This window comes from Hesperophylax consimilis, chromosome 5 (genome assembly GCF_061612785.1).
Source record: "Hesperophylax consimilis isolate HC1 chromosome 5, BYU_Hcon_1.0, whole genome shotgun sequence".
Taxonomy (NCBI): domain Eukaryota; kingdom Metazoa; phylum Arthropoda; class Insecta; order Trichoptera; family Limnephilidae; genus Hesperophylax; species Hesperophylax consimilis.
Window position 1 is genome coordinate 34,771,392 of NC_142840.1, and position 288,358 is coordinate 35,059,749.

General features: G+C 34.5%; 3 protein-coding genes across 3 annotated transcripts; 1 reads left to right on the forward strand and 2 right to left on the reverse strand.

The window, feature by feature from the left end:
- Nucleotides 1–14,258: 14,258 nt before the first annotated feature.
- rdgC (retinal degeneration C) lies at nucleotides 14,259–218,510 on the reverse strand. The gene is made up of 13 exons (XM_089631830.1): nucleotides 218,385–218,510; nucleotides 190,286–190,379; nucleotides 184,722–184,873; nucleotides 168,222–168,389; nucleotides 158,476–158,642; nucleotides 115,245–115,281; nucleotides 112,298–112,447; nucleotides 88,623–88,703; nucleotides 87,296–87,481; nucleotides 66,045–66,300; nucleotides 24,414–24,571; nucleotides 15,792–15,894; nucleotides 14,259–15,004 (listed from the first exon to the last, which is right to left on the reverse strand). Exons 1-13 carry the CDS (start codon nucleotides 218,508–218,510, stop codon nucleotides 14,796–14,798), a joined length of 1,887 nt encoding a protein of 628 aa, XP_089487956.1. The 3' UTR covers nucleotides 14,259–14,795.
- Nucleotides 218,511–245,532: 27,022 nt separating this feature from the next.
- Nucleotides 245,533–249,027, forward strand: LOC149423830 (uncharacterized). The gene has a single exon (XM_089631901.1). It carries the CDS (start codon nucleotides 245,533–245,535, stop codon nucleotides 249,025–249,027), a length of 3,495 nt encoding a protein of 1,164 aa, XP_089488027.1.
- Nucleotides 249,028–254,633: 5,606 nt separating this feature from the next.
- LOC149423831 (uncharacterized) lies at nucleotides 254,634–256,598 on the reverse strand. The gene is made up of 2 exons (XM_089631902.1): nucleotides 256,294–256,598; nucleotides 254,634–254,668 (listed from the first exon to the last, which is right to left on the reverse strand). Exons 1-2 carry the CDS (start codon nucleotides 256,535–256,537, stop codon nucleotides 254,634–254,636), a joined length of 279 nt encoding a protein of 92 aa, XP_089488028.1. The 5' UTR covers nucleotides 256,538–256,598.
- Nucleotides 256,599–288,358: the final 31,760 nt, after the last annotated feature.

Sequence of the window (288,358 nt, forward strand, 5' to 3'; positions counted from 1 at the left end):
ACTATTGACAGATTATCGCTGTATAAAGTTTTTGGACTGACAAAACGTTTTATATTATACCTGTCTTTGTATAGTTGCTGTGTTGGTATATACACAATGTATGTACGTCTCGTAATTGAATACTTTCACTATTTTGAGATCGTCAGAGATGTTTACTTAATCTTCATGATTTTATTGAACATCATACGTTTTCTGACGTATCCAGGGGTCTTTATCAATCCGACATTAATAATGTGAAAGTCTTCATAAATATTTGATAATATACTAGCGCAGATCCGTGAAGTATCACGGGGTGGTCTGATTTCTTGAAAAACCAGTTCCAATTTTTCAAATTACACAATAAATTATAGGTAGGTTCTTAATTGCTTGTCTGAATTGTTCACAAAATCAGTTGTAATTTTGAAAATGACACTTAAATTCAAAGCAAATTTGAATTAATTGTACCAGAGTTGTTCAGGATGTAGAAGCGAAATTAGTATTGCTGTTTCATTTGGCTAAAATCGTTTGAAATCAAGGCGGAAATGCCTCGAAATACCTTTTGCAGTGTTTAGTGAACAGATCCTAATAGCCAGGTACTTCAAGCATCCTCTTTTATCATGCATCTTCTTCTCCTCTCATTCCCTATTCTAAAAATGGAAATAATATAGTTCCACTGGCTCCAGTGAAGAAATCAAATAAAAAAGTCTATTTATTGCTGCATTATTTTGCCTTTTAAAAGATTTTTTTTAACTTTTCATGTATGCTTTCTTCTCTCTCCCTTGCTTCTCTGTCTTTTCCAATTCAGTTCCTTCTACCACCTTACCATTTTAGCATACAACAAATGTATTTTAGCATACAACAAATGTATTTTAGCATACAAAGAATGTATTTTAGCATGCAATAAATGTATTTAAGCATACAAAAAATGTATTTTAGCATACAACGAATGTATTTTAGCATACAATAAATGTATTTTAGCATATAAAAAATGTATTTTAGCATACAATAAATGTATTTTAGCATACAATACATGTATTTTAGCATACAATAAATGTATTTTAGCAAATAATAGATTTATTAAAACTCTTATAAAACGGTTAAACTCTTACACCTATTTTTATATCATTGAGTGAAAGCACAGTCAAACAAAGTTTGTTGTGGTGTATACAACATAGGTATGTTAAATTATTGATAATCCGGTTTAAATGGGTCTGCAGGGCGCTCCCTATAATATCCCGTAATAATATCAACACATGTTCATGCACCTGCGTTTGTCTTAATAATATATAGTGGCGAAATGCGAAAATGTCAGGATTTTTATGTGTTCCGACGTCTTGAGAGTACGGGACAGTATTTTACTAAAAGTTTATCGGGAAACCTATCAGTTCATTCGTTAACGGCCTGCAATCCGGGTTTTCACCGGATTACGAATAATTTTAAGAGATTCTAAATAAATTGTTAATATTCTTTTTCAATATTTTTTCAGATTGTAAGCATTAATTCGTTCTATTCGACCATGGGTAATTTTTAACTTCACAAATTGTTTCAATATATTTTCATCGATAAATATCTAATAAAATAAATAGGTGATAAAATTCTATAAATATTATATTTATAGGGCATCAAACGATCAACTTTAATTCGATCAATTAATTAATTCAACCATTCAGAATTTCGTACGAAACCCTGTGCTTCCCAGAGGCAGCCATGTCTCCTGAAGAGCGGCTTTGAACATCAAATCTCCAGGATCACGATACTGACACGCGAATGGCGGGCGGGGTAATTTAATATCATTTCCAGAAATACGGAGCTTCTGGATTACAGAATTATGTTTTTATATCATGTCTATTAGGAATTTCGTGGAAAGCTTCTTAATAAAAAAAAAACTTGTTCAAGCTCCTGATAATAAACTATACTGATACCACACTATACCTAATAATATTTTTGGATTATTTCATAAATTTAGAAGACGGGTACAGCGATTTTTTATGAAATCTATTCTCTACTTACTGTCAAATTATTTATACTGACATGTACCCGGTATTGCTGGGGGGTTATCCTTAGGAGATGGACATATACCATTTCTAACTTTTCTGTAGGCCTTTTTAAGATATACAATTCCGTAGTACTTTATTTTGATGTATCTCATAAGGTTTAGCCAGTGTTAGTAATGAAGCCGAAAATATTTTTTTACGACTTGATTACAAAACATCTAATTTTCTCTACATTCTGTAAATTTAAAATGCATGTGTTATATGTATAAATCTTCAGGAAAAAAATCTTTAAATGATAGTGAAAACCCTATCAAAATTTCGTTTCGTACTTTAGAAGAACTAAGCGCACAAACAGAGAGACGCGTACAGCGTTTTATACCATTTCGAGATTTGTGTAATAATAATTGAAATATTCAGATAATTTGTTCCGCATCCGTTATCGTAAAATTCTCATCAAGGACACACATCTTATTACTAACTATTGAAGAAATCTGTTTCATAAATAAATTATATGTATTATTTATATTATATATTGTTATGATATCAATTCAAATTCGAATTATTTGTATTTATTTTATAGAAAATACAATTTACGTTAAATTCTGAGGGAAAATCACAGACATAGGAATTAATAGACGAGAAGATAATGGCGAGGGGTAAAATCAACTGTTGAAGAACGAAGGGGGTTAAGCTGACTGTGATTCGTCAATAAATCAATCTGACAGTAAATAGGCATCTCGCATTATAATATCACCATTTAGTTCTTAAAAGTAAAATCTGCTTTTGAATGAATAGACATTTTTACATGGGAGCGCAAATTACTCGCCACGTTATGAACTAATTTGCGAAGTCCAAATTCGGCAAAGTAAATTTCTTCTGTTTGCAGAGTCGTAGTTAGTTTCAGAGTATTTAGTTAAGACACTTTTACAAATGTTTCATAATTTACTTACCCCAGTAAACAACGATGAGCACACTTGAGAATCGCTACATTGTGATGTGATAGTATATGTTTCTAAAACTGATCCATATAATACGGTTCACACCGTATTATATGGATCAGATATTCACATAAGCTTAAAATAAAGTAAAATAATGCTTACTTATGGAATGTAATACGACAATTGGGTTTATTCTCTTTTTCACATCTATTTTTACAAGTTTTCATATCACAAGTCAACATTTTGCCGTGTTATTTCGTAAAATGAACCGATGATGCCTCGATCATAGTTCGCACAAGAATGATGACGTCACGTTTTCAAATTTCACTTGAGGCCATACGCGAGCACAGCCGCACAGTGGTTCCAAATACCCCAAAACTTGGAAACAATTCACAGGACGGATTTACAGGAAATAAAAGGTGATATTATTTTTTGGTATGGGTAAAAAAAATAAAAATATTCAGTTTTAGTAAGTTTTACTGTGATTTCTGCATTTTATTAAAAAAAATATAAAATTTAAAATGTAAAAATTAAATTAAAAATACAAAAGTCCACATCCTTGGAAAATACAGGCCGAGTAATGTTTAATTTTTCTTTTTTAACATTCTGATGCAGACGATGAACAATCATCATCATCATCATCGTTGTTAAAAATACTTGAAGAATGAATATTCGGAGGAATTATTAAATTAGTAAACTTCCTTAGGAAAACGATTTAACTGTTTTTTTGGGAGTTTCCTGTAACTAGTTATGACAGGGTCAGATGTTACTAACATTAAATTAAAAATATCCTCATTACATTTCTCTCGAGAACATTTTCGAGAATAGTTTTCGCGATATTTTTTAAAATCTTTGTTCCGAGCTTCCTGAGCCTCTTCTGATAATTGGCCAATCGGCAGCAATGCATTCGATATTACGTCTGGCCCGTGGATTAATAACTTATGCACAGTAGGGGGCATATAATACCACGGATACAATTTAACGAAATACTTAGCAGTATCAAGAGAAAACTTCCTTAAATTGTCAATATTAATATCGTAACCACTTGATATTGTTACTAAAATGACATGCATTCTTTCTATAATTTTTTTATCTACGCCTGTGATCTCTGATGCCAAATCTGCGTTGCGAAAAAATCGCCTGGCTGTATTGCCGTCATTGGAATTTCCAAAACCAGGCTTAGGCTGATCGACTATTAACCCCATTCGATTTTTGAATTCCTTTTGTATATTAGCTTTATGTTTCGCCACAATTTCCTTGTCTTGATTTCGGGCTTGCCATTTTTTTATTGGAAGTTTATAACCCACATGCAAAAGACATTCGAACAGTCTAATCCAACAGTGTAACACTGACAAACCAAACTCTAAGGTTGAAGGTTTATGTGGTCTTGTTAACATTTTATCTATAGAACTAAACTCTTTAGAACTGGCACCACAAATGTAGCAACGTTGTGTAGAAGCTGTATCTGTCAAGGCGTTACAAATTTTCCCATCAACCATTGTTAAGATGAGTTCATGCGACACCATTATAATTTTTCCATCAAGTGCCACGGGTGAACTCGTAAGATTTTTTATTTGCGCACTTATTTTGTTCTTTTCAGCAATCGCAAGTTGTGTCGACTCTTTGGCAAAGTTTATTTTAATTGGGCGGCAATATCTGGTGGACGATGGGCGAGGATTCTGCCACACAACGTTTGTATTGTCAGAGTTCCCGCATACTAAACGTATGGGTACGATTGAAGATATAAAAACGCTTGAATCATCCGCATCCGCTTGCGTCCCAATGAACATCTGTTTGTAAGAACTATGCCCTGAACTGCCATCAAAGCCCCACTTTGAAATCAACCGCAAATTGTTTGATTGTTTACTTTTTAAACCACAAATGATTTCTTTTTGCACATTGATCACACGTTCAGAAGTGTGATTCAAAAGAGCTTGAACAGTTACTTCTGCAGATGTAGCAGTGATTGTTATGTCTTCTTTTTTTGGATAGCACGCTTTTTTTGCTTCAAGTACTATATTGTATGGTGGAAACCTTTCAGGATCTTTGGATCTTATGACACTGTACTGGTGCTTTGTAAGCTTGGCTTCCACCATGGTTGAGAGGGATTCCTCCCCAGACATCCGTCTAGAGTGAGTATCTTCGAATACCTCGTACGCTTGTCTGTACTTAGATGCACGCCTAGGTGAACGAATGATGTCTTCTAATAATTTTGATGCAACCGGTTGTCCAGAAGCTCTCAAATTCATTTTTGTTGCAAACGCCAAATGAGAAAGAGGTGAATTTTTCCGAAGATCTTTAGTTTTTAAGCGTTTGGATCGGTCAGAACTCTGTTCAAATTGTATTTCCGGGCGACTGCTTCTATGTTGTTTCCCATATAATGTAAAACTGATAGGCGTCTCAAGCCATTTTTTTATTTTGCATCACAAATTTAGCCTTAATTCGACGAGCAATTACCCATCTTGTTTTAAAGCGAAATTTGAAGCCCGCGATCTTTTTACCGAGTTTATCCAACCCTTCTTTAGGGCAATTGGTGAGGTTTATAAGTTTTTTTTTCAAATATAAAAATCGTCTGTCCATCTGTTGTCACTTTGAATTCATCAGTATGTCAAATAACTCCCTTTGTCTCAGGAACAAATCCCTTGAAACCGAACCTGTGACAAAAATAATATTTATGAAGCACAAAAATTTAATAGTAAGTAAATTATGGAAAAATTACTGGACCGAAAAGGGGCATAAAAGTAGCAAGATTTTTTTTCTTAATATGATTTTAAAATAGTTTAGCTACAAAAGTGTATCAGCACTTTTACGAAATTCTAGGAAATATGTAACTATAACCTTAACTGTTTAAGAATTTATCGTATTATTTTTCAAATTTCACCAGACATTTTTAAAAAATATATCGCAAATTTGTCACATTAGAAAATGAAAAAAAAAACATTCCGTATTTAGTACATACCTGAAGGTATTGGATCCATGTTGAAAAAAATATGCCAGCAAGCGTTATACAAATTTATCACTCCCTATATATTGTATTATAAATGTTGCACTTTCACACAAACGTCTTGCCTGCTCGGGAAGCCGATCTTTACTAACGTGGTACGCTGGTACGCAGCGACGAAACATTTTGCCGAGTTCGGTGGTGGGGGGAAAGATGCGCTAAGATGTGTCGTCAAGATATAGCAACAAAATTTAGTGGTCCCTGTAATTTGAAATTTTGAATTGTTTCCAATGCTCCCATACTGGTAAAACCATAGTGAGCCGGCTCCAATGGAACCGGTATGGGGAGTGGGGATAATACGCTTTTAATCACTTAGGGCAGGTTTACTAATATTGATATGTCTATGGGGAAAATATATATTTTTTAAACTAATTAAATTATTAGCATTTTAAGAAGAAATTTATTTGAAATATGATAATGTGAGGGATCTGCCTCATTGCTTTTTTTGAGATTATGAACCACAATATTTTTGGAATATTTTTTTTTGTATTCTTGGAACATCGCATATTTAAATTTCTATTTAATTGTTTTCTTCTGTTCCGCTAAAGAATAACAAGAGTTTTAACAAAAACGTTAACATTCAAATGAACGTTAACAAATGAACGTTAACGAATATTGAACATTCTATCTCTTCGGATCTCCACTTCAATACACCAAAATTATTTTTAAATGTTTAATTAAAAATAATTCTCTCTTGAAAAAGACATTTCGAAATGTTTATAAAATCGTTATTAATACGTTATCATATGAAATGGTATTAAAAAAATAAATCAAAATAATTAATTTCTAATATTAATACGCTATTAATTCGCCCCAGCGACCGATATAATATAAGTACGTTTTATTAAAAAAACTAAATAGTACAATAAAATACGGGGGTAAAGGTGTTTAATAGTAAGTACTATTATGATTAGTTTTAATAACTGTCCACACAAAAATAAGTCCAACTGCACAACTATAAATCCAAAAAATATATCCCCATAACTACCAATTATTTCCATTCAGAAAATAACTCAAAAACCGTATTTTCGTCAAAAATCTAATTTCATAGAATTTGTTACCTTTTCATTATTATGGCTAGGTTAGTTTTCTATCAAATTCAACAAATTATATACTTATGATAACGAAACGACCGGCTGTATTATTTTTAGTCGAAAACATCGACCTCGGTCTGCTAAGAAGGATTTCTCTTTTGTTTCTTTGTATTTGACTTCTAGACCTAAAATTAAATGATTAATTTAATAACAACTGTGTGTTATAAACATTTCGCGTGCCATTTTAGATCTCGATTTAAAATATCATATTAAAGGTATGGGCGTGTGGAGCCAAGTCAGCCAACCACATCTAGGAAGTTACCGAAAAAACTGATATTTAATGGCTACCTAACATTAACTATGCTGAAAGGTAGATACTTGGTCAATACTTTTTTATACCGTGTTCAACATCAAATGAATGGTATAATATTACGAATAAATAAACATTTCAGAGTTATGACGCAATACCACAACCTTTTACATTAAAAGTATAACTGATTTAATTTGTTTGTTATTTTACATTACTATGTACGTTGAGTAAACTAGGATTGATTGCCGTTAAATAGACACTAGCCACCCTCACATTGATTGTCCTTTTCAAACTAAGGAACCAAATACATATTTCATATTCCTCTTAACAGATCCCTGCAGTCAATTGATAATCTGCCATATCTACGCAGTAACAACAGCCACGTTGTTAAAAAAATGAGATCAGATTTTATGAAGCGCGTCGAAGTTTTTTAAATTTTACAGATGCTTCTTATATTATCTTAATTTTTCAACTATGGTTACACATAATAAAATTAAATAAATAAATTAACGATTGTATTAAATATCTGAACGATTTATATCGAATTAATTAAGTGGGTAATCACTGTCATTATTTTGGGAAACACTATAACCAAGTTTTTGTTATATTAAAACAGGAATTTAGTTCTGTTTTTGTATAGTCTATGGAAAGATTTTGTAAGTAACTAATTCTACATTATGCATATTTATTGCTTTGTAATAAGGTGGGTACAACGAAACCAACACCAATTCAAAGAAAGAATTGCCATAAGCAAGCAATCATAAGCACCTATTTTACAAATTTTACCCCTACATTATTTATAATTTTCGTGCTTAGTTTGTGTTAAATAAGATTTCATGCATTTAAAGTGAATTAATTTTAATAAAATTTCATTATTACGTTCTGCTGGTTTGTGTAGTGATTAAGTGCATGAAAGCTGTTTCGGCGTTCGAAAATGTTGACTGTTTGAAAATGGCTTCATAATATAATAATTATTGTTCTAGACAAGATACTTCCAATGTTCATGCAAAAAATCTAGTTCCCGACATTTTAACATTTTTTTTGTTTAAACTTATCTTTTTACACATTATAATGTTAATATTAGTATTCAAACAATTTCAATAATAATTAGAGAAAGAAAATATGTATTATCTTTTATAAAGGCAAAATTACGAGTTCGAGTCCTGGTCGCAACCTTATGAAATTGTAAATAAAATTTAAAAAAAAACCTTTTTTAACAAAATAATCAAAGAATAAAAGTGTATAGCTTGTAGGTACGTCCTTTTCTTTACAGCTAACCCAATTAACAGTAAAGTACATGAAAATATTTGTGTACATTGTATTATTTATAGGTAGTATAAATATACCTAGCTAGTTAGTTAGGTACCTATTAACCTAGAGGTTATAGAAGAAGAGATGCATGATTTATGTATTTTTTGTGGTGACATTTAATTGGTTTAAAATGAATGTTTTTAGTGACTACATGTAATTTATTTATATTTCATAAATGATATTTTCTTGTTCTATTATTATTAAATTTCTTGCTGCGAAACATTTTGATAGAGCCATCTATGAAAATTCCATAAGACTATGTAGGAAGCTTTTACGACCTTTCAGAACTAAAAAAAAATACGACTTAATTTTAACTCAGGTATAATTCAATAGATGTCAGTATTTCATAAACTAAACAAGGTGCTGGAAATTAAATTAAAAATTGAGTAAATTGGTTGGTATTCTGCCACCTACATTCAGAAGTCTTAAGTATTTCCAAAGTAAAATACTTATGTATATTGCCACCTATTATAATAAATTTATATTGCGCCGAAAATTTTAGTGGGTTCAGATAATATACTGTATTTGGATGGTTGAGGAATTATCTTGGAATTAAACCATAAAAATACTGTGCTACTCTGTCAACAGATGTCAGTAATATAAGTAGTATCTGTACAATATTCAAGGTGTAAGAGATATTTTATGTTATCTGCAATCGTAATAGTATGTATTTTTTTTTTAATAATGGTGTTGCCGAAAACTACAAAATCATCTTTTTATTCGTAAACCCTTTGATTCTTTTCGTTTTACTAATTATTTTTCCATAATCGCACTAAAGGTTATTTCACCATCCTCTTGATAGCCTATCCATAGGATAGCTATATTTTTAAATAAACAAATAATTACTTGCAATGGGTATACAACTCGGCTAACTTCCTGTACATAGCCCCTATTATTAGGTTCTAATACTGAATAATAAACTTGGACTTATCTCTTCTGTAAATAGTCTTTGAACTTTTAGATAGTTTGTTTGTGCGCTTTGTTCTTCTAATCTACGCAACGGATTTTGATAGGGTTTTCACTACCATTTAGAGAATTTATTCCGAAAGGTTATAAAATACTTCAGTATTTTATTTATAGAAAGTATGGAAAAGTCAAGCAACGCCAAGTACACATCAGCTAGTAAATTAATAAATCTTAGAATTGTAATCATGGATAAGATATGGAGCGAATGGTGAAATATCCCCTAAGCAGTGGCGGCTCGTGACTTTTGGGTGTACTGGTGTGCTAATATTATAAAAAATGGCATTTCTTATGTTGCTATAGCTGAAAATGATTTTTTTTTTTCAAAAAACGGTTTTTTGTATGAAGATTTTCAGGAAATTTCAGTATAGCCGTGCGCCGCACGGAATTCCTGAAAATCTTCATACAAAAAATGAATTTAAAAAAAAAAAAAAAAAAATCGTTTTCAGCTACAACAACATCAATTAAGCCATTTTTTGTAATATTAGCACTCTAGTAACCCAAAAGTCACGAGCCGCCACTGCCCCTAAGTATCATTTTTTCAGAAAAAAATGCCGCACTTTCAGTAAAAAAACTAGCATCCAAATTTTTTGCAGTTGAAAATTCTCCTGGCTACCTGTTATCCCCTTTTCCACGTAAAAATGAGGAATTTTTATAATCAAGCAAACAGCAAATATAAAATGATATCTCAAAAGTAATAAATAGACGGTAAATATTTTGGATATTTTTATTGATTGCATCAATTATTTTGGAATATAACAAAAATATATTTAAAATGAAGCACCTTACAATGTATGATAAATATCGCGATACATTAACTATAATATACTTGAATAATCATTCTACCAAGCAATTGACAGGGTTCGTTTTGAACGAAATTATGTTTACTAACTTTATAAAATTGCGATAAAGAATATACATTTTTCTAGGTTATGAGTTAAGACGAATTGATAAATTTTCATAAATATTTTATTTTATGGCATTTATTTATATCTGTTAAAACGTGACTGACAGATTAAAATATCCATTTAGAGATTATGCATAAGAAATCGATAAAAAAAGATTGGAGGTAAGCAGGTAACCACAATTTACTTTTCGTTAGTTTGCTCCCTTGTTTGATCCCTTTAGGTATGCGATACATTACGCCATACGCATCATGGCTTGGCCCATTTCAGCACATCGCTCGCCATACACTATCAATGGGAGTGTGAAATAGGCCAAGACACGCGCATATAGAGCGCTTATAGCACCGTCTGTCACAGGCATTATGAATTTTAGGTCAAGGTAACCATTGTTTACACTTTTCTGTAGGTTGTTAAAATAAATTAAAATAACTTTGGTTCCAGCATTAAGTTGCCCTTGTGTGGATGATATTCATTCATGGCCTGCAAATGATGATAAACGACGAAATATAATATATCTATTCAAAAGAATATTACAAGTGCTTAATCAATTATATTCATGGATCGGGTACATAGATTTATTTAGGTATTACATCAATAGGTTTATATAATCTTCTTTCCTCATAGGATCTAACATTTATAATATGATTATAAGAATAATAGTCGAAATTCGTATGGTAAGGCTTTTAAATCGATTTTTCCTATATATAAATTCAATTATAATTATATATATTCCACGAGGTACCTGGGGGTGAAATGTAATGACTTCGGGAGATGATTTACACGTTTACATGTACAAAAGATAAATAATGTGCTGTTGTAGATTTAAGATTAAGAAAGGGACGCTTTGATGGTTTGGACATGTAGAGCGAATGAACGAAGCAAGGAGTGTAAGAAGAAAATATGAAGCAAATGTGAATGGTATTAGAAGTCCGGGACTCCCGAGGAAGACATGCCACGATCGAGTGAATCACATATTTGAGTATTTGTGAAACGATGTATGTATGTGAATGAGGTAAGGAGTGTGTGCCACGAACGAGTTGTTTGGCGGTTGATCCTATCTGCCTACCCCTGCGGTGTGATTTTAGATAAGATAAATAACTTTTTTCGAAATTCGAACGTTTGAAGGTAGTTTTCACGTAAAAAAAGTTGCATAGTTCTTACATAAAAATAAATATTTCTCTGTGTATAAATATTTTTGCATGAGTAAAAACAATGGAACTTCGAAAGAAGTAATTTATCTTTTTTTAATTCTACTATCATGTAGCAATCACCTACAGAAGTGTGAGCACTTTACCCCCGGACATCCTGTATAAAAATGTTGAAATATCCGATTTAACCAAATTATAAACCAGTGGCGTGGCAATAAATTCCCTGACCCCGGAAAGCATTTTCGCTAGCATTTATTACCTAGTACAAAATTATTTAAAAAAATAATGTTACATAATTTTATGAAGTAATAATAAGTGGCGTGTTGCTAGCGAAAACTTAAGGTTTATCGCATTATTATCTTCTCACGGAATTATGACATACGGTTAATAAGGTTGCAACTTTTACACAAATTTAGTTTGTGTTTACCTTCCTGAAAATCGTATGTATGTAAGTAAAGTTCCTTTGTAATTAATGAAAGTAGATAAATATAGCAAATATTTCATAATCGAAATAGTTCATTGTACCTTTCAAACTAATATAAATAGTTATTGTTCGTTTGAATTTGTCTTTAAGCAATTGATTCCGGATGCTCGCTGCGCCACTGGTTTGAACTAGTTTTACGCTCACAGTACTTAAAATAGTACTAATTAGCAATTACAAACATCAGCAACTATTAGAAGTATTTGGTTTTGAACAAAAAAAAAGTTTTTCCAATATTTTTTTTTTATTCACCCTCGGATCAAATGTTATGATCATTGCTTATTCCTCCACATTTGAAAAGTAAAAATTTATATCATAATAAAGTTTAAAAAATCTACATATCCGTTATAAATCTTTGTTTTGAATCTCTTCTTCTTCTTCCTAGCACTATCCCAACTCATTGCCTAGGTAGGCTGTTGGGGTCGGCTCTTCTCGTTCTCAGGTTATAGCTTCTTCGGTTCTGAGTGTCGCTTTCATCTAGGCCGTTTCTTTGTAGGATTTTGGAGCATTGGGTAATCCAGGAGTTCTTTGGTCTACCTCTGGATGACTGTCTTTGAAGCTCTATAGACATTGCCTGCTTCACTGTGTGGTCTGGTGGTCTCCGTCTTATGTGCCCATACCATCTTAACTGTTTTGAATCTAATAATAATATATACATATATTTAAAATAAATAATTGCAGTTTCACAAAATATCTTGCTGTGGCAAGGTTTAGTCCAGATATAACTGTTTTTTATGATATTTTATTTTATAGATATGGTAAAGTCAGGTAAATATGGGTAATATACAATAATATACACAGATATTGAGAACTCGAATAGGTTCATAAAATAAAATGAATCTGAAATTGGGAAAAAAAAAAAAAAAACAGATCCGTCGTACACCAGTAGTTCGCTTAATGTAGAAAACTCCGACATGACAGCTCGCACCGCTCATGCGATACAGTGGAATAAAATTGTACCATTACACTCGGCTACCATTTTGACAGGATTGACCGGACACGGAACACACAAGCAAATTTATAGACAGATGAAATGCAAATTGGTCAAGTCAAAACACGACTTAGCTACGCTCAGTCAATGATATTGTATTCAACACAAAATTCTAAACAAATTGTGAGTAAATGTTTGTTTTGTAAATTAGCAGGTTGTCAAAAACACCCAATGGAAAAATTAAACCCTTAATTACATTGAAAAATCCTTTCATTTTATAATATAATATATTGGTATTTAAGGTACTACCTGAGCATGAAATTATTTGCGAGCATACTTAATTAGTAATTAATATCTTGATTTTCTATATCCTTAATTTTGATAAATTGATTAAAGAAACTAATTTCTTAGGTATAAGAGATATCAAGTGATATAATAAAGACAATGTGTGTATTAATTAGGGAGAGAAAAATTACTAAATTATCTTTTTTGGTTTGGCCTTACATCATTTTATAAAACTTACTCGTTAAAATTGAAAATCTTTGTGGTAAAAAGTTTTCAAGAAGCAGTTCATCAAGGAAAAATATTACATAAAATGTCTAATTTTAGATTTTAATATTTAGTACAATCATACTAATTGTAAGCCTAATAATTGAGTAGGCATGTTTTTCAGCAAATCAAGAGGACATTTAATATTCATTACATTTTCAAATAATTATTCTATTGAGTCAAATATACCTTCACACATATCAGTGTTTATTTCTAACATTGATCACCTAAAACGAAGATAATATTTTGGAACAAACATTTGGCGATATTTTCAATATGCTTTAAATTGGTAAGGACAATGTTGAACATGTATATTCTACAATAAATTGTTCCCCATTTTTATAAATTGTTTTACTTAAATAGTTTTAGAATTAAGGCTTAGATAAGGGTAATCATTTTGGGAATCGCATTTTGATTATATATATTTTTTCATAATTAAGAATTTAGCTAGACATGCATGAAATTTTTTGATAGGTTACATAGGTACAAGAAATTACAAATCTATAATTTTTTATGTTAGTATTCCTAAGCTGACAGAAAAATGGATGCATCATTAGGTATAATTAGATAAATTATACAATTTTATAAAAAAAGAATAATCTATAAAAAAAATGGTTATTTAGGTCTGGTTTTTTTTAGTTTTCTTAATTCTGATCAATTTTTGTAAAACGAAAACATATGGACCAGCATTTTTAGTATTGTGTAAAGGAGGGATCTATTTTAGTTGATTTACTTAGCATTAATGATAAAACTTTTCTAATTAATGTAGTGTAGGTTATTCTAATGGAGCGAATTATTTAAAATGTATCTAGAGGGTTGTAAATAGGTTATCTGCATAAATATTATGTATTCATGACGAAAATGCTATTAGATGCTTTATCAATGCTGACCAGATCAAAGCGAGTCCTTATCATCTCGTCAAGGCGATAATTATATTGCTTTAAATTAATTATGATTCACGTTGATTTCGATTATGTTTATCATATCATCATCTTTGGTGCCATTTCTCATCCCTGCAACGGGGGACAGAACTGTAGCAACAATTGCCTCCTTGCCATTATTGACTCCAGCAGTTTCTTTGCCATTCTTCAGTTCTGTGACACCTGACTTTGCTTTGTCTCCTGGACCGATTACTTTATCTTCCTCGGAGCTGATCGTGACAGTTTTTTTGGTATCGTCGAGAGCGATCCATTCCACGGTAGGTTCGTCTGTGTTGTCGACCGCCGCGACCTCGCGACGGCTTGCGTGGTGTCACATGTCCTCAGAAATCGGCATGCATCTTTGTTTGTCGGTGTCTACCAGTCTGAAGGTCTCTAAGAACTCATTGAGGTCCACGAGACCATCCTTGTTGATGTCCATTAGACGGCAGATGTCGACCAGCTGTTCCTGCGTAATGGGATTTGGCATGTGCTTGCGGAGGAGGTTGCAAGCATCGGAGAATTCTTCCAGTGTTATGTAGCCTGAAATAAAAGTTAATTTACTTTTTAATCTTTGGGAAATCAACAGCCGAATTTCGTTTTTATTCTGTTCGCAATTCAAAATCATCTTTGATATAATGCATTGTTTATTACAAAGTCTGTTCAAGCAATAATTTTGTTTGAACATACTATCTGTGTCTAGTTTGAATAGGACAGAAGAGTGTGTGGAACGCGCAGGTACATTGAACTGAATCTTATTTTCGAACTCTGTACATTGAATATTATTGTAAACTAATTTCTACATCGATAAGGCAATGAGATGCCTTCGTAGGTAAACTCAAAGTCAATTTTACAGTATAATGCATAAACATCATAATATATCTTTCAATGACCTGCAGCAAAGATATTTATAATTTTGATGTAAAGCAAACATCAGAGAAGCCACCCATATGCTAAATAAACTGGGTCAAAACATACGCAGTTAAATGATTCATATCTATCGGTAAAGTATGTCGACACATTCATTTTAATTGAAGGTAATGAAATAGACCAGGGTGTGTTGAATTGTTGAATTTATTATACTGTTGACTGCAAGTCATCCAGTATTCTAAACTGCTGACGTACTTTACATGTTCAAAGTACGGAACTTTCAGAGGAGTGATGTTACTACACGTAGTGTTACTAGGTGGGGTTAGTGGTTTCGGTCACCTTTGAGTCAGCACCTACCTGTTAACATCAATCAACCAACCTATGCACAAAATGCAGTCAAGCCATCTTAAAAAGGTGTGTTTAAAATGACAAATAAGAGCATGTAATCATGTTCATTTACCTGAATTATCCTTGTCGATGATTCTGAAAATAGCCTCCAAACTGGTTTTGTTTCGGTAAAGAGTTTCCACCACTGAAGATGTGCCAGCCTTTTGAGCATCCTTCTGAAAACGTAAAAAAAATGTTATATTTCAAATATTCAAATATAATCCTTTGTTACTTACAGGTACACGGTATTCGGGAACTCGTGGTACAAGAGGGAAACTGTTGAATCTACATCACATAGTAACAGATTTTTTTTTTTTTTGATCTGAGCATTTCAATTTTTTAAATGCACTTTTATTTAAAGTCAATAAATAGTAGATAATCACGAAGTGATCGACTTTGTTCAAGTTTGAAAAACCTCTAATATTGGACTTGATTTTTTCGAAAACGAAAGCCCAAATCAAAAATTTACATCTATAAAATCAACTTCAAATTTGATGTTTATTCACTACTTTCTCGCTTGCATTACTAGTTTCCAGACACCGTATATACCTACATAATATTTAATGACTGTGCATGAATTTTAAATGTGGCATCTCCATATCTTATTTGGAAATAAGGTTTTAGCATACTTCGAGTTCTGCGAATTCGTACTGGAAAAGACATCATCTTTCTAAAATTTATTTCTAATTTAGAAATATGTTAACGTGATAAATGTCAGAACCTTTCACGGTGAAAAAATGTGAAAGCTTTTAGACAGCAACTGAATTGAAATTTACGGTTATGACCGCCAAAGTAATACCTACGTGTTGCGTGGAGAACAAATAGGCGAAATGATTTGAATGATTTCATTATAATATTTTATCAACAAAGAAGATAATATTAAAAATAACTCTAAATGAAACATAAAAAATACAAACACTAAGAAAAATAAAAGATAAAGGTCGCAACTTAAACCCAGATCCTCCAGTTTCCAAAAATGATAACTATTGCTGATCTATTAAAATCCGGTTACAAATGGGATTGCAGATCGTTTATGAACACGTGTTCCAACATCTAAAGATATTGTACTCATATCTAAAAAGTTTATTAGGGAACCTACATTTGTTAAGGGCATGCAGTACCGTTTTTAACCGGATTACGAATAATTTGAAGAGATTATTAATGTATTAGCAATATTTTATATCGGTACGTTTTCTCCGTGCGACAACTCGGTAACCGATAACCTAATTATTTTTGGTCACCAAATTCATTTTATTTCAATTTAAGAATCTTCTATCTTTGTAAAAAATAGAGTCTCTGGTGGGCAGCGTAGATTTGATTTTAAAAAATTGACAGTTTTATTCCGAAATGTCTACATGAGATTTCTTAAACCCGTCCCACCCCCTCTACCACCCCTCTTCCAATAATTGGTCCCCTAAAGTTGTTACCCCGGACAGTTAATCCCTCTGCCATTATTGTCAACAAAAATATTTACACGGTGGGTTACTCAGACTCCCGCCATAAAAAATATAACAACCTTTGTTTTACCCTCTTTATCCTCTCTGTATACTTACTTCACCAATAAGGATGTGCACAGGAAATTTAATCCTTTGGGTATCAATTATTATTACAATAGGGATCAACTGACAGAGGAAACAATTATCCGGGGATCAACTCTCGGGGGATGTAACTTTTCGGGGAATAACTGTCGTGGGCCAACTGTCGGGGGCCAACTGTCGGGGGCCAACTGTCGGGGGATCAAGTATCGTGGAATCCATTTTTACATTTCAATTAAATTATTTACTTTAATTTATTAAAGGTAAATGAAAATATTATTAATGGAGTTAGGTAAACAGACAAACGTAACGCATAATTAAAATTTATTTTAATTGGCTAAACACTTCTAACTACTAATTGGATGGTAATGTTCCCGAGAGCGTGCTACGGGACCATTACACCAACTCAAGTAACTGTATAATGTTCACAAGTCCCTCGGGTCTACATAGTTATTTCAATAACATAAAAAGATGAATAATCCACAGACCAGCTGATCTATGTGCCATATTCTGAACAACTCCCTAAGTAGAACTCCCTGCACCCTTTAGGAAATAATCATTTCAAATTAGAGTCACGTTCGGTGACCTTGCGCAAGTTTTACATTTTTGTATTATTATAACTCCATAGATTTTTTATTCCACATTTGTTTATTTATATAATTGATCATTTAGATATCTCAAACAAACACAAAAACTTCATACGGTTCACAAGTATTCGCACGCTGTAGTGTAAGTGTACGCACTCTGTTTTCAATCTGCTCTAAATGTAAAATGACCTATCCAGATGCTTTCAGAGGCATGCAGGCTATCTTGGACTGACTAGCAATATGCCAATACTCTGACTACATAATAATATAGCGGGATCTATCTTTGAGGATGGAAAAATCTCGGATAGGGCAATGCAATTGTAACAATAGGGAAGGATGCTCCTTGTTTTGCCAAAGAATCCGCAATATCCAAATGGAATTAAAATCAGAGCTTTGTATTATATTAGTATTATTTTCTTAATGTTAATAGTTTTGTTTCCATTTATAATTTTTTTGTAGATGTTCTAGGTTTGAAGTGAAAAAGCTTTTTGATTACTTTGTTTTGTGTCACCTGTAGATCATTTATATTTGTTTCAAATGCGTTTCCCCAGATTTCAATCAAGAAGTTTAAATTTGAACGTACTTTTGATAAATTCATTGACCTATCTGTGGCCCAGGAGTGGAAACGTCTCGTATATCGGTGATCAGTTTTCTTTAAAATCGGTATTAGAAATTATTAGAAATAGTTATTCGAAATAGTCATAAGCATTAATATTTGAAAAATGTGATTTTCGTAATCAGATTGAAGATTTTATTGAAATGTGAAAAAAGTAAAGTAACTCGTTCTTATCCGCGTTCAACTTTAAATGTCGAGGAACGGACGAAGTGTTTCCGAGATAAAACGTTAAACATAATAACCGGCTACTTTCCCCTGAGAAATACAAAAGCGAATTCTTGTTTTGGAGTGCAAAAAAAGTTTATCTTGTTTACGTAAATGGCTGGCCAAGACGCGGGGAGGGTCCCGAAACACTGATTACTCTTAGGAATAAACAGAGCTCAGATGAGATGGTTCTCTCCCTTAAATTTCTTACATTTGTTAAATGAAAAAACTGTACTTAATACGTAAGGTATACTCGAATATTAGATCCAAAAGCAGCGTACAAGTAAAGATTCTAACGCTGTTTCAAAATATGTCTATAGTTAATACATATATTATTTATTATTACACCCATAATATTTATTACCTAACTTATAATTTCTCCAAAGCTGACTATTCTAACATGAATCAATATCTTGCAAATGAAGACTGGTCATTTCTTCACCATAATAATACTATTAACTATAATCTTGAATTATTTTACAAAATTATTAATAAGGCCATTGAAAGCTATGTACCACTTTCACACTTCAAGGAAGCGAAGTTTCCAAAATGGTTCAGTGGCGAGCTAATTAACCTAGTTATCTGTAAAAAAATTGCACACAAAAACTTTAAAGAATCGAACTCTCTATCGACTACAAGATATTTCACAACTATAGAACTCAATGTAAAAAACTATCAAGAAATTCATATTTCAATTATATAAATGGAATCGAAAACTCTATACCTTCTAATATACAAAACTTTTTCACTCACGTTAACTCTCTTAGAAAAAACAAACAAGGTTTACCCCTTTCAATGCACTTCAAAGAAAAGAGTAGTACTGACATGAATGTAAAAGTTAACTATTTTGCTGATTATTTTAAAAGCGTCTATGACGAAGATATCCCAGTCAATTATATACCACCTTCGTCGCTTAACGAGAGCATACATATCCCTGCCATACACATCAAAATAAACGACGTTATAAGTAAAATCAAATCCTTAGACAAAAACAAAAAGGCTGGACCTGATAATGTACATCCCAATATCCTGATAAATTGCATTACTTCACTGGCTGAGCCGATTTTTCTATTGTTTAATCAATCCCTTGACACAGGGTGCTTCCCTGATATTTGGAAACGTTGTTATCTAACTCCTATATTTAAAAAGGGTAATAAAAGTGATGTTACTAACTATAGACCAATATGTAAGCTATCTGTAATTCCGAAACTTTTTGAAAAACTATTACTTGATAAAATTTCACCATGTATTAACCATCTCATTGTTCCGAATCAACACGGATTTTTGTCAGGTAGATCAACTCTGACAAATCTCTCGTTATATGAAAACTATATATCAAACGCATTAGCTAACAGAACTCAAGTCGATTCCATATATACGGACTTTATCAAGGCCTTTGACAAAGTATGCCATAAAATTCTCCTGATCAAACTACGTAAGCTCGGTATTGACGGAAAACTTTTAGAATGGTTTGCTAGCTATCTAACTAATAGAGTTTTACTTGTAAAAATCAATTTGTTCATTTCCAATCAATTTATAGCTACCAGTGGTGTACCACAGGGGTCTCATTTAGGCCCAATATTATTTTTACTGTTCATAAATGATATTGTAAATATATTAGATGAAGATATTAATACGTTACTTTTCGCAGATGATTTAAAAATATTTAAAATAATCAAAAGCGCTGAAGATTGTATCTGTCTACAAAATAATTTGAACAGGTTAATTAATTGGTGTTCTCTTAACAAACTTCATCTGAACATAAATAAATGTTATTCAATTAAATTTTACAGAATAAATCAACCAATTATTCATTCATATAAACTCAATAACTCAATCCTTACCTCTGTTGAAGAAATTAATGACCTGGGGATAACTTTCGACTCTAAATTAAACTTTATATCGCATATAAATAATAAAGGAATGAAAATGCTAGGCTTCATTCTTCGAAATTCCAAAGGTTTCAAGAATATTTCAACATTAAAATTTTTGTATACATCCCTGGTTCGTAGTCAAGTCGAATATAACTCCTCGATCTGGTCCCCCCACTACAAATTACATTCAGATTCAATCGAAAAAATTCAACATAAATTCCTAAGACACATTAATTTTAAACTCGGTATTCCCATTGAAAATATAAATTATAATTACTTGATGAAAAATCTAAATTTATTAAAACTCTCAGATCGAAGAATTATATCCGACTTAATATTTATGTTCAAAATTGTAAATGGTAGTATAGACAGTCCTGATTTAATTAACCTCATTGAATTTCATATACCTACGAGAGCTACTCGTTCTAAAATTTTGTTTAAATGCAACAATATCAGGACTGAGTATTCCAAACACTCGCTTGTACCTAGGTTGCATGAAGTTAGTAATAGATACGCAGATGTGGCAGATCTATTTAACTGCACGCAAGGTAGGTACAAGAGGGCTATGCTATCAAATCTTTTCAATCAATATTAATTAAATCTAATTCTACCTTATTTGCACTATAGAAACTTATGTACTTGTATCTCTTGTTTACTTACTCTCTAATGTCATTTCACATTCAAATGCCACATATATTTGTAATTCTTTTTTTAAAATATTTCTACGATTTTAACTGTGACATGTTATCATTGTTTATGGTATATTTATACCGTTGATATTAAATAAATAAATAAATATATAAATAAATAGCATTAACGCTATTTTCACGAATTAAAGTGTGGCGTCGAGAAAAATCTAGATTAACTTATTAATAATAAACCGCTCGACCTACTTAGTACCTACTCCCGAATTATGTACCTGCAGTCGAAATCGCATCGTAAACAGAGCAACCTACGTACTTCAAGCACCTACTTGTCTATCGACGACAATTAGGTGCTTGAAGTACAAAGACATAACATCGCAAGTCCGTCTTTCACATTAAGAGAACTCGCCAGAAGGTTCGAGTCTACGGCCTATGCATAATTGCCGCGCTATCGAAGGTTCCTGAAACATACAGTCTGTGCGAGTGCCTAGGATTTAGTTGGCATCAATCTACCTACTGCTGCCGTCAGCCGTGTAGTATAAATATGCCCGACGCAGCGAGTCAGTCAGTCAGTCATCAATCTGCCGCCAGTGGATAAATCTCACGAGTGACGATCGGTGCGCCCCCGCGCCCCTCGCAAAGGAAAATATTCCCGGCTTCGCCCGTACCACCATGGACTCCATCGGGACATCATCATAGCGCCTTGTCCAGATCGCCGTTCCTGGCAAGCGCTACTCGGATTAAAACGCCCTGGTTCCAGTATCTCTGACCAGCGCTTCTTCCACGCCATCATGACCATCACGAGGACACGCAGCATCCTCACTGGTCTACGCCGCTCCCGTTCTACCGCCTACAAGGTCCGCCGCACCTTCGGCCTCCGTCAGCACTGGAGTATTGATTCCCCAGATCGCCAGCGCCTGACAGTCATCGAGTCCCGGTCACCAGCGCCCGGTGTCGACTCACTGACCCGCGCTTGACCAGCACATCACAGCAGCAACCGGAATATTCTACATCTGTCCTACGTCATCTCCTCGTCACGGCAACTGACTCACCAATAAACACAGTGAACTTCACGACACGCCTTTTATTTCGTGCCTCACTACTGATCCCCAAAAAAGCAACAAATGGATCATAAATGGCTTGCACTAACATTCAAATCTGTACATGACAATAAATTTCTTGAAGGTAACAGCTATTTTCTAAGACAGCTTTTAGAGCCAGTGAGGTATAAAGTCACTGTAGACATAATTCAGCTACTCTTAGCTGTAAAAATTGTTCACAGAGAATTTGCTGAGGCAGCTCTGATGACTGTGTGGACCCCTGTGAGTAGTGTTGACGCAGAAAGATTTTTTAGTCGCTATAATCTTGTATTGACAGATCGTAGAACGAAAATGACACACTCTACTGTAGAAAAATGTGCCATCTTGAGTTTCAATCAATAATACAATAAACGTGTTTCAAGTGATTTTGCTAATTTAATAGCTTTTCTATAAACTTTATAAGTTTTTCTATTTATTTAGCTATAAACGCTATGAAAACGCAAAATTAAAGCTATTTTTTTCAATAATTAATGCTACATTTCTTAAAAATTAAAGCTATTAGTAATTGTCTCTAGTAATTGACAATGGGTTTTATCTTTAGGTTGCTGTTAATAACCTTTTTTTCTTACTACAGGTACACACAATTTGTTTAAAAACATAATTCCAATAATTGATAAAAAGTGATCAATTTATCTGGAAAAAATTAATTCGCCTGATCAATATTGCCAGAGATTTGATTTTCGTAATACAGTAAAAGTCTAGCATAAATATTGCACAGGAAAATACTTTTCTAAATAGCTTTACACGCGTCCAAAAGAAAAAAAACTTCTACGTAGCATAAAACAACGTACATCGATCAACAGCAGACGTTGTAATCTGCAGCGGAAGCAAAACTTGAACATGCTGTTAAGCTTAGAAAGGAAGTAAACAAGATACCACCTAATTCTTTGCTTTTTGCAAGGCTTGGGAAAAATGTGATCTTATACTATGGCGTCCAATACTTAAGGCGGATCTTCGTCAGAACAAAACATCGAAACCTTTTCAAAGCGTAAATTTATAAGAGGATTACATCCCCTACGAAAAAAATCGTTACATCAAAGGAGTGTTATACTAAGTAGAGAAATATCTTTACGAGAAGATTTTAGTTTCATTTATTTTCAATAATCATTTTTTTATCCCAGATAAATGATATAACATCACTACTCAAAAAAACGTTTCCAAACTAAAGGTAAGTGCGAGAAAGATTGCTTTTTTTATTTAATACACATATACAGAAATATTATGACAATCTCATGAATGCATGAAAAATCCCAATCAGTTGTGGCTTGCCATCAATCATTTTAATTAAACGAAAGAAGGGTTCTTTCAAAACCAGTCAACTAAACTAAAATACGGGTAAAGTGTAATAGATTGAGCTACAAAAGCATAAATGGCTTTAGTAGTAGTACAGTAATAATAATATGAAAATTAATAAACATAAAAATAGATAAAAAGTTTGTACAAATAAATGAGATTCCGGTAGATGACATATATTATGTCACTAGGGTGTCTCTGTAATCAATACGAGAAAACAGCTCTGCTGATCGACAGATTAAAGAACACCCTATACAGAATATTAAAGTCTTAGCGTTTCTCATCGTTTCCAAACTTATATAATCCCAATAACCCAAGGTATTACATCACAAATTGTGGGGTTTTATTCCAAAACTGACTATTTTCAAAATCGCAAGTGTTCTGGAATCACAAATTTCTGTTACGGAAATATTAAATAATAAAAAAAACTATATAAAAAAGCGTACAATTAACAAGGTATTCACATGTATAAAGTGTTGAAAAAAAATTTGACCGGTTCATTTAATATATCTACAAGGATTTAATAAGAAAATTCTGTTTTCCCATTTTTAATTTTTCTTAAAACTGACTATTTTTTATGTCGGATGCTGCGTGGAGAAGAGTGAACGCTTGATCTTTTCAAGACCCGTGTTAATTCTATTCCACACAGCATCCTCAAATATAACATAGGCCCTGAGCAAAATTATTTTTCTGAGGGTCTCCTGTGTGGAGTTAATGTTAAAAATAGGTTTCGCGATAACTCAACACAGTGACAATTCAATACACCTTTGAAAATAAAATGATAATTCAAAATGTATGTATTAAATTGAATATATGTGTCTAATTGTTAGTTATTTGCTTACCATGAGATCAGCGTTAGCCCCGTCGAAGGTGTCCATGAAGCGCACTCTGCCCGTATCGGCGTCCAGCCTCACCAGTTTATCTCTCAGCATCCTCCAGGGCAGGCCCAGCAGCGTTGCCGCCTCCATACTCAAGCACCATTCCGTCACCGTTATGTAGCCTGTAACATACAGCATTGGTCAGGTTTCATGTAAGTTAGTCTATCTGTCTATTAGGGGAGAGGTTACAATAGATTTATCATGGGGGCGCCTTTAAATCGGAAAAACATTCATGTATTATACTTAGATTAGACATAAAGCGAAAAAATAGGTTTCAGTTTTGTAAGTCTAATTAGTTCGGTTCGGGTTCCAACGCTCTAACGCCGAACTACCGGAAACTCCACGGATAAAAATGAACCTGTTAAAAAAGTGGTAGTAGGGTAGACCGAGGCTATTCGGATCGGGTGAGTTATTCGGATCAAGCTAAGCAATATGGATATATCTCGGCTATTGTAACCAAATGACAATGAAAAAATTTGGACATAGCGTCCCCATCTATCGTATTTAATAATAATATAATTACCGATATTACATATTGCGTGGGTTGACTGCTAAAAATCGATATGTGTGAAGATCGTACAAGTTACGTCTCAAATAAATGCCTGATGTAATATTGTTCTCTGCGTTCTTAGTGTTTTTTCTGAAAAGGTAAGCTATTCAGTCATGTTCATATGTTATATATTTATCAATCAAATGCACAGTAAACAGAATTAAAGCGCAATAAATTTCATTTTGTATGTTTTTGTACTTTACTTTGAGTAAATATCATATTGATAAATGTGAGGTTAAACGGACCGACGGTGGGGGGGCTCTTTGGATCATATTTTAATGCTTTTAAAATTCGATGCGTTAATTGTTTTATATTTTTATTTGAAACAGATGGTGCGCAACTATGTTAAAAAGACGACTAATCAATCATGGTCGAAAATGGCAATGGATGAAACCGTTAGGAAAGTAAAATCCGGTGAAATGGGATTACGCAGTACTGCTGTGAGCTACGGAATCCCATACACGACAATTTTAGTTGGCACATCCTCTTGAAAAGGATGTGCCAACTAAGAAGAACTCCCGCGTTGCAAAGGTGCCAATTTTTCATATTACATCTCCAGTAAACATTTCCAATTTGCGTAAAGATACTGAAGAAAAAATAAAAGCCTCGAACGCAAAGGGAATAAAAAGTTCTCTCGCCAAAAACCGCCCAAAATTACAGTTCAAAGGTACCCCGGGAATTAAAGTTTAAAAATCTTCCGTAACAGCTTTTTCATCGGCTGGGACTTCAAGAAAGTGGTTTTGCATTTATCGCAATGAAGCTTTTGTACATCCTCCAAAGGAAGATTGGATTCAATGTTCTTCTTGCGAAGAATGGTGCCACGAAAAATGTTAGGTCAAGAAAGTTTTTATTTGTGCGGTGGGTAAGCCAATATGAGTGTAATAAGTGTCATGATACTTTCATAAAAGTTATGGGTTCTAAAACCTATTTTTGGTTTTTGTTTTATTTCATACTTAACTATTTTTTCGGGTTTGATCCGAGTAGCCCCACCACTGATCCGAATCACCACATATATATGTGGTGATTCGGATCAGTGGAGAGGTCTACAGTAATAGTCATATGTTTTTTTAAAGTTACTTTATGTTACGATTATTAAAATTAAAACATATAAAAATGTCAAATGCTTAATATTAAATAAAATTTTTTTTCGAAAATGCATTAGTTTTAATTTTTTTCAAGAAAACATAAAAACTGATCCGAATAGCCTCGGTCTACCCTATGTAAATTTCCTGATAAAATATTAGTCATTCAGAATACATCGAGAACGCGTGTTCTTTACCTTATAAATATCATGACTGAATGCGACAGTATCACTTTGTCAATATCAATATCAGTATTTGTATGAACACGTGTTCCACCTTCCTCAGAAAATACTCGCTTTTAACTGATACTTTGTTAGGAACTCATTCTCAAGTCACTCGTTGAAGGTTCCGCAGTTCCGTTTTGAACAGGAAAACGAATAATTTTACCAGATTTTTAATAATTTAACAGTATTTTATATTAGTAACTTTTCTCCGTGACCGCACAAATTATTGCGTTCTTATAGTGGAATATAAATCAATGATAGTTTAGTTACCAATTGTTGTGGGGTTTGAGGTTAGGTTAGGTTAGGTTGAATATAAATTAATGATAGTTTAGTTCCCAATTGTTGTGGGGTTTGGGGTTAGGTTAGGTTAGGTTGAATATAAATTAACGATGGTTTAATTCCCAATTGTTGTGGGGTTTGAGGTTAGCGTGTGAACGAATGTTATAAATGGAATTTGCATTGTTAAGTTTGTGAATATCTTATGTTAACAGGACATTTTGAGGTGGTTAATTGTCAGTGTAAAAAAACAATGGTGGCACAATTTTTATTTATACTGACGGTTTATGACGTTTCAATGTAGAAACTACAAAGTTTTGAGATTTCTGTTGTTTTGCTGAATAAATAGGAGAAAATTTCCGCAAGCTTTTATCGTGTTTATACGCTTCATTTTTTTTTTTATCTATTAATTTGTTATATACAATTATGGCTTCTGGATTGCATGAACATTATCTTGGTTTGCGTGTAGGGGGTAAAGGTTCGGTTTCAGGGTTTTTGTAGTCTGATAATCAGGAACTGCGCGTTCCGAAGTTGGAAGCTTGGAAGAATTATACCGATCAGTATTCTACCCTCCACGTTTGCCCCATGATTAATGATCTCGGAGGGAAATACTCGTATATTCAAAAATTATGTCCAAACAGCGCATGCGAAGCATTGGGTGATAAGCTGTGTATCCGGAAGTTATGAAAAATATTATTTGACGGTGAAAAGATTTGAGCCTTATTTTTGTATTATATTAGTTTTGTTTGAAATTGTTTGTTTTAACGGTTTCATACAATATAACAAAGCTACATAGGTACTTTAATTTACTTGACTACGTGTAACCTGTTCTGAGGTATAACATTAACATTTTATTTATTTTCCCTACTTGCTACGCTAGCTTGGGCTGTGTTGTAGGAAGTATTCTCCGACTTCATTTTGATTATGATAAAAATTGAACATGCATATTATTTGAAGAGGACTGTTTGACGTCAAGAAAATAATGAGCCGGTAAAGGCAGACAGCATCGGGAAAAACAACATGCTTTCAAGAGTGCTCAAATAACACCATTGAAACCGCGCATTCGCCGCCGTTATGCTACGTATACACTTGCGAGCCAAACCACGAATAATGGAAAAGGAACGAAGCAACTACAAGCGTCGTTAGGATACTAGGTAGAATTAGATGCCCGTCTCCTCGTTTTTCCTGTAAGATTGCAGAGCAATTTCGAAATCAAAACATGCGTGCTGTCTCCTTATAAGTCGGATCGCGAGTGACCGCGACCGTCATCGGCGCTATCGTAAATACATACGTTTAGATTGGACATCGTGCAGCATAAATATCTATGGTGACCGGATAACTCATCAAAATGATAATTCATCACATATTTAAAAATTTATATAAAGTCATGAAAAGTGATGAAACAAAAACATTATTAACTGGGTTAAGTAGGTTATGTTAGGTTATGTTAGGTTAGGTTAGGTTTAATTTTTTTTTCATCGTTTCTAATGACTTTATATCACTTTTTAAAAGTGTGTTGAATTGTCACTGTGTTGAGTTATCATGTAACCAATATCTATATATCTATGTATGGCGGAACACAGCTTTTTGTGAATTACATCAATCGATGTATCGGTCGGGCTCTCGGAGCAGCCTGACGCGTTTTGGTCGGTCTCGTCTTTCTTCGACAATTACAAGTGAAATTTCATATATTCCGCCCTTAAAAGTGTCAATAAATGTTCCTTACTGTATTTAAGTTGCTTAAGTGTACTAAAAACTAATTTTACTGTGACCAGTGTGGACGTATAACGACTTTAAGAAAAGATGACAATAATATTGTTAATCCTAAGATGTGTGAATTCCTGTGCCTATAATACGAGATCAGTGCTTTGAACATTCACCAGATGTGATCATCCCTTCGGCCCCTGCCCCTTGCCCCTCGTCCACCCGCACCAATACTGCAAACCCCGCTGTCCGACGCATACAGTGCTTATTCAGTGCCGTTATAGAATGTGGGCCATATGACATTGCTTAGGCCACAGAATCATCGTTTCTCGGAATCTACCCTGAACCCGCACAAGAAAAGAGTCATTTGGCGACTCATGCAACCCCTGCCGCAACCTCCGCTCCCCACCGCTCGTGCCCTTCCGCGCGTGGAATAATGACATCGGAAATGAAGGATGAAATCGGAATGAACCCGCGCTCTTTGGTTTGCTGTCTACATGGAGTGTTTTAAAACAATTATATAGTGATAAAATAACTATTTTTAGTGGTAGTTTATTTGTTAAGTTAAATGTTATATTAAGCGTATAAATATGTATTATTTGTTTTATGTGTGTAACGATATGATAAGTTGTATAATTAAGATGTTTAAGTAGTACTTGGAAGGGAATGGCCGACAAAGATGTCGATGAGGTTCGCTATCCATCACATCGCCAACCCTTCGATGGCGCAAAGAGGAGGACGGAACGTGATCAATGTCGAATTGGTACATGGAACATTAGAGGAGGAATGGAAAGAAAGATGAACGAACTGTGTGATACTATGGTGAGCAAATGTTTGGACGTACTTTGTATAACAGAGAGTATGAAAAAAGGTAGCGGTACAATGCAGCATAATGATAGGCTCGTCATTTGGTCTGGGAGACCAGATACGGAGAGGGCTTGTCAAGGTGTTGCAGCGCTACTGTCTCCCAGAATGATTGAATGTATGTTGCAGTATGAATGTGTAAGTCCGAGAATAATGTGGATCAGATTTAAAATCGGTTTGACAAGGGTGTTTCTTGTTATTTGCTACGCCCCTGTTAATTCTGAAAGCGATGAAGTGAAAGATGATTTTTGGACTGGTGTGAATGTTGTAATGAGACTAAAAAATATGAACGAAAGGATTATAATGGCAGGCGATTTGAATGGGTGGGTGGGAATTAGACGTGACGGATTTGATTCGGTCTTAGGTATGTTTGGGGATAAAAGAACGAATGACAACGGGAACAGAATGCTTGAAGTATGTTTAGAGTGGAACCTGTTTGTGTCGAATACTTTCTTCGATCATAAAGGTATCCACCAATATACGTGGGAAAGAGGAAATGAGAGGTCAATTATTGATTTTGTAGTAATTGACTCTAGGTTGAGAGCTGTTACCGAGGACACAAGAGTTTTCAGAGGGGCTGAGGTCGAAACTGACCACTTTCTTGTAGTGTCGAGAGTAAACCTCTTTCGCGGTTGGCGCTCTAAAGTGAAAACGGTACCAGCTCCGACAAGAGTCAAAATAGAAAAACTGCAAAACGATAATGTGAGAAGTAAGTATGTGAATTGTGCAGAGATAAGATTGAATGCGAAGGAAATGGATGGTCTAAGCATAGACGAAACATGGAACCACATAAAAGTGTGTCTTTGTGAATCTGCTAGGGAGGTTTGTGGAATAAGTACGCAAGGTAGGAAGAAAGGTGATGCATGGTGGGATGATGAGATTAAAGCACTGGTCTCAGAAAAGAAGAAAGCATGGTTGTGTCTGATTGCGGCTGGCAGTGCTTCCAGCGAAGAGAAGTATCGAGCGAAAGAAGTATATAAGGAATGTAAGAAAAAAGTAAGAGTTGGAGTGAAAGAACGAAAGAAACGCCTGGAAGAGGAAGAAGGAATGAAAATGACAAACCATTTCCAAGAAAACATTAAGTTGTTTTGGAAAGAAGTCAAAAGGTCCCGGAGTGGCCCAGAAAACGGAAGCATGAAAGTGATAAAATCAAAAGATGGAAAAATGTTGACGAATGAGGAAAAAATAAAAGAGAGATGGATGAATTATTTCGAGGAAGTCTTCGAAAGCGAAGTGAATGACAGTGATTCCAGTGGCGAATCAGATATGAATGACGATGGAGTGAATGTTACCGAAATTAGCATGGATGAGATAGAAAGCTCGATTAAATGTATGAAGAATGGTAAGGCTGTTGGGTTTGACAATATTGCTGCTGAATATTTTAAAGGAGGTAGCCGTGTAATTCTCACATGGTTGTGCAATCTTTTTAACCAATGTTTAAAGGAAGGTTACACGCCTTTAGATTGGAGAAGGGCTGTGATCATGCCATTATACAAAGGTAAAGGGTCACGTATGGAATGTGGGAATCATAGGACTATTAGCCTGCTTAGTTCAGTTGGCAAGCTGTATGGTAGAATTTTGATTGAAAGAGTAAGAAAGGAAACAAAGGATAAAATATGGGATGTGCAAGGTGCTTTCATGAGTGGAAGGGGGTGCATGGACCAGATATTCTCATTGCGTATGCTCACTGAGAAGTTTCTGGCAAAAAACCAGAAACTTTTCTGTGCCTTTGTAGATTTACAAAAAGCATACGACCGAGTCGACAGGAAAAAGCTATGGAAGGTGTTGTCCAAGTATGGAGTGAATACGAATCTGATTCAGGCAATTGCGTCTCTGTATGAGGGAAGCGTTGCATGTGTTAGGGTAAACGGTGGTTTTACGGGGTGGTTTGATATCACAAAAGGTGTTAAACAAGGCTGCGTAATGTCACCGTGGTTATTCAATCTATACATGGATAATTGTATGCAAGAATTGAAAGAGGTGGGATTGGGCGCGAATTTGAATAATTTGAAAGTATGTTGCCTGTTGTATGCTGATGATGCGGTGCTGATTGCTAATAGTATAGATGATCTACAGTCTCTCGTGTCTAGGATGAACGAAGTATGCATGAAGAATGAGTTAATGATGAATGTAAGTAAGTCTAAAGTAATGGTGTTTGAAAGAGAGAGTACGAAAACAGTGTGCAATATAATTGTGAATGGGGAATACTTGGAGCAGGTGGATGAGTTTGTGTATTTAGGAAGTATGTTTACGAGAGATGGGAAGGCTGACAGAGATATCGAAAGAAGGGTAAATGCAGGTAATTCCGTTAATGGAGGACTAAACGCCGTAGGCGCTAACAAAAAATTGTCCAAAGAAGCGAAGTTAGCAGTCCACAACGGAGTGCTGGTACCTACCTTGATGTATGGAAGTGAGGCATGGAACTGGCAAAGAAAGGATGAAAGTAGATTAAATGCTGTTGAAATGAGATCCCTGAGGCGTATGTGTGGTAAAACCATGTTTGATCGTGTGAGGAATGTGGAGATCCGCAAAGAGTGCAAGGCTGATGTAAGCGTAATGAGTAAGATTAAGAAAGGGACGCTTAGATGGTTTGGGCATGTAGAGCGAATGAGCGAAGATAGGAGTGTAAGGAGGATATATGATGCAAATGTGAATGGTAGCAGAAGTCGGGGACGCCCGAGGAAGACATGGCACGATCAAGTGAATCAGATACTCGAGTCGGGCCATGTCAAGAGTCAGAATAATAGAAGAGTATGTATGAGACGATGTATGAATGTGAATGAGGCAAGGAGTGTGTGCCAAGACCGAGTTGTTTGGCGGTCCGTCCTCTCTGCCTACCCCTGCGGGGAAACGGCGTGATGGTTAGTTAGTTAGTTAGTTACATCAAAATCTAGATACACTAAAGTATTCTCATTTTTTGAGTAACGCTAAAGACCAGAAACATAAATTGACTCTTTCCGGTATACATGAACTATAATTTAATGACATTTCCTCATTGTATATCGGGAAAATAACTCTAAATTTGGAAATTAGAATCAAAGAACATATAAGGAGACATAAGTCTCTAATAACGGGGGTTTGTACGACGCTCACATTTTAATTATTTCTGATGAATGTATAACTAAAATTTCAATTGTTTCTAGAAGTACATTTTTAAGTTATTTACATTTAAGATTAATAAAAACGAGACCCTACAATTAAAATATTTTATGTAAAACATTTTCATAATTTTTAAAAACGTTTTTCAACTATAAAATTAGAGGTGAGCACCAGATTTTATTTTCCTGTACAATAAATTAGTAACTTTCCGAGGGCTCCCTTTAAAAAGATTTGAAATTTTAGTAATAGGTTTATCAGAGATAATTAAAATAGTCCGCACAGAAAGATTGATTTTCCAAGGCAAAGCCAACCGTAGATCCGTCCAATACACCAGTGCCGCGCGTCGCATATTTTTGTGCACGGCTGCTTCACTTACGTCGTTAAGATTCTGGCTTTATTTAAGGGTATTGTCTCGTCTTAAGGTGTCATTATTAATAATATTTTTCTCCATTTCGCTTACCATATCTTTGCGAAAAATCATAGTTTTGAAAACTATAGAGGGATAAATTTTCTTCCCTTAAAAAAATTAGTCAATTATCAATAAAAATATATTATCTTACAGCCCCATCTAAGACAATATGTTCCCTTTTACTTCACTAATCCCTAGTCACGCCTCCACCCCCACTTCGACACTTATTAATATACTATGTTCGCAACTTGTTTTGTAATGTTATATTTTGCTCAAAGGAAGGAACGGTTGTATATAAATAAAATATTGTGATTCAAAAAAAGTAATATTGTTTCATTTATTTATAATGGATAACCACAAAGTTATAGATACATTTAAGTATATATTTTTAATTTTTTTTAGGTGGTTATTTATTTTATTTTCCTTGAGAGTTTTAGTAAAAAACAACTGTGATAGGAACAGCTAGCACTGCAGCGAAGGCATTTTCGAAAATTTTATTTAAAGTTGCATTGCAGTATGTACCTACGTATTTCAAAAAAAATCTTTTCTAGTAACCTTAGATATTTTCCTTACCATCTATATTAAATTGATATATAAATTATTTGTAGTATTGCTTGTACTAGAATTATAAAAATAACATTTAACAATTTAACAGCCGTGTATTTTTTGTTGTTCGCCAGCTTCACTGGTGACGTTTTTTTCTTAGAAGATACTGATCACGGGTACCACTCGTGATAGAGTTTCGTACTGTTAATATTAAAATCAGGAGCTCGTTTCGTCATCCACGTTATCGGAACATGTAGAATAATGTTTGGGCTACACTCAAATAGGCAATTGACACACATACGGTATGCGTGTGCGAAGGGAGGATTTTTCGCCAGCGCCGCCTCGTCAGTGTGTCACGGGCTAGCTATCGAGGGCGCGCACTTTCTTTTCGATTAATGATATTAATTAATGATTAATTAAATCTTAAACCAGATTGAACTCATTGGAAGTGAAGAATTTAGACAGGAATAATTCACGCCGGAAAAACTAATGCAAATCATCGCAGACATACGAAATTAGTATGTTTAATGACGTAATCTATGAAAAATCCCGTCCGAAGGACCTGGGCCTTGATTCTCGACGAAGTCATTCCACTCGAATGAGTGTTTCGACCCACTCGTTGTTCGAGTGGAATGATTTTTGACGTTAATGTTTTTTATGTACGTACGTACCTTTGACGACACTCAAGAATAAGAATGTCTACCAATGTACGTACTTTCGAAGGTGATTGCGAGCAACCTGGATTGGAGAATCGATATCCTGATACGTAGATTAACGTGTTTCTTCATCGATAAGTTTTCGTGTAGTAATTGTATTCTAGTAATAACTAATCATACTCTAAAAAACCCGTTACTTTGGAATTCACGTCACTGATGCGTACTTAGTTCTTGTCACTGGTTTTAAATCGTCTAAAAGGTATAAGTTAATTAAATACTCTCCTTTCAATTAGTGAAGCACCGTTTGAGCGTATTTTAGAACGCCTTTTTGTGGTCACAATTTGAAAACACAAAGTCAAACACAAACCCGAACTCCCTTACAATGTTAATATCATATCCGCCTCTGGTTGTCGATCTAGATATAACTATATATTACAGGCATTGGGATCTATTGGTATTCTGTGTACGAAATATATTAACAAAAAGCTGAGCCAATCGCTGGGGACAGATGTGTTCTATGTGCTTGGCCCTACCACTCTACCAGGCCTAGGGGGTCGAAATAAGATAATGTTTGTCTTATATCGTAATTATTGGAATTTTTTTAGATTTGCATATAGATAGAATTCATCCCATATTTATTCTTTTTTTTCGTACGAAAGGTTGTAATATTATTAGTACATTCCGTGGATGAAAATAAGATAAAAATGTCTGAGGAAAATAACAAAGTTAGAACATTTTTTGGAACAATTTATTTATATTGTTTTTCCTTGATCAAAACATTTTTTGGGAAAGTGTGTGTATTTTTGAATCGTCGCGTGTATTTCGTTTGTAATAATCCATGCAATTTTTTTTTTGAAAATGTTACTTCCTATCACAAAACTATATATTTACATTTTTTTTTTTTTTTTTTTTTTTTTTTTTTTTTTTTTTTTTTTTTTTTAATATTAAGGTTCATATATGGTCATGTATACCTTATCAGAAAAGAGGAGCTCTTGTGCCTGATAAGGGAGCCACGATTCTTACTTAGATTCATAATTCATAATGAGATATAATAATAATAATATAATAATATATATTATAATAATAATTATTATATTTTTATTTTTGTTTAATATAAGTTTTTTTGGAAAAAAAGTTTGATTTTATTTATTTGTTCTTGTTGGTTCGTAATACAGCGCAATTCGGAAGGGAGATTATTGTAGTTTTTTATGGCTTGGTAAATATAATGGTTTTGCATTTGAGTTGTTTTAAAGATTGGCGTAATAAATTGATTTCCATTTCTCATGAGTTTATAAAATTCTTGATATTCTGTGTTATTTTTTTCTTTACACATTTTTATAATGGAAGTTTGCTTAAATATATCATCAATATTTGGTACTGGAAACAATTTAAAAAGCAATTTTGTTGGGAAAGTAGAGTTTTTTTTAAGTATTACTTTTATAATAATTTTTTGCGAGATTTTTACTGAGTTTAGGTTGTTTTTATAAGATCCTCCCCAACCTATGATTCCGTAAATAATCAGGGAGTGGACAAGAGCATAATATACATTTTTTAGTATTTTCACATTTAAAATATTTCTTAACCTAACAAATATATATATACATTTCCTTATTCTCTTTACTAACTCCCTAATATGGCTTTTCCATTTCAGATTTTCATCGATGATCACACCAAGATATTTGATTTCAGAAGAAGAGTTGATTACAGTACACATAGGATTAAGTAGTTGACAGTTGATATTGTCACAATTTTCATCATGGATTATGATATTTACTTCGTGTTTAGGTATTTTTTGTAGTGAAAATAATACATATGTTGTTTTTTTAGCATTAAGTGTGAGTAGGTTATTATCAAACCATGATTTTAAGATATTAATACATTCATTTGCAAGTTTGTTAACTAGTTCCCATGTTTGACCTTTTATTAATAAAACAGTATCATCAGCATAAGAGATTAATTCACCTTTGATTTTCTGTTGGAAAGTGTCATTTACATACATTAAAAATAGTAATGGTCCGAGGACCGTGCCTTGAGGAATGCCAAATGTACTTGTTAGTGGTGTACTAAAAGTTTGGTTTAATTTTACAATTTGAGGTCTCTCTGTTAAGTAGCTTTCTATCCATTTAAGGGCTAAGTGGACAATGCCATTTTGTTTTAATTTTAATATAAGTTTTTCATGGAAAATGCTGTCAAATGCTTTCTTTAAGTCAATAAAAATTCCTATACATTTATTTGATTTGTCCAGGGTACTCTGAATACTAGATGAAATTTTTGCAATGGCATCTTGGGTACTTTTTCCCTCTGTGAAACCGAATTGATTTTCATTTATAATTTTGTTTTTATTTAAGAATGCAGTTAGTCTTTTTTTAGCAATTTTTTCAAAAATTTTCGATATATTAGATAAGAGTGAAATGGGTCTATAATTAGAAATGTCCTCCGGGCTACCGGACTTAAATATTGGAGAGATTATGGTTTTCTTATACGTGCTCGGGAAAACTCCTGTCTTAAAGCTATTGTTTATAATATGAGAGATTGGTGTAGAAACATAATTTTTAATGATTTTTAGTGTTTTTACGGTGAGACCGTCAAATCCCGGAGCAGAACCACCTCGCATTTTTGATATAATTTGTACAATTTCAGACGGATTGGTTGGTTCGAAGAGTTCAAGTTTAGTTTCTATATTCGGAATATTTTCAATATACATATTATTTATTTTTTTCACGGTAATTTTTTCTGCTAGACTCTTTCCTATATTTGCAAAGAAATCATTAAAAGCGTTTGCTCCTTTTTTAGGTTCTTCAATACAGTTAATTATGTTATTGTTTTGTATTACACTCTTAATAGTATTACTTTTGGTTTTTTGTTTATTTTCCATGATTTCATTGATTATATTCCAAACTTTCTTACTGTCATTTTCAGAATCATCAAGTTTGTTTTTATAATAAATTTCTTTCGTGTTTTTTATGAGCGTGGTTAATTTATTTTTGTATTCTCTAAAATGAACATTTAATTTAATGTCTAGTGGTTTTTTTTTTGTTTCTTTATAAAGCCATTCTTTGTGTTTTATGGACACAACAAGCCCATGTGTTATCCACGGTTTGATTTTACGAAATTTTGCTGTATTTCCTTTTGGAATAATTTGTTTTGAATCATTTATAAAGTTTGTTAATCTATTTTCAAATATTTTACAGCACTCGTTGACGTTTTCACTTCGGAGAATATCTAACCATAATTCCGATGACAATTTATTTTTCAAAGATTCGATATTAACAATAGATATTTCTTTCTTATTATTAGCAGTTTGTCCGCAATGTTGGTTTATCGCCTGAGGTATTATTGAATTGTAATGTAGCAAAGTCATGTAATGGTCGGTAATTGAGGTTTTTATAATTCCCGAGTTTAAATTATTTATATCCTTGATATTTGTGAAAATGTGATCAATGCATGATGGACGTTGCCCATTGACGTTTCTGGTGTAAGAGTTAATACACGACACATAATTCAATTCCGCCATCATATTTAAGTAATTATCTTTATCGTTCGATGTATAATCGTGCGATATATTTAAATTAATGTCACCTAAAACTATTGTATTCGCGTTTCTGTAGTTTAATAACACATGTCTTAATTCTTCTATAAACAAACCTACAGTAGACGAGTGCGTTCTGTATAGAGAGATAATATCAATTTTTTTGTTATAACACTTCATTTGTACGTGTAAGCAGTTTGTTCCATTCACATTAATTTCTTCCTCGCACAATATGTCACAATTATTTTTAGGAACATAACGATTCCACTGTTTTTGTTAATTCGGTTTGTAGTAGATACACAGGTATATCCCGGTATATAGTACGCCACTTCGCCACTTGAATGTGTTTCCGTTAACACAATGCAAGCGGGCTTCCTGAGATCATTATTTACTGTTGTCAAAAATTCATCCATGTTTCGTTCCAAACTTCTTATATTCATGTGTAGAATTAAAGGACTGAGATTGAGATCGTTTTGGTGGGTACGATATTCTTGATAGCTGCTATATGTTTTTTCGTCAATATTATTTTTTTCGTCTAGTGCGTTATATAAAATTCTGTCATTTTTCTTCGAAGTCTATTCTGTCTCTTGCTACTTTCAGCATTTTATTTTTGTACGGACATAAGTTACTGAAAGCTGTGTGGTCTGTTTTATTTTTCTCGCCATATTTCTTATTTTGCGATGTGCAATTTGCACAAACCGGTGTTTTTTCTCTTTCAGGGCATTTAGCAAAAGTATGATCACCCGTGCAATGCGGGCACACCGATGGATTCATTCGATTTAGGCATCTGGCGGCTGTGTGCATGAATTTGCAGCAGTGGTAGCACTGGGTTAAAGGATCACAATCCACTATGTTAACCCTTTGGTACTGGATATTTATCTTTTCTAAGGATAGCAAATTTTTTCGTGTTGTACCGCTGGTTTCCACGATATAGTTCGAGAATTTGTTTTGTTCTTCATCTTCTTGATCCCGAGTACCACGTTGGTATTTCTTAGAATGTTTGTATTTTATTTCAGTAATCAAATTTATTTTATTTTCTTCGTTTTTCGTTACAATGTCTTGAATTCCTTCGTTTTGTGTGAGTATCCCATTTACTATTTCCTCTTCCGTCAAGTTCGATTTGAGTCCTTTCAAAATTAATTTGGGTTTTTTCTTTTTTATTTCATTTATTTCTAAGTTATAATTGAGTTTTTTAATTTCCTCCGTAAGAGTGTTGGTATATTCTTTTTTTGGGCAGGATATGATTACTTGCTCTTTATTTGTTTTTCTTAATCCATTTATTCCAATTTTAAGTTGGTCTAGTTTGATGTCTTTCTGTATCTTATCACATATTTCTGCAGCTTTTGTTGTTTTTTTAGTTGATGATATTATTATTGAGAACCTCTCTTCTTTTGAAATTTCTTTTTTATTTGCTGTTAGAACTTGCGCGTAAGATGGTATTTTATTGTTTTTTTCTACGACTTTTTCAATTTTATAATTTTATTTTACTTTTTTCAATAATATGATTGTTTCAAAATATACTACATTTTAAGTGTTGTCAACCCAAAAAACATTTATTTATTGCTAGCTAATAAATCAGCACCCTTAATTAATATTTATGGGGAACATAAGCATCAGTCTCGAAAATATCGTATTTACTAGAGTTTGAGTGGTTCACGTTCCCTGGAAAAATGGAAAGAACGTTTGGAAATGGACATAAGAAAATTATATTTTCATCTTAATCAGTGAATCTATTATGACCTTAAAGTTACACACCCTTTTTTATGTAGATGCCTACAAATTCATAGTTACCGAAGTAGAAACTTTAGTTAAGTTAGTTAACAACTATCAAATCCCAGCGTTCTACGGTCGGGTGCATGCAACACATTAAAGCGCATTAGTCTGTTACTGTCACGCTCCCAATTTGCTTGCATTTCACTTTGAACATTAGGGTCAACTCGGAAAGATTTCAACCATGGGCGTAACTAGCAAACATTTTCTGAGGTTAATGAGACACAGGAAAGGTAAGCAGGGGATTTTAGGATGGTGACAATAGACCATGCAACGTGAACTGCTCACTGCACATGAGTACTTAATATAATAATATATCTTTGCTACGAATGGACCTTCACAAAAATATATGGAAACTTGTGGACCATGCCTTTTTACGAAATTTAAAAGACATTAGACAGTGAAAATCAACCCCCTAGCGACTGATTTATTTTAAATTTGCTATAAAAATTCCAACTTCGTACTTCGTGTTGTACCACGAGTTTCCGGACACCGTATAAGTAATGTTCTGATCATCTGGCAGAGACAAATAATCTTTAATATAAAAGATATTTCCAAATAAATATGAATAACTGAAAAAACTTTGCAATACAAGGGAGAAAGGATAAATTGGTGTAAGGTCTTTGATATGTTTCTATTGGAAAGAATATATCTGTAAGGACGTTCGTTCATTTGCCAGATGGAAGCAAAATCATTTTTTTAAACGATCTTTTTCGGAATTCGGATGAGAAATTCGGATCGAAAAATATGTTTCGGATGAAATGAAAATAATGATTGAACAGTTGGGGAGAATAAACCATTTGAATATAATGTATGTAAATTGTAGAACTGCTTTAGAGATGATTGAAAATTTGATCTAGTTAGACGTTTTACAGAAGATCTTGGACCAAAATTCAATGTTGATGAATAGAAAACACCTAATTTGAAATACCACGAAAATTTAAAATTGTAAATGAAATTTTTGTCACAATTGTGCCATCTAGGGTCAAATTTTAGCCTCAGTGTATGGCGCAATTGTGTTCTAAGGTAAGTTTTCAGTTTCTAAATAACATATCAACCTATCATAGTACACTGCGTCTTTTATTGAATGTGTGTATTTTCAATAAAACGTTAATAAAATTGGAAGAGCCATAACATGTTTGTTAAAATATTTATTTTGACAAAGAATGAAATGGCATCGTGTTTTAATTTTTTTGCTACAGACGTATTATCCTAGCAAAATTATTTATTAGACGTTTTCCCTACTGTAGTTTTTAAATTGGAACAACACTTAGTTGTAATTAAATTAGTGAGTAATTAAAATTCTCCAATGGGTAAAGGCTCTAGACTCTCGACCAGGGGTGCTCAAACTTGAACTGCTGGCGATCTACCTCAATATTATTATATTCCGATCGATCGACTCTGAGAGGCTGCAAGTATGTGTGATGGAGGATTGTCGTCTATGTAGGTAGAGTGTATCGTGGCGCAGGTGTATATATAGGGAAGTTGCACAATTGCATGGCCACGAATCCACATAGAATTTGGAGGAACGACAGAAATTAGTTCGCAATATGCATTTTTTTATTCAAGGTAGGTGGAGGTCTGCACTAAAAAGTCAATAAAAAAACTTATATTTATTAAAAATTGCAAGTTTATTGGTTCTTACAAAAAACAAACGAGTTCTAGTTTCTAAACTTAACTAAATAATGACTTTGGATGTTGAAGCGTGGCACTGCATGTCCTCAGCATACTTTTCATACGATGGTACGTAATTACCGAGTGCTAATCGCAAGCACGATGACATTTGTTCGTCAGTTAGTCGATTGCGATATTTTGACATAATTATCTTCATTTCAGAAAATGCAGACTCGCACAAGTAAGTTGACCCAAACATTGTCGTCAACTGAAGGGCGATTTGCCTTAGATTCAGAAATTTATCTTCAGATATAAAATACCAGAATTTTGTGTCAGATGCTGTGGCTATGAGATGTATATCTGATATTATCTGCAATGTTCCAGAACACTCCGTTCAGTAACTCAGTCCGCTACAAGCTACAAATAAATAATAAAAAAGAAGGCATGAAAAATGGGAAATTTTTCTCGAGATCGACCGTTTGAGCACCCCTGCTCTAGACGGTCGGTAGCGGTATAGACTCGCGGTATTTATTAAAAAAATAATTCTTAAAAACCAAATCTTTTTTAAATGAATACATTTCTCTTTATTATTAGATTTATATAATTTTTTTTATTTGGTTGACTGAAGATTGATCCTTCTTCCCAGGGACTATTGTTAATCGCACTTACAAATGCACCAAATTTCTATTTTGTAGGACCGGAGGTAGGAATTTATTTCATACTTGTTCACGTGTGTATGCGTGATTGCCATTTAAAGTTGATAGAATGCAATGTCGTAGACAACGAGTCTATTTGCTGAATTTCAGCTTGATAAAATTTCGGTAAGTGTGTTAATTTCCATTTTCAAGATTCCACTTCATTCATTCAATAGATACAAAAGTGAATCTCAAGTGGATGTATTTAAAAATTCTTTTTTATGAACATGTTGTATACTACAGTATATTTTGGTCATATGAGAAAATATAAAACTTAAGCACCAATAAGTCACATGAAAGTTCACAGGTTCGCATAAATCTTAGCAATCTTTAATCAATTTAAGTTTTGTAAAAGATGGTCTTATTAAATCTCTTATTATCTTATTAAATACACAAACATACAATATTTATCAAAGCATTTCTTTACCAAGCAATCCCATTACCGAGATATAATCTTTATATTAATCCTTGTCATATGTAGCGTTGGGGACAAAATAACCAACTTACGAAGGGAGTGATTACTGGTTAGAAAAAAATCCTTCTTGGAGAAGAGGCTCCACATGCTGTCTTTAGTACAGTGTCGAGTTTATGACAATGTGGTGTTTGGGGTATAGTTGCTGAAGACTGATGCCGTGTGTCTCACAAAGCTAGTCCTGTGGGACTGAGCTAGAATTACACCGAAGTTATCTTTCGCACGACACCCTCGCGGGACATGCGGTATGGTGGCCAAATAAACCAATTAAATTTGGAAAGTGTTAGTCGTAAATGTAATAGATTAACATAGTATTTTGAAGCTAGCAAAACAACAAAAGAATAGTGGATTACTTGTAACAACTGTGAAGTTGATTAAAGTAATGACATTGTGAATTTGCCTTTCTACTTCCCCTCGAAACTTCTTTTTCCCTCACATCATACCCCCATTGGGGGTGCCATAATCGCATTGACTCTGAACAATTGAGAGCAGTTGGGACTTCTGTGCGGTATCAAATAAAATAAAACATTATTCGATGAAGAATTTTCAGAATGTTTGCTGCTTTGTGACGGGATATGGCAAACGAAATAGGTACTTTTTGTCAAAGGAAAAAAAAATTCAAACTAACCATCAAGCCATTGAACTGCAGGAGTGGGCAGAAGGAAAGACGTAGAGAGAATGGAATGCTAATTTATTACATAAGGCTTGAAAAGTCAAAGCGTTTTTTTCAAGTTAAGTTTTCACTTATAAGTATTGAAATACACGGAGAACATGAGTATTGCTAATTAATATAAATCTATTTTGAAATTATTAGTTATCCGGTTAAAAACCGGATTGCAGGTCGTTTCCTTTTAACTAGCTAACTATTAGTAAAATTCTAACATATCGGAACACTTGTCCATGCATCTGCATTTGCTTTGTTAATATAAAATGAGGAAATGCTGAAATATTATGATTTTTGTTTACACGTGTTCCGACATCGTGATAATACAGTTTTTCATCTCTAGTTTTCACTATTGAAGTACTCGTAATAATAATGTTTTGTTTCGTAATGCTTTCACACAAACGAAGTATTGGATTCCGTTAGTCTAAACTATACTTTAGGGCGCACAGTTTATACCCGAGCTGTGCAAGCGCGTTCCCTACAGAGCATCGGACCATCACATTTTACTAAAAGTTTTTTAGGAAACCCATCAATTCATTAGTTAAGGGCCTGCAATCCCGTGTTAACCAGAATACGAATAATTTAAGAGATTCTTAATAACATTAATATTTTATGTCATTATTTTATTTCTAGGTTAAGGAAACCGTTTAAACAACTTGATGTTCAAATATGACGTTTTTCCACAGAACGAAAGATTATGAACGAACGATTATCTGCTTACGTTTCCTGAATTGTGATTAGTTTGAAACGGGTTAAGAATTAACGAGATATTTGGATTATGCCTTAGGAAAGTTTAAGAGATGATTTCTTAAAATAAGTATATTGTGGATAAAATTTAGATTTTCAATGAAACAAGAAACCAGAATTGTTAACAAGAAAAACCAACTTAAAAAACAAAAGAGTTGGAGAAAGCTAATGAGAAAAATCAAGTGAGATATTATTAAGACTTCACCTTTTCCGGAGAAGTCCATTCCTTTGACAGTAGATTGTCTATCCAAATCCCTGTCAATAGCAGCTACCAATCAATCAAATACGGAAAATACTCCGCAAAAAAAACAAAGGAAAATAAAACTATCAAGAAAGCAGTGATTTTCCGGTAGAAAAAGTTTTTGCTTCGTTTCTTCAGATCTTAAGAACCTAATTGCTTTACTGTTTCATTCTGAGACCTCAGAGTATAGGTTTTAAGATCACAACCAGTTATCAAATAGAACAGTGTATGACTTCACCAGGGTCTTTCACGCATTCAGTGATTGTACATTAAAAGAGAGATGAATATGTTCAGACTTATTTTTTCTTTATAAAACTGTGAATGACATGTTGGACTCCCCTGAACTTCTTTGGTTGACTGACTATAGTGTATGTAAGGTATGTAAGAAGGTGCCTTAACATTGTAACAATAAAGGGATTAATACAGAATTAAATTACATTGTAAATCGATTGCATATTTATGAAAATTAGTAATATATCGACATCACGGGAATTGAAAGTCTATCAACCTATAAAAATAATGTTATCACAAATTATTTGCCATTCTTCACAAACTTTGATATTTAGTAACTGCAATAGTTTCTGATTATTGTGTGCACCCTATATTATGTCCTTAATTTTTACCACTTTTATATTATGCACAGATCATACATGACAGTACAGTTCATGATAGCTTTTTGTTTGACAGGCCCTAAAGGGCACACAAACTCCAACGGCTCGGAGGGCTTTGAAGCAGAGAATGGACGGTTATCTCGAGAGTATTTCCTCCTGGGGTAAAAATAATCTCGTTGAATTTAATGTTTTAAAGACCCAATCCTGTCTGATTACGTCTAAAAGGGATCCAAATGATAATCTAGTCTCCTTCAACGGAAGCAATCTTCCGAACAGGCCTTCCATTGATATGCTTGGTGTAACTATAAGTGACCAGCTCAGGTACGGGGGCTCCATCGAAGCCAGAGTAAAGTTGGCCTCTCAGAAGCTGGGCGTACTGTACAGGGCCCGCAGATACTTTAATAGTACACAACTGCTGACCCTGTACAAATCGCAAGTGCGCCCTACTGTCGAATTTGGCAGCCATCTCTCTAGGTCCTGAGCCCCAAAATACCTGAAAAAAACCCTTGACTCTGTGCAGAAACGGGCGGTCCGTTTGATAGATTCCCCAATCTTAACAAACGGACTGCAATCTTTAGAGCACAGGCGTCAGGTAGGTATGCTGTTTTTGTTCTATCGGTATTACAATGGAAGATGCTCTGAGGAACTAGCGTCATTGATCCCTTCGGCACCGGTGCGTAGTCGGGATACACGCCAAACGCGCGCCCAACATTTGTACACGGTTGACATTTGTCACATGAGAACAGGTCGCTTCTACGATTCGTTCTTAGGTTCAAGTGCTCGGCTGTGGAACGAACTGCCGGCCTCTATGTTTCCTCCCTCCTACAACTTGGGAATCTTCAAGACCCATGTTCACTCCTTCCTCTCCACAAAAAGAGCCTCCACACAGCTTCCCCAAAGATGATATAGGCCCTGAGGGAAATTATTTTCTTCAGGGCCTCCTGTGTAGAGTTCATATATATATATTTAAAAAAAAAAAAAAGTAAAATGTAATATATTTAATAGCTCAAAAGGACCGGGAATACATATAATGATTTATTTACATACTACGTACATATAATAATAATAATAATAATATTTTATTCCAGGATGTGGGGAGGTTAGTGCAATCCCACACGTCCCATATAAATATACATATAGATTTATTAAGGTCATATAGATAAATTAAGGTCTCCCGGTGTTGTTTGTTTTCCATACAAGCCTACAGTTTAATTCCGAGAATTTCGCACAAGTGACCTTCAAAAGAAGAGCAAGGTCACTGCTTGTATGAAGTTTGGAAAAATCTCACCATCAAAAATTTCCACACCCCTTAAAGCAGAATTTTGATAATTGGTGATATTTCACAAGCTTGAAATTCAAAACAAAAGAAAATTACTCTTCACATCCGTTTAAAATAACTTTACGTAAAGCCCAGGGAACTCCGGGACTAAAGTTATAAAAAAATAAATTTCTTTTTAAATTTAACCAAGATGCACAGAGAAAACTTACGGATATGAAATATTGTGAATTTAATTAAAATCTGGTCAAATTATTCGTTTTCCTGATTGACAAACTTTCATAAAAAACTATCAGTTTAGCATGAATATGTTACAAGGAAGTCGGAACATGTGTTTTTCAATATATTTATATTTTCGCATCTCGTCCATTACATTTATTCGGACAAGCATACCTGGATGAACACGTGAACAGTATCTTGATAAAAATAGCTGTACTCTTTTTTCTCCGCGTGGTATAGACTATTGCGCATATTGCATAGAATATTGTTGAATGTGGAGAAATACCTATTTGTATTCCCGGTGTTCATTTGGAATTTGAAAGACAATAATGAAAAACAAAGACATGCATTAAACTCCGTTTTGAGCGTTCTCAAATCTCTACGCTCATTTAAACACGGTTTTAGTGGTTTTGTCTTCATAGGGAAACGAAACGAGTTTGAGAAATTCACGGAATGACAACCAGGAGACAAGCAGCTTGCAGGGTTAAAACTAAGCCTTGAATTGCATGATGTGGTAAAATAAACTACTAGGGTTGGGAAACTTACGGCGCGTGCTGTCCTCGGTTTTACCGTAACATACACGCATAAAATATTTACCTTCTAACACGTGTGTTCCTGGAATTTTCTTGGGAGACACTACACTCGGTTAAATATTTATATTTAGACTACATTTTCGTAAAGAATATACAAAGGGCAAAAAAAGGTGTTTTCCATTTTTAAATGAAAAAGCCCCGAGCCCTCACTTAGTTCAGTACAGTGTATATCGTATTCTGAAAAGGGAGTACATCCTTCCAATGGTAGTCTAAAAAGTAAATATACGAAAACAATTGTTTGGGGAATAAAGAGTACACTTCAATTCTACACTGATAATACAGTGATGTTGCTTGTTTGGTAATCTGGTTGCGATTGAACAAGCAAGTCCTTAAGACGAGACAATTCCCTAAAACAAAGCCAAAATCTTAACGACGTAAGTAAAGCAGCCGTGCACAAAAATATGCGACGCGCGGCTCTGGTGTATTGGAGATACTTGTGGTTGAATTTGACCTTTAAAATTTCTAAAATGTTTACAACGTAAGTGACAAGTCAGACAGTCGTGTAAAAACAATATTTTGAGCGCGGCCCGACGTAATGGACGGACCTACGGCTGACTTTGCCCTAGAAAATCGATCTTTCCACGCAGTCTATTTTAATTATTCATGATAAACTTATTGCTAAAATCTTAAATGTTTCTAAAGGTATCCCTCGGGAAGTTACTAATTAATCGCCTAGAAAAATTAAATTTGGCGCTCACCCCTATTTTGTATTACAAAATTTTTTAAACCGGTTTACATAAAATATTTTAATGGTTAGGTCCTATTTTTATTGATGTTAAATATAAATTACTCACATCCGTAGGGATCCCTCTAGAAACATTTGGATTTTTTTTTAATACGCTCCTCATAAATAATTAAAATGTGAGCGTGTTTTTTTTAAACCAAAAAATATAAGTCTGAACTTAAGTCTTTGTTTATCACTACATCAAAAGGACTGATGTAATGAAATATTTTCGGTAATGTATCGATTCATAACTCACCCAGAATCACTATTTTGAACATGTTTTATCTAAAATTACCCCAAATGGATTATTTTCTACCTCCCTATTTATATCGATCTACCAAGCAATGATCAACTAACATTTAATTTATTTTTAGGGCTCTTGGGTTTTGCCACAAAAAAAACTATAAAAATTCCAGGTTATTCAAAATATCTTTAGTTTGCCGTGGGACACATACTTAAAAAGACATAATATACACAAACTCTCAAGTACTTATATTTAGTACTATTCCCACCTTAGAAACACTATCTTGCACGTAATTCAACACTCGGCACACAGTAACACCACACTCATCACAATCACGACGTACACCAACACAATACAAAAAAACCAAACAAAAACTTCGTAATTTACCCATAATCCCACAGTGATATTCGTATTTCATTGGAATACACAGCATACTAAGTGTTAAATACTTTAAAAAAAGAAAATTTGGCTCCCTCTGCCAGATTGCTAATAAATTAAGATTAGAAACCAGTTAGACTTTAACTCAACCATTTGGAATTCATTTTATTATATAAGACGCTGTCCTGCCACAGACCGCCTTTTGTGCAGGGAACTTAAAATTTGTGGCTGAATGTATTTTTGGATGAACAATTTTCGTCAACAGCGCCACCTATCGGGTTCGAAACTATCATATATTTTAAGCTGGAACCAATCATACACATTCACAACATTTCATTGAAATCGGTTGGGCGGTTTCGGAGATTAGCGTGTAGGAACATGTAGTGACACGTGATTTTTATATACTAAGTAAATGAAGCAAGGAGTGTATGCAAAAAATGAATGTCTAACCTCTAAGGGTGCGGATAAACAGGACAACTTTTGGCACGTAACGCCCCTAGCGGTTGTTTTGTTCCTTTCCTGTAATTCGTAGTTCGGCTCGAATAGATGATTGCGGTCACATAGTTATAAAATACTATTTTTAATATTAGACGCCACTATTTTATTTTATTTTTTATTTTTATTTATTTATTAACGGACATCGTCCAAATTACAAAATAATAACACGAAAACAATAAAATGAAAAATACAGGATTAGACAAAGGTACATGAAAGCAAAGACATAAGGCAGATATAATATAAGAAAATAAAGTGACAAGTCGAATCAAGTCAAGACTACGCCGTGGGTCAGGACCACGGGACACTTATAATATTCCGTCACTTGTTTAGCGACCGGCAAAAATCATTCAGACATATTCTAAAGAAGTTAAGGTTTTGACTTGAGTTGATTAGTCTACACATTCTGGACAATGGTGAATAATATCCAAAATTTGTCGAATGATGGTTGAGGAAGAGCAGTTCATTATTTCTGAGTCTGTGCGAGGGGATATTGAAGGGAATGAGTTGCAGTAGAGTAGGTGAATCAATAATACCATTTATAATTTTGAAGAAGCAAATGAGGTCATTTCTTTCCCGACGGACTTCCAAAGGAGAGAGGTTTAGAGTTAGTTCAATTTCATCATATGAGTATTTGCCTTTTTCTAATCCTAGCCTCCTAGCAATCCCTTTTAAGAACCGATGTTGAACAGATTCAATGCGTCGAATGTAGACAGCATAAAAAGGAGACCAGATTACACAAGCATATTCAAGATGGGGGCGAACCAAAGAGCAGTAAAGAGTTCTAAGGGTATTTACGTTTTTGAAGTCCGTTCTATGTCCTATGTTCTACAAAATACAGTAAAATCTTACAATTTAACTTAAAAAATATAGGCACGTATTGTGTCAATCTTCAAGATAAATTTAATTTAGGGATTATTTCTTTCAGCAGGTATATAATATTATGATTAACTATTTTGGGAAAGTGGACCAAATATTATTTGCACGAAATATTCTAGCAGAACTTAAACGTTCTAATATCATTTTGGCATTGAATAATTACCAGCATTTAGCCCCGTTAAACTAATTAATTCTGACATTGAAAATGTCAAAACACCACTCAATTATGCCCACGAGCCAAGCTCAGTAGGTACCAAACTCGTAAAAATACATCTAAACTATGTTAAATTTGCCAAGAACGTTGGTCTAGGGAAAGTAATACAAAAATGCCAACTTTAATTTTATATTGGCCATTAATATGTTTTTATTTACGAAATTATCGTAATAGCAATTTTGTTCAGTAAACCTGCCTTTTTATTAACTGACAGTTCTAATGAAAGTAATACTAATATTGTTGTTCTACATCTACATGCTATATTTAATAAAAATAATACATTGATTGCCTAGTACTTATATAGTACCTGTCTAATACTTAGTAGTCATGTTTTTAGCGTATATCTGAATCTAGTTGATAATTTACATTTTTTTTTAAATATATATTGGAAACTAAAGGAAACCAATCATCTGTTCTGAATGCAATTACTAATGTTATCCAAATTGGTAATAAATTACATCTTTGAGATTCTTTCAAGGATAAAGAAACCATCTTGTCACTTCGAATGCAATCAACAATGTTCACAAAATTTGTTTTGACTGCATCGCCATTCCATTGTAAGAATATTATGTACTAAATACACAATTTGGCTGTCCGGAAACGTGAATCCTTCACAGTTGGACAGACAAAGGTTCATTTTGATTTGATTGTTTGTAATTTATATATATAAATAAAAGAACTTGTTGAATATTTTATTATACGTTAGTACTCCAGGGTTCGCTGTCCGTATTTATTGTTATATTTTGGTATAATTATTTGTGAATCTAGTATTGTGTTCCTGTTCCACTTACCTCTTCTATTCAGAGCAGATATAATATGCTGAATCAATATTTTATGCCATATTAAGATTTGAACCAGCAACAGAGTTAAGTTCCGATACATCTATAAAATGTTTCGTCACTGCGAAAAAACATTTTTTCAAACTAGTAATTTAACTATGGAATTTGGTACAGAGTTTTTTTTTTGAGTGACACCTCACAAGAGCGTCCCCGTCTGTACAGTGTAAGGGCAGGGGAGCTGTGTGAGGGTTGTGAGGCGGGTTAAGGTAGGGGTTGTAAAAGAGCTTTATTAATTGGGGTCGTAAAGACAGCCGGATTATATGAAGGAGGAAAAACAAATGCCGGTTTTAGCTCGTTCCTCATACGAGACGTCTTTCACAAAAATGAGTCGAATAAGCGATCGGATCTCCTGAAGCCAATATCAACTGTGAACGGGTATTCCGTTTGTGTACATCGAGTTTCACGCACGCGCACCAGTGCACTAGGAATCAATGCTGCTAGCGTCTTAGAGCAAGCTCCATTAAAATACCCGTAGAACAGGCTCAGAATGCCCACATTGCGTCTGTGCATTTGAGATGGCAATCGTCCTATTAACAATAGATTATCAATCAGACGGACCGCCCTCATTTGCACAAAATCAGTTAGGTTTAACAAGTATTTTGAGGCTCCAGCCTAGAGGTGGTTCACAAATTCAATTGCTGGGCGTACTTGGGATTTTTATGGTATTAGCAGCTCATTACTATTAAAGAATCTGCGAGCCCTATACAATATTGCACATAATTTAAATTGGTTTTGAAAAAAAGTGATTCTACGAGTGACAAGTAATTCTTTTCTTTTAATATTCTCGTGAAGAAAATGTTTCAGTTTTCAAAGTTTACCAACGGCCAGTCTGTCACAATTGCATGTCCTATTAATAGTTGTAATTTTGTCACTACCGATGTAATCATCTACCAGTTCAATACTAAATCGTAAATGCTTAGCTTTGCAAAACATTTTGAGGAATACAATGTGTGTAAAGGTATTAGATATTGTTTCAGGCTCTTTTAGCCGAGTACTTCTTTGCGATTCTCATTACATCTGATTATCTTCATGAATGGAGTATTTTTATAACCCAAAGTGATTTCTGAAAACAAAATTACCAAGTTTATTAATCTAAATGCTTTTAAATATTATAATTGTTGACGAATAGAAAAAAAACGTTGTATACTAGTGATTTGCATATATTTAGATGAGTATAATAAAAAAACATATATCTTCATAATTATATATATTATGTAATGGAGAGGCATTCGTTGCAAATAAGAATTTTTTCAAATCATCTATTAAAAGAAAGATATGTAGCTCAAACCGTGTGGTTTTATCCCAGATTGACCAAGTAATAAAAAAAATACATTTCAGATAATTGCCCCTGGACATTGCTAGATGTTTTTTTGGAAGAGATTTTCTGGGATTTTCTTTTTATTTCACTTCGAAACAAAACAAGGGAAATGATAATTTTATACATTCATCAAAGAGATTGAAAAAAGCCAGCGAAAAATATTTACGCGAATAATTTCCTTTGCAAGTCACCGTCAGATTTCGTTAGAAAAATTACTCTCAAAGAGTGATGAAATTTTTCTCTCAAAATATAATGAAGTTTTTACTTTTGATTTACTTGTAGAATTAAGGTTAGCCACGAACTTTCCAACCTTTCTCTTTCCATCTCCTTTACTTTCTGATCCCGTCATCCTCACAACACACCTCAATTAGGATTTCCATAATCCCATTGGCCCATTATAAACTTCTTTGTTTCGCATTTTAAAAAGCACGAATGCTATTCGTTATTAATTTTTTTTTTAATACTTTTTTTTACTTCCCAATTTCACCGGGCTATTGTACCTTTAATCGTAACACCTCCACCAGAGATCATTCCAAAAGGTTCACTACGTTTGGTGCATTAACAGGGGTATCCTGGTTCATAGCGAGGGGTTTGTCTAGGTCATGGTGGCAGATGCGTCCGCTCAGAAACTTTGTGGCGGGGCGGATCGGCAAACCTTTTGACATCTCTATCAGGACTCTCTCCACCAATCGCCTTGCCGAGGGTTTGATTAATTCGTCCGTCACTTCTGGATACACTGAGCCCAGATTCCTACCCCTCACACCTGTTTCCTTCCCAGAACTTCCTCTCCTTCATTTACTTAGTAAGAACCTCCACAAAGCATCCCCGAAGATGTTAATGAGCACCTGAGAGATTTTTTTTCAATTAAAATTTCTTTCAAAAAAATGCACTAGAAATCATATAGTAAAAAAGCGAAGACTACCGCGGGCACTGCGATATTATTTTTGTTATTTTACCATTTCTGTGAAACTAAAGCTTTAAAAAGTACATTTTCTTGATTGCGTATTTACACCGTTCTTTTCTTAAATGTATTTGTGTCTTGGCGAGTTGTAGGTTTTACTCTAGATAATAATGTATAAACGATGATGATCGCTACAGTGTAAAATGTTTAAATGAATTTCAAAGATGGAATCCCTAATCGGTTCTAGCTATGCATGTATATAATTACTAATTACACGTAAGAATGAAGATAGGGGTGCCGCCCTCGCCCGTCCCAGGTGGGCGGCGTGGCGTGATGGCGCGGACGCTCCCGGCTCCCGAAGGCGCGGGGCGCGGGGCGGTGAGCGGGGTGCTGATAATCCTGGGTCGGGGGCCGCAGCGGCGCGGTGGGCGGAATAATAAATTAAGGGTTGCAAACTGGCGCTTTGTGAAAAAATCTGTTATCTGCTGCGAATATTATAAAGGTTACTGAACGTATTTTTTAATAGAATTTCTTTCTCTTTTCCATACGTTCTCTATTGTGGTTTCCTGATATTAAGTTCTTAAGGTCTAACTATTATAACATGTAAATTTTTAATCTTTTCTCGAAGTGTTTATGTGGTAAATTGGAAATGTTTAATTAAACTACTAACATCAAGTAAATGAGCTTACGTCATTTGCGATTTTAATTTTCATTATAACAATAATTTAAAAGAAAACACTAATGACGTTGTATAGTACACTTCAAATATCGAGCATGTCAGTTCATATATCATAATTTTATTTTTTTAAATTTAGGATTCGTTGACGAGTGTTGCAAAGTCTATACTCGGGTGGGATCGGGTATATACGATACTTATGGAAAACTTCTAGAGTCCAGCGGGATCAAAGGTATTTACTGAGGGAGGTCAGGTCTCTTCAATGATGATGTTGAAAAAGAATTTGGTTAGTACATATCCGTGGCTCTTGGATAAAAAGATATACCACGAATTTTTGTTCAAATGGAGTTAAATATAAGGATCGAATGCAATTTTTTTAATATCTCTATATGAGTAAAAGGGAATATCGGTATTACTTTTTACAAGTGGAATGCAGGTACACAAAAAGGCGCTTAGTTTAGTATAAGAAAAATATCATTTAATGTTTGGGTAAAACGAAATAGTTAAAAATATATACTTTTACCCAAATTAATAACTTTTTTTTTTTTTTTTTTTTTTTTTATATTTACTCCACACAGGAGGCCCTGAAGAAAATAATTTCCCTCAGGGCCTATGTCATCTTTGGGGATGCTGTGTGGAGGGTCTTTTTGTGGAGAGGAAGGAGTGAACATGGGTCTTGAAGAGTCCCATGTTGTAGGAGGGAGGAAACACAGAGGCCGGCAGTTCGTTCCACAGCCGAGCTGTTGAACTTAAGAACGAATCGTAGAAGCGACCCGTTCTCATGTGACAAGTGTCAACTGTGTACAAATGTTGGGCGCGCGTTTGGCGTGTATCCCGACTACGCACCGGTGCCGAAGGGATCAATGACGCTAGTTCCTCAGAGCATCTTCCATTGTAATACCGATAGAACAAGGACAGCATACCTACCTGACGCCTGTGCTCTAAAGATTGCAGTCCGTTTGTTAAGATTGGGGAATCTATCAAACGGACCGCCCGTTTCTGCACAGAGTCAAGGGTTTTTTTCAGGTATTTAGGGGCTCCAGACCAGAGATGGCTGCCAAATTCGACCGTAGGGCGCACTTGCGATTTGTACAGGGTGAGCAGTTGTGTACTATTAAAGTATCTGCGGGCCCTGTACAGTACGCCCAGCTTCTGAGAGGCCAACTTTACTCTGGCTTCGATGGAGCCCCCGTACCTGAGCTGGTCACTTATAGTTACACCAAGCATATCAATGGAAGGCCTGTTCGGAAGATTGCTTCCGTTGAAGGAGACTAGATTATCATTTGGATCCCTTTTAGACGTAATCAGACAGGATTGGGTCTTTGAAACATTAAATTCGACGAGATTATTTTTACCCCAGGAGGAAATACTCTCGAGATAACCGTCCATTCTCTGCTTCAAAGCCCTCCGAGCCGTTGGAGTTTGTGTGCCCTTTGGGGGCTTATCAAACAAAAAGCTATCATGAACTGTACTGTCATCCGCGTAACAATGAATCGGTGCACATGTCAAAAGGTCATTGATGTGCAACAAAAACAAAGTCGGAGACAGAACCGATCCCTGTGGGACGCCAGCATTTATGGAGTGCGAGGAAGAGGTGAAACCGTCAGCAACTGCCTGAATCGACCTATCCCTTAAAAAGTTAGCAATCCACGTACACAGGGATGCGGGAAGTCCGTAAGAATGCAATTTGTTGACAAGTCCTCGGTGCCAGACCCGGTCAAAGGCCTTGGATATGTCTAGTGCGACCGTTTGGGTCTCACCGTGACGTTCCAGGCACCGCCCCCAAACATGCGTCACATACGCGAGAAGATCACCGCACGAGCGGTTCCGCCGGAATCCGTATTGACGGTCGTTGATAATTTTGTTCTTCTCGAGGTATGTGAGCAGTTTGTCGTTGATCACACGTTCCATCACTTTGGACAGAACTGATGTGATCGCTATGGGGCGGTAGTTGGCCGGGTTGGAGCGGTCACCTTTCTTGGGAATAGGGTGAATTACCGCTTTTTTCCAACCAGAGGGCACAGTGCCACACTTCAGGGACATTTTGAAGAGCTTTGTCAAAACCGGAACTATTTCCGCAGCACACCTCTGCAATACCAGGGCAGGTATTCCATCAGGTCCACTAGCTTTGTTAACATAACATAACATAACTAAAAAGAACAGTAAAAAAAAATAATTTGTCAGATTAATCTCTGATCACATTCACGTTTGACTTATGTAATCATATCAAAATATGATTATAAGCCGTTTATTGAAGTTTTTTGCCGTATTTGTGTTAAAGAATATAAGTGAGTAACTTAAGAGAGATTTTTGTTGTTGTTTAAATTGGTATAACATCGAACCCACTTGCAATATGTATCATTAGAAAGGTGATTACATTTTCAAGATGCTTTCTAAGCACATCAGTCAATAACGCAAAAGAGTTTGTCTCATAAAAATATCAATCCTTGTTTTTTTCGTTTCTTGAATAATTCACTTTTATTAACATATTTTACAGTTATATACCCCTGTACCCGAGAGCATATTAATTTACGACGAAGTGCACTCAATACCGAGAGTAGAAAAGGCATATTAGAAGTGAAAAATGCAAACATACTTTTATCGGTAAATGTAACATCATCATTCAACAAAATGAAGCTAATATAGTCGTCTCCATCGCCAAGTGATTCCTCAAAGGGTTATCATGAAAAGAAAGATCCAGGGCGGGTACTATCAATCGATATTGTTCGTCAACATCAATAAATTTCCATCGATACTCCGCAAGCCCTATATTCCTACCTCCCTACTACCTGCAGCCCACTTACACCGATCGCCGCAACATGACCGAAAATCCGGGAGGACCCGGCCTTTTAGGGCTCTGTGGTTTTATAAACACAGCTTTACTGCTGGTAAATATAAACACAGTTTTACCACTGGGGAATATCTTGCAAAATTATAATTTTTATCTACACAATATATATTTAATCTGTTCCCGTATGAAGGAATTGTTCCCGAATGTATTTGATCAATTTTTGAAGCAATACAAAAATGCTATAGAGTTATGTTAGGTTAAGTCAGGTTAGGTCGGAATTGGAATGTTTTGGTTAAATTTTCGAAGCAATGCCAAAATGTTATAGAGTTGCGTTAGGTAAGCTTAGATTAGGTTAAGTTAAGTTAGGTTTTGTATCGTTAATTATATTAGTTTGGTATGACCCAAAAAATCATTATAACTGTGACATTTCACGGACATTCATATTTCATACTTTGATCGGAATTGAAAGCCACATGGAAATTTCTTCAAAATATTGAACTCTTTTTATTTATAGCCGTTTACACCTCTCAACAAAATAAGGTGATGCTTTTGTAGCTTTATCAACTTTTAACTGTATTTTTCTATATGTAGGAGGGGGTCATTTTTGTTGCTTGTGTCAGTTGGCCTTTTATATAAATGCATGTTTTTTTGATATTGCGAGTCATTCTTAACCAAATTTAATAAAACAGCAGGGTCTATGATAAGCTGGGGGGATCTATTTAAACCGGGTAGTAAATATATTAAAATGTGCAAAGTGAATGTATTGTAAAATTTTATAAAATAAACCAGTGTCTTCAAAAAACAAATCTTCTTACTGAAGGAACCCTACAAATTTAACATTGGTCCTTCGAGCCGGATAAAGTGATCAAATCGGAATCATAACAAACGAACTAGCGAAGAAAAATCAACAAAAACCAAATAAGAAGGAATTTAACTAAACGAAGAGAATCCATCACTTCGGAATTCAGATGAGTATTCAGTGCTTCCTTTACCTTTCCATTTTATCCTGTGATTGCAATCAGTGTTTTTTTGGTATTTTTTATAGAAAGGGAATTTAATCATTACGTACAAATTTAACAGGTATCCCATAAAAAATCTTTCATATCTATCTGCGGGTATTTGTTTAAGGTATTCCAATAACGAGTGTAACGTGTTCCATGGTTGTTTGCTCCTCACTATCAGTTTTGTAGATTCATGCACAACAAATGAAACGTTGTACAATTTTCTCACTTGCAATGAAATTCCGACCACACAATGTATTTTTCAACCGGTTAAACAAAAGGAAAATTTATCCATTTGATCCGATAGCGTCAAAACTTTCCGCATTCCATTCTACAATCACACGCGAAAATTCTACGAAAGAAATATTGATTCCAGAAAAATTTCCGAGACAGAAGTCATAATATTACAATTTTCTTTTGTACTTTCAATCTCCGGTTTACAAGAATCCGTCTCTCGTATTCTGACCTTCAATTTCTTCCCTTTCATACTTTTTTCTGCGTATTTAATCTCCATCAACTCGCTTTATTTTCAGACGAGTCAAGCGACTGGGAAAAGCGGGAAGGGAATGATTTTTTTGGAAAGTGGATCGGGAGCGCAGAAATGGAAGGGCTAAAAGGTATAATCTCATCAGATCTGTACGGATGGTTAGCCAACATAACGCCATGGATCCGAACCATTTATTATTCACAGGAACGTTTATCAAGGACGAATGATTTAAAAGCTTACATATATGTGAGTTTACTTTGAAAAATAGACGGTGTTTAATCACACAAAGCAGCTAAACTGTATTTTTTCCCTTTGTGTACTAATTGTACACGTAGGATAAAATGCAAATTCATTTAATTTAATTAATATGTTGCTGTGGCTCAGTCTGTCTGTGCAGACAGAGAAACAATAGCGCATGTTGTTTTTACGTCCAACAGATGGCGCTGTTTTTCAATACCATATATTTAACTGTCTTCAGGTAACAAAAAAACATTCATTTACCTGTCGCAGGTGACATCTATGTAATATAGGTATATAAATATACACGCATATTTGAATGCAATGTTGTGTAAAATTATGTGTGGAGATTTGAGATTTTGAACAAACGAACATTTACATTTTTATTTATACAGAAGATTGAAGTTGTGTAATGGCGATGAATAAAGGCAGTAGGTTTTGAATATATTTCAAACTCACAGAGATCAGTATATTCTTATTGATGGGAAATCAATGTAAAAGCTTCAAACAGAGTTGAATATTTCTATAAAATGTTAAATTCTAATTTAATCGTGAAATCTCTTTCATTGAAGGCTTAATCATGCGCGGCTGGAAGTTGTAAGGATTATGATTGTTAGTGGAGAAAACCACCACTTCCCCGGGAAAACATTCGCTGCTCGCTAGCTTTACACTACGCCGCATACTGAGTGAGATTTTGGAATTAAAAATATATTTCCACCAGTAACATTTAAAGTGACATAAAAATTAAATCAGTCGAAAAATGAAAAACACGGTTGTTTTGAATACACGAATTAAAGCGTTAATTTCTACGCGCTCAATTTTCTGTACTATTTTCGTTAAACACTTTTCATTTGTGAGCAGAGAATCAATCTTTTAACACCTGCGTATCCTACAATTAAGGATACAATTAAAAAATAATTTCTTTGATCTAACTAACTATTCGGGTGAAACTACATATGGCAGATTGTATAATATTTTAAAAAATATATTAAAAAAATATCTGATAATGATCACTTCACAAAAACCTAATTTTGCAAAAAAGAAGGGAGTTATTACGAAAATGTAATCGGCCCGCGCGCGGCTAAAATTTAGTATGCCAGTTAAATTATTTCGAAACTATCGCAAAGTTTGCAACGTTATTTTCATTGCGAACTGTGCGGTATGGAATGACCCATTTAATTGTGATGTGCAAAACGAGGGTTCAAATTTGGGAAAAGCCGCATTGTGTCACTACAGAACAATAGTAATAATAGGACGATGATCGATTCAATGTTAATTTTTAACATAGTAGAAAGTTTTTTCCGTCGGCCTAATACAAAACCGTCATATAACCGGAGCGTGAAATAAAACCCTGATCAAAACCTCCGAAAAAGTAAATGGAATATCGTTGAAGAATTTTAAATTAACCAGATTCGAATAATGTATTTTGAGCCCGGGGGTTTGAAATTTGAGGCAGCAAGGAGGGTCTTTGTGGGCTTCCAATGAGCCGAGTATTTAGAATCGGGAAGTTTGAATAACTTTTATTTCTTAATTTTTTTTTCGTTAATTTTTTCATAGTCATCTGCCGCTTTTAAATATTTCTTTTATTTGTAAAAATTAAACAATAACTTACAAGATTTTACCAGAATAACACGATTTCTCATGTGATTTCATAAAGAAAACTGACCAACACTTCTTAATTATTTACAAATAATAACTGTGGAATAAAATATCAGGTATCTTAAATTTCGTATCGCCACAGATTGCCTATACAATTCAACAAATTTCAATGTACAATAATTATTGTGTTTTCACGCCTTTGAATGCTGTAACTGAAATATATTTGGATACATTTTTATTAAAACTAATATATTTTATTTGTCAACTCATATAAAGCAATAATATGAATAAAAATATGTTTTTATCTGTGATAAATATTTGGCAAAATTAAGCAACCAACTTTTACCATACCCATTGCAATAAGCAGATACTATATTATCTTTATCGATGGATTAGCTTAAATAATTGGAATGATTGGGACTTGTGGACATCTTAAAAGCAAAGCGAAGGAAGTATCTAAATACTATAATAAACAAAAGCTCGGCGTTGAAGTGGATTGCATTATTCTAAAATAGGATTTTGAAAGCTTCTGATTGAAGCACTTTCGGTGGCTAACGATCCAATCATAAAGCTCAATTTGATTAGCTGTTCTGGGATATTAAATAGAGGGACAGGTTGATAAGCCGACCCGCGCTGGTTATTTTGTGGGGGGAAGTGGAGAACACTTTGACTAAAAGCCCATCAACAAGATTTAATCTTCTGATGATCAATTTGATTACGTGGTAATTACAACGATATTGAAAAACGCTTTGCTTATATTGTTTTCGCAAAAAACCTTGGAAAACGTAAGAACTAACGAAGTGCTGGTGAAAAGGCGTTTTTTTTTTAAAGAAAAATTTGTTTGGTATAAGTATGACGAGTTGATAAATCTAATTAAATTTTTTCTTGACAAAATTTTAAAATTATTAGCAGCCTAACGCTGCTAAAACAAACGCTATGGATGCGCATGCATCTTCAAATGAAATATTTCTGACACGTCAGATGCTTAGTAAGCAGCTGATCTTTTAGATTACCATAAAATATTTTGATAATGATTTAAGAGTCCAATTCAAAGCCTTATTATTTTTCAGATTCGAAACACTTTTCGGCATCTTGTAAGAATTATCATAAATCGTTTATTGAAATAATCAATTAAAATGTCATATTTAAATTATTTGCGATCCAAGATCTGAAACTACATATTTATTATGCTAACATCAGTAAGTATAATGCTTAGATTGGAAGATATAATTATAATCTTCAATAGGTCCCTTTTAGCAGGTTTTCTGATCTTCTTAGATTCAATGGTTTCCTAAATTAATATGTAGGTACATATTGTACATACATGCGTTTACTTATTTTGATTAAATAAATAATACTATCAGTTAAACCACTAAACCACGTTATCAATAAATAAGTACAATGCCCAAAGTAAACATATAATACGTTCTATTTGGCTGTGTAATACTTTATCAGCAGGCAAAAAAAGAAATGTGGTATTCCAATAACGTGAGCAAATATTTACATTGAACGTATGGCTGTTATTTATATGGTACTAGTTTGACGCTATTGTATCTGAAGCTTCCAATTAAAACTTGTAAATAAGGGGAGATAGAACCTTGTACATACAATATATGTAAGTACCACTCTATCAACATTATAGATATGTCATAATCCAGTCGTGTATCTTAAACATTAGAAATCGGTGTAGGTACACAGATAAATATATATATATATATATATATATATATATATATATATATATATATATTTTTTTTTTTTTTAAATATTTTAAATGAAAGACAAACATTCCCAGGTTATGAATAACATGACAATATTTGAAAATCTTCTATATTAATTTTGACGTTTAGCTAACATGCTTTATATAGACGTTAAACAGAAATATAATGTCAATACGTTATTTATCTGCAACAGTTGTATGGAATTTATGTTAGTATTGATTGTTTGTAGGTCTCTTAGATGTAATTGCGTTATGTGACGAAATTATATTATCTGAGGTATTTACAAATATTTCAACAAAATGATAATAGTAACCAACAACAATTTTAAACATCGTACATTCCTCGTGGATTTAACATTCCTCGCTACGAAACTAACAACAGCGTTTTCTTCATAATCTTACTGATAATTTAAACAATATCCTTATTTAATTTATTACCTTAAATGTTATTAGGTTAACAGTTATACAATGAGTGAAGACGGTTGGCTTAAAACTTTGAAGTTTAAACGTCATGTTGTATCTTCATAACTAAGACCCAAATAATAATTCCTTGATAATGAGCGTAACCTTCGGATTGTAGCTTATATTTATCTTGACGCAGCATTCAAATGATTAAAACTTATTTCTAGAGGAAAAGCATCAAAAAACTATAGTAGTGAAAATCTATAAAAGTCATTGGACAATTTTTTTCAAGCACGACTATTTTAACATCAATTGTGCCTACTAATATTCGGCTCACGTTTCACGACTCTCCCGGCTGCACACCGGTATCGAAGGAATCAATAACCGATCATTTTCCATTGAAATATTGATAGAACAAGGAAAGCGTTCTATCTGATTGCAATCCGCTCGTTAAGATAAGAGAAAGAAAATGCTTATCTTCTGATGAAAAAAAAAAACTTCCTTCGTAATAACATTCACATTTTATGGCCTACGTGGTCGAGGGGTAAGGATCTCGACTAGCAAACCAGAGGTTGTGGGCTCAAACCCCGGCGTACGCAAGTAAAAAATAATGTAATTATTTCACAATTTACTCATATATATATTTTTTTAAATGTATATTTTAGTATATTTGCGGCACGCAGATCAGAAGATACTCTCAGTATCGCCCTGGTATAAGAGCACAATTCAAAATTTAATTCCTTGAAATGGCTTTAGCTGTGTTATGTGCCCAAATTTGAATAGCCAGGTACTTCCCCACTATCCACTTCCCCATCTTCTTCTCCTCTCAGAATTGAATTTTTTCATCCTCACATTATACACCAATTGGGGATGCCATAGCTTCACTGGTTCCAGATAGTTGGAAGCAGTTGGGACTCTTAGCTCTTGTGCGGTTTCAAATAAAAATCAATAACGAAATTTAAATATAGTAGTAATTTAGAAAATTTTAGAATTAAAACATCATAGCTTGATTCTTCAACAGTGACCAGCTGCTGACCCTGTACAAGTCTCCTCAAGTCCGCCCAACTATTGAATTTGGGAGCCACCTTTGGGCTGGTGCCCCAAAATACTTAATAAACCTGCTTGAATCTGTGCAAAGGAGAGCGATCCGTCTGATTGACAATCCGTTGTTAACAGACCGATTGCCTTCTCTGATGCATAGACGCAATGTTGGCATGCTGTGTCTGTTCTACAGGTATTTCAATGGAGCATGCTCCGAGGAGCTGGCAGTATTGATTCCTGATGCACCGGTGCACGTGCGCGAAACTCGTCGGACACGAACTGAACACCCGTTCACGGTTGACGTTGGCTTCATGAGAACGGGCCGTTTTTACGACTCGTTTTTGTGTAAGTCGGCTCGTATGTGGAACGAGCTACCGGCATCTGTTTTTCCTCCCTCCTATAATCCGAGCCTCTTCAAGGCCCGCATTAACAAATCCCTTCCTACAGCCCCTACCTTATTCCGCCTCACAACGCCGCCCAACCGGGTGGTGACTTAGTTCCCCTGTCTGTACACTGCACAGGCAGGGACACACTTTTGAGGTGTCACATAAAAAAAAAAAATTTAAAAAAAGCTGATAACCTACGGAATTTGAGAGATTGCCTCTGATGATCAAAGGTTTTATAAGCTAGTGTATTATACAAGGTGTCCCAAAAATAGTGCTAAGCGGAAGTCCAGAAGTAGAGCACTCCTAGGGGTACCCAAATCACCACATGTATGTTCCGCGATTTTTTAGTAGTTTATGAGTTATCTAGTATATAATATTCCAAAAACCTCGTTTAAAGGGGTGAGCTAAATATAACTAAATAATAATTGTCATTGATTGTTTATTATTGAATCACGAATCACAATAAGTTTTCAAAATGTAAACTTTCGTGCTCAATACACACCCACAACATCTTCTATGTTTTGTTTCAGTCGCATGATAGCCACTCTGTTGGTTTTTATTGTTTCTTCTGCCTGTCTCAATTTCGTTCCTTACTCAGCTAAGTTCCTAATTTCTTTGGCGTGAACGAATTGCTTGTAATAACCCCAGACGAAAAAATCGATGGGACTTATAATGCTTTCAAACACATTTTAATTATGACGCTGTCGAGATGGCTCAATGAGATTAACAGGGTAAACAGATGATGAAGTTGCAAGTTTTTAAAAAAAGAATAGGCAGATTTTTTTCAGTGACTTTTTTTTAAGCCTACCTAGAAAATTTTAAAAGTTTAAAATTTTAATTAACTTTGAGATTCAACATTTTTTACAGCGCAATGGTATAAGATCTTTCCACAATTATGTTTTGTCTACAAGGCGTGCTATTCGCCTAATTACAAAAAAATCAATCGTGTATTTCAATAATTCATGTGACTGTGACCAATAACATCTTGTTAGTCAAGATTTCACAAAAAACGAAAAAAAAAATCATAAATCGATAAACTACAAAAAAATCGCGAAACATACATAGGGGGTGATTTGGGTTTCCCTAGGGGTGTTCTACCTCTGGATTTTCGCTTAACACTATTTGTTGGGACACCCTGTATTAGCTTAAAAATAAACCGCATTATATTAGTTGATTGAACAAACTATTTGACATTTCATGCGTGTATTGACTATCGCAATTAACTCAGCTATTACCAGCTAAGTACAATCGTGGTAGACCTGCGGCTCCCGGTGCCTAGTTGTGTAAAAATATAAGATTACTTTTCATGAAAAAAAAAACAGAAATTATGTTTATTCCAAATTAAAACATGAAAATGCGTCAAATACAAAAAATACTTTTGAATTTGTTACTTTTTTAGTACATAGTTAAAAGACCAACTATCAATTTTAAAACAAACCAAATAACACGTTAGTCTCATTACCTAAAATAACCTAAAGTTTGACCGAACTGCGTCACGCTCAAATTAATAAAATGATTTCCAAAAATATGCGTGGTGGGGACCCTACTCCTTCGCGATTAGCTCTCAGGGTTAAATTGACTGTAAAATACTGGATTAATTCTCTCTCTACTCTTTTCTTCTCTTCTTGGCATCGGAAAATCTACTTAGGTAGAAGCCTTTAATAATTTCAACATTAATTTTCTCTTTCACAAAGGGTTTGACCAAATATCCAATTATAAGGTTATTGTAGCGAGCAGGATAATGTGGTAACACGACGATAACTTGATCTTGACGAGAAAAATTCCGGGAAGACGAGCTGAGTGAAAATATTGTATTCTTTGAAAGCGTTTATAACCATGTTCCCATATGTACTACATACCTCAACGGTATTATGAAACAGAAGATCGGACAGTAATGTAAAACCGACGCAAGCGTAATAAACAAGTATAAAGAGGAACGTTTAAATGTGTTTGGTCGTGCAGATAAATGAAATATTGAATTAGGTTATTTTTTATGGTATGTGGATAATGTGTCGAAAACTTTAGGTAGGTACGTCAATTCAAAAATGTCCGAATGGAGTCTAGGTATACAATATAATAGTGTATGTCTGAGATGATGTATGAAGTGGATGAAACAAAAGTTGTACGCAATACAGAGTCGGATGACAAATAATTCTATGTAGGTAACCATTTGATCCGGACTGCGAAATCTTCAGTCCGGCCGGGCGAAATTCTAACATTCAAATTCTAAAAATGCAAAAGCACCGCGTGTATGCAAGCAATGTGATTCTTTTGGTATCCAGCCTAGATTAAGGTGGTTGAAGGATATAGAAACAACCATCAAATATTGTTTTTGAGTTGATAAAAATGCTGTCAAAATGAACAACAAATCTTTCACTTATCCCGGAGCTGTCAAGCCTGTACTACGAGACATTTCTAAATTAAATATATAACTAAGTACAGCAGGCCTAAGAACCTATTATAGGTTCCCTATCAATAGGATGTATTGTGAAATAAATTATAGCCGTAAACTAAAACATAATATAATTATAATGCTCCTTGGCGACAAAAAGGTTCCAAACCTTAACATTCATTTCTACCCTTGGACGAAATGGCGTGATGGTTAAAAAATTGGTGTTGGTGCCATGTAGGTTGACTGGAATGATATCTTTATTTAATTATTATTTTTTTAGACAAAACGTTTTATATAATTAAAAACATAATGCATACTTCAATTATTATAAATAGTTTTCATTATGAGTGATTTTTGACATATTTCCCAATTATTACAAAAACCTTTTGAGTATTAATATAATTTCATATTAATATAACCTTAAATATGGGAAAACGGCGAAATCTAGGCGAATTTATTGACTTTAAGCCGCAGTAAGCATTTTTATATACTTTGTAGTAATATATTTAAGGAATTGTATTATTTAAATAAAATGGTAAATGTAAATGACACAATCGCTCCAGCGGTTAAGCTTGGATGTCGCTCTATTAATACCTAATTAGACAAATGGCCTGTTCTAAGGCATTAATATTTTGTTGGGTATCAAAATATCGTGTTAAGTTTTCACTTTTGTTTTTGTAATCATTATTTTATTTTTAATTTACTGTCCAATGGTTTCTGAAATTGAACTTAGTTGAGAACTTAGAAATAGGAGAAATAAACAATTTAAAAAGAAAAAAAATTCAAAAGTAGAGAGATGTAAATAAAGTTGTGTTTATTCGCTGTTTTTCTGACTCATTTCTTTTCAGATCAATAAGCCATTTGGTATTTTTTCACCGAAGGATTATAATCTTATTACGTATTTTTAAATACTCATATTTATATTTTTAAGGTTTTTTTCTTGAAACAAAAATTGATTTCTTTGTAGTTGTTTCCTTTTTGGGATTATTTGTCAGGTTTTTGTTAACTTTACTACGGTGGCTTCACTTACCATCCCCATCCCTGTCATAGCTCCTGAAGTGCGTCTCCAGGTCCAGTCGGGACTCCAGGATGTGCGCACTCAGCTCCCGGATGGCTGAGGTCTCCACCAGCCCAATGCGCTGCCTGAAGGTCAACCTCTTGGTCTTGGAGATAGCTGAAGTGTACTGCACGAAGTGGGTGTCCAGCTGTGGACCCACCAGCTTTAGGTAAGCGCCCTTGTTGGACCCAATCTCATAGTAGTTGGAGGCGGAAAAAATGGTGATGACCTGAAGAAAAAAATAAAATATATATATATTTTTATGTTTTCAAAAACAGTTAAGATAATTTCTTCTTCCTCAACAGTGTATTCTCTACAGCAGGGGTGCTCAAACTTGAACTGCTGGCGATCTACCTCAATATTATTAGATTCCGATCGATCGACTCTGAGAGGCGCAAGTATGTGTGATGCAGAATTGTCATCTATGTAGGTAGGGTGTATCGTGGCGCAGGTATAAGTGTATATATAGGGACGTTGCATAATTGCATGGCCACGAATCTACATAGAATTTGGAGGAACGATAGAAATTAGTTGGCAATATGCATTTTTTTTAGTCAAGGTAGGTGGAGGTCTGCACTAAAAAGTCAATAAAAAACTTATATTTATTCAAAATTGCAAGTTTATTAATTCTTACAAAAAACAAACGAGTTCTAGTTTCTAAACTTAACTGAATAATGACTTTGGATGTTGAAGCGTGGCACTGCATGTCCTCAGCATACTTTTCATACGATGGCACGTAATTACCGAATGCTAATCGCAAGCACGATGACATATGTTCGTCAGTTAGTCGATTGCGCTATTTTGAATTCTACAAATTACAAATAAATAATTTTAAAAAAGATATGAAAAATGGGAAATTTTTCTCGAGATCGACTCAAAAAGCACTCGCGATCGACCGATCGATCGCGATCGACCGTTTGAGCACCCCTGCTCTACAGTATGGTTGGTTATTATCAGAGAAGCCTTCAACCTGCAGGCTACAGCCTATAACTACTCATAAACGAGTCACAAAGCTATAAACCATAAAACCACAAAGTACGACATCTTCCATCAATCATCCGCTGGAATATTAATAATAGGGTCACCTTTTAATTTCGTTCCTCTTAATATCATGCCCAAGATATTGAATTTCAATCAATATGCTTTTATATACGTAATTTTGAATGTAGATACCAAACTTTATTAAAAATGGATTAATTTAAACTTAAAAAAACATATCTGAGTACTCCACTACCCAACACAAATACTCCACTACCTACATCACACATCGTTACTTACATCTTTTGGACGGAGAAATATTTATTTTAATTCTATGAAACAATATACCAATTCGAACAAAAATGAATATATTTAAAACTAAATTAAAAACATGGCTGAGAGAATAGAGTGATAATCAATTTGCAAACATTATGAGGACAATGTAAAGACAACTACTTGAGACCTAAGTCAAAATTTTAAAAACAAAAACAAAAAAACTACAGGCCGCCTCAAAACTGGAAACCCTAGTGAGGAGAACTGTGAAAATTATAACATTATTCTTATATTATGCTTTGTACTCAAATCATCGAATGAATTTGCCATTAAAACCATTAAAAATAAAATAAAAAATTTGACGACACGCAGCAAGTATACTTTATCAAAATAAGCATAAGCACACACAAGACTCGGAGTCTTCAGTACTACGTAGTACGTTAGTGTTAACACTAATGGATTGAAGGCTTGTAGCTCATATCCGTAAAAATAAACGTGAGACATAAATTACAATGTTTTTGCTTACACATCTTTCCAGTTCATTATTGAAATGAAACGATTTCTTTGAGTGCTTTTATTTTGTGTTTTCTATGTAACTGAATTCTTTGTAATGATTTTAAAGAAATCATTTATTATAATTGTGGAAGCTTCTACGATACTTGTAAAATGAGTTTCCCGAAAATAGTCAACAGTTAAAAAGCTAATGTTATTCGTCCGTATTTTCATGGTAAGGGCAAGAGTCCGTAGAAATGTCAATTTTTAAACATGATACAAATTGGAATGAAATTAGCCTGGAATGGACTACCACAGCTGTTTGTTTTCCGACTTCGGACCCTTCAAGATGTGCCTAGGAGATTGGTGAAGTCATCAAATCGGAGATGGATGGCTTCATACAATCGACTACTAAAGAAACTGATGTGGGTTCAAAGCCGTGGTTCAGTCGAAAATGCTCCGAAGCAGTTCGACGAAAAAACGCGGCTTAGCGAGCCTAAAACAAATCTCGAACGCCCGAAAGCAGATCAGCATTCAACAAATCGGCAAAGGAATGCAAGAGAATCATTAATAGGTCGAAATTCGAACACGACCTGCAGATCAGCAAAAAGCTGGCTGCCTGCCCGCATGGCAGCAGGGCATTCTGGTCGCTTGCGGGCTCAATAGGTCGGAATTTTTGCAAACCCAGTTTGCCACCTCTTACCAGACTTGACGGCTCACTAGCACACACCGCCACCGAAAAGACTAACCTATTAGGGAAAATGTTTGCGGAAAACTCGACCCTCGATGACGGAGGTGCTGTTCCGCCGTCGGTTCCTCACTGCGGCTTCTAAATGAAAAAGCTGAGGATCCGGCATCGGGATGTACTCCACCTTATATGGGGGCTCGATGTTAACAAAGCTAGTGGACCTAATGGAATACCTGCCCTGGTATTGCAGAGGTGTGCTGCGGAAATAGTTCCAGTTTTGACAAAATTTTCTTCAAAATGTCCCTGAAGTGTGGCAATGTGCCCTCTGGTTGGAAAAAAGCGGTCATTCACCCTAATCCCAAGAAAAGTGACCGCTCCGACCCGGCCAACTACCGCCCCATAGCGATCACATCAGTTTTGTCCAAAGTGATGGAACGTGTGATCAACGACAAACTGCTCACATACCTCGAGAAGAACAAAATTCTCAACGACCGTCAATACGGATTCCGGCGGAACCGCTCGTGGGGTGATCTTCTCTCGTATGTGACGCATGTTTGGGGGCGGTGCCTGGAACGTCACAGTGAGACCCAAACGGTCGCACTAGACATATCCAAGGCCTTTGACCGGGTCTGGCACCGAGGACTTGTCAACAGATTGCCTTCTTACGGACTTCCCGCATCCCTGTGTACGTGGATTGCTGAATTTTTAAGGGATAGGTCAATTCAGGCGGTTGCTGACGGTTTCACCTCTTCCTCGCACTCCATAAATGCTGGCGTCCCACAGGGATCGGTTCTGTCTCCGACTTTGTTTTCGTTGCACATCAATGACCTTTTGACATGTGCGCCGATTCATTGCTACGCGGATGACAGTACAGTTCATGATAGCTTTTTGTTTGACAAGCCCCCAAAGGGTACACAAACTCCAACGGCTCGGAGGGCTTTGAAGCAGAGAATGGACAGTTATATCGAGAGTATTTCCTCCTGGGGTAAAAATAATCTCGTCGAATTTAATGTTTCAAAGACCCAATCCTGTCTAATCAGACCCTTTTAGACGTAATCACGTCTAAAAGGGATCCAAATGATAATCTAGTCTCCATCAACGGAAGCAATCTTCCGAACAGGCCTTCCATTGATATGCTTGGTGTAGTTACACCAAGTAAGAAAGTGTATATTTATAAGTGACCAGCTCAGGTACGGGGGCTCCATCGAAGCCAGAGTAAAGTTGGCCTCTCAGAAGCTGGGCGTACTGTACAGGGCCCGCAGATACTTTAATAGTACACAACTGCTGACCCTGTACAAATCGCAAGTGCGCCCTACTGTCGAATTTGGCAGCCATCTCTGGTCCGGAGCCCCTAAATACCTGGAAAAAACCCTTGACTCTGTGCAGAAACGGGCGGTCCGTTTGATAGATTCCCCAATCTTAACAAGCGGACTGCAATCTTTAGAGCACAGGCGTCAGGTAGGTATGCTCTCCTTGTTCTATCGGTATTACAATGGAAGATGCTCTGAGGAACTAGCGTCATTGATCCCTTCGGCACCGGTGCGTAGTCGGGATACACGCCAAAAGTGCGCCCAACATTTGTACACGGTTGACATTTGTCGCATGAGAACGGGTCGCTTCTAAGATTCGTTCTTAAGTTCAACAGCTCGGCTGTGGAACGAACTGCCGGCCTCTGTGTTTCCTCCCTCCTAAAACATGGGACTCTTCAAGACCCATGTTCACTCCTTCCTCTCAACAAAAGACCCTCCACACAGCATCCCCAAAGATGACATATGCCCTGAGGGAAATTATTTTCTTCAGGGCCTCCTGTGTGGAGTTAATATTAAAAAAAAACCACATGATGAATGATTACAGACTCGATAAAGTCAGTAACTGTTCACTTGTGTGTCATTGTAAATAACTAAATATGTAAAAATGTTTTTTGTAATCCTTTAAGGTCATTAAATATTAGTCTTAAATTCTGAAATCTTTTAAATATCAGAAATATCAACTCAATCTTGCAACATATCTTTTAATAAATGAATATCAATAGTGACGGAGGGTAAAATAGCGAAATTTCAAATCAATGTCTAGTGATTTACTATAGTGTCTTTTCCGTGAAAAGTCGTAAATTTTTCAATAAAAGTGTGTTTATCTGAAGTGACCAGATAGAAAAAAAATGTTTTCTGTATTTTTTTTTAAATAATCAAAATGTTTTTCTGAATCGGTTTGTAAATAATAAAATAAAATAAAGACTAGGAATTCGTAATAAATTGTACAGCACCATTGGGGTGATTTTTCACAAAAACGGCGTATGCGCACGGCGTACAAGATAAAAGTTATCCAATAGGGTGTATCGATTTTTAACTTTTTTTTTGTTTTCAAATTCCAAGTTGAAATAAAGTTGCTACTAGGTACCACAACTAACCACAATTTTTTTTGGATTTTTAAAAAAATGTGTAGGTCTCCCGCACAAGGCCTAAAGTTTTAATTTTTTTCAAAAAATATCAATTTTTTTTTAAATTTAAAAAAATAAATTCATAACTTTTGTGTTTATTCCAAGTTAAAAAACAGTAATATTAGGGCATAAAAATAAGTAAGAAACGGTTTTTTTTTATAAAATATGGTATTTTGGTCTCCCGCACAAGCCCTAAAGTTTGTTAATTTTGATGAAATTTTGTAATTTTGTGTACATATATGAACCATGTTTTTTTAAAGTTTAAGCCACCGGAATTAATTGTACTTTTCTTACAGAAGGCATAAAATGAGACAATATATATAAACATAATTCTTATATACATACACTAAAAATATATAGCACATATATACTATATATATATAATATGTTTTATATCTGAAAAAAGATAGTTGGACGGTGTAAATTGTATGAGAAAGGTGTTGAAAGAAACTGATGTTATTTGCTATTACTGTTGTTTATTACAAAAGTATAAAAGGTTATAACATGTCATAAAATGTAGTATAAAAACTAAGTACAAAATGTTGCTGATTACTTTCCATACGACATAAGTGGCAGTTTTCTTGTTCTACTGCAAATTTACTGACTTGTTTAAGTATTCGTCCTTTCATCTTGGCTTCAAAACCTTAAATCAAAGTTATGTATAGTATTTACATAGGCCTAGTGAAAATTTTATAAATGTTATTACAGTTCCCAAATGAAATTTCAATTTAATATGGAAGACAATTCTATTGCAGAAGAGTTGGCCAAACGAAACCCCGGCAACATCTCGCACGCCAGGTGGCTTACTCTGGCAAATCGAGTCCTTCGTTTGTATGTAGCCACCGATGATCCGACCCCTCAGCTAAGAAAGCTTGCAGAGTTCATGATGAAGGTCTACATACCATCATGGTTCTCAATTAAGTGCAATCCCCAAATCCCGCAACCTTCCATTCATTTTTTTAAAATGATTCTTTTCAGCAATTACTTGGTAGATGAGCTAAGAAAAGTCGTCCATGCAACGTTACAGATAAATGCTTTCATGGCTCACCCAGAGCATGTTTTGATAGCTATGCTGTTCGATGAACGAAAACATATCAGAGCCTTGGCTTATAAGAGAATCCAGAAAGCTCGCTCAACCGTAAGGAAAGGGGTAAGGGTATTTAAACCCCCTCAGATCAATTTTGATGCCGAAGACTATATAGATATGATTGATTGGAAATCCACTTCAGTAACCGAACCCCCTCTTGTTACTGATATGAGCCTTGAAAAGTTGGAGTCAATTGCGGAAACTGGCAGAAGTGGAAGGGTTGAATTTAGAATTCCTTCTCACACTCAAGCGGTGGAACGAATTGTCAAGGAAGTCACAGAAGCTTTGAAGCGAGTATGTGGGCTAATCGAAAGAGATAGTTTTATCCGTGCCAGACTGGAAGACCGTAAAGAGTTACCTACGTTCGAGACCAAGAGCCAGTACAAAACCTCTGCAAAGGATTTGAATTTAAGTAAGTTTTTTTCGACTATTTTGTAGTTATAATGTTTCTAAATAACGTCTTTATCATACTGTCTTCCATATTAAATTGAAATTTTATTTGGGAACTGTAATAACATTTATAAAATTTTCACTAGGCCTATGTAAATACTATACATAATTTTGATTTAAGGTTTTGAAGCCAAGATGAAAGGACGAATACTTAAACAAGTCAGTAAATTTGCAGTAGAACAAGAAAACTGCCACTTATGTCGTATGGAAAGTAATCAGCAACATTTTGTACTTAGTTTTTATACTACATTTTATGACATGTTATAACCTTTTATACTTTTGTAATAAACAACAGTAATAGCAAATAACATCAGTTTCTTTCAACACCTTTCTCATACAATTTACACCGTCCAACTATCTTTTTTCAGGTATAAAACATATTATATATATATAGTATATATGTGCTATATATTTTTGGTGTATGTATATAAGAATTATGTATATATATATTGTCTCATTTTATGCCTTCTGTAAGAAAAGTACAATTAATTCCGGTGGCTTAAACTTTAAAAAAACATGGTTCATATATGTACACAAAATTACAAAATTTCATCAAAATTAACAAACTTTAGGGCTTGTGCGGGAGACCAAAATACCATATTTTATAAAAAAAAACCGTTTCTTACTTATTTTTATGCCCTAATATTACTGTTTTTTAACTTGGAATAAACACAAAAGTTATGAATTTATTTTTTTAAATTTAAAAAAAAATTGATATTTTTTGAAAAAAATTAAAACTTTAGGCCTTGTGCGGGAGACCTACACATTTTTTTAAAAATCCAAAAAAAATTGTGGTAAGTTGTGGTACCTAGTAGCAACTTTATTTCAACTTGGAATTTGAAAACAAAAAAAAAGTTAAAAATCGATACACCCTATTATCCAATTTATTATTATTAAATTATCGTTATATTTGGATGTTGTTCTTTCTACAGGATGATACAGAAAAAATATTTTAATGTGAGCAAAAAACTAATAGAAAATTGGCAGCTGGTAACAAAATTGTTAGTGGATTTTGATTTGAAGCGTTTGAAACATTTCAGCTAGTGTGAAGTAGTTTTATACACAGCGTGAAAACGAACTTTATAATTAGCACATAGTATTAGAATAATTTAATGTTTTGAAAGTCAAATTTGTCGTGTATCCTGGCATCGCAGTTAAAATAAATCATTTAAGTTAGACAACTGTATATTAGAAAGATTATATTACTTGCACAAAAACAACGTCAGCACTTCCCTTCCATCGACCACTTCCACGACACCCGACTTTCAAGAAATAATCCAATAGTCCCAATAAAAACCACGACGTCCCTTGGGCAACGGCAATTCTCGTACTTAGGACCTAAATTATTTAATATCATTCCTAATGCTTGGAAAACGAAAAGTACAAATGTTTTGCGCAAATTGGTCAACGACTGGCTCCTTGATTTAGGGAGGGTAAAAAGTGAAGATATGTTAATCAATAGATAATCTCATTATAAAAAATATATATGAACATTATTGTCAAAACACTGATACATAATTTTTTAAAGTCCATACAATACAAAAACACATATTTATCACTTCTGAACACAATTGTCAATTCTGTATTAATCTGTACTTTATTTATCAATGCTATCGATTATTTTCTAATCATCCAACTATATTATAAACTTATAAACTACCCTTCCCATTTTTTCTACCTTACAACTCCTGTGGTGATCTGTCTTTTTATTACTACTATCTGGCTGTTATTAACTTTACCGGTTTTGTTTCATATTAAGTGCTAAATTATAATATGAACTAAACTTGTCAATTTGACTGGCCTAAAACAGGATCCATTCCTAGTTGGCTAGTCAAAGTTTCCGCATGTTTTATTGTATGATTTTTATGTGAAATAAATTTATTATTACTATTATATTATTATTAAAAGTTATAAAATTTTTACCCTTTTTTTATTCAGATATTAAAATATCAATGGTGAAGAGATGTACAGCAGTTTAATGTTTCGTCTTGGGCCGTAGTTTGACCTAATTTAGGCTAATCCCAAGGCATTTTTTACCCAAAATCGATATTCTCGCGTGCCACAAATGTACTTACAGACTTCGGTTTACACTTTGGAGTATTTATGTCCTAACCAGCTTTTCCGGATTTTTGTGATTACTACACTACAAACTATATTTTGCAGTCCTACCGGTAGAGTATTATAAAGGTCACAGCCTTATTTCTCACTATAAACACCTACCGCACAAGGTTCTTAGAAAGTAAACTTTGAAAGAATTTACGCTTTGGCTTTCCACGAAAAAAATGTTAAGAAGTTTTTATTTTCAATTCAATGATTTTTTATGAATCGTAAGTTTTAAAGGACGCTGGACGGTTAGATATGAATGTGATTAAGTTTTTTTAAATCAAAATTCACTGAAGTAGAGTGACATTAATTTTGTAAAATATCGTCTCAAGATGGATGGATGGATGTAGAGATGGATACATACTCTCGCCATTCAGAATTGAAACGTTGTTTCAAATGTTTAGTGACCAGATCTGGATAGCCAGGAAGGTCTTCTTTATATTTTTCCGTTTCTTTAATTTTATGAAAAAATTCTCATTTTAGTCAAGTTTGATTTTAAGGTCACGATTTACCTGAAAATATATAGTAAAAACATGTATAATACCGCACAAGAGTCCCAATTGCTCCCAAGTGTCTGATGCCAGTAATACTACAGCATCCTCAAATGGGGTATATCGTGAGGCTGAATTTAGTGGGGAGGAGAAAGAGATAGGGAAGAGGAAGGAATGCCTTTTCAAGCAATGTTTATATACTGAATGGTGGTCTTTCGCCAGAGCGATACTAATATTATCCCCCACTCTAAAACGCGCCGCAAATACGCGTAATGTATTATTTTAAATAATTTATGTACCATTTTGTCAAAATTTTGACTAAAATTCGTATAAAAGTTACATACTCGTTTATCGCAAATCAACTCAAATTGGCATGTTTCTTCCGTGAATTTCTGTAAATTGTGTGCGGGTGGTACTGCCACTCGGAAACCATTTATTAGAAAACCAGCCCCTCTACCATAGGTCACCCCAATTAGTTATAATTCATCGAATGAGGTGTATTCAGGATGCGCCGGTCAACCAGCTTCCTTTCCTTAAAAAGACTCTCCACACAGCATCCCAAAAGATGTGTAAAAAAATATATATCCTAATGACATTTCATATTTTTCACTTGCAGGACTACTGTACTCCCTCTTAAGTTCCCCATTAAAAAAATGTTTTTTTAACAAATTTGTTACTTATTTGTTTGTTTTTTCGAAGCCAAAGGCCCTTTAGCCAATAAAGTTAAAAAAACCATTGTCGTTTCTTTGCTTTCAACCCTGAAGTTTATAACAATCTATCATTCATGTCAAAGGCAAAAAGTCCTAAAAAGTTAACGCGTTAGTTTTCAATGTGGCCAAGATCTAATGTTAGCCGAGCTTTAGGAGAAGCTTGGTTGGTTTCGTATCATCCCGTCTTTATAAATATGGAACTGTTTCTTTTAAAGCTGGTTCAGTAATATATCAAAAAGGTTTTGTCTTCTTTTTGAGGTTAGTTTATTTTAAAATCAGTAAAATATCAAAGATGTTATCCTACATACCTGGTAACAAAGTTTTCTATCATAACGTTCCCAGTAAAAATGTCCCTAGTTAAAAAGTTCCCTGTCAAAATGTTCCTTTCCAAAATGTTCCAAATAAGAAACGGGTAAACTTTTATTATATTGGTAATGTCAGTCAGCAGACTAAACTGAAACGTCACGATGAACCAAACTTATCCTAACCTAACCTACAAATATAATTTACAATTACAAAAGTTAATTATGTTAATATTTCGCGAGTTCATACATTATTTAAAAAAAATAACCCCACATTTTGTAACCTTGTCAATTTATGTGTGGATACTGTGTTATATATTTGAGTTCTTTCCATTAACCGGGGAAATTTTGGAAGAGAAAATTTCAACTGAGGACATTCTTACTGGGAATATTTTGACAGGGAATATTATTATCGGCCACGCCTCTGTAAGTTACGCTAATTTGGTTTACTTTATTGTGACAACTTCTTCGGCATTCAAGATCAATTTTATATGGTGATCATTTTTTTACTATTAAATTTAATTCTTTAATTGTTTTTTATACCCTTATGTGGTAAACATGGTATATAAATATATAAACACATACAGACATTTTCATATTTTATCATATATGTATATAAATATATGATAAAATGAATACTTTAGTATATTACATAATGTGTGCATTATTAATCATCATGTAAATAGGTACAGGGGGGTGAAGGATGGATATGGGTAAGCGATGGAGGGGGTTGTCATCGAGACTTGAATTTTCGAGGCATGAGATGTTTGGTATCGGAAGCAAGTTTGCAGTAAAATGGTTTGGCTAGGTCTACTTAACATTTTTTAAGTTGATGGATTTTCGTGCCTGAACTAATAATGCTGTTTCGGACGAACCTAGGACTTTTGGTGAATCTTCTGAGCAAGACATTTTGAAAGATTTCTTGTCTCTTAGGCCTGGAGCCCAAATTGGTGTAGCGAAGGTCATGATGGTTCGTAATTTCTAATTGTAAATGAGAATTTTGTCCTGTAGTGATGTTTGACTGTTTTAATGTAAATGCGGGTAAAAGGCTGCTTTTAAATTGTATGTTTGACGTGTGTGTGCCAGGTGAGTTTTTTGTTGTGTGTGACTCCAAGATGCTTAACTCTGTTTTTCCAAGATGTGGCTTATGTTATACCAGTCTCAGAGTCTGTGTATGTTGTGTTGTAAGCGGGGTGTGATCATCCTGGCGGAACTGTATTGAACCATAATGGTGGTGTCGTCGGTGTAGAAGGCTTTATAAGAATGTTGGTTGTCCATGAGCGGAATATCATTTGCGTGGATATTGAAGAGAGTGGGGGACGCCTGCTGTCATGAATCTGGGCTTTGGAATTACGCATCGGATAAAAAAGACCACGGAAAACTTATACGAATCTAGTTTACCCCTTTTGCGCCGCGTAAGAACTATTTTTTTTGGAACCAATAAATTTTAATTCAGTTGTTTCCACCTTTAATTGGTTTGGAGAAACACGCATTCACACAGATGTTAATGTTTTATAAAATATTATTATTAATATTTAGATGTATTATAAAACTTAGTTATTCTCAGTTATAGAAAAATCTTGTACTTCTTATTTTTTTAAAACCAAAATTAGGATTATTTTAATGTGAATACCGCTAAGAGTCCCAACTGCTTCCAACCATGTGAAGCCAGTAAGACTATGCCTAAGAGGTAAGTTGTGAGGTTGAATGTAGTGGGGAGAGGAAGGAAATGCGAAAGAAGAATATGGGGGAGTACATGGCAATTCAGATTTGGTTAGCATACACTACTACAGCCATTTCAAGCAACTTTTCAATTTTGGATGGTGGTCTTACAACGGGGCGATACTGAGAGTATTTTCCACTCTGGGACGTTCCGCAAATATAGTGTCAATGTTTTATATTAACTTTTACCTGAATTAGGTATTACACAACCAAACCTCTACACTGCACACGTATTCAAATGGTAAAAGTAATACATTAAAATGTAACTTAACGTTGTCATAATATAACAAGAAAGAAACAAAAAAGTGCTGAAGAATAATGTAGGTATACACAATACACATATGTCACTGTAACTCGCACACACTAATCAACAGTTTACCATATTTTTACATTTGCTTATCTAGTAATAAATATTTACTTTGATGCAATATAATAAACATAATTATTATTTTTTTTTATTCTTTACTCCTTACTACGTTTTATATTACTATATTTTTTTATTCTTTTTAAATTCCTATATTTTTCAATCTATTGATATAAAACTCACACGTATAAAATATAAACAGTTAATTTTTTTCTTGTTGATTTCGTCAATTCAATTTATACATTCAAATATTTATAATAATAATAATAATAATAATAATAATGTTTATTTCAGCTGGACAGAGCGGTGTGTGCAATGCTCTGCCCGCCATAAAAGTTTACATTTAAGTTGATACATAAAAATAAAATGAATAAAGATATAAATAAAAATAATAAATAAAAAATCAATACATTGATGTGCACATTAGGACTTTATGGTGGCTTGAGTGAAATTCTCCATCTCCGGTGTAGAGGCGCTCCCTACCACTGGGCAACGGCCTGGACAAGAGTGTTGTCCGATCTCTGGTAGCGCTGACTCGTCCCGGCTATTCTGTGGCGCATCAAAGCAGCGAACCCATGCACCCTTCCTTCGGTGAACATCTGTGAAGCGCTGCATCGCCAGGGGAGGCCAAATAGGGCTCTGTATGCGTGGTTGTACTGTACTCGGAGTGTGTTCATGACGCCTTGTGTGTATGTCGTCCATAGCTCGCTAGTGTAGAAGCTCATACAATATGTTTGGAAAAGTTGCTTCTTCACCGGAGGACTGCATTTGTTGAATCTCCTGGCAAGCATGTTAGCTCTCACACTCAGTACTCTTCTTTGACGTTCTATGTCTTTTTTATCATTTAGGTCATCGGTGATGACATGCCCCAAATATTTGATTTCGCTGCAAATTGTCAGGTTGGCCCCGCCGAGACGTATGGGTGGAATGACAGTGGGACCAGTATTTGCTTTAAATATCAGCAGGGATGACTTTTTAGCATTGTACATCAGCCCATGACTGTCAACGTAAGCTTCGCATATTGCCAGAAGTTTTCTCATCGCTCTTATCGATGGAGCTAGTATGACCATGTCGTCTGCATAGCTAATATTGTTCATACATACCCCGGCAATATGGCATCCGATTCTTGTCGTATTTAGTGTTTTACTAAGTTCATCCATATACACGTTGAAAAGCACTGGGGACATTGAGCCTCCTTGTCTAACGCCGCACTTTAATTTGGCTGCTTCTGATAGGCTTTCATTCCATCTGACAAAGTTTTCCTGTTGGTTGTACCATGTTCTCAATATATTAACAATTTGTGGTGGAACTTGTCGTTCGGTCAGTTTTTTCCACAACGCATTATGACAAACCCTGTCAAAGGCTTTGCTTAAGTCTAGGAAGCATGCGTACACCGTTGTTTTTCTGGCTTTATAGTATTCGATTGTTTGTTTCATGCTATATATGGCCGTATCAGTAGAGCATCCAGCTTTGAAGCCCATTTGAGAGTCCTCTGTATTGAGCTTGTCTTCCGTTAAATTTAAGATGACCTTTTCGAAGATTCTTGCAATTATTGTGGCAAGAGATATGGGTCTGTAATTAACAGATGATGTCAAGTTCAACTGGCGGCTTTTTGGGATCGGTATTATTATTGTTTTGGACAGCTCTTTCGGAATGTGTCCGAGGCCGATCATGGCAGTGAAGAGAGAGGCAAGCAGTATTGTTAAATACTCCCCCGCATGCTTTACATGTTCTATCACTAGTCCATCGTGACCTGCAGATTTACCTCCTGCCATGTTGCGTATTGCTCGCTGGATCATCTCAGGTAATATGACGATGGACGGCTGTTGTTCTGGTTGATGCGTTTTTGTCTCAATCTCTTTAACCATTATTTGCGGTTGATCTGGTGCGGAGCAGAATGTATTTCTGAAAACTTCAGCAATATCTTTATTTACAGATTTTCCATCAATCTGGCTCGGTGCGGTGTATTTCGCTTTCAATACGGCATTGGTTTTATTCCAGAAAGATGAAAAATTCTTGCATTCAAAGCTGTTCGCTATTTTGTCCATTTTGTTCTGCTCAAAGCTTCTTTGACAATTCTTATATTTTTTCTTAAAAAGCAATCTGGTTTCTTTTCTAGCTTCCATGATGGGACCTTCAGTAGGTCGTCCATTCTGCAGCCAATTTATGTGTGCATTTCTAGACGCTTCATAATATAAGGCAACCTGCTCATTCCAACCCGCTGTAGCCTTCCATTTTCTCCCATTTTTTGGCCTTCTCCCTGTGTTAAACGCAGATATAGCTGAGTTACTCAATGCTTGTACAATTTTTTTGTATAGGTCATCGATTTGGGCTACATTCATCGTGGTGCTGTCATAAGTTTCTGTGTTGGTTCCATAAATTATCTGAAGTTGACCTATTGCAAATTGGGCATACCTGGAGTAGGACTGCACTTCTACATGACTTTTGGGCCGCCATCGACACGGATCCTCTACTTTTGTGTGACTTGCGGTATATGTGGGTAACCCATTAGTTCTTAGAGTGGTGTGCATTGGTCTATGATCAGACCAGTCGGACTTGTAGTCAATATACATATTTTATATTGTATTGAGTACTGCCTGAGTCACTAGACAGTGGTCGAGCCACTTCGTGGTATTATGTGCATCGCTTACGTATGTGTAGGAGTCGAGCGGGAGTATGTCAACATCCGCAATTTGTAGGTTATATTCGGAGCAGAATGATTTAAGCTCACGTCCAAATGGCGAATTCATGTCGGCATTAAAGTCTCCCAGAATAATACAATTAGGGTTGTCTCTTTCCTCAATTATCGTGTGCATTTTCGATAGACAGGATAAATATTCCGGTAAATTATCAGTGTTGTCCACTGGCATGTATACACTCATGACAAGTAATGTTCCAGTGTTGAGTGTGATATCAATCGCTAATAGTTAATTGTATACTTCATATACTCTCTTATACTGTATACTCGTTATTTTCTTTTAAAATATATGTTTTTTTACTTATTTATATTCTTCTAAATTTTATACTGATTTATTATTTTAATTATCTGTACATAATATATTCAACTACCACAATACGAGCATGTTCCTAGCTCGATAGTCTAAACTTACCTAAAACTTGTAATAACCACATTTCATTAATAAAGAAAAAAAATATATGTACAATAATAATAATATAAAATGGACGTAAAAAACCTGGACGTCTGTCTCGACACAGGAGTTGAGACAGTCTTCGAGCAATCCATTAGAAAATCCCAAAAAACAACAAATATCTAATATATAACAATCATTCTTTGGCAACGTATGTGAGAGTATCTAAAATACTAACGATCATGTTAATTTCGGTTAATTTTAATTTGCGGGGTAGGTTAAACGGACGAACTTTAAAATAATTTTCATATAATCTACCCTAACCCAGAGTGATTTCTATAAAGATAAATAAATTATTAAAAAATCACGAGATATCTGGTAATTAGTACAATCTTTACCCAGATTGGTAAAAACTCTTAGGACGGGTTGTTTCACAGAATTTGAACAATTCATCGAATTTTAACGTCAATTTTCAAGTTCCATGAAAATCCGATTCAACTTAAATAGAACTTCCACAGAAATTGAAAATTAATTTTGAAATTTGATGAATTTTTCAAATTCTGTGAAACAACCCATCCTACGTATCGTCCTGGTTACAGACGATCGGTCAGAATCTAAACTTATGTTTGTACCGCAATTGGAGAAGCCATAATTGCCAAGCCACTGACTATGGACAGTTGAGACAGTTTACTCTCGTATTATAGCTCAAGTCGATAATTAATTATGTATTCTTGATGGTGGTCAGAAAAATCGGTATTGTTCTCTTTAATGACCGTGATGCCGAACTTGTTAATTTATATCAATGCTCACGTACTTGTTTAATGTCAAGGGCTTCAATAAATGAGATAAATTATTCATAATGTGCGGATGTCGATGCTACTCGGTTCGGAGTGGAATAATTCAACCAGCCATCTTCTTGTCGTCTCCGCTTTAGTTGACAGCCTTGCAAACTTGATAAGGGTTTTAAATTTCAAAGGCAGTTTTCCGATTTCCCAGAAGAGTGATGTGAAAAGAAAGTTCAAGGTTCAGTTAATTGCCTTTGTGTCGGTGGCTAGGAGCTACGGATTAAAAATATTATACTCACATAAATACAGCAAAAGACTACAACTTAATAACCATAACGCCGTTTCTCCGTAGAGGCGGGCAGATGGGATGAACCGCCAAACAACCCGATTCTAGCATGCTTTTCTTGCTTCCTTTACTTTCATATATGATCTTATACATATCCTTCTGCTTTAATTGTTCTTAACAATATTATTCAATTTTTAAAGCAAAATCACATCAATTGCTATTTTAATTTGAATTTGCCTTTTTATTTGTGTATCTACTGTCTTTAAGACCCATGAGTTTTTTGAAACCATTTTATATTAGATGTGATTTGAGATTTTCACGACCAAAAGTATAATAGCGATTTATTTTTCTGGTATTGGCCTTGATTTTGGACACAATTATGCTGTTCGAAACGTTGGCTATAAAAGGAGGAAGCGCAACCCGGCATAACGCCTAAAAATAAAACACTATAATCTTTTGATATTACGTTTAAAAAACAAAATGCAACCGAAAAAGAACCTCTTCATGAACGGTATGAATAAATTTTTTGTCTTTGCACTGTGTAAACAGAGGCACTCTTGTGAGGTGTAACATAAATAAAATAAAAACAAAAATGCAAATAAATTTATTGTTTCATAATATTACTGGGAATTTTCAAAAACTATGAATACCGTTAAAAATGTGTTGAAGATTATGTTTATTTTTATGATTCTTATCATTGTAGTAAAAGTGTGTAATTTTATTATTTTCATTCGTAATTAATGATTTTATAAAGATCTAAAAGCGCACATTCCAAAACAGTTCGAACTAGCTAAAACGTTATTTTGACTTTGGAAAAGCCAATATCTGGTAAGACGGCTGTTAAGTCACCCCACGTGACGTCAACGCCGACGAATTCCCTAATAAAATCGAACATGTTGTTTTGGCAGTACATCAAAAATGGAACATTTTAAATGGACATAGAAATTTTAATTCCTTAACATAAAATCAAATTAAAACACTTTCTTTAATTTTAGAGTAAAAAAGTGAAAAAACCCTTTTTGTGTCCTTTCAAAGCGGTGTTTTTTATAGTTTTTTACACCCGTTGATGGGAATATATTTTCAATCAGTAATATTTTTAATACAGCTATATTTTTAACACAGCAATTTTTTAATAGAGTTATATTTATTTTCCATACTGAATTTAGTAGTGATAAGTACTATCGGAATCGTTCATTCTAGAGATAACCATTTAAATTACTAAAATTGCTGAAAATTAAGTGTAAAGTAACGATGTTTCAATTGTCAAGAACATCCTAATTTATCCTCGTCCACTTTTTACCCCCCACCCGCCTTAAGCCGCCTCACAACAATTCCCAATAGCATTTGCAATCGTTCCACTGGTGTATAATTTCACACAACAAAAAGCATTGTCAGGTTTCTTTAATTCTACTTTACGACTACATAATAAACAGAACGATTCAGCACTTCCGGAAATCCAAGAAAATTCTCGTCCAGGCTGTAGCTCAGTAGCCTAGCGCATATCTGTATCGATGCATAGATTTAATCTTAAACTACATTAACACAAGTGCAATTTATTTATTACCATTTTACTCATTTTTTTATTGTTATTTCTATCATTTTATATTAATCTTACATTGTATTATATTTTTGTTGATGGCAAACCGAGCATTACACAAAACCTGTTCCACGGAGTTACACAAAAAATTGAAATGTAAATAAAAAATATTTTCCCAAAAAATTGAGATCAATGAGAGTTTCTGAGCATTCTTAACTAAATGTACTTTTATAAAATTACGTTGAAAATTCTTAAAAATTTTATACTTAAACATAAACTTTTATATTTTCATGGGTACCGACAAATAGAACGCACCCTTCTTTGCAAATTCTCATCCACAAGCATATAACATGTCTTGTTATTTAATAATATTCAGTTCTTCTGACCACCTTTTCTTCTGTCAGGAAAGAAACCATAAACTACACTTGCTTGTCGTATGTACATAAATGTTTTTCATCTTGTCAAAGGGTTGATTAACGACCCAGGGTTGCACGGGCGGCTTACGTAATATCCCTCACAGAGCGGGCAAAGGATCTCAGTTTCAAAATGAAAATTGCAAATACCACGTGAGACAGGGACACGTGTCACGTGACAGGTTGTACTCTCCACTGTTTTAGTGAAAAAAAATATATGAACACCATTCTACTCTACTTAATAAAAATGTGCAGAATGCAAGTTTCCAGGAGACAATTTTCTCCATAAAACATGACAATATTTTTTACTTATTTTTATTGCATTGTCCAGAATCTTTTGGAATCATAAACTTGGGGAGAATTTTCACAAAGAGAAATATCCGAAAACTTTATTAAAGTGAATAATTACTCGGGGTTAATATTTTATGATTATATGTAAATGCACATTCAATTAACTGTAAAAACTGAATCGTAGTAAGAAAACTCATTAATTTGTGAAAAGATTTAAAAAGAATTGAAAATTGTAATTTTTCACAAAAATAGAAATGTTTGCGTGCTTGAAAAAATTTTTTTCGCTAGACGAAATATCAATAAATTTTAGTTCTATAAAAAAATATTAAAAAAAAATAAAAATGTGTTAACTGTATCTTTCCGAAGTAACCCATTCTAAAAAAATATACATACCGTTGATACATTCATGAAAAAAAACATTATTTTTTTTTGTTTCGTGTGAGAATTCCCTAGAAATCAGTTCCAATTTTGAAAATGGCAAACAATAAAAAAAACATTAGATGTAGGTATATTATTGCTTGCCTGGATTTTGAAAATTAAGTTTAAATTCAATGTAATAGTTCTAGGGTTCATTGTGCCCGAGTTACAAACGAAGACAATAAAAAAATAGTATTTTTTATTTTTGTTATTATGTTTCCTAGAACTAAATTTATATTTTAATTTGTTGAAAATAATATTTAATAATGTTATTTATAATTAAGGACGTTGCAAGGGAATAATTAATATTATATATTCATGTTCTTCTTCCGCAAAGTAATGTTTTACGCAAAACGTTGAAGGAATGTATTTTTTACCTCAAAACTTAGACAGACCATGTAGTTATGCGCAGTAAAATACGACGCAATACGTAATTGCGTCGCAACTCCGTCATGATTATTAAAATTTGAAGACCGATATACCATGTTATGTATTATTATAATTACAAACATGGAAAATTCGCTAAGTAAATAAATGCTTGTAAACAATTTGATTTCCTTTACTTACTTTTCAGTTCAATTAAATTGGGGTATTTTCCCAAACTATGAATAACGCTAAAAATATGTGGAAGATTTAAAGTTTATTTTTTTTTATAATGATTATCGTACTAAAATTTAACATATATTCATTAATAATTATTGATTTTTAAAAACGATCTGATATTGAAAATTCCGAAACGGTTCCAACTAGCTACAACGTCATTATAACATAGAAAACGCCACTGGCTGGTAGGACCGCTGTAGCCAACGACGCATAGCGTGACGTCAACGCCGCCGAATTCCGCAAAGAAAACGAACATGTCGTTTTGGCGGTAAATCGAATATGGCACATTTTAAACAATTTTAGAAAATTAATTCGTCAACTCAAAAATTTTAAAAAATAACTTAACAATCGTACCTTTTTATGAGAATAAAAAACAAATGAAAATATCTGATTGTGTCTCCAAGAGTGAACGTTTTTAAGGCCGTCCTTTAATAATGCAATTTATTATAAGTTATTTATGTCCCAAAGTAGATTCTCAAGAGAGCACATTATAAAATTGTGTTAGTTAGTGCAGTAAAGGAACAATAATGCGGCGCTGACTATAAGTAAAATAGTTTTTGTTATTTCACTTATTCCTAGGAGAGTTTAATAATTAGATTATTGTTTATAGTTTTCAGCATCCAGTTTTGTAAAACGCTTCCTAGGCGCTTAATTATGTTCATTAAGGCGATAAACTACGTCGTGTAATATTTTAAATTAAGCCGCTATCAATAACCACCCTTACGTAGATGGCGATAAGTTTTAAATTCCCGCTTAACACTACCCGCCTGTTTTGATTTATGAAAGAAAAAAACATGGCCAAAAAGTGCCTTTTATTTTATTTTGTGGATGTTCAGGCAAAAATATTTATTTTTTTTCGATCATTTTATAAATACCTTAATTTTCCACACTATACAATTAAATTATAACCGAAAATGGCTTCGCAAGCAGGAGATTTTGAACTTTAAAAAAGTTTTCATAGGCCTTAACATTATTTTTTCTGGGCTTATAAAAAGACTTATCTGAAAAATCCAATCTCTCTTCGTTACACACTTGTGCTAAGGACCCCATTTCGAAAGACTAATTATATATCTAAATATAATTGATTATATCGAAATAAAATTAAATAAAAGTTAAACGAACTTAAAATAAAAAAAAATAAAGAAGGTATTTAAAAAAATGGCAATATGCATGTGATTATTGGTATGGATACTGTGTATATTTTTTATTCTATTTAGACATTTCTTATTTGTAGAGAGCCTTTTGTTCTTTAATCCGTATCTTGATTTTGTGTCCTTCATTTTTCGTATTGTACCTAAAATTGTTGAGTGATCTTATTGCCAGGTGTTTGTGGTGTCTTAATTTGATATACCAATACATAATATATGTAAATTTTGGTCTAATTTTTTGTGATTGCTATTCATGAGTAAATATGTGCTCTCATTCAGTTATCTTTGTTTTCTTTTAAATAATGTCCGTAAAATAATCAATAAATACGGAGGTCGACAAATCATTCCACATTCCGGAGCTGTTGAATACAATCTTCGGTCTTTTGGAAGTTTTTTTTTAATGGACGTAGATTATAATCTATTGCCTCTTGCGTTATACATACACAAACCGAATTCAAATTCTGTGCTACTACAGAGTAAAATTTTTAGCGGTCGGAATTTTGTTCAACCATCAGAAGCAGGATTTGAAAAAAATAATAGTAATAAATTGTTACTTACCTTATTGTTGTGAAGGATCTCGTAGCCCCCAGGTTTGCACTCGTGCGATCTCACAAGATACAGGAGGCGGTGTTTCTTCAGGAACTTCTTGGTGACGTCAGGACCGAAGTAAGTCCCCGCGCCTCGAAGGGCGTTTGGGATGCAACCCTCCCCTGGCTGAGGGTCGCTCCAAAGGATGTCGAATACCTAGGAACGATTGTCATTAAGAAGTTTTACTATGTCTCAGTTTAAAAATATAAAAATAATGTATAAAATATTCATTATAACAGTCTTTATTAAAATTAGTATAAATCAGTTACACATTTTAGCCATGACAAGAAATTTTTTGTTACCTTTTATAAAACCGTTTTTATTGCTGGTTAAAAACAAAATAATGGATCAATTAATTTTTTGAATAGTGTTTTAAATTGTTATGCCTCTTGTTTATTAAGGTTCCATAAAGGTTCCGTAAAGTCCATCAAAAATAAACAATCAAAGTCCACATTAAAAATCCATTTAAAATATCTTAGTAAAGCATTTTCTTATTCAAACATTAAGTATTTCAAGATCCGAAGTGTTGGCGAAAGAGATTAAAAACCTTATTCCAGAACAACTACAGTAATAAAGTTCAAGAGCAACAAAATAATACTACATTTCCTGAGTTTGCAATGAAACTCGAGTAATCTGCTGAAATCGATCTTTTAAGACTTTTATTCTATATAAAAGCCCCATTCCGTAGGGACTCTATTAAAGTCATTAGTGAGGTTCAGACATTCTTTTTCCACCCACCAAGATCGCATGATTTTTATTATTGATCTGTCCTTTAACACTACTTGTCTAGCTAAACAGGAATACTAATAATTGTAACTTTTCGATTTTAGATTTTCGCTTTAGTGGCCAACAACTTTTAAGTTGTAGTGGCCTAAAATTTCGTGAAATTTTTATATTTTTAGTTACATTATTTTAGTCAAATAAGAATAAATTTCCTTTTTTCTCTATACAAGGATTCGAGTTGTTATTACACCCTTAACAAGCGACATAGATACAATTGTGTCTTCATGCATTTTGTAAGGAAATGATGCAAGATAAAAAAATAAACGTGTATTTTTAAAAAAAGGATACAATATATTATGTTACCACTTTAAAAGGATATTTTTTTATCTTAAATTATTACAAGTGAATCAGTATGTTGTTGTCTACCAACACTAAAATTTTTCATACAGCATAAACGAGGCACAATTGTGCTTATGCCTCTGACAAGTATTGTAAAATAGATGATGCCGTTGGACGAATATTAAGAGAGTTCGGGAAGAGGAAAGAAAAAAAGTTTAAAGTGTAAAGGACTCACCTGTTTCCATTCCACTTTGTCAATCACTTCTGCTCCAGGGGCATTGCTCTCAGTCACAGGGGGACGGAGGAGGGACACGTACTGCAAACAAAGATAATGCGATTTTTACCATATTCTGGGGTAACCAATACAATAGATTCATTATAACCTAATTAATTGATTCATAATAATCTGATTAATAATTGATTCATAATATATCAAATGTGTTGGGACGGTATAATTCGTGGTATGGCGGTTAAGTTTAAATATTGCCCCCTCCCCCTTACTAATAAACGCGAATAAATTTAAACTGATAAAAAAATATTAAGGGCATAGCGTAATAGTTTTTTTTATAATTGTGCAAAATGTAAAACACGTTTATCAGTAACGGGGTGTATATTATGATGTAGGTAAATCTTCAGAAAACACCTGTTTTTTATTGGCTTTTACCATTCGATAAATGATCTTCTTTTTTTAAACTGTTTTTTAAACAACCTTGCATTTTTACAAACATAAGCATGATAGAAATTTTTGAAATAAATAAGAGTATTACTACAAGTACGATATGGTGCTTAGCGAAATTGGATCTTATTAATAAAGTTATACTAATTGTTGATTACTTTAATTTGTGTATATTTTTATTAATAAACTGTAAATTGATGTAATTTAAAATTTTTATAATTTTTATTTTTTTATAAATTAAAGTTAATAAATAAATTAATATTTTTTTTTATTAATTATAATATTGTCTGTTGTTCTTGTATTTTTCTGTATTTATTTTGCTTATATAATGCACTTGCATAATGTTGATTGACTAGATGATCATTTGTGGAAAAGTATGTGGAAGGGTTTAGTTTTTCCTATGGGGAAGATTTAACTCGGACACAAAATCGGAAAAGAAAAGTTCATAAGTCATACATTATTATTTTCATTATGATAACCTGCCAATTATTGTGTAAATGCTTCTCTCATAATCACGAGCTGTTACGCAAACTATGGCGAGTAAAAGTATATTGAACTTACCCACATATACATAACCAGGATTATTATTATATTATACGTATCTAGGTTTTAATAAAAAAAGCAAATAAAATGCTGATATGTTAGATTTTTTTAAATAGTTAGTAATGAGGTTGTTGCAATAATATATATGGTGTATGTTATCAAAACCAGCTTATCATTTTAAACATGTTTTTTAAATTCAATTATAATTATTTTTTAGACTAATATTTTATAATTTTTATTTTATTTATGGTACTTCTGAGCCTGTATAAATATTATATCAATGTGGTATTTGTAAATAAATAAAAATATTTAACATAAATCCCGAATGCGGCCCTTACCGTATTACCATGACAACAGATCGTTGAGCGCGAGACTTTCAAAAATATGCTTCATTCTCTAGTATGGAATATGGGTTCTATTGCCTTTCCATTGCTTCATACTTCAGTGGTGTTTAGGTTAAGAAAATAAGTTTTACAGTTATTTCCAACTCCCATAATCTAATACTTCGATTTGCCTGAAAAGTTCTATTAGAAGTAAATATGCTTTAAACTGACTTGCATTTATTGATTCCAAAACAATCAACTATTTTAACAATTACAAATACTAAGTTAACGTTAGTTGGTCCACGACTCGTCACTGAGTGTCGCTCCGCACTGCTCTTACCCCACCACCGGTGAGAAAATTAACGCTCCACACAATATTTTAATTGTTCAAATCAGGCAATGGATATATTATAATACAAGTACAGTATTTGGTCGCATAGAAATATTGCCTCAAAGGAGGACCCAATTCATGTTTAGATGATAGGTAGGTACACTGTGTGTCCAAAAATACAATAAAATGAAAATGCAAAATGCATTTATTATATAATGGCATATATTATTTTAAAGTAGTTTTCCTCGAGACAGCCGAATGGACAAACATATATCGTATCCATGCAAGTCTTCGAACGCAAGCGGTTATTATATTTCCGGTTGAAAATCATATGTCGCGCAGACGACACCAAAGCACAACGATGACGTACATTACAGTATGACAGTAAAAAAACAATAGTATATAAAACAACAATAATTTTACTAATTATCCTGTTTATTGGCAAAGTTTAAAGAGTCTCTTGTGTTATTATATTTTTAGGTAGAAGTAGCAAGAACAATAAAAAATCGGTCCAATATTTTCCTCCTGTCCTAGTCGGAACGGAAACCACTTCTATAAGCATCTTCTGAAGGCGGCCTTGACTTGTGTCACTTCACAAATGGATGCATATATTTCTACTATCTTGGAATCAGGATCAGAAAGTGACAAAATTTAATTTGACGCTATCAACAATTACTCAAATTTTTATAACAAGTTCAAATTGGGGGAATAATTTTCAGTGAATAAATCCACTTGAAACGCGGGCCTTAAGCAATGATCGTAATCTCAGCTATTCCCCAAATGTCAACGCGCACGTCTCTCCTTAATCTCAATTTCATCCCATTTAACACGAATCTGTTTTCGTTTCACTTGATTTATGATAATTCCATTTCCACACATATATTTGACGCACTACTAAACTTGACAACACTACTAAACCTACGATGTATTTTTACTGGATCGTATAATTCATTTCAACCGTTCTTTAATAATATTTACACATAGAGTTGCGAACCTTTTGTGATCAAAATTACATAAATGGCAGAGTTCATACCGGTAACTTATCGTATTCTATATAGTACCAAGATTTAAAATAATATGATCGCTAGAAGCATCCCTATACGAGCTTCCGTCTGAAGTTGTTTTCATTTTATAAATTAGATTTGAAAAATCTTGCTCTACTTAAAAGAAATACAATTTTTATACTAAGTACCTACAGATGATTCTCCAAGCCGGATTGTCGCTTGATGCACACGTTTCCCACAGCTGAGTTAAGTGGATTTAATCCATTAGTTAAGTCCATTCTTATAATTAATGGTCATTTTCGCGTCCTTTCACTCCTCAGGAAAGAATCTCCTCGTATTTCTTGTTGCGACTCAATACTTATTTTAATTTTTTTTTTAAATTTTATATTAACAAACAGTACGTGATTTGCAGAGATGAAACAATATACAGGAATAAGACACTTCATGTTGTGTACCTATGATATGTCTCCTTGTAATGTCTGCTAAGTGGTATGTTTATTCCTTAATTACCAGGTGACTTGTAGGTGTGTGTGATATGTGTAATGTATGTGTGAGTGTTTGTGTGTGTGTGTGTCTGTATGTATGCGCATTGAATACTTTAAATTATTGACATGATGCCACGTTTGAATTTGGGCAGTGAATCCGAAAAAATGTTAGAGTTTATTCAAATATTATTTAGAGTATGAAGAGCTCGGTTAATTATCGAATTAGTTGATGCATTTGCCTTATAATTTAGCGTGTGGAGTAGCACTGTATGTCGTGTACGTCTCAAAGGTATGTTAAAGTTAATAAGGGACAAAAGTTCAGTACAGTCAATCTCATTGTTTAAAATTCTGTGTATAAATATTGAGTCAGCTACTGCTCGTCTTCGCTGCAAAGTTTCAAATGCACACTCAAAATTATTGTTGAATCTATATATCTTAGTCTAAATCTTAATCGAGTATCTTATATCTTAGGGATGATATATTTCATCTTACAGTTTGAAATCCACTGTCAACTGCACAAGTATTATGATATTTTTTATTGATATAATAAGATTTATAATGTAAAGAACCCGTTAGACAAACTGCTAAAAAGCAGTTTATCGGGACTTTTTTTGTCTTATATTTGTAAAGTGTGTAAAATAAAAAAATAAATATAAATTGGAATTTATGCAGGGACCCATTAAAAAAATAATTATATTTTTTATTTTCTAACATTATATAACAATGTGGGCCTCACTGGGTATTTTGCCCGTGCTGAGGCCCTAACTTATAATTAAATAAAATTCTATAAAAAAGATAATATGAAGTAAAATAAAATAAAACTGAGATGATACAAAATAAAATACAATAATAATATTCAAAATGAAACAAACACTTAGTTTTAAACCACTTTATTGTTAGGTATATTCGTCGACCGGTTTCGATTGGACTCAATCTTCTTCAGGACAATAAAATATAATACTAAATTATAATACAGAGCAAGGTTAAAATTTAGTATTATATTTTATTGTCCTAAACCTTGCTCTGTATTATAATTTAGTATTATATTTTATTGTCCTGAAGAAGATTGAGTCCAATCGAAACCAGTCGACGAATATACCTCAAAATAAAGTGGTTTAAAACTAAGTGTTTGTTTCATTTTGTATAATGTCAAGCCACAAAGTGTTTGCTTTCTTCGATAATATAATAATATTCGGTTGTACATGTACATGATAAAGTGTGTATATATTGTAATGGTATTGTGTGTTACGTACATATGTTTTATTGATTTACGTCATAAAATGTGCAATTTTTGTTCTTTAATCTATCTTTTAATTTTATACCTAAAATGTTTTTTGTTTCTCCCATTTTTTTAATCGAGTTAAAGAGTTTTTAATGCTTTTATTGCCTGGTATTTGTGGTGTCTTTGTCCAAAGCTTGTGTTTATAAGATTTTAACATGTAGCAAACACTTTGTGAATATACATTGTTATAATAATTAAAAAAAAAAAAAAATGTTTTTAATACCACTTTATTGTTATATTTTTAATAAATTAAACAAACCGGTTTCAGTTCATCCTGAACCTAAATATGGGTTATATAAAAATATATTTTTACAAAACATATGTTTTTATATAACCCTATTGTTACAAAAGATATGTTTAACATAACACTGATGAATGTTCAGGGTGAACCGAATCCGGTTGGTTTTATATACTAAAAGTATATAGAACAAAGTAGCATAAAAAAACGTGTTTTTATCGTCGGAGATCTTATTTTTTTGTAGGCTTGTCTAGTTGGTCTATAAATTATAGTTTGTTTTTTGGTTCGAAGATGTAATTTGATATTGTTTATGTATAATTAGCATATGATGCACTGCTGAAAACCAGCTGCATTTCCGGAGAGATCCGGAATGCATAGCTGAGCAGTGACCTTTTTGTCAATAGAATTTATGTTAAAAAAAATATGTAAAATTGATCTATTGGCAAATAAATGTTTTTTTTAAATATTATTATATATTTAGTAAGTCGAACATTGCATGGAGTACCTACCTACGTGAAAAGCTTGCAAATTTCTTCGATTTATACACATTAATACACAATAGAAGTTGATATGTTAAGTCGGTTAACCGGAAATCTTTCCCGTAAGGCACAATAAATAATGGTTTTGACACCTGACTAACCTTTCCACAAGGAAATAAATTGCTCTACCCTTGGCTCTCTTTTAGAGACGTTTTGAGCGCGGGGGTTGGCATTCGGACATTGACACCAACCGTCCACTTATATTAATGGTTGTTTTTTTAGTTTTTACCCTTTGAGTAAAATAAAACAACTTTTTGATCTCAAATAACTTTCGGAAACTACGTTGCCATTAGGGTGAAGATGAAGTGTTTGACAATATACAGTCTTTCCACAACTGTCATAGTGTCTACAAAGTTACGAAAAGATGTTAGATCTTGGAAAGTTACTGTCACGCAATACTGACTTCTGACGGCCTTCGTGGTCGAGGGGTAAGTCTTTCGACTAGCAATCCGGAGGTCACGGCTTCAAATCCCGTACTGCGCCGGTAAATTTTATAAAACAATAGTAATAATAGAATAGTGAAAGATATTTTCAGTATTGCCCTGGAATAAGACCACCAATTGAAACGTTGCTTGAAATGGAATACACCGTTTGGTTTCAATATTGTTACTAAGTAACGGAAAATCCTCACAAATCAAAGGAAAATGTAAAAAGATACTTTAACCACCGGACCTTATTTGGCCACAGTTTGGCCGATTTGGAAACGCCCGCGATTACGCTGGCCAAAATATGGGCAATTTGAAGAGATATTTAAAAAAAATTATTAGAATTATTTCTTAAGGTCTAGCTCGTTGAAATCTTCGATTAATCATAAAACTAACTTAGGATTTTCACACGCTAACAAAAGATGAACTTTTGACTTATTTGTTATTGACATTCCATGAACCGAAATTATTGAAATATATTTTTTCTTACAAATCATTGATCATGTGTTTACCCATTAAAACAATTCATTTTAGAATTTAAATTTATAGCAGTGCTCATAAACCAGGCCATACATATAAGTCATAATATTTAATTATTATTTTTCGGAATAACTTATTGAGTAAAACCTCAAATTATAATATTTAAATATTGAAGACAATATTAGTGATTCTTAAACGCAAATCTGAAACAGAAAAATCAGAAAAGGAAACGGTCACATCTGGGACTCGAACCCAGGACCCTTGTCTTTCCGGGACAATGCTCTACCAACTGCGCTAATGGGACATACATAAAGATAGTTGCCAATAAAAATGTGCGGTGAAAAAATGAAGACAACGTTGGTAGTTCTTATTCGAAGTATGATACAGTTAAAAGTGACCGATGAGGATAGGGTCCCATTAGCGCAGTTGGTAGAGCATTGTCCCGGAAAGACAAGGGTCCTGGGTTCGAGTCCCAGATGTGACCGTTTCCTTTTCTGATTTTTCTGTTTCAGATTTGCGTTTAAGAATCACTAATATTGTCTTCAATATTTAAACATAATATTTAATATTGCTCCAAGAAGGTACCACAAACGGCAGTTTTGAATTAAATAATAAGCCTAATTCACGCTTCATAAATTGAACTATTATTTAATATTTTTTTTAATGAATCGTAAAAATATGCAAAAAACAATTAAATAAAGGTCCATTCAATAGCCCTTTTTTATTAATTATTTTTACACGGGAGATATTTTCAACTTGTATGGATACTTCGGCCAAATAATTATTGCTTATAATAATTTGTTATTCTTTGAGCAATGCATAAAAAATCTCGTTTTATAAAAATTAGTTCATCATTAAAAAATAATAATATTTGACTTATAAAGTAAGACAAGATAAAATATTTCACCAAAAAATGTAGATTATGATATGTCTTGATGCCATATAGTGGGAAATTCAGCACTAATAAAGCCGTACCTACAAAAATAATGTTGGTTATTGTTATGTTGGTTGGTGAAATACTAGTACCTATTGAATTATTTGGCAGATTAGGAATAAGCCGAAGTAGCTAAGTGGTTCAGAGCACCTGACCGGCAATCATAAGGCTTGGGTTCAATTCCCGTCAGTGGCATTTATTTTTTGTCATGAGATATTTTAGATTAGAATACTTTAAGTTCAATAAAACCTAGAAATCTAAATATCTATCTTATAAAATTGCATTACTTAATACTATTTTTTTTATTGCGGTGTGAATTTAATGCAAAATTCTCCGGAACAAAGTCTATTTTGTCTCTACATCGAGGATACCATTAACATACTATGTTCAAACGCCATTCGAATACATTATTCAATCTGATTCCGCTAATTAATTCAATGACAGTAATCGGCAGACGTGACATTATCCCAAACAAAACCAGCAAATGTTGAAAGCCCGCTATTTAGCGAAATCCCCTAAAATCATCACCATTCGCTATTCGTGATTTTCCAATATTATCCACATGGATTCGTGCCATTACTCTGTGGGGATGGAAGGTAAGGTCAGAATGACGCATTGTTGGAACAAAGGGGAATGTCGTTTCGCCCACTCTATAACCCGGGACAGATTCAGGCATATCGCACGTCTGAAGAACGCTTACGTGACGAACGGTATTCTATCTATTTTGTCTACGTGCTTTTACTAGAATGTATTAATCTTTTATTTAAACATTTTGAAATTTGTATTCTATTATCACACTTATCAGTTTCAATATTGTTACTAACTAGTGCAGACCCCTGAATAATCAAAGGAAAATGTAAAAAAGACATGCTAATGTACGTACTCAAATCACAACCGAAACTATATTGTTTGATTACCCCTTTTTGGCCATCAATTATTTAATTAATATTTTGTCAGCAAGTAATTTAAAACAATACTAATAAAATTATATTCATTTTGTAATGCTAAATTATATTCAGAGTTCCAGGGGATTCGTATTGCAACGGTTTGGGCGGAGACAATATTAAGAGTCTTATTGTCCAAAATATATTTATAAAGTAACTAGCTGTACCCCAGAGAAACTATATTGCGTGTTGCGTATAATAATAATAATAATATTTGGCTAATTTATATAGCGCCGTTTTCGTGAGAAATCACCTCAAGGGCGCTGTACAAATATATTTCTTAAATAGTTAATACTAGAACTACTGACTTATCTCTAAGACTTATATCTAGTGACTTACGACTAAGGCCTATAACTACTATCGTAACGACATATATACGAGTATTTACATATTTAGCAACTTACAACTAAAATTAATATTAACAATCTAATCTTACTAACGCCAGAAGAAGAAGGAAGTTCCATTATATTAGGGTGTTTTATTGTTAGCTGGATATATATGTTAAATGAATGAAATTAATGAATAAAATCAATCGTCAATCTTAAACGCATTTAGATGATTCATCTGCCAACAATTAAACCGATTGACTTGTTATGTTCCCGCTGATATTGTCCATTGTCCATTGGTAGGCAAGTTAATAGAAAAATTTAATAAACGGAACCGCTAGGTAATGTAACAATTACAGTATAAAAAAAAGAAAAAAAAAGAAATATTTGGATAGAATGACGGATTTATGGAAATGAGTGTCTGAAAAAGTGAGTTTTTAGTTTGGATCTAAATTCTGTTGGGCTGGTTATACATCTCAATTCCATAGGAAGTTTATTCCAAGCCTTAGGGCCGGATACTCCGAATGCACGATCACCAAACTTAGTGTTCGGATTTCGCTTAGGCTCTTTCAACCTTCCAATTGCAGATGATGTCGCTGATCTAAGACTTGACTGCCTTAGACCAGTATTTTCCGGAATGCATAGCTCAGTAATATACGGTGGCGCCATTTCGTTGATGGCTTTAAACACCATCCAGCATAGCTTGTACTGGATCCTTTCAGGACACTTCAGCCAGTGAAGATTTCGGAGGTGCTCCGAAATGTGCGAAAACTTGGGTACCCCGGTGATAAGCCTTGCTGCGGCGTTGAACACTGATTGCAGTTTATCAGTTTCGCATTTAGGAAGATTTGCATAAATGCCGTTGCAATAGTCAAGACGTGATACTATATATACGTCCAATAGATGGCGCTGTTTTTTTAAAACGAATGTTTTTAACGGTCACAAGTGACATCTATATACTATAGGTAGCGTGTTTATATATATATATATATATATATATATATATATGTTAGAATGCAACGTTGCGTTGTGTCAAAATTTTGAAGCGATCGGTGAAGAACTTTCAGAGATTTAAGAATTTGAACAAACGAACATTTAAATTTTTATTTATATAGATAGATTGAAAATGTTTTTTTACCAAGCACTCGAAATACTCAAAACCATTGGAACTAAATTACGTATTCGTGACATCTTGTATATTCTCTTTAATGGTATTTTCTTCAACAACAAAACATTACAACTCAAAGTGATGTACGCTATCCTCTAAAATCAATGAAGCAGGGAAGTGATTTACGATCGCAGCCTTCATCCTGTAGAAAACCGCACACCATCTCCGTCATGTACTACCTACGTTGCTCTTATCCTTTGATACTTTCCCACCCCAATATCCACCGCACAACACATGCCGAGAGGGGGTTCAAACCTGGCGACGTCATCCCACACCTCCACAGAAGGTACCAACGCAAGTTGGGTTACATTAGAAATTCCAAATTACTAACATCCCAACCATGCAAAATGGTAACTTTCTGTTTTTTTTTATTTTGGATTGGGTCAGTCAAGAACCAGCCAAAAACACGTCTCTGTTTGTCTGAAGTCTGGATTTCATCACATAAAATCGCCATCGAACATTATTTGACCTTAGCAATAAACGCTTTTCTTACATAACCAAAATTAAGGACCAGCACCGCCCATAGTTAATGCACGCTGAATACTTGAGGATTTTCTGTACCCGCGTACAACAAGGGTAAATACAAGGGTAGGCTCAATTCGTTTTCTAATTACGTTTCGTTCTGCTATAGCTAAAAGGGTGCACACGATCTTTGAACACTGTTTTTTAACCTATTTAACTGAATTAATTTAAATCCATACATATAAAAATGAATTTATCTTCTTTGCACCCTATACTATTAGACTGATTTCGATGCCCGAGAAAGACTCTATCATTACGCATTATCTCTTCACGGAAATGAGACACGAAGTCGATTAAAAAACTATATAATGTAGTTTTTTAAAGGGTATCTTAATAATGTGGTATACAGTAGAAGCAGAAAAATCCGATGACGCCCGATGAAGACTTATCTCGGCACTGGAATGAAATACGGAGTTCAATTAAAGTCGATATAATAAAGTTTCTTAACAGTAACTATATGGTATAAAGTAGTACATGATAGAAAAAATCGGGGACGCCCGATAAAGCTTGTAATGATTCCATCCTTCTACATTTATACCTATATTGAAATAATGATTATTTCTCCTGCCTGATCTGCAAAATGTTGTAACATCCTGGTCATTGTCCTTCGATTTTCCTAAGCTGTTGGTGGCGCCCTTAAAGGACTACCTTAAGAAGAAACCCTAGCTAAGTCTTTCGACCCCCGCATGGAACATACGGCAGAAGATCTTAAGATTTAATTCGCAATAATGCCCCTTTTTCAGCGTTGTGTATTTTTTGGTTTTGAAATTCATATGAGATATGAACGGGCTATTAATGCATATATTTGTGGTAATCCTGGTTCGTTTAAATTAGAGTGAATGATCCCCCTACCATTTAAATTTTTAAAACTTTCTTACAAGACCGCGTGTTTAGCCTACTCCTGTCACCTGCAGTACGCCTAACTCTTATACAGTGGTAATCGCTTGTAAACCTTTCCTTTTAAGCTCTTTCCTACCTATAATAAATCCGAGGACATGAAATAGTTTCGTTATTGCATAAATTAGTATAGTATGGTGTTGACATGCATAGTGCGACGGTTTTCGTCATCTCAGCTCCGGGGTCTCCTTCATTCTGTTTTACATATATTAATTTTGTTATACGACACTTACTCTTTTATAGGGAAGGGACGAGAGGGGGGGGGGGAAAGGAAGGGTAAACTATGTGATTGAAATGTTTTTTTTTTGCAAATTACGTTGGCTCCTCCGCTGACCAAATACGAGAACGGTGAATGGTGATCAGAAATCAAACGCTGACTCCGACGTGGCTAGACTATACCCCATAGCTGGCGACCCACTTCATAAAGGTACCCTGACCTATCTGATCCATTCACGTCCAAGAGAAAGCGAATTAAGTCATCACGCCACTTCCGAAATCGCTCCAACGCCCTTTCCTCCGGACGAACTACTTTACTGAGTCTAGATGGGGGAGGTAATTGCATCCCATATCATGATACTATCGCGGAAAGTGTGTCGTGTAGGTTTTGCCTGATGAAGCTCAATCTCCCACGTGCCGTCAGACCTACAGTTCACCTCAAAGAAGCTGCTGTAATTCCGCCAAGGGAGCGTTCCAGTTGGCTTACATTAGCCTCTCGGTCGACACCATTGAATAATGTGATAGCGCTGCGGACTTATTCCCACGAAATATTACGCCGCCGCCCTCCACGTGGATTTTCACAGACGTCCAAAGTGCCTTCATCCTAAACGCCCCAACTGCAGGCCATGTTCTCGTTCATTACCAGTTGGCTTCATAATTTTCATTCCACTTTCACGCCCTTGACTCTACACGGCCCCGTTAGAGGGAGTAGTTCTCCAGCGCTCCGTTGGCCTGATTCGTCCACGTTGGCAACCCCTCTCACGTAATAGCGTGAGAAAAAAAATCCTTCTGTCTAGTCCGTGTTTGTGAGAAACGGATTTGCAGCGACACTATCAGACATTACCCAACTATGAAGTTTAGTCGAGGGGTAAATTTGGGAATGGGGTAAGGCTTGAGGGTAATTATATTGATATTGTCGGGGAATCCTGAAAATTGACATGTTGGTTTTATGTACATATTAAAGTGGATTAGTAGTAACTGTCAGTCGGCAAATATCAGCATCTCGCGTTCCAAGTCCATCTGGGAATTTGGTTGAATTGAATTGGAAATAAAAACACTTACCCAGCCCCTGCTCGCTAAATAAGAACATCCAGGTTGGGTTTTACACAACCGTTGCCATTTTTAGGGGGGGTGTTCGCGAATATCACTAGATTTTCCCTGAGCTTATACATAATAATTTTTACCTCTACCTGATACATCCTCAACCTTATCTTCCTAATTTTGCTTGTGTTACCCTCTCTACCGGCCGTAATGAATGTGCTTCGATATCCCCTCCCTAACCTAGTAGTTATTGAAAAATTTCGTTGTAACACGGCTTCGATCGGGACCATCGCGCGAATAGCAAGATACTTAGGTATATAGATTTCCAATTATAAATTTAACTTTTAGTCCGAGGCTTCATCAAAGTGAAGCGAGAGATTTTAACTCTGGCGTTCTATTTTATTCGAGAAGAAATTTAGCGTTTATTAATTTTAATTACAACTCATTTATAATCCGTGACTTTATTTAAAACATAAAATCGCGTTCAACTTTATTCGAGAAGGAATTTTTAGCGTTTATTAATTTTAATTAAAACTCATTTATAATCCGTGACTTTATTTAAAACATAAAATCGCGTTCAACTTTATTCGAGAAGGAATTTTAACGTTTATTAATTTTAATTACAACTTGTTTATAATCCGTGACTTTATTTAAAACATCAAATCGCGTTCAACTTTATTCGAGAAGGAATTTTTTAGCGTTTATTAATTTTAATTACAACTCGTTTATAATCCGTGACTTTATTTAAAACATCAAATCGCGTTCAACTTTATTCGAGAAGGAATTTTAACGTTTATTAGTTTTAGTTACGATTCATTTAGACCAATTAAACTTTTCAACCTGAATTTATTATTACGTCAAGGACACTGAGTCTAATTTCTTCAAACACTGAATTGAACTGTATGTTTTTGACCAGAAAATCTCTGAAGTCCAGAATTATTTACCAAAGTGATAATTCCACGTAACGCGGCGCGTATACTTCCTTACGTAAGGTCCTCGGCGACTTGTGACGAACTCCCCGATTTGTGCCCGCGCATGATGTTTTATAACAGTAATTAACTACGCTTGTCATTGCGATCCAACCTTTATTGAAGCGTTACGGTCTTATCTTCCTTGCCCAATATCCCCTGTGTGACTTAAAACTTATCAGACCTACCCTTCTGCGTTTCTCAGAAAAAATGGGCATTTGCTGTCTCACAACACAGGCCCGTACTGGTGAAATTCTGAAGTTTGCCCCATCCTGCAGGTGCCTTATAATCCGTCAAAATTGACCTGTTTTTCTAATTCAAATTTTTCGCGTTCCTATTTGGTCCGTGATGTGTGTTCTGATGACCTTTCCTTAAGTGCGCCAAGACGTCCTCTTACGCGTAACTAGTCAAAATTTTCCTCTTAACTTTCCGTTTTCGTGGATATATCCTACAGCCTACCTTCAATCTTCTTTCTTCCGTGTGAAAATAGAACCCGCAATTCGCCTTTTGTCGAATTAAATGGTGTACACGTCTGTCCCTCCCTTTACCTTCCGAATCAATCACTTCTGACAAACATTCCCATTCCTCCGTATGATAAATCCCTTTCGTAAGGTCGTCTCTTACATTGCACCTTCCTTTTCCGTAGTTTAGTATAACAATCACACTCTTCACTGATTATTCCAACCTCCTAAGGTCTTTTCGGTACTTGTTCTAGTTGAAATGTCCCAGTACACATCATGTCGCTTACCCCTTGCCTTCTGTCCGAGATCGCATCGGTTTGATAACCTGTTTATTTCTTTGGCCAGTTTCATTTTAAGAACTATTACTGAATTTTCACGATTCCTCTCTGCAATTATGGGTGTTGGCCCTAATGATTCTGTCACACGCCTATCTTCTCTCTTCGTCCCTCAACTCGTTTCACATCAATCAGAGGTCTCAAGTTCCCTTCACAACAAACCCGTATGTACTCGGTCATAATTCCTCTGCCAAACGTTTATACATTAATTTTAATGTATTTTCGTCTTCCATAAGCCACGTATAAAATTAAGTACTTTCGATAACGGTTATTACCGACTAAATGACGCAGAACCATGTTCGAAATTTTCCCAAAATCAACACTCTCAAGTGTCTGAAATTGGCAACCCTCTTACTTCTTTTAACCTCGAGTAACAGACCTGTTGCCACCAAATCTCGCTTCGTCCGAGTGAAGTTATGCGTTCAAAAAAAGGTTTTGAACCCCTAGAATGTCAAGTGATTTAACCTTGATCCTAGCCCCGTTCGTTCACCTATTCATTTTGTGGGAATATTTCCAAGGTCGATGCTATATAAATCAAAGCCTAAACACGCCTCCTATCTGTAATTTCCTTTGTCCTGTCAGAAAGTCACGCCTACCCCTTTCGTCGCAACCCTAAAGGAAACTCCCCCACCTTTGTATGCAGTTCCCTGTAATTCATATGCGAATGTGCCGATAGATGGCGCTACTATGATGGTTTATATCATTTACCTCGGGAGAGACCTTGATTCATCACAAGCTTAATGCATTATTTTTGAACTGGAATTAGATAAGTGGTCGAATTAAGGTCGACATAATGTAGTGTTTTAATACCAACAATTTGCATTTCATCTCTTCTAAGTCTGAATTAGACTCCATGTTTTCCGAGGCGTTTAACAAACCAAATGTGACTTTTAGAAGAGCATTTTGGGAGTTTTCACTTGCACCGGGAGTTGAGTGCTTTATGTTATGTTTATTATACGATTTTAAGTGCTCATAATATCTCTTAACAAATATTAAACGTTGAAGCAAAAAACACAAACAGCAGCAGTTTTTATTTAAATCGCAGCCTTATTTTTTGTGGAAAAATTTGTAATAATTTGGAATCAAATCACTATAAATTTAATTGGGAGCCGGCTCGGGAACCATTCATTAGATAACCAAAATCTGTGACATAGGTCACCTCAAGTGATACGTTGTGTTTGCTGATTAGCAGAAGTGTCCGGGTTTACGGGGTAATGTTTGTCCAAGTTAGATCTTGGCGGTGGATGCATCTGCCCACCAAGAGCGTGTTGGGCCGGATCGGAAGAGGCCTGTTGAGGGAGACCTTTTAACATCTCCAGCCGGACTCCTTAGACCCATCGCCATAGACCGTTGGGATAGCCAAGAGGGATAGAATCATACTTCCGTCACTTCTGGTTAAACTGACCCCAGATACCTATCCACCTCATTATACCTTTTCCTTCAGAGAACTTCCTCTCTTTTCTTTCCTTTAAAAAACCACTCTACACGTAGCCCCAAAGATGTATTAGGCCCTAAGAGAAATTTTTTCCTCAGGGGCTCCTGTTCGGAGAAAAAACAAACAAAACGCAACGTGAATTGTTTAGGCGGTACATAGCATTGCATGTTCGTATTGTCGTCCAAATGACTCATTTGCGTCATAACGTGCTCAATATCAAGACATTTTCAACCCTCTCCATGCTACATTTGAAATTGGGTTGATTAATTTAAATTTCTCCAGGATTCGTTAGGACCTCCAACAATTAAGTAAGACGTAGTAGCGTGGTATCGTGTATGAGTATGTATTTAAGTGAGTAGGTGTCTTATTTGTATTTGACCTGCAAGGAAATACAAAAATAGCAACCTGAAGTACATACCACAAGTAGGGAGGATGTATACCTTCGTTACCTCAAGTTTTCATGTTGTCTCGTTTTGTACTACTTTATGACTTACATGATGTCTTACGTGTCCTCATCCACATCTTATTAGGGTTTGGGGTAGAGTTATGAGAGAGAAAATAGCTGATGGTCTTCGCTAAACAAAGTTTACTAAGGACTGAGTCACAGAGTCATAAGGGTTCATACGGTGATGAACTATTTGTTTGTACTTTTTCATATTTTAATAAAAATAAAAATGATGTTTCTACCCACTTATATATTTCAATAGAAGATTATTTGATATAAATAATAGAGAATGGTAAAAAAAACAACTGTAATATCATATGTGCAGTGTTTTTGTGACCTCTGCGTAAAAAAAATCGTATCTTACAAAGCTAAAAATTTCTAATGAAACGTTTAATCTGAATTGATCTACGAGGTAAGCACATTTCTGTATCTTGTGTTTATCTGTTACATAATAAGATAAAGCTTAGCAAGCAAAGTTTTTGCACAGCTCCTTTGGGGTGATATTTCACAAAAAGCGCTATACAATTTATCCAATAATAATAAATATCATTATTAAATCATTAACATTAAAATTACATAATGCTGCAATTGGTTAAAATAGTTTATTTAGATTTTTAGTACCTGCTGATCTGTTATCATTATTTTTTAAATATAAATTCGTAAACCGGACAACCTAACACCGTGACAAATCGATAAACTTTTACATTCATATTAGATTTATTGAAACTAGATAAACGTCAACGTTTTGTAATAAAGAAATAAAAATATATCTTCGGGCGTTTACATTGCTAACGCTGGCTAAAAAAATATTTACAACGAAAATTTATATCTTAAGAAGGCATCACAACCTCAAAACTTGACTATCTATCCTCGCCAAACCAACCCAAGTCACCGAACAGAGCGGGGTACACGTCTGCTAATTCGTCATAAATAATTACATTGACAAAATTGTGCGCCTCTCCATAAGATATTTTACCCACTACCCCATTTCGCAGGACATTACAAGAATCCGTTGTTCTTTTTTGCGACATTATATGAGGAAAGAAATTATAAAAAACACCCAAAAAAGTGGTAAATCAGACACTTGAAATAATTTGAGACTACTTCTCCGGAGGTTAACACTATCAATGTTGTTTTAGGAAAAGCAAGCAAGCCATAGAATGTAGATATCAAGTTTTAGCCAATTTAAGAGATTTGACCTTTTGCAGATTTTTATTAACAAACAAAACTTCATTAAATTATAATTTAAACGTAGATACAATGTAATAAGACTTTTTAATTTTGACTGGGATACCCATCTACTTTCCCCAAAAGAATTAATCTATATCTTGCACGGTATTTACTGAATTTAATTCTATCCATAGCATTTTTTTCGTCGGAAAGTATTGAAATATAACACAGCACAAAGCTTATTTGTCAAAAATATTATCAATAAATATTTCCTGTGCTTTATACAATCCCGTAAGATGAAAAACACGTTCAGTTTTAAAGACAAGGGTTCAGAAGATATAAAGATAAGCAAAAAAATACTCGTTTTTTCATTTAGCGTACGAGGGCGTAGTATGAAGTACAATATAATATGTTCGTATTGTTTTCAAACAAAGTAAAATGGTATTTTCTTCCCTTGAAGAAAAAGTTTTTAAACAATCAGTTGTGGGCTGCGTACGTCTTTTATTGAGTACACTATATGAATATAAATTCAATAGCACCCTTTTAATAGTTAAACTAAACTTCTTGGTTTTATCTTTACTTCTTTTTTATCTCGCGACGCAGACTCCGACTTATTAAAAATAGTGCAACGATACATACCTGTTTATGGAACAGAAAAATGTGGAAGAATTTAATATACACAGGACTCGGTGGGTGGTATGATATCCAATTTATCACATTTATAAATTGAATTCAGCGCTCGCTATGAGCGGAGCTGAGGCACTGAAATGTCGTCGTTACAAAGTTGAATTATGTTGATCCTTGAGTAAGCTTGTCCCCAAAATTTGGAATATCAGTGTAAGTACAGCGAGAAATTAATACAACTACCCCGTTCGATGAATATTGCGGGGACACTCGAGAAATTCGCTCGTTGCTGGAATTGCCTTATGTAGCATCTATGTAACTTGTATGTTGCCTGTATGTATCCATCATCGCATCTTTCCCTCAATTTATTCCATTAAGCTGATTTATATTGCTTCCGTAACTCGGATGTTCTTAATGTAATGTTATGAGTCTATTTGAAATGTGACAGGGCAGCCGGTCTTATAAAAGTGTCGCTTAAAATCATTGCATCATCAGAAGAATCGCTTTGATATAATTCTAACCTTCTGGCCGATAGTGGCAAACTATCATAATGAATAATTTGTCATAAAAACTCTATAAAAATTATATATGATGGTTCCAATACAAATCAGAACAATTTTGAAAAATGATAAAAAAACCTTGCATAGATTAATTAGTTACCCAGTTTATTATTTTTTATCACTTTTTAAACGTGTTCTGATTTGTCGGGTTACATTACTGTAGTCACCTTGGTAATGACGGATTCGAACGGTAAGTTACAATTTTATAAAGCACAGTTAGAATTTAGGTATATGGTCTAAAAAAAAAATATTTTTTTTTATTAATTGCGGTCATATATTATGAAATCAAACAATATTTATAAAATAATATTCTGTTTCATAAATAAAAACTTCTGAATCCCAATAAAATGTTTTTTTGTTTAAGGCTTTTTTGAAAGAATGAAAGTTTTTGGGAGATTGATAAGAATGCTTATTTGCGGCATGCTGAAAAGCGTGTGACGTCACGGGACATGCGCGACGGTACTGCAGTACTACCATTTAAATTATAAATTAATATCGTACTGCGTTTGACTTCTTGGGACACTATTGCAAAAATTTTACCAATTTATTCTTTGAAAGACTTTATATCGTTTTTGGAGATATCGAAAATTTTATTTTAAAATACAAATACTTAAAATACAGGGGCGTCTGGGGGTAAAGCGCACAAACTTCGGTGAAGATTCTACACGAAAGTACAAGTAAAACAGATATGTCATTTTTTTCGAAATTTCAATGTTTTAAGCTTGTTTTCATGTATAATAGTTTGTACGGAGAAAATAATATTCTTTTTGGAAAAAATAGTTTTGTATGGAAAAAAAACAACAGAATTTTGAAACAAATTATTTATTTTTTTAGTTCTACGATCATGAAGAATCGCATTGCTTGGGCACTTTACCCCCGAACACCCTTTGTAATACATTATCATCAAAATCTTGTTATTGAAAATTCTATATAATGGCCTGGACTCACCTAAGCGTACAAATTTAATAGAAATTTATACCCCGTCAAGATATGCGATAAACTGATTTCTATTTTCCCACACGTAGAACCAACATTAAAAAATCCCCCGATTCCCGTAACCAATACAATTCCCAATAACCTTCAGAAAAATCGAACAGAAGTAACGCAATCGATCATAAATTAATACGCGAGTATTGAATGCATCGGGAGTATCTTCTATTTTTATCCTATATTCCTATACCTCTCCCCTTAACCTTTAAATTAGTTTTAAGTGACAATTTGTTAGTAACTTAACAGATTATTTGAAAAAATCCTAAGGCATTTGATCTTTTTTTCCACCACTAATTATGGGAAAAACTTATAAAGTGAGATGTCCCAGCAGCAGTTCAACGATTCACGGTTTGACATATCTCAGGACAATGCCGTAATAATATTAAATTTAAGCCGTTCTGCAAGCACCTCCGATTAAATGCGTGAGACAACACAAATATGCAAAGAGTACGCAAACTCAAATAACTTGCTATACAATTCCAAATACTCAGTCATCGTCGTTTTTAAACATAACAAGGAGCCACTAAATGTTCCACCAATCCGTCTAGAAGGAAATTAACTGCCTGTGACCTTACAAGTTAAATATCTGGAACATATTCTTACAAAAGACATGAAGGATATAGAAGATATGGAACGACAAAGGAGAGCAATCAGTATATGGGCCGGAATGTTCTCAAAGCGGTTCTACCACTGCACTGTAGCGAAGATGTTAGAAAGTTGTTCTTTAAGACCTACTGCACTGTCCTATACACGTCAGAGCTGTGAACACAATATCCAATTGCGCAATGGGACAAGCTGAGGGTGTGCTACAACAACGCATACATGCAACTTAATAAGTAGTCTATGTTTTTTATGTAATTTCGAAGCCTCATATGCCCTGCATAATGTATCACTCGTGCGATTGTGGAATATGTCAAACGGCACTCCTACTCTGGTAAAATGATCTCATCATCATCTATATCCGTTTATTACCAGAACTGTGGTGGTATTAGGACCAAAACCCAGGAGCTACTAATTAATGTATTATCGAATAACTACGACGTTATAGTTCTAGTTGAAACATGGCTTGTAGCAAGTATAAATACGGCTGAACTCATAGATTCGCGTTACACGGTGTTCCGACGTGATAGGGACCGTACACTCACTGGTAAAATGGACGGAGGCGGTGTGTTGGTAGCAGTGCGCAAGGAGCTTGCATCTTCCCGGCTCGATGACTGGGAAAATGGTCAAATCGAACAAATCTTCATTTCTATTCCGGTAAGGTCTTTCAATCTCATCATATGTGCAGTATACATACCTCCTGCCTCACAACCTACGGTCTATGATACGTTCTCCGAAAACCTGGAATCTGTATATTCATCACAACCAAATAATACTTTTTGTGTACTAGGAGATATGAATCTACCAACTCTGACTTGGTCATTTTCCGAAGACAGCAGTCAAGGTCTCGCCTCCTCAAATTCGGCTGCATCGAAAACTTTGCTTCAAGCAATGTCATTGATGGACTTACTCCAATATAACTGTATACCAAACCATAATGAAAAATACTTAGACCTCGTATTCTACAGTCGCGAAACAAATGTTAAACGTAGCAACAACCCTCTCTTCTCAGAGGATAGACACCACCCAGCCCTTGAATTTGATATATCCTTCGTAATTCAACCAAAAATCAAAAACAAAATACAGCGTAGGCGCAATTTCAGGAAAGCTAATTATGCTCAGATTAATGAGGACATTAATTGTATTGATTGGTTATCTGAAATCGCAAATTTACCAGCCGAAAAAGCAGTAGATCGATTCTATTTAAAAATAAACAGTGTAATTGATAAGCTTATTCCAGTATTGGCACGACGAAATGACAAATTCCCCATATGGTTTACTCCAGAACTTATTAGGTTATCAAGGAAAAAAGATAAAGTCTGGCTCAAATGGAAGACATATAAAGGTCTTTCTGACTATCGTGAATTTTCCTTCTTACGTGCTACATACAAAAAATTGACTTATGAAACCCGAAGGTTATTTTTTGACAACATCGAAAGTTCATTGCAAAATAATATCAAAAGCTTTTGGTCATACATATCCTCATTAAAATCGTCTGATGGATACCCTGCTGCAATGTCCTTCGAAGGGCGCAAATCTAACGATGCCCAGGAAATTTGTGATATGTTCTCTGAATTCTTTAAATCAACATTTGAACCTTCCTCTATCAATGACCCAATTATTAACATTGACCAACTAGAGGAAGTTCAGGACTCTGGACTTGCGCACATTCACACAGTTAAACTAACGGAAAAAGAAGTGCAATCGAGTTTAAAATCGATAGACATAAACAAGGGTGCGGGTCACGATGGAATACCGGCGTTTTTCCTTAGATCTGCTGCGTCGTCACTGTGTGTGCCGCTTACCATAATATTTAATAAATGCCTGAGTGATGGGGTTTTCCCTGATAGGTGGAAGTTGGCCTATATTATACCGGTCCACAAGGGTGACTCGCGTCAAAGAGTGGAAAACTATAGGCCAATATCCATTCTCTCGGCGATCCCTAAACTATTGGAAAGACTTGTCCACGACAATATATATCCCCAGCTTGCTGCCAAAATTACTGAACAACAACACGGGTTTGTAAAAGGCAAATCTACCACGAGTAATTTACTTATTTACTCAAATTTCTTATTTACTAGCATGGATCGAGGCCACCAGGTAGATGCAATATATTGCGATTTCAAAAAAGCTTTCGACAAGGTTGACCACCTTATTCTTATTAAAAAAATTATGTACAACGGAATTAGAGGAAATTTATTACGTTGGTTTATCTCATATTTAACAAAAAGACAACAAGCCGTATCATTACGAGGACAGACTTCTACATGGGAACCAGTTACTTCTGGCGTGCCACAGGGGTCAATCCTGGGTCCGCTGTTGTTTATTCTTTTTATTAACACTGTTACTAAATGTTTCATGCATTGTTTATATCTTTTGTACGCTGACGACATAAAAATATTTGCCATTGTCCGAAATTTAAACGATTGTCTTCTCATACAAAGCGACTTAGTAAGGTTCGAAACGTTTTGCAATGAAAACAAAATTTACCTAAGTTACAATAAATGTAAACAAATAAGTTTTACTAAAAATCACAACGCTATCAAACACAATTATTGTATTGGTAATTATTTACTCGAGCGCGTTTACTGTATAAGAGATCTAGGCGTACTTTTTGATTCCAAACTCCACTTCGATGCGCACATAGATAATATTGTGAATAAAGCTTACAGCATGCTAGGATTTGTCACCAGAAACAGCCGTGAATTTCGAAAACCTGAAACATATCTTCTTCTTTACCACACTCTGGTCCGTTCTCAACTTGAATACTGCACCTCCATATGGAATCCACTTTACGATATCTATAAAGAAAATATTGAAAATATTCAAAAGAAATTTCTGCGATGCCTCAATTACAGAATGAGCGCACCCAAACGTGGGTACATAAATATGCTCTCGAGTTATAACGTCTCCACTCTATCTAACCGGCGAACATACCTTGATCTCATGACTCTGTATAAAATCTGTAACAACGTTATTGACTGTCCCGACTTACTGAAATTGATAAACTTCAAAGTACCACCCAGAGTAACAAGGCTTAACGACTTATTCCACATTAGCAGGACGCGTACAAATGCTGGTGTCAGGGATCCAATCAGAAGAATGTGCGAATCACTTAATCAGAATCAAAACCTCAGGGACTCTGACTTATTTTTTGATACACGCACTACTTTTAGTAGAAAAATAAAGACTGTTTTCCTACAAAGTTCAAAGTAAACAACTTAGACATACTTCGTTTAAATATATTTATATATTTTTTACTTTCTGTTTAACATTGTTTATCTATTTATATATATATATATTTTTTTGTTTTACCCTCTAAATTTTTTCAAAAATAATTTGTAAATTCTTAAAAGGATATTGCGCATTTCTTTCATATCTCTATTTGTAAAATAATATTCTTATGTATATATTTTTCCCCTATTTATAAGTGAAAATATTTGTAAAAGTTTTCTGCTGTTTAAGTTAATTCGTGAGAAATAGTTTGGATGCAGGTGAATTCTCTAGTTGATGTTTCGTATATATTTTTGTCAATTGATATCTGTATCTGTTTTTTCTCCTTAATAAAAAAAAAAAAAAAAAAAAAACTTATGCAACTACTTAATGCAGTGCCAGCACGATGTTCTCAGAAGGGAGGGTGCACTCATTTATCGCCTTAATTCGCCACCAACTAGCCAGCTTCTGGGGCAGGATACGAAAATCAACAAACTTCATCGTCATGGCTGCTTCCGAGTGGCTCAGCTCTCCACTTAATGATCAATCGCTCATTAAGTGGATGACGCGGTGACGATTATTTCATTTAACTTTAGTTAATCTTATTAACTTAATGCTTTTTTATGTTAGGTACCTACAAAAATTATAAAAATCAGGAGACGACTTCATTTCACGTGTTAATTTTCTTAGTATGGATTTATAGCTAGTGTTGGATGGTGTGTGTGAAGAACTTACCTTCCCCCGGTCAAGGCTGCGGATGAGGTCCAGGTCTGTGGAGTCAGAGATGCCACCGTGCACCACGAGTACCTTATTGTTGACCACGGTGCCCAGCGGAAGCCAGCGGTACACACCCTCGATCAGCTTCAGCAGTCGCTCCGCATTGTGCTGTGGATTGAAAACCGTATTATGATTTTCTTTGTATATAGGTGATAAAATACATCACAATGGAACTGATATTAAATATTGCTAATTTATTAAAAATCTGGTAAATTTATTCGTATTGATGTTAAAAACGGGACTGCAGGTCTTTAACGAATGAATTGACAGATTTCCTAACAAACTATAAGGAAAACTTGAATGTGTAGTAAGGATGTTGGAAAACGGGTTTATAATTTTTTTTTTCGCATTTCGTCATTATATAATAACGGGATAAGCGCAGCTGCATGAAGACGTGTTCCGATATATTGTATAATAATAAATAGTTTCTTAGGAAATGGAATGTTACATGCTAAAACATGATTAATAAATCAGCCCAACTCATTTTTCTCCGTGTACTAGAAATTTATTTTAATTCTATAATTTTTGAATTATGTATTTCGTTTGATATTTCTAATTGTTTAACTCACAAGTGTCAGAAGTGTTTGTATAGTGCAAAGATAGGTGAACTATATCGCTACCCGGTTGGGCAGCATTGTGAGGTGGGTTAAGGTAGGGGTTGTAGTAAGGTATTTATTATTGCAGGACTTGAAGAGATCCGGCTTATGTGATGGAATAAAAACAGATGCCAGTAGCTCGTTCCACATGCAAGCCGACTTACACAAAAATGAGTCGACAAAACGACCCGTTCTCTTGATGCAAACGTCAAATATGTTTGGCCCGTGTTTATTAAATTTCGCGTAGGTGCGTGCACCAGTGCACAGGGGATCAATGCTGATAGCTCCTTCGAGCAGTCTACGTCAAAGTACCCGTATAACAGACTCAGGCTACTTGAAGCTCCAAAATAGTATGTATGTTGTTCTTGGTATGAATTGCTGAACATATTAAAGAATTTAACAATAATGGATGTTGAAATTTCACCCAAATATGGATTTTGAACTTTTCATCCAAAACTACACATAATCTATGAAACCATTTCGAATTTTTTTCACATAAAAAGGGATTCTGGACATAAATTGAGCTTTGTAAAAGCCGCGTTTTGTCGAAAATTGCCTTATTTCTGGATGAGTTGGTAAGGTATGTTTTTTAAATCAATACAAACGTGGGAAATTCTCGATTTTCACTTTATACAGCAATAAATTAAAGGTTACACCGACATCGAATTATTCAACCATAGCATTGATACGTGACTAATTGTAGAAATTACTGAAAAATATCAGTAAAAGTTTAAAAAAAAGCTTCTTCAAACGAAATATTTATCTACTTAATCCGTGTTTGCCTTTCCCACGACTTGCGCCGACCTCAATAATTACAATTTTGTTATTTCATGTTTAAATAAGGTATCTTTTCGGGTGAAATACGGTGAAAACAACTTTAGAGAAGCCTATCGATTTCAAGGAGCCAGACCTCAATCACAATTCCGCCTAGGACGGGTATCAGATCCTACGTGGCTAGCCTTCTGATTGGCCTGCCAGGTTATTCAAATATAATCCTGACCAAATTAAATTAATGTACCAGCTGTCATGTAAACGCATAACCTGTCAAGGGAGATAGTTAGTTGAGCCTGACCCAACCTAACCTGTCTACGCCGGGACTGGTCTCGTATATTATATCGTTTATGCCACATCTCCACTAAAACCCTTTCAACTACAAATTGGATCCAGGCCTGAATTTTGATTGAAATATTATTTAGGTATGTAGTTTGTTTGTCTGAGTGAAGTATAATTTATGTAGATTCAGAGCAAATCGCTTGTGTAAGGAAACTTAAGCAAAATTCGGATTAAAAATGGTTTTTAGTTATTTAGTGTCGTAAATCTTTGAAATATTTGTAAGTTAATACTGTTCCAAGAAGGTTTTTTTTTGTAAATGATTTCGTTGAGATCTTATTTTGCAAGATTACCATAACGAACATTTTTTTACATTAACCCAAACACGGGAGGCCCTGAGGAATATAATCTTTTGGGATGCTGGGTGGATGGTTTTTTTGAAGGAAAGGAAGTTCTGGGAAGGTAAAATGTATGAGGGTTGGGTAGGAATCTAGGGATCAGTGTGTCCAGGAGTGATGGCCGTATGCATTTATCCCTCCTACTGCGGCGGGCGATGCGTCGAAAAACCATTTGGAGAGGTCAAAGGATCTCCCCAAACCAGCATCTTCCTATCTGGAACGTTGAAACCGGGAACCTCTGCTAAAACACCAAACGGTGATTGAGGTGACCAATAGCAGTGGTGTTGGTAATCCAATAAATGGTTCCCGGGGAGGCGGCACTTAAAACCGCCCCCTAATTGTTTATACGATAATTATAGCGCAAAAATTGGTGTTTTCGAAAAATCAGAAAATCTTATTGAAAAACTATATTTTAGGAGTATCAGTAATTTGGTAGTTAAAAAGTAATCCTAGAACCCTTTCTGTATATAGCAACGATGTACACGGCCAGGAAAACTTCATGCTATGAATATTTAAAATGTTATTCGAAAAGCGTAAGAGTTAAGTTTTGTAGTGGTTTATGGTTTTTTCCTTTTATAATAAATATTACATTAACACACTGAAAGTTTAATATATCTGCACAAGTGGAATAAAACGTCTGGTTCGTATTTATGCAGTTAATCTATTCATCATTGAGCACTGATTAGTCCAAACTGTTCTAACGAATGAGCCTTTTTAAAAGGGTATTCGAATATTCTCGATAAAAAAACGTGGGTGTTTTTATAAATTCTAAGATTTTTTATATAATTTCATAGTCTGGAGATATTTTAGATAAGATAAACGTCGTGTGCGGTTATTGAATAATAAAAACCAAAATTTTACCTTGTATTTCTGGTGAACTTCTCTGATAAACCCGTATCTGCAAAAGAGAAAAAAATCGTAATTAATTTTTGCAAGCCGAAACTTCACAAAACAGCGATGCGCATTATTTGGTGATATCACAAACATACAAGAATTTATTTTTTTAAACAGTGTTAATATGTTTTTTACACAAACCTAAGGTAGTTAAAAAAAATCAAATTATTGCTATTATCAAATAATAACCCATTGGGGCAGTTGTGACACAAATCAATGGGATTATGACAAAAACCAACATTGTTCGTGAGTGGGGATTCACTTGGATTGGGATATTAGACTGGAAATGGAACATTTTTGCAAGAATTAAAAATCTTACAGATGTAAGATTTTTAATTCTGTAAATAATTTTTTTCTGAATGAACCACATTTTTAAACCCTTTTCCTTTTCCATAATACTTAAAGTGTTGACTAGAATTTTGCAATAACATGCTTTTTAACGCTTGTTGCATTATGTTTGCTTTTAAAAAATATTGAAAATAATGCGTACACGTTTTTGTCATGAGAACACTCTTCCTACATTAGTTTGGAATGGTCAATTTCAAATGGAAACTCGTAAACGTTGACATTTTAGCTGATAGCCGTTCTGTTAAGCACTCAACAAAAATTGTCAATACACTTTTCTGACTAAAAAAAATACACCAATATTTCTGAAAGTAGGTAGCTATCACGGACCAATGAAATTAATGCGTTTGAAGTGTAGGTAAAAACAAAGGCGAGCGCTGTTTCAATCTGATCTGTTTGTGGCATATCTCTTAGCTCTATAGTTTCATAATCTAATGCATTTTATAAAATGACAGCTTATATAAAAAATGATTTTAACATTCAACCCAACACATAACCGGGTGTATCCCATCTCCCAGAAGGTAATAAACTCACCAGAATGGATATTCTAATTTTCTAACCCAGCCATCTCGAAGAGGGGTGTACAAAATCCCCATGGTCTATCACACGATGGCCCGATTATTAATCGTACAAAATAATTCATATATTTGGTAATCCTTTCAAATTTTGAAAATTTTCCATTGTTGTATTTCCAAAATTCAAAGCGCATAAACTTGAACAATATTGTTTTCGACCTGTATTTAAAAATTTTGTACGTTGATTTATGCGTTAATATTTTTTCCGTTTAACACAGGAGTGGGCAGAGAGGATATACCTCCAAACAACTTTGTCTCGCTGCATAAACATTCATACAGCGTCTCATACATACGTCTTCTATTATTATGACCAGATTATAGTATACGATTAACTTGATCATGCCATGTATTCCTCGCACGACTCTACCTCTACTTCTACCATTTTAACGCGTCCTACATATTAACGGTTTTTCACAAATTTGTCAACGTGATATTATTCATGCTCTGCGCCAGACCAGATGGTTGGGATCACGCCACTCGAAAACGAGCTGAGAAATACGATTTAAATTAATACGAGCAGGGGTATTTGGATACCCCCTTATATAACATCAAAATTATATTATTTACCCTCTGTGTCAGACCAGATGGTTGGGAACACGCCACTCGAAACAAACTATGAACTTCGATTTACACGAATACGAGCAGGGGTATTTGGATACCCCCCCCCCTCCTTAAGAACACATCGACACGATATTATTAATGCTCTGTGCCAGACCAGGGGGCCTACTCTGTATCTTTTGGGTTAACAAGCCAGTAAGTTCGTTGTTTAACCTTTCCTTGCCGGTGCTGTTAACTGGGTGAACATCGAATATCTCTGTCTAATAAATAGAATATCTCTCAGAAAACACAGAGCTCACAATTTCGGTATTCCTCCGCAATACATTTATGTATTGCATTAAGTAATTGCAATATCTAAATATTTACCTAGTGTATAGCACAAGAGGACGAGGAATTTTTAAACGCCGTAAGGGAAAGGTTAATACGCGTTTGTGACGTGGCTAAACCGGCGGCAGGAAAGTTTAAAAAGATACAGAGTAGGCCCCCAGATGGTTGGGAACACGCCACTCGAAACGAACTATGAACTTTGATCTACACGAATACGAGCAGGGGTATTTGGATACCCCCCTTTAGAATACGCGAAATTATCGAATGTTTAGTTTGGGGATGGTTAAAGCCACTGAGCCAATAATAAAACAACAAAAAAAGTAATTAATGGGCAATACTACATAAAGCCAAAAATGCTCATTTCTGAATATATGCTGTAATATATCAATATCATCGATTTAGTTCAAATTGTACCAGACCGAAGATGGCCGTCATAAGGTGTAACTGGTTCGGTAATAAAAAGGGGATACAAATTATTACCCCAAAAAAGCATTATTAAAATGGAATTCTACCATTCTAATAAAGATTTGAAAATTAGAAATAATTAAATATCCATTCCCTAAACATTCCAGCCGCCCCGTACTATCAACATTTCAGGACAGAAACATTTTTTGTTTAGCATACTAATGTTCCTCAGTAACTACGGAGATGAAAGATGCGGTCGCTTAATTTTCCCAATTCACTCTGCAAATTCGAGTAAAATTCGCCACAGAGGAGCAATCCGATTCTGGAGCAGTAATTAGAGGTTTGTTTGCCTTTTGCTTCAAGTGGATTTAATTTTTAAGATATTAGACCTAGCAATTATTCTTGGCTAATGATCTACTATTGAAATCTTTATCAAAAAGATAGATTTTCATAAATATTATTCTAATATCTGGTCGGATTTAAGCTTAATTGTCTTGAAAATGTAACAATTAATTATTTAAATGAGTGGTTATTGTCCTCTCTACTGCCAGCAACGCGAGTGTTTTAAATGATAGAAATATAAGTATTATTATATTGTTTTATTTTAAATTGTTGGATTTTAGAGTGATATTTAGAATCTGTTTTAAGCAGATTAAAAATAAAAAGAGTACATGTGATGTATATAATAGTAAAGAGCGGAGGGGAGATAATAATTTAATTCTCAGAGAAAACTGATCAATTATCGTCTCTTCAATATTTTCAGGAAAACAAAATTTGTTAAATCCTGAAAATAATTCATGGTTATTGACATTTAAAATGGACTGAAGAGAAAATGAATCGATCGTGTTATTATTACAAGAAATACTTTGAGAGAGGAAAGGGAGTCTTTACCTCATGATGATGTAGTTTTTTTGGAGTGTTGTTTGTTTCTTCAACATTCCATATAAATAAAGTTTATAGGTGTACAACTCATAAAATCAACAATGTTTTATTTCCACCACACGACTCTGTTTAAATTAACCAAACGACAATATAGAACTTGGGGATCTCATTTGCACATTTAAAATGGCCTTTCACGAGATAATTAATGATTTGAGAAGCAAAATTATATGAACTCTCAACGATGACAATAATTCGAATAAAAAACAAATGCCATACGTGTGTTAGTAACAAATAAATAACACTCGTATCATTCTTCTGTCTTCAGTTATTGTTTCATCCAAGGTAAAACTTTTAGGAAAGGAAAGGAACAAGGAAAATGATCATTTGAAAAGGTCGTTAGGATGTGGAATACTCACAAAACTGTTTCAATATGAAACATCTGGTAAGAACAAATTACTGTTTATTGACTTGAATAGTATTAACGTCATTATAAATCAATCAAGACAAACGTGACATTATTAAAAGGGAGATACAAAATTTTCTTTTCGTTAAGTGCCATCACATCATTGATTTTCCAAGTAAATACATTGGTTGTTCATAAATGAAAATAAATATTCTCCTTTCAAATTTTCTTAATTTATTACAAAGTTTTTGACCGTGTTAATAATTATATTCTTTTACAGAAGTTTTCGGTCTAGGAATTCTCGGTGACCTTTATAGATGGATCGCATCATACGCCAGTAATCGGCACCAAATCACGGTTGTCAATGGTTTTGCATCTTGCTTAACGGAAATTGCCTCAGGTGTACCCCAGGTGTCGCATCTTGGACCACTCTTATTTAATATTTTTATAAATGAAATTTACGCATCCTTTAAAAATAGTTACTTCGTTTTATATGCGGATGATATGAAATTTATAAAACTATATAGTGTTTACCCGATTGTATGGAATTGCAAAGCGATCTGGATAATTTGTGCGCATACTGTGGATCAAATTTATCTAAGTGTCACTCGATTACGTTTACTAGAAATAAAAAATAATCATCTATCTATTCAAATTGAACAACAAAGCTTTACAACCTATGTCTACGTGTAAAGATCTAGGTGTTTACTTAGATAGCAAATTAATTATGGATAAGCAGATCGAACATATTATATCAAAATCCTACAGGATGCTAGGTTTTTTATTAAGAATATGCAATGTTTTCAAAAGTGCTAAGACTCTAGAAAGATTGTTTTTTTCACTGGCCAAAAGTCCACTGGAGCCAGAAATCCACAATATGAAATCTTTAATATAAGGTATACATCGATTTAGTAGAAAGTATGCATAATAAATATTCGAAAAACTTACTCAAGAAATAAAACAAAACTACATATAATATATTAACTTTTCAAAAAAGACGCACATTGTCCTCAATTGATTAATTGTCCGTCATCGGTTTAAAATAATACAAGCTTTGGACAAATACACTATCAATACAATGCTATAAAAGCATTCAACAGTCTAATACTTGAAAATAAAATTGACGAAAACAAAAATAAATTCAGATACCAAATTAAGAAATGGATTAAAGAACAAAAAAACAATATTACCAACATTTCATAACATAAAATAATAAAACCTACACATAACACACAAAACCAATATAAACACACATCAATCACAAACACACAACATATTATATAAATATACCGATTTAAACTTTATTTTATTTCTTTTTGTTTAATTTTTATTTTACTTTGATTTTAAACCTATATTTTGAGTTTAAATTTATCTTCATCTAATGTTTTTTTTCTTCACCGACATTATATATATTTTCTTTAAATGTATTATGTATATTTTTTGTATTATAAAGTGGAGGCCTCAGCACGTGTAAGCCACCCAGTGAAGCCAACATTACTGAATTGTACTATGAAATGTAAAATATTATATTAAAAAAATATTAAAAAATGTTCTAACGAGGCATACCAGGCACACTACATTTTTTTTATATTGAAGCCAACAATACCAATGCAGCAAACAACTCAGTAATTAATCGCGCAATCACAACTTAACACCCACTATGAATAATTACTTTATTTTTTTTATTTTTTTTTTCTTTATTTGGAAAACCAACAGTTATAATATTTTATAATGTAAAGCGAAATAAATAATTTAAAATACAACCAATAAAAGGTTTCCACTTATATAATTACTTATTACTACATTTTAGACATCTTTCATGATTCCTTTCTAACATACAAAACTAACTTATTAAATTTCTTAGCGTGACATATTTCAAAAATACTTTCACTTCATTTTTCAAAATTTCTATGTATTAACAGTCAATTATAAATCATGAGCATATAATAATTCTTGATTTTAATTTATTTTTTCTCTCCACACACTTTCTTACTTTTATAACTATTACCTACTCATACATTAATTTAAATTTAAATTCAATGATTGTAACTTAAAATCATTAGTTAAGTTTTTAGAACAATCTCTGGCGAAATTACGTAATGATATTTTACTGACTTAATAGGTAATACAACTATGTAATAATGAAAACTATCCTTAGCTTTATCTTATTGTACTGTGTATATCTTAATAAATAAATAAATCACTTGAAACATCACACAAATAGAAATAGGGGAGAGGAAAATAAAATTATGTGAAAAAGTTGTATTAATGTGGCATAATTACAGTGTGATAATGGATTTGATCGCCTAAACATCTGTGAAATAAAAAATAAAATAAACATACTTGCGAAACTTAATATTTGTATTCATTTTAAATTGAATAAAATATCATATAAGAGGTGTTTCGAATTGTGTGTGTCAGAATTTTCATTTAAAATTTCAGTATGAAACGTAAGGAAGTACGGTTACTACCAATATCCTAATTCCCTAATAATTTCCTTCGGCTATTGCTCAGATTTCACTCCTTGCAGCTCGGAAGGGAGGAGGGGTGCCTTCACCCTCCACCCGCTTCTTCAGTCTGCTGTGAGAGGGTTGCGAGATCTCTGCTCTTTCGAAGAGCATTCGTCTATGTTTTCCACATTGTTTTATCTTCACGTCTGTAGCACCGACGTGATAATATCTTTTCGATGGGACAGGGCATATAATAATATAGATCTGTAATAACCGATCTGAATAATTAAAACCTTTTATTATAATTTGAAAGGTGTCTCATTTGCTCTGCCTGGAGCAATGTAATTTATTATGTTTTGAATATAATATTTTTTCTGTAATGTCATCCTTACTGGGATTCACAACGCTGAAAATACATTTATCATTAGTTAGAATTCACAAGGTAAGTAAAGTTAAAGTTTTTTTTAAATGCGTGTTGTTTTAAGTTATGTTGGATGTTTTATTTAATAATAATAATGATAAATGTTTATTCCGGTATGTGGGGAGGTTAGTGCAGTCCCACACATTTTATGATAATAAGTTGCTCGTTTCCAGTTGTATTATTTTGTCGGTTGTATGTCTTTCTTTGTCCCAGATCCAATATTTTTTGATGGATGATTTGAATGTGTTGACATTTCTTGGTTTTTCGTAGAAGAATAGTAATCTATTGTAAAGTTTTATGCCGTTTTTCCTGTTTTATGTAGTTTTAATTGACAGATCTCTAGATGTTTTTAATTTTTTTTATTTACATTAGCTCCACACAGGGTGCTCTGAGGAAAATAGTTCCCCTCAGGGCCTATGTCATCTTTAGAGATGCTGTTTGGCGAGTATTTTTAAGAAAGGATGGGGAAGAAGGTAATGAGGGGTAGGTAGGAATCTAGGGATCAGTATCGAGATCGAGGAGTGACGAACCTACGATTTCATCCCTCCCACTACGGTGCAAGGCGATGTTCTGAGAGAGTCATGCAGGAGAAGTCAAAGGGTAAAAAATTGTTGCATTTGTTATTGTTATTGTTATTATTAAATATGGCTTTGGAAATGATTCGTCACGATATTATTTTAATAAGTTTTATAATATGTACATCATTGCAGATCTGCTGCAGGTATACATATATTTTAACAAAATTATCTCCTCTACCAACCAATATCACCAATGTATTACCTGTGTGTCAGTTGTAATATATCTTTCTAAATGAGAAATGCTTTTAATAGAAACACGCATATTGATATACCAGTGAAAACGTCTAATAAAAAGGGGTAAAAGTTATCTTGCGCACTAATCCTTCACCTTCTTTATACCGTCCAGTAAAATAATATTAAGTTTAGTTGAATGGAGGTCTCTTGAGGCAGCAGTGATATGAGCGTATTTACGCGGAGGTTTGCTAAGCTATTATGCCACAGCCTTCAATGGAATGACGCCAACTTAAGTGGTTTTCTCTTCTCTGCAGAAGATTCTCTGAATACTTGACTTGGCATAGAGTGTTTGGAGTATAATGCAAGAACAGTCGGGCCCCTGTAAGAGTCTACTCCAGCGGTATTAAAGTACTCTACGAATGGCTACACTAAAAGCAATTATGTTAACTTCGTTAGTCATTTTGAAATGAACGTTAATTAATTTATGTCTGAGTAATTTTGAGAAAGTAAAATAAATAGGTAGGTAAGTACTATATTTAAAAATTAATATTCTCAAAGCATTGATTGCGAGGAACCGAAACAAACGTCAAACAGTTCATCGAATCAAAATTTCGACACTGTGGGAAAAATTAATGATGAAATATTTAGCTTAGGAAATTAGTTCCAACATACATATAATGACATTTTATCTAATCTAGCAAATATTCAGGTGACCTTGGCTCTCTTTAAGATCAGCTGAAAGTCTTTATTTCTCATCGACTGTCTTTTCTCCGGGCAATGTGTTCTTTCCATTAACGAGCACCCCTTTTCCAAGCACAAGCAAACTATTATTTTTATAAAATATTTAAAAAATCGATATATTGAAGGAAAAAAATCAAGAGAAAGAGTTGAAAAAATAATAAAGAAAACAAATTAAAAAAAACGGGTAAGTCCTCCAGATGCACCCGTATTTTTCTGATTTTAAGGTTTCATTTTTTCGCTAATATTGTCTTCAATAATTAAAAAAAAAACACAGAGTTTTTTGTATCCTGGTACCTACAAGAATCCTTACTTATTATTTTCAATGTTTTTCTTATTTTTTGTTAAAGTCGGAGAGAAGAAGCTGTAGATTTGTTTTGTGAATGTTGAACCCATACATTTGCTTCATATTTTCAAGACCTATAAAAATACTTCATTATTCAGTACAAGCTTAGTTTCGGAAGATTTTAAAGTTCAACTACTATCGTTAAAGAGAGTATATGATTTCCATTTTATTAAAAGATCCAAAATGTAGTATATTTTAAACTGATACTTAAAATTTCATTAATTAAAAAACTGTTTTCCTTCGCTTCTATACTAGTAAATTAAACAGAAATAATTGGATATTTTGATGTCCGAAAGTATAACACCTATTTATTTTTAGGTAATTATGCTGTGGTGTGCTACTTCCTTCTTTAGCCAACGTTTCAGAGAGCATTACAATTACACATCTGACCTGATGATGGACACTATAATGCTGTCTGAAACGTTAGATAAAGGAAGAGTTAGCACAACACGGCATAGTAAGCCAAAAATAACTCAGTTTAAACAGAACTCAATTTAAATTTACAGAAAACAGCTTCTTTTGAAAAGCTTGTAAGCGTTGAATATTGAGCTTTATTAAATTGACTTTTTGTATCAAAATCAAGTGGTTTGGCGTAGCAAAACCTCTTGTGAAACCACAAAGCTTTTCTAGAAAAATGTAGACTGCATGAAATATCTCTTTGTTAAAAAGGCTAACATATAATAACCTGTGTCAATCTCCTATCATTTTGGGAAAATTTTTATACATAAAATTATTATCTTTCTTCGCCCAGCTCACACGCCCTACAACACTACAGTGAAGCAAAGCTCGCTAAGTACACAATTCCCCTGAAAAGTAATTTACCGAGATACGGAAAAGCTATATGATACCCGTTTTGTTAGACACGCTATTATTATTGTGAGACACTCGTATTCCGCATCTAACCGCATGGACTGTACTCAGGGCGTAGTGAAATAACTTGCTTTGCATAACGACAACGCCAACGGGGTGCAAACATATTGTTTTCATGAATTATTGTGTTTTGCTTCACTAGCTGTGTAAAAGTGCAAAACCATGAATTTATTTTAAAAGTTTCCCCGTTGTCAAAGTACCAGCAAAGTTAAGTTAGTTCTATCGTTAATATACGCCATACTATTATAAATTAATGATTTTCTATATAATATTATTTCATTATTTTTTTGAATTAGTTTATTTTAATATTATTATTGTAATATCCTAATAATAATGTAAAAGCTTACCCATAGATGGTACTCGCAGTAGTCTTATAGGTTACCCACATTATATTATTAATGCGTTAGCTGTCGAGTATTGAACGGACCGAGGGGATAATAAATAAGAGGAGAACCTCAAGGTCGAGGTCCATATTATTCCAACAGTCTGCTTAGTAGAATTATAGTGGAAAAGTATAGGTAAAAATATTGATATTTCAGAGCCCATTGTCAATCTATCACAATAAAAGTTTAAATATTTTATTGAAGCCGGAGTTTTATTGATTAAGAGATTTTGTGAGAAAACCCCGGAGACAAAACGTGGACGGCGAGGCCCCGGTGTTGTCCGGAACAAACCATGGTAATGACTGAAAACGGCACGACCCTCCAGACACAATGAGAGTCTCCCACCAAACGGAATGTGCCAGCCCTTCAAAACTTCACTGTCTATTTGGCTGCACCCTGTACTTTTCAGTATTGATTTATTATAAGATTTATATAAATATGGCATGATGGCAATTTCCATATAAAGTAAAAATATATTTCAGTGCATTCGATTTTCCGGGTTTTCTAATCACTTAAAAAAATCCAAAATTATTTTTAAGATAAAAGGGCAACACGACATTGACAAATTTCGAATCAGCATCAGCTCAATAATGCTCAATTTGGAAATCCAAGAATCAGAAAGATACTATATATATTTAAATCATGTGTTACAAATATTATACCTTCTTGGAAATCGATAGCAAACGATACTTGAGAGAGAAATTATTATCATTTGTTTTTAATCGTAAATCTTCAACAAATATGCATGAAAACAATACATGACACTTAAATCATTATTAAAGATATATAAAGCTAGGCTATCCAATCAGAAAGTTTGATTCAAGAGAGTTATAATTTGCTAAGAACATTAAAATTCTTCCATTAGAAGACAAATGTAATTATTCCTAGTCCTCGATTGGATTAACGAGATTAGTTATCAGACGTTAAATTGAAGGTGAACTTCAATTACTATGCATATCAATTTGTGAGTATTGTAGCAAGATAGCCGGTGATAAACACCCCTGGCCCCGTGCAACTCAAATTGCAGGAAGGGGCCGTTCACTGTTCATTACTCGTGGCTGAACTCAAGCGGGTTTATTCAATCAACCATTTATAGGTGTTAAATTATGGTGATTACTGGAGAAACTCACCACTGCCCGTTTAATAGTTTATTAGCTAGAAAATTATGTAATTTTATTGATACGTTTAAATGTTCAATTATAATCAATACAGATAGAGCACCAAGCTGATAACATTTGATAAAAAAATTTCTTCGGCGTTAACTATGTGAAAAATTCTTGAAATTAAGTTTTGAAAGTGTTTTATGCATCACTTTGTTTTAGTATTTGGCTCCTTTCGACTATTAACAAGACAGATTTACCAAATTTACACTTCAAATTAAACTCTTCTTTAACAATTATTCAATGTTTGTTTATTTTTTATTTATAAAATAATTAAAACTCTTTGTTTTTACCACGATAATCTTTATTTTTTATATAAAGTCAACATGTTTCGAGAACGAACATTTTTCCTAATTTCTAATTAGAAATTAGGAAAAATGTCAATAGAAATTTAAATATTATTAATAATCAAACTAATTTTGTGAATAACCCTATCTTAAACATATTTCCATTGTAATTTTTTGTCTTTGATCTTCTAAGCACCTCCCCTTTCCACCTCTCACCCCTCCCCTCAACCCCCCCCACACTACTTCCTTTTCTACCCACACCTGTCTCTATATACTTGACAATTTAGTTTTTAGTACATTAATTGTCCTGATGAAGAGAACATCGTTCTAGAAACATGTTGACTTAATATAAAAAATAAAGATTATCGTGGTGAAAACAAAGTGTTTTAATTATTTTATTAATAAAATGGTGCCACAAAGTGAATTTGCAAAATTTGAAGAAGTATTTTTTATTTATTAATTTTATTTTAGCCATTTGTACATCCGAGTTTATAAAATGTCTATAGGAAGTCTATAATGTAGGTACATATGAAGGGATTTATTATCTCTTTCAAGGGACCCGGATTATAATGAGGGAGGAAAAAAGATGTAGCTCTGTCAATAAGCGAGCTGACCTACACAAACGAGTCGGAGAAACAACACGTTCTCACGGAGACGACTTCTTGCTCCGGTGCAAAAGGGATCAATGCTACTAGCTCTTTCGAGAAGGCTCCATTGAAATACATATGTAACAAAATCTAAACTCAGACTCCTGTTTTGCGTCTTTGTACTAGACATTGGAAATCGGTCTGGTAATAACGTGTTATCAATCAGACAACCCGCACTCCTTTGCACAGAATCAAGTAGGTTTATCAGGAATTTTCGGACTCAGCTCAGAGCATATTTTGAGCTCAGAGGTGGTTCCCAAATGCAATTATTATACGTAGATACTGAAGATTTATACAGCCTTTTGGAACTGATCAGTTTTGATGAATCTAATAGTCCTATACAAGACTCCCAGTTTCTTGGAAGCCAGATTTACTCCGGCTTCTATGGATCCCCGAAACCTGAGTCGGTCTGAAATACTTACTCCTAGCATTTCAATAGTTAGTTTTTTTTATTTGAGAGGGTACTCCCTATTAAAGGTTGCCACGGTAGTTAATTGGTTAGTGAAGATAAAAACTCCAGTTTTAAAAGGTCGTTTTAGTGATTGTCAAATAATTTTATTTTGATTATTTTGTTTCGGAACATTGTAAAGGTTTGAGACATAATTTGATAAATGGGAGAGTAGACATCATAAAAACATTTTTTTTATTCCATGTTTTTTGTACGGGTCATATTGGTGTGCAAATAACAACCACGCTTGAATGAAGAAACGCAATACATTATTCACTGAGCTTAGCGAAGTCCTGTTTTAACTCGATCATATGGCGTTTCAACTATTCATAATTTTTTTTGTTACTTTTCGGTTCTAGTTGGTGGCCATTTCATAGTGGCCGTTCCATCCTGTCATGCACCACAGTAGCCGATAGGAACGAAATAAAATATCATTTATCTGAATATAAGTAGTTATTATAAGGAAATTTTTTATGGTAGATTATGTGCTATTAGTTTATAAAAAATGTACAAACACATTATCTTCTAAGACTGTGAAATTTACAAAAACATAATTTAGAAAAAAAATAAGTATCTAAGTTATTACGAAAATAGAATCAACTGACGCACCGCGAAATAGAATCTACTGATGCACGGCGAAATAGAATCAACTGACAAGCGTCAAAATAGAACCAACTGAAGCACGGCGAAAAATTGTGTAAAGATTATTTTTTTCGAATGTGGAATCGTTGTGTTTATTATTAAGTCCTACCTACTTAGTAACCTTATGTTTGCAGAGGAAATTTTGATTTTGATTTAAAATAATAGAAAATTAGAAAAATACCTATTGGGATCCAGGTCTATTGTTCACAGAACTACTAATAAGATAAGTAATTGACTGAATTAGCAAAACCTGTTTTAACTTTACCTTTTGGAATTTTTATGCCTGCAAATTTGTTTGCACTTTTCCGTTTCAAGATCGTGACCGTTTTCATTTTTCAGTAAAGATTTTTTGACAAATGTGAAATCGTCTAGTTTACTTGGACTTTTTTATTTGATTTTTTTTCAATATCATGGTACCTACCCATCTGTAGAAATTAAAAAAAGAATTGTCGTTTGGACAAATATAATAGCATAATTTAAAAAATAATTATTTTATGTTATATTTATTATTAAGTATGTAGTTATTTAAGTACCTGCATTCTTACAAATCGTATGATCTCATGGGAAATTTAGATTTATTAAATAAGAGAAAAACACGGAACACGGGGTCTACTATTCTCAGAATTCATTCAACATTATTTTATGATTACTTTCTTATTATATGGTCTAAGTTGAAACTTACGTGCAAACATTTCCATTCCATTGATTTCACAATACATTTTTCAGCATTTGATAAATCTTTCATTGGGACTATGGACCCTCCTTTGTTTGAACTGACCGACAGCAAACAGCCTTCAAAGGGATCGTTATCCTGAGACCATCCCATCGGTATGTTTTCCTAAGCACTATGCTGCTCCTAAGCGTAAAACTGGTGATTTTTTACGCTACTAATAAAAATATATTGCCTCCAAGAGGTCCTAGATAAATCACGGCTTCCAATGATCGTATAAATCTCGCAATAAAACAATATCCATAGGTGGAGTTTCTTTTAAGCATCGGTATTTATATATTTATTTAAGCTCGTGCTGAGTTCGATAGTATAACGGACTGATCTGTGATCACGAATTTGGAGCTTCTAATTACAGAAGAGTTCATAACTCGGCAAATTTAATTACGCCAAAGCTCACACCATATTTGTAAACTGCACATAAACTGTACATTTAGTGTTATATTATAAGATCTGTATTCTGTAAGGTACACTGTAGGAATAATTTTAAGAATATGACACTAATACTAAATTACCATTTTTAAGTTTGTTATCGTAAAGCTTACTTGAAGTGAAATGACACTAAACTGCGTTTTATAAATGCTATGTTATTATTATTATTAATAAAAATATATATCTTTTTTTAAGAAAGTTTTCACATTACAACTAAAAATGCATATTATGATTGTACACTGTACATTGATTTAAAACTTTTTTTTTAAAGTTTATAAAGTTAACAGAAAAATACAAAAATAATACGATGAGGGTAAAAAAGAAAATCAAAGTATAGTTAGTTGAGGTTTCTCAAATACCGCCTCACTAGGCTAGCCTATGTTGAGGCAGAAATTTTCAAGTTACTTCCTAAACCTTTGAACATACTAATACTTGTACTAAGATGTATTCGCTTAATACTGTGGTTATTTCAATAACTGCGAATTTGGGTGAATGCACCGGTAAAGTCCCTATTCTTAGTTTTATATTGTCTTTGAATTTTTTTTTGTGAATCACTGTTTTATACTGTCTGGAAGAATTTTGTAGAGTCTTGTCGCAAAGTATTTAAAGTTTTGTTGACCAAAAGTAGTATGCGTTATCGGTATTTATAAGAAGTTTTTGTTGTTGCTTCGAGCTTTTGTTGAACTTTTTTCGTAGTAAATATGTATATTTGTGTAAAGATGAGTTAGGATAGTTTTTGCGTATAGCTGGCAAACATTCATAATATTGAAGATTAGCTTCGAGTCTGTAATTATAGGTAGCCTAAAAATTATTTTTTAAATTGTTTTCTGAGCCTTTATGATTGGGTCTAGTGCAGATAAAGTGCCGCCTCCCCGTGCTATGATACCATACTCAATAATATATTGGCAGGAAATACTAACTTACCGAGCTTTTTCCTTCGATGTGTTTCATAAAGGAATAAAATGAAAAGGATTAAATATCATTAAGGGCTAGTATTATAATGTCCAGAAAAATATAAGCCAAAATTAAACATATAAAAGGTGTCGGGAGTAAAGTGCACTAACTCTGGGAAGTCACTCGATATGGTGGTAGAACTGAAAAATATAATCTCTGTTCGAAGAACGAACAGGGGTTGGAATAGCCGCCCTTTACAGGGCTATTCCACACAGATAAAGTATAAATTAATTATATGGCTTTGACAGGCGAATGCGGAAACACAATGCGTAAAGTTACTTCACAATCAACTTACCGGTGAAATGATGGTGAAATCTGCATAAACCTCATCTGTCAACACTGGAACGGGATTGTCGTTCGTTATCACTCGTTATTTTAGATTAAATTGCGATAATAAATACGTATTATGATTATTCCGATAACACAACCGGGGATCGATATGTGACAGGACGAACCGTTTTTGTGCAACTGCTCGGCCCACGGCCTCCGTGGATCCAGCTGACATGTGCGAAATTTAAACTATACAGTTTAAATTCTGACGGTACGATTGGCTAGTACACAGCCTGTCAAAAGCAATCAGCGTTACGGAACATTCCGCCCACCAAAATACAACAACGTGTATTTTAAAGAAAATTTAGAAACCAAACGGGCAATGCTGTGGAACGTTGCGTGAATGAAGAACAGTGAAAAGAAATAAGAAAAAAGAAGAAAAAAATATATATTAATAATAATAATGAAAATGATAAGAAAGAATGCGCCGCGGAAGCGAAGATGATTAGTCACATTGACTAGGCAATGGACATAATTTGGTTAATGTAGAGCGATGTAGAGCGTCTATCACAAGAGAAGTAAGCTTAGATTCGCGAGGAAGTAGGGCAGGATGTTTATACTCGAATTCGAGCCCAGATCGAGATAACCTGCCACCCACCCTGAGCACATCGTGGTCGTCAATGAAGGTATTAAGCTTCCGCATTTGTTTCGACATAAGGTTGCCCTCTTTCAAGCGCGTGATATCATCATTAAAATGTACATGTTGAGTGCGTTTAACTACTGTCAAAAGTGGAGTGTGAATTTCGGCACGGTTTAATGGAAGATACAAACGACGAGATTCTTTATTCTGTAGGTTGTAGATGAATCTAAGACAGTAACCGAGAATGCGTTGGATCTTCTGAATCGAAGAAAATTTAATTAGTAATAGGTCCACCAGATTTTCGTCCTGTTGGACAAATAACGATCGAACTCGTTCCTCAGAGTGAAGTTCAATTTCGTCGACATTGCCATCGAAAGACGGCCAAGAATCGAATGACTGGATCCGCCACGAAGGCCCCGCCCACCATAACGTGTGATCGATCAGATCGGCTGGGGATTGACCACAAGAAGCGACATCCGCTGGATTATCTCCAGATGACACGTGATGCCAGGAAGTCCCTTCGAGAGCATCTTGAATGTGACTGACACGGTTAGCCACGAAAGTCTTCCAGCGACACGAAAGAGAACGTAACCAGGCGAGCACGATGGTTGAATCCGACCAAGCAAAGGTATTGGAGATCGGAAGCAATGGTACGTATAAATCTTTGACGAATTTTAATAGATCTGCTAGAAGAACTGCCGCACACAGTTCAAGGCGAGGCAATGAAATCTTTTTTGTGGGGGCGACTCGAGACTTGGCGCAAACCAAATATATTTGGACTTTATCGTCAACATCCATGATTCGCAAGTAAACTACCGCGCCATATCCAAGTTCCGAACTATCTGAGAAGCCATGAAGTTGACACGACTCCATGTGAGGGAATGACACCCATCGAGGGATTTTGAACGACTTCAAGAGCGGTAATTGTTTAGTATAACGATCCCATTGACGAACAATGTCAACAGAGGGGGTGTCATCCCACCCAACCTTTAGAACCCACAACTTTGGTACTAGGGATTTGGCGAAAAACGTCAAAGGGAATAGAAAAACGAGAGGGTCAAAAACCCGAGCGACTTCACTGAGGATAGTGCGTTTAGTAAACTCGCGATCGAGGCATAAGACTTCGAATGAAAATGTATCATATCGTGGCTCCCACTTTAATCCCAATACCTTGAGAATGTGAGAGTTATCAACATCCATGGACACCAAGTCATTGAGGCAGTATTCCGGAGGCAGATCGGCGAGTAATTCTGGTTTGTTACTAGCCCACTTCCGCAATTCGAATTGACCTCGTTTGAACAGCTCGATAACTTCGGTTTTCGTTTGTTGAGCTTGTTCCAAGCTGTTACAACCGGTGACGATGTCATCTATGTAAATATCCGAAGTTAGCACACGACGCGCTAGCAGTAAATCATAACCTTCATATTTGGTCAACTGTTTGACAGTACGACAGGCTAAAAATGGGGCGGAGGATACTCCATAGGTTACAGTGTTTAGTTGGTACTCTTGGATGGGTTCCGACGAATGAAAACGCCAAAATATTCTTTGGAAAGCACGATCTGGTTCTTGAACCAATATTTGGCGATACATTTGTCGTACATCAACAGTAAACACTACCGATGGTATACGGAATTTTAGCAAAAGCTCCAGCAGGTTCTTTTGAAGCTTTGGACCGATAAGCAAGGTATCATTTAACGAGGATCCGTTCACATCCGTCGCTGAGGCGTCGAAAACCACTCTTAACTTAGTGCTAGCGCTGCTTGGACGAAGAGTGCAATGATGAGGTATGTGATACTTTCCCTTGTGCAAATCTTTTCCAGGCACACGAGTCATGGGACCACTGTGTAAATAATCAGTCATGAAAGCAGAATATTGTTCACGTAAGGTTGGATTTGCTATGAGTTCGCGCTCGAGGGAATGGAATCTACGTAAAGCGATCTCACGCGACCCTGGAAAAGAGATATCCCTTCCCCTTTCTCGGAAAGGCAAGGATACGATGTATCTTCCCGAAGTGTCCCGTGAGTGGTCAGTGTAGTACATTTGTTCACAAAGTTGTTCCTCAGGAGTGAGGTGTGAAGACTGGGGAATGGTGTCTAACTCCCACAGTGGCTGGACCTCTTCGTGGAGCCGTTCTTCGTTAGTAACGATGAAAGAATTCGTTTCATGAGCAGTGTTCAAACCAACTGAACCTAGAAGAAGCCAACCAAATGCAGAATTGAAAGCTGATGGCTGACGTGGACCACCATTCAAATTACCAGGTCTCAGAAGAGAAGAGAAAACCTCAGCACCCAAAAGAAGATCAATCGGTCCCGGTTTGTGACAGTCAGGATCGGCAAGAGGCAAATCTCTCAACTGATGCCACGATGACTTATCTAGACGAACAGTTGGCATGTTGCCACAGATACTAGGCAGCGTAAGTGCCTTGATGTTGAAGAGAACCCGTCCCTTAACACCGATCTCTAATTGAATGATTCCTGACGTGGTTGCGGAAGATTGGCCTAAGCCGCTAACTCTCTGAGAACTGGCTTGACGAGGGATGCCTACGAGCTCCGCAGCACGATCGGTGATGAAGTGAGCTTGACTGCCCGAATCGATCAATGCGCGAAAGGTTTGGAAACGGCCGGACGAATCGCGAATGCCAACATTGGCGGTTGACAATAGTACTATGGATTTGTCTCCTAAGTTGGTGAGGACCTGAATTTTAGAGTCGGAAGAAGGCTCCTGGTCCGTAGACGTCGTGGAGTGTTGATACTGATCTTCCAAAGAAGCGTTTTCGTCTCGATGGAGCAAAATATGATGTTTTTGCTGACATTTTTGACATGTAAACAAAGATTTACAATCTTTAAGATAATGAGAAGAATGAAGACAATTGAAACAACAACGGTGTGATTGAACAAACTGTAGGCGATCCTGAACTGACTTGAGTGCAAATACCTTGCACTTGGAAATGGAGTGGTCTTCCCCGCAACAGGAGCATTTCAGGTAAGTGGTGGAGTTCGAGGACCTATTTGTTTTAGGCTGTCCTTTCTTAAGATCGCAAAGAAGCGCTGAAGTGCGTTTTTTGGCAGACTGATTAAAGTTCCGTGCAAGAGGTTTGTCAATAGTACTGCTATCGCGAGTCGAAAAATGTAAGTCTCGTACAAGAGCTTCGCATTTGTTATAAAGAAACTCTTTGAGTTTCAAATATGAAGGCAGGTCGGTAGGAGACTGCAGTTGTTCGAATGCGCATCTTGTAGGTGAATCTAATTTCGACAGAATTAAATAACAAAGCACGAAGTCCCAATTATCTATTGGGAGATCCAATTCTTTTAAAATTGTTAAATCCTCATTAAATACATCGAACACGCGACGAAATTCAAAAAAATCGGTAGACGGAAAATTTAAATTTAGCATTTCCCGCCAACACGTAAATGCGAGTTCACGCGCGTTACGATAGCGCGCGATTAATCTTTGATATGCTTCAACGTAGTGAGCTCCTTGTACTTGAAATGTCCGAATTAACCCTAAAGCTTCTCCAGATAAACATGAGAACAAATACTGCATGCGTTCGATGTTGGATAAAGATTTGTTTTCATGAATCAGAGCGTTAAACATGTCGTAAAATTCGGGCCATTGCTTGACATTTCCAGAAAATATTGGAATGTTTATTTTTGGTAATTTAACGTTTGTGCACGCATTCGCGGTTTTACAATCGAGAGGCTGACTGGTTAACTCCTGGTAAATTTCGACAATTTGATAATACATCTCGTCAAAGGTTTCGCGAATTTTATCCTCATCAATTTCGTTTGTGTCATCTAAAGCTAATATTTCCTAAGCTAAGCTAGTATAATGCGCTAACAGTAAGTTGCACTTAGTTGCATCGTGCAAAGCGCTTTTTGCTATTTCATGTGTCTTGACTAACCTATTATTCGCTAATGTCCGTTTCCGGCGCAATGTTTGAATGGCTGGGGCCATGTTGAATAAACACGATTGGAAACGTACCCAAAAACGAAACAAAATAAATGATAATAATTTAATCTATTATAATTATATGCGCGGTAGGTCGTAAATACTCAAGCGCTAGGTACCTACCTAATTACTGTTCGAATTGATTATTATTCAAAATTTAAGAAACATTCCACAGCATTATCCGTTTTGGCATAGATAGATTATAATCTTAAAGTTCCCTAGTTTCGGCACCAAAATGTTCTAAGAACGAACAGGGGGTGGAATAGCCGCCCTTTACAGAGCTATTCCACACAGATAAAGTATAAATTAATTATATGGCTTTGACAGGCGAATGCGGAAACACAATGCGTAAAGTTACTTCACAATCAACTTACCGGTGAAATGATGGTGAAATCTGCATAAGCCTCATCTGTCAACACTGGAACGGGATTGTCGTTCGTTATCACTCGTTATTTTAGATTAAATTGCGATAATAAATACGTATTATGATTATTCCGATAACACAACCGGGGATCGATATGTGACAGGACGAACCGTTTTTGTGCAACTGCTCGGCCCACGGCCTCCGTGGATCCAGCTGACATGTGCGAAATTTAAACTATACAGTTTAAATTCTGACGGTACGATTGGCTAGTACACAGCCTGTCAAAAGCAATCAGCGTTACGGAACAATCTCTTTTCCTTAAAATTTTTGTAAAAAACAAACATATTTTTCAGATAATCTTTTTTTCCATTCAAATTATACAACTTTTTTACCGTCAAACGTTTGAATTTACAAAAAGTCATTAAGGGTACATTTAACATTTGTCATAGATAGCGTTAATTTAATTATTTGAAAAAAAAAACGTTTTTTGCAAGTTATGCTTTAAAATAGATATTGCGCGCGTACACATGTAATATGAGTAAATACATAAAAAACTAAATTCTTTCAAGTAAGGCATACAAATACAATATTTATTTATTTTATTAAGATTTAATCCAATGGCGTTAATGTATGATAATGTAAGATAAGGATAAAACTCTCTAGGTACCTACATATAAATGTGAACTTATTATAGTAATGAAGGGTTTACCCATGAACACTGAATAGATAGTACCTACTAGAAATGCCTTAATTTAGATTTGAATGGAAACCAATGTCACCACTTACTTAGTACCTTTTCGTTCTAGCTCATTTATCCAGTGCTCTGTCTCGTTTGCACACTGATTGACATCGTATATCGCCATGACAATTGATAAAATTGAAAATTATACAATGATGATGAAACGAATTGAAACTGAAACGAAAAGTTTGAAATTTAAATCCGACCGGATTCATTTTGATCCCGAAGCACGCCCACATAGCATTTCTTGTATTATTATCTTGTGTTGTATCATATTATATAAATAAATACCAAAATGACGCAAGCGCACTACCAAGTAACGGACAATGATCTAATTTTACGTGCCACTTGGCGCCACAACCCTTGGGCCACGATTCAAATTTAAATATTTGGCGAAAACAAAAGCTTTTCATCGCCAACTCTGATTATAGCAAGAGAGCCTTTTTAAAAAACTTTTTCACATTTAAAATATTTCTATAGAACAACATCAATCAGAAGAAATTAATTTAGACATGTAACAAAAATATGAACGATTATTTCACGACTTAAATCTTGATTTAGAAAAAAATAGCTGCAGTGAGTTAATAATTATTTAACCGCTGTGTCACACGATAATACAAATTCTAAAAGTTGAAATGAAAATAGTTTACACGCCAAGCATAAGAAAAATATAAAATGTTTACAATCTTAACCAAGATCATCTTTAGAATATTATGAACAAAAATATTTCGGCGTATTATCGATTATTTATAATTACCGCAACGTTCTCACACCAGAATGGCAATAAAATCAAATCAGTGTCGGGCTCTACAGATTTCTGAACGATTGCTGCGAGTAGCATTCGATGATTTCGTCATTTAAATTTTGGTTATGACTTTTATGAGTTACGACTCTCCAAATATATCATTACTTCGCATTTGTCAGGGATGAAATGCCAATATACGTAATGATGACATAAAACTTAAATAAGCTGTTAAGATTTTATGTACCTAATGGAGATTATTTGGAAATAATATTTTATATTCGCGCTTCGGTGTAGGTACTTTAGCTCAATAACAAAATAGTAAAAATGCAGGAAATTGTATTAACCTGTCTTCGTGTGAACTAGGCATTAGTCTTTATCTTAATTCAAATTAAATTGAGTTATTTCGCGTTTTCACAATAATTTCACTCAGAAATAGTAAAATTAAATGATGATAAACGAAATAACAATAAAAAATTTAAAAGAAGATATTAAATTAATCTTGTTATCCGGTAATTGAAGGCTACACCAGAAATAAACGCAGAAAACCACTTTAAAATTGTACGTTAATATCAGCTCTTAGAGGGTTGGATCGGGCAAAACGGTATCGCATCTTCATATATAACACACACATTTCACCACATCTGCCCTGATGATGGACAATGCAATGCTGTCCGAAACGTTGGCTATAGAAGGAGATACCGCAACACGGCATAAAACCGAAAAATAAATCACGATAATGCTTTTGGCCGTGAAAATTTCAAATCATACGTGATAAATTATTTTATGAAACCAATAATATGTGACATGTGAAATTCTGTGTTAGTTATATTTCAAATTTTATATCCGTTTTTGAGCACAGAAATATGATGAATATCGATGGGCCAGGAAAATAAAAATGTAAATACGGGAACGGATATTCTCACGGCCTACGGACATTAAATCATTTTTTCATCCACTCAGGCAGAATGCTTGTTATATAAATTTGCGTTTCAAATGTCAAGGGTATTGGGAAATCTACCAGGCGACAATAATACTTCAGGAGAGAAGTGGATGTCCACTAATATCTGCCAAAATCTTCAAAACGTCACAACTTGAATTTTTTAAATATCAGATTGAATTTTATTTTAATTATTTGTTAATGACGGTAGGTGATATTCGTATAATCGTATAAAGAAACTTTTCAAATTATTCGTTATCCAGTTAAAAACCGGATTACTGGCCCTTTTGAATTGATATGTTTCCTGTTAAACTTTTAGTAAAAGAGGAATGTGTTATTACGAGGTTGGAACGTAAACGTTAAACACGTGTTACGAAATAGTAACAATTGAGTAAAAGTTTATCAGGAAACGGCTTCCAATCCCGTTTTGGAGAGAATTTTAATAAATCAGTAATACACTTGGAAACGATTTTTTATAAATATTTTATTTTATTAATGGGTACGTCAAACAACCTTAAAAGTGATACTTTAAATGATTTTGAGAATGAATAATTGTAAGCGTTTGTCACCCGTCACTTGAAATAATAAAATGTTTCAATCACTTCCAGAAAACGTGAACTCGTGTCTCAAAATAACCTTATCATACCATCTAATCATACCCGCCGCACAAAACTATTTGACACATTAAACCTTCTCCAAACGTTCAATAATCCTCGCCCCAACTCAATTCGCGACACATATTTTGACATGGAGTCATACGATTAGAGGTGCTATTGCGTACGTAACTAATATCTCGTCGGAACGTTTCCCACTATTAGAAAGCGATAAGCGATGCGCGTAGACCTGATTCGGTAGTTTTAGTTAGTTAGTGTGTTGGTAGCGATGGAGGTCAATTGGAGGTAAAAACCGGAATCTATTTTTTGGCTTCGTGTTTCACCTAAGAATTAGTTAAGTTAATTAATTGCGCACTCACAACGCTAACACAATTAAACATTTATTTATTTTATATATATAAATTACAAACAACACATAACAAAATGAACCTTTGTCTGTCCAACTGGAAAGGATTCCCGTTTCAGGACAGCCAAATTGAGTATTTAGTACATAATATTCTTACAATGGAATGGCGATGCTGTCAAAACAAATTTTAGGAACATTTTTGATTGCATTCGAAGTGAAAGGATGGTTTATTTATCCTTGAAAGAATCGCAAAGATGTAATTTATTACCAGAGTCAATTTGGATAACATTAGTAATTGCATTCAGAATAGATGATTGTTTTCTTTCGGGACATCACAAGTCTGAGATTATTTCCAGGGCATTTTGGAGAACATTTACAAATGTATAGTTAGAATTTCCACATTTATAAATCATTATAAGACATATGAATCCTATAGTATTTTTTTTTATACAGGTACACATGCACGTTCGTAAACACAAATACACCGTATACTTTTAAAAGTTCTTATCATTTAACCCCGCCTGCAAAAATATATATAACAACTCATGATATTTCATACAGACCCATCTTTAAATAGTATAAAATAAAGTCGCTATCTGTGTCTGTCTGTTTGTGCGCTTAGTTCTTTTAAACTACGAAACGGAGTTCGATAGGGTTTTTAGAGAATTTCTTCCAGAAGGTTTACATATATGAAACATGCATCTTATATTTAAAGAAAGACGAGAAAAGTTTACGTTTTTCATAGAATTCAAAACCTCAAAACCTAACTCCAAGTCATTCTTAACCCCGAGCCACGCCGGGTACAAGGTATATGAATAACTTAAATTAAATTGATCGTCCATCAGGGAGGTCAATGCATCGTCTTTATCCATCTCACATTAAGTGAAGAGCTGAGCCACTTGGAAACAGCCACGACTCTGAAGTTTGTTGATTATCGTGTCCTGCCCCATAAGCTGGCTAGTCGGTAGCGAAGTTAGGCGGGGAATGAGTGCATCCTACCTTCTGTAAACGTCGTGGAGTCACTGCATAACCTTGGTAATTGCATAAGGTGCCTGTACGCGTTGTTGTAGTACATCGTCAGAAAATCCCACTGTACTGCTCGTGTCCACAGTTCAGACGTATATAGGGCAGTGCAGTACGTCTTAAAGATAAATTCGAGCAAATCCGGGTACACGTCAGCTAGTTTATTTATAAAACCTTGTAAACCGTTCTCAAAATTGGTTTGGTGAGTGACAGTATACAATTCAGAATCAAAAATTACTTGAAATGGTTTAACCATGTTATGTGACAGGATCTGAACAGCTAAATACGTACCAAGTCTCCAAAAACAAAATATTTCTATTAAATAGTGGATACCATAGTTGTACTGAATCCTGGCAGAAGTAAATGGACAGCATATTATCAAAATTACGTAAAAAAATAATACCATATAGAGCATGACATTTGTACATGCACATTATTAGCAATGATTTGTTAATTAAAGATTAAACTTTACATCAAAGTTGCACGCCATGTGCCTGCAGTAATAATAGATTTGAAATCGTTATCTTTTCAGCATGAAAATAAATTGCAATTCCAGGAATTGAATCAAGAAGCACTCACGTGGTTGTGAGTTATGAATGTGAATTCCGTGATTTCCCTCAACCCTAACTCGAGAGGAGTAGACATGAGTATTTGACATGTCTTGATGAACAGTCAACGACTGTAGCGAGTGGGACAAGTGTGGCGAATGTAGTAAGAGTAGTGATTGCATGCTTTCATACTGCAACAGGGCTCGCGTGCTCCAAAGCATTTGTTGCTAATTACCGTCGTTGTTTGAGATAAGTTTCCTAGACAATCGTACAAAGATTACAATCCAAACCAAGAATTTAGAAGAACGGTTTCTCCATGTAGACCCATTAGTAAAAGCACAAAATACAGTAACTGAAAGTATTCTCTAAGTACCATACTTCCAGACTCAATTGAAATTTAAAAGCTTTTAAACGTTATGACAGTAAATTACACAATTTTACGCTAAATTTACGATCCTTCAAATCCAACTTGCATATTCCTTTACAGTTCCAATTAAAATTAATAACCAGATCTTCAGCAAACTCACCCTTAATATACCACAAAAAATAAACAACCCAAAATTGAGGATATTTGAGGTACTACGAAATTAAAATCTGTAATCACGTGTTACAAATATCCAAAACAATCCACACAGATTACGCATTGATTATACAGGTGTATCGGCAAGTACCCGACAAACTTTAACCAGCTATTCCTCAGCACATTTGGAGTAAAAAATGTTATGGGCGCTTTGCTGTCCGGTAACATTTTTTTTCCATTAAAAACAAAAAATAAATAAAAAAATCCACACTCCGTCACTGTCATTTGCATTGTTTCTCGTGTTCAACAGCTGTTATTAGCAAGTGTGTCAAAAAGTGTCCTCGCTCTTTCGTACACACTAAATAATAATAGTAAAATAAGTAATAAAAATGAGACGAATGGTGCCGTGCCATTTCGTTGTGATTGTAAAAACGCGCCAACGTAGGTACGTACGTACATTATTCAACGAAACTCGAACAAAATATTGCCAGATGGGTTTTCAAACTTTGACAAAGGATAAAACATTGGTGACATGTGGTGAAAATATGAATGGTAAATTTTTTATTAAAAAAAAATGTTACCGGACAGCAAAGTGCCCATAACATTTTTTACTCCAAATGTGCTAAGGAATAGCTGGTTAAAGTTTGTCGGGTACGTGCCGATACACCCTGTATAACAAAAAAATATTGTACTATATATTAGGGAAGAATCAGAAGGGAAGGAAGTATCGAACTTTTATTTAACTTTATTTGGTTGTTAATTACTTGTCTTTGTGGTTGTAAATGTTTTTGTTCTTAATGCTTCTAAATTATTTATTGTGATTTCTATTCCGTTTTTATTCAGTTGGCTCACGCCTGTATTTTAATTTAATGAGTGGTTTGACTCTTTGAGTTAGTTGGCAAATATTTAAAATAGGCTAATTTCAATTAGCAGGAAATCACAGCTGTCGAAAGATTATTAATGTTTTCGGTGTACCTACACGTACATTAAGGCTCTTTATATATAATTATACAGGGTGCAGTAAAACAGACAGTGCGGTTTTGATGAGCCGCTATGTCCTGTGTGGTGGGAGTAGAAAAATGGGAGGAATCTCTTTGTATCGGGAGGGTCGTGCCGTTTTCAGTCGTTACCGTTTGGTCTGGACAACACTGGTGCCTTTTATTAAAAGGAAAATTTTTATCTAAAGGAAAATATTTTTTATCATCGGACTTACACTTTAGAACGACTCGAGGATCGAATTCGTGAGTAAATCACATAATAAGATGTGCCAAAATGCGGTCGAAAAGTTCAGAAATCGCCGTCATCTCTGATGTCATATTCAGGGCTTAATGCATTAAAAGGAAAGATGTAACGATTAAAAAATAAGCCCCATTTCTATAAGGTGCGCAGCTTTTTTCATAATAGCCCTTTAAAACTGCACGTCTGTTTTCGCAATGTCTGTTTTTGCCGCACCGTATATAAGTAAGCATATAATGTGATCCCGAAGCTATTTGTTCCACTATGATTGTAAAATACCAGTAGTTGCATCTAAGTTTCCATTTTTATAAAAATTAGTTTTAAAACGTTTTACCTCTGCTTTTGTAAATATGCCCAATGCAAAAGTAAATTCGTAAAGAACTCGGAGAAAAACATTAAAAAAGTAAACTTTAACAGAGTTTTAAAAACACGTCTGAAAAATAATATACAGCATCCGCAGCGAAATGAAAAAGCCCTCGTATCTATTTCAACTTCCTGCATTCTGATGGTAACATCAACATTATTTTTACAGTGCCTCTTTTCATAACAAAAGCGCAGCGTTAACTTTAATTGTTACAGAATTTAATAATTTGCCAACTTTATTTTAGTATTAGCAAATGCCACATACGATTTTTTCGAAGAATATATCAACTTTCACTATTCAATATAAAATGTTTCCCTCATCTATGTCAAAGAAATCTTGGCATTATTTTCGATTGTAAATATAATCTTATTTCTCACATCAACATAGTAACAAATAAAGGATTCGAATGCTTGGTTTCATTCTCCGTAATGACAGAGACTTATCAACTTTAAAAATCTTGTATTCTTCTTTAGTTCGAAGTCAAGTGTAATATAATTCTTCTATCTGGTCCCTTCACTTTAAAATGCACTCTGAAATAATTGAATAAATTCAGAATTCATTTCTAAGATATACGCTCGGTCTACCAATGGAAACTATAAATTGCATCCACTTGATGAAAAAAATAAATTATAATATATTAAGACTCTTTGAGAGAAGACTTGTTTCCGACTTGAATTTTATTCTTTTGAATTATTAATGCAATTAAAGACAGCCTTGATTTATTTATTCTTATCACTCGATCGAAAATTCTTTTTAATTGCAACAATAATATGAGGACTGAGTCATTTATTGACATTGAAGATTTGTTCAACTGAACGCAATATAGTTACAAGAAGGCTATAATACCATAGCTCAGGAATAATTACAATTTAGTTTAGCATAATTTAGGATTCACGTTTAAGGACAGTCAAAATGTATTTATATATATATATATATATAGCAACACCAATTTTAACAAATTATATTAGATTAGGACAGGATTTTTTTTCTTTGTTTGCTATTTACAAGAGTTTATATTATATATTAAATTACAAAGTTTAACGGTGATACAAAACAGCTTTAAAAGTTTTCTTTAAAGACAAATTTATATTTTTTTTGTTTAACTTTTTAACTTCAACATTATCCTCTCAACCTACGATAAGTAAAATAAGTGATATGGGGAAATGAAAAAGAATAACATAAAAACTACCTGTTTTTATTCCAGTCTTACATGAGTACCTGTGATGGGGTTTTTATGTTCGTTACTCTGTCAATATACTTTATATAAAATTGGGTGTTCTTCTGTACAATATATGAAATATTACTAACTAATTAAAAATCTGATAAAAGTATTCGTATTCCTGTTAAAAACGCAACTGCAAACCTTTAACAAATGAACTGACAAGTTTACTAACAAACTGCCGGTAAAACACGAATGTGTCACTAGGATGTCAGAACATATGTTCATAAAAGTTGTAGTATTATCGCATTTGGTCTTTATATTTATTTACAAAATCACAGCCGCATGAGCACGTTTTCCAATATATTCTGAAAGCACTAATATTTCGTTAGAAAATGGATTGCAATCACGTTTTTAACAGGATTTAAATAAATCAGCCAAACTCATTTTTTTCGTGCGGGCATGTAAGTCGATGCTGCAATGAATCAAAATCTCCAATACACTAAATATGTTTTTATATAATCTAGAAAGTAAAATATTTCAATTTATTTTTCGATTAAGCCGCTATTGAAAAATGGGATTATTTTTTCATTGATCACGGGAATTGCGAATAAAATAGCAATTGTTCCTATTCAGTCGGGAAGTTGATGAAATGAATAAATTGGATGAATTGTTTATTGTTTGATTTTTCATTGATGAAGGATTAACCGCCCAATTAATTTATCAGAAGTTAATCCAATTGGACCAAAATGGGTATTCAATATTTCGCTAATTATATTTTTTGCTTATTCTCCTACTCTACCAGTAGAGCTAATCCGCCTATGAGACTTAAAGCCAAATGAGTATTTTTTTCCGGCAGATATTTTCTACTAGATTTTCATATGCAAAACGCTGAAAAGACAATTTTTTTTTTTTAACTTTAAATATTATAATAATTTACTTCAGGGCCTATATCAACGAGAAAGTTATGTGACGTCATTTTCATTAAATAAAATAATAAATTTGGTTTATACCGTTAATGACCGGTTAATGAGCGGTCGGTGGTCGAGTTGACATCGCGCTTGGGTTCCACTCGGGCGTAGCGTTTTCAATTCCTCGGCTGGCTAAGTCCTCCATCACAACACAAGCAACATTTTCAGCTTACTGTGGTGGTAGTTGGAGATTTTCAAATATTGTCAGGTTATTCGTAACCCGAGAATGTTTGTCTTTCTTTTTAAAAAAAATACCAAATTACACCAACACTTACACCAATATTAAAAAATAATCGTTAAATATTGGTGTAAGTGTTGTTGTTTTATATAATTGAAATATGAATTTCGCAATGTTATTTAAATTATTAAAATTCAATTTCATGCGTTGAAACTGAAAGTCTTAATAATGTCAAAGCCCACCAAAACGATCGAAATATGACCGAGTACGCGTGACATCACACGTACCTCGGTTTTGTGGGTACAGTAAAACCAATCCCACTAGGGTTGATATGAATACAAAAAAGAACTAATATAAATATTTAGTAAGATTTCAAAAAAGGTGAATTCTTCTGAAATAATGTGTAAACCACAGTAGTGACCCGTGTGCGAATATACGAAAATATAATTAGCACAAAATTGACTGCATTGTTACGGATTCTCAATTTTCATGACTCATTAGGATTGCAACCAGTTTAATGCATAGCATATAGGATAAAAAAATAATTATTAGTAATACTCGTAATTAGTCGCCTGAAATATCAATACAAATTGAAAATATCTCCTTAGTAAAAATAAAAGCACGGGTTCGATTCCCGTTGCAGTTCCATATAGTCTAGATGTATTAAATTGTGTTGGAAGTGAATTTTTTAGTTTCTGGTACATGTAGTGTTTTTGTCAAAATAATTTGTTTGTTTTAGGAGTTTGTAGTTGGTGTGCTTGTTCTAGTACTGCGATTTTTTTGTGATGTGTTCAATTTATTTGTGTTATTGTAAAGGAAAATTAGTATATTATGTTGTGAAATTTTTTTTTATTTTAACTGTCAGCACTTTTTTTTTTTAATACAGTTGATGTAAGTATTGTATTGGTACTCCATGGCATTGGTATTATATGGTAATGGTACTTTGCGTATTACTTTTATTAATGCTTTGTGACTGTTAAATAGACTGTCAATATACACCCAAATAATATAAGCTAGTAATAACAATAATATAGATACGTTCTTATTCGAAACAGTTAAATATGACCGAAGGAGATAAGGTCTCATTAGTTCAGTTTCTAGAGCGGCGCCCCGGCAAGGCGAGAGTCCAGGTTTCATGTTTTTCAAATTTTCATTTAAGAATAGTTAATATTGTTTTCAATTATTTTTAATTAGTATTCTTACATTTTTGCGGATATTAAAATGCTTCATCTTACGTTAAGTATCCCTCATGGTATAAATTTGACCTTTCCGTTATAATACCAGACCTTCAGAATACTTCGGCGTTAATCCGGTATAATACCAGCTGCCATTATTTTATAATACGAGTGGGCGGACATTGTGTGGATGTTGATTAATTATTGCGCTAAAGTTAAAGGTGGAAACCTTCCTACCAGCACAGGTACACCGGCAACTGGAACTTTTATAATAACAAAACTGACTTTTATAAAATCAAAGCCAAGAGGTCAGAATATGCGCTTAGTTGTTTATAAATATTTTATAATCATTAACCTTGTATTATACTTGAAGACGCATTGACATTCCAGATGTTATCATGACTAAAAGATAAAAAAATATATCCTACCGCAAATTCCTATATAGAATAATCAATTCTGTTGATATTGATAAAACTTCCGTATACTACACTCAAAAACTGTTGGGAAGTAAGAGCTTCACAGATGCACTCATAGAGGGCAGTGCCTAGACTTTGCGTGGAAGTCCGCAAGATGGCAGCCAGTGGCCAGTAGTCGCCAGGGCCAGTGCTCATGCTCACAGACAAACTTACTGTTCTCAGATCACATTTAGCCAGCTTCTAGTTAGGTCGACTATCGAGTCACCATTGTAATATCACGAATATCATGATTCATCACGAAGAACCATTTATTAATAATATCCTTCCACGACGAGTTGGAGAACTTTTTGTGGGAACACAAGAAAAACTAATTACAAATGACATATATTTTTCAAAAGATTTGCAAAAAATACAATTACATCTTTTCAAGAGCTGATATAAATGCCATTTTGAAAGCTTAAAGTCAAACAACGACATCAACAAAAACACACCGCAGAAATAGAGTTATACAATTAGAGGCGTTATTGCGTACGAACATCTAGTTGAAACGTGTCCCACTATTAGAACGCTATAAACTGTGCTCATAGACCGGATTGGGTAGTTTTAGTTGAGCATTGACAGTAAAAAATCGAAACATATTTTTTCGCTTCATATATCATCTAAATACAACACATCAATGACTTCACATCATTCTAGCCCTTAAAGTTGAAAAAAAATTAAAACAAGATACCTACCATTTATTTAAGGGTTTAAAGCCAAACAACGTGAGATACAAATAGACGTAGCAACTCGAGCGATGGCTACCCAAATTTTGGTAGGTGATTTTTATGAATTATATATTTAACGATTTTTTTTTGTAAACCCTAAAAAAATTGGATAAATGATGGAATCTATGTTAATTCACTGGCTTTACACCGCAGTAATCAGTTTACATGTTCACGTATAAATTTAAGGAGATATGATATTAATCGAACGGAACGCATCCAAATAAACGTTTAATTCATCAACATGTGGATGCAATTACTGTACGATTTCTCAAGTAAAGTAAAATATAAAGCCTGACCTTTAATAAAATAGCTTTATTATTGAATGAAAAAAAATACAAAAATAAATTTGTAATAAACAATTTGTTTGTCAAGTTACGATTGTATTCTTCCCAGAAATTAAAAGCCTAAACACTTTTTGTCAATAGATTTCGACATTTGAATTTTTCAGAAGTTGACTGATGGTAGATAAGCTCTGTTATTCAGTGACAAGTGAAATGAGTCCAGAGGGGAAAAATGTATCCAATAATTTTGCGAATTTATAATTAAAGTTCCCGCCCTACTTTCCAGAATTCCAAACACCTTCAGTGTCACTCTTGTCGGTACTATTATTTCAGAATCAGTGTTTAAGATGGCTGTAGAAATATTTTGTAACCATAACTAAATTGCCAAATATTTCACAACCACCCTGTTGGTCTCCTTTCTACTTTGCCGCTCACTGATATCCTTTAGTTTCATGAAATTTCCTAATTGGGGAAATGGACTAGAGGTATATACACTTTGGGTATCAAATGATAAAAAACAATAAAATCACATTTTTTCTTGTTCACCAAGTCAAAAGAAGTTATAAACAATGATGAAAATTAAATTCATATCATTCATGATTAGAACTGACACTAGAAAACCAAAAACCAACATAATTATTGCTATGCACAAACAGATCAATCAAGTTGTCAAATATGTCGTTGACATGTGAAATCCTGTTTTTCAACAAATGAATTCAATAAGAAAAGGGAACACATTTATTGGACGTTTCGCTAGCGCAGAGGTGCTCGTATGTATTAGTGAGATATTTGCAGGGAGGGATTTTTCTGAATATTTTTTTTCTTGCCAGTGAAGCATAAAATCGCTTTTTCGGATAAAATATAGATAGCGCCTCACGGCGGATGTTGACTGAAGGATGCTGCGCATAATTGTGAGAGTGTTTGAGCATTCAGAATGAGCCTCAAAGGAGTATTTTCTTCTTATTATCTGTGCCTCCCTCTCTCTCTTTCTCTTTTTGTAGGATTTAAATAATACGGTTAATTAAACTAATTATATTCGACATCAACAAGTTTTAGAGGTTTTGTTACAACCGTAGCTTCATCAAGCTTGTTTAATACTGTATTTGACATAAAATGTAAAACCTACAGTCTACCAGTAACATATCATCTAATAGACGTAGCAACTCGAGAGATGGCTACCCAAAATTTGGTAGGTGATTTTTATAAATTATATATTTAATGATTTTTCTTTAAGCCATCAAAAAGTGCAAACACTCTCCGAAATCTGGTAAATAATTGGCTTCTGATCTTGGGGAGAAATAAATGCGAAAATATGCTAATTAACAGTCATTAACTTGGTTTTCTTAAATGTCGTTTTTTCAAACTACCCTGTATTTTATTTTAAATATACTGTATTTATATGTATCTATTACATACATATGTATTATATTTTATATATATATGTATTATATTTTATATATATATGTATTACAGTAAATTTATGTGTTACCATTGTAAATTTATAATCGGCTTATAACCTTTCTTTACATCTTTTTATTTTATTTTTACTTTTTTTTTAATTTTTCAACTCTCTTTCAAATTTTAAATATTAATTTCATCTAAATAAAAAGTAAAATTTCAATTTTATAAACTCATATGTCAATAATTTTTTACTATATTGCTATTTTTGTATTATCATATTTATTTATTTATTTATTTATTTATTTTCACATATACGGCACAACATGTGCCATTCACATACTAAATTACAGAGAATAGTACAGCAACATAAGGAATGCAACAATATAAATGTAAGTATAACGGTATAATCAGTAAATAGTAGTAAGGTTAAAAGTGTGAAAAAAAAGAGACATAAATAAAATATAAGTAGCAATCTGTAGTATAGTATTAAGTCAAAGTAAGACATTATATGTAATAATCTATAATAAAGTAGTATAAGCTAGAATGAAGTGCTTATAAAATGTCTGAAAGGCAATAAGAGTTTGTAAAAAATAAAATAAAAAATTAAGTAAGGTATAAACTATTAGAAAATGAAAAGAATAAAATATATACTATTATAATATGAAAAGGAAACAAAAGTAATAAATGGGAGAATCGCGTGTATAATAATAATGTGCGACACATGGAGTACTAGTAGTTTTTAATCTGAAGTACATAAACATTATGATGGTATGGTATTATTCGACAATTTTTGTTTTATGCATCTTTTATATGATAATAGACAATCGGCGTGATCGATGTTGGAATATTCATTGCCTAATCTGTGCAAGCGATGTATTATTGAATTTTGTTCTGCGTTAGTTCCAGTATTGTTGCAATAATAAGGTGACTTGAGTCTAGTTTGTCTACAGGGAACATGGTAGTTTATCAACGAAGTTAATTCAGGGGAGTCAAACCAGTGATTGATTATTTTAAATAAAAAAATTAGATCATTAAGTATTCTTCTATGTTTTAACGATAAGAGATGCATTAATTGTAATAATGAATCGTAATCAATGTCGTCAGAGGGAATTCCTAATTTGAAGTTAATTGTTCTGAGAAATTTATGTTGGATTCTTTCAATGGAGTTTGCATAGTTTTTGTAGGAAGGGTTCCATATAGACGAATTATATTCTAATTGACTTCTGACTAGAGTTGTATAAAGTAATTTTAATGTATGGATATTTTTGAAATCTTTAGATATTCTAGTAATGAAGCCCAACATTTTCATTGCTTTACTAGTAATGACATTTATGTGATTATTAAATGATAATTTACTATCAAAGATTATACCGAGGTCCCTTATTTCAGGTACAGATAATAAAATGTGGTTGTTCAGTGTATAACTATATTTGATGGGGTTTTTTATTCTGAAAAAACTCATAATTTGACATTTTTTAATATTAAGTGTAAGTTTGTTAATGGAACACCACTCTGCAAATTTTTTGAAATTGGATTGTAGGGACAAACAGTCATTGATATTTTTAATGATTTTAAATATTTTCATATCATCAGCAAATAATAATATGTGAACATCAGAGAAAATAGAAGTGACATCGTTTATAAACAGTATAAATAATATTGGTCCTAAGTGTGAACCCTGAGGCACACCGCTAGTGGCTTCGAATTCGTAAGACAAGTGTTCTTTGATACATACAGTCAGTATACGTTTTGATAAGTAATCCTTAATCCAGTGTAATAGTTTACCACTTATTCCAAGTTTTGACAATTTATTTATAAGGATTTTATGACAAACCTTGTCGAACGCTTTACTAAAATCCGTATAAATTGAGTCGACTTGTTGCCTGTTAGCGAGAGCACATGAGATAAAGTTTTCGTATAGTGTAAGATTAGTTAGAGTAGATCGGCCAGAGACAAAACCGTGTTGAAAAGAAGAAATATTAAATTTTACACAAGAACATATTTTATGAAGAATTAACTTTTCAAAAACTTTCGGTATCGACGATTGTATGCATATCGGTCTGTAATTTTCAACAAAAGACTTGTCTCCGCTTTTAAATATTGGAGTAAGAAAGCTGTTTTTCCATATTTGCGGGAACTTACCCGATGAAAGTGATTGTTTAAAGAGTAGGTATAGTGGGTAAGAGACGCTACCTGCACAGTTTTTAAGGAATATGGGGGGAATTTTATCTGGTCCTGAGCAACATTTGGGTTCCAGTAGTTTAATACAAGCCGCTATGTCTTTAATTTCAATATGAATCTGGGATAATTCTAAATTTATATCTGACTCGAAGTTTGGAATTGGTTCGTTAGGTATATCTGCTTCATACACATCTTTAAAAAAATCTGCAAATAAATTGACAATTTCATTAATTTTACAGGAAGTTTTCTGTTTATGGTGCATAGTTTCAGGTATTCCAAGATTATTGTTATTTAGTGATTTATAATACTTAAAAAAATGTTTTACATTATTTCCAATTGAAAGTTCAACATTATTAATATAATTCTTGTAACAAATGTTCGATAGTTTATTGCAATTTTTTCGTAGCATGCTGAAATTTGAATAATCAGAAATGTTTTTAGTATCTTTGTAAATTTTATGTGCTATCTTCTTTTCAATTACTAGGTTAATGAGGTCCTTGTTGAACCAGCTAGGAAAATTAGAGGATGATTTAAAGCTGATTGGGACAAAAGTTTTAATGGCTTTATACAAGTGGTCATAAAAGGCTTTAATATTTCCATCGAGGTCACCTCCCTCTAGTATAGACCAGTCAACGTTATATAGATAATCACGTATTGTGGCATAATTGGCTTTATTAAAGTTTGGATACTGGGTCTTAGTTTCAAGTTGGTATTTCATAGGGCTACATAATATAACAATGTCTAAAGGTGGGTGATGGGAGTCGGGTGCAAGAATCAAATCCAGTGACTCATCAACCTTAGTGGCCGTGTCAGTACAAAAAACAAGATCTAGTAATCTGTTATTGACATTTTTTACATTGTTTAATTGATTAAGGTTGAGGAAATCACATAAATTGACAATTTCTTTTTCTGTTTCGGATAAGTTTGAGTTTTGAGAATCAGTAGAATTATCGCAGGTGCCCCAGTGGATTTTGGGTAAATTGTAATCGCCGATGATAGTGATTTTACTATTTGGAAATTTGTACGACAATTGCTCTATATCCTCAAAATGACTTTTGTATACACTTATATCCGACGATGGCGGAATGTAAACACTGCCAATGATATTTTTTTGGTTTTTACCGTTTAATAAGATGTAAACTTGTTCCACATTACAGTTTTTGGTTTTCAGAAGTTTTGAGCAATGCACCTTGTTGACGGCTATCATGACGCCGCCGCCTCTAGACTTAGAGCTGGTATATTTGAATATTCTTTTAGTCTATTCTCCACGTTTATATTATTTAAAATACAAGTTAGCAACTTCTTATATCAACCAAGAAAACTTTTCATATTATTTATAAAGTGCAATAACTAAGTAAAAGTCAATACACTAGACTAAACATGAATCGCTTTTAATAAATATGCCCATTTCTGACTGTCCTAAAACAGGTAATCTCCTAGTTGGACAGCCAAAGATCACTGTAATATGTAATATGTCATGTTTTAAAAAAAATTAATAAATAAATAAATATATAAAGTTTACATAAACCTATTTACAATGATATAACCATTCATAATTCCTCTAACCACCCCATTTCCCACAAATATTCCGCTTTCCATTCTATGATCCATAGGAGGGTTACGGTCCCTTTAACAAACACCAACTACAAACTAGAATTTTCAAAAAAAAAAAATATCAACTAGGTTATCAGGTAAGTATGGTCAGTAACATTCTAAATACCGGTTATCAGGTAAGTATGGTCAATAACATTCTAAATAACTGTTGGCACTTAATTATGGTCTATAACATTCTAAATACCGGTTATCAGGTAAGTATGGTCAGTAACATTCTAAATAACGATTTTCAGGTAAGTATGGGCAGTAACATTCTAAATAACTGTTGGCACTTAATTATGGTCAGTAACATTCTAAATACCGGTTATCAGGTAAGCATGGTCGATAACATTCTAAATACCGCTTATCAGGTAAGTATGGTCAATAACATTCTAAATAACTGTTGGCACTTAATTATGGTCAATAACATTCTAAATACCGGTTATCAGGTAAGTATGGTCAGTAACATTCTAAATAACGGTTTTCAGGTAAGTATGGCCAGTGAAATTCAAAATAACGATTATCAGGTAAGCACGGTCAATAACGTTCTAAATGATCAGGTAAGTATGGTCAATAACATTCTAAATACCGGTTAACAGGTAAGTATGGTCAATAACATTCTAAATAACGGTTAGCAGGTAATTATTGTCGATAACATTCTAAATAACGGTTATCAGGATTCAAAAACAAATAGTGTCAATTTTTTTTATAATATAATAACATTTTTTGTTGTAAAATTAGAGGAACGACAGACATTTATCATTCGAATGAACACAGTTTAAATTAATTCACGTAAAATATTCACGTTTCAAACACAGAATCATGATTAAAATATAATATTTTTTATAACTACTGGAAGGTACCTACATTATCACTTTATCACATTATCTGCAAATATGAGTTCATTACGCAGTAATGTTTTGCATCACGCGCAACATAATAGACAACCGAAATTAGTACGTTTGAAGCATGGAAGCAGACACAATATGTAATAAATACAAGTATACTACAAAGTGAATGGTTAGGGTGCTCAAAAAGTACTGTTGCTAAAAATTTATTTGGAAATATTTATCATGGTGCACTAAATTTGGTCGAACACGAAAGAATCTATATAACAATTGTTGTCAGTGTGAGTGACATGAAAATGCTTTTAGCTTTAAGCCCGTACCATTTCGCGCTCCAGTTGGACAAAGAGCTAATGATTGCATATTGAAATTGACTAATGATATTATACACTAATGAACTCACTATGTATGATTGGACATGGACAATAAGCTATGGTGGATTTACATTGAAACAGGAGATTTTTAATAAATACACAGATAAAGCTTTGAAGTCAGCTTTGATCATTGCTATTATTATTATTATTATTCACTTACTAATAAACGAGTTTTAAATTTTACAAAACTATTAAACAACCATTTAACTAACATTAATGCTTATTTATCCACTGTGTAAACTAGAAAATAAATTGTTTATCGTTCGGATAAATTCAATATGAATTTAAAATAATAACGAGAACATTAAAAAAATCGGAAACGAGGACTTGAAACAATCCGTTAATTAGTATATAAAATATTTCTATTTTTTGAAACTGACAATTCATGGTGAAATTCCATACGTTTTTCCAATTTAATTTTACAGACCGTAACCGGTTTCAGCTCGTTAAAGCCATCTTCAGACTGATATATAAAAAAATGTGGAATGACATTGGGCATATATTTTTTTTGTTTACATAGACAAAAGGAAGCCCTGAGGAATATCTCCCTCAGGGCTTATGTCATATTTGGGGATGCTGTATGAAGGGTCTTTTAAAAGAAAGAAATTATTCATGCGTTCTTGGAAAAAATGCTTATGAGGTCTACAATCCATCAAATTCCAGAATGGTGTGGTGAATGAAATTTTCTAAAGAATTTATCTGGGCCACATTCTGTAGCATGATTCTGTGCGAATTTTTTTCTAACATTCTACGTTGCACGAGTAATCTCCCATTTTGAATGTCCCAAGAGTTAAATTAATCTCAGAGCTTCCCCAATGGGACTTAATGGTTCACCGGGCGCCTTCGTTGAGACATTACCATGATAATCTAATGTAAAGTGAATTCCTCCATGAATATTTCAGTAACAAAGCTTACATTCAGAGAGTAGGTATCGATTTTGTTGTTGACGTAACAGATTTGGTGGTTTCTTTTTGTCTTAAATTTTACCCTTTCATTATTTATAAAATATATATGAGTAATTACTTCTTAAAATTTTGCAAATTCACTTTGTGGCACAATTTTATTAATGAAATAAATTAAAACACTTTGTTTTTACCAAGATAATCTTATATTTTTTTAAATCAACATATTTCGAGAACGATGTTCTCTTCATCAGGACATTTGTACAATTTATGTCCTGATAAAGAGTACAATTTATGTACTGATGAAGAGAACATCGTTCTCGAAACATGTTGATTTAAAAAAAATAAAGATTATCGTGGTAAAAACTAACTAACTAACTAACTAACCATCACGCCGTTTCCCCGCAGGGGTAGGCAGAGAGGACGGACCGCCATACAACTCGGTCTTGGCACACACTTCTTAAAAACAAAGTGTTTTAATTTATTTCATCATATATAATTACTTTATTTCGTCTAAACAGAAGAGAAATAATGACAAATGGTATGCCTTCTGGGTTATATTTTATAACGCCTTTTATTTGACTCAACGATTCTGAAAAATATAAATTTTGTACGAATTCTAAGGATTGTGACTTGAAGGCAATCAACGAAGACAATCATTAAAAGTTGCGCTAAATCATTTTCAGACTTGGGTTAGAGAAAAATTCCTCTTATCACCGTAATTATGAGACTTAATTATAGTCTAATTTTACATTGATAAAAATAAAGTTGTTTAAAAAATGTACATCACATAATCATGACAAACTTGTAAAGAAATCTCAAAACCAAAAAAGATGGTTTTCTGACGATTTATGAAGTAAATATACACTACCAGTAGACCCGTGAAACATCACGCCATGTTATATTTGCAGGATTCGCAAAACTGAAAGTTTTTATAAAATATTTGCCTTTGCATAATTATTTTTCAAAAAAAAAAATTTCAATGTTATTAATAATAAAATGATTATTTTTTATGTTGACAAATTAGAGACGCTCAGAAATGTGCTTTCCAATGAACACCGTTAGTAAACTTAAAAAATCACCAAATGTCGTCAAAAATTTAAGCCAAAAAAATAATACACATTTCAAATTTAGAATTATTAATTACTTAATAAAAATTAAATAATTTTGTGATTACAGGTAAGATTACCTACTTCATCGCTTGTCGAAATAAGCAACATTCAGTTTTAATTTTTAAATTCTGAACAGATTTGTGTTCGTAAAATCTTCAATAATTTCACGCAGAATTTTTTAAAAAATAATTTTGCGAATTTAAAAAATTACATAAAAAATGAAAATTTGACACACCTATAAAAAGTGATTTAAAGTCATAAATAAACACACAAAGGCTAGTTAAATAGGTACGGGAGAAATTGGGGCATATATTTTACAATGACTGTTGTATAAAGATAGAAAATTCTGCACCCTTACACAAGTAGTTACTCTCTTATATACTTACATTTAACCATTCCTTATTCTGTGAAGTAAGAGCATGTTTGTACGTTTTGCATAATTCTATAAACGTTGTATCTTTTATCGAAACCTACGTATTTTGTGTTATATTCTGACACATAGTGCATCAAAGTGATCCATTTTGCTGACACTGCTTTTAACTCTGTATTACTTCGTAGGTGATCCACAAGCCTGTCACAGCATACATTTAAAATGTAGTTTGCTGACGTCAATGCAAACTTGATATCAAAGCATCCCTCGAAACAGACAAGCGATACGACCGTTATAATCTTTCCATTATTTTTAGCAATAATATATATTTTTCAATGATTTTTATCCTTAGGATTAAAGCTTTCTTTCAATAACTGGTAGGAGGAGGGACATGAAGTTTTATCATTGAATTATTGTAAAGTACGAAGTATTGTGGTTTAAATTAAGATTTTTTTCACAACGTGGTAGATTGGTGATTTCTAATTAATATGAATACAGCACAATAATCAACAACTGCTCCCAACTGCTTGGAGCCAGTGAGACTATGGCATCCACAATCGGGGCATATTGTGAGGCTGAAGGTAGTGTGGAGGGGGAGGAGATTGGAAAGAGGAAGGCTGCAAAAAAACCTGTATATTCAGATTCACCAGACATAGACAAAGCCATTTCAAGTAACATTTCAATCCGAAATTGTCTTAAACCAGGGCGATGCTGACAGTAACTTCCACTCTGGAACATGCCTTATATATACCTCATATAATTTAAAATGATTACATTGTGAAATAACACAAATCGATCGTATAAAGTAGGATTACTTGAAAACGACGGGATTAGAACCCGCAACCTCTGTATTTGCTAGTCGAGACCTTTACTCCTCGACCACGGAGGCCGTCTAAAATGATTAGTAATGAAGTTATACCATGCCAAAGGTAAATTATATTTTACCATAGAGATGGTAAAATATAATTTAATTTTGCAGTCCTTTCAGAACAATGAGGAAATTAATTTTTCTCCGCAATTAATTAATTTATTTAATCACTCCCAATTGATTGTTGCTCACACAAGTAGTTCTTAACTATATAATAATTCTTAACCTAACCTTTCCACAAACATTTAAGATTCCTATTTCAGTTTTTGGAGATAGTGACGTCAACCATTCCCGACCATTTGCTGTTTCTTGCTTCACTCTCCCTGGTAAATACTTAATACTTTCCGTCTTACTCTTAATAGTAGATAAAACGGAAGGATAAAAACAGGTTGGTAAAAAACATTACACATCGTACTGCGTACCTGTATTAGCAGTAATACTGCAGTATTTGTGGCTGACAGATCTTTAAACTGCCCGACCCCCAGGATTAGGGACGTATTACTATAGTATTAAGACGGAGATTGCGGACTTTGAAAGATCTTGATTTGACAAATAAAGATCAGTCGCGCAATGAAAATGTAAAAAAGCAGTATTACCCATCAGGGAAATATTTTAAATCAAAATATCGATTTACCAAAGCAAATACGAACGCATTATCAAATTGGCGAAAGACTGGGTCACGAATAACCTAACAATCGGGGGCGGCTCCAAGAGTCCAGAAGTGGAAGGTTAGTCGAAAAAAAAATAACGAATATTTTTAATTTTTTTATTTATTTATAGTGAATACCTCACAAGAGTCCCAACTGCTCCCGTCTGGAGCCAGTGAGACTATGGCATCCCCAATTGGGGGATGTTGTGAGGCTGAAGGTAAGTGGGGAAGGGAAAGAGGGAGGTGGGGAAGTACCTGGCTATTCAGATCTAGTCACTAAACACGGCTAAAGCCATTTGGAGCAACGTTCCAATTCTGAATGGTGGTCTTACACCAGGGAGATACTGGTAGTATCTTCCACTCTGGAACGTGCCGCAAATATACTATATATTATTTTAATTAATTAATTGTGAAATAACACAAATTAATCAAATAAAATTTATTTGCGCACGCCGGGTTCGAACCCGCGACCTTCGGAATGGCAGTCCAATGCGTTACCACTAGACTATGCCGGCTTATGAAAATATTTCGGGCTTATGAAAAAAAGATGAGTAGAAATAGTATGAAGAATGTTGCAAAAAGCATTGAAAATGGAAAATGCATTGAGAAAACCATTTAAAATGCAAAATGGAAAATACCCATTTTGCATTTCCATTTGAAATGGATTTATTTGAAATAAAGCACATCTCTACTAATAATTAATGTGAGCCTGATAGGTAATTGTGTTGTCTTGTATTGTTGTTTGATGTGTTAACCTACCCGATTGAACTAATATTACTAGTAGTCTACTATTTAGAAAAAAATTATCCAAATAAAACATAGCACATTGCTGCATTTTACAAATCAACAATACCGATGACTGGTTTGAATATCAGTAGATTTTTCTGATAATATTTATGAAATTTTCTACCTGGCATTCATGATGTGATCCTCGTGGTTTCCCCTGTTGAGGAAGACACCTCCTGGAAAGACGAGTAGGCAGGAAAGTAGGAGCAAAAGAACTTCCAGGCCCTTTTTACCCCTGTCCACAAAGTCTCCGTTGAATACGTACGGGTTCTCAGGAGATGGAAGGCCATTCTGTGGAAAATATAATCGTTTCTTTAAAGGTCAGGGAATATTTTGCATTACCAAAAATATATATTACATCATTTAATATGATTATACTAATAGATCTAAACGATACATAAAAAAGAACAAGAAACAGAAAAATAAAAACGTAATTGTTTAACTAACTTAAATTATTTTAACTTAAATTTATTTGTGTTCTTATATTATTTTAATTTTCATTTAATATTAACAATTTTGTATTTTTTGTAAATATTTTTAGCCCACGGATACTGGACCCTCAGTTTGTTGTTATAATTTTATGTTTAAGTGTAAACCTGTCATTAGATTTTATTTGTATTGTTTATAAGTTTATTATTCAAGGATGTAAAAAAATCTGTTTGTATTCCTAAATATATAAAATAAATTTGGAATGGAACACAGGATCTTTGTCTTACCGGGACGACGCCTCAACATACTTGGCCACTAAAATCTAATTATTGTACGTCATTTTTGTCGATTTCATATTTCAAATTCAGAAATAACAATATTTTATCTTCAAGTAATAATTTTTCTCATATTTTTGGCTGCTATCTTTTTGAATGATAAGAGTTATAACGAAATTATTTTTAACTTAGATATGGAATATGACATAAAATAATTAGGTTCCAATTGCCAAGTTTGTAGTAGACAGATCCTGAGTTCAATTCCAAGTTGAATATTACATATTTATATATATATATATAAATTTTAACAATTCCAATTTCAAAAAAGGTAAGCAGTACAAATTATTGAAAGTAAAAGTTGACTGAAATCACCCTTCGTTCTTGGTCAATTGCGATCAAATAATAATTCATATCTACAACTGATTATCGATGTATAATGTTGATGAATAATTAATGAAAGTCCTATTGATTAGAGCAATACTCAAATATAGCAACTCTACTTATGCGTAGCAAAAATTCCATCCCGATTTAAAAACTTTAGGTACATATTCAGCCATATACATTCATAATTTCAAAGTGTAACTTTATAAAAAGCCAAGAAATAAAATATATCTATATTTATTTATAAGTCGTAGTGTGGATTCAAAGTTATTGTATATTATTAACTAAAAAATCGTCGGAACGTGATAATCGACATTGCCAGAAAATAAGAATATAATTATGTATTTCCAATAGGTTGGCAATATGTTTTTGGTTATGTTGAACATCTCTCAATACTCAAACAACTAAATGAACATAGTTACTTATTAATAAAAGATACTCCAGAATAAGAGAGAATCCAGATCTGCATACACGATACCAATGCACGATCAAATGGCTTGCTTATCAACGTACAACCATAACATAATCTTTAGAGTCCAGCATCTACCATGGGAGATGAAGATGGGGAGTAAAAAGATAGAACGGGAATAGAAGGAATAAGGGGAATAGAAATTAGGACGAAAAGGGAAAAGTGACTGCAGAGCAGACTCTGGCCCATGCATGCAGATTGCAGATTTAGCCCGTGTCCCGATGCTTTCGGAGTATAATCACGAACGGGACGACTGCAAACTGCAAACAGGATTAAAGGATTGAAGTTCCTAGTTTAGAGGACTCACGAAGTAAATTATTTGTTTGCGCGGTGTCTCAGCCATCCGTCTGTTATTACGTTACGATGTGATGCTGTCATACTGATTGTGTTATATTCTGAGTTGTATGAAAGTTACTTAGATTAGTTTTACTGTGTTGGACTCCGAAGTTTGTTTCATAACTATAAAATATGTTGATTAAACTGGATATTGAATTAGAGCACTTTCTTTAATTTTTAGTTTCTATAAATGTAGATATTTGTAATGAAGGATTTTGTTTCACGATAGATGATAAAACAAATGAATTGTAAATTAGCGAGAAGTACCTAAATAATTGAGTAGAAAGCAGTGGGCTGTGCAGATCACGATCTATGGAGCGTTGAAATATCAATTGAACTGAAAAACTAAAGCAGTCCGCCATATTGTTTGGTCAATAACATAAATTATTTTCAATTAAGATTGTTAAAAATTCTGGTAAAGAAAACATAAGGCTAGTACAAATTGCAACACAAAAAATCTCATAGAAAACGAGTCACTTTTTGTTCTGATCTCGGGTCAGTTTCAATATTTCTACCGCAATTATTACAACTATGGTATATTGATGACCTCGGTGTGATTTGAACACGCAGTCCTCCATGGAACTTACTTGTGGCATGTGTATTTTGACGTCTATCCAAGTAAAAACCAACTATTTACCACTGGGCAATAAAACTTACATTATATATTCTAATAATTGTAGTAGAAATTCGAAAAAATCACATATTATTTGAATTAAATGAAACGTATTACAATTCTTATCGCAGCCGGTAATAAAGTCCTTGATAATGGTCTATAAAAATGTTTACTGTAAAAATATCCACAGTTACCTGCCGAAATGTTCCTAGTTAATAGTCGCAAGGAAAAACTCAATAGATAATACAATAAAAATAAACAAATTCATTAAGACGTTTGGTTAGGTTAGGAACATTTCGGCAAGGAACATTATTACTGGAAAAAATTTGACCGGGAACATTGTTACCAGGAACATTGTTAACTAGAAAGGTAAAAAAGTCAGGTAAAGGAAAGGTTACTCTCCAGTGGCTTGCAGTCCATAATCTAATTTAATCAACGGCCATGTATCGAACAGTTAGATTCTGTCACAGATCAAAATATTTGTGCCGGATTTTCACACTCGTATTGTCAATTGTCAAGAGGGTCGTTCAAATCTGTATTTGAATTCACTTGTGGAGAATCCGTTAACTGAGTACGTTTGATGAAAACTTGGACGCATTATTAAACCTACAATTTTTTTGGCACTGATTTATTTTTATTGCCGAAAAAAATTGTACAAAATTACGTAGAGGACAATAGTTACAAAGTAGTAGAAGATAGAGGGAGAGAATCAAAAAATATATCGGTATTAAAAAAGGTTGGTGTGGCGAGTCCTTTTAGATGGGATGTTTAAATTTATTTGGGATAGAAGTTCTGGGCAGTCTATTTCGTTGTGTATTATTTTATGGCTTGATACTAAATATATCCACATTTATAACAAAAACATAACCTTAATAAATGTATATTTATATAATTATTTGCTGAATAATTGCTTGGCTGATTTATTTAAGAAACAATGTTATTGATAAAAGTTGCTTCGAAGGGATTGGTTCATGTTTCCCAATAGTGAAAAGTGTTTTCCATGACGAAATCGACCTTCACAAAATACTAAAAAACGATTTCTTGTAACGCCGTATTACCTATCCATAAATTCCCTTTGATTTGTTTCCTATGATAGGGCTAAAGTTTTATCAGATTTTACTACTAGTTCTATTCATAATGTCAGATTCAACAATGCCAGCCAAAATAAACTCAGACAGTAATACGTAACAACACCAGTCGCTTTCACCTGAAACTAAAATAATCGTGGTAAAAATAGCCGAGACCGAAATAGAATCAAATATGCATTATTACCTTCGTGATATGAACCAGTAAACGTTCCGCACCTCTTCCCCAATCACCGCTATACGTGTTTCTTCATACTTCATTTAGAAAGAAACTTTTCTTAGGGCACTAAATGTTTAGCGTAGTTTCGAAGCTTTCACGATGAAGGAAAATCGTCAACAATAATACTTATGTTTGTAATAAAATAAAGTTTAAATGAAATTGTTCGCTTATTTTTTGGCGTATTGGGTGAAATGTGGAATAAAACACTTACAATTGACATTGGAAATTGTAATGTAATAAAATTTTTTCATCTATTTTGAGTTGAGGCTCTCAAACAATTCTTCATCGTCGCTTTAAATTAAATTATGGTTATACTATCTTGAAGTCTCAACTGTAAATAATATTTAGTTTGTAATAATTTGTTTTGATGTTAAAAAGAAAGGTTAGTGATATTTTAAGTCATATGTCAAATGGGAAGCGTGTATTGATACCACACAGCATCTCCAAAGATGACGTATGGAAATTATTTTCTTCAGCGCCAAAAAAAATAAAATGCCAAACAAATAAGCACGAACGGTGTTTTAAAGAGCTTATTTCTCAATATTTATTTATTTTTAAGTACATGTTACATGATTAATATATTTATTTATAGAAGATACATTAGAGCACCATACTAGGCAGCTGCCTGTTTCATGGTGCCCAATGGAGGAATTTAAGTCTAGTGTAAACATATTTTGGTAGAATTATAAAAAAAATTCAAAATTGTTAAAAAAAATGTTTTCAATAAAATAAACACAAATGTATAAAGTAGTACACATATGTACATTCATACTTACACATGCACACGCAAGTATATATACATACATACAATGCATATATGCATATACATATACTTACATATACAAAACATACATATACTTACATACATGTATCTTATTCCTCACACATGTAAACAATATATACACCTTTATCTGAGTACGAGAAGCAGGTTACCGACACTATCCCACTCACTCATCAAGAAATCCCCAAGCGCCTTCCTGAAACTGTTGTATTTGGTAATTGACTTTATTTCTATTGGTAAATTGTTGAAGATTTTAGGAGCAAGAAAATTAAATTGTGACTGCGCCATTGAGGTTCTTGTTGTTGGAATAGTATAGTTGGATTGGTTGGAATATCTTGTGTTATAGGTTGATTCAAAAATGTTTTTTTTTCGTATGTTTGAATTTGTAGTAGGAGGATAAGTGTTTGATGTATAGGGATTTTATATTGAGTACTTTGAAGTCCTTAAATAAGTCCTTCGTGGGGTGAATGTAGTGTAATTTTTCGCTAATAAACAATTATATAATGTTAATTAAGTGTTAATCTCAAGTGACCTACCAGGTAAGTATTGTATTGTATATTATCTCCATAAATAGTTAAGTAATAACGTAAATCACTGTAGAGATGTATTATAAGTTTGTACAGCACCCTTGAGGTGATTTTGCACAAAAACGGCGCTATACAAGTCATCCAATTATTATTATTATTATTACATTGTAGATTATCCTCATAATCAATTTTTGAGCTTTAATTAATTCATATTAATTCACTTATGTCAGCATTTATAAAAATACTAGACTTTATGGAAATTAAATTCATGTTTGACGAATAAATACATAATATTTGTGTCTTTTACACGCATCCGAATATTTTACTCGGTATTTAGTAGTATTTTGGTTTATTTTTGTAGAAAAAGCCTTCAATTAGAGAGGTCAGGGTCAGTTTACGTCAAATAAAGTTCAGCGAGGGTGAGAAAATCGTTTCTTTTGGCAGGATATCTCGGGAATCTGAGGACTCGTCCAATAAATAAGACTTCGTAACGCGTAACGATCTCTGTTTTGAACAATTGTATAAAACATACGGTCATTGCAGATAAAATAAACACTTTCGATTAAACTGCTTAATCTTCACTTTAGTTGCAAAAGGTTTTAACTAAAATTCTTTTAAAAAATTACCATTGATTGCAAACCCATTTATTTGGTCAGTTTATAGGCAAAATAACTTTTAGAGCCATTTAGGTTTTATTTCCGTACATACTTGTATGACGAGGTTTATAAAGTTTTTTATGTATTTTACAAGGTTCGAATATCAGTTTGCACCTTTTGCAATTAAAATTTAGTTTGTATCTGACAGTTTTGTTAGTGTAGTTCGTCATTTTGGTTCGAATGGTTACGTCTTACCATGTTCTGAAAGTGTCAAAGCTTACAAATACGATTTCTCATAATCTATTTAACATTTTCTGATTTTGAGATTCAATATTCAGTCTTATCTTGCAATGGCATTAGGGAACGATAGTTAGAACCTAATTCAATGAATTATTATGCCCTAGTTGGTTGGTTTGTTTAAGTGGTAAGTTTGTATCCTTTATACATTTTAAACAACCTGTCTTTGGTATGATCTTCTTCTTGAACGATGTAATCAATAATTGTTTAAAATACACAATTTAGACGCAGAATTCAAATTTAGGATAAAAATATTTATTCTCTTATCACGAAAGGTAAAGTACAGGGATTTTTGTGAATAAATATTGTATTAAGCCGTATTTTATTTATTTTAACAGGAAATAGAACGGGAATATTCTAATACAATTTTTTTATTTTCTTTTTTTATTATTATTTATACCCGCTAAACTGCTCAAGCAGTTTGTCAGCAAGTCAGTTTAACATAATATATTATCAAAGCATACAAAAAGCGAGAAATCACAATATTTAAAATAGATACAGAAAAATTTAAATAAGAACTTAAATAATCACAAAAACAGAGCCATATATAAAAAAAGAAACAATAGAATAACTTTTAACTTACTACAATACAAAATAATAAAATACAAAGACAGTCAGTTGTAACACAGGCAAATTACTCATATTCATATATATATATATATATATATATGCATAAGATAATAAACAATATCAGTATAAAAAAGCTTGATCTATTAACCATATTTTAATTTTATTTTTTAATTTGGGGGTGCAATTTGATTGAATTTTTATGTCTATTGGAATCTTATTAAATATGGTAGGCACAAGATAAGAGAAAGTCCGCTGTCCGTATTTATTTATAATTTTCGGAATGGACATACCTTCATTTCTATTGAATCTTGTGTCAATTGAATTATTTTTTAGTATATACTTAATGAGTTACAAGAATAAAACTGGGGGAGTGGTCGTCTAAAACCCACACTAATGCAATATGATTTTTTTTAAAATTTTAATAAAGAAAGACAAACATTCCCGGGTCACAAATAACCTGACAATATTTGAAAATCTCCTACTACCACCACAGTAAGCTTAAAATATTGCTTGTGTTGTGATGGAGGACATAGCCAGCCGAGGAATTGAACACACTACGCCTGGGTGGTACCCAAACGCGATGTCAACTCGGCCACCGACCGGTCTGAAAATATATATATTTTCAGAATCCAACATTAAAAATAAGTTTAAAATATAAAAGTGGTTTCGTTATATTCCGGAAAATTACTGGAGTCGGTCCTACGTATGAAGTGCTTTCTTTATTGATGGCTTTTACTGTTTCTTCTAACAATTAAGATATAATATTAACGTACGGTAATGGCGTGCCAGTTAACAATTAACACTAACGATTGGTCAATTCATTAAAAACTACAATCTCGCTAGAGAGACGTTTTTTGAGGCTATAAATATTGTTTTTTTGCAAATTAGTGACTTATTGGCCCGCCCCAAAAAACGAGCTAGTTTTTTTTTACAAAAAAACTAAAATATACCGCACAAAAGTCCCAACTGCTCTCAATCGTATGGAGCCAGTGAGACTATGGAATCCTTAATTGGGGTATTTTTTGAGACTTAATGTAGCAGGAAGGGGAAAATAGGAGAGTACCAGGCTATTCAGATCTTGTCTCCAAACATGGTTAAAGCCATTTCAAACCATGTTTCAATTCTGAATGGTGGTCTATATAACGTACCGCAAGTATACTATATATTAATTTAAATTAATAAATTGTGAAATAACACAAATGAATTAATTAAAATTTTATTGAATATGCCGGGGTCGGAACATCGACCACTCGGACCTCGACCAAAATCGGACACTCGACCACGGAGGCCTTCGTATTTAGAAATAAATACTTAAATAAACCACTCACGTCTCTATTTAAACGACTATTCCTTTTTAAAACATTCTTTGGGCCGGTACGTACCTACCATTACATCAATTATTTCGATTTGACAGCTCGTAGTAAAAACCACAAACAAGCGAATTCTGCCGGGATAAAAAGGTACTATCCAACACGGCAACCATCTTGTACCGGAACCGGAATATAACAAACAAATTTAAAGAGAGATGAAATGCTAAGTGGTCTAGTTAAAAAAGAACTTCGCTACGCTCTGTTAATTGAATCAGGTATAGTCAAAATGCCATAAATGTTTATTTTATATTGCGATATTCCCTAAATAAACAAGTTTGTGAAATGGCTTTATATTAACTTAAATGTCTAATTTTCTTATTAAAAAAAAATTGTTATTCATTCCAGAGAATAAGAACAAAAATATTTAAATTTGGAAAAAAAATCTCTTTAATAGAATTAAATAACGGTCATCGAGAAAGGAATAAAACGAATACATTACAAAAATGCCTCATTTTACCCTCGTACAAAAAATAGTGTGTTTTGGTCAAGAAATAAATTCAGCGATTGCGAAGGGATAAAATATGGCAGACGTGAAATAATTAATCTCGGTACCGCCACTGGAAACTGTGCGTTGTTTATCACGTTGAAATACTGTGGGCATTATTTAAGTTATTGTTTGCAAAGGATATTTAGGTGTAATCTCCCTGAACGATTAATATCCCAAAATGCTGACAATTGGTCGAGCTTATTAGAATTTATATGCACGGAATAAGCAAAATAATTATAATTTCAACAAAAATAGTTTTTTTTATGAAACGATTTAACACCTGATAAGTCTAGTGGTAAGACTCTCGACTAGCAAGCCAAAGGTCGCGGGCTCAATCCATTTTATTTGATATATTTGTAATATTTCAGAATTTATGCATTAAAAAAAAATATGGTCTACTTGCAGCACGTTCCAGAGTGGAAGATACTCTCAGTATCGCCCTGGTGTAAGACCACCATTCATAATTGAAAGATTGCTTTAAAAGGCTTTAGCCATGTTTGGTGCCCAGATCTGAAAAGCCAGGTAATCCCTCACCTTCCACTTCTCCATCTTTTTCCTTTCTCCACAACTTCCAGGCTCACAACATACCCCAATTGGGTATACTATAGTCTTACTGGCTCCAGACGGTTGGGAGCAGTTGGGTCTCTTGTTCGGTTTTCGTATAAAATATAAAAATAAAATAAAATGAAATAAATAACTTTGCTACATTTTTAAGGTAAATTAATGTTTATAAGACAAGGTTTTTATGCATAACACAAAGAACAACTTTTTTTTCTCGGGAGACTTTTTTCAATTTTTACGATTGTTTCAGGATAATAATTATTGCTTATAATATTTTTGTAAATAACATTGTTTTCATCACTATTTAATCAAAATAATCGTCATTTTTCAAAACCAATGTACCCAGAGTTTTTAATTTATTTATATTAAAATAATGGCAATTAATTAATGTAAAAATTAATTAATGTAAAAATTAATAAATGTAAAAATTAATAAATGTAAAAATTAATCAATTTAAAAATTAATTAATGTAAAAATTAATCAATTTAAAATGATGTAAATTTTCAATTATTGAAGACTTACTAAATAATTCAAACATCTTAATGCGTCATATTTGCACTGAATCAAGAAGGTTTATCGGGTATTTTAGGGCTCCAACCCAGAAGTGGCTCTCAACTTCAATTGTTTGACGAACCTAAGACATGTAAAGCCTTAGCAGCTGGTCACTATTGAAGAGACTGCTATCCCTATAGAAGACGTCCAAGTTCTTAAAAGCCAGATTTACTCGGGCTTCTATGGAGCTCCAATTCTTAACCAGGTCTGATCTAACTCAAAACATTTCAATGGAGGCTTTTTGGGAGGGTGCTCCCACGAAATTGCGTCACACGGTCAAATATTCTTAAATTTTACATCTTACTGTATTAGAAGCCTTACCTTATGGAACACGACGAGGAGGTCATCCAGTTTGCCGTGCAGGTCCCCGCAGATGGTGACCTGCTTGGATATAGCTGTGGAAGCCTGGTTAAGGTTGGGTAGTCGCTTTAGTTTGGCGATGGCCTCCTTAAGTATACCGGCCACGTAGCGCGCGTGCAGGCGGTGCTGCTGGGAAACAGAAAGCAAAAATCATTAACACATCATGAATACCAAGGCAATATAACAATTTACATATTATAGTATTGGTGCATTCCGGAAGATGACACTAGTTCATTTGACGGAGATAGCCGAATACTATCGAGTACCTAGCGAATACTGATCGAGCAGCCACTCGCTAGACCGGCTGCGTTCAGAAATGGCATGATGCTCGATTCTTGACTAAGTCATTCCACTCGAACAACGAGTGATTAGACCCACTCGTTGTTCGAGTAGAATGAATTTTTGAAATTTTGGTGCATGTAAGTATGTACCTTTGACGAGACTCAAAAATAATAACGTCGACCAACGTATGTATTTTCGACGGTGATTGTGAGAATCGATAATCAGAAGCTCTCTAACTGCAAAATAAGGCAGTCGCTCGTAGTGCTAATATCTTTGGTTGTATCGTTATATTAAATAAATACTTATGGTAATCGGAACTACGTGTATAATTGATATCATCAATAAAATTTTAAGACAATCCTGTACTCTCACACAACAGAAGAACATTATAAATATACATTTTTAAATTATTTGTTACATTGTTGTATGAACCAGTGAAGGTTCTGCAAAAGTTTAATTATATACCTATATAAAAAAAACATAAATTGTTAAAGAAAAAGAAAAACTTAAGAAATAAACTTACCTTAAGAGTATATATTAATATTAATAATGAAATTAAACTGTTTAAAAATATAGTAAACAAAATATTGAGAGAAGAATGACATAATTAAAATGAGAAAAGCACCACATAGTGTAACAATGACACTCTAATAAAAACTCAATAAGTTTTAAATTCCTGCTCCACAACCCGCCAGTTTTAGCAATAAAAAAACATCGCCAAAAAGCGAGTTTCATTTTATTTGGTTCTGGCACATATATAACACTGTTTTTTGATAATTTTCTATAAAACTTATTTTGTCACATTATACAATAAAACCAAAATCAAAAAGGGATTTGTAAGTAGAATATTTGGAACTTTAACGAAGTTTTCATAGGCCTGATACTTTATTTTTTCCTGGGCTTTAGAATACTTGACTTTTTTTTACTTTTTTGGGATAAGCAATTGAAAGATAACAAAACAATATAATGGGTATTCCAAAAAAAAAATACGTCCATAAATTTATTTTTATTTTTATAAACTTTAATTTTTATAAATTATAACCCGATAGTATTATAGTATTCAGATAACTTGCTGGTTTGATCACGAGTTTCTAATGTAAAAAATAACGTTAAATATAGATGTTTCAATTAGGTACCTATATAGCCAGTGTTGAGTGTTTAGAAAACATTGTTCGTTGAGAAAAAGTAAAATTGTAGTAATTGTGAACATATTAAAATAAGGTAAGACATTATCGTGATTAATTGTAGAGTTATTATGCCATGTTGCGTTTCCTTCTTTAACCGGCTATTACTTTGGATTTGTTCCTGAAGTTCTGGGAAGACTCAAAACGCATCGAGCACAATAAGGGAGCTATTGAAATCCACAAAAACGTAAATCGAGAGGCGATGGGGCTAACTATTATACTGATGTACCGGCACTTAGAGGATTAACGCACCAAAAAGGTTCTACATACAATAACACAACTCATTACAGTCTACATAATATCTTCCTTGAAGATGGGCTCTGTAAAGCTATCCAAATGTGGGCTAAAGAACGAGGAAGCGCAACACAGCTTAATAACCCGAAAATTGTGTTACTATGCCGTGGGGAGGGGAAGGAGCTTGGAATGTTGAAAGTAGGAAGTACCTAGCTATTCAGATCTGTTCACCAACACATCTAAAACCATTTCAAACAACGTTTCAATACTGAATGGTGATCTTAAACCACGACGATACTGAGAGTATCTTCCACTCTTGTAAATAAATATCTGAAGAAAAAACACATACGAAAATAAAATAGAAGAAAAACGCCGTGTGATTGTTCCAATTCGTGCACACACTTGAAGATCAGTAAAATGTTCGTATTTTTATGGTTTTTTGAAGAGAATTTAAGCCATTCCATTCGGAAACTGAGGTCATTTCAACAATTTTGTGATAAAATGTTGATGGCCCTGCAGTTATGGATCTGTTACAATGTTGAATCCACTACAATAATACAAAATTGTATACCGTAACTACCTACTTCTGCTACTTTGTACTTGTAAAATGTCACGTTGCCATTGCACCATCACCTCCAACGAATATTCTAATAAAATTGTAATTTTAAGTTGTATTCATTGTTATCACCCTTCGCTAATAAAATCTCACGTACGTAACAGTTTTAAAAATAAATTTTCAATTCGGTTATTTCACGAAATCGCAAATCGAGATCTTAATTCTTATGAACATACTTAAATATTTCAATAAAATTTACCGATTGACCGATTGCTCGTTTTCAATATACTGTGAAATCGTAAAATAGAATTACCGCATACGAGAAACTATTTTTCTGTTGTGTTTATGCCAATTTTGTGACCATAAGTTCCACAAATTTACTTATGAGTATTTAATTTTTTCGCAAATGGGAATAGTTCGCAGACCAATTTATTTATTTTTACTGGTAAAATAGCACACACAAATTTCTTATTATACTTACAAATAGTTTGCCTAGTATTTTTATTACTTTACAATTCATTTCGTCAGTATACGTGTATGGTAGAAATTTTCGTATTTAAGTGCTATATTTTATGACTAACTGTATTCTGCTACGCGTTGCTTTGGTTCAATCTGTTTGTACAGATAGAGAAACAATGGCGCGTTTTACTTTTAACTGCAATAGATGAAGCTGTTTTTTTTTTTAAAACATGTTTTCATCTGTTATTGGTAACATCTATATAATATACAAACACACTATTATTCGAATGCAATGTTGTGTCAACGTTTCAAAGTAATCAGTGAAAAACGTTTTGAGATTTAGGCTGGCCGCATACATACGTTTTCCGTATTCGATTTCCGAATTCGTTTTCCGTATTTGGAATTCCGTGAGACTAGCGCAAACGTTCGTTTTTCTTCATTCGGAATGAATAAACGTCAGTACCAGTGTTGCCAACAAGGGCGATATATCGCCATTTAGGCTACTCAGAGCGAGAATTGGCGCCGACACCCCCCCCCCCCCCCACGAAATTTTTATTTTCATGTAAAAACATCAATTTTAAACATGTCCCACCTAACAGCAAATTCGGCTACTTTACGCTACCTTATGTATGAGAAACGGCGATATTAGGTCAAGATCCGTTGGCAACACTGAATTACGAACGGAAATTTCCGTACGTTTGCGTCGGCACAAACAAACTGTATGCAATAGCTGCGTTCCACATGACGTCATTAGGTTTTTTCCATTCGGTTTCTCCGAACGCGCCGGCTCGCATTCGGAACGTGCGTAAGGAATTTGTTCCATTCGGAACTAAAACGAACGTGTGCGGCAGTTAATGTATTTTCTACTGATTCCGTGCATTCGGATGTCCGAATACGGAAAACGAATTCGGAAATCGAATACGAAAAACGTATGTATGCGGCCAGCCTTAAGATTTTGAACAAACGAACATTTACTTTTTTTATTTACATATGTGGATTTCTACTTTTTTGTACTATGAGATTAGGCAATAGTGATATGTATATATATATATATATATATGGTAACTCGCTGAAGTTTCCGAGTTGCAAGTTCTTAGGCAGTTATTTTACTCTTATTTTTAATTGGGTGCAAAACTTCATTAAGAAATATATTTTAAAACTGCTGAAAGAGGTGCGAAAAGTGGATGGGATTTATTTTTCGAAACCACATGTGAACAGTGACCTTTCTTTTTTGAGGGAAGCCAAGAAGCAAAATTTCATCAATCTGTGCATTTTTTTAATTTTTTTATATATTATAAATTTTTTAAAGATACAAGATTTATGCAGTCCCACAAAGCTGTCACACATGACGGCTTGTCTGTAGGTTCTACAAATAATATATATAAACATGTTTAATACATGTATGACACAAAATTATACAATAAACAATATCACAAAATAATATATATCAAATTACCTACCTATATACAAATTATTTAGGCAGGTACTTTGAGATGTTCAGGAATACATCAATAATTAAGTTCAGAGATACATTGATTCGTCGCTTATTAGCCAACGCTTAGTGTTTTTGGGGCAGGGTCTCTCATTATTCTGAGGTTTAAAAGAATTATTAAATTTATTGAAAATCTCTGGTATTAAATATTTAAGCGTTCGGCTTCCATACTTATTTGTTACTCTTGGAATAATGAGGCCCTTATTTTCAGTGAATCTTGTTGTGTGATTATGCACCGGTTGCTTTTTATATTTGCTATCTCCCTCATTATCCATTATAATAATGTACCAAAGAAGACCCTTTATTGGAAGTAGGCCCTCAGAACCATACAGTAGTTTTAGATTACTTCTTTGTCTGTAGATATTCGGTGGTACAATTTTTTTTATTATAGCAATTTGTAAGTTTTGTATATATTTAATATAAATATTGCTTGAGTGCCCCCAAGTTCGTATGCCATATCTGAGTATGGATTCGACCATAGAAAAATAAATTATTTTATTTATTTTATTTTTTAATTATTTTCAGATGAACAAAACTGTAGATCGAGTTGAATTAGTTGAATTGATAGCTTTCATGTTAAACTTTTTATGTTAAGACGATTTTAATAAATCAGAAATACTCATTTTTCTCCCTGCACAAACGCACAACGATGCCCGCCCGCTACAGAACAATATCTAATCACGGTGACCGGATAAATCATAAAAATGATAATTCATCACATCTTTAAAAAGTTATATAAAGTCATGGAAAGTGATGAAACAAAAACTTTATTAACTGGGTTAAGTAGGTTAGGTAAGGTTAGGTTTAATTTTTTTTTCATCGTTTTTAATGACTTTTTATCACATCTTAAAGGTGTTTTGAATAGTCACGGTGTTGAGTTATCATGGAACCCTAATAACAACTTATACTTAAAATCTGTTTTCTTATAGTCATGTCGATGTCAGCTTTAATACGCCGATATCAGACACCCAATACCTAAACCTACACCAAAACATGTGAAAAGCTTACTCACTGCATTACGTCTCTTTTTATGGTTTGATTCACTATAAAATTCGACCTACTGTCGAATTTGGCAGCCATCTCTGGTCCGGTGCCCCAAAATACCTGAAAAAAACCCTTGACTCTGTGCAGAAACGGGCGGTCGGCTTGATAGATTCCCCAATCTTAACAAACGGACTGCAATCTTTAGAGCACAGGCGTCAGGTAGGTATGCTGTCCTTGTTCTATCGGTATTACAATGGAAGATGCTCTGAGGAACTAGCGTCATTGATCCCTTCAGCACCGGTGCGTAGTCGGGATACACGCCAAACGCGTGCCCAACATTTGTACACGGTTGACATTTGTCACATGAGAACGGGTCGCTTCTACGATTCGTTCTTAAGTTCAACAGCTCGGCTGTGGAACGAGCTGCCGGCCTCTGTGTTTCCTCCCTCCTACAACATGGGACTCTTCAAGACCCATGTTCACTCCTTCCTCTCCACAAAAAGACCCTCCACACAGCATCCCATAATATGACATAGGCCCTGAGGGAAATTATTTTCTTCGGGGCTTCCTGTGTGAAGTTAATATAAAGTTAATATAAATGAATGTATTTGAATGTACAGTTAGCGCTTCAAAAAAACTTACATTGGCAAAATCTAAGGTGTCTAAGGTCACCTAATTCCCACACCAGATTTCGATTGAGTCCGAGATGCCACAATGCAAATATTGCACAAACAATTACAATAATACATAATTTACCAGCGAAATTGTTTTTAGTTATTACGAAAGTAAAACGATAATGCTGTATACATTATGGTAAATCATTAAAACAAATATCATATTGAGTTAAAGTTTATCATTTCCCCACAACTCTATAAGTTTGAAAATTTAATGCATAAATTTAAGGTTATTACATATTATTTTTACTTCATTTTAGTATTTAAAACAGGTGTCACTTCAGATCTGTTTAGTCTAACTTTTCGAGCTTGACTTCTGAACGTATTTAAATCTGAGACTCGACATACTACTCTCAGGAACTAGAGTTGAGCCTTGTAAGCAGTAAGCACGGTAAGCCGGGTCAGCAACAAAGGCTTTTATTTTTATTACGTAAGTCCTTTAAGCCAGCTCAATATCCCCTTTCAGTCTGTCTACTCGAATCCTTTACTATTATAGGAATACTTACTATGTCTTTAGAGGCACTGAACTACGGTGTACAAAGATTGGATCAGCGCCAACTTTTACTGTTGTTTGATATTAATATAAACAACCAATCTTATTCGATTGTTGTGAATCACAATATAGTATTAATAAAATTGCACCTATAAGTACAACGTTACCCAGCAATAAATTACAATTTTAGAGGAAAGAGATTATCAGAAGTAAATGAATAGAGGACACAAATCTAAACACTGAAAATATGAAAAATAATAGGTATAACGATTGTAACTTCTGAATCTTTTTTTACACTAGTAGGAGTATTAAAATTTCTAAAGAAGAAGCATCTAAGGTGTTTGAGTACAAAAAAAATTTTTAAATTGCTAATAATATTTCGGAAAAATTATTCATTTGACATAAATAAATTGTGCAAATTATATTATCTAAATACAATTAGATGAAATATACATTTTATAATTTAGAAATGTATTAATAATCAATGAAATATTTTAAATTCCCAGATGTATTTTTTTATATCAATTACCTACATTAAAAACATTTTCGTTATTTAGGTATCTTAGTTTCTTCTTGATTTTGTTTAATTTCTTAAAGTCTTTGTTATCTATAATCAACAATTTATCATTTTATAATAAATCAATGTTTAATTCAATGTTTTTAAACTTAAACGAAAGATTGACATTGCTGAAATACAAACAACCTGACAATAAATTGTTTTTTTTTTCAATGCTTTTGTCGTGATGGAGGACCTAGCTAACTGAGGAATTGAACTAGCAGCGCCTGGGTGGGACACATATGCGATGCCAGTTCAGCCACTGACCGGTCTATTTAATTTATTTATAGGTTTTTTTTTAAATAATCAATTTTTACAATAATAACTGCTTATTTACCTAACATCACTGCTGAATGTCATTTTTTATCTATAGGTACTTATTTGTCTATTTTTATGTCTTAATTTTCAGTAAACTTCGAAGAAACCATTGGTTTTGAAATATGTTGATAATTTTGATTAAAAAAAGTGGTTTCAAACAAGATGAGTTATTTTCATACAATTTTAAATGATGTAACAATATAAAGTTATTAAATTATTGAAGAAGTATAAATAATAATGCAAATATAATAACTAACAAAAAAATCAAAACTGTTTTCAATTGTAATACCAAAGGGAAAGTAAAAAATCGCATTGAAATTCTTATATTTGATTTTCCGCCAATTTAAAATAAAAACACATTAACTCAATAAATTTGGCCTTCAGGGCGGTAATCGCGAAACAAATCATTCTAACGGGAACTTATTAGACGCATTTAAAAAGTAATAAATATGTCAAACCTTATCAAAATCACGCATTATTTTTGTGATTTTCGTGGCAAAGCACACTAACATAACAGTATACAATGTGGGAAAGGATATCGTTAAAAGGCATATTAGAAAATAGCTTTTTACGATACAGTAAATATTGACAGAATTTGGTGAAAAGTCAATGTTTTCAGAGGAAAGAGAACTTGCAACAGTTTTTGATATAATGAAAGTTTATCATTAAGATACAAATTTAAATATTTGAATGCATCGCTTTATTTTGGATTAGATAGTTTAGAACACAGCCATGCCTCCTTTTCAGTGTACATATACTTTTATTTAGGTACATAGCAGACGAAATTTTTTACTTATCGCTATAAAACCTAATAACTAACCTAATAGCATAATTCGCATTGAAAATTGTGTGATTCTATAAGTTAGCTAGTGTGTTTAGAAAACACGTATTAATTTAATTTTGAATGTAAAAGCCTCCGTGGTCGATATGTAAGGCTCTTGACAGCGAGCAGGAGTTCGCGGGTTCAAATCCGGGCGTGAAAAAGTAAATTTTGTTAGAAGAATTTGTGTTTTTACACAATATTTAGTATATTTGCGCCTCGTTCCAGACTGTAAGATACTCTGAGTATCACCCTCGTGTAATACCACCGTTCAGAATTGAAATGACTTGGCCGTATTTGGTAACCCTACCTTCGTCTTTCCATCTCCTTCACCTCCTCACTACCTTTAGCCTCACAAAATACTCCAATTGTTGATGCCATAATCTCACTGGCTCTAGAGGCTTGGGCGCAGTTGAGGTACTTAAGCGGTATTCATATAAGAAATATATAATATTTACAGCTCAAAATAACGATATAAATGTAAATAACTTAGACGCCCATCAGTGGAAAGATTGTAGCTTATGCTTATACTATAATATTATTATATTTTAAATCTCTTATTTCAAAAAGTTTCCTGTATTCTACCATAAAGAGCTTTTTTTACGACATTTGTGTTTTTTGTTTATTTCAGAAGCAAGAGAAGCTTTACACTTTTAGCGAAAATATATTATTCTCCTGAGCTGACTTGCTCTGACTTGCAAATAAGATATTTCCCTAGCTTGTTTACACTTCTTATTAATGTTTTTATTTATGATGGTAAGTATCTTTATTTTTCTTTAAAAAATATTTACTTGAATTCTACAACTACCTTACATTATTTGTTCTCTACGTTACCCAAAGAAAAACCGCTATTATTGTATGTATATTTTTACTACTTAACCTTTAGATTAGCATAAAAATATTTCAAATTTTTTATTAGTACTACGGTTACAGACAAATATATTCACTCGTAATTTATAGCCACTTTTACACTTGTGTTAACAACAACACTTACAGTAGCTTTACACTTTGGGGGGCGGGTTTAGGTATCGCCGCTCCGGAAACAATTTATTGGATAATCAACATAAGTCACCCCAAGTAGTTCTCTGCGTTTGGTGACTTAGCAGGGGTGCCCGGGTTCATCGGGGAGGTGGGTTCAGGATGCGCCTGCCTACCGCCTGCACTGATCCTTAAATTCCTGCCCCCCACCTCATACTTTTTTCCTTCCCAGAACTTCATCTCCTTAAAACGAACCTCCACGCAGCATCCCTTAAGATGACATTGGCTCTGAGGGAAATTATGTTCCTCAGAGCTTCCTGTGTGGGGTAAAGGCTAAAAAAACGAGATAATTTCAATTACATAGCAAAATTTCGTAATTACGAGCTAGGGTTTATTAATGCGGCTGTGGTTTGTATAAAACTCACTAACAACATCATATTTTTAAAATAACATCAACTAATTATCCAATATCTCGACGGGTCGCACGTTAGGTACCCTTCTTAGTTAATCGGCAAATCTTTTTTTTTTAAAGTTTTTTTCTGTAATGCAATTCACTTTTATTACTTTTTTATCATAATGGTTTGTTCTTTTTAAATAATAATATCTGTTTAATCTGTGTACCTATCTATTACGTCTTATCTTTTTTATTCTTCGGAAATTTTATGTAGATGACAAGATTATTCGAACTAAAAATATTACGAGGTACTTGTTGGTATAATATTTATCGAATGTATTATCATGAAGTATTATTACAAATAAAAATAACACACATGTAGCTATGTCTATTTTTTTTGATTCTCGATTCAACGTTTGATTAATTTCAACAGAATTACATCATTTAAAAGATTTAAGATTTTTACATCCAAAAGTATTATTGTGATAAATTATCGCGCGATACGATTCCTCCAACCTCTTTACCCGATGTACCGGATACCATCACTAAATTTGGTATCCGGTATTAGACTGCTACACCAAAACTAAACACAAAAACACATTTAGAGGATTAACGATTGCAGAACGGTATCACTGTTTCATTTGCCCTAATGAAGGACACAATAACCCAAACATGCCAAAGTTGTCAATTAAATATTAATAAATGCTATTATTAGACTAATTGTGTGTGTTGGTTAGGGAATATTTCTGAAGAATCCTTCCATCTATCTCCATACACTCTCGGAATACTTAGTGTGACGGGATTATAAATACATCTCACATCAAATATAGCCGTGGCCTGCCGCCAACTAACTGCAGCATTTCGTGAATGACCACTATTTGGAACAGGGATTCTTAAAACGTGTGTACCTCACAGACATAATATTCATATGTCTATGGTGTACCTATTTAATTTACGACGGCCTACGCGAACGAGGTGTAATCCTCTCTTCAAATATGAATACGAAGATTGTGGGTTAATATCTCCTATTAATTTTGCAATTAATTAATTAATATAGGGCGATACTGAGAGAGGAAGGTACTCTCATTATGGTCTTGGTGAAAGACCACCATTCTTTCTCTACCTCTTTTTAGTAACCAGATCTGAACGGATGTACTCCCCCAACGACCTCTTGCGCATCTCATTCCCTTCCCCACTACCTTTACCCTCATAACATATAAATTGGAGATGCGGAAGTCTTACTGGTTTAAAATGGTTGGGAGCAGTTTGGACTCTTAGGCGACATCACAATAAAAAAATGCATGGTTTTTAAAACATTTTCTAATATCCCTCAACTTCCTTAATTCACAGATTAAATTTATTGGTTTGTGTCAAAAACAAAAAACTTTTTTTTATCGTAGAAAGCAGACACTTTGTGCCTTGACATTATAAAAATGATTTTTTTCTTTGTTTTAGACCGCTTTATTGAGTTATAAAGGTCTATCGGTTTTCGGTTGCACTCGACTCGTTGCAATGACAATAGAAATATAAACTTTTACACTCGTTTATATTTCCACTATCGACGACGACCTATATAACTCAATAAAATGGTTTAAAACAAATTAAAAAATTTCATTTAGGTATATATATTTTACTCTTCAAATTAATTAGGATTTCTGAGACAAAGCCTATTCATTCAGCTAAAGTACCGTATAATTCAGCGTCACTAAGCCAACTAGTTTTAGAAAACATCACCATGGTTTTGATTGTCATGAACTTAAGAGTGAGAGTTTCTAATAAGACTAAAAAACAGATTTTGTCCTAAAGGTTTGTGAAATAGTTTTAGTCTAGTATTCTTGATAAATTTAATGACACCATTTATAAAATTAAACGTAATCTATAACAGAACTTTGTTGAATCCTACAAATTATAGTAGCGTTGTTATTGTTCTAGTTTCTATTTTATTTTATGTTACTGTTACGTTTTACTATTATTGTTTCATATTTAGTTTTTTTTAAAACTTGTAATCCCATTATACCTTTTAATCACAGTTTTATTTTATATATGGGTATTCGTAAATCTATATTGTACCTACTAAGATAGATTACATCTACATACTGTTATTATTTCTTATATAATCCTGATATCCTCCTTTGTACACTCCACTTTATATAACTTTTATGTAAAAGCCTTTGTAGGCGTATAAACAAATACACGAACTGTTACCAGCAGCCGAAATCGATAGCTTCAAGCAGTGACTGCAAGGTTTTCAAGGATAAAAAATTACAAAACAACGCAGTAGTCTGTGTATTTCGAAAATCGAATGATTGCAACAGTTCAAGTAATCCCAGCCTGAGAGGCGTGTCGGCATTCATACAAATGAAATTTGTAAAACGAAACATTCGGTTGTCAAAATACGGATAAAAACTTTTGTAAAAGAACTCAGGATTTGGATGTAACTCAACACCTTTAGTAACTCAACAGTACCTGCGCATGTGTATATTGTCCTGCTTACATTTGAAATCATTAAGTTCTCTAAAGGTTTGTTAACAAGGCGGAGAGGGTGTCAGGATTCAAACCAAAATCCACAATGCATTTACATGACGTAGTGTCACGAGTAACGAGTTTGTCCTACGAAATAATGCGGTGGACGCTCTACTCCTGTAACCGCTACATTTCAGGTGAATTGTTATTAGACCTCCCGTACTATCCAAAGAGTAAGTTGATTGAGATGGGTGATTCGAAGTAAAGCAAAAACAAATCAGATAACCTTTAAACCTCAATACGAATTGTGTAAATATTTGCACGCTGACAAATATAGTATTTTGCATGCCTTCTTTCTATATTTTTCCTCTTTCACCTGGCTTAGCTACCAAATAATGTATTCAAAAATATTTTACTTATTTACTGTCTGTTTTTTGATATTCATGGTAAATTTGGAACAGATTTTTATTTTAACTTTTGTTTTGATTTTTATTTTTTGAATGATAATTTTTAATTTAAATTTAAGTAATAATTATTGTTTTATTTTATTTTAAACATTTTTAATTTTTTTATTTCATTTTGTTTTACGTCCAGCTGAGATTTTACATTCAAACCATTTTCTAAACACACATTAATAAGAACCAACTTTGAAATTTTCTTAGAAATCGGTCCAGTAATTTTTAAGTCTATAGGGACAAACAAACAAACAAAAATTATTTTAAATATAAAGATGATGTTATTTAAGGACGGGTTGTTTCACAAAATTTGAACAATTCATCAGTATTCAAAGTTGATTTTCAATTCTGTGAAGGTTCTATTCAAGATATGTTATAATTCAATTTATATGAAACAATTGGCCAATAATGATATAATAACAAAACTTGAGTAGAAACTTCACGAAACTTGAAAATCAACATTGAAGTTGTTCAAATTTCAGTGTTGATTTTTAAATAAAACAAACGAAGAATTTATAAATAGTAATCTATAATTTAAAAAAAAATCTAAGGCAGTAGAAAACATTACAATGGTGTACAATTGTATTTTAACTTAAGAAGCAAACGTAATATATGCCCATAAGTTTTATTTTAATGCAGATCAATCACCGTTCAGTACGAGATTATTTTTTAAATATGTTTATTTTAATAATTGATGTAACTTACATCATATACAAAAAAGTAATACAGTGTAATAATAATTTTATGTAATATAAAAGATGTACCCCCATAATTAAGCTGCGCCCTTATATATGAGGGGTGTATGGTTATATTCTTAATTTGAAAGACAGGTATACAAAAAGTTTTAAAGTTATATAAAGACTAATCCACTCTTTTATAAATTTCATTCAATAGCACCATCCCCCTTGTCAGGCTAAGCTGTGCTAGACCCTGTGTTCTGCAGTGTGGTATCTTGACCAAGTCATGGTGACGACCTCGGCTGAAGTTTTCAAGCACGTACATATAAGCCGTAACATTTTAGGGGGAATGGACTATCAATTATGCAGTTATGTACAAAGATTAAAAATAAGTATTCAACACTTTCATAACATCTGGTTTCTGGGTAAAATAAGAATACACATTATATAATTAATTTTATCTTATCTTTATGGTTCGTGGTCACTGCACGTCTTAAGAGCAGTTCACGTAAATAATGTGATCTTATCTCGATGGTTCGTGGTCACTGATTTTCTTCGCGAGCCACAGCTTGACACGTTCTTCGAAGATTTCGCCAATTCTTGTTGTGTTAATTAAGAATAAAGTATCTTAAACTTGTATAAAATTAGAAACTTTTTAACATTCGATTTTATATCTTGTTTGTAAAAACAACTAGTTTCCAACGTGAATTTTCACATGGAAGACCATAAATATTATATTACATTTTCATAAATAAGAACATAAATATTTTTACGCAAGAACATCTGAGATACGTGAAATAACTTTTGGGCGAATTAAACCATTTATCACCTCAGTTCGTTGAATGCAGCCCTTTCAATACAGGGTGTCCGGTGGTAAAGTGCGCTAATTTTGAGGGGTGTTTCTACATGATTTTAGAAGTAAACTTTTTTCGAAATTTCAATTATTTAAGGTACTTTTTAGGTTAAAATGTTAAATTTTTAGCATGGAAAAATAAATTGTCTTTTATTGAAAAATGTTTTTGTGTGCCATAAACATTGGAATTTCGAAAAAATTTACTTATACCATCATGTAGATCGCCTCACGAAGTTAGCGCTCTTTACCCCCGGACACCCTGTATATTTCAATTTGTATTTCTGGCCTGGAATTTCGTAGTAAATCTTATTAATACTTTCAAAATCATATTATTTATTATAAGAGGTACCATAAATTCACTTGGCATTAAATTAAGACGAAACAATAATTTATCACAGAAAATATCTCCGTGTAAAATGTTTCCCGCATTTTATATCATTGTCATTACGGAGAGTCTAAATATATTATTAGTAGGTACTTAAACTTAGAGAAGTTCGGGGTGAAATGTAGGGTTGTTTGGCGAGAAAGCAGTCTAAATTACTTTGAAAGTCAATCAATCATCAACCACTAAGAAAAAATACTATTATATATATATACGAGTGAACGGTGAGTTTTAGTGTCATAACATTTGAAGCTTTTCTTTTGGAAATATTTGAGCCATGAAAGCGATACGTAAACATTTATTCGCATGCATTTTCCGCGCTTCTTGTAGAATACCGGTTAAACAAACATAGTAAACAAAAATTAATGGCATTTGCAAATCTCTGTTTTCAAGAGATATAAAAGTATTTTGTGTGAAAAACTTTGACTAACGACATAAGAATCATTTTTTACAGAAATTAATAGATATTTAAAAGAAGAAAAAAAATGAGATTGTTCAACCGGAGATTGTTCAACTTGTAGTATTGCCGGAATTTTTTTTGTTTCAGTTTATCCAAGAATATCCAAAGTCGGCTCGGGTTAATCGAAAACGAAATGTTAACTATTTTCCCGCTTGTAGTACGAGTTTCCAGACAGCATGTATAATAATATTGTGGTATCCCAGATATTAGTTGAGGTGCTATCCTAGATGGAACTTGTAGCAGTAATATAGAGCTGTCGATAGTTTAGATATTCAGGGATAGATAAGTACTATTGCTACCAAAGGTCAAGGGTCTTGAATCATCACTACCGCTTGCTAAACCCGCTTGCTGGGTATCGATTCTCCAATCCAGGCCACACGCAATAGCCGTCGAAAGAACATACATTGGTCGACGATCTTATTCTTTTGTCTCGTCGAAGGTACATACTTACAAGTCAAGTCATTCTTTGACTTTGTCGAGAATCGAGGCCCTGGCCCCATGGCTGCCCAAGTGTCCAAGCTCATTTCAACTATTAGGTATTAATAAAAAGTGCAAATTTGTTATTGATCCTGGAGTTTTATTGAAGATTAATGAGTCACCGGGAGTTTCAACAAATATGTAGGTATATGTTTTATAATTTGAGCTTTTAATCCAGCAAAAATGGGAGAATGGTGCAATCACAGTTTGCCATAGTCATGGAAAATAATTGAAGCCATTTTACTCATCTATTCAACCCTGAACAATGAACATTCCAGTAAGTGTGCCAAAAATTATCGACTTTAGCCAGGATCAGGAATACAATCATTCTATGTAAAATATCTCGCCAGCGTATACTGGCTTTTAGTTATAAGCCGATGATCTACATATAACTAAATAACCATCACACCTTTTCCCTCAGGGCTAGGCAGAGGGAAAGAACCGCCAAATAACTTGGTCTTGGCATACACTTTTTACTTCATTCATATTCATACATCGGTTCATACATACTGCTCGACTCAAATATCTGGTTAATTTGTTCATGCCATTTCTTCCTCGGTGTCCTCGACTTATTCTACCTTTCACATTCGCGTTTTGAATTCTCCTTACTCCCATTTCTTCGTTAATTCGATTTAAATATCCAAACCATATAATTCTTTGCAAATCTCCACATTTCTCGCACGATTATATCTACATGGTTTTATCACACATACGCTTCAGGGATCTCATTATTATGCCATTCGGTCTACGTTTCTCCTTCCTCTGCTTGTTCCATGCTTTGCTGTCATTCACCAGGGAAGGAACCAGCACTACACTGTGGAATGCTAGTTTCGCTTCTTTGGACAATTTTTTGTTAGAGCGTTTGGTCCTCCATTAAACCGGTGCGAGTCAGGTCGGGTATGTCATACCCGAGAAGTTTTTAAACTCAGATAATTTAATGTTCTTATTTCCATGATAGCTTGAGGGGAGTGGGGGGGAGATACAATTGCGGAAAGGTGGCTGGGGTACGTCACACCGACCTCGTGGTAGGTGTTATATTTTTAATATCCCAAGTAATAAAAAATACTTAATACACAATTAAAGTATCCAAAATTTGGTATCAAAGTTTCGGGTATCTCCTACCCGTCTCATAGGTGGTGTAATAATTTTTCACCTCACCCACGCCAGGTTAATTGAGTTTTTTTTTGTATTTACCCTTCTTTCAATATCTCTATTAGCCATTCCATCCGTCGTAAATATATTTTTTAAATCTATATTTTTATAGTATTACCTTTTTCTTCCTGAAGGTCTCAATCAGCACGTCAAGGTCCCTCCTCTGCAGCGGGAAGTTGAGATGGGGCCCCCTGTAGGAGCGGTCCGGGGCCCCCGTTCCGTCGTCCTCTGCATCATCCGATTCGTCTGAGAAACGCACATCCAGACCATCTGTAACAAGCCGGAAATAACACACCCTTACAATGAGGTTAGTAGCAAGCTGTGAGCACAATCAGGACACTACTGTGGATAGAGATAACTTGTAGTTTTTGATTTGATGCTGAGAAAATATCTTTGAGAGGCAGTAGGTAGCTCTCATGGGTGACGGGTGACATGCCGGCGCATGCGCGGACGAGCGAGTTGTCTAATAATTGCTTGAATAAGGGAAGTCAACCTTTAAGTTTCCCCTCGGGTCACGTAATGCCGTATTCGGCACGAAATATTAATAGGCATTGAGTGACGTTGTGCCAAATGTGGTACAAAATTACGAGTACTCACGTCATCATAAATCTGAATGAAAATCTGGAAATCTTCTAATAAATCTCTTATCTGACTGATTTTGTAACTGATGTATTATTTTGTCTGGTCTCGAGCGTATAATCGATTATTTCCGTGTTTTTTTGTTAAATCGGTGAGTTATAAAGTAAAGTGTATGTTTTTACATTAAAATGTATTTTTGTGTTAAATCGGTGAGTTACAAAGTAAAGTGTATGTTTTTACATTAAAATGTAAATGTGAAGATAATTTTTATGAGTTGCCGTACCCGAGTTATCGCGTATATTATGTTTATTTTTTTATGTGGGAGCGGAAAGTTAGTAATAAGTATTGTTAGAATTAAAAGCTTGCAATACAAGGCAAAACGAATCTCAAAAAATATGCATATTAAATAGAGATGAGTGCATAAAAATGGAGGATAGGCAAAACAGTAGATTTCAAACGATTTCAAAATGCGTTAATAAATACAATCAAAAGCATGAAATAGTGATAACTTTTGAGTTTAAAAAAGCAGTGAATATATCTGGTGGATGCACGAAAGAAAATACTTTATTGAAAATGTTATATTTTTTAAAGGAATTTTCGAGTTAGGCATATTGTAAGTTGCTCCAACCTTTAAATGTCTCCTCAAAGAATTTGATTAAAAATAAAATAAGATGTTATGATTTTTATTCTTAACGCTCATCATAATGATGATGTAATTCTATAGACGCCATGTTGAGAAAATTATCTAAGTAATATATTAGTATGACTGAATACCAAACGTATATTTAAGATTATGACACTATTATTAAAAAACCACATTAACAAAGGATAGTTTCGCAGAATTTGAACAATTCATCAAATTTCAACGTTAATTTACAAGTTCTGTGAAAGTCCTATTAAAGCTCTGTTATTATATCCTTATGGGCGAGATTCTTTCAGAATTGAAATAGTAAAATAATTTGAATAGAACTTTCACTGAACTTGAAAATTAACTTTGAAATTTGACGAATTGTTCAAATTTCTTGAAACAACCCGTCCTGGTGTTTTTTATTCGAGTGTGTCCATAAATATGACAATGTTTACCAGCTTTAATTTGATAAAAATAAAATATTTTTTATCTTTACGCAGGAAACATAATATTGGATATTATTAATCAACTTTGAAACGGTCGGATTGATATTCATTGAGACTTATTCAGTTTGACATTTGAGAACCCAATAAAAGGAAATCATAAAACAACAAAATACTTTCTCGGAAGCGGAAGTCGGTCGAAAGATTTTGTGATTTTTATATTAATGCAATTTAATCATCGTTAGATTAATTGTTCGATTTAATGCACAAAGCATATTTAAAAATATCAAGTAATTACAAACATGACGCAAAAAAATGGATGTGAAAATACGATTCTAATTAATGGTATCTTAAAAATATATGGGAATAGTTGGCAAATAACTAGAATGGCTTAGAAACTACCTGAAAAACAGAAAACAAAAAACCACGTTTGGAGACGCAATATCGGAGGAACAGTGAGTGAGTGAACCTAGGAGTGCCACAACGATCTTTATTGGGGCCATTACTATTTATATTATATATCAACAATATAGTGCAGTGCTTAAAATACTGATTAATCAAACTGTTTGCAGACGATACGCTTTTATATTTAACGGGAAATAATTTTGAAGAAGTTATGCTCAAAATATAGTACCATCTGGAACAAATATCTATGTGGTTAAAGATAAAAAATTAAAACTAAATGTAACAACAAGTAAATACATGGTAATAGATAAAAAACTTCAACGGACTCGAACGTAAAATTATTATAAACAACGAAGAAATAGAGGAAGTAGAGGAAATGAAATACTTGGGCATTATAATGGACAATCGACTCAAACTTAACTCTAACTTTGAATTATTAGCTAAGAAAATGGCGAAAGGGTTATTTTTTAAAGAAAAATAAGAAATTAATAATATGTAAATACCAGTAAATTAGTTAATAATAGTATAGTAGCATCTCATTTAAATAACTGCTCTAATGTCATTTTCTTGTGAAATCAAACACAGTTAAAGAAATCGCAAATAATTCAAAATAGAGGTATGCGAGCAGTATTGAATTATAGTAGGTACCTATTCTAGGATAATTATTATGCAGAAAAAATTATAAATGTTAAGTTTGAGACAGCGAATAGTTTACAATACCCTAATATTTATATTTAAGCTAAAAAATAAGATGCTTCCGAAATACCACGAGAACCTGTGGAGATTTTAGACTATTGAGTATAATCCGCAAAAATTTGATCCTGTGAAATAAAATACTTAATCAACTCGTACGTTGTTCAGTATTTATAATGGAATATTTAAGCCTCTTATTTTATAAGGCCACCGTTGTATAATAATATAATTATTTAAAATTAAACAAATGTGATTTCAAAATAACCAAATATATTTTACAGTTTTAAGCTTTGACTGCGAGCTTCCAAAGACCACAATTTATATTATTTAGCAAATTTTGCCAAAAGACAGGGTTTTCGTTTGAAAACTGAATTTTCATAGAGTTAAGCAAGTTTCGCGGTACAACAAATTGCGAAAGTTGAAAACAGCCAGTGTTGACTTAACCCGTATTACAAGTTACGCCAACACAACGCGGAGGGCGCTTGTAAGCCGGTAATTTACCTCCGGCTGTACCGGAAACACCGTTTGACATGATCTACTAACTCTTCCCGAACTATTCGCGGAAACGGACATTATCAAAAGCCTTTTCTGATTAAATGGTAAAGGCCACTTTTCGGGTTGCAAATGGTCACTTGGTCATCAACTTTCTATTCTGGAACACAATGGATTGTCAAAGTGTGCGTCGAAATTATTTTACTTTTCGTGTATTTGGCGTGCTTTAGAACATAATAAAATATACTCAATGATTTGAATAATTGTGAGCAAAATTAACACAAAAATAGTATACTTATTTCATACCATTTCCGCGTTACGGTATCTGCGCGGTTGACACCTAGTGAATTATAATAATATTATAATACACACAATAAATTCTAGTCAATCAATTAAAAAATATTCTGCATTTTTATCTTTTTCTAAAAAACTTATATTTGCAACATGATAATTATCCTTGGTGAATGATAAGACAACATTATCATTGATTACAAAGAGCAGAGGAAATACCCTTTTATCTCGACACCTTCTTCGAGGCTAAAATAAATTACACTAACGTTTATTAAGTACATCATTTTGCATGATAGCCATCATGTAAATTTTATTTTGCATATGAGTGCTTTACCTAGTATATTTTATTTAAAAATGATTTTCGACCCCAAAATTTATGACCAAGCGTATGCCCCAGAGGTGAACGGAATAAGAGGTGGCTAGTCTGGAGCAGGATAGGATCAGGATGGTAAGGACTTTGCAAGGACGGAAGACTAAAGACAACTGGCGATGGACCGTCAGGAGGCCAAACCCTACCCCGGTATGGATGTACAACAGTGTGTAGCGTTGATAATTATGATGATGATAAACTTTTTCTATAATAACATTTTAGTTCTTTAGCGAGTGTGAATTAGTCCTCTCTTCCTTTTTACAGTCGATGTGTTTTAACGATCAGGGGGTCTAGCACAGTGAAATAGATAACTTTAAAATATCGAATCGATGAGCGTAACTACCGATGATTTTATATCGATTTTCAGAGCACGGTCGCGCTGTTGATAGCCAGACCGACATTGATAATGCAAATCGATATACGATGGCAAAACTGGTGCATCTGTCTATGAGTTTACCAAACTTTAAATGGATACAGAAAAGTTAAAAATACTAATAAATTGACAATATCGAATAAAAATTATAACTTTTATTTACATTGGCAGTCCGCGTTTGCTTTCTGACACACAAAAAGGAATTGAATTGTTCATGAGGTCTTTAGTCACTACTAACACTTTTGTATCTCCAAGTTGGAATGGAATCAATTGATTGAATAGATGAATAAATTAAGTCTATGGACCATGTAAACGATTTCTGAGCACTTAGTTAGATAACCTCCATTCATAAATAAGCCCGTTATTTTGCATAACCAAAGACATCACAAATTTTTTTTTTCATATTGACAGTTTATCCGATATCTTGAGGGGCCGCGCGAAAAGCAGCGGCTTTTGTATACCGACTGTCGTTGTCATATTCTGACTGTGCTCGCAAATATCGCTAGTTGATCATAGAAGACGAAGTTTGTCAATATTGTATTGCTTGTGCTAGACCTCCAGAAACCGATTATTTACTAAAACGTTTTATTATTAAGAAGCACCTTTAAAGTTCAAATGGAAAATGAAAGTTTCAGCAAACTTTGGTTATCAATTAATTAAGTAATTTACAAGCACAAGTACTTAGTGTTTTATGTCAAAAAGGCAAAATTAATCCACCTTAGGCAAGTGGAAAGGAAAAATTGAGTTCTTAGGTGTGGAATCAATCCTTTAACTAAACTTTCCCCAACAATATCGTCTCTTTAAACTTCCTCGAAATTAATTAAATTGGAATATTTCATATTTAGTATTCACAACTTCATGGATCGCTAGAAACGCGAAACACTGCGAATTATTAAGGGTTTTTAGAAACTTCCCATTACTTATTAAAATTTGTACTAATTAAAATAAGTACGACTAAAATTCTTGTTATAAATTCCCCTTAATTTCTATGTAACCACCGCACCCACAATTTTTTATAATTTGATAACAATTTGTTTTATGTTGCTACTGAAATTAATCTAAGGCAAGTTTTCTTCTCCTTTTTTTATTCCACTCTTAGAATTCGTGAAAAGATTGGGTTTATGCTTGGAGATTCTCTATCTGTGACTTTATCCATCAATGATTAGCGAACTGATTTATAATATTATATTTAAAAGCATTAGAAAGCACAAAAAACCAGAAAATTAATGTTTAGTTCTTAAAAAATCTGCTCGTTTTCTTTCCATTTGGAACAACGTGTGCTTTTGGACGGCGTAAACACGAACCGAATTTACAATATTTTATTAGAACGAAACAAAATTGATAAGTTGTAGCCAAATCTATATGTATTTGATTAAGTTAGTTTAGGTTGGTTGAATGAAAAACTTACCCATGGAAGACGAGCGTGACGTGGCGCTGGAACCAGTAGCTTTAGAGGCAGAGTCTGGCATGTGGGTTAACAGAGCATTGAAGAAGTTGTACAGCTGTGGAAGAACAAATTTGACACTTTTTAATAACACAGTTTAGCAAAAAGTCTCCGGAAGCCCAACATTCATGTAAAGGGAGAAGTAAAAGATTTTATGGAAATTTTTAAAGACATTTGGAAAGAAATATTAGCAAAGTAGATTGACGATTTGTGCTTGATGTTTATAAAATGACCTTAAAACTAAACATAATGATATATTATTTGTGATGTTAACGGCTAAAAGTATAAGTTTTGGCTACCACGAAGACTGCATAAACATAGACGTATTAGACAGTTACACCATTACAACTACAAATTAACAGGATTATCGCTTGCTCAAAAATATACCTCACCACGATCCAACCTTCTGCACGGAGAAAAATGATCCTGATAAAAAAGTGACAGCACGCCACTTTCTTGATATTTTTTTTGTATATTTTCCGACTTTATGTCCGGGTTAAATCTTTCCCACAGGAAAAACTAAACTCTTCCACACACTTTTCCACAAATGATCATCTAGTCAATCCACATTATGCAAATGCATTACATAAGCATAATAAATACAAAAAAATACAAGAACAACATGTCAACTCACCATTGAGCAAATAGGAAAATAATTATTTATTCTAATCATTTAAAAAAACATCACTTTTACAATTTCATAAAGATTCTTTCAACAACGAAAACCAAATACTTTTTTCAAGCAGCAACATACCAAATGTGCAAGGTTCTATAACCTCCCCGTGCTGCAAAACCACCACAGCCCAAACATTTTATAAATACAGTAGAGTGAAATGGTTTAACGAATTACCTCTAGATGTAAGATTACAAAAAAATGTATTGAAATCCAAAAACACAGTTAAGAATATAATTCCGCAGTATTTCTTTAATTATTAAACTTTTAAAATAATATCATAATTCTCTAAAATAATATTAGATATCCTTTTTTCTGCTTTCTTCTTTTTTTCTCTCCTCCTTTTTTCTATTATTTTTTTACAACAATTGTCTGTAAATTGGATTTTATTTTTCTTTGTTTAAAATAATAACATTGTTAAAATAGTAATTAATTACGTTTCTCCACCCTTTTAACACGAGCGTTTGCTCAAAGAAAAGGTGTGTTACTTTACTCTTTCTGATATTTAAAAAAAAAAACTTTGTAATATGTATACATTATAACTGTACCTATTTAATCCAATAAAGAAATTTAAAAAAAAAATTCACCGACTCCAGATATTTTCATATCAGAGGGTTCGGCTCGTTAGAACTTCTAATTGGACCTATAAATCCTATCGATCCCTCAGTATAAATATTTTTAAAATCTTTTGTAATCCTAAATGTATTTAAAATGACTGATTTTTGGATTTTTATATATAAACTCTTTGACAGATCTAATACGCATAAATTTTGAATGAGAGATCTAGGTTAAAATGCCAAATTCTTTTAATCTCATTTAATGCATAAATATCATAATCAAATGTGATAATATTATTACCAAAATTTGTATATACGTGTATTCCGCCGTCCTCAGAAAACATTCGCTTTTGACTGGTCTGCCTGGTCTGACTGGTCTGCCTGCAGTCTTGTTTTCAACAGGACAACGAATAATTTGACAAGATTTTTAATTAATTAATAGTATTTCATATCAGTATTTTTTCTCCGTGTGCCCTGACGTTGAACACTATCCGAAACGCTGGCTAAAGAAGGAGAAATAATAAAATGGCGTAATAACCCCAAAAATAATCACGATGACGGAAATATTATGTAGCCAATTATTTTTGCTATGAAATTCCAAATCGGTCATTGGTTTAAATTCCGGCGTACAGAAGTATTTTTTTTAGATATGTTTGTGTTATTTCATAACCCAATAATTAAGAAATAATGTAGATTATATTTGCGGCAAGTTCCAGAATGGTAGATACTTTCAGTATCGCCCTGGTTATATACCACAATTCAGAATCAAAACGTTGCTTGAACGGCTTTTACCACATTTCGTGACTAGATCTGAATATCCATTTGAGATATTTTCCCACCTTATTCTTCCCCATATTTTTCCCTTCACCATTCCCTTGACCATCACAACATTCGACTACAGACGGTGGGACTTTTGTGCGGTATTTAAATAAAAAATTAAAATACGTCTCAAGGCGGTGAAAAATGACTTTAAACTTTTGAGAATTTTTACTGCTTTATACAGTCCGATTCCACATAATATATAGGTAAGAACTCATTACTACATAGTAAAGCAATTGGTATTCTCGAATTAAATCGTAATTAACATTAGATTTCGTTTCATATTCTACAAAGTGCGTTTCCACTAGAACTGGCAATCCAGGGAAGTTTTCCGTTCCGTAAAGCAAACAAATTTCAGAATTTATTCTATGGGCTAATGGCTTTGCTTTGTCACTGGAAAGCTTTCTTTCCGTATCCTGCTTTTAAAACGCCAAACGTTAAAATAAACTATTTTTTCTAAGCGACCGCAATAAACCAAAATTGTTCGAATTTTCGATGAACGGAACTAATGAAAATTCTTGTGAAAGATGAAAAATTTAACAAGTTAGTCATAAACTTGAGTCCTGAAATTGTTACACTTTTGAAAGGTAAAACAGCGTGGGTTTTAATCATCATTAAGGACTTTGTGAGAAGATCGTATCATAAATATCGATAAAGAGTCCAGATTTACAGCGATGATAAAATTACAATTTATACGTGCTTGTAGTAATTTACTTTACCTGATTATATTTATATGATTGTAATCTTCATTATTTATTCTGTGTAAAATTCTAAATAACATTTAAATTCAAAATCTAAAATTGGAATATTTGTTGACAAAACTCACCATAAAGTTTGCCTTATATGAAAAAACTTATTTCTGTCATCTTAAACACTTTTCTTTTTCGGCAAATTTAAAAAAAAAAACTGAAAAGAGTGAATTGGAGTGAAGTGCCAATTTCCTTAGTTTAATGAAGTTGAAAACATGTAACCTTTTAGAATACAATAATATATTTTTACTGACAGCAAAATTCCCGACAGCCCCTGTTCAATGGTGTATTTTTGTACATGCATCTTATAAGTTCAACAATATAATAAATTATCGACTTGTCATGGGCCTACATTATAGAGACTTTAATCTTTTTTTAAATCTATTTGAATTCCATCTTTGTTTTCTTGAATGGTTGCGTAAATGAATTGGAATCTGGGAAGTGAAAATTAACGGCCGGCATAGTCCAGTGGTAACGCATTGGACTGCCATTCCGAAGGTCGCGGGTTCGAACCCGGCGTGCGCAAATTTTATTTGATTGATTTGTGTTATTTCACAATTAATTAATTAAAATAATATATAGCATATTTGCGGCACGTTCCAGAGTGGAAGATACTACCAGTATCGCCCTGGTGTAAGACCACCATTCAGAATTGAAACGTTGCTCCAAATGGCTTTAGCCGTGTTTAGTGACTAGATCTGAATAGCCAGGTACTTCCCCACCTTCCTCTTTCCCTTCCCCACTTACCTTCAGCCTCACAACATCCCCCAATTGGGGATGCCATAGTCTTACTGGCTCCAGACGGGAGCAGTTGGGACTCTAGTGAGGTATTCACTATAAAAAAAATTTAAAAAAAAACCCACTTTCAGACATCGGATCGAGCTACACCTCGGCAAATAACTCGTTGTCGATGACATCGCATTCTATCAACTTTTGGTTGCAATCATGCACGCTCAAGCGGGCATATATGAATTTTTCTGAAATCGGAAGATGTATGATGTTAAATTCAATAAATGTCACTCCTACCCAAACGGGATTTGGCTCAGTTGTGTTGTTAGCGTCGTTGATTCCAATCGCTGGGGAAAAAGGTTCAATCCCAAGTGAAACAAAAAAAAGTTTTCAATGTTTTAAAGACTGTTTAGAAGTTCACTGCCTTTAAGAGCCAGTCCCTGGGGAGGAAAGTTCAATCCTCAGTCAAACCAAAAAATGCATATGTAACACATCATTTTTTTTATGAACAGAAATACCGGTCTAAATCGGCAAATCTGCAGCAATTTAATACCTATTTATTTTGATGTTCTGTTGATCCGAATTTACGAAACCCAAATAATATAATGGATAAAGATAAACATGGTGAAAGTGTGTAATGCAAAATTTTGGAAAGGAAGGTAAACAATGATTCACCTGTGAATAAATAAACGACGAAGCTCTTCTAATACATGGAGAAAATTTATTTGAAAAGGTATTATTGAGTTTCCTATCCCATTACTTTTCAATCAGTGATTTTTTTGTTGAAAAACTTTTATTGGAAGAGAGTTCAAAATGGAATCAAACGTTTTTCAGATATAATTATTTAATTATTGTCAGAAGAATTTACCTAATGAAGAGATTCAATATTATGACGTATATAGCCTGTATGACTAATACTATATAAACGTAAACATTATATTAAACTCATTTGTATCCATAAGCTATAAAATGATATTAATTCACTTGTTGCATGGTTACAATTAAACCTTATTAACAGCATTAAGTAGTATTATTATTATTTCGATTATTAACTCGTAACATTTTCTCACTATAAATAAGTGGTATAAACGATGCGTTTGTGGGTGTAATGCATAAATATCTTATATTATGCTACAAAATAGTATTTTTTCAATTAGAAATAAGTAAAACATTATTTTTAAATAATCTTGGGAAGTTGTCAATCGTTTAAAAACCAAGCTATCTTCAATTTTTCACTTTGCAAACTCTTCAAGAAAACAATAATAAATTAATCATAGCGGGCAATCTTGTCAACTTCTTCTTTAAACTTTCGACGTTCTATTTTAAAACTTTTAACTCAACAATTTAGTTTTCGTTTTGAGTGAATCAGCGTCTTTTCATTATTGACTCAACTTCCAAGTTTCTCCGTCAAATGGTTTAACATTAACATGGAAATCTCAGGAGACCGGCAATCGGGAGTTCTCGTCGTCTCTCCTCTTCTCCAAGTAAGGTGGCCAGGTTTCACTTTCTAAAAGCATAATTCAATTCATTGCCAGGAGAATCAGAGAGTGGCACATCTCCCCAAAACTGTGGAGGCAGAATTAATGGAGGCGGCGTCCTGTTATTACCAAAGGAAAAGTAGACTTATTTAGATTTTATTGGAAAAAAAAACGTGTTTTTTTGTTGAAATAAAAAGGTTAAATAAATAATTATAAGCAATAATTAGTCATCCGAAATACTAATACAAATTGAAAATATCTCCCCAGTAAAAATAAATGCCGCCAACGGGAATCGAACCCGTGCCTTCTGATGTCCGGTCAGGTGCTCTGTATCCACTGAGCTATGTCTGCTTATTTCCAACCCGCAAAATGATTCAATATGTACTATTACCTCAATCAACAATTATTATGTTTGCTTATTACATTTATTCACCTGTAAACAACAAACTTTATTTTTGTAGGAAAGGCTTTGTTAGTGCTAAATTTCTCACTAGATGGCGTCGAGACATGATATCTTGATTTATTGGTGAAATATTTTTGACTTGTCAAATATTATTATTTTTAAATGATAAACTAACGTTTATAACACAAGGTTTTATGCATAGCATAAAGGATAACAAATAATTATAAGCAATAATTAGTTATCCGAAATACTAATATTTCGATTTCGATAATAGTATTTCGGATGACTAATTATTGCTCATAATTATTTGTTATTATTTATGCTATGCATAAAACCTTGTCTTATTAACGTTAGTTTATCATTTAAAAATAATTTTAATAAATAATATCACGAATCTAATAATGTAAACATTCTTTTAAAAATCTTTTCAGAACACGGTATCTATCTAACTAATAAATTAATTCTTAAAATTTCAAACTTGATTTACAAGTTCTGATGGTTTCGGATAGTTAAAAAAACTAGCCAATAATCATATTATAACAGAACTTGAATAGAACCTGTATAGAAATTGAAAACTAACACTGATGAATTGCTCGAATTTTGTGAAACTGGCTCGAAGAGAAAGCCTATGAAAAATGAATGCATGAATTCCGCGAAATCAGTTCTGCAATGGACTGAGGTCAACAAAACTGCAAAATATTGGGACGCTAGGTGGCGCCTTGTCAATTCAGGGATATATATTATTTTGTTTGTAAAAAAAAAATTTAATTTAACAAAAACTTTTATAAATTCCATCAATGTAGTTAAGTAGTAACCAAGTTGCCTAAATACATACATTTTTGAACGTCAGTACTAATGTATTTTTTGTATTTATTTATTTATTAAAAAGTGGTTTAAATACAGTTTATTAAATTCTTTTAAAATTATTTATTTCAGTCTTTTACGGAACTTGACCTCAGGGTCCGGTGCTTGTAATTATTGAGGAATTCGAAAGTCCAGTAAAATGTTTCGTAAACAAAAACAAGTGCTTTCTCTTTGAACTCGTGAAAATAATCCCTCCCTCTATATGGGGGGCACAAATAGTCTTTACTAAACCCAATTTAAATTGGTCCAATCCTATGAAAGTCACCTATCTCTTGCCACGTAGGCAACTGATTTAATTTGAGAGGCTTTCAGTTTTATGTGATAGGATACCGCGATAAAGCAGACATCTGAAAGAATACTGCAATTAACGAAAACTTTATGAAGCCTAAATTGAAAATACTTAAAACATTTAATTTTAATCATTTAGCTTGCCAAAATTTGTTTAATTTTAGAAAATATTTTCAGCTAGAGGATATACGACCTCAAAAAGAAAACGATATACGACCTCAAACGCGAATTATCACGTAAGTGTTTCAAAACAAAATTGAATTGAATCTAGCAATCATGCTATATGACACTTATTTGGAACAAATAAAGCATGAAAATTTAGGGGTTTTAAAATTCTTTACAAATACTTTGAGGAGTCATCCAATAACGTCACCTGAAGTCGATTCCAGTTAAATGTAAACAAAAGAAAAACACATAAGTAAAAAATGTACTCTTGATATAAATAATATAAAATACTGATTTTAACGCCTTGTTTCTTACTCGACTTTCCCTCAATTTCTTATTTTTTATTTCCAATTTTATGTTATTTTCCATATTTGAAAAATAATTCCTTTCATCTGGCAGTAAATAAATATGGGTCGATATTTGAGATGTCCAACTAAAGTAATATCGTTCCATTAAAAAATGACGCATCTAACGACTATCCGTAATTATACATAAAGCAACATTTTTCAGGTTGTTTTTTTTTGTGGAAAACTTTAACATTTTTTATTACGAAAAAAAACTCAATAATAATTAAAACACTTATTTTTTGTTTACAACCAAAGATCAAAGAATCTTAACGAGGGACATAATAATATTAAAGACTTATTTGATACTGTGAGCTGAAAATAATCAACAACTTTTCAACAGGACTTTTTAAAATTAATATATTGTAAAAGTTTTCCCCCCTTAATTAAAAATGATACTCAATCGGAGTCAAAATTCAAAAGTAATTAGGTTGTACCTTCAAATTTCTTTAATAAATAAATGATTCAGGAAGTTAATTTAAAGGTTATTTCGTTTCAAGACAACTTCGATGTTTTCATTATGTCAGGCGTTTACTATGTAAGTATTTAGGAATCAAAATGTCACTTGCATGTGAAAGTTCTAAAACGGGTTAAATCACGAGACACGCGAAAATATTCAATTATTTCACTTTTAAATTTGCTTTTTAAAATCAGATTTAAAATATTTTTTACTGTGTACAATAGCTCATTGCTATAGCATATATGTGATGAAATAATTTAATAAAGACTTCCTTTTTTCAATATTTAATTTTACACGGTATTTTTGGTTTGTATAACTTCAATACTACATTGATAACTTAATTTTTTTTTATTTTGTGAAAATTATACTGTCATTATCCGTTATTTTATTGCTTTGAATATTATAATCACGCGAAAAGTGTATTTTTCAACTTGTTTATAATATCATGTATTTTTTTATTTTTATTTAATGTTTTTGACATTTTGTAATTTATATTTTTGGGTTCACAAAAATTTCTTATGACTAAATTGTTTTGAATAGGTTTTGCGGCATTCTGGAATGAACATAACTGTTTCAGACATAAATTCAGGGCATTCAAAACATTGACTTTAGGTGTTCTGATCTGTCACTAAGAAGTATTTTAAATGTTAAACTACTTGTTTAAAATTTGAACTTTACAGTGATAAGTTTACTAATACCGATTAAATGACATTTTTATTTTTTTTATTTTTTTTATTTATTATAAATTTTTAAAGATGCAGGTATATGCAGTCCCACAAAGCTGTCACACATAACGGCTTGTCTGTAGGTTCTACAAATAATATATATAAACATTTTAAATTTTTAATACATGTATGACACAAAATTATACAATAAACAATATCACAAAATAATATATATCAAAGTACCTACCTATATACAAATTATTTAGGCAGGTACGTAAACTTAACTTGTTAACTTACTGGGAGTACAGTTCACAGGAATCAACATTTAACTTAATGGAACTTTATTGGTCTAGAACAGTCATTCCCAGTCCAGTGGTCCATTATCGACCCCCAGAGGTCGATTTCGACCTACAGATGGTCCATTTCAAAAGAAAAAAATAAGGGTGCATGAGATATAAATGGGGATTCACAAGAGATAGCAACGTAGCAACGTAGCGTTGCTCCCATTTGCTCAACATGAACGTTCCACCAAACCTGTACAAGAGATTTACAAATATGGTGCAGACTTGAACCAATTGTGCTTACATGGACTTGTTTAATCTTTGTTTTTTATAAATACGAATTTCAGAGACAAACACTTTTCATTTTGTTTCCCGAATTCTGAGACGAAAAGTGTTAAGTAAGTTTTTTCAAAAATATAAAAACAGTTTACGAGTGTTTGTAGCCATATGTATGCTATGTTCAATTTTGCAGGCTACCGACATCTGTAGTCTAGAAATTTGAAGTTACTACGTTTAACCAAAATGGTGTGAGTCCTTGCTTAGAAAATAGTGTCAATTTGGTCGGTATAGCAGGTTTCATTTTTACTGCTAGACATCACAATGACAAGTGTTTTATTTACATGTAGTGGGTTTTGAAGTCTTTAAAAAGGCTCGCATTATGTATTTTTTCGTTCTTTTCTCAACAATAACTCGATAATAAACAAGCTCATAAGTCAGAGCGATCGTAGCAGTGTTATTCGCACAGTTTCTTTATAAATATTGTACCTGTTTCAATAGTTTGAAATAAATGTAAAGTGGTATCAAGAAAACCAGTTTTTATTCAAAAAGGATCATCCCCAATTTTTAACATTTGATCCTTCAACCGGATTACGATCAGGAGATTGTATGTAAAAAAAAACAAAGAACCAGCAGCCAAAAGGATACAAAATTGATTGAAACTGGAAATCATTAAGGAAAGTGGACCACATCGCAAATCTGAGATAAGTATTCAGTGCTTTCCTTCCTATCATCCATTTTATGTTTATTCAGGTCTCATGTAATTTAAACGAGATTAATCTTAAATAGAGTCAATATTATAAATAAAATCACTACCCACTTGAAAATAAGAATATAATATTATTGAATAGTGTTCTCAAATAGTATTGTCAAGATTGTCGTGGTATTCTTTCAAACGGGTGTTTGCTAAAATAAAATAATTGTCAACCGATATTAACAAAATATAATTAAAAATGGAAAATATGAAGTCATTAATAAACAAACGCGGCGTAATCAAAGGAAAACTAACCCGATTCGCGGATTCCTTAAATGCATTGTCGGTAAATGAAATTAAATTAAGATATGAGCGGGTGAAATCATTGTTAGATGAATTCGAAGCAGTTCAACAGAAAATTGAAATGTTACCGGATTCAGACGAAATTGAAAATTATAGTCAACGAGAAGCTTTCGAAAACCAATATTTCTCAGTTTTGGCAACGGCCAAAGGCACGATCGAATCCGTCGATCAAAGTAAGGTGGAAATTAAACTACCCAACCTCCAATTACGGGAATTTCATGGCGATCAGAAAAATTGGGTTAATTTCGTCGAAACCTTCAAGACTTTAGTCCATAGCAATAGTAATTTAAGCAACGTACAAAAATTCTTTTATTTGCAATCAACTTTAAAGGGAAACGCATTAAAGATAATTGCTAATCTAGAAATTTCTGAATTAAATTACATTTCCGCTTGGGAATTATTAAATGAACGTTATGCAAATTTAAGAACTACCGTTCATAAACACATCCAAGCTCTATTTTCATTAAAAGACATGAAACAAGAAGAGCCTGTAGCATTGAGGTATCTAATTGATGAAACAAACGTTAGTTTAAAGGCATTACAAAATATCGGGGTCAAGGTAGATCAATGGGATCCATTGGTTATTTATATAATATCAAATAAATTAGACACAGCTACCCGAAAAAATTGGGAACAATATATATTACAAGACGAATTACCGACGTTAAAGGAATTCTTAAAATGTTTATCTGCTAGAGCCCAAGTATTGGAACTGATGAACGCTTCTGAGAAAAATTTTTCTAGCTTACATAAAACACAACTAGGCAACAATAATTGCAAAAAAGATTCATCAGTATTTTTAGCGGTAAAGGCTAACAACTGCATTTATTGTAACGAGAAAGGTCACCATATTTATTATTGTAAAAAATTTCTGAAATTAAAATTACATGAGAGGATTGATGCTACGAAATCAATCCAAGCTTGTTTTAAATGTTTAAAGGTGGGTCACCAGGCACAGAGTTGCAAGGCAACCTTTTCTTGCAGGCGTTGTGGCAAAGATAATCACAACACCTTACTACACAATGAGGTACCTCTGCGGGAGGCCTCCAATATGGATGCTGATAACGAGGTTTCAGTATCGAATTTTTCTGCATCGGATAAAGCAGAAAAAATAATATTATTGTCAACTGCCAACATAGGAGTTGTGGGTAGTAACAATAAAATTTTTAAAGCCCGCATTCTGATTGATTCAGGGGCCCAGTCAAATTTTATGAGAGCAGAATTTGCTAATAAATTAAATTTACCATGTGAATTGATAAACAAACCCGTTTCTGGGATCCATAATAACATCACTCACATAAAAAAGAGAATTTCAGTGGAGATGAATTCGCTTCATACTGATTATAAAAGTGAAATATCATGTCTGATTTTACAGGAGATTACAACAAATTTACCACAAGTGACAATGGCGAAAAAAGACTTCAAGTTACCACGAGGATTGGAGCTAGCTGACCCGAACTTCAATATAGCTGCACCCATCGACATCCTGTTGGGCGCGGAGAGCTTTTGGGAAATCCTAACCAACGATAGATTGAAACTCGAATCGGGACCAACACTTCAACGTACGCAACTGGGATGGATCATATCAGGACCAATCCACATGTACCCAAAGCAAAGGCCTGTATCAGATTGTTGTAATTTATCTATAAATAAAATAAGTCACCAAATAGAAAAATTTTGGAAATTGGAGGAGATTAATCCCACTAAGATTCTAAATCATGAAGAAAAGGCTTGTGAAGCCAGTTTTGCTAGTACTCATACTAGACAAGACGACGGTAGATACGTAGTAAGTTTACCGCGTCGAGCATGCATTGATCAGCTGGGAAGCTCATTGCTCACTGCTGAAAAAAGATTTAAAAATATAGAAAGAAAATTTGTGTCAAATCCCGAATTGAAGACACAATATATACAATTCATGCGTGAATATGAGGAATTAGGTCATATGGAGGTGTGTGACCAGTCAAAGGGGGATCGTGAATCCTATTTTTTACCTCATCACGCTGTAATAAAAGAATCAAGCACTACTACTAAAGTGAGGGTCGTTTTTGACGGCTCCGCCAAAACTTCAAATGGAATTTCTCTCAATGACGCCTTGATGACAGGACCTGTTATACAAAAGGACTTATACACCCAACTATTGCATTTCAGGAAACATCAAGTAGTACTGACGGCTGACATCGAGAAGATGTACCGCCAGATTAATGTGTGTGAAGCGGACCGTGACCTGCAGAAGATAGTGTGGCGCGAGTCGCCGCAGGAGGTGCTCAAGCATTACCGTCTGAAGACAGTCACATATGGTCTGGGGCCTTCCTCTTTCTTAGCCACTAGAACTCTACGGCAAATTGGTATGGATAACAATATAAATTTTCCTAGAGCTAGTCAGGTCATAGAAAATGACTTCTATATGGATGACTTGTTAACCGGAGGAGATGACATGGAATCCTGTAGAGAGTTAAAAGAGCAACTAATCAACATCTTTTTGTCTGCGGGGATGACCTTGAGGAAATGGAGGTCCAATGTCTTGGAGTTGTCAGCCGAGTCGGGCCAAGCTAAGATTGCCGAATCAGGCAATTCTGAAAAAATTATTACTGACAATCCAAAGACTGAGAAAATATTAGGATTAATATGGAATAATGAATCTGATTATTTTTCTTATGTAATAATGAAACCATCAAGTCGAACCGAGAGTAAAAGACAGATATTATCTTGCATCGCATCAACCTTCGATCCATTAGGTCTTCTAGGACCGATTATGGTTGTAGCCAAATTGATAATGCAGAAGTTATGGCAGTCTAAAGCAGCGTGGGATGATCCATTGCCTAATGAAATATTAGCACCCTGGAGGTCCTACCTTCAAGAATTAATTCAACTAAATGTGTTGAAAATACCAAGAAAAATTATTTGCAGGCAATCTACATATCTACAACTACACGGTTTTTGCGACTCATCTGAGAAAGCTTACGGAGCCTGCGTTTACATGGTGTCAGTGGACCATGTCGGTAAGCGGCATTCCCATTTAATAACGTCCAAATCAAGAGTGGCGCCATTGAAGTGTATTTCCCTGCCCAAGTTAGAGCTTTGTAGTGCTGTGCTACTGGCGAAATTAATAAAAAATATAAAACAAGCGCTAAATATAGTGGAGATCGACACACATTATTGGTGTGACTCCATGATAACGTTGTGCTGGCTGAAAGGTCAACCTAGGAGATGGGCTACTTTCGTTGCAAACCGAGTAGCTGAAATACGATTAAAATTTTGGCCCATCTTTGGTAAAAATACTATTAAAAGGATATTACATAAATGTGTTGTATGTTTTAGATGTCGTCCCCGAACCGGTCATCAAATCATGGGAAATTTGCCACCCGAAAGAATTACGCCGAGTCGTCCTTTCGCTATCACCGGAATAGATTACGCCGGACCAATTCTGATTAAAAGTGGGACGCTGAGGAAGGCTTCCCTCGCAAAATCGTATTTATGTATCTTTATTTGCTTCTCAACCAAGGCCGTTCACTTGGAATTAGTTTCGGATTTATCTAGCAATGCTTTTTTGAACAGTTTAAAAAGGTTTATATCCCGTAGGGGACAACCTGAAAAGATCTTTTCCGACAATGCTAGTAATTTTAAAGGAGCTAGCAGCAGACTCAAAGAGCTGTACACCAGCTTGAGGGAAAACAACGACAATATTCAAAATTATTTAGTGAACAGAGGTATTGAGTGGAAGTTCATAACCCCTCGAGCCCCTAATCAGGGAGGTTTGTGGGAAGCAGCAGTAAAATCAGCAAAATTCCATTTATATAGAATCACTAACAATTCTTCATTAACATTTGAACTCTTATATACCTTAATTTGTCAGATTGAGGCCTGTTTGAACTCCCGTCCATTAACTTCCTTATCCGACGACATCCATGATTACCAACCTCTTACCCCAAACCATTTCCTTATAGGCACTGAATCCTGTATCATTCCTGAGAGAGACGTCCGGGCGATACCGGACAACAGACTAACTCAATATCAGAGGATCAGTTCGCTAATTCAATCTTTTTGGTCTAGATGGAAGCAAGATTACCTGATGGAACTACAAAAGAGAACTAAATGGCAGACCAGCACTCAACGGGCACTGCAAAAAGACGATCTGGTGATTTTAAAGGAAGATCATTTACCTCCACCTTTATGGAAAATGGCCCGAATTCTGCATACACACCCTGGAGCGGATGGAGTAGTACGAGATGTTACACTAAAAACACCTCAAGGAGTCTTTGTGAGACCCATCACAAAGATATGTCTGATGCCCCTGGATTCAGACACTAAACCTGTAATTGACGTCCCGGACCTTACCAAGGATTGATTATGTACATTACACTATGATGCTTATCTTCTCGACTCCACCTTGGATGGATCAAGCAGAAGACCTGAGAAGAAAGAAGAAAAAAAAAAGGAACAATAATTGTGTTGTGTTCAGTGCAAACTATATTATTTGTGTTATTGAACTATTTAAATATGTAAAAATTAGTATGCAGACGTGTGTAATTTAGTCATTTTTGAATTTTTTTTTGGTTATTTAATAGGATTAATAATTTTCTAGTTATTTTTAGTTAATTAATAGAGTAATTCAACAGCATTTATACAGTTAAATTTATAAGTTTACCAGTAGGGCATAAAAAAAAGGGGGTTTTATTTTGTTAATTTCTGCTATTTTGAATTATTTTGTTAGTATTTTTGTGGTATATTTAGATTAAGAATTTTTAGTTTATTCTGTTTGGTTTATAGTTTATTTTTAAATAGATTATCATTCAAAAATTTAGTGCAATTTTTGAATCCCGCCCCCTGGCAATATGTTCAATTTTGCAGGCTACCGACATCTGTAGTCTAGAAATTTGAAGTTACTACGTTTAACCAAAATGGTGTGAGTCCTTGCTTAGAAAATAGTGTCAATTTGGTCGGTATAGCAGGTTTCATTTTTACTGCTAGACATCACAATGACAAGTGTTTTATTTACATGTAGTGGGTTTTGAAGTCTTTAAAAAGGCTCGCATTATGTATTTTTTCGTTCTTTTCTCAACAATAACTCGATAATAAACAAGCTCATAAGTCAGAGCGATCGTAGCAGTGTTATTCGCACAGTTTCTTTATAAATATTGTACCTGTTTCAATAGTTTGAAATAAATGTAAAGTGGTATCAAGAAAACCAGTTTTTATTCAAAAAGGATCATCCCCAATTTTTAACATGCTATGATAGTTAGTTTTGAAATACAAAATATTAAGATGTCCAACATTATGACATAACAAGACTTTTGACCCTTTAATTTAACTCTTACTATTATTTGTCCAATTTTCTTTTTGTTTCTAAATTTATTCTGAAAAAAAACTATAAAAAATATGCAATTTTTTTATTTATTTAAAAAATTTCCACTCTAAGGTAAACCATACTAAAAATAAAAAGATACTGAAATTGATGAAATTAATATTAGGAAAGCAGGGGGTCTACCTAAAATGATCTATGGGACAAAAAGTTGGGTGACCTCTGGTTTAGTACAAACGAATGTTTATTGTTTATATATTCATAAATTTTGGCAGCTCGTGAACATATTTTTTAAAAATGTAATTTATTTCCACATGTTTTTTTATGACAAAACCTGTTATGTTTGTATTCCGATGATCCTTTAACTCTGTACATTTTGCATCACAGTGAATATTGTACACAGAGCAGAAAAAAATCCAATTATTTTTGTATTTATTGTACAAACACTGCGAAAGTGGGTGCACGCACTGCGATTTTTTTTATTTATTTTATTTTTTTATTTTTTTTTTATTCTAGATAAAAGAAAATTACATTTTTCACTTATTTAACTAGAAATAACATATATATTACACATAAATATATTACACACTGATATTATTCACTTTCATTGTTTTGTTGATTGAGCATAAAACTGAACAATTTTTTTTTAAATGTACCTATACTTTTTTCTTTTTTAATTTCGTCTGGGAGGCAATTGTATATGTTGCTTCCCTCGTAACCAATGGATTGCTTACCATAATGAGTATGTATGGTGTTTAAATGTATTTTATCGTGTTGCCGTGTAAAGTGTGTGTGTACTTGGGACGTTTTAATGAGTTCTGTATTTGTATGTATGAGTTTATTATTTATTTTGTAAATAAGAAGACATGTATTATATACATATAATTTTCTTAATTTTAATAGTTTTGTTTCCATATATAATTTTTTTGTTGATGTTCTAGATTTGAAGTGAAATAGTTTTTTGATTACTTTGTTTTGTGTTACCTGTAGTTCGTTTATATATGTTTCACATGTATTTCCCCAGATTTCAACCAAGTAGTTTAAATGTGAGTGTACGAGGCTATAATATAAACCTTTTTTAATTTTATTTGGTAACAGATATGATATCCGGCTGAATACGCTAATTAAGGGGGTGATTTTATCTTTAATATCTTGAATATGCTGTTTAAAAGTTAGGTGTTTATCAATGCATAGTCCAAGATATTTCTCCTGTATCAGGATTTGCAGGTTGTTATTTTCAATTTTTAAGGGTACATGAGGAGGAATTATTTTACGAGTTCAGCTTAAAATCATGTATCCTGTTTTTTTAACATTCATTGTTAATATATTTGATTGGAGCCAACTGTTAATTTTGTCTCTCTGTGCATTTTCTAGTAAGATGTTTAAATCTTTACCCCAGTAGAAAATTGCAGTATCATCTGCATATAAAAAAATATCACCGTTTAAATCTAATTGGGAGATATCATTTATATAAATTTGGAACATAAGTGGTCCTAGTATGGATCCTTGCGGAACTCCGTAGTTTATTGGTAGGTGGTTGCTATTTTGATTATTGATGCTAACGAATTGCTTTCTGTTGCTAAGATATGATTTGAATAGATTAAGAGCAGGACCAACTACACCAATTTTCTCGAGTTTCTTGAGAAGTATGTCATGGCTTACTGTATCGAAGGCTTTTTGAAGGTCAATTAGTATAGATAAAATATAATTTCCACCATCAATGCTGCTTCTAAGTTTACTGATTAAGTCATTTACTGCCGCAAGTGTGTTTGATTTTTTCCTAAAGCCATATTGTTTTTTATATAAGAACGATTTTTTTGATAGAAAGTTGTTTAATCTATCGTAGATTACACGTTCAAAGATTTTAGATAAGATTGGTAAGATAGAAATGGGTCTGTAATTTGAGGTATCCGTTTTGGACCCACCTTTGTGAATCGGTATTACCTTAGCAATTTTGCAAATATCTGGAAAAGTTCCCTCTTTAAGACACTGATTAATTAACTTTGATAAAATAGGAACCAATTCTGTGGAGAGACTTAGAACTGTCTTACATTTGAGTGTATATGTAATATAACCAGCGCTTGCATTTAGTTTTAAGGATTTTATTATTTTATTATTTTGCTGTTTATTAACTTCCAGGTTTTTTTACAGTTATTTTTGCATTTTTTAAAAAGATCATCTTAGTGTTTTTGTTTTAAGTTTCGTTTTTTCTCAGTAATATTATTTCTTACTACTAGGAATTCTGTTTTCAATAATGTGTTGTTTGGTTGTTTTTTTAGTTTCAGGTGTAATCTGTTTCTTTTGTTGATTAATTTTATAAGGTCTTTGGTTATCCAGTCTGGGTTATTTATGTTTTTTGTGTTAATTTTAGTGATGCTATTATAATTAATTTTATTTTTGAGGTAGTTTACAAGATTGTCATAGTTTAATACCGAGTCGTTATTCATGTTAAGATGAAAGGGATTTTGGATGATATCATTCTTTAGATTATCAAAATCAATATGTGTATATTTTCGGAACGACTTTATAGATGTGTTTTTAGTATATGTGTGAATTACATCAAGGAGTAAAATATTGTGGTCGGATATTGAATTATCACAGTTCGTTAATGAGTATTCTAGTTTTATGTCGGTGAGTATATGATCAATGATTGTGTTAGTATTATCTGTAATGCGTGTCGCGTGTTTGTTGTTTATTTTGTTCAGGATGGTATAATTATTTAATCTTATTGTGTCTGTTTACTTACGTGTTTGAGTATTTGTTGAGTCAAGTAGATTTATATTAAAATCTCCAAAAATAATACATCTTTTGTGTGCTTTAAGTTGGGGGCTAAGTTTATCCAAAAAGTCTTGATAATTAGTACTAGGCTTTTTATACACTACACCTATGTTTAAATTAAGTTTGTTTATATGTATCCACAGGAAGTTGTTGTCGGAGTTGTACACGTTGTTGATTACATTAAATTCCATGGTATCTTTGATAAATATTGACACTCCACCTCCAGCTCCTTGTGGGCGGCAGGATGCTTCATGCCGGTAACCTTCTAGATTTACGTACTTTACTTCCCCTTCTTTCAGCCATGTTTCACTCATCAGAATAATATTGAAACTGGAATTTGTGGATTTAAGTAGACATTCTATATCTTCAATTTTACCTTTTAAACTTCTTACATTAAGGTACATGAATGACAGAGAAGTTTGACCTTTTGAAGTACAGGGAGGTTTATATTGGTCCATTTTTTTAATTCTAATGTGTTTCTTTATTTTTGTTTTCTTCTCGTCTACCTGATTATGTTGTTTCCGTTCTCTGCTTCCGGATCCCAGTTTTTTGGAGTCTGCGTGTATTTGCTGTTTAATGTACTTTCAGGGCGATTTCTTATTTCATGGTATGCTATTTGGTCAGTGAAACTAGCATGTTTAAACATTAGAACTATTTTTTAATTTCATAATTCAGCTTGGACACATTAAGGTATCTGTTTTCTGTGACTGGGTGTATAACGATGTTTGTGTGCTTAAGATTTTGTATTATATAGTGGAGATTACTTAACAGATTTGTCGGCGATTTATCTTGTTTACCTGGGCACAGAATAACGGTATCCGTTTTCGTTAAGTTTTTGCTTTCATGAAGCACATTTGACATAAAATTATCAATCGTAGCATCCGGATAAATGTGACTACAGCATTTTGCACAAATCGGTATTTGTTTTTCAATTTTTCTCCTCAGACGTTTACCCTGTTCGTCACCAAATATCATAATGTTTATTTCTTTTTCTTAAAACTAATTTGATTAAACGAAGCGGTTTTGAAACCGCAATTAAACACACACTACGGCTGGCGTTTTTACTTAATTCTATTTCAATACCACAATGAAATAGAATTAAGTAAAAATGCCAACCTCGGGGCGTATTTGTACCCGATTGGCGTTTTCAGCTATTCAAAAACCGCTGCGTTTAATCACAGTACGATCACCCACCTACTACTGATTTTCTCCATTTATTTATTGACTTTTGAATAGATTGTGACATATTTAAATATTTAAAATTCATCACTTAGCCCAACCGCACCGTAGGTAATCAAGCCGCAAGTAAAAGCTTACCCCTAATCTAAATGAATCTATTTTCCACGATTAAAAAAAATTGCCAATTTATCTATCTAAAGGATTATTATATGTTACTAGTAGCAAATTCGATAAAATGCCGACTCGTGTGGCAAAATTCTCCAGCGATTTTCCTTTGAGAAGAAGCAAGGATAACGTTATTAGGTTCGTCTGGGTAGGACACAATCAAAACCGTTATCGGCGGGTAAAGGGATTCCGCTCCCATAAAGCAGGAGACTTTAACCTTTTGCTTTGACTTTTGAACACCGATCTTATTCCTGAAAACAGGAACGGTCGGAGGTCTGATGTATTTATACACAGACTGTCGTAATTGGATTTGATATAGTGCTGTGGTTTTAGAGATTCAAAATTACCACCGGTCGAAAGCTAAAAATATATTCAATAATTTATAAAGGTACGATAAGTAAGGAAAATTAATACGAATAGAAACTAAACAGAATAGGATATATAAAGATTCATTTTTGAAACCGTCGCCCCGGGAAACTTTTATTGAATAACCACCACGTCTGTCATAGGTCACCTCAAGTGTTTCGCTAAGTTTTGTGACTCAGCATAGATACCCGGATTCAAGAGGTGAGGTTTGCATGGGTCTTGGCGGCGGATGTATCTGTACTGCGTACTGCGTTCCGGGCTGAATCGGCAGGGACTGATTAAGAGAGATCTTTCCTATCCACCCTCATACCTTTTCCTTCCCAGAACTTTCTCTCCTTCCTTTCCATAAAAATGAAAACTATCTGGAGGGTACACAGGGTTCCTAAAGATGACATAGGGCCTGAGAGAAATAATTTTCCTCATGGCCCCATGTGTGGAGCTAATTTTTTTCACAATCTTCTTTATTCTTCCTCATCATGTTCCGAAAATGAACTTACAATAGATCTCCAGTAAGGCAAACTGCGGTGATAATATCAAAATAGATGTTTTTATTCTTTGTTGAGAGGTTCTATCCGGTCGTAGAGCCAAAACATGATTTTTCCTTTGATGTTTAATTTCGTATTACGCTGACTTTTAGATTGTTCAGAGGCACAAATTCCAGAATTTATTTTTCTTTTTCGTATAAATCCACTCAGCAAAGATCAAAATCATTTCAAGAGTGGGTGTATACTTTAGCATTTTTTTGTAGCGTTGACGATTTCTTCACTATGGTAAAGATAGAAAGAAACATGTCGGGTTCGGTCCAATTTTCGTCTTTATTACAACCCCGTTGGGTTTAGCTATAATATTATTTACAGTTCTTTCGAATAAAACTTTTTGTGGAAATATGTCCCATATTCGGTTTATCTTCGTCTTTCTACATCAATGGGAGAGCTTGAGTCCGAGAAGGGTAAAGTCTCTCTATCCTCACTCATCCCTATAACACGAGCAAGGGTCGCGTTGGTCAATTGACAATTTGCCTTGCTACAAGAATTCAATTATGATCCCTTTTTGAAGATTTGAAAGTGAGATATTCTTTGAACAAAAAAAAAGTAAATGAAGGAAACTTTGCACCGAAACGAGTATTTCAACTATGACTACTAAATACAGTAATATTGTACTTGATAAATATTTTATTGTTTTTTTAAGTGATAATTTATTACGAAAAATAATGTTTATCATACATCATTCCCAATGAGTTATACATTTCATTTGACTAACTCGTGTTTAACAGCCATAAAAAGTTATAAACATTGTTTACATAGCGGTATGTAGTTTGTTTGTTGTATATTGATGGCCTCCGTAAGCAAGCACCAATAGCAAGCCGAAAGTTGCGGGTTCAAATCCCGGCGTGCGCAAGTAAATTTTGTTGGATTTATTTATATAATTTCATAATTTATTCATTTAAAAATAAAATAAACTATGAGATACTCTCACTATCGCCATGGTGTAAGACCACCATTCAGCATTGAAATGTTGCTTGAAATGACCTTAGCCTTGTTTGGTGACCAGATCTGAATAGCCAGTATACTCCTATCTTCCTTTTTTTCATCTCCTTTCCCTCCCCACTACCAGCCTCGCAACATACTCCGATTGAGGAAGCCATATTCTCACTGGCTCCAGATATAAAAAAAATAATATTTATTATTACTCGTTGAATTTCTGAATATTTCCACTGTATTTTAAATGCGCTTTTAATTTAAAACACAAAAAAAGAAAATATTTTTACTTCAACCTTTCAAAATTTTAACAGAATGCGAATTTGTTAAACACATTCCTTTTATTTAAGGAATCTGCAAATAAAGCAAAATTAGCAAAACAACTTTCTCATTTAAACAATAAATTAATATATTTACTAAGAAATTAATATATTCCCTAAGAATGACAAAAAATTACGTTTTGGATTTATTGTTTTCCAAACAGAAACATTGATTTCATGGATCAATATTTACCTACACATGCATAAGGCGTGTTATTAAAAACACCACTGTCGTGGAAATCTCGTTAAATAAACGCGGTAAGATAAAATTAAAAAATAATACGCCTGAAATAACCTCACTTTTTCAATCGGCGAAAATGTGACGTTGCAATCGCTGCGCATTTTACGACATTTTTTTAGTACGAACTCAAAACAGAGCTTGTACACTTTCATGCGTTGTGTAACACAAGCTTTTGGGATATTTATAAATAGCAAGGCTGTATGAAGAAAATATATTATTATTACAGAGGCAAAAAACACATTGTTTAAATAATCCTAAAATTGTTGAATCCGAAAATATTAACAATATTACTAAAGTTATTACGGACAGTGGAAGAAAAGTGTACAAAGATTTGTACCCGAGGCCCTTTTCAGCTTTGAAGATTTTTTGGAATTAACCGATAAAAAATAAACCCGTGAAAAATATTTTGTTACTATAGTAAAATTTTCACCACGTTTTCAATAAGATCGTTAGAATGGTATAACTTAATTTGTAATTTTTAAATAAATATTCGCTCTTCTTCACTGAATTCGCGTCCTGTGGAAGAGTGACGGTAAATACGCTATTCGAGTAAATTGAATTTCCAGTACCTACCTCGAAGCAGCTTCCGCAAGCAGTGTCCAGGAAGAGGTTATTTCTACTAATGGTGCACTCACCTCACATTTGTTCAGACTACTGGCTATCGCACTGACAGCATTAAGTACCTAATACATGGAGCAACTAGGAAATACAGATACCAAAGGAAATGTAATCGAATGAAGAGAAAATATACTAACAACCATTTTAACTAACCACTGTACCATAAAATTAGAGTAGTGTGCAAATACGATCATACTTAAAATTCGGCGTATACAGAGAGTGACGCTTCTCATTTATTTTAAATAGATAATAAATTACACAAAGAATTAGTAACGAGGTATGTCTATTCTTTCACTTAATTTTTATTGATGATTTCAACACCTCCACTATTTATCAACCATTGTGCTTTTTTGCCACCATGGAATTGTTGACCCCCTTTCGGTTGCCACACCTGCGCTAGGAATACAAAATCTGAGCATTTCAAAAATCAAGGAAATTCATTCTTTGTGCATCAGCTGAAAGCAGCAGTCATTTTTTTGGCTGGTGACCGATGAGTCGCAAATATCGTCATTATTTTTAAACTAGAGAGAGTTGATCCTGGAAGATTGGAAATTGGACCTAAAATTGGCTCATCCTGCGTCCGAACAGGCTTTTGACATGAAAAGAGCTTATTATTTTTTAATGATCAACTAATGTTTATAAGACAAGGTTTTATGTATAGCATAAAGGATAAAAAATAATTATAAGCAATAATTATTCGCCTGAAATATCAATACAAATTGAAAATATCTCTCGAGTGAAAATATCAACGGGAATTGAACCCGTGCCTTCTGATGTCCGGTCAGGTGCTCTGAAACCTCTGAGCTATGTTGGCTTATTTCCAACCCGCCAAATGATTCAATATGTACTAGTACCTCAATCAACAATTACTGCTCATTATATTTTTTCCACCTGTAAAGAACCATTTATTTTTATTCTTGACTCGGGATAAATTTTAATTTTCTAACATCTATCATTTCATTATAAACTAGTCCATGCGTTCAGAAGTACCTCTCCAAAATTGAAAAAAATATTTAAATTGTGAAGTAAATATTTATTATAATTATTACTGAAACAACCTTAAAAATTATTCCATTGATTTTTATTTTTTACTGATTCACATTATTATATTCTTCTTCTTCAGACTGCTAATGGAATTCCACGATGAATTTTCAGTACCAAAAATAACTTACATATAATGTTAGATTTACAAATATTTCAAATTAATTAATCTCTGGAGCACAGGCATTAGGTGAGAATGCTGTCCTTGTTCTACCGGTATTTTAATGGGAGATGCTCCGAGGCATTGTCGGGAACTACCCTAAACGCGCTTCTTACATTTTTACACAACTTAAATTAATTTGTCACATTGTCGTTTCTGCCACAAAAAGATCTTACACACAGTATCTTCAAAGGTGACATAGGCCCTGAGGCCCCTGCGGGAAATTATTTTCCTCAGGGCCTCCGGTGTGACATTAATGTAAGAAAAACTCATTTTATTTGTCAATGGATTTGAAATTTAAGGCCGGATTAGCCAGATTTTAGATCAGAAAATAATTCTTGTGATCTTCTTTATTCTATAAGAAGATAGGTGTATTATTATTATTTTTTTTACATTTTCTCCGCACAGGAGGCCCTGAGGGAATAAAAATCCCCCCAGGGAATATGTCATCTTTGGGGATGCTGTCTGGAGGGTTTTTTTAAGGGGAAAGAGGTAAAGAAAGAGGTGGATAGGAATCTGGGGGTCAGTGTGTCTAGGAGTGACGGACGTTTGCATTCATCCGCTAGGTTCATCAGTCTTGTTGGATAGGTATAAAGATCTCCCTCAATCAGTCTCTCCAAAGTCGGTCCGCCACACAGTAGGTGAGAAGACGCATCTGCCGTCAAAACCTCCTCATCCTCGCCTAATGAACCCGGGGGCACTCCTGCTAAGTCATTAAGGGTGACCTATGGCAGAGGTGTTGGTTATCCTATGAATAATTCTTGCGGCGGCGGTACCAATACTTGCCTCCCAAATTGAATTCAAAATAGTAAAGAAGTATTATCTCCTGACTAAAAACTACAATAACATATCTTTACGTTTTTCACACATAATTTATTTAATGAAGATAATATTAACTCCATTCATTAGTTGGACCAATATTTTTTTAGTCACATATCCAATTACTGACCACAAATTTTACATAGTTAAACCAATTAACGAAGGTTGTCTTTTCCGGCGACCAATAATGTGATCATAAGTGGCGGATTTCTCTAAAGTGCGTTTGTGCAGTGAACCCCCAATAAAAATGTGAAAATATGACATGATTGTATTATAATAATATGAGCACATTTTAATAGTGCGCCAATAAAATTCTATCTCAAAAATCCACGCTACCAAAAAATATGGTCGATGGGTAACCCGAAATACCTATGTTGTGCGTTATAGAATCAGCACAAAATACTTCATACAAAACAACACAATCCCCCTGACGGTGAAATCCAATAAATTACTTAACTACAAAAACTGGTGTTTTGAGTTAAGCTTGGTTTCAGTAATACCATACTCATATTTATTAGTGACACGAAGCTCTATCTCGTAAACTTTGTACAAGTTGGGCATATGAGCACTCCAACCTTTATTTGCACTTACCTACCTATGAAAGTAGAATGTTTCACAAGTATCTCCAAGATTGGCTTAGCCCTAAGCCCGAGACCTTGCAACTAGATACAAGTCAAATGTTATTTTACTTTATGGAGCTATTAGTAAATTTTGAAAGTTTTTATTTTCCGGTTCTTGCATTCCTCCAACTGTTTTATTTGAATGGCAATTGTAAATCTACTAGTAAAACAGAAATTAATTTTTGTTTTTTTTTCGTTTTCAAAATTCAACCCTTTTTTTGTAGATGAAACCTTATATTATTTACCTGCGAAAGTTTCGGCAAACGCCCTATTATCTTATATCGCTAGTTAGGCAATATTATGTCGCGCTTTCAACTAGAAAGCAGCAGTTGCGTTTATTCTTATTACGTATTACTATCCGCATTACAATTACAATGGCCAAATTTAGTGTTCTTTAGATCTTGAAATTTAAAATGAGGAAACTTGATGAAATATATATGTACATTTAATATCTTCCCTTGAATTTCTGAACCACCAGTTAAAGAAATCTCACCACCGCTGCTAATTAATATATAAAATAACCATCGATCCGTTTATCTGTTGGTTAACCGATCACAAAACTCTTAGTATAAAAAGCTATTCTTTTAAACGCTTGTCCGTAAAAAGATTATTTTCATGTTGTATATGTTAAAAAAACGTTTGATTGTATATTTCCTTCAAGGTTGAACCCCTAATGTCGATTTGTTCCATTAATTTTAACGTACCTCGATAGCAGTATTGTCGAATTGCTCCCTTTCTGGAGCCAACTGAGACGTACGCATGAAATTTATTGTATCTTTGAATTTAAAATTTAATTATTTTCAATTGTATAAAATCTTCGCTTGTAATGTCGACCCTTCGAAATAACAAGGTTCCATCTGATAAAACAATATCGTGCGATAATAGACTCTACAGAGAGCTACTTTAAAGGTTCATCGCATAATATTGCAGTGTCAGGCGAAACCTTGATGTTCTAAGAAATCAATGTAAAAACCGGAATAAAATTTAAACTCTTTTCGAAAACATTAGTTCATTTTGTGATACGTTCAAAAATGGCGATTTTTTTGTAAATACCTAACTAATATGTCACCTATTAATTATCAGTTTGACAGGTAATTAAATAGTACATTTGATAACATATCGTTTACTATAACGGTTAGAACAGATAGAGTTGTTTAATGTTGTTAAATCTATTCATGGGAAGTAAAATACATTTATAACTTAATATTCTCCTTTGTGTGGTGGAAATACTGCGTAAGATAGGCAGCATTTGTTATCCATTTAAAACAGGCAGTAAGTTGTTATCTTGAGCGCGGGTCGCAAAATAAACCTTAAAGTTACGGGAAGTTAAGCATTGGGCCAACTTCAGTACAGTACTTAGTGGCGCTTTTCCCTAACAGACGGCTCGGCGAGACGCTTACCGGGGCAGGTATAAATCGTGGACATTTAAATTAAGGGCTGAAGCACACTGAGCGTATCTTGCGCAGCTCATTTTACATCGCGTTACGCGTGGGTATGCATCGGGCTAAATACAAATTCTGCACCGCCACGCAATTCACCATGAGTATTATGCGTAGTTACGCCGAGCGTAATAGGGCCTAGAAGCCTCGCACGCGTCTTGCGTTCGATGCGGACAGTCACCAGTCTTTCAGAATGTATAATGCTGGCCTTTTACGCAATTTAATATATATTCGGCGTAGTTTCAGTGGTTACAGCGTATTTAGCGCCGCGAATCTTGCGCTGTGCGGTGCGTACTATACACTTAATGTGTTATGACCCTTAGGGTTTTAAAATTAACATTGTATTGAAAACACAATAAATTTATGTTTGAAAATTTGCTCTCAAGGTTAATCATAAAGAAAACGGAACACGGTGGTGTACTGTTTAAAAATGCAGAAAAGCTGTAAGGTACCACGAAAAAAACGATAAATTAATAATTACGACAAATATCCAAGAAACAGGTAGGTAAGAACTAATACTTTTTATCCATTCAGTTAGTCTTTTCAAGACTCAGGTTTAATCCTTAATTTCCATAAACAGATCCTCCACACAGCATCCCCAAAGACGATACAGGTCCTGAAGGAAATTATTTACTCCAGGGTGGAATTAATGTAAAAAAAAATTGCTACAAAAATCAGCAGAAGATGATAATAAAATTGCCAATTTTTTATTTGGACATATGGAAAAATTATCGAATTAAGCATGTTATCAATAAATATTTAAATTACCCATGTGATATAAAAAAAACTTGTTTTATAATATTAAAAAGATTTTCTTTTCAATTTTTCTTTAAGTTTTCATGGCTAGATAACGAATTCAGTTTCATGGTCAGGTCTGGCATTAAGTTGTTTTGAGAGTAACTTTATGAATGCCTTTATAAAGAGAATGCTTGTGTCTCTACGATGAATGTTAACCATGATCGATGAAGGAGCATTCAATATTAGTCTTGGAAAGTCTGCAATTTCTTCAACCGGTGGTAAGATTTTCTTCACATTTCTAATCTTACAACGCGAGTCATAACCATTCAAACTTCCATTCTTAAACTATTATAGTAAGTAAGTACGCTTATCATTTTTCAATCCACTCATTACACAGTATTTTGTACCGCCATTGGACCACGGTGGCTTAGTTTTGTTCTCACCAACAACAGAGCCAAGAATCAAACTATTAAATTTTGAATCTGCACAATGAGCGTTCGATCGCCGCTTGTTACGAATGTTCAAATTCTCCTTGATCTATCACTACGTGATAGTTAAACATGATCGCTGAAGAAACGTTAAAGTATTTACTGCCCTTTATCGGCAATGACGATATAGTTCGACGTAACCATCTCAAGTGTCGATCGCCGTTAGATATTACTGTTTTAACGTGCCTTGTGACCTCAAATCTCTCTTCAAATCATCAGAGTGTGTGCCCCACAATACATCATCACATTGAGTGAACCCAAGCTACCAGTGAGTGCGATTTACTGGGTAATACTCTGTATTGATGTGCGGCATTCAAATCGGCATCGGGGATCTCAGGTATTCATTCGGCAGAGAGGAGAATTAATTTCCTTTTGTCTGACTAGAGAGTTGACGCAAGCAACCGCGTCACCTTACACTAAAGTTAAAAATAATCTTCAAACCTTATCAAAATACTGTGTTTAAATTTTTTCAGGAAAAAAGTGATTAATTTAAAAATCGTTCATACCTTGACTTGGTCCTGCTCTCCAGCGTATTCGATGCTCTGGAATATCGTCCAAGTGTACCTCCTGCGGACCTCCATCCGGGCAAGATAACGACGGTACCAGCGCTGGATTAAAATCGCAGCTTTCATGGCTAAAACAATAAAAAAAGCTTTGTTGTATTATTTGATGACGTAATAAATCAACAGTGGTTTTATCTAACACAATTGTACAAACAAAGAGAATGCGGCAGAGAAAATAAAACATTTTTTGTAAATTAGCAATTATTATATATTTGATGCACAGAGCTGAATTAGTAATTGGGAGGGAGAAAAATCATAACTCGATGCAAAAGACGAATCCATGCATCTAATTATTATTTACGTTCTTCGGAAAGACATATACGTATATATTTTTTGCTCATTAATTTATAAACATCAATTCAGCATTTACAATCCTTTCAGAAAAAATAAAACAAAATCCATTAAAAAACTTCGCAGTAAAAAAAAGATTTAAGTTATAGGGTAATGTTACGCATAGGCTAGAGAAGAAATTATACACTAATTTACATGACGTATAAACCTTATGAATATTTTTAGAACCGTAATATTTTTTTCAGTTGTAAAACTCCATTTTCACGCGGTTTTTGTACGGTTTCTGTTTACGATCGTAAACTTTTATTTTTTTCCTTGATAAAATAAAAACCTGTTTTTGCCTTAACAATAGGTACCTATAAATTAATTTGTGCCTTGAGTGCTGAATTTTTTTCGTATCACAAAGTGTCCATGGAAATTTGACTTTGAAATATGAAGCTGTAATCAATGAGAGCCTAAAAAAACGAAATTAAATTTCCAAACGATCGCACGATTACATTTTTGCATTTATAAGCTTTAACTGATAGTTAGGCTGGACAAAATATATTATTACATCGAATGTACCTACTTAAATCGATTAAATATTGTTTATTTATTTACGGTAAAAAAACTTTTTAAAGCATTTCGATATTTTCATATTCATAGTTATGATTATCTGAAATTATATAGTGTTAACAAATTTACAATCAGGCTAAGGAAAACGAAATGTAAATTTGTTCAGTGCTATGAAAAATATCTGCTATTTCTTTAAATTGCTTTTATTAAGGCGATGCACTACGTCGTGTAATATTTTAAATCGAGCCGCTATCAATTACAACCCTTACGTAGATGGCGATAAGGTTTAAATTCCCGCTTAAAACCATCCGCCTGTTTTGATTTATGCAAGAAAAAAACATGGCCAAAAATTGCCTTTTATTTTATTTTGTGGATGTTCAGGCATAAATATTTAATTTTTTTTTCGTACATTTTAAAAATAACTTAATTTGCCACATTATACAAATAAAAAATCATAACCGAAAATGGGTTCGTAAATAGGAGATTTTGAACTTTAAAGCAGTTTTCATAGGCCTTTACATTATTTTATTCTGGGCTTATAAAAAGACTTGTCTAAAAAATTCTCGTTTATTTCAAAGGCCAAGATGTATTCTACTCGCAGTATTTAATTGAAGCATCTGAAACATTTCTAGGCGCCCTAATTTTCAAACCAAAAACACATGATTTTGCATTACTACGTATGGCATCGCCTTAACTGTGTGTATAATTATGTGCGTTACAAGGGGGTTGGTATTGACGTTATAATTGCAGTGAAAGATTTTTTTCGATGCGTGACTATATTAGGAACGTGATATGAAATCAGTTGCAATAATGCAGTGCTGCCAACTTTTTTTTCATCTATACTTTTGGCAGTTAAAATTTGTATTATCAATATGTTTTTTAATTTTGTACTTATTTTTTGTCTTATTTTCTATGTATTACTATATTATATAAGTGTGTGTGGTTGTAGTGGAACGTTCTTTCACTAAAATAACAAAAATTTATTATCTCTTGGGAAATTTTTTAGAGTTATATACTTCAAAGGCAGAACGAAAGATTCTAATATATTTGGGCTGACGTATTTATACACACTAGATCGAATGCAGTGAGAAACTGCTACGGAACTGGCGTTGTTGTAAATGAGGATGAAGGAGTATGTATTTACTCAATGAAGGAAGTAAAACGTATGAGGGGCGATGTGACTCAGTAAGGCGAAGAGTTTGAAGTGTATCTTCATTCTGGCATATACATAATACGCAGGCGAACATAAATTTATACGACGGCTCATACGGACTTATGGTTTTTCTAATTAAAATACAATTTAGTTTAACAAACAATTAATATGAAACGATACAGACAAATGGAACTTTTAAAATTTCCTTTTCATACGACAAGATAAATCTGAGACTTTCAATCTACATTTCTAGCTCGTTAATGTATTTGATAAAAATGCAACAAAAATATTAAAACACCCTTATAAACCCAACTACCTCAAAATCTTTTTGACAAATAATAGCTATAAGGTTAAAACTCTAACCATAAATCTTTTCTTCGTTACCCTTCATCGTGAATAAAATTGTGACAAGATAACGATTATCTTGTTATTTTTGGGTTTATAATTTCATTTATAATTTCACAGTGTACCTACAGGTACACTGTGAAATTATTTCTGCTCCAGCGAATACCAGACTTTCTTGAATCTATGTTATATTTTTTGCCACTATGAAGTTTTTTACCTTTTTTTCATTGTGTGATGAAAAAAAGGTAAAAAACAAAGTGATTTTTTGGCAAAAAAGAATATAAATGAGTGCTGCACCTGCGTTTAAATTTTTTGTAAAATTTTAAGAAATTAACTATCTAGGTTACAAACCAATTCTTTAGAGCTTTGTAAACATAAATAAAAAAGATTACTACCAAACATATTGTGAAAACTTGTTGCAATATAATATTGTTAATTCTATATTTGAAATATCATATCGAAAAAACTGACATAAGATAATTAAGCCTCTAGGGCGGGTAGTTAGGCGTTGTGCCTGTAAGGCAGATATCCTGAGTTCAATTTTGTTGAGAGTTTAGATTTATTTCTTCAATGATACAATGATTCAATTTTCTTATAATTTTAATAGATCTTCGAATTTGTTACGAACAACAATACTTTATTCTTTCAAAACACATACATTCTATAATCTTTCATAACATACGTTTTCCATATTATTTCACAACACCTACATTTTCAATCACCGATTACAAACAAAACTCATATTTGATGAACCATTGATTAAGCCGCCAAGAAAAACGGAAATAAAAAAAATAAGCAAACGTGATGTACAAGGACCCTTTAAACATCAAAACGTTTCTTAAAAAAGGCACTGAATCTTTTTTATTCGATGTCGAATATGACGTTTGGTCAAACAGTAAATAATGTTTGACGATGGAGCAAGCGATTTTTTACTACTTCCAACCGTCTGGAGCCAGTAATACTATGGCCTCCCCAGTGTGTTGTGAGGATAAAGGTAGTGGAGAGGGGAAGGAGATGAGAAAGAGGTGAGTAGAAGAGTATCTGGCTACTCAGACCTGGTCACCAAACTCGACTAAAGCCATTCCAAGCAACCCTTTCATTTGAATGGTGGTTTTATACTAGGGCGATCATCCACGCTGCAAAGTGTAGCAAGATTAATATCTATTATTTTTAAATGAATAACTTGAAATGAATAATTTTAACCCGAGAACTTTGGGTTACTAGTCGTGAGATTAACCCCTCAACCACGATGACATCGAATAATATAGAAACCGCTTATAGGAATAATTATTTAGATTTGCTTTACGTCAATATGTAAAGCAGTTAAATCAATTAATTTAGCAGAGATTGCACAATACACTCTGAGCGAGAAGTAAACATTAGTTTTGCGAATAATTTATACCAGCAATTTTCAGTTCAGCCGTGATTAATATATTCACCCGTGTTCTGAGCCATTGTATGAGGTATGACAGCAACCTTCGGATATGAGGTTCTGTGCTGTGAATTATTGTATTGTGTGAATGAAGAACAGATTCTCGGTGAAATGATTCATATTCATAGAAACACAACGCGTCTCGTTAACTTATTAAATTATTCACCCAAATATTATTAATTAATATTTAAAGATAATTGAATATGTATATTATTTTGCGGTAATGAACCTAGAACAAAGAATTATGATTATAATGGCAAAGAGATATAAAATAATAACAGACATCGTTTAGTGAGGCGGGTAAAGTATTTGTATATCATGTATATATATCAATAAACTTCCAAGTTGCATTGAATAGAAAAAGAAATTAGTGTCATTGCATTATAACGTATTTATTTCATAAATGAAATGACGATTTGTAAAGTAAAGATTTAAAGGTTCATTTCATGTACAAGTTTTTACTTGGGGAATAATAATATCTATTTTTCGGAATAACTTTATTGAGTAAAACCTCAAATTGTAATATTTAATTATTGAAGACAATATTAGCGATTTCTAAACGAAAATCTGAAACAGAAAAAATCAGAAAGGAAAAGATGTTCTTTCCGGAAAGACAAGGGTCCTGGGTTCGAGTCCTAGATGTGACCGTATCCTTTTCTGATTTTTCTGTTTCAGATTTTAGTTAAGAAATCGCTAATATTGTCTTCAATAATTAAATAATAATATCGTTGAGAAAATTAAGATAATGTTGGTAGTTCTTATTTTTTATTTTTTTATTTTTTCAACTTCCGATTTAGTTGTCCGGGTTAAATCTTCCCCAAAGGAAAAACTTAACCCTTCCACTCACTTTTCCACAAATGATCATCTAGTAAATCAACATTATGTAAGTGCATTATATAAGCAAAATAAATACAAAACAATACAAGAACAACACGTCAAATCACCAGAGATCAAATGGGAAAATAATTCACCGACTCCAGATATTTTCATATCAGAGGGTTCGGCTCGGTAGAACTTCTAACAGGGCCTATAAATCTTACTGATCCCTCAACATAAATATTTAAAAAATCTTTTGTTATCCTACATGTATTCAAAATGACCGACTTTTGCATCTTTATATATAATTTTTTTGATAGATCTAATACGCCTAAATTTTTAATTAGAGAGCTAGGTATAATGCCAGTAGCCGAAATAACGAATGGTAATATTTTTATAGTCTGAGAATGCCAAATTCTTTTTATTTCATTTCCTAAATCTGTGTATTTTCTTATTTTTTCACTAACAGATTTTTGAATATTACAGGAATTTGGAATAGCGACATCAATGATATAAGTTATTTTTTTAATTTTGTCATGTAAAACTATATTATGTTCTTATTCATTATACATTAAAATATAAATGGAAACAAAACTATTAATATTAAGAAAATTATATGAATATAATACATGTCTCCTTATATACAAAATATATAATAAACTCATACATACAAATTCAGAATTCATTAAAACTTCCCAAGTACACATACACTTTACAAGGCAACACGATTAAATACATTTAAACACCATTCATACTCATTATGGCAAGCAATCCATTGATTACGAGGGGGGCAACGTTATTTAACTAGAAATAACTAATACGTAATGTATAAGTTATTTCTAGTTAAATAAGTGAAAGTGTAATTTTCTTTTATCTAGAATAAAAAACTTTAAACTTTAAATATGACCGAAGGAGATAGGGTCCCATTAGCTCAGTTGGTAGAGCGGTGCCCCGGCAAGGCAAGGGTCCTTGGTTTAAGTTCTAGATGTGATCGTAATTTTTTCTGTATCAAATTGTCATTTAGAAATCGCTAATATTGTCTTCAATAATTAATATCATTGTGTGAGAAGTAATTATTTGTCGTCGTTCAATCATAAATATCTACTCTACTGCAGGAATTTTTAAACAAATATAAATTTTTCATGTGTGTTTGAAAAATAGTAAAAAATTCTGCAGTGCTTCAACCTTTTTACATTGCATACAATTAGAAACATAAACAAACAGCTTTAAGAGTCGATTAATTTACCAAATGCAAAGTAAATAAATTATTTTTTGGGGTCAAATTGTAAACATTACAGAGATATCAGATAAGTAAATTTCCAGGGAATTTAGTTTGAAAAATATGTCTCTATATTAAGGTATCAGTTTGATAAATGGCCGGTCATTTATTAGGCCATAAAGCCTTAGAGGAAATAATACTAAAAGCTATTTTGAATTGTATTTAATTCGCAGTATAAATGGCGGAACGACACCATTACATTAGTTTCCTTATTCAAGGGGAAAAGGAAGACGCATTGCAGGATAATAAATAGAAAGCCTATTATCCATTTGTGGTTGGGACTAGAGATTATACAAACGAAGAAACTAAACAGTTAAATGGTCATTACAATAATTGTAGAAACGAGTAGACACAACATTGAAATAACTTGTTAATGACCTTCTTGGTGGTGCGGTTAAGATCCTTGGCTACGCATTGGGTTCAAACCCAATGATTGATGTATATATCATCTGTTTATTTCAGTTACACACGTGATATATATAGGTCAGGTAAGTTAGCACTTATTTCACTTTTGGATATGAGCGCTGCATTTGATACCATTGACCACGACTTTCTCATTAAGAGACTAGAAGTAACGTTTGGTTTACATTCTAACATCAAATATTGGCTAGAATCCTATCTATCCAATCGCTCGCAAGCAGTAAAGGTTGGAAATAAACAGTCCAACTTCACAAAACTCTCTTCAGGGGTACCCCAGGGATCCGTTTTGGGTCCACTTCTCTTCATTCTTTTTACAAATGACGTCGCAAAAATTATCGAGTCATTTGGTCTTTTATCACACTGTTATGCTGACGAGCAGCAAATATACTTTTACTGCTCACCAAATGAGATCGACGGCCTAAAAATTCGCACAGCTGAGTGTCTAGAAGCAATCAATCTCTGGATGTCCTCAAATAAACTTAAGCTAAATCCTTCAAAAACGGAGTTTCTCTGGGCAGCCACACATAGACGCCAAAATTTAATAGAAAACTCACCAATCGCTATTTCCGGCAACGACGTAACTGCTAAAACAACCGTCAAACTTCTGGGAGTTTATCTGGATTCAGACCTTTCTTTAAAAAGTCAGGTAAATAAGACCGTTAGCACGGGGTTCTTCTACCTTAGACAACTTAAGTCAGTTCGTAGGAACCTTTCAACAGAGGCAACTAAATTACTTGTGAACTCATATATAGTATCACGTCTTGACTATTGCAACGGCATTTATGCAAATCTTCCTAAATGCGAAACTGATAAACTACAATCAGTGTTCAACGCCGCATCAAGGCTTATCACCGGGGTACCCAAGTTTTCGCACATTTCGGAGCACCTCCGAAATCTTCACTGGCTGAAGTGTCCTGAAAGGATCCAGTACAAGCTATGCTGGATGGTGTTTAAAGCTATCAACGAAATGGCGCCACCGTATATTACTGAGCTATGCATTCCGGAAAATACTGGTCTAAAAGCCCAGCTACACTACTCGCGAAGTTGATCGAAGTTGACCTAATACGATAGTGTGGGCACGAACTTCGCTTCGCTTCGGGCATCTTCGCTTCGCTTGGCCCGACTTCCGATTGTTGTCGGTAAATGCGCCCGAGTCAAAGGACTCGAAGTTCGAACACGAAGTGTCTGTCCACACTACTCGGTTCACTTCAGTTCGCTTCGAGACGTCGTGTTTGGTGGTTGTGCGTGCGCAGAGTCATAGTGACTATACGTAATAAAATATGGCTTCTACACTGTGGTCACAGGACCTAATTTTTTTGTTCCTAGAAACACTCCAATCCGAGGCGGTTATTTGGGACCCAATTGAAAGGGACCATAAAGATAACTAACTAACTAACTAACCTTGAATAAACTTGACGGCCGGCATAGTCCAGTGGTAACGCATTGGACTGCCATTCCGAAGGTCGCGGGTTCGAACCCGGCGTGCGCAAATAAATTTTATTTGATTGATTTGTGTTATTTCACAATTAATTAATTAAAATAATATATAGTATATTTGCGGCACGTTCCAGAGTGGAAGATACTACCAGTATCGCCCTGGTGTAAGACCACCATTCAGAATTGAAACGTTGCTCCAAATGGCTTTAGCCGTGTTTAGTGACTAGATCTGAATAGCCAGGTACTTCCCCACCTTCCTCTTTCCCTTCCCCACTTACCTTCAGCCTCACAACATCCCCCAATTGGGGATGCCATAGTCTCACTGGCTCCAGACGGGAGCAGTTGGGACTCTTGTGAGGTATTCAATATAAAAAATATAAAAAATAAATAACCATCACGCCGTTTCCCCGCAGGGGTAGGCAGAGAGGACGGACCGCCAAACAACTCGGTCTTGGCACACACTCCTTGCCTCATTCACATTCATACATCGTCTCATACATACTCTTCTATTATTCTGACTCTTGACATGGCCCGACTCGAGTATCTGATTCACTTGATCGTGCCATGTCTTCCTCGGGTGTCCCCGACTTCTGCTACCATTCACATTTGCATCATATATCCTCCTTACACTCCTATCTTCGCTCATTCGCTCTACATGCCCAAACCATCTAAGCGTCCCTTTCTTAATCTTACTCATTACGCTTACATCAGCCTTGCACTCTTTGCGGATCTCCACATTCCTCACACGATCAAACATGGTTTTACCACACATACGCCCTTGAGGTGATTTTTCACAAAAACAGCGCTTTACAAATTATCCAATTATTATTATTATTATTATACGCCTCAGGGATCTCATTTCAACAGCATTTAATCTACTTTCATCCTTTATATGCCACTTGAACGTCCATGTTGCCTAGTGCACGGACTCCGAGAGACTGAGCTACTCGCGAAGTTGCACGAGTGTGTGGGCACGCACTTCGGACTTCGGCTAACTTCGTCGAGGACTTCGTCGAAGCGCCGAAGCGAGTAGTGTAGCGGCCGCTTAAGGCAGTCAAGTCTTAGATCAGCGAAATCATCTGCAATTGGAAGGTTGAAAGAGCCTAAGCGAAATCCGAACACTAAGTTTGGTGATCGTGCATTCGGAGTATCCGGCCCCTAAGGCTTGGAATAAACTTCCTATGGAATTGAGATGTATAACCAGCCCAACAGAATTTAGATCCAAACTAAAAACTCACTTTTTCAGACACTCATTTCCATAAATCCGTCATTCTATCCAAATATATATATATTTTTTCATTTTTTATACTGTAATTGTTACATTATCTAGCGATTCCGTTTATTAAATTTTTCTATTAACTTGCCTACCAATGGACAATGGACAATATCAGCGGGAACATAACAAGTCAATCGGTTTAATTGTTGGCAGATGAATCATCTAAATGCGTTTAAGATTGACGATTGATTTTATTCATTAATTTCATTCATTTAACATATATATCCAGCTAACCATAAAACACCCTAATATAATGGAACTTCCTTCTCCTTCTGGCGTTAGTAAGATTAGATTGTTATATTAATTTTAGTTGTAAGTTGCTAAATATGTAAATACTCGTATATATGTCGTTAAGATAGTAGTTATAGGCCTTAGTCGTAAGTCACTAGATATAAGTCTTAGAGATAAGTCAGTAGTTCTAGTATTAACTATTTAAGAAATATATTTGTACAGCGCCCTTGAGGTGATTTCTTACGAAAACGGCGCTATATAAATTAGCCAAATATTATTATTATTATTATATCAATCATTGGGTTCTATTAATCTATATAACACGTCTGTATTCTAGTTAGGTACCCGCTGTATCACCCTGACTCACCACCATTAGATTAATTGTTATTTTTTTACAAATAAACGAAAATAATAATTGACCTTGGAATAAGAGCAGGTGTCAATTATTCTTTCGAGTGTCCCAGGAAAAGGTATCAGAAAAACTTTGGTCATGGAATTATTTAAATTTGACGAACTTTTCTCTTGGGCCGCTTCCTGAGCCGAGGTAGGAATTCATTAATTTGTATGCAAAGGATAGCTCAAGCTCTAAAGGCATTGTTTGAACATTTTCAATTTAGTATTGAACTTTTCCTTTCGGAAAAGTAATAGGGTTTGATATTCAAAATAATAAAACTGATTGTAGTATAAAGAAGTCACTTACCGAAAGTAAATTGTGGAGAAGCTATTAGCTCTAATAGGTACTTGAGAATTGTGCTGGTTTCAATTGAGCTGTTTTGAAGCTTTTGTACAAGGTGTCCGGGGGTAAAATGCGCTAAATTCGAAAAGTCATACTGTAAATAAGTAAATAAAAATTTAAGTAAAAAGTAGTTTTCAGAAAAAGGATATTTTCTTATGAGGAAAAATATTTTTTTACATAATGAAAAAAAAAAGTTGTTCATCTTTAATTCTACCATCACGTAGAATCACTCCTGATGTTAGTGAACTATGTATACCCTCGGCTATTGAATATGCAATCCGGTTGATCTAATTTTTAACTACATTATTGCAATTTGGAAGGCGGGTATGGGTACCGCCGCCCCGGGAAGCACTTATTGGATTATAACCAAAACCTCTGTAATACGTCAAGTCAAGTGGATCGCTACGTTTAGTGACTTGCAGAGGTGCCCGAGTTAATGGTGTGATTTTTTTCTAGGTCTTAGAATGCGAATGATGATGACTGGTTGGTGGAGGACATTTTAACTCTCCAGATGGACTCTCCTAATTCGTCTCCTTGCATCGCAGTGGGAAGGATGGATTCATACGTCTGTCACTCCAGGCACCCTCAGATTCCTATCCATCCTATTTATACATTTTTCCTTCTCAAAGTATCTCTCCTTCCGTCCCCTAAAAAGACCATGCACACAGCAACCCCAAAGATGACATAAGCCCTGAGGAATTTTTTTCCTAATGTTGAGTTAATTTTAACTATTACTCAAAGATTATTTTCTTATGTAATGAAAGAGGAAAACAAGTTTTAAACACTTTTAGATTTACAAAAGGAACTAAATTGGCCAACAGTGAAACAAATGTTGACCTTGAATACGATGATATTTATACATACAATAATGAACAACCTATTATCAAAATACTTTTCTAGTACAATTAAACACAACAAGGCCATTCACAAACATATTACAAGAACGTGGAACAAAAATAAGCTACCAAGAAAAGACAAATCCAATACATAAAATAGTTTACTGTATAAAGGAATACAGTATTATAATACGCCGCCAGAAACCACAAAATCTGCACCAATTTGTAGATTCAAGTTGGATTGTAGGAGCCATATGCAATAAAATGTAATCTTTATATATAAAAATGATTGTGTTTTTGTTTTTCTCTCCCCTATAGACTCAAAGACTTGTTTGCTTATTATTGCCAGGAGCGTTTAGAGAGTGGTTTAAATGGTAGAAAAAGTCGAGGACGCCCGGGAGAGACTTTGTACTATCTCTGCACTGGAACATTACGAAGTCAAATAAAAGTCGATATGAGAATTTTTTTTAACAGTAACAATTCGGATTTTATGATACTTCATGAAGTGAAAAGGGGAAAAATCGGGGAGGCCGAGGAAAACATTAATCAAATAATTATTTGTGGTAAAACGAGGCGTGCGTGATGAACGAAGAAAAATACTTAAGGAGAATATATGACTTGTATGAATGGTAAAAGAAGTTGAGGATGTCCGAGGAAGACATGGCACGATCAAGCTAAACAAATACTTTAAAAATTGTTTACAATTATATTATTTCCATCTTCAAAATGTTCCCAGTATTCAGGTACATTATATTTCACAACCTCAAAACTTTATTCTAAACCATTAATAATCCCGAGCAACTCCGGGTGCACGTCAGCAAGTAATAAAAATGAATAAATGTGTGTAATTAATATTGAATTAGAGATTTATAAACTTCGATGATCAAATGGCTAAAATAAGCATGGTAAAAAAATTAAAAACAGCGGCTTTTACTCAGTGAAATTCATTAAAATTACAAATAAGTTTTTAATTGTCAAACATTGTTAAATAAGTGTCACGCTTGTCAAGCCGTGTTTAGTATCATATCTGAATATCCAAGTAATTAGATAACCAGGTAAAAATAAGGGAAGCACAATTGATTATTATTCTAATGATAACAGAAAGAAAATTAAAATGCATAATGTTAACAGCTAGGGACAAGATTTAGAATTACCATCAAACGCCCTGTAAAACGGATATTCAGCGCTTTATATCCCGTTGGAATACACATCGGAAATGAGACTGTGAAGTCCGGGTTCTGGTCTACTTCTGTTCTGAATTATGAATATGTCAAGAGCAAAGTTTATGATTATTGTTCTTTCTGTAAGTCACATGAAGTTTTCTCCGAACGAAGATATCTCTGACACTTAGTTATGTACTTCCACAAAGTGATGCTCCCACATTGCTTTCAGCAAGCCCATTATAGCTGAACCTTGAATTATTTACTGATATGGATCAATAGTTGCAGTCTTGGAATCATAAGGAAAGATCAAACTTATATCACCTTTAAGTTCAGTTTAATACCTACATTCTAGTTCAATCTCGTAATTACTTATGTAACGCTAACTCTTAGACGGAAGTGAAGCAGCTATACACAAAAGTGCCCTAGTGTATTGGACAGACCTGTGGTTGAATTTGATCGATCAAATCTCTAAATAAAGTGGGAATCTTAACGACACAAGTGATGAATTCTTGTAAACATATTTGGCGTAATGGATAGACCTACGGGCGACTTTGCACTAGCAGTCCTAGAAAATCGATCATTCCGTGGTTTTTGTTTTAATTATTTCTGATGAACGTATTACTAAAATTTGAAATGTTTCTAGAGGGATCTTTCGGAAAGTTAGTAATTCATCGTCTAGAAAAATAAAATAGGGTGCTTACCGCCAATTGTATACATTTAAAACTATTTACAAATTTTTCAAACCGTTTTACGTAAAATATTTTAATAATTTTAAATATTAATAACTTAACAACCGTGGAGATCTCTCTAAAAACATGTGAAATTTTTATAGTACGTTTATTATAAATAAATAAAATATGAGCTTCGAGCAAAACCTTGTTATTAGTCTTATGTCGTCTTAACTTTAAGTCACCTAATATATAGATATTTTGGGACGACTCTTGCAAGTAAGCTTGCACTAGTTTTTGAGTAAAAAATACAAACCATTAAATACGCATATTTTATAATAACAACTTACACATGTAAAAATTGTCATTTTCTAAGATTTTTCTGCACAAATTAACACCCCATAGTCAAAAATAAACCCAACGATTCTGATTAGAAAATACGGATAGCACTTGAAAGTTACTTGCCGGAAACTGATTGAGTTGACATTATTCTACGATGCCTTCTTATTATGACTTAAAAAATAAAAATAAAAATAAATAATACATTGTAAGTAAATTAAAAATAAAACAACAACAACGATAACAACAAATTAATATACGACCAGAGAAAAGTATACAGTATAGATAAAATCTGAGAGATACATAAACCAGAACAAATAGTCTTTTTCACATAACCATGTTTTTAGCACGCATCTCCTTCAAAATATTTGTTCACAATTTTCTATTGAGTTTGGTAACATATTTTAAACTTTAAGGACATTGTATTTTGAGGTTTTTATCTGGAAAAATCACACAATTCATTTTGCTGTGCTCCTAGGAATGCTGGTATTTAATTCAAAGTGTTTTGAAGTAGAATGTGCGAATGATTTCTCCCTTATCAAATATGCTTCGCAGTATGCACCCAATCCGGTTCACTGAACACGTTTCATTTCACTAGTTTCATCTGCAATGAATTCACAAGTTTCTATCCTTCTAAAATAATGCATAATGCAGTTTCCATTGCAGTTGTCAGGTAGTTACTCTAGGGAACAAATATTGAGTTACCAATCAATTTGTTTCATCGTGTTGAACTTCTCGAACCGGGAGAAGATTTCTGTATATAGTTCCCTTTATGCATTAGATGGGTACCAGAAAGCTATCGTATTTTCGTATTTCTGAGAATCTTCTAAGCATATTGTATCAAGCGCTGAGAGATATAAATTGATCTGTAACATTCTTCTGTCTAACAAAAAAGGATGTATTATTGTTGTGAGACATTGTATTCGACAATCTTAATGAAACGGGAAATAATAAATGTTTCATTGAATAAATATAATACTTAAATAATAATAAAAACGATTTTATTACAGAATGTGGCAAGGATTTAAAGGAAGTTTTTACAGGTATTTTAATGGAGTCTGCTCTAAGGAGCTGGCAACATTGACACACCGGTGCATGTGCGTGAACCTCGACGTACACGAGTGAAAAATCTGTTCACAGTTGATGTTGGGTTCTTGAGAACGGCCGCTTCTCTGACTCGTTTTTGTGTAAGACGGCTCGTATGTGGAACGAGTTACCGGCATCTTTTTTTTTATTCTTCATATAATCCGGGTCTCTTCAAGACCTGCAGTAATAAATACCTCCCTACAGCGCCTCACGACACTATAGTGCCCAACCGGGTGGCGACACAACTCCCCTGCAAAAATAAAAGGTTTGTGCAATCCCACACATCCCGTAAAACCTATACAATAATGATACAAAAAATTAACAATTAAATTAATATAACGATTAAATATAATAATACTAATATTTACAAAGTTATATTTTTTTAAGACATTTAACATTAGATTGACAGGGCCAACACCTTTCTTCAATATGCTGCGATGCTTGAGTCTGGACTGGATTCCAAGATAATGTATTCCACGATATATTTATCAATACAACTTGTTTAGTACCGATGATTGGTACTTGGAATGGACTGTATACTGCGATACTTGATTCTGCACTCCACGACAAGGACATTAAATAATAGATATCAATACAAATTGTTTAGTACCGACGATTGGTAGGTACTTGGAATGACTGTATACTGCAATGCTTGAAACTGAACTCCACGATAAGGACACTTAAAAATATATATCAACACAACTGTATTTTAACGATAAAGAAAAGATCGCGCAATTGTGTTTATTTATCACAAGGAATATTAGGAGGACAAGGAGGTCTCTACTTTGTTAATGATGTTTCTTGTATCGTATCGATATAAGAAATCGATAAGAGAAGCGAAAACAACAAGCAACGACTGATACGACGAAAATTCAAACACTAAAACTAAATAACTTATTTAAGGACTTCACCGTAATGAACATACAGCAACTATACATAAAAATTATAACTCTATATTACCAAAAAGACAAACTTAACAATCATACTATACAACACAATTACGAAACAAGAAACAGACATCAACACATGACCCCGAAGATAAATACCACCTATGGACAAAGACATTTTCATAATCTGGCCCCAAAAAATTTCAACTTAATGGAAAAAGATATATCAAGACCTGGCAACAAGTGTAAATATAAGACACAAAATGCACACATGGATAGTCAACAAAGGCATTGTATACTGCGGACAGATAACATCTACAATACCATAAAGTATAGCACACTCCACGCCTGAATTTTTCTCTTTTGTTCTCATTCATTTATTTGTATTTGCATTATTTCTTATGTTTTATTCTTACTTTCTTATCTATCTAATCATTTATCTTTTTTATTTATCTTTTCTATATATCTTTTAATTTTTATCTATCTAATCATTTATCTTTTTCTATTTATCTTTTCTATATATCTTTTTATTTATATCTGTGATTCTATATAAATTTGCATTATCTAAAATTAGATCAAACTCCCGCCACCTCGGAACAGGCTCAGCCTAGTGAGGTGGATTATACCAAAAAAAAATGTATGTTAATTTATTGGTTAATAAATAATTAAAAAAAAAAAAAAAATTAAATAACACTTGCGTTGTTCGCCTTTTTTTCAAATCTTCTTTCTTCTAAGGCAAGACTTTTATAAAAGGAACAAAAAAGGGAAAATGCAATGTGAGTAAGAATTGGAAAGTGGAATAACAATTAAACTGTTTCAATATTAAACACAACTCCAGAATCACAATAGTATTAAACATTGTTAGAAGGCGGCGTCCGTTTATCTTATATAACTTATTTTGTGAGCCATGTTTTTTGTCGATGATATTTGAACATCTCAGTGTAGAACCTAGACGCTTCACATGATTATTTTTCATTCAATTCAATTCATTTCAAAATTATTCAGAGAAATGCGTGCATCATTTAAAAACAAGTGATTGCGATAGATGAACTTAAAATACATTACTGGATTAATTCAATTTATGTTCGTGGTTCCTTCTATGAGCTGTTGGGAATCGGAATAGGCATTATTATAGTACCTACCGGCCTGAATAATGTTTGTAAAAAGAATTGTCATTGAGATGGTGACATGTTTTGTACAAATTATATAGTTCTTTATTTGAAAGTAAAAAAGTGTTACGTTAAACATGTACGGTTTCTATGGTAAAGTACCCATTTACAAATCTTATGATTTCAGAGATTTTATTAAATTAGAGAAAACTACCAAGTTACACAGAACTGCAGTTTAAACCACTGTGTCTTGGATATTGTTTACTTTGAATAAGATACAGGGTTTTCCAATAAGAGGTGTTATTTTGAATAGCCCGCTATTTCGGTGGATGTTACTTTTGAAACTGTTATTTTTTGACATTTGACAAACAGAAACTACGTCATTAATAAAATGGAACGATACACGCTTCAACAACGCATTGAAATTATTAAAATTCACTTGAGTGAATCGAATGCAAATCATCTTGAGTGATGAGGCCCATTTCCACCTCGGTGGCTTCATCAACAAGCAAAATCGTCGCATCTAGCGCTCGGAAAACCTAAGAGTTATTGTTGAAAAGCCTCTTTATCCTCAACGTGTGACTGTTTGGTGCGGTTTATGGTCCGCGCGGAGTCATTGGACCTTACTTTTTCGAAAATGAGGCTGGAGCAACAGTTACGGTAAATGGATTGCGCTATCGAGAGATGATTAATATTTTTTTATGGCCGGAATTGGATGGTATTGATCTGGACAACGTTTACTTTCAACAAAACGGCGCTACATGCCACACAAGCAACGAAACCATTGATCTTTTACGATTGAATATCAAAATAACACCTCTTTTGGAAAACCCTGTAGTATTAAAAATACTTACGTAACTCTTGAAATTGAGAAACCGGGTCTTACTATTTCCTACTAAACGACCAAGTTTGAGAAGATGCGAGATAGCATACAGCCAGTTTAAGTGAAATGTTCATTTGCTTTTATCTGGAATCCCTGTAGCCTTGTTATGTGCACAATAAACCTCAGTGTATCCGAACCCAAAGTGAGAGCGAAAACTTGAAAAGAAATATTCCTTTCATCCCTCGTCTTTCAGAAGTAGTAATGTTTCCATCAGGAGCGTAAACAAAAAGAATTCGCTTCGCATATGGATCTAGCTTATCTCCATTCTCAACGCAATATTGTATACCGACCAATTTGAATACAAACCGTATTCATGAGATGTGTATACTTTAACAAGATTGGCATCTTTCAATAGCGGAGACGAATAAAACCACCAAAAGTTTCATCGCTCTCTTGGATCTAGCCTACATCACATATCGGGTGTGTAGTAAAAATAATAATTTATAAAAAATTATATTGCGGCTCCCGGAATTGAAATATTCTTTATTTTTTATACGGTACTGTTATATTTCTACGTTGTTCTTTTGGGTCAAAGGATGAAATAACACTCGCGTGAATTTGACGTCAAAATGTTACGCAGTGCCAGGATTACACATGAAGGAAATGGCACTTAGAGAGAATTATATCTATTTAAATTACACACGTCAAAAAACTGTTTTTTGACGGGTTTAAATTTTAGTTTTTAAGTACAATTTATAATACAATATAATTTCGGTTATGTACCTACGTAACATCCGAAAATTTTTATAATATTCTTAAATTCATACATAAATAACTAAAAAATATAAATATAAAAAAATATAAAAATATTCACGCTTGTGTAATTTTGTCCATATTTGTACGTGCCGCAATTGAGAAATGTAAATGAAAAACCGAATTAATTTATTAACATAAATTCTATGAATTTCTTGGCAAATGTGCATATTTGTAGTTCTTAGTGTTGTTCCATCCTGGTGATCCTTTGAAATTTTCTGTAAAACCGACGGCTAAGCACGCTCATTCATTAAAAATGTGATTAAAGAATTTTTTCCCCTCGTCAGAAATTTTAACATTGGATAACTTTTCCGACATAAACAAAGATTAAAAATAATGAAATTCCTGAGTTGCCATCAGGCTTTGCCAGATTTTCTTTCAAAATTTGAAAAAAAGTAAAATACGGAACAAAAAATGTCTTACTTTTTAACGAATAAACATGAATATTTGAAAGCTCAATTAAACGTAATGGAAATGAGGTGAAAATGGTTTTGTTGCCGTAATTATCCTAGACAAAAAATCCATGCAAATTATGTGTGGGTGGACGCACTGTTCAAGAGTGTTAGTGGAGTGTTGTTAAATTTTCTATCTGAAGTTCTTAGAAACAGGAGAGGCAAGGCGATTTCCACTTAACTTTGTGTTTAATTTAAGTTTAGGCTTTAGTTAAGTCCTTAAGCAGATCTTAATGAAATCTGACGACGTACATTTTATTTATTTATTTATAGAAGATCGCCCTTCAAACCTCAGAATTAACAATTGAGTAATAATAGTTTCAACTATGCAATTTATATTAATATATAGGTACCTTCTTTCAAGACGGGTGTTTTTTTTTGAAAAAATATTATTTTCATATTTTAGACGCAAAAACCACTTTTTATTACTAGTACTAAATTTTATTCTGATGAAAAAAAATCAGCCCACACTCACATATCGACCAATTATACAATAACGCGCATAATGCATTCTCCACAGTTCCAACCGTTCAAATGAGCATTGAAACGGTAAACCTCTAAATTATATGGACAAGACACATCCTCAAGCCAAAACGTGACAATTTTCGAATCGGTGGTGAAGTAGGTATACTCGTATACTTGTTAAACGCAGCACCGATAATGTTGACATTTCAAATGACTGGGTTAATTTTATTATTTGGCCATCATCCTAGACACTAAAATAAATCACCTGAACAACATTTAAGATAAGAATGGAATATGATAAATTTTATTTTAGAGCTTTGTGTCTTGCTTTTTTATATGAATACCGCACAAGAGTCCCAACTGCTCCTAACCATTTGGAGCCAGTCAGACTATGGCATCCCCAATTAGGGTATGTTGTGAGGTTGAAGACTTTGGTGAGGGGAAGTAGATGGGTAAGAGGAAGGTTGGGGAGTTTCTGGTTGTTCAGATCAGGTCACCAAACATGGCTAGAAGCCATTTCCAGCAACGTTTAACTTCTGAATTCACCAATTACACCAGTGCGATATTGATATTATTTTTCACTCTGAAACGTGCCGCAAGTATACTTTATAATATTTCAAATGAATAAATTGTGAAATAATATAAATTATTCAAATCAAATTTACTTGCGAACGCCAGGATACCCGCGACTTTCAGCTTGCTAGCCAAGAGCTTTTCCCCTCGACCACGGAGGCCGTCTTTATGTTCGAAACAAGAAATGAAAATGAAAAAGAGCCATTCGAAATGCAAAAACAATTTTCGTTTTTGATGTTTCGCAAAAATGTAATCTTTGATTTTTGTTTAAAATTTTAAAAAAACTCATATTGCAGAGATGTGAAAATGTTAATTTAACTAAAGATAAATTCGCGGAAGGTTTGTTAAATAACTGAATTTTAATTTTATTTATAATAATCAACCATTATTTATAGAGAACGAAACGATAGGTTAGTGCCCAACTTTTACGAAGACCTTATATAATCCCATTTTACGGCAGTAAGAAATCCATTTTATTTCCTTCGTGCGATAAAACTCTTAATAGCGTATACTTGAAAAAGGCAAGATGGCTATCATTAGTTGACGGCACCGTGACGTACCCTTGCATTTCTCGCCATTATTCTCAGCTTTATGTGTGTCGGATTCCTGTTAGCGGGAAACGAAGAATTTCCTCTCGCGTATTTAACTACAAAGCTGAGAAAGTGACCAGGTAGAAAACAATTTATGCATTTCATCCGTTTGGCAGAATTGTCAGAAGAACAAAGTTAGTGAATGAAATGAAGAAGACAAAAAAAAACGTAAAACCTGTTTTGCTTTGACTTCGTTAAAATATACACTGCTTAAATGTATAATTAGTACAGCTTTATAAAAAAACATCAGCTAACGTAGCCTAAGAATTATGCATGAAATCTGATGGAATAAGATGAATAACGAAGACATATGGGAAAGGATGAAGGGTAAAGGAAGCAGAAAGAAATATACAGAAATGTATGAGAAGTTGAATGATAAGGAAATGTTAAAATTTGGAAAGGATGCGAAGGGTAAAAGCAAAGGACGGGTTTTTTAAGAAAATTTTAACAATTCATCTAATTACGAAGTTAACGTTCTGTGAAAGTTCTATTCAAGTTTTGTTATTATGTCATTATTAGCCAGTTGTTTAACAAAACTGAAATAATAACAGGACTTAAATAGAACCATCACAAAACTTGAAAATCAACTTTGAAATTTGATGAATTGTTAAAATTCTCTGAAATAACCCATCCTTAGTGCTTACTAAATCTTTTCGAAATTATTTTAGGGTAATTATTCCGTGTTGCGCTTCTTACTTCTTTAGCTAACGTTTAGGACATCGTTATCAGTATCCATCATCAAAGTAAATGATGTGTAGATTGTGGTAAACTGTGTACATAAAAAATACTATTCCACATATACGTGATTCCTCCTAAAATAGTTAACTGCGTTAAGTTTTGGTTTAGCCGCTAGTACTGTATACTAAGAATAATTATTAATTTTTATGGTTTTTTTGTGGAAGCCTCCGTAATTAGACGGGCTCTATACGATTTAGGCTTTCCCAGCACTTAAGACACAAATCCAAAGTAATGGTCGGTTTGAACTAAGTGCCAGGGGATTGCCGCTTTGTCCAGATGGCCGAGTTTGCCTGCTCAAAAATTTTCTGTGATCCTTTTGGCCATGGTCCATTATGTCGAAGCTAGAACACTCGTCTATCTTGTATCATAATCATCCTGCTTTACAATCTGTAATACACGATTACCTCCATTTATTAAAATAGACAACAATTATTATGAGTAAATCAACCATAATGAAATTATTTCGTTGTTGTTATTAAACATATTTATCTAAATTATAAAGATGATTCTAAGGTACTCGTACTTTAAAACCTTCAAAATTCTCACGTCTCTGTTTTGTAAACAAATACCTGAGATAAACGCGAAGTCACAAAAATAAAGGTAAAAGTGGAAAATATATTTCATAATATTGTTGACGTTGGAAAATCAAAATGGAGTAAACCCGTTTTTTCATGAAAGGAACCAGAGAGATTCTTTAATTAAATCCTTGGTTAACCAAAACCCTGATAAATGTATGATTGCAATGGTGCTTTGAGATTTTATTTAAATATTTTTTTAATCTGAAAGTTAACATATAATGTATTTTAAAATATCAATGATAACAGACTAATTACTTTGTTTATTTGTATAAAAGATAGTAAAAACAACTGACCCGCAGAAATTAAAACGCTTTTTTGATAAATTCATAGTTTTCTTATTTACGGGTGTTTATCCGAAATGTCAGCATGCTTGAGATGTACACAAAGTTACAGTATTTCATTATTGTACAGTGTGACTAGTAACCATTTTCCAAAACACATAAAGTTCTATGAGCACCAGAACAAGTGTGGATTAGTTCTTTTTGCTTGCTCATTGTCAATATTGTCTTGTCAACTGAATATACGGGACTGTAACAAACAATATATAAAACCCTCAAACGAATCGGATGTTCAGACTTTAGAATTCTTTGTTGGATTTGTAATCAAAGCGTGACTATACTCTCGGAATACGCTGTTGTTATCTAGAGGTGTTATGTTGCGAAAGTATTGCTGGAGTATTATTTCGACCCGACGCTCCCAACAAAGTGACAAATTAAAATATAGAGGTTTCGGATTTTTTTTAATGTATTCGAGCTAATGAATTGCGAAGAATTTGATGGACAAGGATTTGAATCAATGACGTACAATTTTTCCGGCAATTATGGTAGATGACCTCTCCATGTTGTACTTTAGTTACCATATTAAGGGAATTGTTAGTATAGGACAGGATATCACCAGGAAGGAATAAATGCGGTTACATTTTCCTCTAATAGTTTTTAAAATAATCAGATAATTGCGAATTGAACGAGCGGCGCGTCGACCTATATTTGCGCATAAATAGCAATACTTTTGAGGTTTTGTGGCCGATAGTAAGCGGTGCCGTTTGCAAGGAACTTGTAGTCTGAGCTGTGGCGCAATATGAACTGAAGGTACACACAATACTTTGCCGACGCGTGTTAAAAATTAGGTAGTTAAGCATCGATGACACGGAGCTAGTTTACGAGCTGCTAGTCGACGAGTCTACAAGCTAGCGAGTAAGCGAGTTAGCGAGTGTCGATGACACACAAAACTTTCCACTCGCTCAGTAGCGAACTAGCTAGCGAGTTGGAATCACGTGTTATTTTGCGTGACGTGTTGTTTGCATTCTATCGTTTATTTTTTTAAGTTGAAAAATGAAGTGGAACACGCGTGATATTACAGAGTTTCTCAACATCTACGAACAATACCCTATTTTATGGAATATAAAAGACAAAGAGTATTGTAACACAAAAGTAAAGGATGAAATTTTCAAATACCTCTTAATTAAACTTAACGAAAAACAACTAACTGTCGGTATGGATGTGAAGCAACTGAAGACAAAAATAAAATCAATAAAAGACGTATACAGACAAGAAATAAATAAAATTGAAAAATCCAAGTTTTCGTTGTAAATCCTTCTTGATAGCATAATCTAAGATAACTACTGCCGCACGAACTACTTCCGTTGACATTTTTTGCTGACTGCCAAAACGCAAAGATACTCGCAACTAGTTACTAGCAGCGATGATGACACACGGCTAGTTAACTAGCTTATAAGCCAACACGCCAGCGAATGGCGAGTAAATTAGCCCGTCTTTCTATTTTACTCGCTGCTTTTTTACAATCGGATAGTCAACTAGCAGATTATAAAAAAGCCGATGACACGGGGCTAGTTTACAAGCTGCTAGCGAACTCGCTGGCTTGTAGCTTGTAAACTAGCCCCGTGTCATCGTTTTAGGCACCTAATTGACGCAAATAATTTGTATGCATAAAGGTTTATACATTCAACAATGACTGAAGAAGAATTATGACTGCAAACTGGATTTTGAAAAGATCAATAATTATTTTTCTGTGGATTTTGGTATCAATGTTGAATTTTCGCTATTTTTTTCATCGTTTTTATTCATAGAAAATACAGTTTATCCTTGAATATAACATTAAGTAAGGGGTAACACTATCATGCCTAAAGCCTTTTAAGCCATTTAAATCGAATTAAGTACTCCCGTAGAGGTACAGCGTGGATACCTATTAAGGGTATATATCGGACGCTTGTTCATTATAATTTAAGAATGACTTTATATTGTTTTTGTTTACATCTTTCGCTACTATTTACTACGATAAGAAATAAATAAATATTGTTTGCGTATAATGTTAATCCGTGGATGTGACATTAATAAACTATTTTGAAATTGTCCACATTCACGGAACTCTGCATTGTGTACCTAGCTTTAAGATTGTCAAATTCCTGGAAATGTAAAAAATGTAACTTGTAAAAAATAAACAATAAACAATTGGCCGGCGGGTAGCAAATTAGAAAGTGTGGGGTCCAAGGCTGGCTGGTACGCTCCAACGGCTTTAGAAATCCGACCAATGAGAAGCCATAAACGGGCCGCCGAACCGTGGCCGACCTTTTTTTTATGTGCCGTTGTCGAGTCGGAACTTTGACAAAAAGCACCAATTTTAAATTTTAAATTCTCTTTCTCCATTGGATCACCCTCGCCTCGGACCTCCGCATCTACGAGCTACCTGCCGCTGCCCCTTTCTGCCAAGTTCTGAGAATTTTATTGGCCTTTCTCCTTCAACTGAAGAATCCTACATCGACAAGATTCCGGCGGGCACCACGTGGCTTAAGAAGCTGACATACTTAACTGCCTTTTTAAAGGCAATCTTTCATTTATTTGCATTTGCACAAAGTCGTATATATACCAGAAACGTCCTTTTCAGGACGAGGTTCAATTGATTTGCATTTTGCACAAAGTCGGGTATATTCCAGAAACGTCCTTTTCAGGACGAAAGTCAATTGATTGGCATTTACAAAGTCGTTTGAGTCGTGTAACTAACCCCTATTTTTTCAGTCTGTATGCACACGACATTTAGTCGGGTACATAATTGGTCCTTCGTAACCGGGTTCACACGCTTTCACGCCATCTGGTAACCGGATTCAACACGCCTTCACGCCTTCTGGTTACCGGATTCAACACGCTTTCACGCCTTCTGGTAACCGGATTCAACACGCCTTCAGGTCCACACGCCTTCAGGTCATCAGGTCCACACGCCTACACGCCTTCAGGCCTTGAGGTCCACACGCCTACACGCCTTCAGGTCCACACGCCTACACGCCTTCAGGCCTTGAGGTCCACACGCCTACACGCCTTCAGGTCATCAGGTCAACACGCCTACACGCCTTCAGGTCATCAGGTCCACACGCCTACACGCCTACACGCCTTCAGGTCCACACGCCTTCAGGTCATCAGGTCCACACGCCTACACGCCTTCAGGTCATCAGGTCCACACGCCTACACGCCTTCAGGTCCACACGCCTACACGCCTTCAGGTCATCAGGTCAACACGCCTACACGCCTTCAGGTCATCAGGTCCACACGCCTACACGCCTACACGCCTTCAGGTCCACACGCCTTCAGGTCATCAGGTCCACACGCCTACACGCCTTCAGGTCATCAGGTCAACACGCCTACACGCCTTCAGGTCGTCAGGTCCACACGCCTACACGCCTTCAGATCATCAGGTTCACACGCCTACACGCCTTCTTGAAGGATGTCACCTACTCTACGCAGCGGCCGCGGCGTTTCGAGCTCCTCAGAGACATCCCAGCCCGCCCCCGCTGTCACCGCTGCTCCAGATGGGCCTTCGCCACCTTTAGACTTGGGCCCACTTACCTCGGGCTCTTCTGAGCACGCTGTCGCCAACCGAGGTCTCGATGTTGCCGTGCCCGCGGTCCCGGCCCTTCTTGCCACGGGCCCCGCTGTCCCGGCCCCCCTTGCCACGGGCCCCGCTATCCCGGCCCCCCTGGCCCCGAGCCACGCATCTATCTGCTCCGATGATGTCGCTTCGCCTGGGCTTACGTCAACCGATGACACCGTCCAGAAGTTACGTCGAGAAATGCGTGCCATGCAACAACAGCACGCCCAGCAGATCGCAGACCTGCTGGCGGCCCTGAGGCCTGTGCAACCAACCACCGCGCCGGTGATCGTCCCGGCCACGGTGTCCTACGGAATAACCACGCCGGTGATCGTCCCGGCTGCGGCGTCTCATGAAATAACTACGCCGGTGAACATCCCGGCCCCTACCCCGGCATTCGTCGGAATGCAGCCGGTAGCTTGTGTCGGCCACACGGTATCGAAGCCTACCGTAGTCGAGCGAATCGTGTCTCACGGGGGTACAATGCCAGCCTACAACTCGGCCCCAATCATTACGCCCGTTTACGGCTATACCGACGGCATGCAGCCGGCACCTGAAGTCGGCCACACGGTATTGCAGCCTGCCATAGTTGAACGACCTGTATCTAACATCGGTCACCCACAGCAAGCGCCTCCACTATATGCGCCGGGCCCTGATCTACAAACACACCTTGCCGCATCGTACAATGAGCCGCGGTCTGTCAACCTGCAGAATGGGCAGCCCGCCAGTCTGTCCCATGCGGATATACCTACTCAGCCAGGGTATAATGTGCACCTCAATCGGCAGCTCCATCCTGGTTACCAGCATCAAACCTCCTCCAGCCAGGAGTTCTCACCAATATTTCCACCACCACCTACTGCCGATGAGACTTCTAGACACACAAGTGAGTGGGCACACCAAGGCGCGGACTCCGTGGCGCAACTTGCTTCTGCAATTACAAATGCAATTCGCGCCTCGCGATCCGAGGATAGCCCCCGTCCCTCCGTAGAGGATGACATAAGAATGGCTGCCCTAATAGCCAGGCAATCTACCGCCAAGGACCTACCTTCCTTCTCGGGGGACCCGCTCGAGTGGCCTACGTGGATGGCCCAATATTCACAATCCACGGCCACCTGCAAGATGACTTCGAGCGAGAATCTCATTCGGTTGCAGCGTGCACTGAAGGACAAAGCCCGAGAGGCCGTCGGCCCCCTGCTGATGGATCCAACGCAAGTCCCCGAGATAATTGCCGTCCTTGAGCAGCGATACGGCGGCTCGGGTTCAATTGCTGCCTTGATGCTGGAGAAGGTGAAAAAACTGCCGCATCTCACCGCCGAAGCATCACTTGAAGACCTGGCAGATTTTTCTGGAACAATCCAGAACCTCGTGGCGTCGTTGCGAATCTTGCGGACCGACGGGTACCTCACTAATCCTGCCTTGCTGTCTGACGTCACATCTAAAATGCCGTGCACGTTGCGACTAGCCTGGTTGGCGGAAGTGCGCGGACAAACAGTTCCCGCCACCATAACTCAGTTCGCGGCATTTTTGAAAAGTTTTGCAAACGCTATCCCCTTAAGCGGAATGGTTGACCCCGCACGGTCTGCACGTGCCCCGCGCCGCGAACAAGTTCATGCAAATGTGCCCGCTAACTCAAGAGTGAACAATAAAAACAAAAACAATAGTGAAAACATTAATTGTGCGCAGTGTGGCGGGAACCATAAAACTCGTGAGTGCCCGGCATTCTTTGCGAAATCAGTTGATCTCCGCTGGGAAACAGTGCGCGCGAGTTCTTTGTGTCGCAAGTGCCTAGAAAAACACTATACCCGCGAGTGCACCTCTAAAGTGTGGTGTGGAGTAGGAGGCTGCCGCGCCCCCCACCACAGGCTGCTACACAACCCCGCGCCCGCTTCCGCGCCAGTGAATACCGTCGTGAGTGGTGCCGTCAATCTATGACGCCAGAGTACGGATTGCCGTGTACTACTGAAGATCGTGCCAGTAGTACTGAGCACTTCGTATGAAAATGAAGCTTCAGTGTTCGCGCTTCTTGACGAAGGCTCCACGGTAACCCTCATTGATGCTGACACTGCGGCACAAATTGGCGCGAGTGGCCCAGTCCAGGGGCTAAAAATTCATGGAGCAAAGGGAATGTGCACATCTGACTTGCACTCCCGCCGGGTGAAAATAACCATAAGAGGTGCAGGTAGCAGTGATGAGTATCATATTACGGCTCACACAGTGACTGACCTCAGTCTACCGGAGCAGCGTGTCCCAGGAAGACGCGTCACCCCTCGGATACTGATCGGGCAAGACAATGCTCATTTGATAGTATCAAGAGACGTGCGGGAAGATTTCGGCACCACGCGAATAGTGTCGCGGACCGCACTAGGGTGGATTGCCCACGGTGGTACCGATCCTGGCAGCGACGGCCCAGCTACCACCCTGGCCCTGCAGATGGAGACAGCCGCAGACATCCGCCTGAGAGAGTTGGTGAAATCCAACTTTGCCGTCGACTCTCTCGGCGTAACATCTGCGGCCAGAGTCAATGCGAGTGAACTCAAAGCCACAGCCCTGATGGAAAAGACCACCCGTCCTCTACCAAACGGCAGGTGGGAAACCGGGCTATTATGGCGAAACCCGGAAGTCACGTTGCCCGACAATTACCACTGTGCCCTGAAACGTTTACAGTCCCTCGAGAGAAAGCTGGCAGCAGATGCAAGCCTAGCAGCGGCCTATACTGACAAAATGGGTCAGCTGGTAGCTAAAGGTTACGCCAGGAAACTGTCTGATCGCGAGATATCAACACCTGCCCCTCGGAAGTGGTATCTCCCACATTTTGCGGTGCTCAATCCAAACAAACCCGGAAAGATTAGAATAGTCTTTGATGCTGCCAGTCGATGCCGAGGGACTTCGCTAAATGACCAGCTGCTCACCGGTCCTGACCTGCTGTCTTCTCTTCTTGGGAACATCCTTCGCTTTAGAGAAGGGACTATTGCCATAGCAGCCGATATTCAGGAGATGTTCCTGCGCATCAAGATAAGGAGGGATGATCTGCAGTCACAACTGTACCTGTGGAAGTCACCAACATGTCGCGAACCTGACACATACCAGTTGACATCAATGATGTTCGGGGCCACATGCTCGCCGAGTAGCGCCCAGTACGTACGAGACAGGGTTGCCGGGGAATACGAACACGAGTACCCGGCCGCCGCGGCAGCCGTTCGTTCCAAATTTTATATGGACGACTATTTGGATGCGGTAGATACTGCTAGCGAGGCTGCCGCACTAGTACAAAGCGTGAGTGCCCTTCTTGCAAAGGGAGGGTTCCACTTGACGAACTGGGCCTCTAACAGTCCGGAAGCCATAGTTGACATTCCTTCCGGAGACCGGGCGAGCTCCACAGTTCATATCAGCAGCGGGGACAAAGAGATGGAGCGAGTACTAGGGCTAGTGTGGGACCCATCCACTGACTGCTTCCTTTACTCTTTTCAAAATGCAGTCAGCCCCGAAGAAGCTGTACGGCCCACCAAGAGGCAGCTTCTATCCATCGTAATGAAGATCTTCGACCCGGTAGGATTCGTCGCGTGCCTCACAATACGGTCAAAGATCTTGCTACAAGCTGTGTGGCGGTCGAGTGTTGGATGGGACGACTTGATCACCCTTGAGCACGCCGAGAGATGGAGAGATTGGCTAAGCTTGCTTCACGAGAGCAGCGTTTCAGTACCGAGGCGCTCCCTCCGGCACAAGCAGAGCAGCGTCACGTTACACCTATTCTGCGATGCGTCCGAACAAGCTTGCTGCACCGTCGCATACTACACAGAAGACGTGCAGGGAGTTTTACACGCGACATTCCTAGCCAGCAAGTGTAAAGTGGCTCCACTCAAGCCCCTCTCCATTCCCCGTCTTGAGTTGCAAGCCGCACTCATGGCGGCTAGATTAGCCAAGACCATCTTAAAAGAAAGCCAGGCTTTAATAAACCGGACTATCTTCTGGACAGACTCTTCAACCGTTCTGTGCTGGTTACGTACTGATCCACGCGCCTACTCTGCATTCGTGGCAAACAGATTGGGTGAAATAGATGAGATGACCAGCATACCTAACTGGAGGTGGGTGCCGACGAAGTTGAACCCCGCCGACATCGGAACACGTGACTCTGAAGTGCCTGATCTATCACCAAAAGGAAGATGGTTTTGCGGCCCTGCATTTCTTACTGCACCTGAAAGCGAGTGGCCAAAGGAGCGATCTCCCACCAAGAAACCCGACAACGACGTATTGGAGGTCAGGCCCCATTATGTAGGCCTAATAACCACTACAGGAGAGGCGTTCCCCTTAATCGAACGGTTCTCATCTTGGAACCGGCTAATTCGATCTACAGCATGGATACTCCGTTTTGTCAGGCGGTGCCGATTGGGGTCTCACAAACCCGCCGAGGGCACATTACGAGCAGAGGAACTGAAAGAAGCAGAGATCAGATGGGTCAGGAAATCCCAGGAAGACGCCTTCGCAGCTGATCTGCATACCATACGACATGGAAAGGCGCTACCTGCTGGCAGTCGTCTTAATTCCTTGACCCCCTTCCTCGGCCCAGATGATGTCTTGCGGATGAGTTCCCGATTACGAGCCCTGACAAAGACCACGAGCGTGGCCAAGACCCCCATCATATTGGATGGCAACGACCCGTACGCTCGGCTGCTGGTACGCCACTACCATGAGAAGGGAGACCACCCTAGCACCGAGAAGACAGTGGCGGAGATGCGCTGCAGTTTTTTCATTCTACGGCTCCGCACTATCAGCCGGAAAATAACACACGACTGCCCCACTTGCCGCATACGAAGAAGCAAGCCCTCTCCACCATTAATGGGGGCGCTACCATCTTACCGCCTGTTACATCATGTGCGTCCCTTTACTCACTGTGGGCTGGACTACTTCGGGCCAATGGAGGTCACAGTTGGCAGACACCGGGAGAAGCGCTATGGGGCAATTTTTACCTGCCTTTCCACCCGCGCTATTCACCTGGAACTTGCTGTTACGTTGACTGCCGACTCTGCCATTATGGCCTTGCAAAGAATGACCGCCCGAAGAGGTCAGCCCGAAGTTCTGTACTCGGACAACGGAACGAATTTCCATGGAGCAGACGCTGAGATCAGGGAAGCCTTGGATTCACTAAAACAAGATTCTAGAATTATGGACGCCATGGCTACCAAAGGCATTGAGTGGCGTTTCATACCGCCACTCAGTCCCCACATGGGGGGAGCCTGGGAAAGACTAGTACGGTCGGTGAAACGGGCCTTGAAAGCTACCTTAAAGGAAAGGGCGCCGAGGGAAGAGACCCTGCGGACAGCACTGGCAGAAGCTGAGTTTGTTGTCAACAACCGACCACTGACTCACGTCTCTGTTGACCCACGAGATGAAGAGCCCTTGACACCAAACCACTTCCTTCTGGGGTCAGCCGGAAAGCGCCCCCATTTGTCCCTGTATGACAAAAAGAAGAAGAGGTATGTCTCCGCCGCCAATGGCGTATCGGGCAACAACTTGCAGATATGTTTTGGAGGCGCTGGCTCCGAGAGTACATCCCCACTATGGGCGCCCGACAGAAGTGGCACCACCCAGCCGAGCCCATCAAAAAGGATGACCTTGTGGTGATCATGGATCCTGCGCTACCCCGGAATAGTTGGCCGCGCGGCCGAGTCATCGATGCAAAACCCGCCGCTGATGGTCAAGTGAGGACCGCCCGCATTCAAACAGCTTCCGGGATATATGTGCGGCCAGCCGTTAAGATCGCCGTACTGCTGCCAGCCCCAAAATCCACCACTCCAGAACAATCTACAACACGGCCCGTCCAACTGCGAACCAGGGGTACCGGGCGTCCAGATCGTCGAAACACTTCACGTCCTCCCAAATAGCTTGGCGCAGAGGGCTGCACCGGGGGGAGTATATCGGACGCTTGTTCATTATAATTTAAGAATGACTTTATATTGTTTTTGTTTACATCTTTCGCTACTATTTACTACGATAAGAAATAAATAAATATTGTTTGCGTATAATGTTAATCCGTGGATGTGACATTAATAAACTATTTTGAAATTGTCCACATTCACGGAACTCTGCATTGTGTACCTAGCTTTAAGATTGTCAAATTCCTGGAAATGTAAAAAATGTAACTTGTAAAAAATAAACAATAAACAATTGGCCGGCGGGTAGCAAATTAGAAAGTGTGGGGTCCAAGGCTGGCTGGTACGCTCCAACGGCTTTAGAAATCCGACCAATGAGAAGCCATAAACGGGCCGCCGAACCGTGGCCGACCTTTTTTTTATGTGCCGTTGTCGAGTCGGAACTTTGACAAAAAGCACCAATTTTAAATTTTAAATTCTCTTTCTCCATTGGATCACCCTCGCCTCGGACCTCCGCATCTACGAGCTACCTGCCGCTGCCCCTTTCTGCCAAGTTCTGAGAATTTTATTGGCCTTTCTCCTTCAACTGAAGAATCCTACATCGACAAGATTCCGGCGGGCACCACGTGGCTTAAGAAGCTGACATACTTAACTGCCTTTTTAAAGGCAATCTTTCATTTATTTGCATTTGCACAAAGTCGTATATATACCAGAAACGTCCTTTTCAGGACGAGGTTCAATTGATTTGCATTTTGCACAAAGTCGGGTATATTCCAGAAACGTCCTTTTCAGGACGAAAGTCAATTGATTGGCATTTACAAAGTCGTTTGAGTCGTGTAACTAACCCCTATTTTTTCAGTCTGTATGCACACGACATTTAGTCGGGTACAGGGTATGTAAAAGTGACCCTCTTAGCGAAAACTCTTAGCTTTGTACGCCGAATTTTACTTTCAGACGTTGTTGTTGACTAGATGTTGTTTTCATAAAATAACCTCACACTCAAACTCTACTTTCACAAGATGATGACGATGATGACCGTTCAATTTCCTGTCTTAATATTCCCAAACATAATTATTATATTGTATTCTGGTTGCGTGGTGTTGGTTTTGGCATAATTGTTTAGTAATTTGTATAATATATCAAACAAAACTTTTATCGTACTGAAACTATCACCGGAAACTTTTAACAAAATTTATGTGTCTTTGTGGAGAAACTTTCAATAAGGGATTAAGTAACAAAACGCCACAGTTAAATATTTCAGCACACATTACGTCTGATAAATTGTAGGCGGTTAGTTTTTGGTAAGTATTGTGGCTATTTAACACAATTTAAGCTTATGTTTATATTAGTGGGAACAAATACTATAATGTTGTTACACGTTATACATAAATATTACAATAAATGAGTATTTTAATAAAAAAATTCAATCTAGACTCTATTTGGTACCAAGATTTTTTTCGTATATTAATTGCTGTAAGTTTTTATAATGTCATCCAATTTCATAGAAATTAATGTTTGTACGTGAGTGGCATCAAAATACACGATATTATGTATATTAATATAATGTACGATGTGAGTGGATTAATTTCCACTTCCAAGATTGCATTTCACCAATTCATTTATTTATTCACTCACGAAAAAATTCGAAATTCAAATAGATGTTTTGTAAAATGATACAGTTTTATCGGAAATATTGAAGACTTGCCCCTTACAATATTTTATTGGAAATATTGAGGACTTGTGTCTGACGATATTTTATTTGAAATATTAAGGACTTGTGCGTAAAAATGTTTTATTGGAAATATTGAGGACTTGTGTCTACCAATATTTAGGAAATATATTTATTCTTAGTCCCGAACCATCCAGAATAGTAATTTGATTATTTCATTTTTAACTTTTTTATCTTTTTTCCAGAAAAGCGACCAAGTTTCAATACCTACCTTTACAACCTCAATTTGCCGCAAAATAAGTTCAAAGTGCAGTTCCTAATCTTATAAGCTTCCTATAAAGAAAATCTCTAGCTATATAACGCTAAGAAGCTTTTCGAAGCGGAAAGCTTTTATTAAATTGAGTTCCTCTACCATTAGCAAAAATTAGGGCTCGATTTTAACACAACGAAATAAAAGGACTCCCGCTATATAATTAAATGATTTAATTTTGTTAGCTTTCAGAGCGCAATCGAAATTATCCAATTTCAATTGAAAGTAAAGGTTTTGCAGTTTTACCATAATAAATATTAAAAACAAATAAGAAAGCAAAACATATTTTTTATACTTGGTGATTTTGAAAACAGAACATTATATTACCAAAAAATATTCTTTACACTTTGTGAATTTAAATACAGAAAAAGATATTGTCAAAAAATATATCTTGCACTTTGGGAGATTGAATACAAAACAGGATATTGTCAAATAATCTTTTTACTTTAAGAGTTTCAATACAGACTAAGATTTTATCAAAAAAATAAACTTACTAGTGAACAAAATATAATTAAAAATTTTCTTTGGACTTCGTGAGTTAGAATTTTTGCTATGATAACATAATTATATTTTCTGTTGAGATATTGGAGAGACGATTATAAGTAGACCATTTGAATGAACTCCATTAGTAATTGTTGAAATCTGTTAAAAATATTTTTTTCATTATTGATGGGTACCTATTTTATCGCCTCAATTATTATTCAAACAATCATTTCCAATCATGGAAATGACACTTAAATTCAAAACATAGTTGAGTTCATTGAGAATGAATAATTTCACACAGGAATAACGCACATCACAGACAACCGAAATTAGTATGTTTGATGGTATGCCAGTCTTTCTTCATTGTAGAGTACATCAGAACATTAGAATAAGTGAAGTTATATAAAAAAAATTATATTTGTAAATTTTACTAAATAAAAGGCAAAATTTCCTTAAATTCTTTTCAACATGACGTGAGTGAATGGAAGGATAGTGGAAGATAGAGAGATTCAATGGTGACGTGATGAATTGGTGGCTTACTCGGTATCCCTAATAAAATGTGAGCAGAATGCCAAGAGCGAAATGAGGGGCCCAGTTTGCATATGTAAATTGACATTATTTGTTCTCAGGGGATAGAATGAAACAAGCGGCGTAGATTTTCCTCTGCTTCATAGATTATCATATTACGAAGATACTCTCTGAATGGTATTTATACACCTTTAGATTGAAATCGTGATTGAGTGTTGTTTTATTTTTGGGTGATTTTTCGATGACCGGTCGGTGACCGAGTTAACATCGCGTTTGGGTCCCACCCAGGCGTAGTGTGTTCAATTCCTCGGATGGCTAAGTCCTCCATCACAACACAAGCAACATTTTTAGCTTACTGTGGTGGTAGTAGGAGATTTTCAAATATTATCAGGTTACTCGTAAACCGGAGATAATTGTCTTTCTTTAATAAAAAAAATTTAAATAATGTGAAACCACATAAGAGTTCAAACTGTTTTCAACCCTTTGAGCCAGTGAGATTATGACATCCCCAATTAGGGTGTGTTGTAAGACTGAAGGTAGTGGGAGTTAAGGAGATGTGAAATACTAGTACCTGGCTATTTAGATATGGTCACCAAACACGGCTAAAGCCTTTTTATACTACGTTTCAATTATTAATGGTGGTCTTACAGCAAGCCAATACTGAGAGTATCTTCCACTCTGGAACGTGCCGCAAATTTACAATATTATTTTTAATTTGTGATTTCTGGAATAACACAAATTGATAAAATAAAATTATGCACGCGGGGATTTGAACCCGCGGGCTTCAGCGTGCTAATCGAGAGCCTTACCTCTGTGAAGGTGAAGGTTTTATAGAGAGACCTATGCAATCCATCCTATCAGACGTTTATTACGTAAAAAAACCAGTACAATTTCAGGTAAATTCGAAAAAGGTTAGCGGTGACAACCTTGAGACTACAGTTAAAACGTCTTGAAGCCGAAATTCGCATTTTATTTCCCAATTTCTATTAAAACTATTACTTTTTCGGTTAACCTTTAAAACGCCACCTTGGATCTATTCTTGCGGGTTATTTATGATCAGATTTTCTATCGGGGGTTTTCCACTATTCAAGAGTAATTAGAAGAAAGTTGAAACAACGTGTTGTTTTCTTCCGTGAAAAAGTATTTCCTGTAATTAGTCTTAATTCTCACTGAATTGAAAATGCCAACATTTAGTAGATCGAAATCGATTCTAGTTTCCTGTGACCATTAACATAGGTACGGATTATGGATAGGGGTTGCGTTTCTATTATTATATTATGAATATTCGATATGATACTTCCTTCAGAGAGATCTTCACTCTACGTGACGTATGAGTATAAGTATTTACATACTTACAAAACGAATTATTTAATTATAACTTTTTATTATGATTATGATTTACACGAAAATGCCAACCGTTTGACAAAGCGTTTATCAGGTGACAGTTTCCAAAAACTGTTTGATTTTTCCTTGCATTGCATGCCCTATTACCTGATATCACGACTTTTAACCTAGTCGGAAGCAGTGAAAAAAGCAACCGTGGACACCTATTTCAGAGTAAATCTATTACACCGCCCTCATCAAATAACCAATAAACATCAATTTCCTGGAATTCGTGTGTACGAAACTTAATGACTTACGTTCATAATTCACGCTTTGGTAGTTCTTTAATTCTTTACTTTGGTAAAACGAAGTGTAATTATGATTTGCGTCGATTAAGGATGACTTAAGGACTATTCTAACCTTACCTAACCCAACCTGTCATTTCATCATTTTTTATGGTCAATATTAATAATTTAGTTTTATTTTAATCTAAAAGACAACTTTGTTTACACCACTATCCAATGAAAATAATCGACATGTTTCGAACCGACGGTTTCTGCGTCAGGATAAACATATAATTATAAACGTATTTAAAAAATATGTGTAGTTATGTTCGGTATTCTTTTTATTAATAAATAACTACGAAATTTGGCTGAAGCGGTTTTTAATAATACATCCGAAAACAATAAATAAACGTAGAAAATACAACAAAATGACTTACGAAAGGAAGGTTTGAGAATGTTCCGAAGCACGTCACGTGGGCAAAAAAATTCGATCTCGATGTCGCGGTTGCTGGTACTGTACTGACCATTTCGTTCACATTTTCGCTTATCTAGGTGGAAAAAAGAACATTCTCGAACATTCCAGTTGCTACAAAAACAAATATTAAAAAAAATAAAAGAAAATCCAAGAAGCTTGTTTGAAAACTTCTAGAATAACGATCGAGTCAAGTAGCGGATTACCACTACAAATATATTTTACTACGTACTGTATTGTGCTCATGGCGATAATAATTGTGTTCCTTCCCCCTTGTACCTTCCTCCGCTTATATCAGTCTTCGCTCAATCACCCTCGGTAATCCTAAACGTGTTAAGTAATTTAATTCAAGTAAAATACGCAATTAATAACCCCTTTGAAAGCAAACGCATTGAAAAATAATCTCAGTAGTCATACACTAAACAGCTGATCATTAATCCATTAATCCTTTTCCAGTCCCATCTACGAGTGATTAGTATCCCTAGCAATTGATCAGTCTTACATTATTAATTGTTATTGGTATTTAGAAATCGCGAAAGTGATTTTCTTGATTCATCCACTAAACACTAAACAGTAATAGATTGAGCTTTACCAAATTCTTCCAGCGGTGTGAACTTTAAGGCGAGGCTTTTAGTAGTCATTTTATTGGGATATGTTAAGCTTCATCGGTTTTGCGGCCATTGTTGAATGCAACAACAAAGCTTTTTCATCGGATGATTGATGTTTTTCCCGGCTATTGTTTTTGAAATATTGCGCCTCAGCGGGAAGAAAGCTTTCCTTTGGGAGATTTCTCGATGTTTTTATAACGTAACTCTCGCAACTCGTTTATCACGGGTCTGGTAAGCTTTACATCGGAGAGCTGTGTTATCACGCTTCGTGTTTTATTAGTTATTTTTTGACAGCGGTTAAGTTAAAGAAACGTCTTGTAGAGTTTTCTACATTTTAAATACGGATAACATGCAGATTCTATCACAAGAACTGGCTCCTTTGTAGTAGGTATGTAACATTAAACACACATGATTTTTTTAATATCTTAAAAAAGCGAATGCATTGGCTGGTTCTCCAAAAATATAAGTTCAGCTTAACAAATTGGCGCATTGATTTTTAAAGACCGTTTAATATCTCTTTTGATATTTGTGCTATCGATTGATTGATTGATTTGTAGATAGTAAAACGTTGGTTGTATATAGAACAAACTTACTTGAAGGGAGCGTTCTTTTGATATCTGAAAAAATAAACCCAAAAAAAGGTTTTGTACTATAATACATCTATTTTAAAACTTAAAAACAATTTTTTGTTTTATTTTTTGAGGATTGACATAGCAAATGCCGTTCGGGTAGGACCAACATTAACTGCCGTAATATCATCTTATTTCTGAAAAAGGCGTATATGTGATTGCCCCTTTTGTAAATGTCCAAGAATATGTGTAAATAAAGAGAAACAGAAAATATAATTGAACATTTGATGTTTGAGCGATGGCTACCCAAATTTAAGTAGGTAAAATAGTAGGGCTGCCTCACCGTATATCTCTTGATCGTACCGGTACTCGTTTCTGAGTTTTAGCTGCAAGCACATTATACACTTACTTTCAATATATATTGATAAATGTGACATTTTCTATTACCACCATAATAAGCTCCAAAAAATCAATGTTTTTATTATGTGTCTTGATCGAATTTGCGCGTACCTAAATTTACTCTATTTAAAAAAAATTATAAAGGTAAACCAAAAAGGAGGAAATTTTGGCTATATACCACATTGATCAACGTCATTTTCAACGTCACTTGCAGACAGTTTTGCGACTCTCTTTTGACATATGTCATGAAGAAAAATAGTAAAACTGCCCCCAGAACATTTTATACTTACATGTACCTCGAATTCGTAATCTTCATATGTAGACTGTCGATTTCCCAAAACTGAAATAAAAAAATAAATAAATATGTACTCACTTCTCTCCACCTTCGTCATGCTGAGATCATCTTTTCTCCAGTACTTGAGCAGGTTTCTGGGGCTGAACATGCCGAACAGCCCGCCGCCCTCGGCCGCCGCCTTGCGCGCCAAGAAGGGCGCCGCCCGGGCCTTGGGCTCGCCCTGCTCCAACTCGGAGGAGCGGCAGGACGAGGAGTCCTCGCCTAAGGACAGGGAGCGTCGCGCGCCGCCCAACGACATGCAGCCACATCCGCCGCAGCCCATGGCCGAGGGGGCGGCGCGACCGCCTGCCCGCCCGCCCACGGCGCCGAACACTTTGTTCGGTATCGCGATAAAGACACTTCACTCGCGCACACTGCTCACTTAATACACACTTATTCTACACTTTCGTTTTCGTTAAACGGTCACTTCACTGTCGATGTATTCCTAAACAGTGACATATTGATCAAATAAAAAAAAATAAAAAAAAACAATAAATTTAATTTAAATTATGTAAAATTTATTAAAACGCTCAGATCGAAGAATTATATCCAACTTTATATTTGTGTTCAAAATGGTAAATGGTGATATAGACAGCATAGATTTATCATCCGTCTTACTAATTATGCTCTCTTTATTAGTCGGTTCAACGTTGGTGTGGTAAAGCCGGCCTTGAGCCTGGTTTAAGACCATTTAACCCCTTCAGTAATCATTTAAAAATTAAAAATGAAAAAAAAACACATTTTTTTAATCAATGAATTTTATTTACTCTAAATATATATCTTCAAATAAAAGCCATTTTGGGCCCAAAATGGGAACTGAATATTGATGTTGTGGTGCGTAGCGTGAAAAAATAATTAAAATTTTTCTTTAGTATGAATTCCGAATTCTGGCACATAATAGCCGCCCGAGTATTCTCGGGCGTGGTCCTTAAGAGGTTAAACCATACAAGTATAAAACCAAGTTTTCATTGTTCTGGCCTAATGCGCAGCGTAATTTTTACACCACTTTTATAAGAAAGGGGAGAGTGTTTACTAAGTACGCTACACACGTTACTACATATTTTGGATATTTTTAACGGCACAGTTAAATAAGATGGACCTAGTGTCTCTACACGCCATCGATATCTGCGTTGATTGTCAGTTTCCTGCAGAATCTTGCGCAAGTAACTTGTCCATAGTTGAGGATGATCAATTGAATGGACAATGTAACTGATGCCGACCGGGCGGCTTTGCAAATCAGGCAAACCGCACTGATTTGTCATACACAAGATCAATAAATTTGCGCAGATCGATTTGGACAAATAAATCGTAATGATATATCGTTACGTGTGTAGCGAGCATTAAACCATTACATTTCATTTACCCGCGAGAGCAACTCTTTCAAAAAAAAGTGGGTGTGTCAAGCCTACGCAAGACAGAAGTGAAACTTCTAGTATTCCTCTCTCTCTATTTTCATTTCATCATCTCTATTTTCTCTCTTAGGTTAGTTTGAAAATTAGAGGTTAAATAATTCAACGACGAAGCATGGATTTGCTTTTTCTAATATTTTCTTATAGATGAATGACGTTCGATTAATGTATAGTTCCAAAAATTTTCAATTTATTCACAAGTATACAATATTACATAAATAACAATATTACAATTAAAAATTACAAAGAAATTACAATGACAATTTACCAATCATGTGCCATTTTCATTGTCAATTTCATGAATATCATTTCCTAATGTCGTGATAATTGGGTTATGGTAACTAAAGTGCGAGATATATACATGAGCACTTAAATCCTTAATGAATCGTGCAAAAACTGCATCGATTGTTGTCCCGTGTCGGGAGAGAACGTTCGTGAGCGGCTCCCCCACCTCAACAAGCGCATATGGTGAGAGAGGGACAGTGAACGGTGAGCGGTGGTGGGGGTACCCGCATTTTCGTGTCGATTCTGACTCGGTTTTACTCCGTCCCCGAAAATCCATTACGCGCCTAAAGAAGTTTCACTTCAAAAATCCTGTTTAAATGTAACAATACAGGACTGAGAATTTACTGACTTGCTACCTAGATTACTTGCAGTTAGTAGTAAATTGATGTATATGATGCAAAGATCTATTTTACTGCACGGAATATAGCTGGTGACCGGATAAATCATCAAAATGATAATTCATCACATCTTTAAGAAGTTATATAAAGTCATGGAAAGTGACGAAACAAAAACTTTATTAACTGGGTTAAGTAGGTTAGATTAGGTTAGGTTTATTTTTTTTTCATCGATTCTAATGACTTTATATCACTTTTTAAAAGTGTGTTGAATTGTCACTGTGTTGAGTTATCATGGAACCAATGTAGCTAGCTACAGGAAGGTTATACTATCAGATTCTTTCAAATCAATTTTAATTCAAGCGGCGTCTGTTTGTATATTTTGAAAGTACTTGCATCACCTACTTTTACATTCTTCTAGATATTGTATTCATTTTATACTTTCTGATGTCACTTTACAATCTAATACTAATATAATAATAATCTAATATTAGAGTATGTTTTTTAAGTTAAAAACTGTTTTTTTTTTAATAAATAAATATCACCAGTTTAAAATTTTTTTAATTATTAAGTATTTTCTTATTCTTGTATTTGACTGTGATATTCATATATTCATACCTTTGTAATATCAAATTAATCAATATAATGTTGTTAATCTATCAATATATAGTTAATATTTGTATTAGGCAATTCACCCTAAAGAGAGTGCTTTGTGCATATACTTAATATAAGCCGAAAAGTGTTACATTTAAAAAGAAAAAAAATTGTAACTATGAAATATTAATATGTCGTTTATAAGCATATTTTTACGAGGGCTGTAACGGATAGTTAAATGTGTAGCGGTAGATGACCCTTGTACGGTTTTCAATTGAAAAATAATTTAAAAAATTTTATTTTACCAGATCTACGTAAACTTGTGTTTCATATTTATTTTACATGATAATTGGCACAATTTCTACATCTGTATAACCTTAGTACCTAAGTTATTTAGTGTTTTGACGAGAAAAAAAATTATAGCAAATTTAAACGGAATCTGAATTCAGGTAACCCTTATTTCGAAAGGGTTTTTTCGACACACTTTACATGACTCGTAGCTTGCTGGAAGATTTCGCAGAGCTGCCAAGAAGTATACAAAATACTATTTGTTGACAACGCGACCTCTCTCGAATATAATCAAATCATGGACTTAATCTAAAATAGCGACTTTCGTTTCAGAATTTTCACGTATGGAGAAATTCCAAGAAGGAGAAGAAAATATTATAGAAAATCAACATGAAAAAATAGTTGAGTGGAAATTTTAGAAATGATGTCTTCATTAAATGCGTCATTCGAGTATAGTATAATAATTATATTTTGTTGTAATTTCATAATTACTTCTATTTATTATTGCATTGTAAAGAATTGTTTAACTAATCTCCATTCATTTATTATGGCTCCTGCACGGAGAAAAATAAGTATTGCTTATCTGTTAAGGATTTTATTCAAATCATGTTTAAATTGGGATTACAGGCCTTTAATGAATGAATAGATATGTTTCCTCGTAAACTTTTAAGATCGTTTATTTCGGAGAATTCAACCAATACATCAAATTTCAACGTTCATTTTTGGGTTCTGTGAAAGTCCCATTCAAGTTCTGTTATTATTTCACTATAGGCACAGCGCCCTTCAGGTGATTTTGCATAAAATCGGCGCTATACAAGTCATCCAAATATTATTAATATATTGGCTAGTTGCTCGACAGAATTGAAATAAAAACGAAACTTTCACAGAACTTTAAAATTAACTTTGAAATTTGAAGAATTGTTAAAATCCTCCAAAACAACCCGTCCTTAGTAAAATACCAATGTATTATCACGATTTTTAAGCACGTCGCGTCGTCATAAAAATCCTAATATTTTCACATTTCGTCATTATATATTATCAAGGCAAATACAATTGCTTGAACAAGTTTTCAGTTATATAGCGAATTTACTAAAAGTTTATCAGGAAACGGACTTTAATCCCGTTTTTAATCGAATTACCAATAAATTGAAGAGATTTTTGCAATACTCATTTTATTTCGTGTGCGAATAAGCTATTTGCAGTAGCTTAGCGGGTAAAAAATACTACGAAATTTTAGACATTAACGTGTGTTTTTTTTACACTGTCACAATATTATTTATAAAAAGAAACATTGAAAGTAAAGCATTTTTTTATCCATAATGTACTGGGAAATGGGAAGCAGCATGATTCAACAAACTAAAAATCAACAACTTGGTTTAAATATTTAACGTAAAGCTAAAATATTGTCTTACAGGTACGGAATTAAAAGTGCTTCAGCAAGAACCAAGCGGATTTTAAATGTTAAGGCTTTAATTAAGCTTCGAGCAATGAATGATGTAAATTAAACTTTAAGTTAATAAGTAGTATAATATAAATTATGTTCATTCGTGAAATTGATTCATATGGCTGAAGAAAAGTCTAAACATCTTTGAGAAATGAATTGCAATTTAATTTTATGATTCTTACGAGCAATGCTAGTTCGCATGTTGTTAGCACAAGTTATTACCATAGAATAAAAAGAATAAAAGAATTGCGAGATGGGCGTATTTCGTGATCCAATAGTCTGTCTGAGGCTCTCATTTGAATTAGTTCCATATAAATATTTTTTACAATGATCCTTTCGAATGTAGGTTATTTATACTTTAAATTAATAAACGTTACCATACCATTTAAATATTTTAACGGTTCGAAAGTTTTATAAATCGTTTTTCAACTTTTTTATTTTTTTTTTATTTTTACTCCACACAGGAGGCCCTGAAGAAAATAATTTCCCTCAGGGCCTATGTCATCTTTGGGGATGCTGTGTGGAGGGTCTTTTTGTGGAGAGGAAGGAGTGAACATGGGTCTTGAAGAGTCCCATGTTGTAGGAGGGAGGAAACACAGAGGCCGGCAGTTCGTTCCACAGCCGAGCTGTTGAACTTAAGAACGAATCGTAGAAGCGACCCGTTCTCATGTGACAAGTGTCAACTGTGTACAAATGTTGGGCGCGCGTTTGGCGTGTATCCCGACTACGCACCGGTGCCGAAGGGATCAATGACGCTAGTTCTTCAGAGCATCTTCCATTGTAATACCGATAGAACAAGGACAGCATACCTACCTGACGCCTGTGCTCTAAAGATTGCAGTCCGTTTGTTAAGATTGGGGAATCTATCAAACGGACCGCCCGTTTCTGCACAGAGTCAAGGGTTTTTTTCAGGTATTTTGGGGCTCCAGACCAGAGATGGCTGCCAAATTCGACAGTAGGGTGCACTTGCGATTTGTACAGGGTGAGCAGTTGTGTACTATTAAAGTATCTGCGGGCTCTGTACAGTACGCCCAGCTTCTGAGAGGCCAACTTTACTCTAGCTTCGATGGAGCCCCCGTACCTGAGCTGGTCACTTATAGTTACACCAAGCATATCAATGGAAGGCCTGTTTGGAAGATTGCTTCCGTTGAAGGAGACTAGATTATCATTTGGATCCCTTTTAGACGTAATCAGACAGGATTGGGTCTTTGAAACATTAAATTCGACGAGATTATTTTTACCCCAGGAGGAAATACTCTCGAGATAACCGTCCATTCTCTGCTTCAAAGCCCTCCGAGCCGTTGGAGTTTGTGTGCCCTTTGGGGGCTTGTCAAACAAAAAGCTATCATGAACTGTACTGTCATCCGCGTAACAATGAATCGGTGCACATGTCAAAAGGTCATTGATGTGCAACAAAAACAAAGTTGGAGATAGAACCGATCCCTGTGGGACGCCAGCATTTATGGAGTGCGAGGAAGAGGTGAAACCGTCAGCAACCGCCTGAATCGACCTATCCCTTAAAAAGTCAGCAATCCACGTACACAGGGATGCGGGAAGTCCGTAAGAATGCAATTTGTTGACAAGTCCTCGGTGCCAGACCCGGTCAAAGGCCTTGGATATGTCTAGTGCGACCGTTTGGGTCTCACCGTGACGTTCCAGGCACCGCCCCCAAACATGCGTCACATACGCGAGAAGATCACCGCACGAGCGGTTCCGCCGGAATCCGTATTGACGGTCGTTGATAATTTTGTTCTTCTCGAGGTATGTGAGCAGTTTGTCGTTGATCACACGTTCCATCACTTTGGACAGAACTGATGTGATCGTTATAGGGCGGTAGTTGGCCGGGTTGGAGCGGTCACCTTTCTTGGGAATAGGGTGAATTACCGCTTTTTTCCAACCAGAGGGCACAGTGCCACACTTCAGGGACATTTTGAAGAGCTTTGTCAAAACTGGAACTATTTCCGCAGCACACCTCTGCAATACCAGGGCAGGTATTCCATCAGGTCCACTAGCTTTGTTAACATCGAGCCCCCGTATGACGTGGAGTACATCCCGATGCCGGATCCTCAGCTTTTTCATATAGAAGCCGCAGTGAGGAACCGACGGCGGAACAGCACCCCCGTCGTCGAGGGTCGAGTTTTCCGCAAACATTTTCCCTAAAAGGTTTGCCTTTTCGGTGGCGGTGTTTGCTAGTGAGCCGTCAGGTCTGGTAAGAGGTGGCAAACTGGGTTTGCAAAAATTTCGACCTATTGAGCCCGCAAGCAACCAGAATGCTCTGCTGCCATGCGGGCAGGCAGCCAGCTTTTTGCTGATCTGCAGGTCGTGTTCGAATTTTGACCTATTGATGATTCTCTTGCATTCCTTTGCCAATTTGTTGTATGCTGATCTGCTTTCGGGCGTTCGAGATGTGTTGTAGGCTCGGTAAGCCGCGTTTTTTCGTCGAACTGCTTCGGAGAATTGTCGACTGAACCACGGCTTTGAGCCCACACCAGTTTCTTTAGTAGTCGATTGTATGAAGCCATCCATCGCCGAATTGATGACTTCACCAATCTCCTGGGCACATCTTGAAGGGTCCGAAGTCCGAAAACAAACAGCTGACCACGGAAAAGCATTGAAATGGGCCCGCATACCGAACCAATCTGCTGACCTATAGTGCCACACTTTTCTCCTCAGCCTCTCATTGGTTGGTCTGAGGCTAACGGGGATTGATGTCGTCACTAGGCAGTGGTCAGATGATCCCAGAGGCGCTGTGACGTCAATCTTATAACCGTGTGGCACAGTAGTTAAGAATAGGTCTAACAGATTGGAGCGGTGAGTCTGGACATCAGGAACCCTTGTAGGCTCCTGAACCAATTGCTCTAATCCGTAGCAAATGGCAAAGGATTCCGCCTGTCGGCCAGCCGAGTCCGTTGGGCCTGATAACTTCAACCATGGTTCGTTATGAACGTTGAAGTCCCCCAGAACAACAAACTCGGCCGAAGGGTAGCGGGGCAAGAGATCATCAATAGTATCGCTCAAATGTTTGAAGAGCTCGGAAGTGTCTGATTCGCTATGGTTCGGTGAGCGGTATAGACATGCGTAGAATCTTGCCGTACTGGCAAGATTGACGCGCACCCACATTACGTCGAATCTGGAGTTTTCCAGACTCAATAGTCGCACACAGTTGACGTCAGCTCGACTATAGAGGCAGACTCCTCCTTTCAGTCGGAATTTGCTTGCGAGGGTAAAGCCCGGGCAGCCCAGATAGGAGGAGTCTGGCGGCTCGGCTATCTGAGTTTCGGATAGGAAAAGAAGGTTGGGACGTTGGGACAAAAGATGGTGATGGACGGAATTTAATTTTGTGTGCAGGCCGCGAATGTTGGCAAAATTTACCAACAGTTTTGGCCCGCACCGGGGACGCCTGCTACTCGCCGCTGTAAAGATGTTAAGTTTGTTTTTATGTACATTCATGATTTTAATTTTTTTTTGTTTTTTTTTTGTTTTTAAGGGTATGAAGTGAAAGGAAGGTCTGGAATGGAAAGGTATGAGGGGTGGGTAGGAATATGGGGTTCAGGCTGTCCAGGAGTGATGAGCGTTTGGTTCCAGCCCACCCACTGTGGTGCTAAACGATAGGCTGGGAGAGTCCGGCTGGAGAGGGCATCCAATGCGCCCCAAACGCTGCTGCTGGGTCCCCTCCGGTCACGAACCGGCACAACAGCAGTAGCGGGGTTTTTTCACTCGCTGATGGGGCAGCCCACCCTTAGTCGTGAGCCTGAGGGTCGGGCCCCTGTACTATCGAGCGGCCCGGACAGCGGTAACCGGTTGTAAAGGGTCTCCCTCAACCAGCATCTCCCAACCGGCCCGCCACGCAGAAGGTGGGCCGACGCACCCGCCACCAAGACCTGGGCAAACCTTAACCCATGAACCCGGGCACCCCTGCTAAGTCACCAAACGTAGCGAACCACTTGGGGTGACCTGTGGCAGAGGTGTTGGTCATCCAATAAATGGTTCCCAGGGCGGCGGTACCCATTCCCGCCTACCAAAATGATATAACATTAGCGGTAAGCACAAGATTTTATTTTTATAAACGATGAATTAGTCATTTTTCGAGGATCCCTCTAGAAACATTTGAGATTTTAGTAATACATTCATAAGAAATAATTAAAACTAGCCCCACGGAAAAAAATTCTAGGTCTGGTAGGGCAAAGTCGGAAGTAATTCCGTACATTACGCAGGGCCGCGCGGCCGAATATTGTTTTACACGACTTGTATTGAAAAATTCCCACTTTATTTTGGAGATTTAACCGCTTGTCTGTCCAAGACACAGAGTTGCGCATCGCATATTTGTGTGCATGGCTTCTTCACTTTATTTTCTTATTTTAGGGTTTTGTTTCGTCAAGTCAGTGGCGACATTAGTTTTCATTGAAATTTACATGGAAGACATTTATAGTATGTGTTATCTATTCAGTGGTTACCATTTATTTCATATTTTATTAGTTAAATACGTGTATATCGCAACAGTAATTTAAAAGAATATGTTTTTCGGAATGCAGTGCAATCTACAAATAGTAGAATAATCTTCAAAGTAATAAAAATGCGAAGTTTTTAACAACAGATTTTGTTTTGATTTTCAAGGACCTGATTTGTGGAATAATTCTTCTCTGAACGATAATTCCATCGTAGATTGCTTTAGAGAATGTTATTGTTCAACCAACTTGCAAACAAGCACAGAGCAACTCCATGAATAGTTAACGAAGGCAAATTGCATTACAAAACTCATCAATACCTTTTCCCCACTAGCCAGCAATGCCGCTGAACGAAGCGTTCAACTTTCCTCTGAGCGGAAGAGCTTTATTTATTCCCGGTATCCTATCAAAGGCAGTAAACGCAATAGGGAATTTTATTGCTGAAGTTATTTTATAAACTTAATGAAATAATTTTATATTTTTACAAACATTATTGACATTACACCATTTTGGGTTTATGATTATATTTATCGTGGATTGATGAATGACATTATTACCTTTCATCTGCTTCTACAACTATCTCTGTTTTTTATTAAAACACAAATAACATTGTTTACATCACTTTATTTCGATACAAAATCTCAACATGTTTCATGAACCAAGTTCACTTCATCAGGAGCACAAGTATACTGCAAGCTCCTGATGAAGCATATACACAAGCTCCTGATGAAGTGAACTTGGTTCATGAAACATGTTGAGATTTTGTATCGAAATAAAGTGATGTAAACAATGTTATTTGTGTTTTAATAAAAAATAAATAATGCCATCACAAAGTGAAAAGCAGTTAGAAGAAGTTTTCTTCGAAAAATTAACTATCTCTGTCTCTCGTTTAATCATCAAAAAACCAATACAATCTTATAAAATATTAAATTAAAGAATTTACTTTAGGTTAGTACTTTTGCTGTAGTTTATTTTAAGCATTATATTATAAATATGAGTGAAAGTACTTATTTTTCATAAGAGCATGTGAGTTACTTAAGATTTGATGTAACAGTGTTTTAGCCTAGAATAATGTTTTCCCCACGACTACCATGATTTTTGCGGTTACGTTACTAGCATGCAAAATAACCCTTCGCTCGAAGTTACCTTGTTTTTACTCCAAGAAATAACTTAACCTTCGGGGATATCACGTTTTTAGTTACTACAGGGTTTTCCAATAAGAGGTGTTATTTTGAAATGAAATGAAAATTAAACTATCCTATATTTCAAGCACAAAATTTCTTTGAAATCGGTTGGGCGGTTTCAGAGATTAGCGTGTACGAACACAGTGACACGTGATTTTTATATACAGGGTTTTCCAACAAGAGGTGTTATTTTGATATTCAATCGTAAAAGATCAATGGTTTCGTTAGTTGTGTGGCACGTAGCGCCGTTTTGTTGAAAGTAAACGTTGTCAAAATCAATATCATTCAATTCCGGCCATAAAAAAATCATAAATCATCTCTCGATAGCGCAATCCATTCACCGTAACTGTTGCTCCAGCCTCATTTTCTAAAAATTAAGGTCCGATGACTCCGCTGGACCATAAACCGCACCAAACAGTCACACGTTGAGAATAAGGAGGCTTTTCAACAATAACTCTTGTGTTTACCGAGCCCCAGATGCGACAATTTTGCTTGTTGACGAAGCCACCGAGGTGGAAACGGGCCTCATCACTCAAAATGATTTGCATTTGATTCACTCAAGTGAATTTTAATAATTTCAATGCGTTGTCGAAGCATGTATCGTTCCATTTTTATCAATAACGTAGTTTTTACTTGTCAAATGTTAAAAAATGACAGCTTCAAAAGCAACATCTACCGAAATAACCGGTTATTCAAAATAACACTTCTTATTGGAAAACCCTTTAGTAATAACTTTACTCCCAAGGTTAACATGTTTTTAACTCACACTTTTATAACGTAGCGCAGTAAAAACTTGGGGCGGAAAAATAATGGCAACCCTTGAAATATTGCGTAGGTACTTTTATGGTCGCCCTTAAAATTTTCGGAATGGTAACGTTACGTCCCAGTTCGATTTTCCAAGCACCTAGGACAATAAGCTTCTACAGCTAGAAAAATACAAATAGGTTACCACCTATTTGTATTTTTTTGCTGATGAGATACAATTTAGTTACTTTCTGCGTCTGAAACAAGCTATTGAAGTGATGGCTGCATGCAAAATAAGATATTCAGGCATAGACCTCCAAATGAATAGATTGGCCCAATGAAACATCCAATAACTTGAGTTTACCCGATTTGAGATAATATGTAGTCATGTTTTTCAGCCAGTAATTTGCGCGCCATTCTAAAGAGGACTGATAATTCGTATGCAGATTTTATTTTCGAGGCCTTAATGATGACATTACAATAAGAGTTACCTGTATACTTTCATATTAATTTATTGATAAATCACCGAAAATGGAACGGTCACGCCGCCTCCCGTTCCATTTTCCATGATTGGCTCGTCTATTAATTTGAATGTCTATGTATTTAGGAGAATATGATTGAAATAGGCTTATTTTCGGAAGTTTTTATAAGTTTGTTTTTTTTCTTTCATCACATTTTTCTTGTATTATTTTAAAGCTTGATATTGTCATTAGACTACTAATATCTGTTTCTGAAATATAATTTTAACATTTTTCATTATTTTTTGTAAAGTTAGATTTATGAGCTTTCTCATCCCAAAGTACGTCACAATACCAGAAAAAAAAACAAATAAAATTAACGAATTATTAAACTCTTTCACGGATAGTATATTTTTGACAGGAAAAATCTGTAGACAACCCTTATGTCATGAATCCCCGGTACATTGGACTATTTATCTCCCTTATCATTAATTTTAAGGAAATCCATTAAAGTTTACGGATACAAAAACCGCAACTTCGTCATAACTATTTAATCTTTATGCATTAATTCGTCAAGAGTAAATAAATAGACAGCAAAAAGATAACGTTAAACAGTAAACAAAACTGTTGATATCTTAAATGTTATGGGGAATCTAGGGGATGGTACGTTGATATAAATGCGTTTCATCGATGATCGTGTATTTTAACCGACCGTTAAAGGGGTTGATGACAGCCTCCCCGTAACCGCCACCATTAAACATTTAACGGTCTATCATTGCGTCCCGTGAAAGCCTTTTCCACTTACAATGCCATGGAAAATATACGACCTAAGTTAAAAATTTATATCTTTGAACACAAAGGAAAAATTCGTAAAACACAAAATTTGATGTTTCGATAAACAATCGTTCTTATGAAAATAATAAAATCTACCCCCAACAGTCTCTTAATAGATATAATAACGTTTTATTTATAACATAATATCCTTAGTGGTTTCCTTCTACGAAAACAATCTAGTGTTCAAGAAAAGGGGGAAAAGTGGAGTATTTATTGAAGATATAAACAAAGAAAATCACACTAATGTTAATGTTTTTATTGAAAAACATTTTTTTAATTAGTTAATGACTTATTTAAGACAATAATTTTTTTTCGTGATTATGTACATACTTTTTACAAACAACTATTATTTATAATACATCGAAACGTTAAATTTTCAATTTGAACATTGTTTGTAATTTACAAAGTTTTCCGCAGATAAAACAAAACGACTTAATTTAAAAGACTTTATTCTCCAAAAATTAATCATAATGACATTTTATTATACCTGAAGTATTCGAGGAAAATAATTGAGATAATCCAAGATTTAATTATGAGATCTGTTAACTTGCTTTGAGAAAGAGATTATAAATTGGATTCAACATGAAGCAAGTTGTAAAATTTGTCCGTCAACTTAATATTCAAGAATAAAATATGATATTGTTTTTTATTGGTCTGTAACTTTTTATCTTAGTTAGTCAAAGAACTTTATATCAAAAGCCTATTATTATTTTAAGATAGTCAAAAAGGTATTTTGAAATTTTATCTCATATTTACTTATTATCAAAAAGTTATTTTGTAGATGGTATTTTGGTCTTCGGAGATTCTTTTAGTGGGAATTTTTTTAACAGCTACTTTAAGGGTGAGTGTTGGGCAGTCATTTGGCTGAGTTTCCTCAAAACATTAAAAATAATAATAATTTCACCGGACACTTAAATTTTATTAACTCCAAATAATGTCAGTAATTGCTGATCAAAGTTTTGACACTTGCGCCCCTACACCTTGTACGTTTATCTATATCTCAAACGAATTCTTAAATTGAACCAATCTTATTTTATATGTGTAGTAGCTAAGTTCTTATTATTTTTTTTAATTGAATCATCTCATGTCGAATCTCCATAGAGACTGTTAAAAAAAACTCGTTGAAATAATTGAATTTAATAACTATTTTTTTTATCATCGCATGAATCTCCCCTCAGAACATTGTCACGAACTATATAAATATGGCTGTTCTACAAAAAGATAGCTACTCGTAAGTCCCGGACGGAACTAGAAACTAGATGTACCGGGCCTTCGACTTCGTAACATCGGGTTTTAGTTGCCACGGGTGTAATTTGTTTTACAAAAATGTCCTAAAAATATATCCAACATTTGAATTGAGTTTTTTGAGATTGAGATAAGATCTATGCAAGGCGACGGCAGACGGTGTTCACAAGGGCGAACGGAAAGATTAAACCCCTTTTTTCATCACTTTGTATAATTTCTATATACATATGTTCTTATTTCATAAAACACCCCAAGATCTACACGACGAAGTATTCATGTAAACCTTTTTGTCGCGGAGTTATGACTCATTCTTTGATCGCGCAGAATGAATTTCGAGTCATTTATCTGACCCCTTTCCCGCCCGATGACGTAAGTGTACTAATAAGCAACAAAAAATGGTCTATTTTTAGAATATAGATGCCACAACCCTTGGGCCACTAGACATATTTAAATATTTTGCGACAGCAAATGTATTTCATCTCTAACTCTGGCGGCACCTTAGTATGGGTGCCTTTTAAATAACGTTTTTACGTCAAAAAACCTTCTCATTTAGAACAAAAACGGATTTTTATTTTTTTATTTTTGTTATTTAGTAAATATTTACACGATGACGCAGTACATTTTCCTTTGACTAGCATACTAGGCTAAGGTCCATGATGTATATGGTTGTTTTTTTTTTATTTTTTTCTAACTACATATTCCATGTTTCCCTTTCAGCTTTATTTTTAGAAGATTATTATCAAAGTTGTAATGTATTAGACCGATGAAGACCAATATCCGAGAAGATCTACAAAAACCAGAACCTATATTAAGGTTAATTATTCCGAAGTCAGTTGATTCTATATCAACAACCTTACCTCGATCAACAACATTGGCACTGTTACACCAGAGATTCAGATCCTACCAGTCATCATTGCATTGTTGACGACCTCTGTGGTTTTTCTAGGCCATTGTTTCTCAACTTTTTAAGTGTCGCGACCCCGTTAAAAGTAAAGAAAAAAACCTTGCGACCCCCTCACTATATATTTTAACTTCAATTTTATTGGAATAACTGTTTTTAATAAATTTTTGAAGGTTTCATCAATGTGGCATATCATTAAAAAAATATAATACTTATATGGGAATAATTTTTTGGACCCAATATTGTTAATTCTGAATTTGAAACATGAGATCGACAACGTGTAATAATGATGTTAGAGACGTTATCCTTTACATATATAACCAATTAAATTCAACAATTTGTAGTTAATAGCTTAATTATCATAACATTAATTATATAATATACCTAATAGGTACATTTATAATGACAAGTGCTAAAGAATACCATTATTTCGCTCTTGAAATGATTGAGATTCGATTGAAAATGTCAATTTTGGAAGAGAGGTTTAATAGTGAGGTCATTCTCCCCAGAGGCATGATCATTGGTAGGTTGGTCTTGCCTCTAGGAAAAATAAACAGCCTGTGTTGCCTCGCTCTGGTGAAGTTATCGGGGACATAAAGTGACAATTTTTTCAGAACATCAGGATTGCAAATCTGCTCGTTTAGCAGTTTGTGTGCTACTAATACCAATGCAATTTTTCTCCTAACGTTAAAACGATTTAATCCCAGCATTTCCACGAGGAAATCCGAGGGATACAACAAAGGGTAGTACCCAAACTCTCGCATTTACAGGTACCGCATGAACTTTTTTTTAACCTTTTCTACATCATTTTAGTAGAGGGCATCATCGGGTCCCCATATTACTGATCCACTCTCGAGAATGTTGCGAACCAGAGTGAAGTAGAGCATTTTTATGACTGCTGTATTGGAAAAAGATTTTGCGTTGCAGATTACAAAGTGTAGCATTCGCATCGCAGAGTTGCATACCGAATCGATATGAGAACGGAATGTCAGGCGTGTGTCAAAAGTGATTCCTAAATCCTTCATTAGTGAAATATGTTTTAAAGAGGTACCAAATATTTTATAGTTATAATATAGAGTACTCCTAGCCCTTGTATAGCACATAATTGTACATTTTCCGCTGTTAAAATAGAGTTTATTTCGATAATTCCATTCTACAAATGAGTAGAATCCACTTTTGACGTTATATTGGTATAAAGTTTAATGTCGTCAGCAAATAACAAAAAAATAACAAATTTTATAAACAGAACTATATCGTTCATAATTATAGAAAATAACAGAGGTCCTAAATTAGACCCTTGAGGGACCCCAGAGTTTGTGAAGTTAGGTTTTGAAGCAAACTGCCCATAAACAACGTATTGTTTTCTGTTAGATAAATAATTGTGGAAGAACAGAAGCATTCTATATGATAAACTAAAGTTTTCAAGCTTTTTTAGTAATATGAGGTGATCTACTTCATCAAAAGCTTTTGCAAAATCATCCGTGAACACCATTAAGTTCGTCGTTGTAGATCTGCTTTCCCTAAACCCATGCTGCTGATTTACTTTGGTTCTACTTTACTGTAGATATGTTTTTGTATAATTAGTTCAAATAATTTGGCCGGTGCCGAAAGGATCGCCACAGGTCCATAGTTCGATACATTTGATTTATCGCCGCTTTTGTGTAGGGGCGTGACCTTTGATTTTTTCTAACGGTCGGGGAATTTACCAGATTTTAGAGAAATATTAAATATATGTAAGAGAGGTGACATTAACGGGTCAGCATATTCCTTCCAAAAAATTGTATTAATAAAGTCTGGCCCGACAGATTTTTTTGGTTTAAGTTTTTTTATTGCCGCTAGGAAATCATTTTTATCTACATGTACTATGTCAAGATTTTGAGTTAATGAAGAGTAACCTTCGGGAGTATAGGAGTCAAATTCAGCACTTTGATCACCATATACTGACTTAAAGTATTCTGCAAATGCTTCCGGAATATCGGGCCCTGTATGTGTCTGTCCGTTCCATGATACTTGATTTAAAAACCCGCCGTCTTTCCTCTTTCTGGAAACATTTCCAGAAGGATTTTGGATCACTTTTGACGTTATGTTCGATATTTTTAATGTACTCCTTGTATGCAATTTATACAACATTTGATTTTACATCATAGTGCGCTTCCAGTTTCGGTGATATTTGTCTTTCTTTTTCAAGTCCCTCAGAATCTCACCATTAAACCACTTAGTGTTTTTTTTTCCCGAGATAGGCAAAAGTTTTATTTTAAAACACATGTACAAAAGATCATAAATTACACTTTAGAAATAATCTACTGCCATATCTACATCATCAAGTTCCAACAAAGGTTTCCAGTCTTGAGAATTCAAATAAAAATGTTCGAAATTACCACGTTCAAGGTTCCATCCACGCTTAACACAATTTCTGTCGTCATTGACTAATAAGATTATTTTTCATTGAGTGCGATTTCTATACATAAAGATGGATGGTATGAGTCTTCACTAACAAGTGAGTACATAGATTTGAACACTTTTAAGTCAAAATTACTGATAACAATGTCCAGTGTACTGTTTGTTATATTAGTGATAAAGTTTTTCTTTTTTATTTGGAATAGTTATAAAAGTTTAAAATTATTAACGTTAAAAATAATTTGTTTACACTTTCCACGAATACTGAAGAGTGACTAGATCCAACAACAAGGCATTTATAACATTTATTCTCATATTTCTTTTACTATATGTATGTAATTAAATATTTGGTAACGAAATGAAGACCAAGAAAATTCAGTTACTGGAATGTTTTTCAAGAGACAACAATGATTTCTCAAAAATATGGGTTCCAAATCCATTTGATGAAAATTTTGTTGTTGCAGCTGCCAAATGTTTGATTATGTTGAGACTCACAACCAACTACTTAATTGAAATATCGGCTGACAAAAGTCTACAGCTAGATTTTTTTGTCTCAAGACTTAGATAAATTTTTGGTTGCACGACGATTTAATGGGTGCGTTGAAATTGTTGACCTCATTTCCCACGTCTTATTTATTTAAAAAGACTTATCTTCTGTGCAAAAGTGGTTTTAAAAACTAGACACAGAAATTTTCTGTTATCATTTAGAAATAATTAATTTATTGTGGCAGTTGCCTAAAAAAATTTGACCAGTAATATCTGAATGTCAATTGTCGGTCCACGTTTAGAAAATCTTAATTTTAACTCAACCGCCGCATTAATTAATTATTTAAAACATTTTTTTTTAATAATTTATCAGAAATAAGTAAATAGAACATTTAATTTTAGTTTGAAACTTATTATTTCATTAAAAAATTCGTATGACTTATTTTTTTGACAGATTGCGACCCCCCTAATTCCGATCGCGACTCCCCTGGCATCCACGATCCCCGGGTTGAGAAACGATGCTCTAGGCCAAGGGTCTCCAAACTTTTCAGCCGGAGGGCCACATTCACTACTCCAGTGTGTTCGGAGGGCCAAAACCGTTTTAATTTGTAGACACCCATATTTTCGTCCTAGGGGGGGGGGGATACACAATATAATTTTCAGGGATGAAAATATAGCTTTAGATAACGTAGCTTTGAAGATAATTTTTTTGATACTCGTTTCTCAGACCTTGATATCATTGCGAATCAAATAAAGATTTTTCAAAAAAATCCTCTTGATATATTCGCGCGATACTTGTGGACGCAATGTATTGGTGCCAAGTACCTCGCCAACGAGCATATTTATTTATTCGCACAAAAAATTCGCGGAGTTTTCGCCCCTTCTGAGAAGGGTCTTAGCCATTAGCTGTCACGGGTCCTTGATGACACTGGTCATTAGATGTCGTGGGCCGGATGGAAGACACTGGCGGGCCGGATACGGCCCACGGGCCGGAGTTTGGAGACCCCTGCTCTACGCCAATCACCCAAATGAATATGGTGTTGAGCCGTTCAAGACAACGTTAGTTTTTGTCTAATTTTCACGACAGTCTGAAGAATATTTCTTCATCGAGAAATCTTCTTCGTAGGTTGGTGCATTATCTGAAACAAAAGAAAGGCATTTGTCAGTTAAATTGCAATTAACATTTTAAAAAAAAGACAAACATTCCTAGATTATGAAAAACCTGAACGTATCATTTTTTTCTACTACTATCATAAAAAGCGGAAATCTTGTTTATTTAATGATGAAGAACTAAACTAGAAGAGATAAAATCTGAGCGAAATCGAAGCTTTTGACAAACCGGTCAAATTATTGGTTTTATTTTCATATTTTGTTTCAATTTTTTTTAATTTTTATTAATGTCGGGTGAAGTAAGACAAAAAATTTATCCGCTGTAATTTTTTTTCATGAAATAAAAATTTTCTACGGAAGCAAATACTTTGGGGTGTGTCATTATATTATATTAAATTCAAAAATGCACTTTATAATACACCACTTTTTTATTGAATTAATAACTGTCAGTCAACCAGGTTTCGTTTATCTCAAGCTTCATCAGTAAGATTACCATCACTTATAAGATGTCCTCTTCTCTATTTGTCTCTTTCTCTCATGTATCGGAATGTATATAATATGTATCTGAATGTAATTATAATTAGTAATATTTATAGCCCCTCGTGAAGCTTGAGTTAAGCAAAAACTGGTTGGATATAAATTCAATAAAAAAGTGGTGTACGACAAAGTGTGTTTTATAATTTAATAAAAAAACAAATATTATTTTATCGGGTTTTGGCTCAACTGAATCATAAACATCACTATTATTCCCGCTTAACTTTTTGCTGACTTGAAATTTGATTGATTTGTTGACTAACTACTTAAATATTTCCAATGGACCGAGTTTACAACTTTGCGAAATTAATTAAAAACATGCATTTTTTACAAATACAATCAATATAAATGCGAAAACAACTGAAATATATTTCTTAGCAATACTTGTCAGCAACTCTATGAAACTTTCTTACAATATTTTTATGGAGAAGATTACATTTCGCTTTGCCAGTAAAATAACTATCTCATTGTATAATTAAAAATACTAATTTCCTTTGAGGTTATTGTCTGTTACTCCGATCTAATGAACGTTAGAACTTGGAACTTCAACATGGAAATGTTCATGGGAACAATTCAGAAAAGCTATAAAGTAGGTATTAAAAATTTCATATTTTAAGTGATTAATAAACAATTATTTTATATTTGAAATATGTTTTTTAAATAATACTTTTTTTTAAGGATGTTGTAATTTTTGTAAGTTTACTAATGGTGTTCGTTCGAAAAGTAGATTTCTGATCGTGTCTAAAATTGCCAATGTTTGATGTCGGAATATTTCAGGAATATTTTTAAAGAATATTCTTAAGGGAATTGCTCAAGTTACGTATTTTAATCCAATAAAAGTTGGATAAAGTTATTAAAAAAAATCGGAATTTTTTTAGATTATTTATAATCAGTCAATCTAAGAATGGCATTGGCGCATTTTAGTGATGCTTTCGTATTAAGGACGGATTTGGTAATTAAATTGTTTTATAAATGGTTTCATTTCACTTTTTTTAAATATTCCTTTAATGTGGTAATTCGGGGTCGTACATAAATTTACCTCTAAAACATTATATTAACAACGTAACAACAACAGCTGGTCGCGCACCTTTGCAAAATATTGGATTTCATTTATTTTTTTGCTCGCTTGCACCTCTCGTCTCCAATATACTCTGGTGCTCAGTACACGGAAAAAACTTACTGATATGAAATACTGTTAATTTATTCAAAATTTAGTCGTTCATTATTCGTTTTCTAAAATAGGACAACAGGCCTATAACGAATAAATTGAAAGAGTTCCTAACAAAGTATCAGTAAAAACCAAATGTTTTATGAGGATGGTGGAACACGGGTTCATACAAATACTGATATTAATATCGACTTTCCGATATTGTCACATTCCGGCATGACATTTATTTATTTATTTATTTAATAACAACGGTATAAATATACCATAAACAATAAATCAAATACAATGACATCAGAAAGTATAAAATGATCAGAAACTCTATAATGATATTAAAGTAAGAGATTCAGGTACACGCAAAACTTCTAAGTAGACTTTCTAAGTTTAATTAATATTTATTGAAAATATATGATATTATAGCTTTCTTGCAGTTAAATAGATCCGCCACATCTGCTTATCTATTACTAACTTCATATAATTTAGGTATAAGTGAGTATTTTCAATGCTCAACCCTGATATTGATACATTTAAACATTATTTTGGAACGAGTAGCTCGCGCAAGTACATGAAATTCATTTACCAATTACGATTTTGAACATAAATATTAAGTCGGAGAATTTTAATTATTTTAATTCTTTCATTAAATATTAAATATTTATTTATTTATTCACGTCTTGAAGGCTTTTACATGCAAACATTATTGTAGGTTGTTAGTTGTTCAAGAGTACGATAATGTAGGTACATTAAATTTATATTAGGTCAATGGTACGAAGGTCAAAAATCCTGACGAAAAAGCGAGTATAGTGACCTACATTATGTCATGTACATGAAGAGAAAACGTTCTCGATATATTCTGAATGACTTATATTTTATCAGGTAGTTAACATGCTGTCACTTTTTTTAACAGGATCATTTTTCTCCGTGTAGAGGCCGTTAAATTTAATATTTTGCAATCTGATCAAATTGTAATTTTCGGTATTTACGCAATTGTAATGTGTACCTACTACCTAGGTATATAAGGGTAAAATATATATTTACCTACTACCTCGGTACAGACGAGTAAAATATATGTGTACCTACTATCTAGGTTTGCACGAGTAAAATATATGTTCCTGTTCCCTAGGTACACATGAGTGAAATATATGTATATCTATTTCCTAAGTACACACGAATAAAGTTAATAAATAAAAATACTAACTCTAACTTTGATCAAAGATAACTCGAACATGAAAATTAATTCCAAAAGTTTTCTCTCTCGTTTTCTGCCATATTCTCACATTTTGCGTGAGAAATATTTAAGTAGAAAGAGCTTGACCTTTTATGAATTATTTATGAAATTCTATTTTTTACCTTTGAAGAAACGGAACCATACGCTATTTTCTACTCCATTATTTAACCAAACAAAGAGATCAAGGTTTGCAAACAAGAAAAGTAGAAGGTAAAGTTATTTTCTTATAAAATAAAACGTTTTTTACGAACGCAGGCATTTGAAAAATCAGGGATAACAATCGTTTTATGATAATAAATCATTTAAATAATAAATCATCTTATGATAATAAATCATTTTATGATAATATGTAAATCATTATATGGTAATAAATCATCTTATGATAATAAATCATTTTATGATAATAAATCCAATTTTGAATGAAACAATTAAAATAATTATCTAAATATTATATTATAGGTAGGCAAGTACCTACTTTAAGGGACTAGTTAAAAATATATGTAACGAATTATATCAGACGCCCGACGCTCACCAGGCCCGCTCCCTTCGATACCCTTGGCGCGCCCGCGTGCTCCTTCGGCGCTCTTGTACAAGTTTTAATACAACTCATTGATATCAAGATAAAAGAACCTTTAAACCTTATGCGAATTTTTCTTCACAAATTCAAAGCAAATTTGAGTTTATTAAATGTAAATAATTTCTCGTGTGAAAAATTCACACTTGACGCACCGACACCGAAATAATTATGTTGGATGTGACAGATGAAGAAAAATAGATACAAAATAGGAAAAAATGTTTTTCATTTCGTCTGTTTGTCCGTTTGGCAGATGAAATCTTTTCCAAAAAAAAGGAAATTTTTTTACACCATAAAAAAAAGGAAGCCAAAAAATATCGGCTTCCTATTAAATTTAAATCTTCACTAATAGCAAGCAATGGGTATCTAAATCAATCCCTAATGTATGTCGTTATATCTACGCTGAGATCCTGGCTGATGTTTGTGATGTTTTGAATATCCACATAAATAAACGATAAATAATAAACGAACGTGCTCTAAAAATTTTTTGTCTAGACTAGCAACATGGGATAGATTATAGGCCTTGAGTAAACACATTCCCACAGAAAGGGATAAAATACGGACAGTCGAGTCTTGAACTTGGGTACGTTGACAGCCCCGAGAAATGGATACAAATCAGAAGTGTTGTGTGAAATTACAGTTAATTAGTGAATTCAAATGGTGTTAGAAAGCTTTGTTGTATATTGAATTAAAGTGAAAGATTATTGAACCGGTGTTTGTGTGAAGTGAAAGTGGTTCGACTCAGTGAGAATACAATTAATAATAATGACAATAATAATAATTGGATAATTTGTAGAGCGCCGTTTTGTGAAAAATCACCCCAGGGGCGCTAAGGGTTGGGCGATCGCGATTATAATATAAAGTGTGTTAAATTAAACGTGATTTCGTAAATGTGTAGTTCAAACTAAATTACTTCTCTTAAAGACATGAAAATAATAATAATAGTGATTTCGTTTTGAAACAGAGTGACCGTATATAAAGGCAGCAAGTTTTAATCGGTCTAGGTGGGAATTGATTTGGCGAGATCTATCCACGGAGACCGAGAGCCAGAGGATCGAACAAATTATAAACTCGGGTTCGAATCCCAACAGAGATTAGGGAGGTACAATTGTATTTACAGAATTATTTAATTACCCTTTTTATGCGTAGGGAGGGGACCAAAATTGAACAGATTGCAAGGATTTCGCTAAAATGGGGAAAGAAGCCGATAGGGGGGAGATCAAAAATTAAAGTGATTTAGCTATATAGTGTAACCAGGTAAGCTTCACGCTGAGAATGAGAGATGACTAACTGGGTGAGTTTTTTAATATTATTTATTAAATTTCAGAGGACCCTTTTAAAGACGGATACAACCGAGATACAGGAACCGAGTTTGCAACGCCTGCAACCCAAATAATCTTCCCATAAAAAGGAATACGCTAGACGCATTGTCAATCAGCTGTGAGTGGGAGACAGGCCAATGACCTTTTCATATATAGGCCGAGAGGCGCGGTGTACAGTCAGTCAAAGGGGAAGTTTTGCTAGCGTATGACCTCCCGAATTGAAAGCGATCGGATGCAACCAGACGGAACAAAATGAAAACTTTTCTTCTGTTATTTGACTTTCTAATTTAATACTTTTCATCTCATCATGACTTTCTAAGTTACGAATTGGGATGCACAAAAACAAATCTAGAGGCAAAAGAGGGAGATGGTAATCTCCGAAATAAAACTACCAACCGAACAACTTTTCTCAACAGGTAGCTTTCGAGAGGTAGGCAGCCTCTTTAAATTAAATGCAAAAATCAAACCAATTATCCGTTTATACCTACCTGAGAGGATAGGTATTCAGTAGAAGTTACCCATACCTAATACACGAGGGTGCTAGTAACCTCATAAAATAAATACTGGAACCAAATATTAAAATACAGACAGTCCTCATCCTAAATTTGGCATTTCGAGTAGACCTTACATATATCTCACATGATAATTGGCTGAATGGGTAGGCACACAACCTATCGCTAAAAAGCAGGCTAAATGTCGACAAGATTGTCGTGTGTTATCTATGTTATTGACCTAGAAAGGGATGTAAATCCCCGACGACGAGGGAGTTACAACGTTTTCTAGAGGTGGCACGTAACTTAGGACCTTACGTGTCACATTTTCGCGACTAGATTCGTGACAAGGGATGTCATGGTTTTCCCCTTCTACACTCAGTAAAGTAGATTATCCTGGAGGTATTTGAGGTTGGGGCAATCCTGAAATTGGTGATGAGACCTGGTTTTCTTTATTCTGGCGTGACGGTTGCCGATTTGGAACAAGGGGAGACCCGGCCGGTTGTGATATCCAGACACGCAGATATCGATCGCCTTGCTCAAATTATCATCCATCGGTTTTGTTTGGTAAAGAGGAGGAGCCAATCTTAACTTGAAAAAAATTCATTTCCTTCCTCTCCTTCCCTTCCCAAAATATATACATGGATGGCGCCGACAACTAACACCATAAATTTATCGTATGTTCATCACACATACAAAATCTAACACTTTATTATACTCACATAACCCTATGACAGGTAGACTCACGTAGCTAGTTTGAAGAGCAGGCGACTCAAAAATCAGGTTTATGAGATGGCTTTAAAACACAGCGGTAATGGATTCAACTCACTCTATCTCAAAAGAACCAAGGGATACCACACATACATAGATAACTAGGTTTCTAAACCGAGAAACAAAAAACCAACACAACGTTCGGTGAAGCCTTTTTATACTGAACCGTCACGTGAAATTGGTACGTTCAAGGTCGTACGTCACGTAGACAAACTAGGATGTACACACTTGAAGGGGTGTGTAATAAAGAAGAGAAGGAAAAGTTTGATGAAAGGGTAGATCATTACATGTTGTGAAATATTTTCTTCTTTATAAAAACAACTAATGGACGTAGATTAAAAGGTTATTAAACATACTTAGTTTTGTTGGGTTCCAAAATTAATTAAATGAAAAATAACCAAGAGAGAGAAGTTTTTCTACCAGACATGAAAAAATATTAAAAAAATACCCGCTGTAAAACTGGTCTTAAGGTTGAAGTCCGAGGAGCCAACAGCCTACCTAATCATATTTTTTAATGGAAGAGTCCAACCTTTCATCTAGCGAGGCACCGAGACGAATGACCAGTGACCAGGATACCGGTCAAACCTTTGATTAATGAGACAGAAATAAATCAAGTGTGGGAACCGTTTACCCCGCTGGCAGCCGAGAGTAGATTGGCCGGAGGGCGATTTACCCCTTTAAAGGCTTCTCTGTGACTGCTCCCCCCCCCCACACGAGGGTTGGCAAGTTACCAACAAACCCTAAATCAATGAGATTTTAACCATAATTTTATAAGCCCTTTGTATAATTAAGGAATCGATCCTGAATAGTTTTTAATACTATAGGCAAATTCGAGTGACAATTTGAATATTTTGAAAATTTGATCACATTAAGGCGATGCACTACGTCGTGTAATATTTAAAATTGATCCGCTATCAAAAACACCCCTTACGTAGATGGCGATAAGATTTAAATTCCCGCTTAACACCATCCGCCTGTTTTGATTTATGCAACAAAAAAACATAGCCAAAAAGTGCCTTTTATTTTATTTTGTGGATGTTCAGGAAAATTTTTTTTTTTGTTTTCTATCATTTTATAAATAACTTAATTTACCATATTATACAATAAAATCGTAACCGAAAATGGGTTCGTAAGTAGGAGATTTTGAACTTTAAAGCACTTTTCATAGGCCTTTAAATTATTTTTTTCTGGGCTTATAAAAAGACTTTTATTAAAAATACTCGATTATTTCAAAGGCAAAAATGTATTTTACTCGCAGTATTTTATTAAAGCACCTGAAACATTTCTAGGCGACCAAATTTTCAAACCAAAAACGCATGTTTTTGCATTACGACGTATGGTATCGCTACGCCCCATGTCCTATCAGAGTACGGCGCGATGTTTACCTCCTTCTCAGAATTAAATTTAACTGTAGGTACTCGCCTAAAAATCTATCGGAAAAATTCTCTTTTCGCTCAAGTTATTAGAGAACATTTGGTATCCCTACACTCCGTTTTAAATCACGTTCTCTTACACCTTTTGCATAATTTTTAAATTTGTACTAAAAATACGGGGTGCCCCCCCCCCAAATGCCACTTATAATAATAATTATTTATTTTTTAAGGAAAATAAAACATTCCTGGATTACGAATAATTTTATAATATTTATGAATTTCCTACTATCATCACAGTTAGCGTAAAACGTTGCTCTTGTCGTGGTGGAGGACTTCAGTCGACTCGATTCGACCAGTCAAGAAATTAACCTTACGAAGCCTGTCCGATGAATGCAGACGCGATGCAGACTCACTCACTGACAGGTTACTACTAGTACAGTGACCGAAAACAAAATCATTTAATTTGTATAACGAAACATCAATTTGTAAACGTGGAGGATTATGCTTATGAATGCTGGATATTTGAAGTTCTAACTACAAATATGACCAGTATTCAAATATACACGTAAGTATTGTGGTGGAATTTGTATGATTATTCATTTTTTGTGCTAACAGTAAGTATGTACCCACTTACAAAAATCTTACATTAATTATGTCTTAATGTAACCATTATTTTACTAACAGTAATTGGAGAAGATAGCAATTTTCTCCAGGGCCATGCAGTGCTGTATTTTTCGCGAAACATTAAAAGCCGTTGAGTCATGCTATACTTTATCCTGTCACCCACTGACACGTTCTCGTAAAACTCGTTATTTTTTCTTTTTATTATGGTCAGACACAATATTATGATATATACCATTGTAGTAGGAGTGAGAATCGTGCTTTCCTTTGTCAGGAAATTATTTTCAAACGCATCTTCCGCCAAGACCAAGAAAAATCTCACCCCATGATCCCGGTAACCTTGATGCAGGCTTTGAATAATTACCTTATAATTAATTATTATGCGAAGAATAAGACTTTGCTTTCTGGGAGAAATGACAAATAAATAAATGGTCACTTCTTCATGGTTTTCGTAAATTTTAATTACAAATATAGACTTAAAGATGTAGTGGAAGAAGGACGAGCGAGAGGTAAAAAAAACCCTTGACAAGAGAGCATTGCTTACGCTGCTTATATGTTATTTTGTTCAAAATCTTAAATCTCCAAAAGTTCTTCACCAACGGCTTTGAAATTTTAACACAACGTTGCGTTCAAATACGCGTGTGTTTTTATATTCCTGTATTATGTAGATGTCAACTGTGAGATACATTTTTTTTTTAAAACCCTTTAATCTGTAGAACAAACTTATTTGTTTTAAACAAGTTTTTGGACGAGTTCTCAAGTCGCCTGGACATCAGAGCGGGCTGTCGTGTTAACAGTATATGTATTAATCATATAAGCTACGCGGACGACATGATACTCCTAGCTCCGTCGATCAAGGGATTAAGATTACTCCTAAACACTTGTGAAGAATATGGAAAACAGCATAATTTGATGTACAACCCGAAGAAGACGGTATTTTTTGCGTTCCACCACGGAAAAAGTCAAGATACAAGTAAGATGCTCCCCGTATACCTTAACGAGGCAAAAATAAATACATGTTCGAACGTGAAATACTTGGGGCACATTATTAATGAAGACCTATTGGACGATGGCGATATCGAACGACAAAAGAGAAGCCTAAGCATAGTATCTAATATGATTGCCCGCAGATTTTGCAAATGCAGCAATACCGTTAAAAAATACTGTTCAATGCATTCTGTACTGGCCTGTATACATGTGAGACATGGTGTCACTACCGAACTTGCTCGATGGAACGACTCCGAATTCAGTATAATGACGCCTGTAGAATAATATTTGGATAACGAAGATACAGCAGCGCATCGACAATGTTCACGGAACTAGGACTTTGAAGGTACACCCACCCTGTCCCACCCCGGTATAGGTGACTTATGGTCACCCCTTCGGAGCTCTCGCATGAATCTAATTTTTTTGAATAAAAGGCTCTACAATTTATATAAATGAAGCTAGGCCTTCAAAGTCCCCGCATACGGTGTTATGAAGCGGTATGCAAGCGCTTACAAGTACTATACTAAGGACAACACAGAAAAATAAACAACAAAAAAATCAAGATTAAGTGTCAGGCAGATAGTTGGTGGAGGGGACCCACACTCCAGTACCTGTAAACACATAAAAGTAAAATAAACAATAGAGTGAAGGGGGAGTTTCGCCGAACCACGACTGGCAGTCCTGTTGAGAAATTGGTGGTGGTTGGGGCGACTGGTGCAGGTTTCGGAACTAGGACTGAATGGATTTTCCGGCCTGATGAGACACCGGGTCACTGGAGCCAGGATGCGGCTAATGGCCTTCGGCAACACGTTGGTGACCGCAGCCTACCAGCACCAAAGGATACTCCTGAGTGAGCGCTGGGCCCTAGCGCACTCAAGACCACACCCTGCATAGTTGTCCTTATTTGTTAATTTATTATATCTTTTATACAAAAAAAAACATTATATCTATATGGGACGTGTGGGATTGCACTAACCTCCCCACATTCTTGAATAAAACATTATTATTATTAAATAGCGCCATCTGTTGGATGTATAATCAATACGCGCTATTTTTTTATCTTCATCGACAGAGTGAGCCACAGTAACGCGTGGCGGGGTACAGCTAGTAAGCAATTAAATTTATTAAATCTTGATTATTTATTATTAAAATGGTGCCCCAAAATAATTTTGCAGTTTTTGAAAAAGAAAATAATAATTATTAAAAAATGCCCCTAAGGCTTTTCACCTACTACTAATAATGGGGAAAATAAGGATTTGTAGCTGGAAACATAATGAGATATACGCAGCGTTCTCTTTTTTCCAGTCGTAGGTTTTTCGTTGAATATTTTTATTTCCGCTTATTAGATTATATTTGTTACATTATCATCAATTTCTCTTAAATTCATGTTCTTCTCCCGGATAAGGAATATGAATTGACTGTGACGAGAAGTGAGGGTGGATGTATCTTTAATAAATTTCCTAAAAATCGTGTATTTTGTTTCACGACTGGTCTTTGTAATTTTTCGTCCCTCAATGAACAAAGGAAAGTTTTTAAGATTTAATTACGAAGTGGAAATATTGACCCATATAATTAGAAAACAAAATTTTGTGCGTACCTTGAGAATATTTAAATTTTTATTTGTAGAAAATACCGTATAACCTTCCATAAAACTGGCAACTTCCTGACTATGATCTAGGACAACACTTTGTGGAGCATGTATTTTTTCTGGATTTGTTCTAGACTGACAAATAAATACCAGTGCAGTGGTGAGAATAAAACCTTTTGCACCAAAACGGTGTAAATTTTTTTTTTTTTTTTTAAAACAAAGACAAACATTCCCGGGTTACGAATAACCTGACAATATTTGAGAATCTCCTACTACCATCACAGTAAGCTAAAAATGTTGCTTGTGCTGTGATGGAGGACTTAGCCAGCCGAGGAATTGAACACACTACGCCTGAGTGGGACTCAAGCGCAATGTCAACTCGGCCACCGACCGGTTGAAAAAATGTTATATAAACTTCCCAACAGGGATACTCTTATAGTCTCCAATAGGGTATAATATACCCACAGTTTCGCATAACAATAAATAAAATTTGTTTTCGTTTTACCTCGTTCACGAGTTAAATTGTTGAACAAAATCAATTTAATTTAATTTACTCGGCACAAAGGTTTTTTCAATTAAAAATATAAAAGTGGTGGTTAAAATCCCAAACTTGCATCAACTTCGTATTTTATTATTCTTTTCTGAACTGTAAAATACGGTTAAATGGTATAAAATTTCGATATTTAATCAAATCCTCGGCTATTAATTCACGGATCACTGAACAATTTTCATATTAGTATACATCTTTGCTTACCTATCTGAAAAACAGATGACGAAAATCAAATTGGTTTTTTCGTATTTGATTGAATTGATATACCAAGTTCAAAAAAAGTCTGTTTCGTACAACAGGTGTGTTATTTAGTATTAAAATAATGTCATCAATGGGTAATTTTGGACATGGGATGTGCTTCAAATGGGTAATTAAACAATTTAAAAGCTCGACAGAAGCCAAATTTTATAGAAAGAAATTGAAGTAAAACCGGATGAATTTTCGTTCAAAAAAGTATTCGTGTTTACAAATTAATTTTGTTATACCTCTTTAATATTATTTGATGGAATGTCTTGTATATTATTACGATAAATTAAAATGATCTTTGGTTCATAATCAATGTTTAATTGTGTAAAATTCCGAGTCTACAGACAGGGTTACAATATGGAAATCTTTTTTGTCATTCGCATGTTTCAGATTAAGTTTTATATTTTAGCTGAAGAAGTTACTGCTAGGATCCATATTAGGTATGACAGATGTATAGGTGGCGATGGCGCGATGTCTGAAGGGGTGGCCTGTTAAAGGTCAAGTATAAATAGGGTGTCCCGGGAATCATGCAGGTCAATAATCTTCATTCTTCCCACGACAATGGGGCAACCGCCAGATTCTGAGAATTGCCCCTTCATCGTAATGACGTGTTTAGAAAAACAAATTCACTCTTGCGAAAAACCAAATTTTTTTAATAAAAATAAATCGAATAAGATATTTTGTATTTCTAAGACCTTGCGTATGTCTTTTATGTAGCAGTGGCGGACTACACTTTTTTTCCCAAAAACAGTACAAATTCGTGTGTGTATTAAATGCTATCTAGAGAATGATATTTCAAGGAGGATCTACAATTTTTAAGAACTGTTAATTCGGACTAAAAATACCATTATAAAACTTTTTTATAGGAAAAGTGTGAAAATCTGTAAATGTGACGACTGCCCTTAAAGTATTCTGTAGTTTATATTTTAATTAACTCTAGCTGAGAATACTTCTTAGATTTTAATTTAATGCAAAGAAACTCCGTTATGGAGAAGTTCCCTTTTTCTCTGTTAAAATTTATTTAATATTTAAGTTGCCTTTTATTGTTTTACTTTTCACGTAGCTCCGAGATTTAATGTTAAAATATTATACAAAATATCTATGATACTTTAAAAGTAAATATGAAATACTCCAGTGGGTCTGCACTTTACAGCTGTGCAAAGCTAAAGAAATGTTTTGTTGAAAGTGGAAAGGGCGCGTCAAACATTAATTTGCTTTAAATGTGAAATCCACCGAACTGCCCCGACCCACGGGGACTATGACATTCCTAATCGGATTTGTTTCGAGGCTAAAAGGAGTGGGGAGGGGAAGGGGAGGGGGAAAAAATTGTGAAGTAAATTAATTTATATTTTTGGTTATCAAGTACGTATAAAGCCAGTTAGTGATGTTTCTATTATAAATTGTTTGAATTTCACCATGGTAAAATTAACCATGACTAACTTTCACTCTGGAACTTACCGCAAATATGCTAGAAAGATGATTATCACTTAAGAATCTTAAATTTTATAAAACTTCTGCCCACGGAAAGGATAATTTGGTAACAGCCTTCATACTACACGAGAGAAAGAGAAGAACTCGTGTGAAATTAAATAAAAAAAATTAAAAACATTATAAAGCTACCAACATATTTTTACACAGATACAATTTTTAGTTTAAACAGCTTGGCACGACGGGTGGTAAAGGTAAGTTGGTACCAAAAAAGGTTAAAATGGCCATTAAAAAAAATTATCATTTATCATTAGTAACTCTTATGCTTTGTCAGCTGATGTTTTAAATATGCCTCTATTGAAGTATAAGGCTGTACTAATCAAACACTCAGCAGTACGTATTTTTACGTGATCACTGCATAACAGGTTTGTTTTATTTTTGGTGCTTATTCATTTATTTTATTATTTTTGTGCTGACGTATATTCTTTTTATTTTTTACTATATAATATTTCAATTTTCTATATTTTACCATGACTGTAAATAGCTATTGTAAATAAACATGGCGCTTATGTCTTTAATTCTTAATAAATGTATTATGTTTATATTTTGTCCGTGAATTATTAAATGAATTTGATTTTATAAGTCCCAACTACTTCCAACCGTCTGGAGACAGTGAGACTATGGCATCCCCAATTTTGGTATATTTTTAGTGGTAGTCGAGATGAGAAGAAGACGGGGAAAGGAAAGTAAGTAGTGGTTATTGAGATCTAATCAGTAATAATGGCCAAAGCCATTTCAAGCAACGTTTTAATTTTTAATTGTAGTCTGAGAGTTTCTTCCACTCTGGAACGTTCCGCAAATATACTATGTATGATTAAATCTGCGACCTCCAGCTTACTAGTCGAGAGCCTTACCATTCGACCAGGGAGATTAAATGATTTTTTTTCTGCACTTTGAAGGAAAATAATGTAGCTATCTCCTAAATACTAATTTGCATGGAATATAGAAAGAGCCGATTAATCTTCCAGGAATATTTTCGTGTGGTTGAATTTTCCGTCCGGAAAATC

Excerpts from the sequence above, each read along its gene's own strand:
- LOC149423831 (XM_089631902.1), bottom strand. The coding sequence starts at position 256,537 with ATGGGCTGCGGCGGATGTGGCTGCATGTCGTTGGGCGGCGCGCGACGC. Across the intron at positions 254,669-256,293 it reads CATGACGAAGGTGGAGAGAA|GATTACCGAGGGTGATTGAG; the intron begins GTGAGTACATAT and ends TAACACGTTTAG.
- rdgC (XM_089631830.1), bottom strand. The coding sequence starts at position 218,510 with ATGAAAGCTGCGATTTTAATCCAGCGCTGGTACCGTCGTTATCTTGCC. Across the intron at positions 158,643-168,221 it reads TCCTCGTCGTGTTCCATAAG|AATGGCCTTCCATCTCCTGA; the intron begins GTAAGGCTTCTA and ends TATTTTCCACAG. Across the intron at positions 24,572-66,044 it reads CTATGACAGGGATGGGGATG|GCTACATAACGGTGACGGAA; the intron begins GTAAGTGAAGCC and ends TGTATGTTACAG.
- LOC149423830 (XM_089631901.1), top strand. The coding sequence starts at position 245,533 with ATGTGCACATCTGACTTGCACTCCCGCCGGGTGAAAATAACCATAAGA.